We start from the raw sequence: 275937 nt of genomic DNA on the forward strand, positions 1-275937 counted from the left end.
GTGGCCTTGGGAAAATTACTTCACCTCTCTCAGCCCCAGTGTTGTGCTCCGTAAAAGAAGGACAATAACGGTGTTCAGTGCTGCTAGCACAGAATCAGACCAGGCTTTGGGCAGGGCTGGCCCACAGCAAACACTCACTGTGTGAGCTCCTGATTTCCGGGGGTGGTTAATCCCTGCTACCCAGATGAAGAAGGAGAAAAAGAGAAGTAATCCTGAGCAAGTAAATGAGCTGGAGGCTTGAAAGGGCCAGAGATTCTGAAGTCTGGCTCTTGATTTTTATTGGTGCTTGCTGGTCCGGGGAGCTTGAGGGGCAAGGAAAAAGCACAAAAAGGCCAGAGGAGCCTCACCTGAGGCCAGCTGAGCTACTTCTCCACTGACAAGTCACTTAACCCCACTGAACTCCTGCTTCCCATCAGTTAAATAGGGATGAGTGAAAACCTCTACCAGGAAGATTGCCGTGAGGCCCCAGAGTGTAGAGATGCCCTTCAAAAAAAAAAAAAAAAAAAAGGAGTATGCTGAGCAAATCCAAACTGTAAAGTGCTGTGTGAATACAGTTATTTATTATTATTATTATTATTTTATTTATTTATTTATTTTTTAGAGAGGGAGAGGGGCGGTGGGGGGGGGGTAGAGAAGCAGAGGGAGAGAGAAAAATCTTAAGCAGACTCCACACCCAGTGCAGAGCCCAATGTGGGGCTCCATCTCACATCCCTGAGATCATGACCTGAGCTGAAATCAAGAGTCAGAGGCTTAACCGACTGAGCCACCCAGGCGCCCCTGGGAAAGCAGTTATAACCATCATCATCTCCTCGGACCTTTTTTTCTTTTTTAAAAAGATTATTTATTTGAGAGAGAGAGAGAGCACAATCAGGGGAAGCAGAAGAGGGAGAAGCAGGCTCCCCACTGAGCAGCGAGCCCGATGTGGGACTCAATCCCAGGACCCTGGGATCATGACCTGAGCCAAAGGCAGATGCTTAAGTGACTGAGCCACCCAGGCGCCCCTGGGAAAGCAGTTATAACCATCATCATCTCCTCAGACTTTTCAAAGCATATTCGTATATATCATCATCATGGTGAGAACAGTAACTGCTAATTGAGCACCTTCTATGTGGCACACACGGAGCTAAACCCTTGATATGCATCCTCTCGTTCAATCTCCCCAGTAATCTAAACGGGGTATTATTGTATGCCCATTTTACAGATAAGGAAACTGAAGCTCACAGTAATTAGGTTGTCCGGTCTTTTCTGCTAATAACTGGAACCCAGGTCTGTCTGAATCCAAACGATGTGAGTAAGACATTTCTCCTATTTTTTTAAACCACTTTATCCTACTCTACCCCCAATTCCAGGCAATACGATGGAACTATGGGTAGAACCTAGGTTTGGTGCTGCTTCTGCTATGCCCGGGGAGTGGCCGTGCTCCCTCAGTGGCTCCAGGGAAGCTGTGCTGTTTCTCCCCCTGCCTTTCCGTCCTCCCTTGCTCCTTCCCAGACACCTAGCCCCGTCCTCTCCATTGGGATGTTGTGTGTAGACAGGGCACATCATGTTTGCCTTGTGCGTCCACAGAGGGACCATGCTTGTCCATATGTTGTCTGTTCGTGTCGTGCGTTGAGTATATAATTCATGCTGCAGAATGAAAGAGCCACCCCTCCCCTCCACCACACAGAAGAGTGAGTAGGTCCTGTGCCTTTCCCAGCTGTCTACCCAAAAAGAGGAGGGGACTATGCTGTGTGTCACCTGGGGGAAAGCATAAGTAGGAAACCCCAATCCTTGTCCCACCTTTTGGGGGTGCAAAAGCGAGCTGCCCGGCTTCTATGGGAAAGTGAGATTTTCCTTCTTTGGAAATTCTCAATAGCTAGTGATGGCTGATGTTGCCTGCGTGGGAATGCCTGCTTCCTTTGCAAATGGAGAGCCATAGAGAGCTTTAAAGGGAGTCTGAAACAAACCGTCAGGCCTCAACCTGACTCCCTGGAGACCACAGGGATGTCTCTTCCTAAGTCAGGGTCTCTGCCACTGCCAGAGAGGCACGAAGCTCTGAGCCATGACGGTAATGAACAATAATGATAGAGACTTGTGTGTTGGCTCATCTATTCCTCACTACCACCCCCGCCCTGCCCAGGGAAGCAGGCACTGACTTATCTCTGTTTTACAGATGAGATACTGAGATTGGAGAGATGAAGTGCCTTATCCAGGACGTAGAAACCACACTATTAGCAAGAAACACAAAAAGGCTCAAAAAAAAAAAAAAAAAAAAAAGAAACACAAAAAGGCTCACTGCAGCTCTCTTTGTAAAAGCAAGAGATTGGAAACAGCCCATCAGTGTGGGAGAAATAGTCATCAATAGAGGACTGATTCAGTCAATTCCGGTACGTCCACATGAAGGAAAACATTATATGTATGCATGTCAGATGTACAAACATGGTGTGTATGTCACACTTCTGACACCAGATGTGTAGGTTTTCCACACCAGGCAATTCTCTGATTCTCTGTGGACACCAACTGCCCCCACTTCATTTTTTAAAAAAAAATTTATTTCCTGTTTATTTTTTTAAAGATTTTATTTATTTATTTGAGAGAAAGAGAACACAAGCAGAGGGACGAGGCAGAGGGAGAAGCAGGCTCCCTGTTGAGCAGGGAGCCTGATGTGGGACTCAATCCCAGGACCCTGGGATCATGACCTGAGCCAAAGGCAGATGCCCAACCGACTGAGCCACCCAGGCGCCCCCACTGCCCCCACTTCAGGTGCCAACTGCAAGTAGTGGGTCCCCAGGTGACCTCCCCTTCTGTCTAACTTGGCTACCTTTCCAGGGATTCCCATGACCCCGTCCTCAGGTTCAATATTTTGCCATAAGGGCTCTCAAAACTCAGGGAAATGCTTTACTTACATTTACCAGTTTATTATGAAGACTATTATAAAGAAAACAAGTGAACAGCCAGATGAGGAGTACATTGGGCAAGGTGTGGAAGGGTCCCGAGCGCAGGAACGAGTGTCCCTGTGGAGTTAGGGTGCACCACCGTCCCGGCACGTGGATGTGTTCACCAACCCAGAAGCTCTCTGCATCCTGTAGTTGAGGGATTTTGGAGCGGCTTCATCACATTGGCATGATTGATCACTAATTTGATCTCCACCCCCCCCTCCCCAAATTTGGTGGGGAGGGGGCTGAAAGTTCCAAGCTTCTAATCATGGCTTGGTTATTCTGGTGACCAGCACCCAACCAGGAGCCATCCGGGAGCCTGCCTAGAGTTCCCTCATTACAACAAAAGATGCTCCTCTCACCCAGGAAATTCCAAGGGATTTAGCAGCTCTGTGCTAGGAATTGGAGATGAAGACCAACCATCTATTTCTTATTATATCAGAGTATCACACCGCACAAGAGAGTGCAATGCAGCTCTGAAAGGGATCCTGAGATGGAGCCATCTCCAGGATATTTTATTAATAAAAAAAAAAGCAAGATGTGGATGTGATATGCTTCTTTTCATCTAAGAAAGGGGAGAGTACTATATTAGCATCCTTGCTTGTATTTTAAAAACCCACAGTGGAAGGATAAGCCAAAACCAGACAGAACGGTAATTTTAAGGGCAGGAAGGGACAGGGAGGAGCACACACGAATGGAATCAGACTTTTCCGAGCACCTCGTTTTCCGGATTTGCCTTTGGAGCCTTGTAACTCTTTAATATGGCCGTAAAACAAAATTAAATGGAAATTCTGCAAAAGGAAAGGAAATGGATAGAGATGCGTTTGAGCCCGGTGTGTGTGTGGGGGGCAACTGGAGTCTCTGCTGCTTTTGCCCCTCATTAACTATCCCTTCTTACAGCCATGGAGACACCTGACCAGGCCACCAGAAGGCAGAGACAGGGCCAGATCTTAAACCTTCGGGGGCTGCAGGGGGACCCTAGTGGTGATGCTGGGGGTTGTGGTTTTAGTATTTTGGGGGCATTTGATTGGCGGCTCTCATCAAGATTCCCACAGCCGCATTCTGCTGCTTCCTTAAAGTGGGTCAACTTCCAAGCATATCATTCACAGTGGCCACAAGGGGTGCTTACTCCCTCTAGCTCAGTCCCACCAACACTGGCCTAGGGCACACTGTTGCTAACAGTCCTAACACGCCACCCGACAGGGGTTCAGCTTCCTGGCAAAGGGTATTCCTGCATGCGACCATGTTTCCTCCTCTCGGCAACTCTGGACCTGGGAATGACTGTCTTGGTGAGAAACCCAGGCTGGATGAGAATGCCTCCCATGGCTTCAGAAGAGCTGCCAGGTGGCAGGGCCCCACCTCTGACTCTGGTGGCCCAGGCTGATGACTCCACGCTGCGGGATCCTGCACAGGGCTTTTTTCTCCCCCTTTGGTATTGGTTGTGTCATTTCACATAGGGGCTGAGGCATTGTTTGGGGATCAGACCTACATGAAATTGAATCCCAGGTGTCCTGCTTTCTAACAATGGGCTCTTTATCAAATGTTACATTTTCCTCATCTAGCACAAAAGTACCTTCTGGAAAGGTTGCTGGAGGCATAAATGAAATGTCCCTGGTAAAGAGCTTAGTGGAGACTGTTGTTACTAGCAGGAATCATTACAAAAGATGCAGCACCCTGGAAATTCTGTGTTCTTCTACCTGTCACACAGATGGGTTGACTATATGCTCAAAAGCTCAAGTCTTCCTCGGCCTGGTTATCAAAGCCTGCTCCTTATCCTCCCATGTCTGACCCTGACTAGGACACACCTGGGGTGCTGCCTCATTTCCCACTGCTCTGGGACCCCCTGGTGCTGCTCTCTCAGCGGCTGGCTCAGCTCAGGAGAGGCCCCTCTCTGCTAACTGTTAAGGCTGGATCGATCCCCATCTCAGGGCCATTTTGAGGATTAACTAATCCATCACGTGGAGACCTTTGAAAAGTGCCAATATGGCCAAGGCTATTGTCAGGCAGACCGGAAACTGAGTTCACTGGTTTCCCTGGCTTCCAAGACACTCAAGCTGAGCCCTGCAGCTGGACGAACTCTCGTGCGGGCAAAATCTCAGCGTGCGCAGGTTGCACTGAGCTCACCGGCCGTCTGTCTGCCCACCTGCCGCTGAACCTTTTTGATCTACCTCTTTGTTTCTTTAAGGGACAGTGAGGGTAAGAAGATAAAGGGATCAGGATTCCAGACACCAAAGAGCTTTTGTTTGTGTTTCTAATAGAACTGAATACATTACATTTTCCCTCTTGGCATCAGCTTATTGACTCAAGACATAGTTCTGAGATTTATACCTTTCTGACTTTATGTTTTGTAAATTTCAAAGGTCCCTGGAAACCTACAGGGTATGTTTTTTATCCTCTGAGGTGTGATCTCCACAATACAAAAATGAATACAGGCATTCATTGAGTTCATCGCTGAGTATTTATTGAGTGCCTACTGTATGTTTAGCAGACACAAGCAGCTCAGAAGCTCCCCGAGGGAAAAAAAAGAAGTTCCTATGTGTTTAGACCTACTACGTACTAGGCTCTGTGAGGCACTTTCATTGCATCATCTCATTTAATTCTGACAACTCCAGGAAATAGCTATTGCTATCCCATTTGACAGGTGAGGAAAGAGACTCGAAGTTCCGTGACTTGTTGAGATCATTCATAGTAGAAGCAGCCAGAGTTCCTGTCTGGTGCCTCTGACTGTACTGTCTGGGTCCTTTCCACTAGAACACAGTGGGGAGCAGAAAAAGACACACACGGGTTACTTAGTCAATGGCACAAAGTAGCAGATTATCAGTCCTGGACTGCCTGGTTTGGGCCGGCCTGACGGTCAGGAGGACTTCCTGCAGGAGATAGCCCAGGTCTGACTCCGAGCAAAGGTGAGGGAGGATGTGCTACATAATGCTGGCCCTGGGCAGAAATGAACTTGAGCACAGACTTTGTTGAGAGAGTAGGTCCTGAGGTCAGCTGGGTGGGGCCCGAGGTTGAGGGGTGGGAAGCCTGGCAGAGCTGTCTGGACCAGATAAAGTGGCAACAAGGAGCTAGCAGGAGCCGGGGGGGGGGGGGGGTAAGCTCGGAGAGGATGACTCTGCAGTGCTGGCTGAAAGGAGTGCAGCTGTGAGGCCTGGAGATGGTAGGGGCCAGGTAGGTACCTCGGGAGGGGTCCATCCAAGGGGAGTCCAGTCCTCTTGGACCCAGGGAAGGGGGTGGCAGGGGAAGGAGAGATGGAATCTGCAGGCTTTGCTAGAGGATGCCTTCGAGGGACAAAGGACAGGGAGGAGCATATTCCATTACAGGATGCTTTGAAACTCCCATCAGGTCACATGAGGCCTCTGTTCACCGCTGTTCAAGGTCTTCCTGTGGCCCGGAGCATCATCTGGCCACGAAGGCACCTCACACTCTGGCCTGAATTTACTTTGTGGGCTCTTCACCCACTACCCTGCTAAATAAATCCTCCGCTCTCCTCCTACTTCTCCCAGCCTCCAAAGGGGCCCCCCTCCTGAACCCCACCCCAAGCTGGCCTCCACAAAGCCCACCGGCCTGCCGGACCCTCTTAGCTTTCACGGCTATGACAATCACAGTGTTCCAATCACCTTCCAGAGCTCTTGTAGCACCGTCTAGAATAATTCACATTTTACTGTTATTTAGCTTTTGCTCTTCGGGTCTTCCTAACGTCACCTCCCTGGCCTTGACGGCTGAGTGTTCTTTTCACTGTAGTTGTCACAACTGGGGATGTCATTTTGCCTTTCAGTCTTTGTTCCCTCATCTGCAAAATGGGGCCAATAATGTCTCACAGTGCCTGGCAGAGGGGCCCATCCATGACTGTGCCAGTCCTTTCCTCTAGCGTGGGGTGGTCCCAGGGGCCGAGGGAAGGTGGGGGAACCAGGACAGAAGGGGAGGACTCAAGCCCCCCCCCCAACCCTTCTTTATCCAGTTGGATCTCTGCATTTCTAAGGGACCACCGGCATCACACTCAGATCATCTAGAAAGGGCACGCACAAGCCGTCTTTAAACAGCCATCACAGATTTCTCCAGCAGACGAAGGGATCTGCATTTACAAATTCCGGACGGACTCCCTGGGGCAGCTAATGCCCCCTCCCAGGGCGGAACCACGGCAGCACGTGCTGCGCGGTCCCTGACTGTTTACAAAGTGCGTTTCGCTGACCTCCATCTCCTTGAAAACCTTTCACGACCCCGCAGGCTCCCTGTCATCACTTCCACTTGGCAGCAGAGGACACCAAGACTCTGGGAGGCGACGTGCCTTGCCCGAAGTGGCCCAACGTGTTGGCCCTCAGGGGCCCCGGCTGCACCCTCCAGCGGGGTCTGCACTCCGCGGGGCTGGGGCTGCGAAGGGCTGAAAGGCCGGCGCCGGCCCCAGGGTACCGCGCTTGGCTCCGGAGCCCGGGGGCGCGCGTGGGGATGAGGGGCTGATGCTCTCGGCCGCAGCGGGGGCAGGGGGTGCAGCCCCCAGACATCTCGCCGCCGCTCGGGAGGTACCCCAGGCGCGGCCCCGCGGGCGCGCGCTCCGGACTCCGCCGGCGATCCGAGGCGCGCGCCCCGCCCCCGCCCTCCCCCCCCCCCGCGCGCGCCCCTCTCCACCTCTCCCTCGTGCGCGCGCCCCCTCCCGCCGCCACCCCGCCCCTCCCGCGCGCGCGCGCGCGCGCCCCTCCCGCCGCCACCCCGCCCCCGCCGGTACCCTCGCCGGACTCGAGAGAGCGCGCCGCCGCCATCTTAGTTGCTGCCGCCGCCTCCAGCCAAGCGCTACCTCGGCGGAGGGGAGGGCGCCCGCGGCCCGAGCGCGCGGCCCAGCGTCGCGGCGGCGGCTCGTCGTACCCCGGACTCGCCGCGGCGCGAAGCAGCCGGCTCCGGGCCGCGAGAGCCCTGCTCGGCGCCCCGCGCTCGTGCCTGCCGCTCCCGCCTCGGGCCGGCCGCGGCGCCGGGAGCCGGAGCGATGCTGCGCCGCCCTGCGCCCGCGCTGGCCCCGGCCGCCTGGCTGCTGCTGGCCGGGCTGCTGAGCGGCGGCGGGGTCTGGGCCTCGCGAGGTAAGCGGCGGGCCGGGGCGGGGCCGGGGGAGTCGGGGCGGGCGCGGGGGGCCGGGGAAGCCGGGCTCCGTCCCCAGGCGGGGCGCCGGACCCCCGGTTGGCGGCCGCGCGGGGCTGGCGGGGACGTGCAGAAGGGCCCAGGGGTCGGTCCCCCTTCCTCCGCAGCGCCTGCAGGCGGGGGTGCCCCCCGGTGAGAGGCCGTGTACGTGTGTTGTGTGCTCAGATGTGCATCAGGCTGGGGGTGCACGCACAGTTTTTGGCGTGTGCTTACATAAGAGCCCACTCCTCCGCATCCCTTTCCAAGGACCCCGGTTCTCTGCTGCTGCACCGCGGACACCGCATCCTCGCCCCTTTTAGATCTTGTCTGTTTTCAAACGAGCAGAAGCTGAAACTTCTCGCTCCCCACCCACGTTTCATCCAAAGGTGAAATTGTCATGAGGTTTACGATCGCGGTCTCACCCCGCGTTAGAGATCTGCGTCTCCTCCGCTGCCGACACCTCGGTGCGGTTTTTCTGACGGTGATTTAGATCGTTCAGGGGCTTACATACCCTCAACGGAAACCTCTCTGATTCCTCAGGGCCGACATTATTGTACGGTTACTTGGCAAAAAAAAAATATTTCTTAGTGAATTGTTTTGTTGTTGTTTTAACCTTCATCCACTTAACCTTTTAAACAGTACACGCTTTCTGATATTGACTGATCTTGCCAACGAAAAGCTTACGCATTGCAGATACTTGCTTCCGAATGGATCTTGGAATCGTAAACATTTTCCTTGGCCTTGGAGCAAAGTAATCTAGGTGTAGTCTATAGAGGACTTGGATCTGTTCTTTTGATTTTTTATTTTTAATAAAAAATCGGAGGGGAGAGCTGATGGAAGTCTAAATGAAACGGTCATATTTCGTATTAGCAAGCTTTTAAAAAATCCTCATTTTCTCTTCCTTGGCATGACAGACGGAGTTAAGTATGGTGTTCACAAATTAAAGGGCAGAAGAGGCAAATGCGTCTTTTGTTCCGCGTTCCTTTCTTCACATTGGGGCTGATAAACTTTGAATACTTCATTTCTAACATTCTGTTGACTGTCATAGTCAAGTCTCAGTCACTAAGTATCTAATCGCTCTCAGTTTGATTTTTAAAAGTTACATCAAGCTGAGTTTGAAATGTTCTTTCCAGATGTGGAATGGAGGTCTGAAAGTCTAATATATCCAAGAGAAAATGTCAAAGTTCTGCTTCTCTTGGGGAAAACCCACACATTTCACAGAAATATGTGCTTGGATTGAGTATTTTGGGAATAGTTCAGATATATTTAGTTTAGTCAGTGATAACATTTCTTGTTAAAATCCGTATTTTCTTGTTTGTCCATTCACCTCCATTTGCTATTCATTATTGAATTACTTGGGTTATTCAACAAATATAAATTTCAGCTATCAAATATCTTCATTGTGGTGGACTAACAGAACTCTTATGTGAAAGATGTGTTTTGCTGACTTTCTAAGCTTTTCTTGGTGCATTTGTAGTATTTAAGAATAATTAGTGTTCAAAATAAAAGCACAGTTTAAACATCAGTTATTCTGTTGCTTTTTTTTTTCTTTTCCCCAGCCTGCAAGGTAGAAAATGTCTTGTGAATATTACAAGAAATGCTAATAAAATGATTTCATTTTGAGGGGTTACAAGTGGATTTTATATGTAAATACGCAATTTGTAGAGACACTTGCTGTGGGCTCATTTTAAAAGGTGATCATTTCAACTAATATTCTGATTTTTTTTATTGCTCTAAGACAGTACGACATGAACTGCTGGCCATACTCTACCTCTAATAATTATTAATGGGATAAATATCACATATAGATTGCTGGAGAGAATGTTAGGTTTTGTAATATAAATTGCATGTTGACTATTAATTAGTTGTTTAATAGAGAACTCCGAATTTCACTTTAATTTGTAGCTGTCGTTCTTAAAAAACATCGAATAAATCAAAATATTAGGCATATCCTTGGCATGCCCTACGCTTCCTGCTTTCTCTCCAGTCAGTCAATGATCAGGAAATAGTAAATTGAAATGGAGCATATAGAAAGCTTATGAATATATATATATATATATATATATATATTTTTTTTTTTTTTTTTAAATGCGAGCACGGACTGCATTTCAAAGCCAAATAAATCATTTTCATTGTTATTGTCCTGTTTGTTTGCACACAGACTTCTCAGTGAGGCCTCCCTTCACCATCCTCTGTGAAATTTCATCTCTCTCTGATCCCCTGAATCCTCCCTTCCCTGCCTTACTTTCCTTCTTTCCATAGCACTTGATCCCATTCAAACAGCCTTATTCTGTTTATTGTCTGTCTCCCCTCACTAGGACAGAGGCCCCGAGATGGAAAGGTGTTTGGTCTGTTTTGTTCGCATGTGAATCCTGGACAACTCTTATCTCAGTTTCGACAGCATAGTATTTTTATGTCCTAATTTTCATCTGACAGATAAATGTTATATACTGAAAAAGGCATTACAGACTATAAAACAAACCTAAATTCTGCATTATGATATAGAAATTCATTAGTAGATAATTTTTCAAGGATCTTTGATTGCAGTGTTGGGGATATTAGACCATAAAAATCTGTAGCAGCTTTTGAAGGCTGTAGCTTTGTGGCTACCACTCTGAGTCTAATTTTTTTTTTTTTTTAAGATTTTATTTACTTATTTGCCTGAGAGAGAGAGAGAGGGAGAGTACAGTCAGGCGGAGCGGCAGGCAGAGGGAGAAGCAGGCTCCCTGCTGAGCAAGGAACCCCATGTGGGACTCCATCCCAGGACCCTGGGATCATGACTTGAGCTGAAGGCAGACGCTTAACCATCTGAGCCACCCAGGTGCCTCTGAGTCTAATTTTTAAAAATACTGTAGTTCTCTGCTTTTTTGGAAAGTGGTTTCTTAATTTGTTACCTTGTTTTTCAGAAGTAACTTTGAGGAAAAGTCTTTAGAATACAGACTTCAATATTATACTTAATCTAACAGTTGTATTGCTGGGAATAAATGTCATTTATTTCAAATAGGAGACCTATAACTACTAAAGAAATAAGATAGATTTTTAAAAATAATTTTTTTATTAATTTTTTTTTTAGATTTTATTTTATTTGACGGAGAGAGAGAGAGTACGAGCAGAGGGAAGCGGCAGAGGGAGAGAGAGAGGGAGAAGCAGGCTCCCTGCTGAGCTCTATCCCGGGACCCTGGGATCATGACCTGAGCTGAAGGCAGACGCTTACCTGACTGAGCCACTCAGGCACCCCAGATGATAAAATATTAATAATTCTGAACGTACTCCAGTTTAAGAGCTCTAACTCAGTTAACTGGAACCTTCAGTTAACTAGAGTTCATCTTCTGGCTGCAGACCCCTTTTAGGCGGAAAAGCATAAAACCAAGCAGTTTCATAGGAATTCTTTTGCAAAAGGAAGTTTTAGAAGTTCATATCATACATTATCTGTGTCGGTACTATTTGATTTTTAAACGAAAAAAAGCAATTAATATTTCAGTTTTAGATATGAAGAATATGGCCCATAAATGAAATTTTAATGAAATAAAACATTTTTGCATTCAAGTTAGAAAATGCTGTAATTCCATGATACTGGTTTCAGGACTTGGCTGAGTTTATTAAACCATCTCTTAATGTTTAATGTGAGGATGTTAAAGTTTTAAGACATTTTTAAAAATGATTGAGTGATTTTTTATTTTATTTTTTTTAAAGATGATTTATTTGACACAGAGAGAGAGAGCACAAGCAGGGGGAGCAGCAGAGGGAGAGGGAGAAGCAGGCTCGATGCGGGGCTTGGATCCCAGGACCCTGGGATCATGACCTGAGCCGAAGGCAGACTGAGGCACCCAGGCGCCCCAAGATTGAGTTATTTTTATTATTGCTTCCTAAGGCAGTAAAATATAATTTCAGGGGCAAGGGTAAAGTTTTCATTTATAAGAGTTGAAACAAAATCGGAGGTCTGATTATCCTGAAAATCACCAAGAGTCTGTTTCTAACTTACTCTGGTTAATTGAGGTTTAAGATCATTATGCTTTAAAAAAAATATATCTTTTTCTGTGGTCTTGATTTGGTAAGAGCAGAGGTATTTGAAGATATGTTGTGTCTTTTATAAATGGAATTTAAGATAATTGATTTGTTACAAAATGCAGAGTTTGGTAGAGCTTCAGAAATAGGGATTCAAGATTGGGGGAAATGATTTACGCGGCGTTGTGTTCTAGCACTGTATAAAAACAACATTTTGATATTAGTAGAGACTGTGCAAAAGCCAGAGATGGGAACCCTCAAACTGACGACATTCCCTTGCCTCCTGTGAGCTGATGATGTGCTGTGGCCATCCTTTCTTAGGGCCACCACCATCTAGGAATGGGGATACTGCATTTGTTTGTCCCCGATTTGATAGGTCCTTTCTTCTCTGTGTTTTAGGCGTATTTTTGTTCATTTTCTCATTTAGCTGTAGGATATCATTGTTAAAGTTTTTCACAAGATGTGTTGCCAAGGCTTTTTCATTTTTAAAGTTTTAGATGAAAATTCATTTACTTCAAAGTAACTGAATTGAGAACATCTTAAAAAGCTATAAAACACATCTATTCCAGAACCCCAGTAAGAAGTAGGTGGTGCCAGAGTAAAGGAGGAATCGTGTTTTCCTTTTTTACCGGAGGTCAGGCATGAATATTATCTTTCAGCCATCTGTTTTGGACCAGGCTGATTCTCTTGTGATAAGAACTTTAGAATCTGCTACTTTTCAAGTCTACCTTGATCTGTACTTTCTTTTTTTTAGATTTTTATTTATTTATTTGACAGAGAGAGACACAGCGAGAGAGGAAACACAAGCAGGGGGAGTGGGAGAGGGAGAAGCAGGCTTCCCGCCAAGCAGGGAGCCCGATGCGGGGCTCGATCCCAGGAGCCTGGGATCATGACCTGAGCCGAAGGCAGACACTTAACGACTGAGCCACCCAGGTGCCCCTGATCTGTACTTTCTTAAACTCATTGTTTAGGGCAAAAGAAGACTCTCTTTTCCTTCATCCCCTCATTTATTAAAGATTTATTTGAGAGAGAGAGAGTGTGCATGCTCGTGTGTGTGTGTGTGTGTGGGGGGTGAGCAGTGGAGGGGAGAGACAGAGAGAGAGAATCTCAAGCAGATTCCCCACTGAGTGCAGATCCCGATGCAGGGCTCAGTCCCAGGACCCCAAGATCACAGCCTGAGCTGAAACCAAGAGTCAGGCGCTCAACTGACTGTGCCCCCCAAGTCCCCTCTTCATCCCCTTTTTTTAAAGTTTTTTTTTTTTTTTTAAGATTCTGGGTTTTAAAGATTTTATTATTAAAGTTTTTATTTTTTATTTTTTAAAGATTTTATTTATTAGAGAGAGAGTGCACAAGTAAGAGAGCACAAGCAGGGGAGCAGCAGAGGGAGAGGGAGAAGCAGACTCCCCACTGAGCAAGGAGCCTGATGTGGGGCTCGATCCCAGGACCCTGAGATCATGACCTGAGCCGAAGGCAGCTGCTTAACCAACTGAGCCACCCAGGAGCCCATAAAAATTTTATTTTTTTTAACTTTTTTTTTTTTAAGAGAGAGCATGCATGAGCAGGGGGTGCCGGGGGCGGGGGGCAGGGAGGGGCAGAGGGAGAGGGAGAGAGAGAGTCTTAAGCAGGCTCCATGCCCAGCGCAGGGCTCAATCTCATGACCCTGAGATCATGACTTGAGCTGAAATCAAGAATTGTTTGATTAGCTGACAGAGCTCTGTGCCCAGTGTGGGGCTCGAACTTACAACCCTGAGATCAAGAATCGCATGCTTTACTGGCTGAGCCAGCCAGGCATCCCTAATAGTTTTTTTTTTTTTTTAAGTAAGTTCTGCATCCAGTGTGGGGCTTGAATTCACGACCCTGAGATCAAGAGGTACATGCTCTACTGACTGGGCCAGCCAGGCGTCCTCATTTCAGAACATTTTCATCACCCCAAAGAGGAGCTCCTGAGCCCTTAACTGTCACTCTGATTTCCCCTTTCCCCAGCTCTTGGCAACCACCAATCTACTTCCTTTCTCTATGGATTTGCCTGTTCTGGGCATTTCGTATCAGTGGAATCCTACTGTATGTGATCTGTTTGTGACTGGCTTCTTTCATTTGATGTTTTAAAGGTTCATCTATGTTGTAACGTGTATCAGAACTTCATTCCTTTTTATGGCTGAATAATATTTGCCATAGGTCTGTGTCCCTCCAAGATTCGTATGTTGAAACCAAATCCCCAATATCATGGTATTTGGAGATGGGGCTTTTGAGAGGGGATTAGGGTCTGAGGGTAGAGTCCTCATGAGGCATGAGTTCCCTTATAAAAGAGAACCCAGAGACCTCCCTAGTCCCTTCCACCAAGTAAAGACACAGCGAGAACATGGCCAGCTGCAAACCAGAAGAGGGATCTCACCAGAACTCAAACATGTGGGCACCTTGATCTTGGACTTCCCAGTCTCCGGATCTGTGAGAAATAAATTTCTGTTGTTCATAAGTCACCCAGTCTGGTATTTTGTTTTGGCAGCCCAAATAGACTAAGACACTATTTCTTTATATGGATAGACCACATTTTGTTGATGTGTTCGTCACTCGGTGGACATTTGGGTGGTTTTCCACTTTGTGGCTACTGTGAATAATCCTGCTCTGCCCATTTGTGTGCAGGCTTTGTGTGCACACATATTTTCAGTTCTCTGGGGTGTACACCCAAGAGTGGAATTGCTGAGTTGCATGGTCACTGTTTAACATGTTGGGGGACCTGCAGAAGCATTTCCCAGAGTGGCTGCACCACTTACACTTGCTCTTGACCTCTGTAATTGCTTCTGGGAGCTTTTTCCTATTTTTTTTTTTTTTTAAGATTTTATTTATTTATTTGACAGAGAGAGAGACAGTGAGAGAGAGAACACAAGCAGGGGGAGTGGGAGAGGGAGAAGCAGGCTTCCTGGTGAGCAGGGAGCCCGATGCGGGGCTCAGTCCCAGGACCCTGGGATCATGACCTGAGCCGAAGGCAGACCCTTAACGACTGAGCCACCCAGGTGCCCCCTGGGAGCTTTTTTCTAATCAGATACATATTTCATGGTTGTCTGCGTTTTCTTACAAGGGTTTTAAGTTGCTGATGTTTTCCTGCTCTAGGGATAAATTGGTGTTTCATCCAACCAGCCCCTTCCTCCACCATCTTCTCCTGTATCATTTCCAATGTCGTAAGTTCTGCCCTCTACACCTAAGTAGCCTTCCTTGTAAAAACAGATATTTCTTCACACTCCCCTGACATTTGATCATTCAGCCTGGGCACCTGCTAGCACAAAAAGCAACACTTTCCTGGAAAAACACTGAGACTTGAGTTGGCTTTCCTTAGGTCTGAAGCTTACCAGTCCTTCAAATCTTTGCCTCATCCAGCCCTGCAGCTGTTTTGTTTTTACCACCTCTCACTTTAAGAAAGGCTGAGACCGTTTGCAGCCTGCATCCAACCCCAGGCTCTGATTTCTGGCCGTGATGAGGAATGGGCTCATAAGGTGCAGACTCTCTGGTTGGGGGACAAGCAGAGTGAACCTCAGCTCCAGGAGCAGGGTTTAACTTTTTGAAAGGAAATGGATGAAATGCTAGAATTCTTTTTTTTTTCTTAAAGATTTTATTTATTTATTCCGGAGACAGAGAGAGAGAGAGCCAGCGAGCAGAGGGAAAGGGACAAGCAGACTCCTCGCCTAGTGCGGAGCCTGATGCAGGGCTCAATCCCAGGACCCTGAGATCATGACCTGAGCCGAAACCAAGAATTGGACACTTACCTGACTGAGCCAGCCAGGTGCCCCCGAAATGCTAGAATGCTTAAACAACTAGTTTAGAATATGACGTTTCTTCATTCGTTACATTTTTGTTCCGCTAATTGGCTAAAAAGTGTGTTTTTTTACAGTGAATTATTTTGGCTCGTCCTTTGATTTTATTCTTAAGTAACGATTTGTTATTTATCCAATCTTTAATCATAGTATAAAATACTTAGAAAAATGTATGTCTTCCGATTCAAAGTGAATTTTAAAACTCAGTGAATATGAATGCCATCTTTGGTTAAGACCTATTTAAGGTGTAACAAAGACATTCTGAGCTCTTCCTAATACTTAAAATTTTTTTCTTGTATAATACAATACTTTCATTTTAAGGATCACCAAGAAAAAAATTGATTGTCATAAACTTAAATTGAAGATATGTAAAACTTGAAAATGATTTGTATGAAGTTGTCTATTAAGTGGCTTTTAAAGAACATAATTTATTACGTCTGAAATGCAGAATCCAGTCACATTTAATTTTACATATTTTAGATGTAGTTAATGATGAATATTGAGAGGACCAGCTGCATAATATGTGGGGCCAGGTGCAAGATCAAAGTGCAGGCCCCTTTGCTCAAAAATTATTAATAATTTCAAGATGACGAAGAGCATTAAACCAAGCATGGGGCCCAGCAAACCTAGAAAATTGTCTTGAGTATTGATAGACTTACATGGCAGGGTATTAATAGTCGGAACGTTGGCCTGGCCCTAGCATTTTCACCAGAGCCCTTGCTCCTCTGGACCTGCTCAGATGAACCAGTTTATGCCCTGCCTTCCTCAGCGGCACCTTCCCCTGATGCCCCCCTCCTCGTGGCAAGACTGATGGCCTTAGGGTGGGGGGTGTTCACTCTTCTCTCCTCAGCACCTAGCAAAGGACAGAGTATACTCAGCTTACAATAGTGTCAGCAAATCAGAGGTAGAAGCTAATTGAGGAATAAGGTTGCTTTTGATTTGGGGGATTAAAGCCTTTGCATCAGCAGATGATGTTTACTTTTCAAATGCCTTGACTAGGGCGCCTGGGTGGCTCAGTCGTTAAGCATCTGCCTTCAGCTCAGGTCATGATCCCAGGGTCCTGGGATTGAGCCCCGCCTTGGGCTCCCTGATCAGCGGGAAGCCTGCATCTCCCTCTCCCACTCCCCCTGCTTGTGTTCCCTCTCTTGCTGTGTCTCTCTCTGTCAAATAAATAAAATCTTAAAAAAAAATAAAATGCCTTGACTAGTTCATGCCAGTTTCCTATTACTTATGGAATCGGTAACAAGGACAATAGAAATAATTAAAATTCTTGGATAACCCCTCATCTTTTTTTGCCACGCTTTTCAAACATTCATCAGAGTAGCTAGTAAGTAGCGAAATGCACTGGCTTGTATTGAATTTTCTTCCCAGGCCCCACTCACTTGGGCTGCAGTTATTATAGGAACCCCACAGGGATTAAAAGGTGGGCAGGGGCCGTTCTCGGTATGGGAACACCTGTTACTAGTGCTGTGATAATGGGGTACCTTGATAATCCCCAGCCTGTATTATAAAGCCCTGAATTGGCAGTGTTTTTGAGCTTGCTTCTGAGTTGTTTGTAAGATATCCATTAATATCTGCCCATGATTCCTGAATGAAGCATTTTCATTTGGCAAGGGTTTAAAAAGTCCATGCCCGAGTGTAAGAAACCGCTCGTTTAATTAAGAGAAGCAACTAATAAGCATCTTCCAAACATTCACAGCCCAGAAGAGAAAATGACTTAAATTTTTTTTCTTTATATGAGATCGGTCATTTTTAAACCTGGAGGAACATGTACCGGTGGGATATTTTCATAACATAGTCTCCCTTTTCCCCTGATGGTGACTTTAATTAATAACAACTGCAACGTTAATATTTATTTGATGAAATGTTTTAGATAGGTCATCAATGCCAGTGATTAGTATATATTTGCTTATTCATTTGATAAAATTTATTAACCCCACTTTTTCTAGAATTGTTCTTTGAGTATTCTTGAAAGGCTTGAGGTTTTTACCACTACTTTAAAAAAGTAACGCATAAGGCAAGTATGTATTTGTTGCATTTTTTCTCTTCCTATTAAGTGTGTATTTATGTGGTTTTCAGTGCTGATGGACAGAGTGGAACCAGGGGCAGTGAGAAAGCAAATGTGGGCCACTTGGACCAGGCTTTGATGGTTTGGGACTGAAGGAGGAATGCTAGAAGGGTTTCCTGAAGTTCCGGTGTTATCTGGAAACTCAGCTCGGTGGTGTAGGAGAGCAGATAGGGATTTGGGGCAGAAGCCTCGACTTGGAACAGAGCAGTCCTGACTGTACCTTCTTATCTTTGGGAAATTCAAGTACAGGCAGGCAAACTGAGGCAGGCTGGTGCAGTGGGCGGTGACGGGGCCGCCACCCCCTCAGCAGTGGCCAACAAAAGTTAGTTAGATGCCTGGGTACGAGCTCCTTGACCACCTCAGCTCCGGGCAGTTGGGTGGTCTTCTCGTTCAGCTGTTAGCCGAGCTTTGACTTGATGATGTGTTGCTTCCTGGGGCCCGTTTCTGATTCCCAGGTGTATCTACCTATTAGGAATTCAGGTTAGAACTCAATTGCATTTTCCCTTGGAAACATTGTTATAAACCCTTTAAGCTCTAAAAGTGATCGTCAGAAACCCATTTAACCCATAACACAGGTGGAAACCAGGCAAATTTATAGTAAAACACAGCATGCACACTATTACAGTATTAATTTTATAAACCAGAGATGAAGTGCTAAATATCATAATATCTGTGATTTATTTTAAAATATTTCAACAAAAAATAATCAAATATATCAAAATGTTAACAATTGTTAAAAGTAGGTGATGAATAAAAAGGTTCATATTCTTCTAAAAAAAATATGGTAAGTAGGGCTTGAAGTAGTAGAGTGTCTTTAAAAGATTTTGTGGGGAGCATTAGCTGTGATCAGTCACGCTTGGCTCACACTGGGACTGAAGAGGGTGACTTCTAAGTGACCTGGCCCCTGAGAGGGACGGGTGGGAAAGCGACCCGTTCATTGTGATCTTGAAGAGGAAGAAAGCGGAAGCGGGGAGATGTGGGCCAGCAGGCCCCCTGGTGACCAGGTGGCAACACTACAGGGGTGGCTGAAGCCTGTGGGGGGGTTTGCGCAGGATGGGTGCCGAGGGCTTTCTGCCAATAGCTGTGTCTACTACATGAACTGCCTGTGTGTGCTGGTCACCCCCTGTAGAGAATGCTTACTCATGTCCATCATTTAAAGGAATGACTTACGGTCACATGTACTTTCATCAAAGAAGATTTTACTTAAGAATTGCCATTTAAAACCATTGCTTAGGGGCACCTGGGTGGCTCAGTCTATAATAAGCGTCTGCCTTCGGCTCAGGTCATGATCCCAGGGTCCTGGGATCGAGCCCCGCATCAGGCTCCCTACTACGCAGTAAGCCTACTTCTCCCTCTCCCACTCCCCCTGCTTGTGTTCCCTCTCTTGCTGTCACTCTCTCTCAAATAAAATCTTAAAAAAAAATAAAAATAAAAAATAAATAAAAAATAAAATAAAATAAAACCATTGCTTGGATTGTCCAAGTTCCAGAATGTATACAAATTAAATTTACTCCTTGTAGAGTTAATTTACTAAAGCAAATGTAAAAAAGGTGGTTTACATAACCCCCAAATATTCTTGATTGGATGTGTACGTGTTGTTTACTGGTGGTCATCCCTTCTAAATAGTGGTGACCTGGTGACTTCTAAGAGTACCGATGATAAGGATGCCTGCAGGCCCCCTCTTCAAATCATTGTCTAGGATGGTCTCTGAGGCAGTTTTTCTCTAAGGGTGTTACGTGGTTAGGTGTTATTTGGCAAAAGAGGTCTGTCATACGTAAGTTTGGGAAATGCTGTCAACGCTGTAGGACTTCTCAGAACCCTTAGCAGACTGTGTTGAAGAATTGCTGGGGGTGAGGGGTGGGGAGGTATAATCCACATTCATTCAGCTAAAGACCATGGACTCTTCCGTGACACCACTGTACCATAGAACACAGTTTGGGAAATGCTATCACCTCCATATTGTAGAAAAAGAAAAATGCGATTTAGTGCAAAAAGAATAGGTTAAAATGACCTAAAATACTGCCTCTTTGAGATCACTAGTCTTAACCCTTTTGTGTATTTCTCTAGATTTTTTTCTCTTGTAAAAATTTAAGTAGTCAGAGTTTTAAACAAAATTGAGTTCACTTTATACAAGTTGTTTTGTAACTTTCTCAATGTCATTAATTAAACATTTGTCCCGGGCATGGTGGGTATATCCATTAGAAGGATGTATGTAGTAGGATCTATTTAACAATCCTGTAGGGTTCCAGACTGTTTGGTCTCAGGAACCCCTGTGCTCTAAAAAATTATTGAAGACCTCAAAGAGTTTATGTGGGTTTTATCGATCAATATTTACTCTTAGAAATTAAACTGAGAACCTATTAAAATATTTATTAACTTATTTAAAATAGCAGTAATAAACCCATTAAGCGATAACATTATTTACTATATTAAAATTGAAATATAGTTGGGCAACATATTTTTAACGAAACACACTGTATTTTCCAAAACAAAAAACAATTTAGTGAGAAGACTGGCATTGTTTTACATTTTTGCTAATCTCTGTAATGTGGATTTAAGAGAAGTCAGCCAGATTCTCTATTCAACCCCTTGCTATCTGTTGTTTGGTTGAAGTCAGTGAAGAAAATTTAGCCTAGCACAGATATGTAGCTGGAGAAGGGAGGGCTTTGTGGCCCTCCTGAAGGGGTCTTGGGGACCCCAGGAGTCCTCAGACCAACCACATTCTGATAACAGTGGTTGATGTCAAAATACAGTTGAGGGATATGTCGCCTGTAATTTGCTTCTAAATAATAGATGAAGTAGAAAGCAAAGCTTACAAAGGATTTGCTTTAAAAAAAGAGAGAAATTACAGTTAATTGAACTGATTCCTGTAATCTTGTCTCTTCCTTATTTACATTGTCATTTGCTTTCTTGAGTGTTCTAGAAGACAGTGCGGCCCTGGGGCCCAGGCGTGGACTAGCCTGGAATGTGCAGATGGACAGCACATCTTGCTGCCACCCAGTGAGGGGCCTTTACAGGTCGGCAGTCAATACCCTGTATGTGAGGAATCTAGATCTCGTGTGCCTGTGGTTGATTACTTTGGTTTTCCTTTTAGTTTTACTGTAGGACAAATTTTTAATGAGGGAAAAGGCAAGAATAGGTGAAAAAATAGATGTTAAAATCAGATTTATTTGGACTTTTTCTTTGGGAGTATACACTTTATTAGTATTTCTAGAATGAGATCTAGAAAAAAATCAAGCTTTTTTTTTTTTTTAAAGTTCAATACTTAAAAGAAAAAATTACCATCTTTTTTTTCCTTATAAGATGGCCCTTTTGAGACCTTTAAATGGCTGATTTCATTGTAAAAGTGCTTTTTATAACTACCCCAATAAAGGAAGTCTCTGGTGCTATTTGCTTTCTTTTCCTAAAAAATCTTTTGTAGTTTTCTCAGAATCTGGAATAAGTTATACATAAGTACTTGTCCTGTTTATCTTGGTGGGGAATGGTTGTTTGGTTGTTTTGGCAGGATTCTTGGTTAACCGATGACCTAGTTCTCGGTTGGACTATATTCCATAAATCTAATTTCCTCTTCAAAGGTCAAATCTAATCCTTTTCCCTCTTTTATGATAAAGTCCTTTACTTTAATTTTTTAGTTTTTTTTAATTTTTATTTTTTTAAAGATTTTATTTATTTGACAGAGAGAAACACAGTGAGAGAGGGAACACAAGCAAGGGGAGTGGGAGAGGGAGAAGCAGGCTGCCCGCTGAGCAGGGAGCCCAATGCGGGGCTCGATCCCAGGACCCCGGGATCATGACCTGAGCCGAAGGCAGATGCTTAACGACTGAGCCACCCAGGCGCCCCCCCCTTTTTTTTTTAAAGATTTATTTATTTGACAGAGACACAGCGAGAGAGGGAACACAAGCAGGGGGAGTGGGAGAGGGAGAAGCAGGCCTCCTGCCGAGCAGGGAGCCCGATGCGGGGCTCGATCCCAGGACCCTGGGATCATGACCTGAGCTGAAGGCAGATGCTTAACGACTGAGCCACCCAGGCGCCCCTTTTTATTGTTTTAAAGATTTTATATTTAAATAATCTCCAGACCCAACATGGGGCTCAAACTCACAACTCTAAGATCAAGAGTCGTGTACTCTTACAACTGAGGCAGCCAGGTGCCCCAGCGCCAGTCCTTTACTTTTTTAAAACCTGACAATTTGTGGGGCGCCTGGGTGGCTCAGTCCTTAAGCGTCTGCCTCCGGCTCAGGTTGTGATCCCAGGGTCCTGGGATCCAGCCCCGCACTGGGCTCCCTGCTCACAGGAAGCCTGCTTCTCCCTCTCCCACTCCCCCCTGCTCGTGTTCCCTCTCTCACTGTCTCTCTCTGTGTCAAATAAATAAATAAAATCTTTAAAAAATAAAAAAATAAAACCTGACAATTTGTTTTCCTACTTAAGTAATCTCTGGTTACTTGTATATTATTGCATTAGAACTTCAAGTACTTTTTTAAACCTGGCCTAAAAACCTACTAATCTATCTAAAAAATCAGTTTCTGAATTATATGGCCAGAATTCTAGAAATGGAGAGGATTTTAGAATCAGTTTAGCTCAATCAGCCCATTTTACCAAAGAATAAACAAGTGAAGTTGTTATTGTTGTCAGTATGATATTTTGTAGCTCATACTATGAAAAGCAGGAATATGTAGAGCCCCATCTAAAGTCTTTAACCCATTTTTTTCTGTAATAAAGAATATTCAGAAAGCATAAATTTGAGTGGCTAGTTAGGAATATTTCATGTGCAGTTAAGTCAGGAATGATTATGAAATTGGAGTGGAGTCTGGAGAAAGTACACTGTATTAAAGTCACATCATTTTTAATTCTGTAGCACTTGTTTGTGCAAACATCTCAGATGTTTGCACACTATGCCCAAATCACAGTGTCAGAGTTGACAGTGATTCTCGGCATGTGATTTTTCTCTACAATGAGGACTGGCATCAGTTAGCTAGTGTCTGCTGGGATTCATCTAATCGGGGAGCTCCTTTCATTTTGGGGGGCGGCAGCCTTCATTGCCAGATTTAAATTTTTTTTAAAGATTTTATTTATTTATTTGAGAGAAAGAGTGAGCGAGTGTGAGAGAGAGCACGAGTAGGGGGAGAGGGAGAAGCAGGCTCCCTACTGAGCAGAGAGCCCTGTGTGGGGCTCCATCCCAGGACCCTGGGGATCATGACCTGAGCCGAAGCCAGATGCTTTAACTGACTGAGCCACCCAGGTGCCCCTGTCAGATTTAAATTAATGAACCTTTTTTTTTTTAAAAGAGCAGTTTTAGGTTCAGAGCAAAATTGAGTGGAAAGTACATAGAGTTTTCATATACCCTGTTCCCCACACGTGTACAGCTTCCCCCACTTTTGACACCCCGCACCATAGTGTTACATGTATTACAATCGAAGAACCTACATTGACACATCATTATCACCCAGTCCATAGTGTATGTTAAGGTTCGCTCCTGGTGTTTGTTGTACATCCTGTGGGTTTTGACAAATGTATTCACCACTGTAGGATCATATAGAATAGTGCCAACTGCCCTAAAAATCCTCTGTGCTCCACCTGTTTGTTCCCTTCCCCACCCAACCCCTCAGCCACTGATCTTTTTACTGTCTCCATAGTTTTCCATTTTCTAGAATGTCGTAGAGTTGGAATCATACAGTAGGTAGCCTTTTCAGCTTGGCTTCTTTCGCTTACTAACACACTTAAAGTTCCTCCGTGTCTTTTCATGGAGGATAGCCTTTTTTTTTTTTTTTTTAATATTTTATTTATTTATTTAAGAGAGAGAATGAGAGAGAGAGCATGAGGGGGGGGAGGGTCAGAGGGAGAAGCAGACTCCCTGCTGAGCAGGGAGCCCAATGCGGTACTCGATCCCGGGACTCCAGGATCATGACCTGAGCTGAAGGCAACTGCTTAACCAACTGAGCCACCCGGGCGCCCCCCCTCCTTTTTTTTAAGTGCTGAATAATCCTTGTCTGGATGGAATACAGTTTATCCATGCACCTACTCTAAAGGACAGCTTGGTTGCTCCCAAGTTTTGGCAATTATGAAAAAGGTTGCTGTCAACATCCATGTGCAGGTTTTTGTGTGGACATAAGTTTTCTACTCGTTTGGGTAAATACCAAGGGGTGTGATTGCTGGATCATATGTTAAGAGTATGATTAGTTTTGTAAGAAACTTGCCAAACTGTCTTTCAAAGTGGCTCCCAGCAGCAATGAATGAGAGTTCCTTATGCTCCATATCCTCCTCAGCATTTGGTGTTATCAGTGTTTTGGATTTTGGCCATTCGAATAGGTGTGTAGTGGTATCGTTGTTTTAACTTGCAATTCCCTAATGACATATGATGTTGAACATGTTTTTATATGCTTACTTTCCATCTGTATATCTTTGATGAGGTGTCTGTTCAGGTTTTTTGCCCATTTAAAAAATCATATTGTTTGTTTTCTTATTGTTGAGTTTGTGTGTTTGTTTTCTTATTGTTTGTATATTTTGGATAACAGTCATTTATCAAATGTATCTTTTGCAAATATTTTCTCCTAGTTTGTGGCTTGTCTTCTCATTCTCCTGACATTACTTTTTACAGAGCAGAGGTTTTTCAATTTTAATGTCCAATATATCAATTCTTTCTTTAATGGACTCTGTCATGACAGTGCCCAAGGTCATCTGCGTTTTCCCCTACATTATCTTCCAGGAGTTTTATAGTTTTGCATTTCATATTTAGGTCTCCTGCATCCATTTGGATTTAATTTTTGTGACGGGTGTAAGGTCCAGTTGTTCTGGCACCATTTGTTGAAAAGATTTTGTTCCATTGTATTGCCTTTGATCCCTTGTCAAAGATCAGTTGACTGTATGTGGATCTGCTTCTAGGCTCCATTCTGTTCTGTTGATCTATTTATTCCTTCACCAATACCACACTGTGTTGATTACTGTAGCTTTGTATAAAGCCTTTTTTTTTAATTATTCTTTTTTTTTTTAAGATTTTATTTATTTATTTGACAGAGACAGAGATAGCGAGAGCCGGAACGTAAGCAGGGGGAGTGGGAGAGGGAGAAGCAGGCTTCCCCGCAAGGAGGGAGCCCGATGTGGGACTCGATCCCAGGGCCCTGGGATCATGACCTGAGCCGAAGGCAGACACTTAACGACTGAGCCACCCAGGCGCCCTTGTATAAATCTTTGTTCTTCTTCAATATTCAGTTGGCTATTCGGGGTCTTTTGCCTCCCTTTATAAATTTTAGAATCAGTTTTTTTTTTTTTTTTTTAAAGATTTTATTTATTTGAGAGAGAGAGAATGAGAGAGAGAGCACATGAGAGGGGGGAGGGTCAGAGGGAGAAGCAGACTCCCTGCCAAGCAAGGAGCCCGATGCAGGACTCGATCCAGGGACTCCAGGATCATGACCTGAGCCGAAGGCAGTCACTTAACCAACTGAGCCACCCAGGCGCCCTAGAATCAGTTTATTGATACCCACAATATAACTTGCTGGGATTTTGATTGGAATTACGTTGAATCTATAGATCAAGTTGGAAAGAATTGCCATCTTGACTATATGGAGTGTTCTTTTTTTTTTTTTTTTTTAAAGATTTTATTTATTTGACAGAGAGAGACACAGTGAGAGAGGTAACACAAGCAGGGGGAGTGGGAGAGGGAGAAGCAGGCCTCCCGCCGAGCAGGGAGCCCGATGCGGGGCTCGATCCCAGGACCCTGGGATCATGACCTGAGCCGAAGGCAGACGCTTAACGACTGAGCCACCCAGGTGCCCCATGGAGTGTTCTTCATGAACATGGAATATCTCTCCATTTATTTGGTTGTTTTTTGATATCTTTGATTAGATTTTTCCTCATCTAGATCTTAGGCATAAATATGTTAGATTTTTACCCAAGCATTTAATTTTTTGGGTGCTAATGTAAATGGTAATGTGTTTTAAATTCTGTTCTGTTTGTTCACTGTTAGTATGTAGGAAAGTGATTGATTTTTGCATATTAACCTTCTATCCTGCAGTCTTGTTATAATCACTTATTATTTCCAGGAGTTTTTTTGTTGTTGTTGTTAATTCTTTCACATTTTTTTTTTTTTTTTTTTTAAGATTTTATTTATTTATTTAATTGACAGAGAGAGAGAGAGAGACAGCGTGAGAAGGAACACAAGCAGGGGGAGTGGGAGAGGGAGAAGCAGGCTTCCTGGTGAGCAGGGAGCCCGATGTGGGGCTCGATCCCAGGACCCCGGGATCATGACCTGAGCTGAAGGCAGTCGCTTAACCACCTGAGCCACCCAGGCGCCCCTCTTTCACATTTTCTACATAGATGATCATGTATCATCTGAGAACAGAGGATGGTTTTATTTCTTCCATCCCCGTCTGCAGACCTTTTATTTCCTTTTCTAGTCTCATTTCATTAGCTAGGATTTCCAGGACAATGTTGAAAAGCAGTAGTCATAAGGCATTTTTTTGTCTTATTCCTCATTTTAGCAGGAGAGCTTCAAGTTTCTCACCATTAAGTATGATGTTAACTATAGGTATTTTGTAGATGCTCTTTACCAAGCTGAGGAAATTCCTTTCTTTTTTTTTTTATTTTAATTTCTTATTTTATTTTTAAGTAAGCTCTACGCCCAACGTGGAGCTTGAACTCATGACCCTGAGATCAGGAGTTGTATGCTCTACCGAATCCAGTGAGCCAGTCAGGCACCCCAGGAAATTCCTTTCTATTCCTAGCTTGCTGATAGTTTTTTTGTTTTGTTTTTTGTTTTTTTGTTTTTTTCCCAAGGAGTGTTGGATTTTGTCAAATGCTTTTTCTCCATCTTTTTTTTTTTTTAAGATTTATTTATTTGAGGGACACCTGGGTGGCTCAGTCAGTTAAACATCTGCCTTTGGCTCAAGTCACGATCCCAGGGTCCTAGGATCAAGTCCTGCATTGGGCTCCTTTCTCAGCAGAGAGCCTGCTTCTCACTCTTTCTGCTCCTTCCCCTGCTTGTGCTCTCTCTCTGACAAATAAATAAGATATTTTTTTAAAAAAAGATTTATTAGGGAGAGAGTATGAGCAGGGTGGGGGAGGGGCAGAGGGAGAGAATCTCAAGCAGACTCCCTGCTGAGCTCAGAGCCCATTGCCCCATCACCTCATCACCCCATCACCTCATCACCCCATCGTTCCATCGCCCCATTGTGGGGCTTGATCTCACGACTCTGAGATCAGGACCCTGAGATCAGGACCTGAGCCGAAACCAAGAGTTGGTTGCCCAACCAACTGTACCACCCAGGTACCCTGCTTTTTCTCCATCTTTTGATGTGATCATGTAGTTTTTCATCTTTTACCTATTGATGTGATGGGTTACATTAATTGATTTTTGTATGTTGAAACAGCCTTACATACTTAGGATAAATCTGACTTGGTCATGCTGTATAATTCTTTTTATACCTTGTTGGTACAGATTTGCTAATGTTTTGTTGAGGATTTTTCCATGAGATATATTGGTGTGATAAGATATTCATATAATATCTTTGCTTAGTTTTGGTATTAGGGTAATGCTGGCCTCATAGAATTAGGAAGTTTTCCTTCTGCTTCTGTCTTCTGGAAGGGATTATGGAGTACTGATATAATTTTTTTCTTAAACGTTTGGTAGAATTTATTAGTGAACCCATATGGGCCTAGTGCTTTCTATTTTGGAAGGTTATTCATTATTGATTCAGTTTCTTTAGTAGATTGTTTCATTTCTGATATTAGTAATTCGTGTTTTCTCTCTCTCTTTCGTTATCTTGGTTAGAAGCTTATCAGTCTTTTTGAAGAACCAACTTTGGTTTTGTTGTTTTTTTTCTTTTGTTTTGATTTTTTGGTCTCTGTTCATTTCCTGTGTTCAATTTCCTTGATTTCTGCTCTTTTATTATTTCTTTTCTTCTGCTTACTTTGGATTTAATTTGCTCTTCTTTTCTAGTTTCCTAAGATGGAAGCTTAGAGTATTGATTTTAGATTTTCTTTTCTAATATATGCATTCCATGCTATTAATTTCCCTCAAAGTACTGCTTTAGCTGCACTCCACACATTTTGATGAGTTGTATTTTCACTTTCATTAGTTCAGAATATTTTCAGATTTCTCTTGAGATTTCTTTTCTGATCTCTGTGTTATTTAGAAGTTTAATGTTTAATCTCCAAGTATTTGGGGCTTTCCCAGCTATCTTTATGTTATTGATTCTTATTTAATTACATTATGGTCTGGGAGTAAATGATGTATGATTTTTATTCTTTTAAATCTGTTAAGGTGTGTTTTATGGCCCTGAATGTGGTGTATCTTGGTGAATGTTCCATGTAAGCTTAAAAAGAGTGTGTAATCTGCTGTTGTTGGATTAAGTAGTCTATAGATGTTCATTATACCCAGTTTATTGGTGCTTTTCAGTTCAACTGTGTCCTTACTGATTTTCCCAGGACCCTGGGATCATGACCTGAGCCAAAGGCAGACACTTAACCGACTGAGCCACCGAGGCGCCCCCTGACAATCTGTCTTTTAATTGGTGGATTTATACCTTTGATGCTTACAGTGATTATTGGTTTAGTTGGTTTAATATCTGTTGTCTTAATTACTGTTTTCTTTTTGTTGCCTTGTTCTTTGTTCCTTTTTATGTCTTCCATTATCAAGTACGTTGTTGCTGTTGTTATTTTGAAAAACTGTATTTGTTAGATCAATTAAGAGTAAGAAAAATAAAAGTTTTTTTTTTTTTTTTTTAAAGATTTTATTTATTTATTTGACAGAGAGAGACACAGCGAGAGAGGGAACACAAGCAGGGGGAGTGGGGGAGGGAGAAGCAGGCTTCCCGCGGAGCAGGGAGCCCGATGCGGGGCTCGATCCCAGGACCCTGGGACCATGACCTGAGCCGAAGGCAGACGCTTAACGACTGAGCCACCCAGGCGCCCCAAAATAAAAGTTTTTATTTTACCTTATTCATACTCCATTGCCCTTCCTTTATGTACATCTGAGGTTCTGGTTTTTTTTTTTTTAAGATTTTATTTATTTATTTGACAGAGAGAGACAATGAGAGAGGGAACACAAGCAGGGGGAGTGGGAGAGGGAGAAGCAGGCTTCCCGCTGAGCAGGGAGCCCGATGCGGGGCTCCATCCCAAGACCCTGGGATCATGACCTGAGCTGAGGGCAGACGCTTAACGACTGAGCCACCCAGGTGCTCCCTGTTTTGTTTTGTTTTTTAAGGCTTATTTATTTGAGAGAGAGTATACGTGCATGTGCGCAAGTGGGGAGAGGGGCAAAAGGAGAGAGAGAATCTTAAGCAGGCTCCATGCTGAGCAAGGAGCCCAACGTGGGCTTAGTCTCACATCTCAGAGGTCACAACCTGAGCCAAAACCAAGAGTCGGATGCTTTACCGACTGAGCCATCCAGGCGCCCCCTGTTTTATTTTTATATTTATCCCAGTTGGTGTTCTCTGAGCTTCTGTGGTTTGGTGTCTTTGGGGAAGATTCTGTCATTGCTTCAAATATTGCTTCCTTCTTCTCCTTCAGGTATTCCCATTCCGTACATGTTAGACCTTCTGTAGTTGTCCTGCAGTTCTTGGATATTCTGTTCTTTTGTTTGTTTGATTGTTCAGTCTTTTTTCGGTTTGCTTTTCAGTTTGGGAACTTTCTGTTGTCATATCCTCAAGCTCAAAGAACGTTTCCTTGGCTGTGTCCAGTCCAGTCGGAATGAGACCTTCAAAGGGCATTCTTCATTTCTGTGACACTGGTTTTGATCTCTAGCATTTCTTTTTTATTCTTGTGTAGAATTTTCATCTCTCTCCTTACATTATCCATCTGTTCTTGCATGTTGTCTGCTTTTTCCATTAAAGCTCTTAGCACATTACTCCGGGTTTTAAAAACTCCTGGTCTCACAGTTCCAACACTCTGCCATATGTGAGTGCTTCTGATGCTTGTTCAGTCTCTTCAAACTGTGTTGTTGTATCTTAAATCTTGTAGTTTTTTGTTGAAAAGTGGACATGATGTGCTGGGTGAAAGGAACTGCCGGGAAGAGGCCTTCAGTGAGGTAGCGGTGAGGGGTGTGTGGGGGTGCTTCCTAGTGCTGTGAGTAAGTCAGTCTTACTGACTGTGAACAACACGAGCACCTCTCAGTCATCCCTCTCCCCACCGAGGTGGGACAGGATGGCTGAGTGGGCTGGAGGTGGGTATTTCCTTTCCTCCAGGTGGGTTAGGCTCTGATCAAGTAGTTCCTCCCAAGGGCAGGCCCTGTAAAGAAGGACAGAATGGTCTGGTATATTTCATAATGCTTTTTCTCCTTTCCCTCTGCTGGAAGCACTAAGGGATTTTCTCTGATATTCGCTGTGAGGATCTTGTAGGGCTCCTGGAGATAAAACTCACAAAAGCATGGGGGCCTCCCGAAGACTGGGCCCTCCTGGAGTTTTTAGCTTTCAGACTTGTCCACACCGAGCCTCCAGCTGTTCATCAATTATAGTTCAGGATCTCTTACCCGGGCACTGGTAAGAGAGGGTTCTGCTGAGGGTTTTGCTCAGATGAATTGTTAGTTCTCGCTCTGTATTCCTGTCCCTACAGTTTAGGGGGGCAGTGGTCTGCCCTGTGACCTCACTTCTCTGATGACATAAGAAGAGTTGTTGATATTGCAGTTTGTTCAACTTTTTACTTGTTGTTAGGACAAAGTGGTGACTTCTAAGCTCCTTACATGCTGGACCAGAAACCACAAGTTCTCAATATAACTTTTTTTTTTTTTTTAAAGATTTTATTTTATTTATTTATTTGAGAGAGAGAGAATGAGAGACAGAGAGCATGAGGAGGGTCAGAGGGAGAAGCAGACTCCCTGCCGAGCAGGGAGCCCGATGCGGGACTCGATCCCGGGACTCCAGGATCATGACCTGAGCCGAAGGCAGTCGCTTAACCAACTGAGCCACCCAGGCGCCCCAATATAACTTTTTTTTTAAGATTTTATTTATTTATTTGAGAGGGAGAGAGAGAGAGAGAGAGAGTACCAGCGGGGGAAGGGGGAGAAGGAAAGGGAGAAGCAGACTCCCCGCTGAGCAGGGAGCCTGATGTGGGGCTCGATCTCAGGACCCTGGGATCACAGCCCGAGCCAAAGGCAGACCCTTCACCGACTGAGCCACCCAGGTGCCCCATCAATATAACATTTTAAAGCGTACAGTTCAGTGGCATTTAGTATATTCACAATGTTGTGTAATCACCACCTCTGTCTAATTCCAAAATCCAAAACATTTTCATCACCCCAAGTCACTTTGTCTCCCCTTCTCCCCTGAGTCCTTGGTAACCACTAATCTGCTTTCTGTCTCTGGATTTAATTGTTCTGGATAGTTCATGTAAATAGAATTATACAATATGTCTGACTTCTGTCACTTAGCATAACATTTTTGAGGCTTATTCACAATGGAGCGTGTGTTAGTGCTCCATTCCTTCTTAATGGCTGAATAATATTCCACTGCATTTTGTTTATCCATTCATCTGCCGATGGACATTCTGGCTTGTTTCTACCCGTTAGCTGTTGTGAATAGTGCCGCTGTGAATATTAGTGTATGAGTATTTGTTTGAGTACCAGGAACAGTTTTTGGGGTATCTACTGAGGAGTAGAATTATTGGGTCATATGGTAATTCTTTGATTGGGGAACCAGAGAACATGCCTGAACTATTTTGCATTCCTACCTGCAGAGGGCGTTACTACCTCCTCCATCCCGACACCTCAGCTTTTTACCTCTCAAAGTAAAGCATCCTCTATTTCTTCAACTGTTCTTCATATCACTTATGACTTTATTAACAAAATCTCTGCCAGCCTGCCTTGTTCCTTTCTCCTTGAGTGCTCCATGGTGTAGATACCACCTTTCAGATGGGGCAGAGGGTTTAATAGAGCTCTGCATACAGGAGCAGAGTTGGAATGCTGTGGGGCTAGCACCCCCTGTCTGTGCTTTTCAGCCACTTTGTCACACCAACTTTATTTAACCAAGTCCTTCCACCATGTTGGTGTTGAACCACGCTTCTCATCTTCTAACTCGATGCTTTGTTTTAATGCAGGTCTTTACATTTCATCTTACTGTGTGTGACCCACCACCCCATTCTGTCAAGTGAGTTTTGATCCTGACTCCACATTCCATCTGTTTGTTCTCAAATTTGATGTGAAGGCTGGAGACAGCCAACCAAGTATGAACTTAGAAAGGGTATGAGACACCGTCCTAGGTTTCCTCAGGTTCATTATTCAGTGACCTTTTGGGGTGTCATTAAACCCATTTAAGTCCACCCATCTTTATTTCCATCCAGTTTCCGTTTTGCCATCTTGTTCTTAGTCACAAGAAAATGAAAGTCTTCGTCAGATGCCTCGTCACAGTTTAGTACACCTTTTCTGGAGTTTCATTTGAGTTGTGGTAAGCATCGTTTTTATTGAGGTGCTTGGCACTTCATAAATTGTAGCTGAAGTTCTTCTTCCAGCATCCCTGTCACTTTCCTAGTAACCGAAATGTGTAGATCACTTGTACTTGTGAGTAATGTTACCAGCTCTTCGTGATTTCTTTTCCTTCTCTAAAGGCACAAAAACCAATCTAGAATTTTGTTCATGATCAGTGTCAGACTCACTGAAATACAGTTTCGAACTGTCCATCTTCCCATTTTGAACATTCGGGTATTATGTGTTTTGCAAATTCCTTAAAGTTTAGTGTAGTGTAGCGATTCTGTCCGTATGTTTTCTCCGTGTCCTGCGACTTAACCCCTCCCCCGCCCCGAAACTTAGGAGAAGTGTGTCCTTTTCTTCTTAGTCTGTATGTCTTCCCTAGTCTTGGACTGGACTTCTCTCATCATTACAGCGATTCTGCTCTTTCTACTATAAACGTGCTTCTTGAGAGATGAGGTGGCAAAATAAGATTGAGCGGTTCTATTTTCTGTGTTTATCATAAAAATGTTACATTGATTTTTAAGTAATGTAAGAACTCTGTGTAAAAGCATTTATCTGGCTGTGGGTAGTATTGTAAGAATGTAAGCAATGAGCAAAAAATAGGGGAGCAATGGACAGAATCTTCATTTTTCTGACCAGCTGTCCTGGATTTATTAGGCAATTCTAGTCAACTTATGACAGTATTTTGGGTAACAGCTGTTAAGGACTCTGCATTGATAATGAATGTCAGCAGGTCTTGAATGCTAGGTGGCCTTTTCTGAACTATATATGATAAAGTTTTCCATTGTATATGAAGGTCAGGAGACTAAAAAAAACATGCAGAACTTGGAAATTACCACCAGACTATTATGTTACGATTTGGGACAGCGCCCTGTCCTATTTGAATTTGAGACAAATGTGGTGATGATAAAGAAGAAAGGAAAGGGCATTCTTGGCCTGTATTTTCTGATAACATTGCAGAAGAGGAAATTTAAGGAAATCATGGCCTGCACTTTGTTGTGTCGCTAGATTTCTGATTGACTTGCATTGTAAGGGTTAATTGATAAATGGATGAATATGAACCAACTACTTGAAATGTTCTGATCGTGTTTTGGCAGTGAATTTGTTACTGTCATGTTATATATTTAATTCTGTAGAAAACTGCATAAAAATATATGTACTCTGAATCCTTTCCATGCTCATAAGCTAGGAACTGAGAGGCGTGAAAGGGCTCTGTTCCAAAAATATTTTCCTCCAGCAGCTTGCAGCTTGCCTCCACTTCTTACCTTAGTTTCTACTTTTATATTAAATCATTGCAGTTCTTTGCAAAATGCAAGTGTGGGTACCTTAAGTCATTGTCATTGATCAGCGCCCAACTCAAGTTCATTTCTCAGACCAACTGGCCAGTCTTAGCAGGACTGTGAGGAAGTGGAAAGTTGCTGCAGGTAAGTTTTGATTCGGTGCAAAAGAGGAGGTCAGGAAAATCTGGAAGCACATACTGATGGGGGAAGGGGCAGGTGTACACGTTGGAAACTGGCCTGCCAGGGGAAGCTCTGGGAACCTGTTAGTAGCGCGTATAGAAAGGCAGTGGATTGACACCGAAGAGAAAGTTCACACTTTTGCATCGCTTTGTCTGTGAGAAATGCTCTATGTTACATTTCTGACAATTAATAGTCATGCGTGAGATGATTTTGCTTAAGTGGGGGGGGCTCTTGTGCTAAAATAAGCAAGGAGCCAGTGGCCATAGTTGGTACCAGCTATGAGTAAGTGTCCTAGAAAAGCTAAGCCAAAGACAGGTCCCTACCAAAATAGCCTGGAAGTGGGGGAGTTTTGGGTGGGGAGGACAAAGGGCAAGAAAGCATTTAAGAGAGCAAAAGTGAAAATGGCTCAGTTTCTCTGACAAGGAAACTCTCCAAATGTCTCTATTCATGAGCCTTCTGTGATACGTTTGTTCTTTGTTGGGGAGTGCGTCAGAACCAACTGGAGAATGTTCCATTCCAAACCTGCCCAGCACCAGGTCAGCCTGCCTGACTCAGACTCCGGGGGACGGCCAGGAGGTGTAGTTGATGGGAGGCGTCTAGGGGATTCTGCCTCACACCGGGCTAAGGAGCACTGCTGTGGCTGATGAACTGAGGCATATTCTTTGCTCTCTGGTTTGGTCTCCCCTCCTCTGTTAGGATACTAATTTTAATGGAGTGTCTCCAGTTTCGCACCTCCCCTACTTGCTGCAGAGATAAACATCTGAAGGAGGAAGACACGTTCTCCAACTCCATCTCTTCCTCCCTTTTCACTCCTCCTCGTAAAACGTAGTTCTGAAATGCATGCATGAACAGCCACCACCTGAGGGAACAGAGCTTGAGAAAAAACTCAGGACCTTCTGGACCTAACCCAACGCCCACCCGTGTTGGTCAGAGAAGATCCCCAAGTCCCCTGGGTATGCAGACCAGCAAACAGTGCCCTTTCAGGCACCCATCTTTACACGTCCTTCTGGGGTATTGTGGGATTCAGGCCGAGTGCTTGCTCTGTTGCCAGGGCTCCTGTAGCTGAGGGCAGGGCTGTGGGCTTCAGGGCAACAAGGTTGGCTGCAGGGCATTAATTACCAGCACCTGCGAGGGATCCTGTGACTCCGGGAGCACGTCCACCAGGACCCTTCCAGATGTGACCGCCTCATCCTGAGGGAGACCCCTTACTCCGTAAACGTTTAAGAATTATCCTCCCTGTGCTCATTGCCCATCACCTTTGGAACTTCTGGAAGAGTTGTGTAAGAGTTTTTGCCTTTGGAAATCCTACTGAGCTGGACACAAGGTTCCCATACTAGTGTGGCTGCCACATGACATTTGTGACATTAAAGAGAGGCTCTCAGTTAATACATGAGATAGTTGCTCAGGAGACGAAGAATGGAACATGGACATTAAATTCCTATTAGCCTTGCTGGTTATGTTTTGGGTTGGTGCCTGGCCTTTTAATTTTATGTGGTAAATCTTAATATTGAGTAAAACAAAATTTGATTAGGAAAGTAATTGATTTCTGCACTTCATGCTAGTGAAATGTTTTCATTTGATTACTAGAAAAGTTTGTGAGTATGATCCTGAGTTACTTTGGAAAATTAAGTGTAACTTCTTATGAAAATCTGGGTGGTAGAAAAATGAGATAATAAGGCCCTGAGGTGTGGCCTCTTTAAATGTAAACATCAAAAAATTTATTAAAGACTTCTTTAAAATATACACATTTTCCTGATAACAGTGAATAAAATATACCAACTGCTCTTGATTGGCTTAGGATAGGTTGTTACTCTGTGCTCTGGATGGGTGCATAGACAAAGCAGGGCTTCACAGACCCCTCTGTAGAATATACCCAGAACTTGTTTAAAGAAAGAAACCCTTATATTGTCTGTCTGTCCATCTCTCTGTATATCCATCCACCCACCCATCTATCTGGCTTCTGTTCCAATCTTTCTCATAACAGTGAAGTGAGAATGCTGAGTTACGGAACCTGTTGAATAGTGTAACAAAGATGTCCGTCTATAGAACTAATTAGGGGAACAAAAAGGAAGCAACCCTCTTGGGAGTTGGTTTTTTAGAATTTTTATTCTCAATAAAAGCATAATGTTTTTGTCTTTATTCTTTACTTCTTACCATTATTCAAAGCATACGGTGTCATTTTAGCTTCAAATGAACTTCTTTGTTGCTTTCAGCCCTTCTGTGTCACTAGGCTATGCGTCCTCTGGAAATGCAGCACCAATGTCACTGACGCCTTACTTGTATCCCCTCCCTGGTCTCTTTCCCCAGGGTAGCACTTGGGGGAGTCTCCTGGGAACTGTTAAGATATTGTTGCTGAAGAGAATACAAGTAAAATTTGAGAAAGGCAGGCATAAAAGAAACATAGTGTTACAATTTGATTCTGAAGATGCTAGATTTCTTAGGGTCATTAATAGAGATTTCACTATGTTTTAGAATAGTGATTCTTAACCTGAACTGGTTTCAGCAGGAGTCTGAAGCCCCTAAAACCTCCTGCCTAGTGTTTTGTATGTTTGCATTTTTTCCTTCGGAGGGGTTTTTGTGGCTTTCTATAGGTTCTTTTTTTTTTTTTTTTTTTTTTTAAGATTTTATTTATTTGACAGAGAGACAGCGAGAGCAGGAACACAAGCAGGGGGAGTGGGAGAGGGGAGAAGCAGGCTTCCTGCCGAGCAGGGAGCCCGACGTGGGACTCGATCCAAGGACCCTGGGATCATGACCTGAGCCGAAGGCAGACGCTTAACGACTGAGCCACCCAGGCGCCTCTTTCTATAGGTTCTTAAAAGAGTCCATAACGTGAAGATGTTATGAACTTTGCTTTAGGGGGTCATGCTACTTCCATAACAGTTCTCCAGTTATTTGAGTTTGGGGATGCTATATTTAAGCCAGATTTAATATGAGAAACATTCATTCCACTTGACTTTTTTTTTTTTTTAAGATTTTATTTATTTATTTGACAGAGAGAGAACACAGGCAGGGGGAGTTGCAGGCAGAGGCAGAGGGAGAAGCAGGTTTCCCGTTGAGCAGGGGGAGCCCGATGTGGGGCTCGATCCCAGGACCCCGGGATCATGACCTGACCCGAAGGCAGACGCTTAACCGACTGAGCCACCCAGGCTCCCTCCACTTGACTTTTTTTTATCCTAATTTTTAAAATCACAGTTGAGATCATCACACTCTGATTTCTCAAAAATAGCATTGTGACTGTTGCTGTCTCTTGCCTAATCGTGTAGCTACATCTCTTTTAGAAAATTAGTCTTAATGGTAAACAAAATTGAGCATACAAAGTGCCTAGAACGTAGCCAATGATCAGTGAGTACATGCTGTATTTGATGTTGAATATACAAAACTGGGGTATTAAGCCAGTAGAATTTTTTTTTTTTAAGATTTTATTTAATCTCTATACTTAACATGGGACTCGAATTTACAACCCCGAGATCAAGAGTCACACGCTCCACTGACCCAGCCAGCCAGGCGCCCCTCAGGCCAGTAGAATTTTCAGGTCAACACAGAACTGAATTGAAATGTATTATTGAAATACTATTTTTTTTTTAATTTTTTATTTTTTTATTTTTATTTTTTAAAGATTTTATTTATTTATTTGACAGAGAGAGACACAGCGAGAGAGGGAACATAAGCAGGGGGAGTGGGAGAGAGAGAAGCAGGCTTCCCGCAGAGCAGGGAGCCCGATGCGGGGCTCGATCCCAGGACCCTGGGATCATGATCTGAGCCGAAGGCAGACGCTTAACGACTGAGCCACCCAGGCGCCCCGAAATACTATTTTTTTAAAGATTTTCCTTACTTATTTGAGAGAGAGTAAGCATGCATGAGAGAGGGTGAACGGGGTGGCGGGGGTGGGGGCAGAGGGAGAAGCAGACTCCCCGCTGAGCAGGGCTCATCCCAGGACCCATGAGATCATGACCTGAGCCGAAAGCAGATGCTTAACCAACTGAGCCACCCAGGCGCCCCATATTATTGAAATACTCTTTAAAATGACAATCTCAGTAAAGCTGTTTGAAAAAAAAATCCTCAATACAATATTAGCAGAGCAAACCCAACGATGTCTAAAAAGAATTATACAACATGACCAAATGGGCTTTATTCCAAGTACACAAGGCTATTTCAATATTCAAAAAATCAATAATCCACCATATCAACAGGTTAAAGAAGAAAAATCACCGATCATGTCGATCAAAGCAGAAATAGCGTTTGACAAAATCTAATACCCACTCATGACAAAAATTCTCAGCAAGTTAAGAGTAGAGGGGAACTCTCAACCTGATAAAGAATAGTTACAGAAAAACCTAATTAGTAGACATACTTATTGGTGAAAAAAGTCAGGAACGTTGTAGAAACCACGAAAGCATTATTGTTTAAAATTTTTTCTTTCATGGCAGTAGACTTTATGATGAAATATGTCAGAGAGATATATTGGGTTAAATCATTTGCTATAGCAAAATATCCAGATAAATATGAATCCTGACTGGGTTTGTTTTTGATGCTATTAAGTAATTGTGAATTATTTAGATGATAATGCCCTTATGGTTTTAAAAAGAGTTACTGTCTTTTAGAGATGTGTGTTGAAGTATTGAGGGGTGAAGTGTATGAAGTTTGGGATTTGTTTCAAAATATTTGAAATTGGTGGTGTAGAAATCAAACAAGATTGGCCCTTTGTTGCTAACTGTAGTGGTGGAGTCATTCATTATTCTATTCTGTCTACTTTTATATCTTACATAATATAAAAAGATAAAATTCTTCAATGTAAAACTTGTTTGGTCACACCCATTAGGGTGGCTACTATCAAAACCCAGAAAAGAACGAGTATTGGCGAGGATGTGGAGAAACCGGAGCCCTCGTGCACTGGTGGTGGGAACGTAAAATGGTGCAGCCACTGTGGAAGACAGTATGGCGGTTCCTCAAAACATTAAAAATAGAATTACTTGGATCCAGCAAGTCCACTTCTGGGTATATACCCAAAAGAGTTGAAAGCAGGATCTCGAGAAGATATTTGTACACCCATATTCATGACAGCATTACGCACAAGAGCTGAAAGGTGCAGCAACCCAAGTGTCCACTGATGGATGAGGATAAACAAAGTGTAGTATATCCACACAATGGAAGAGTATTCAGCTTAACGAGGAAGGAAATTCTGACACAGTATATAACATGAATGAGCCTTGAGGACATTATGCTAAGTGAAATAAACCAGTCATAAAACAAATACCCGCTTATTGGGGATAGTGTAGTCAAATTCATAGAGACAAAGTAGAATGGTCACCAGGGGCTGGGGGAAAGGGGGATGGAGAATTGGTGTTTAATGGGGACAGTTTCAGTTTTGCGGGATAAAAAGAGTTCTGGAGATGGAAGGTGGTGATGGCTGCACAGCAATGTGAATGTTCCTGGAACCATTGAACAGTACACCTAGAATGGTTAAGATGGTTAGTTTTATGTTGTTTTTGACTCCACAATTAAAAAAAAAACTTGGGGCGCCTGGGTGGCTCAGTCGTTAAGCGTCTGCCTTTGGCTCAGGTCATGATCCCAGGGTCCTGGGATCGAGCCCCGCGTCGGGCTCCCTGCTCCGCGGGAGGCCTGCTTCTCCCTCTCCCACTCCCCCTGCTTGTGTTCCCTCTCTCGCTGTCTCTCTCTCTGTTAAATAAATAAATAAAATCTTTAAAAATAAATAAAAATGAACTTGTAATACATATAAATTATAAAGTTGGCTATTTTGAAGTCTACAAATGATTTTAATGTGGAAAACTTTGGTTTTCCTTAAGGAAGTGGGTATGTCAGTGGTTCTCAAGGGATCTGGGGAGGGTGTTTGCCCCCTGAGCACATTGGCAATGTCTGGAGACATTTTGTTTGTCACAACTGGGGACGGTGCTCCTGGCATCTAGTGGCTGGAGGCCAGTGATGTGGCTAAACATCTTGCAGAGCACAGGACGGCTCCACCACAGAGAATGATCTGGCGCAGGATGGTTGAGAGCCCCTGAGCTACATGATAGAGGTTTTCCCAACACTTTAGTATTAAATTTATTTGGGATTGTGATGAAGCCCTTAACCTATGCTTACAGATTTTGTCTAGAGGTTCTTTGGAAGTGTTCCATTTTAGAAAAAAAGTAATTTTAAAAAATGTATTTTACGAAGTCAGGGGAAAGTGATGCTGTTTTCGTTACTAGGAATGGTGTCCCCTGAAAGGGGGAACTACTGTTTGTAAATTTCATGCAGTGTTACTTTGGTTAATTAAAAAGTTTCCTCTTTTACTAAAAAAAAAAAAATTGCCACTTTTTTGGTTTGCTTTTTGTTTTACACTTAACAATATTACTGTGTATAATACTACTTAATTCCTTTCTTTCCTGAATAAAAGGAATAAAGTGAGGCCCCTACAGGGTTTGAGACTGTAGGGATTTCCTGTAGCTCTGGGCTGTACTTCAGACGATGATGATAGGGAGGTCATCACGGGAATGCCTCCTGAGTCTCCTTAGCTCTGCCCTCGCAGTTATTTCTGAAACCTAGCTCTTGCTTATACTTAATTTATCCACAAATATTTGTTGAGCACCTGTGTGCCAGGCACAGGGTGGGCTCTTCACTGATGTTATTTATAATCCGCCAAACAAGGTTGTGGAAGGTGGTCCCATTCCTGACTTACAGTGCAGAAATAGGTAGGGGGTGGTTAAAGAATCCACACCTAGTTACAGAGTGAGTCAGAAACAAAATTCACTTACTTACTACATTCTGTCCGATCCCAAAGTTCCTGCCTTTTCTACCAGACTGCACTGTCTAAAACTTCTAACAGCATCTTGCTGTCTAAAGAATCAAGAGAGCTTATTGGTGGAGGGGGATGCTCCCCGTCAGTTGTAAGTCAGGCCCTCTCCAGCTGCACCTCATTATACTCCTAGAGCCGTACATTCAGCAGCCTTGCTGGGTCCATAATGTGCCACAGACCTGGTACACGTTTTTATTCTGTTTAAAATACTCCCTCACACCCGGGAGGCCTCAGTTATCCCTTCACAGATGGCCTTGGGAGATCTCCGCTTGTACTTTGATTGACCCTAGAGCTGATCTCGGATTTCCAGCCCTTCTTCCAGACATGGTAGCATGGCACTTCTCCCCCCGGTGGGTTTGGGTGGGGCCGTGTGACTAGTTCTGGCTGAATGAGTGAGGAGCCGTGTGTCCTCGGGTGGAAGGTGTCGCTCCCGTGACCCCTTTCCCTCTGGCACAGGGCAGGGCCACATTTGAGATGGTGGCTCCTAGGTCATGTCGGTCTCTGCTGGCTGATGAAGTTCCCAACACTGGGTGAGTCCCCTTCTGTAGTTTTTTTTACCACACTGTGTAGCCCTTTAATTATAGCCACGCCATTTTGGAATATTGTAGATGGCTGTTGCTGTTTGTGTCCTCAGCGAGCCTGTGATTTGATTCCCCAAAGCCCCGCACCTTGCAGCGTGCTCATGTGTGGTAGATATTCAGGAAGGATCTCTTGGGACAAAATCAAAGTCAGTGGGATGTGAAGCTGAAAGGACCTTTGACATTAAGCTGGCTTGAATGACCAGGGACGGTCTGATTTAAATAAGAATGTATTGGACTGAGGACTGTCCCAAAGAGAGTCTGTGAGAATGTGTGCCTTTTTACATTTTGATTTTGGGACTTTTACTTATTCTAAATGTTTCTTTGAGGTGAAAAAGAATCAGCTGGAGATTTTATACTTACAGAGTGTAGGACACTTTTCTGTGCAGATCGTCTTGAGCTGAGGGCCCGGTGACTCAGGTTACATTCTGCTCGTTCCCTGAGGCAAGGGCTGGAGTGGTTCATCCAAGCCGATCAATGGTACCTCTCGCCACCTAGTGGCAGCATTCCTTAATTGCAGATTCTTTGGATGGCCTGAGATGAAAAGCAAACAAGACGTAACACCGTCTAGGATTCGCTCTGAAATGCTGGCAGTCTCTTAAGACATCGAGCTGTTATTATTTATTATGTCATTCTTGGCCCAGTGTGACCAACCTGAGTTTCTGGGAATGAGAAGGGGCACACATTAAGTTCTCTTTCGAAAACAGTGGATGTCTCTTTATAGAAGAAAGAAGTCAGAGGGAAACTGCTTGGTGCTGGGTTGATGTCAAGGCCACAGAGGTGGCTCCAGAACCACCTCCCCGGGGCTAGGTGACTTGTATGGCCTGGATGGGGACCAGCCTCTCCTCAACCCATAGAGTTGGGATGTACTAGGGAGGCCTAAGTAATATATTTGAAGTTAACCCTGAGATTGACTGTTGGCATTCTTTTCCTCTTGATTTTTAAATTGATGGCAATTTCTAATGATTAAAATCTATCACAGGGCGCCTGTGGGGCTCAGTTGGTTAAGCGTCTGATTCTTCTTGATTTTGGCTCAGGTTGTGATCTCAGGGTTATGAGATCGAGCCCTGTGTCCGCCCAGCGGGGAGTCTGCTTGGGATTCTCCCTCTCCCTCTGCCCCTCCCTCCACTCACGCTCTTAAGTAAATAAATAAATCTTTAAAAAAAATAAAATCTCCCACAACCACAAAACCAGCCATGTCCTAAAATCATAGGCATGTCCCCAGATGGAACTTACATGTACGGAAGGTCTGATTGCCAGTCTTGGCTATTCCATGATTTCAATTAAAAATTGAATTGGCTTTTTAATGACCTAGAATGTGGTGAAATGAATCAGGTGAAGACTCTCAACATGGGTGACATGTTCCTTTATTTGTGATTTTTTTGGGGGAAGATGACAGAAATATCATTCACTTGTTTGTATAAATATTTGATAAGGCCAATTGAATGTGATGAAATATTAAAAATATCATTTATTAAATATTTAAAAGTTCAGTCCTTGGAACTGGCCGAATCTCTTCATTCTACTGCCAGCTGAAAGGAGCAATTTATAAATTCTGCATTACAAAATTAGGAACTGGGAATATAGCTATACAATTATTTTTGCTTTGAACCATTAGCCATTTTCAGCTATGGGCCTTTCTTTCTTCTTCCTTTCTTTTCTTTTTTTTTTCTTTAAGATTTTATCTTTAAGTAATCTCCACACCCAGCATGGGGCTCGAACTCCCAACCCCGAGATCAAGAGTCACATGCTCCACCGACTGAGCCAGCCGGGCGCCCCACTACGGGTCTTCCCATGAGAGTAGCAGAGGGGCACACACTGTGCTTCTACCCACCACAGGCTTCCTGCGGTGTGCTCTGCCTGGCATTTCCACATTTCTAGGGGGCTGAACACAGTCATTTGGCTTACGTGTCAGGACGTTTATGGACTTGCACACTGGAATAATCTTCAGCTTTATTTGCCACGCTTATAACTTTATTAATGAAACCTTTAATATGAAAACAAATTGGAACCAAATATTGCTATTAATGGTGCATTGTTAATAGTAAGTCGAACTCACATTTTCTGTGTTTTAAAATGAGATTAGTGGGGCGCCTAGATGGCTCAGTCGTTAAGCGTCTGCCTTTGGCTCAGGTCATGATCCCAGGGTCCTGGGATCAAGTCCTGCATCGGGCTCCCTGCTCGGCGGGGAGTCTGCTTCTCCCTCTCCCACTCCCCCTGCTTGTGTTCCCTCTCTCGCTGTGTCTCTCTCTGCAAATAAATAAATAAAATCTTTAAAAAAATTTTTTAAAAAATGAGATTAGTGACAAAAAACAGAGGGCTTTGCACTACTTCCTTTCAGGTGGCCTGTTTCTCAGTATTGTCTCTGTAACTGCAGGCAGTGTTCCAGCCTCCGTCCTAGATGGTTTAACGAGCTGTCTGGGGAGGGTGGGAATCTCGGCAACTGGGTAAAACACTCAGCCTGACTGCAAAGTGAGCTTATTTCCTGTGTTCGGTGGGACCTTCTCAGACCAGTGGCCGCAGCAGACTGCGGGGCCCCTGCAAGTTACTCCCCCAGGTAACGCGCCTCTGTCCTGGGGAGTATTTCTGGAGAAGGGCAGGTGGGGCACAACCATCTGAATTCTCTTCTTCACCAAGTCTCTTGTCCGGCTGTAGCTTTTGTGTGTGTGTGTGTGGGGGGGTGTTGGGGGGAGATTTCCCAAAGGCCCTTTGAATTTTTGGTCTTTATAATCGGGGTTTGGTTTCCCCTCATATCTCCCTACAATCTAACCTCAGCTCACCTTTCCAGGCAGATCCCACGGTATTTTGATGTATTCTGTGCCTCCAGCTTCTCTAGTCTCCTTTACTTGTAAGGAACATCCACCTGCCAGAAACAAACAAACAAACAACAAAAAGCACCTTCCCAGTGTCTAAAAGACCAAATCATACCTGTTTTTCAGTTCTCAGCACCAAAATTATCTTCTCTGTGGGAGAATTTACAAACCAGAGCACTGACTTTAATTGTACTATAATGAGATTCCTTATGTACTCGTCCATCTAGCCAGTAGTTCCTGAGGAATGGCACAGTGCTAGGTGCTGGGAATTACCAGAGAACAAGAGGTCTCCCTCTCCTGGAATCTGTGTTTTTGTTCACGTTTGAATGGAGGAGAAGTCACAGCGACACCTAATGGCATTTACTGAGCGCCAGACTCTCCTAAGCCTTTCACCGAACAACCCATCAGCTGGGTACTATTGCCATCCTCAGTTATGGGTGGGGAAACTGAGGCCCATGGAGGAAGCCACGTAGCCTGCCCCGAGGCCCCCGGCTCACACCGCCGCCCTCTCCCTGACGGTGTGGTGACGAGCAGCCGAAGAAAAGGAAAAGCGGACGTGGGGACCAGAGTAGAAGGTGCTGTAGCTGGAGGAGGGAACGTTTGAACGGAGACCTGAGTGAGGTGATGAGTCCCCTGAGACCCTGTTGGGTTGGAAGAGGTCAGAGCTGTTTTAATTACGTTAAGACGTCGCTTGCCTTTTTATTCCTTGTCTCTCGCGTGCCTGCTGGAGCTCTCTAGGGGCCGCGTGACATGTGGCAGAGCGGCCCACAGGCTGCGGGAGAAGCAGGACTCCGCCGACTGTAGAAAGACTTGCAAACATGTGACACGTCGCCACTCTTCTTCGTAAACTCTGTTTTAAAAAGTATAATTACTTCCACGAAAATGTTACCCTAACATGTCATAGGCTTATTGTTTTTAAAAATGAATTGATAAATAATAAAATATTTCTTGATTTTGATTCCCAGTGCAGTAAATGCTGGTTAGGTCACCAGTTAATAGATCCCACATGAACAAAAGCCACGTAGGGTCCTCAGGAACACGTGTCCGTGGGCTCTGAGAGCAGAGGTGGAGGAGCGTCCGTCCGGCTGCCATGCAGGGGGGCAAGGATGAGGTTGGTTACCTGGATTTTGTAAATAGTCCAGGTGAGCAGCACGGACGATGAGAAATGGCTCCGTCTGGATTGATTTTTGTGTGTGGATTTTTTTTTTTTTTTAACTGTGGTAACGCACACGTGAAGCCTCCCGTCGGAAGTGCACACTGTGTTAAGTACATGCATTCACGGTGCCGTGTGGTCGGTCCCGGAACTGTGTTCCTGTCACAAAACTGAAACTCTGTACCCACGAACCAACAACTCCCATGGGTCTGGATTTACTTCGAAAGTGAAGACGACAGGCTCTGCTCTTGGTTTAGGAGAGGCATGTGTAAATGTCTGGTAAACGCGCCATCAGTCCGCGAGACGGGAGCTTCTGTCCCGCCTCCGTGCTGGTGTAGAAGGGCACGCGGGAGCGGCAGAGCGCATGCCCGGGAAGCCCGGTCTCCTGGCGGCGCGTGCTGGTCGTCACGTGACAGCAAACACCTCGTGGTGGTTAGTATCACATCGTGGCTGAACCCTGAATCTTAGTTTTAGCTCCTTCTGAAGGTGGACGTACGGGAAAGAATCGGGTCGTTCATTCAACCAATAGGCACCATCTACTTGGAAATAGAGCTTCTTCATACCATTCCTTCTACTTAGATCGGCTCAGCTGGGGCCGGCGCTCGGCGGTGAATACACACACCGAGGTGGTAATGTGAGCGCGCGTAAGGTGAAGGTAAAAAGAAGTGAGAAGGTTTGGGCCGCCCAGACCGTGCTGGGGGAAATGGGGACTCAGAGAGGGCCCTGGCTCTGAGCGGGAGGAGGTCTCACACGGGCCAGGCCCCGGGCAAAACAAATGGACAGGAATGAAACTGGGTTTCACCGGAGAGCGGACCGCCAGGATGGCAGCTCTTACCTTAGGATCAAAAGCATCCGTGCCAGTGCCGAACCCAGAAGGACACAGGTCGCTTCTCCAGTGATCTGCCCCAGCCTTGGGGGTTGTGCGCATGTCCCTGGTGTGCAGGTGACACTGAGATTAAGAGGCCGGTTATGTGCTAAAGGTCACGCAGCCAGTAATAGGAGGGAGCTGGAATCTGACCTTAACGCGGCCTCACCCTCAAAGTGGGCTATTTGTAAACACTGTTTTCAGTCAAGGTTTTCAGAAATTTGCGTTTAGTTTTATTTATACGCTGTAATTTTTTTTTTTAAGATTTTATTTATTTGTTTGACCCAGAGAGACAGCAAGAGAGGGAACACAAGCAGGGGGAGTGGGAGAGGGAGAAGCAGGCCTCCCGCAGAGCAGGGAGCCCGATGCGGGGCTCGATCCCGGGACCCCGGGACCATGGCCTGAGCTGAAGGCAGACGCTTCCGACTGAGCCACCCAGGCGGCCCTGTACTCTGTAATTTTATATTCATAAGTTTTCTTTTATATTTTTATTTGTAATGCTAGTTTTAAATAGGTAATACTGTATTAGTATTGCCATAAAGAAGTGATAGTATATTTTTCTTTGTAACTTTTCTGTGATAGCTTAAAAAACAGATAATTTGTCTATAGCCATCAGTCATTTAATTTCTAGAGCAGTTTATTTCTTAATTCCGGTTGCTTCATAGACTCAGTTTCTATATTACTTACTCTGGAATTCAGAATTTCATCCCATTAGGGTCTTGATGCCAAACTTTTCAACAAAAAATACAAGTGTTGGGGTGTCTGGGTGGCTCAGTTGGTTAAGCATCTGCCTCAGCTCAGGTCAGTACTGGGATCGAGCCCCACGGTCGGGCTCCCTGCTCAGTAGGAATTTTGCTTCTCCTTCTCCCTCTGCCCCTCCCCCCTGCTCGTGCGCTCTCTCTCTCTCTCACACTCTCTCTCAAATAAATAAAATCTTAAAAAAAATTACAAGTGTTGCCTTCCAGACTAATGAGTGTTTTATTATTTTAGTAATAGATGTGTGTCTTTAAAAGCAGTGGAGTTTAATCATTCTGACCTGGTCTGTTCCCTTCTTTTTCTCTTTTTAAACACAGTTAACAAGCACAAACCATGGCTCGAGCCCACCTATCATGGCATAATCACAGAAAACGATAATGCAGTGCTTCTCGACCCTCCTCTGATTGCCCTGGATAAAGACGCACCTCTGCGATTCGCAGGTATGAACGCGGCTTTTATCTTACTGTTGATAAATGCGGACTGGATGCGAAGCATTTCACATATCCCGTTTAGATGATTTCTGAGCCTGTCTGAAAATGTCTTGATAGTTAAGAGGTGTTTGTGGCTTCTGTGTATGACATTTTTTCCTTTTAATTTTAATAGTTGGAGTAACTGGAAAGAAAAAACCTGTCCTTGCTGAAAAGCAAAATATTTATTGCATCATTGTATTCCTCAGTGTGACCAGATAGAGAACACCTAGACCAGTGTAACTCAGACTAGCGTGCACACAGAGCACCTGAGGATCATGTTTTTATGCGGATTTGGGTACAGCGGGTTGGGGAGAACCTGCGATTCTGCCTTTCTGACCTGTTCCCTGGTGCTGCTGGTTCGTGAGTGGCTCGAGGCTGTCCTTGCGTGGCCCAGATGTCAGGTACCAGGAAAGACTGAGCTGAGAAAACGGAGCCGTGTTTATAGAGGAATCCTTTTGGCTTAGATTTTTACTTTTAATAAATTTTTAACATGAGTTGCTTCATAAGCTTGTAACGTAAGTATTTATAAGAGACAAATCTCTGGGATTGCTTTGGAGGTTTTCTGCTTTGTAACATTTAATAGCACTTTCCAGATCAGAACTGTGCTTGCTTTTACACAGTGACTATAGTAGCTTCCTTAGCTGGGGGGGAAAGTGCTGCTTCACCCTTGGTTTGCCTCAGAGTCAAAACTGACATTGTGACGGTAATTTTTGTAAAGAGTAGTTTTTGCAGGATGTTTTTCCCGAACCCAGTTTCTCATATTAAAGAAGGTGTTCTCTTTGTCTAGGGACAGATATGGACTATTCAGTGAACTCGTATAGATTCTATCGTACATTAATTTTACTGTGGTAAATTGAGGGAAATGAGTGTGCGGTTGTTTCTGAAGAGCTATTTTTACAATGACTGTGTTCTTCATATTCTGTTCGAGTGCCACATCCCATTTTCAGGAACGTAACCTGGGCACCAGTTTGCGCTCCTCGAGTCAGTGGTGGAGACAGACCAATTAGTTTTACTTGTTTATTGGTTTTTACAGAGAAACCCAGTTAGATGGACAGGAGAGGAAGCGCTCTGTCCCGGGAACGCACATAGTGTTTGTCTATCAGCTGAAGTGGTTTGTTCCGTTTTGTTTCCCCTAGGTTTAAAACCATTTTAGCATTGCGTGTTGGTTTTCTCTGTAACTACCTAGGTTTTGGGGGTGTTTGTGTGTATATATATATATATATATATGTACACACACAGACATCCCATGTGTACCGTATGGTTATTATGTCCAGTTCTTCCTCGGGAGTGGGATATTTAGTGCTGTGTAAATAAGTTTATGTTTTAGAGTGGATTTACACCTTTCATGCATTTGAAGAGGTGACTGCAGTCAGGAGTTCTAGACTCATTCCTTTGGGTCTCTCTGTGGAGTATCCGCTGCAGACCTGTTGTGTGCAGAGCACCCTCCTGCTGCCTCACTAATAATACGGAACGTGTATAGAGCCTTTGAGATCTTGCAGGCGCTGTTCTAGGTTCTTTACAAATACAAATTTTTATGTAATCCTCCACGGTCTTAGGGGGTAAGTACGCTTCCTGCCATCATCCCGGTTTGTTTCTTTCTTTCTTTTTAAAGTCAATACATTTTTATGTAAGGAATTTACATGTGATTCCTTCCACTCCCAATCACCTTAGTTCCTCCAAAGTCAGAATCGCAGTCTTCAAAATAGTCCTTTTCAAAGGAACTTTTTTTCAGTCCTGGTTGTCACTTCTCAGTCCACAGTTCCTCCGGTTAGGCTTCTTTGACCTCTGCTTGAATATGGACATACTTCAAAAATTCCCCTCATGTTTCAGGTCAGAGTAGATGGATCTGCCTGGTTCTCAATTTCAGACACCCCCTTAACCTGAAGAAGTTCAAACCGTGTTCACCCCGGAACGATCACCCCCTAGCACTGGACAGATTTGGGGGATATGCTAGTACCTTGAAGTCCAGACATTGTGTTCTCAAGTGAGAAGGCATCTTTGTTTCATGTCGACGTAAAAGTTAGAATGTTAAATTCAGTATAGCTGAGATTTCTCTTATGTCCTAAGCTTTTAGTCATTTTGTGGTCCTGGACCCAGCCTTCCTGTTGACCAGCACCCCCACCATCAGTTTCCCCTGTTTTAGGTGTCGTGTTCCTTCTTATCCGTATCAATAATCAGACTGAATAGTGAGTTCTGGGCTGCCAGACAGGACTTACCTCGTGCTCTTGTCTAAGTCTTTGCCCGCAAATGAAACAAAAGCAGATGCAAGTGCTTTCTGCCATCCCCATTTGAAGGAGAGGAAGCTGGAACACAGAGCAGTGACCCCATCTGTCAGCATGTGTCAGAGGCAGGGTGGCTCTTTGCCATGATGAGGCCCTGGTGGGCACTGCAGGAAGCTACAGCGGAAGCAGGAAGCGAAATACACTTTGAAGAAAGAGTCCTATTAATAAAATGTCATCTATTTTTTCTTTCTCGTTGGATTAAATGTTATTGCAGCATTTACCAAAACCTAATGTATTATCATGAATGAAATAATACTTATTTTAAAGTTGTATGTTTTTAGGGGTTCCCAGCTGTTTTTTATTGATGTGCAAAAGTTAACATATTGAGATTTAAAAAACTATGAAGAGAAGCAGTTGAGAGCCAAGTCACAGTGGTAACGTGATTGTATTTGCCCTAGTAGACAGGTAAATCGGTCCTTTCCTTCTGGAGATTTTCACGGGGGACCAATTATTCTTATATTCTTCTTAAAAAATATAATCCACACAGCAGAAAATCCACACAGCAGCAAAGTATATAGTTCACTGGGTTTGAGTATATTCACAGGATTGTGCAGCGATCAACCACTGTCTGATTCCAGAACATTTTCATCACCCTCAGAGAAATCCTTGCACCGATTAGCAGCCTCTGCCCACATCCCCCTCCCCTTTGGCAACCATTCATCTAGTTCGTGTCTGTGGATGTGCCTGTTCTGGATTTGTTGTGACTAGTGTCTTCACCTCACCTGGTAATTTGAAGCTTCACCCATGCTTCAGGAGTCACATGCATCCGTCCTTCCTTTTTATTGCTGAATAATATCCCATCGTGTGGACATACCACATTTCCCATTTGTCTGTTCATCAGCTGACACGCATTAGGATGGTTTCCACTTTGTGGTGATTATGATACAAGTCTTCGTGTGGACGTAGGTCTCCGGTGTGCGTGGGTGTACTCCTGGGCGTGGAGTTGCTGTGCAAACGCTCTTCCTAAAGCACAGCCCTGGTCCCCCCGCCCTGGGGGGCGGCAGCTGGGGGGCCTCCCTCCCTCCTCTGTTGCCATGGCACCCGTCCCGCCGCAGCTCAGAACGCCGCCCCCCTGAGGCCATAGCTGGCAGGTACGTCAGGAACACAGACCCCAGCCTGGGCTTGAGTCCTGTCTCGGCCAACTACTGGCTGGATGGCCTTGGGCAAATGACTGAACATCTCCGTGTCCCAGTTTCATCCGTTGTAAAACGAGGAGAGTGACGTCACATACCTCCAGGGCTTGGGGATTATTTGCTTATTTATAAAAATGAAGAGCTCAAAACAATGCCTGGTACATAGTAAGTGCTGTATACAGTGTTTGCTGCTGCTGTTATTAATAGAATCTTCTAGAAACATTTTATTTAACATTTCGTGAGAAATGTTTTTCTGTCTTTCTGTAATAGTCCTCATAGTGTTCCATTTTCTCACTGAGTTTCATAAATAGTTTTTTGGGTAAGGCAGAGGCCCCATTGGGAGGCTTATTTTGATCTTAGATTGGTTTTGGTGATGAAATGCAATTTAGTTTACCAGCATGATGGTGCTGGTGCTGTGGCAATGGGAGCATCCAGTGCTTGCTGAGCAGGTGGCAGAGGTTGTTCTAAGGGCTTTACAGGGGTCACTTCCTCTGATTCAGCAGACTCCTGCAGTGGGTGTGCTCGCTGCTGCTGGCTTTCCGGGGGGGACTGGAGGTCGGAGTGTGTCCATCAGCAGCATGCCAGCCTCGTTCTTCACGTAGTCCCCAGCGCCCAGGCTGGCGTGTGGGAGTAGCCGATGCCCCACAAACACTCGTAGAAGGAACGAGAGGCTTTGCCCAAGATCACCCAGCTCAGAAGTGGTGGAGCCAGCCTCAAGCCAGGCAGTCTGGCTCCAGTGTGGATTCATACATTCGCTGTGCCCACTTCCCCGGCGTTATCTTTAAAACACCGTGAACGTCCCAGCTCACAGTTGTATCCCATCACGGGACATGAGTGTGGGCAACCACCACGGCTTACTTGTCGAAGCCCCGAGATAAATACACGTAGTGTTGGAAGCTTAGTCACCAGAGTGCTTTGTCAACGGTCTCCAATCAGACACTAGTGTTGAACATACAGGGTCCAGCCCAGATTGTTTCCTTGGGGGAAACCCAGAGACTAAAGTCTTGGTACTTGTCAGCTATTCTAGGAAATTAAAATGAGTCAATTCCTTACTCAACCCCTTTTCCGTAATCTGCTAATAGCCCAGGTAGACGTGGGTATGGAAGTATGTTGTATGTTTTATGTATTCCATGGGGAGTTAGGAGCCCGCACCCCTTATATAGGCCACCCCTCCTCACTGCCTGGAGGAGAAACCCCAGTCTCCCCCTCGCCCCCTTGTTTGCAAGCTCTTCCCTTTACTACGTGGTTCCAGCCCAGCACTCATTTCCTGCCTCCCCAGATGGAGTTCGGATGATTTGCAAGAAGAGAATCCAAAGGAAATTTCAGGGCAAGAATGGAAACTTTATCTTTGTTGATATTTAGTTAGAACCAGCTCAGATCTGTGATACTTTTCTCCATATTCTGGGTAATTTGTGTGACTCATGTGGCCTGAGGATGGCCAGGGGGGTTGACCGCCACACATCACCACCCAATTCTGCTTTTTTAGCAGATGCAACTGGGCAGACATTGTGTTTGCCACAGTGACTTGGATATGTTCGGTTAAGCCACATGAAATCGCCATTGTTGTGTGTCGAAAATATCAAAATATTTGAAAAAATAGAATGCCAGAAATTTCATGTGGCTCAGCCTAACATAAGGCAGTTCTCCATTGAGTTAGCAGTTTTCAGTATCTGAATGTTAGGCCAGAAACTCCACGTTAAGTTATGGACTAGAGGGAATTCATTTTGAGTGCAGTTGCCTTCAGGAGAGGTTTGAGATAGTAACCATTAAATATTAGGTAGCCACGCCAGGTCTCCCAGAGAATAGAAAAAAAGCATAAAAGTTGGTGTTGATTCTCAAAGCACCGATAATCTAGGTGGGAAGCAAAACCAGCATTGACCAAGAGTTAAGTGGGGATACTTGGAGTTTATAATTTAGTGCCAAGTGAGAGCGGCGACACGCAGCCTGGACTGGAGATGGTGTGGGTTAAAGAAGGCACAGAGGTGACTGGGCGTGAAGGATGAGCGGACCTGACATACCCGGTGGAGAACAGTTGAGCAGGGGGGGGAGCCGGAGGGGCTTCCAAAGGGAGAGATGGACAGTTCGTGGGGCGTGTGGAGTGAGCACACCGTGCGGGAGCAGAGGGTTGGAAGTCAGCTTGGGGCCCCAAGATTTCTGTTGCCAACTTGAGTAGATGGGATGTTTCTGCACATGTGGTTTTTAATACCGTGTCCACATCACCCAGGCCTGCGCGTTGAGTGCAGTCACTGAGGTACAGCCTCGGCTGCCTGAATCTAAACGTCCAGGAGGAGAGCCTAAGAAATCTGTATCCAGCCGGCGAGGTTTGGAAGCCAGTGACAGGCCAGGCTCTCGAGTGTAGACCACATTCTAGCTGCATTGCAGCTGCCTGTGACACTTGTTAAAAATGCAGGTCTACTGGGCTGCGCCGCAGAGCCGCGGAGTCAGAATTTCTGGGGATGGAGCTCGACAGACCGCATTTTTAACAAGCTTCTCCGGTGGTTCTTGGCACAGGAAATTTGAGAGTCGTGGCTGAAGCCAGTGAGGAGCTTGGAGGGGAAGCCCCTGGGTGTGTGGTGGTTGCTGCACATTTAAGCTGGAAAACTGGGGCGCTGGGCGGCTCAGGCTGGGCGTCTGCCTCCGGCTCAGGTCGTGATCCCAGGGTCCTGGGATCGAGCCCCGCATCGGGCTCCCTACTCCGCGGGAAGCCTGCTTCTCCCTCTCCCACTCCCCCTGCTTGTGTTCCCTCTCTCGCTGTGTCTCTCTCAGTCAAATAAATAAATAAAAATCTTTAAAAATATATATATAAACTGGAAAACTGCTCTGATTAGAGCAACATTCAAGCTTGTCCCAGAAATTAGCCTGGACTAGTCAGCAAAGGAGTCAAGTCACTGAAAATAAGGGTCAGCCTGGACATCCAGCTGGCGAGCATGGGCCCAAGGCTGTGTAGAGAGAATTGGGTTAGGGGCAAGAGTGGGACTAGGAGGGACATGGTATTGGACACTTGCTCTCAGCAAATGTCTATTTTTCCTTCTTCTTTTTTTTTTTTTTTTTAAAGATTTTATTTATTTATTTGACAGAGAGAGACAGCGAGAGAGGGAACACAAGTAGGGGGAGTGGGAGAGGGGAAAGCAGGCTCCCCGCTGAGCAGGGAGCCCGATGTGGGACTCGATCCCAGGACTCTGAGATCATGACCCGAGCCAAAGGCAGACGCTTAACAACTGAGCCACCCAGGCGCCCTATTTTTCCTTCTCAACAGCCCCTGACCTCTTTCCCGCTGGGTCCAGATGGTGATCTGCAGTCCATTACCACACCTTCCCCAGCCAAGTGCATGCATAACCCAAGCTTGGCCAACTAGATGCTCCCTCCGTGGATATGAATATTGAGCAGAGGGACAAAGATGCTAATACTATTTGCAGTTGCATTCCATCCACCCCGGTCGTTTTGCTCTGGGAGTGTTATGGCCCCTATTCCTGCCTCGTTTTTTTTTTCTTAAGATTTTTAAATTTTTATTTATTTAACAGAGAGAGACAGCGAGAGAGGAACACAAGCAGGGGGAGTGGAGAGAGAGAAGCAGACTCCCCACTGAGAAAGGAGCCCGATGCGGGGCTCGATCCCAGGATCCTGGGATCGTGAACTGAGCCAAAGGCAGACGCTTAACGACTGAACCGCCCAGGCGTCCTCCTGCCTCGGTTTCTGGCTCTTTCCAAGTCCTTTTCTCTGGCTTGCAGTCAATTCCATGGGCTTCTGATGGTTCTTCACTGAAGTCCCTTTTTGCCTGAGTTTAGCTGGAATGGGTTTCTGTTGCACCCGCAGAATCCTAACTGTCCGAGCCGGCACTAGTGACCGGCTTAAGATCCCTTAATTTAAGATCCCTTAAATGTTTCCTCCTGAAACTGCCTTTGATTAGTCCTTTTGAGATCCCATCAGACATACTGCAGTATTTTAACTTGTTTACTTGCCCCTCGCTTTGCTCCACTCGGGCCCATCTTCCTGGTCTACCGCCAGGTCTGTAGCTGGTGGCTCGGCGGGCTTAGTGATGCGTAGGGTCCCACAGCTGGTACGGAAGACCCAGGTCTGCCCGAGCGTGAACCTGGCGCTGCTCCTGCTGCAGCAAGCGCCACCGGGCCAGACGGTGTCTAAAGTCGTTCTAGGCGAAAGGACCCGGCCTGCCAGCGATTTAATAAGTACGTGGATTTGAGGCGCCAAATCCTTTTGGTGCAGCCCATGATTCAAGTAGCCCCCTTAAATACTGAAAATAGGTGAGGCTATGTAGGAAAGACAGAAGTACACCCTTTTGCTGTTCTCATTATAAATGGATCCAGTCTTTTAGAGAGCAGCCTGGAAATACAAGCGTTTAGATAATTTATATTCTTTTATTTGATAATCATACCTTTGAGAGGCTATTCCTTAACACATTGTAATACAGATGCATGTTCAAAGCTGCAGCTCGCATTCCCATTCCCTGTCCAGACCTTCTGTCCGTGGTCTCTCCCATGTCGGCTGCAGGGAACTTATTAATCCTTGGGTTTCTCACTCGTAATCCCACGGCATTGTCCGTACTTTCAGAACACAGCCCGAGTCTGACCACTTTCAGCTTCTCGTGCCTGCCTTATTCCAGTAGCCATCCTTGCCTGCTTGTAGACTTATTTCCAACTCAGCAGCCAGTTGGATTCTTTCAAAATATAAACCATACTTTTTTTCCCTGCATAAAATGTTCCAGTCATTTCCTTCTCACTCGGAGGACAAGCTGCAATTCTTGTAGGAGCCCCTGTAGCTTCAGGTTACTCACCTGTGTCGGACCTCCTCTGCTGGTCTCCCCTTTGCTTAGCCACTGCAGCAGCAGCAGCCTCCAAGTTCCTAAGCCAGGCCAGGCCCAGGCCAGGCCCAGGCCTGCCTCAGGGCCTTTGCACTTGCTGTTCCCAGTCTGAAATTCTTCCCTAGATAATCATGTGGCTTGCTCCCTTAGTTCCCTCTGGTTTCTACTCAGACATTATCAACGAAACCTCCCCTGAACACTGAAATATAAAATTGAAACACCCCATTGTCTTCCTACACACTCTACATTCTCCTCCTCCCGCCTCCCTGCCTGGTATCTCAGAGGAGAGAGTTAGGGAGTGTACATCTTTTGGCAAATAGTTCCACTCCTCATGATAAACTCATGGTCAGAAACAGTCTCAAGGACATTGCTTGAACGAGCCTCTTTATACTTTTTTTTTTTAAGATTTTATTTATTTACTTGACAGAGAGACAGCGAGAGAGGGAACACAAGCAGGGGGGGAGTGGAGGAGGGAGAAGCAGGCTTCCCGCCGAGCAGGGAGCCTGATGCGGGGCTCGATCCCAGGACCCCGGGACCATGACCCGAGCCGAAGGCAGACGCCTAACGACTGAGCCACCCAGGCGCCCCAGCCTCTTTATACTTTTATTCGGTGATGCACTACGTAAGCAGCATTACCCACGATAGATACCTCATGGCAGGGTCTTAAATCTGCACTCACCTACGCAGCGGCCTTTGCCAGGAAGGCACCCTCGGTCACTGTCAGGTATGCCAACTCCGATAATGTGGATCTGGATCACTGTTTCTCTTTAGAAGAGTAAACTCTGAGTTGAAAACTGAGCAACTTGACTTATCTTAAAATGCATTATGCAGTATTAATATACACCCAAAAGAAGTGTAAACATAGGACATTCTGGAAATTTGACATACCTGGTACTCAGCAGTTCTCTACACAGAGGTGTATCTGTTAGTGATCAGCAAATGTCTGTAAAGGGCTGGTAGTGAATGTTTTAGACTTTGTGGCCCATAGGGTCTCTCTTGCAGTGACCCACATTTGCCACTATAGTGGAAAAGCAGCCGTAGACCATACAGAAATAAAAGAGCACGTCTACGTTCCAGTAAAACATTACTTATGGACACTGAACTTTGAATTTCAAACAATTTACTTTTGTCACAAAGTAATATTTTTGTTTGTTTTTAACGATTTTTATTTATTTAACAGAGAGAGAGCGAGCACAGGTAGGCAGAGCGGCAGACAGAGGGAGAGGGAGAAACGGGCTTCCCGCCAAGCAGGGAGCCCGATGCGGGACTCGACCCCAGGACCCTGGGATCATGACCTGAGCCGAAGGCAGCAGCTTAACCGACTGAGCCACCCAGTCGGTTAAATATTACAAAGTAATATTTTAAAAAGTAAAAACCACTCTTAGCTTCCAGGCTATTCGAGAACACACAGAGGCTAGATTTGGTGTGCAGGCCATAGTTTGTCTGCCTGGATTCTGAGCAGCTCTGTCCAGTAGAACTTGCTGTGGTGACAGAGATGTTCTGTGTCTGCATCCCACACTCAGTAGTTACTCCTCATGTGTGGCTACTGAGCACCCGCGGTGTGGCAGCCAGGGCGCTTGAGGAACTGATTTTTAATATTATTCAATTTTTTAAAAATATTTTTTTTATTTATTTGAGTAAGCACGAGTTGGGGGGAGGGGCAGAGGGAGAGGGAGAAGCAGACTCCCTGCTGAGCAGGGAGCCCGATGTGGGACTTGATCCCAGGACCCTGAGATCATGACCTGAGCCGAAGGTGGTTGCTTAACCAACTGAGCCACGCAGGTGCCCCAATATTATTCAATTTTAATATGAATTTTAGTTTAATTTTATTTATTTATTTTTTTTAAAGATTTTATTTATTTATTTGACAGAGAGAGACACAGCGAGAGAGGGAACACAAGCAGGGGGAGTGGGAGAGGGAGAAGCAGGCTTCCCGCGGAGCAGGGAGCCCGATGCGGGGCTCGATCCCAGGGCCCTGGGATCATGACCTGAGCCGAAGGCAGACGCTTAACGACTGAGCCACCCAGGCGCCCCTGAATTTTAGTTTAATTTTAAACAGCCCATGTGGGCTAGTGGCTCTAGTTTTGGGCAGTACGGGGCCTGCAGTGACTGCAAACGTGCAGCAGAAAGCACGTTTAGAAATATCTATCACAGCGTTGTCCGTCGCAGAAAACGGGAATGATGGTGCACTCACACAGTGGAAAATACTTAGAGTTGTAGCAAACATTTGTTGAGTGCTTTCTTTAAGCCAGGCCGTGTTCTAAGCACTTCAGCTGCTCTAACTCCTTGGATTCTCGCCGAATGTAGTAGTGAAAAGAAATAAACTGTATTCTGTATCCACCAACAGGGATGAATGAATCTTAGATGCACAAGGTTGAGTGAAAACGCAAGTCACGGGGCATCTGGCTGGCTCAGTCGGTGGAGCACGCAACTCTCGATCACGAGGTTGTGAGTTCAAACCCCATGGTGGGCACGGAGCCTACTTAAAAAAATAAAGTAGGGGCGTCTGGGTGGTTCAGTCAGTTAGGCGTCCGAGTCTTGATCTCAGCTTAGGTCTTGATCTCGGGGTCGTGAGTTCGAGCCCTGCATTTTAAGTAGGCTCCCGCCCAGCGTGGAGCCTACTTAAAATGAAAAGAAAAAATGAATAAATAAACTTTAAAACAACAACAAAAAAGCAAGTCACAGAAATTGCACACCATGTGATACCATTTTTCAAACCTCAAAAACAAGCAAAATGAAACATTGTTCAGGGATATACAAATATATGGTAAAACCATTGGAAAGCAGGAGAAAGTGGGTACGTTGCCTTTGGGGCAGAGAAGATGCCCCAGTGAGGCTGGCTCTGTCCTGAAGAGGCAGCGGGGCTCCTGACCTCCTGACCTCTGCGTGGTGGCACTCCTCCGTGGCAGCCCTGGGGGGGGTGGTGAGCAAGCATCACTTCTGTTGACTTTGGAGAACAGGGTTTTCACTAAAAGCCCCGGTCATTGTGGCATCACTGCAGTTAGGATCGAACCTGGTTTCAGTTCACATTCAAGTAGATATTCCGTTAGACAAGGGGTTTATGTGCGTTGCCTTGGTTGGGTCCTTTAGATTAGAAAACGTGGTTATTTCTCCCGCTCAAGAACAGAGAATTAAAACCCTCTGGTCCCCAAATGTTTGTTTTTTGTTTCATCAAATCTCGTACTGGGTTGAATGTTACCAGAATTGAGCCACAAGAACTCAGTTTGAAAATGAAAAATCTGAAAACTATAAAATAACAAATAGGTTTACTTATTAACTGTTACTGTGAAAGTGGTCATTAAAAATGGTCCAAACGGCACCTGAGGGGTGTTATGAAATTTTATAGTAGATCTCACCTCCGGGTTGGTGTAATTTCAACATTACGTAGTGGTTTATGGTGTTGGGTTCAGAGACATTTGTGCTCCTGAAGATCCAGTTCTCTGGAGCGATTCTAGCGAGTGGCTACTGAGCTGATTGCTGAATTATGTCAAGCTTTTCTATGTAATATGTGCATCTTTGACTTTTTTCCTTATTGTTCCGTCTTTATTCTTTCCTGCATTACTGACATGGGTTTGTCTTTTCTCCCTTTAGAGAGTTTTGAGGTGACAGTCACCAAAGAAGGTGATAAAGGGTTCTTTCTATCCCTCTTATGAATATTAACCCACTAACCTTGTTTATAAAATTGGGAATCAGCCCTTAAACAGAAGAAACTGTCATGCTCTTTTACCCTGATTTATTCTCCTACTTTGTTTCTATTTTTAAATATGTTGATGGAAATTGTATGTAACCAAACCCTTGGTTAGAAATATCTGGAAATCAGACATCCATTTGAACTGTATGGATAATACTGTACATTTTTTTTTCTCAATTGAACTTCAGAGATTCACTTTGTAACCGTTTTCTGTGAGTTGTAATTTTGGAAGAGGGCAGTCTTATTTTTATGTGAAATACATTTTTCTGAAGTTATGTATATCAAAACATTTTTGTTTGTTCTCCCACAGGCAAGAATGGAAACCTAGATTTTCACCCCTAATTTAGCTTGTGAGCCAACTTAGATGTACTGATGTCCCCAGGCAGGCTTCTTTTCCAGGTCTGGTAGTCTAGTGTTGGCAACAAAGGCAAGTCTAGCCAATCCCTGCCCGTGACAGAACCGATCTTAATAGTGGACTATAGTTGTTGAAATGGATGCCTGAGAAGTTGGTATTTCTACCTTTCTCATTCAGTAGTTTGTTTTGATTCCCTAATTTTAGCCAGGCTCATTGCACAGGAAGACTTGTTTCTTTTGATTTTTCTTTCTTTCTTTCTTTTTTTTTTTTTTGACAGAATTTCTGTAATTATGGTGTTGAACCTATAACGTCACACTTCTTCCCTTCTCGACACTTAACTGCATTTTAGCCTTCTCTCTGGTCCAAATCAAAATCGCTGCCCAGCTAGCTGGGGACAGCTCTCCGTGTTCTCAGGCCACGGCTGTTTGCTAATGACACTGCTTTTACCCTGGAGCTATCTTAAGTACTCCTGTGAAATGCCTGTCTATATTTTCTCTTTTTCTCTTTTGTACTCCTGCATGAATGGATGCAAAGTTAAGCAAGTTGCTTGGAAAGCCAGAACATGCTTCTTTTTACTAAAGCCCCAGAACTTATCCCTGTCAAAGCACAGTGCCCTTGCTTTGTCCACAGACCCTCTAAACCCCTGGCTGCTGAACTGTTGTCGTTTCTTTTCTTTTTGGGGGCGTGGGGCCGGGGAGGGGAGGAAGGGGGTATGTGCAGATGCACGGCGCAGAAATTCTAACCTGCGCTGCTTTGACTCCCTAGGTGAGATCTGTGGATTTAAAATTCACGGGCAGAATGTCCCCTTTGATGCAGTGGTCGTGGATAAGTCCACTGGCGAGGGAATCATTCGCTCAAAAGAGAAACTGGACTGTGAGCTGCAGAAAGACTACACATTCACCATCCAGGCCTATGACTGCGGCAAGGGGCCGGACGGCACCAACGTAAAAAAGTCTCATAAGTAAGTAAGCTGGGCAGAGGGCGGGTGCGTGCGGAAGGCAGTAGTGACCATTGTCCCTGTCCCCAAGACTCTTTTTTTTTTTTTTTTTTTAAGATTTTATTTTTATTTATTTAATTGAGACAGAGACAGAAAAAGAGAGAGAGCATAAGCTGGGGCGGGGGTAGAGGGAGAGGGGGAAGCAGACTCCCCATTGAGCAGGGAGCCCGACATGGGGCTCAGTCCCAGGACCCCTGAGTCAAAGACAGATGCTTAACTAACTGAGCCTCCCAGGTGCCCCCCAAGGCTCTGTGTTTTTAAAGATGAGGCAGAAGATATTTCTGGGTTGTCCCCTATGACACTATAAGCTCTTTGAGGGCAGGAATCCTGTCTGTTTACCCCACAGCATTAGATGTTGAATAAATAAATGAATGAGTAATTTTATCCCACCAAATACTCTGTTAAAGACACTAAGGCCCTATGCGGAAAATTGGAAAAGCCCACTTTTTCCCGAGGGAGGTATTTTGTTGTTAGGTTTCTTTTTTCTGTGAATTCTTTTTTTTTTTTTTTTTTAAGATTTTATTTTATTATTTATTTGACAGAGAGGAACATATAAGCGAGAGAGGGAACTAGCAGGGGGAGTGGCAGAGGGAGAAGCAGACTTCCTGCCAAGCAGGGAGCCCGATGCGGGGCTCTATCCCAGGACCCTGGCCGAAGGCAGATGCTTAACGACTGAGCCACCCAGTCGCTCCTTTTCTGTGAACTCTAAGGGTGTAGAATTCCTTCCTGCTGGTGGGAGCAGGCTGAGTGCTGCGTCCCCCTCCTGGCTGTGTCCCCCTCCTGGCTGTGTCCCTGTCCTTCCTGCCGGCTGAGAACTACTGGTGTAACTGACGGGACTCTGGACAAGACCTAGATTTAGATAGAATCCAGTCTTTACTTTCTTTCTTTCTTTTTTTTTAACGCTTAATCCAGCAGCATATACTTTTTTTTTTTTTTTAAGATTTTATTTATTTATTTGACAGAGAGAGAGAGCACAAGCAGGGGGAGCTGCAGGCAGAGGCAGAGGGAGAAGCAGACTCCCCGCAGAGCAGGGAGCCCGACGCGGGGCTCGATCCCAGGACTCTGGGATCATGACCAGAGCTGAAGGCAGACGCTTAACCGACTCAGCCACCCAGGCGCCCCAGAATCCAGTGTTTTCTCCACCACTTGCCATCCCTTCGGCATTAGGCAAATTTCGTTTTGTTGAGTCTCAGTTTTTACTTAGCGCCTGGGCTAAGGGGAGAGGGGCACTCGGGACGATAGCAGGTGACCCACTGTGCTGGGTCAGGAGGATGCTCCACCTTGGGTGTGGAGGGTCTTGGCGAACACTCGGGTGCTGAGAGCCAGTGAATCTCTCCTCATCCCTCTCGCATGGTGTGACATTACTGTTGTCCTTGAAAAAGGCATTATTTCAGTCAGAGATCTTGTCTGAGTCAGAAACATGCCCTGATCAATAGCCCTTGAGACTGACTGTTTCCTCTCTTTGCAGCCGCGTCTGATGGCACCTTTGTTGCCTCTTGCCCAAGCTGGGGAGGTGGAACGTGGCAGCAAGGGGTCTGCTAGGAGGGGAACGTTGAGGTCATGTTGAGGTCCTTCGTTGGTTGGATCAGTAGTGGGGGATGGGTAACAATGGGTTGCTAGTGGTCTCGGTTCCTTAGAAGTGGGACAGAACTTGTTTCCATGCTCCTAGTCAGACTCCCCGTCCATGTTTCCCATCTTCTATGTCTTACCACTTCTTCCTTGGGCTCTAATTTTGTCTTATCTAGTTTATCCCCCTTCTGCATGCCCTGTCCCATACTGTCAAGAAAACCCCAAGTCTCTCTTGTTTTATACTACTGCCCCTTTTTTCTTTTTTTTTAACTTTTTTAATTAAAAAAAATTTTTTTTTAAGATTATTTATTTATTTGGCAGAGAGAGACACAGAGAACAAGCACAAGCAGGGGGAGCAGCAGAGGGAGAGGGAGAAGCAGGCTCTCTGCTGAGCAGGGAGCTGGATTTGGGGCTCAATCCCAGGACCCTGAGATCATGACCTGAGCCGAAGGCAGACGCTTAACGACTGAGCCACCCAGGCGCCCCCCCCCTTTTTTTTTTTTTTAAACCAGCCGCCTTACTCTTAGGACCTGGAAGAATCAACTCAAATTCCTATTTTAACTTTCTAAAGTCGTCTCCACGCTGAAGTAAAAACAATGACTTGTTTAATTTTGATCTCCATCATTTGATCTTCATGAAACAAGATAGTAGCAAAAAGAAATTTAAAACCAGGGCAGAATTGCTATGCTCTAGGGAAAAAAAAACAAACCGAACACATAGCTTTTTTTCTTTTTCTTTCAGGGCAACTGTCCATATTCAGGTGAACGATGTGAACGAATACGCACCGGTGTTCAAGGAGAAGTCCTACAAGGCAACCGTCATCGAGGGCAAACAGTATGACAGCATCTTGCGGGTGGAGGCTGTGGACGCAGATTGCTCCCCTCAGTTCAGCCAGATTTGCAGCTATGAAATCGTCACTCCAGATGTGCCATTCGCCATCGACAAAGACGGTAAGTCAGAGGAGCAAGCCTTCATTACCAGGGCGACGGTCCGTGGACAGGTCTGCACACGGGCGAGATTCAGATTCGAGACCATCTTCGTCCGTCCCTTCAGGCAGCTGTAACAAAGTACCACAAGACGCTTAACTTCGCATGGTTCTGGAGGCTGGGAGACCAGGATCGAGGTGCTGGCAGATTCGGTGTCTCATGAGGCCTGAGGCCTGGTTCACAGGAGGTCTTCCTGCTGCTTCCTCACGTGGTGGGGAGAGAGAGAGCCCTCTGGGATCCCAGTGTGGGGCCCACCCTCACGACCTCACCTAAACCTAAGTTCCTCCCCAAGAAGGACCTCCTTGTAACAACATCACATTGGGTGTTAGGACTTAAGCGTAGGGATTTGGGGGAACACAAGCCTTCAGTCCATAGCAGAGAGCCCTGATGGGGTGTGTGTGTGTGTGTTTCACATTTTTTTATCCTGTCTCCTGAAAGCCTTGCTCCTGGCACCTGAAGTTGCGCCCTTCTTTTTCCTCTCCCACCAAGGTCTAAAAAATCCCCCACTTAACATGTTTTTAATCCGTACCTTCTCACCTTTCCATCAGTGTGCACCCGAAAAGACTGACCTTTGGTTGGTCTGTTTTCTGTTGTTAGATTTGGATCTTCTGCCTCATCTGGAACGTGAAGGTTTATGCCTTCCTGCCAGATCCTCCCGTCCTTCGTCACTGAGCTGAACGAACTCATGCTAAACTCCGCTTCTTTATTAGGTTATGGCTTCTTGATGGTGACACAGTGTCTCTGTGGTTGATGCACAGTCCAGAATCTTCTAAGGAAATCACGGACATTGCAGACTCTTTGCAGACATCTGCACTCAGATTCAAAAGCAGGCTCCTGTTCTGGTGGGTGGGGGTAGGAAATCTCTGTCTCTCTGACACACACACACACACACACACACACATACACAAAGTAAATCTTTTAATAAGAAATACTTAGTGCAGCTTGATCTTGTATTTCGTATTTGAATTACTTGAATTATTTTGTCTTCTTTGTCCTCTTACATGTGAACTACTTAATCTTAAAACAAATACATAAAACCAAAAAAGAAAGACCATAAGAATAAATGAAGGTTGAATTGTCTAGTCTTGTTCCTTCTGTTGGAACAGTCCTTAAAGGTGGACTTAGTGTGTGTTCAAGCTCGGGACAGCCAGACCGAGTGTTAATTATCTCCAGCCGAGGTCTTATTTCGCCATCAGTGTTTATGACGCTTGAAGCTCGTGAACTTGGTGTCTCAGTCCGGCTCTGCGTTCTCACTGTTGTTCTGCCCCTCTGGAAGGTTATATAAAAAACACAGAGAAGCTAAACTATGGGAAGGAGCACCAGTACAAGCTGACGGTCACCGCCTATGACTGCGGGAAGCGGAGAGCAGCAGAAGATGTCTTGGTGAAGGTCAGCGTCAAGCCCACCTGCACCCCGGGCTGGCAAGGTGAGCTTCGTTCTCCTTTCTGCTCTCGCACCTATTCTTAAACGCCATCTACCAGAGAAAACTAAAGTGTGAGTTTTCCTCCTTTCTCCCCACCCGGGTTTGTGGACCGACCCAGGATGGAACAATAGGATCGAGTATGAGCCTGGCACGGGCACCTTGGCCCTCTTCCCCAATGTCCACCTGGAGACATGTGATGAATCCGTGGCCTCGGTGCAGGCGACGGTGGAGCTAGAGACCGGCCACATCGGGAAAGGCTGTGACCGGGACACCTATTCTGAGAAGTCCCTTCACCAACTGTGTGGTAAGGGGGCCCGGTGGTCTTCAGGGAAGGCGAGAGACCCCCTCTCAAATGGAAGGCAATGTGTGCATGTGTTGCTGGTTAGAATCAGACATTGAAACAGACTTGGACTCTTCATCTGAAGTGGCCATTACTGCCTTCCTGGCTAATTTTCATACTTTGGGCTTTAGGAGGTTCATAAACCCCTAACAGTCTGTTCAAAATGTTACGTGCATGTGCATTTTAAGAACTAGTGATTGGAAGAAAGTATTTCTCTAACCTAGGGAATCCTCAAAAGAGGGATTATGTAAGTGGAGTGAGTTTGAAATGAAATGAGATGTTTATCTCAGGACTGAAGAAAAAAACATAGGTAATGCAATAGCTTATGGCAAACATGAGATAGAAAATCAAAACTAAGAATACTCCCATCTAATTTCGAGTCTCAGCAGATTCTTTTTACCACAAACATTACGTGAAGTCAGGAGACCAGTGGTTACAAATCTGATCAAAGCCTCGAGGTCTGTCTTCACCATCAGTTGTGGACATTTTTCTGGCTTATCTAAATGAGGTAGAGGTGAGGTGTGGATGCCTGGCGTGGAAACTGCTGAGGAAAAATGTTTCATTTCACCAGTGACAAGATACCCATAACTTGAATGAGCTCTTCGTGATCTGAGGGTATTTTGTGCTTCAAGAGCTACTCAGTGTCCGCTGTGTGGCAGGTGCTCACCCATGCTTACCTGTCTTTCCACCAGCCTGATCACAGCCAGCAGATTGAGGATTTCTTACAAAACTGGAATAAGCAAAAACAAAAAAGTATATTCTCTGCTAGCTTATCCCTATGATGAATATACTGTGGTATTGCATGACTCTGAGTCCAAATATTCATGTACTTATATATATAGTTAAGAGGACTGGGACATATTCTGTTTTAAACTATGTGTGGGTAGGGGCAGAGGGAGACAGAGAAGCAGGCTCCCTGATGAACAGGGAGCCCGATGGCAGGGCTCGATCCCAGGACCCCAGGATCATGACCTGAGCTGAAGGCAGACGCTTAACTGACTGAGCCACCCAGGCACCCCATACATATTTAAGTATAATGTTTAAAACTCATTTTCTCTCTCCAGTGCCATGATTTTTTAAGGTATTAAATGAATATTTTCTCAGAACAGTTTAAAGTCAGGAAGAATGGAAGAATTTCATATGTGAGTGCCTACTGCATGCCCTGAATTTCCATGTATGCCCATCAGGCCTACAAGGAGGTGGTGTTGACCTCATTTTTACTGAGGAATGAACTGTGACTGGAGGAGGGTAGGTTCACATTTTTAGGAAGTGGCAGGCGCTCACATCTGACTGAGGTTTTATGTTAGGTCACGTGGCTCCGAGGAAGAGGGAAGGACCAGGTGACTGGGGGAGCGCAGCCTTCTTCTGTGGACACATTTAAAAGAAAATTGAGCTTGGCAGTGTATAACGACATTTGGAAAATTTTTTTCATGTTCTTTGGCTTACTGATTCCATCTGTAGGACTTTATGCTAAGGGAATAATGATGGAGTCACACAGAGGTCCTCGTAAAGGCAAGGTTTGTCATAGAAAAAAGTGGGGACAACCTCAGTGTTCACTAGGGAGACCTAATTAAATCACAGCATATCTGTGCAATGAAATGCCTTTCAGACATGTAAAATTATGCTGTAGAAGAATATTAATGGGGGTGCATGTATGTATGTACGTTACCAGACTCCCATTTTTATAATATGTATATACTCATAAAGAAAAGACTGGAAGTGTTTATATGCAGATGTTAATAGTGGATATATTTGGGTGGGATTGCAAGTAAGGCTTTCTTCCTTTTTTCCTTTTTTCAAAATATTCACAGTTACTATTTATGATTTTTTTTTTTTTATCAAAACCGTTATTTTTGAGGGAATGTAAACTGGGACTAGCCGATTGTATAAGATAAGGATGTCACCTTAGTGTGGCTTTGAAACTATGCCTTTTAAGCCCGTCACATAAGGTGTGTTAAACGTTACTGCGTTGGCCTAGGTGCTGCGTCTGGCACTGCTGAGCTGCTCCCTTCCCCGAGCGGGTCCTTGAACTGGACTGTGGGCCTCCCCACTGACAATGGCCACGACAGTGACCAGGTCTTCGAGTTCAATGGCACACAAGCAGTGAGGATCCCAGATGGCGTTGTCTCGGTCAACCCGAAAGAGCCTTTTACCATTTCTGTGTGGATGAGGCACGGGCCTTTTGGCAGGAAGAAGGAGACGATTCTCTGTAGTTCGGACAAAACCGGTAGGTCAATTTGCCGTCCTGGTGCCCGTCGTACTCGAGTGGCCCCCGCAGTGGTTGCTGGAGGTGGGGCTCCTGACTTCCCCCAGAGGCTCCCACAGGCTGGTTGGCGACACACAGCGTTCTGTGCTCTGGGCCAGGGCGCTCTGTCCTCAGGATACTGCACTGGTATTTGGTTGTTAGTTTTACTCAGTGAGTTGGGCCCCACATCGCAGTGAAACCCAAGTGTGTTTGTTTCTAAATTCTGCCGTGGCCCAACTGGAGAGGTCACTTATGCTGATAAAACCGTGTCTTCAGAATCCATTAAGGAGATGGCCTTTACTTCTCCTTTGGGTCTTAAGTTGGCAGTTTACCAGTAGGATTTCTTTCTGCAGACATGAACCGACACCATTATTCACTCTATGTCCACGGCTGCCGGCTTATTTTCCTCCTCCGCCAGGATCCTTCGGAAGAGAAGAAATACAAACCTGCAGAATTCCACTGGAAGTTGAATCAGGTACGTGCCCGGAAAGCTCGCTGATTCTGATTCTGATCTTTCAGAGACTCTAACTAGGTGCTCCAACTTTACACAGGACCAGCTACTTATGGGCAGTTTATGGGCACCGTATATTTATATTTATGAATAAATATAAAAATATAAAAAACTTTTTGCAACCTACGTAGACATTTTAGGCACAGTAACCATGTTTAGTTTCTGCTGATGACACTTCAGAAAAACTTTATTATATTTATTATATTACCTGTGGGTGATAGGATAGCAAATTAAATCCTTTGAACTCCTTTCCACTGAAAGCCTTAGTTTTTCATTTCAGAAGTGTGTATTTTATATATCCAGTATTAATATAAAGAAATTATAGGCTTTAAATTAAAAATACTGTGTTGTAATTTATTGAAATAAGCAGCGCTTGCTTAAAAATTGGGCTTGAGGTCCTTGTATTGGTTTATTCATTACTTAAAGCCTTGGCTCCCCTGGGGGCCTCTGCAAATTTGGGGGTGCCACGGGATATTTTAAATTGTCACGGAGCCAGCAATCTCGACATCTTTCAGAACCCACACAAGCTACTAGCAGGAGGCAGTTCACAGTTTCGACATGAGGTCACGTTATATCCGTTTTGATGATAGCCTGTCTCTGCAAAGCCGCCTTCCCAATAGTTTCTGTGATAAAAAGCAGGTATCACGTGAGAAAAACCAATGTGTTACAGGAAACAAGGGGACGCTGTGAATTGAGGCCCCTCCATTAAAATCACAGCGGATCATTTCTCCTCTTGATTTCTGGTTGGGTCAAGATGGAAACCTGTGGCCTGAGCTTAGTTCTGTCTCATGGAGTTGGTGGGCCAGGGCTGACAAATATGCTCCCGTAGTTGCTGGCACACAGCATCGTCCACGACACGTACGGGATAGAGGGGTGTGTGCGAGCATAAACGGGAGAGGAAGACCGTGTGTGGTAGTGCGAAGACAAAGTGATTGTCCAGCTGGTAGCATCCATATCTTACTGTGTCATTTTCATTTACATAGAGACTCGGTCTCAGAAACTTTTATACATACAGTTTTTCAAGAAACTAAAGAAAGGTACAGTCCAGAGAAAGCTTTTTGCAGTGTACATAGAGTTCATAGGTACAGTTCTTTTATAATAACCATAGTCTATATTTATGTGTTTAGTTTCTTCTGATAACATTTAAAAAAAAAAAACCTCACCATGGGAAATTTCAGAGATACGTAAAAGCAGACAGATTAGTGTAAAGAACAACCCCACATCTAGCTTCAACAGTTAACACTCGGCCAATCAGGTTTCATTATCAATGATTGTCGTTAGCTCCTCGAGGTAAATCCCAGATGTGGCGTTTCGTTCTCTGTGGAGATGATGCAATATGTGTCTCTAAAAGATAAACATAATCATAATACTTTTTCACGTCTTAAAAAAATTAACAGGGTGCCTGGGTGGCTCAATCAGGTAAGCATCCAACTCTTGATTTCAAGTCAGGTCATGATCTCAGGGTCATGAGATCGAGCCCCGCATCAGCCTCCACGCTCAGCAGGGAGTCTGCTTGAGATTCTCTCCCTCTGCTTGTGCGCATGTGCACGCTCTCTCTCACTCTCAAAAAAATTAACAATTCCTTAATATCGTCAGATATCTAGCCAGTGCTCAAGTTTCAGATTGTCTCATAAATTCTTTTTTTTTTAATTTATTTGAGAGACAGAGCATGAGTTGGGGGGAGGAGTAGAGGGAAAAGGAGAAGCACACTCCCCGTCGAGCAGGGAGCCTGACGCGGGGCTCTACCCCAGGACCCCGAGATCACACCCTGAGCTGAAGGCAGACGTCCAACTGACTGAACCACCCAGGCCCCTGTCTCATAAATATTTCTACGTTTATAATCTGTTTGAATCAGGATCCAAATAAGGGGCCGTACATGGTGACTGGTTGAGTTTATTTTATAATCTGTAGATTTTTCTCTTGTCTCCTGTAATTTATTTGATGACAAAATCAGGCCGTTTGTCCCACAGAGTTTCCCATAGTGTAGATTTGGCTGGTTGCATCCCTGTGGGGCCATATATTCGGTTCTCTTCCTTACAGCCTGTAAATCAGTAATGTGGCCTTGAGGCTTGATCGGGCTCGGGTTTGCATGTTCCTGGTCCCTTTAGGCTCTGTGTCTGGTTGTTTCTGTTTCTGTGATGTAAGGAGCCATTCGTGCTCACTCTGTCTCCATCATCTGTGTTGTGGGGCATGTGTCCTCAGGAGGGATTCGTGGGAACAGCCTGAGTTCCTCCATGTTTAATAGTGTGTCTGTGGCCTTTACACGGAAGGTCAGTTTGGCTGGATATAAAATCTCTGGCTCCCATTTAGGATTTACAAGAACAGAAGATCTCTCTGTCTGTTGTCTTCCGACATAAGATGCTGCTGGTTGTCTGATGGCCATCCGGTCTTCTTTCCCTTGTAAAACACTTGGTCTTTCGTTTGGGTGACCAAAGGATTCTTTTCTTTTTTAAAGCCAGTTAATTTTATGCCTACATCGTGATTGTTTTGGGTCTGTTTTCCCAGATATGTGGTATGCCCTTTTTTAGTATATAGTTGAAGCCGTTTGGTATTTCAGGCAAGTTTTTGATGTTGTTGTGAACAGTTCTTAGCACGCCCCCCTCATCATTTTGCTTTTCTTCCCTGGGGACCCTTCGCCTTTGGTTGGTATTCCTTACCTGTTTTCTGTATCTGGCACTTTCTATCCGAGTCATTCCTGTTTTGTCAGTGCTCAAGTTTCAGATTGTCTCAGCCTGTAAATCAGTTCTCATCGGTTCAGTTTTTTAGAAATTAGGCAAGCTTATTTAGAAATACCTTTTTAAGACAATCTTGTCAGAGTTGCTGTAGTCAGGAGCTACGTTCTTTTTTTTTTTTTCTTTAAAGATTTTATTTACTTATTTGACAGAGAGAGACACAGCGAGAGAGGGAACACAAGCAGGGGGAGTGGGAGAGGGAGAAGCAGGCCTCCCGCCGAGCAGGGAGCCCGATGTGGGGCTTGGTCCCAGGACCCTGGGATCATAACCTGAACCGAAGGCAGACGCTTAATGACTGAGCCGCCCAGGCGCCCCCAGGAGCTATGTTCTTTCGTGTTTTGTGTCACTTTCCTGACGTTTCTAGTGTGTACATGATCATTTTCATGTTTGTTGCCGGCGTGTCTTGAAAGGGGGTCTGGAGGGATATTATTCCAGCAGTTCTCTTTCTTTCTCTTAAAAAGTTCCTCATTTTTCTTACAAAATTCCTTTTCCTGTACTTTCAAAGGGGGGGGGAGTTGGGTAGCATGACCTTTTTCCTAGTTTCTGGGCTCTGCCTCCCCCTTCTGTTGTCATAAAGCATCTCAACAAGTAAATACGGTCACACCGTCCTCTGATATCCCCCGGACCTGGAGCCCCGTTGCTTTTCTCCACCTATGCGCATCTCAGGGTGCACCCGGGCACTGGACTAAGGAGTATCGTGGGTGTTGTCTGTGGCTTTGGGCTTTGCTATTCTGCTCACCCAGTTTTCAGGGAAATCCGGAAATTATGCCAATTCTAGCCCTGTCTTCCCAGAATACTCTCATGGACTTTTGACTAGAGTCAAATGGATTTTCCATTACAGTGTCATTCTGCTGATGCTCCAGAAACTAGGGGGACAATAGAAATTGCTTTCGGAAGGAGCTAATACTACAGAACTTGTTTTAAATACAGACAGGCTGAAATTAAGATATTACCTGCCTCAAAAGTGAATTGCTGTGCAATTCCTTCATTTAAAAATGTTTCATGTAATCAGTATATGTACTGATCTGTTATGCATATGAAATAGACGTGTGCACGGTGTTAGAGGTTTGAATTTTTTCTGTAATAAACTCATCAGGAGCAGTCGCTTTTTTCTGGGGGGTATTCTTTGGTAATTTCTTCATTTATTGTGTTGTTTCTGGTCTGTTGAAGTTCTCATCGGTTCAGTTTTTTAGAAATTAGGCAAGCTTATTTAGAAATACCTTTTTAAAAACTTCTTTATCCCACTCCGTCTCTTTCTCTGCCTGTCTCTGTTCTTGAGTGCCTGCCTCTTCCTCTGAAGCCAAAGATGAGGGAGTGCCAGACTGAAGGGGCCTTGCCGGACTGAGAGCGCTGCTGACCAGTGCTTTCCCTCGGCCGCGAGAGAGATGCTTGTTCACGATGGGGAAGGAACGCGGTTTAATTTATCATGCCCTCTGAGTTGTATGCTCAGTTTACTTAGATCATCACCTTTGAATTGAAAAAGAAGATACATGTGCTGCAGCATGCCTTATCTTGAGATGGGAGGTGTTTTTCATTTTGATCCAGAAAAGGAGGCATGGCCAGTAGGCGGGCTAAGCCGGCTCAGTGGCAGGCTGTGCAGCCTGCCGATACCAGAATCTCCTGGTGTCAGACTATTGGCAGAAGAGAATTGGGCAGTTGCGTATTCTGAGGCTCTGTTGCATGATGAGTGAGCACTGCCCTCTGGTCTGGAACGCCCTGGAGGGGATAGTGTTGCTTTGGCCCTTTGGGGTGAGATGTGGTTGAGTGAGTGAGAGAGATGTATTTTGTCGTTAGGTTTTTAAAAAATCGTTTCCTTTTTCAGAAGACATTATTCCTTATGGGTGACTTGCTCTCCGTATCCAGTTGTATGGCTTTCGTTGTTTCTGGATGAGAGGGAAGGTAGACATTTTGTGCTCTGGTTTTTCCACTGGCCTCTCGTAGGTCTGTGATGAGGAGTGGCATCACTACGTCCTCAATGTGGAATTCCCAAGCGTGACTCTCTACGTGGACGGAGTTTCTCATGAGCCCTTCTCTGTGACCGAAGATTACCCGCTTCATCCATCCAAGATCGAAACTCAGCTCGTGGTTGGGGCCTGCTGGCAAGGTAAGGGTCATTGGCGCCCTCTCCCCAGTCTCGGGAAGTAAATCCTGCCTCTCGGCCTTAGCGGTGGAATCAGGCTCATCTCAGTGTCTCACCCCTCACCCTCGTGTCCTTCATCTTTTTGTCCCTTCTCCTGGGCATGGCCTTTCTAGGGACACTGCTGACGTCATACTTTGGGGCGCTCACTAACGGTGTGTTATAGGACTGAAGCAACCAGCCCCTTCTGGGAACCTGGGAGGGAGAGTGCAATTGAGGGATTGTTTTTATAAAGTAATCTGTTTATTGAAAAGTTCACGAAAACATAGAGGCGGCAACTGACCATCAGGCACAGAACTGTAAGTGTGCTTTGACCCAGAGGACTCTTCCAGAGCGTTGAGTGAGGGCTAACCCAGCAGGAGCGGTACTTGAAGGGACTCCCAGGACGTCTCTGCTGCAGGACCAGGGATGGGATATGACAACCACCAGAGCAACAATACCATTTATTCATACTATCTGACTGGCAGGCCGCGTGCCGGTTACTTTATATGCGTTTTCTCACTAATCCTTAACAGTAAGTGTGTGGGGAAAGAGCAGTTTTTAGCCCCATTTTATAGCCGAAGAAATAGGCTCAGAGCCCAGGGTTACCCCGCTAGTTAATCTTGGCATCAGGATTTGAACCCCTGAAGCCGGTGCATTGAGAGCCTGTGATCTGATGGGCACCCCTTCTCAGGATAATTTTATATTAATCTATGAAACAAAATACATAGGATTTCCAAGGTAACCAATTAAATTGAAAGAGAGTTATCAAAGTACTAGAAGACTGTTTTGAAATGGTAATTGCTTTATTAACAAATGGAGAACAAGCTCTGGCAGCAAGTTTAATAACTGCCATAATCTGGAAGTAGTAACAGTGTTCGTAGTATTTGCAGCATCACGACATGCTAGAAAGTAGTGGTGACAGCCAGGGCTGTGCTTTGTAGCGACATTCGTACCCGAAGGGAAAGCTAACCTTCAGAAATCCGTGGAAGTAAGCACGTAATCTTTCCCGCCCGAGTTTGCGGGACTGTCAGTCTCCCCTCGAGGTTCATGGCCTCACACATGAATCCTCACACTCGACGGGGTTGCCCTGACTGCCTGTACCTGCCGAACAGACCTCTTGGTATTTCTTTCTCCCTGTGGAAACATCGTACCTTGAGGTCGGGGAGAAATTTACCAAATAGCCTAATTCCCATGACAGCGTTGCTTTAATTTCAGAGACTTTGAATTTCATCATTTTCCTGCAGATCCTTTTAAATTAAAAAGGTTAAGACAGCATTTTAGAGTGAATCTCTTTAGCTGACTCCTAGATTTCATTTCGGGGATGGTTCATCTATGAGAAAGTGGAACTTGAGGCCAAGGAACGAGGAACAGATTACAGGGAAGTGGGAATTGTTTTAGTTGCTAAGTTGTTTTTTTTTGTTGTTGTTGTTGTTTTTTTAAGATTTTATTTGAGAGATAGAGCATGAGCGGGGGGAGTGGGAGAGGGAGAAGCAGGCTTCCCGCGGAGGAGGGATCCCGATGCGGGGCTCGATCCCAGGACCCTGAGATCATGACCTGAGCTGAAGGCAGACGCTTAACGACTGAGCCACCCAGGCACCCCCTTAGTTGCTAAGTCTTAACATTTCAGTCCAGAGTTGCTTCCCAAATGAAACAATAATTCACGTTGTTTTAAAATAAGAATAAAAATATGAATGGAAACCCAAGAGCTTTGCTGCTTGGGTCAAAGTAAAGCCCCTGTTCTGGGCTGCCTCCGGGGCCTGTTTGGGCCAAAGCGTCTGTCACCCACTGGCCATCAGCTTCATCTCTTTCTACCTCAGCCTCTCAAGATCCTCAGCCAGGAAAACACACCTAAGCTCCCAAACACATGGTTTATAAAATGTAGTTACCCGGGGGAAAGATCTCCTTCCTCCCTTTAGATTTGACACCACTTCCCTTACACATCATGGTGGAGGACCCATGCTGTAAGCAGCAGCCTCCCGCCCATCGACCGAAATGTCATCCCTAACGGTGTTCTGGAGGCACCTGGAGGCATCATGGGAACGCAGACGCTTACGCCAGGCCTGTCCCCAGCGCATCCCCGTGCTGCTGCAGCACGGGAAGCATGGGGGCCTGTGCCGTGGGCTGTGGGGTGCTCCCACGACACAGTCTGGAAAGTGGAGAGTCTGTGCTCAGTCACTGGGCCTGGGCCTCCCTGGCCTGCTGTTACTGTCAGCACACCGGGCCAGGGCCAAGAGGGATCCGTGGTTAGAGGCCCCAGGCCCACCACCGATGACTGATGACCTGTTTCTCTGGGTGAGTTCCTTAACCCCAGACTCTCCCTTTCTGTTCATAAAAAGTGGGTAAAAATGCCTTCATTTCTCTGTGACTTAGGGGTTAAAGTCTAGACCAAAGTGAACTTGTTTGGAGCTCAAAAAACACATACTTTTATATGTTTACCGTACACATACCAGGCTTTGGGTGCTTACTGGTGTTGTCCCGTTTTGTCTATACAAGTGTCCTCCCTATTAGGGAGAGAAGTGCTCTGGGCCCAGGGTTTGGTTGTATTTGTACCTGGCACGTCTCTGCCGTCGGTCTGAGCGGCCTCTTTGGAATACCCCACCCAGTAACACGGGCCGAAGAGATGGGAGTTCAGTGGACGTGCTTTTGTTCGTCCTATTTTGAATTGGGCCTGGGTTTTGGCGAGGCAGGTGTGCAAAGATAAAAGAAGAATGCGGAGAGGCAGGGAGCAGGGGGTTGGAAAAGGTGATGGAGTATGAGCTTGCTTGGGGGAGGGGAGGTGTCCCCAAGCGGCCCAGACAAGAATTCTTCTCTTTGTGTTTTATATTCGGTAGCTTTTCAAGACTCATTTTCAAGTTCCAATGTGAAGAGCCTAACCTCTTGGTCCTTTTCTATTGTCTTTGTCTTGCTTTTCTACAGAGTATCCAGCATTTGAAAATGACAATGAAACCGAGTCTGTGCCTATGGCCTCAACAGGTTGCTGGATCTTTCCCTACGGTTCACTCTTGTGTTTCATTTAAAGACGAGACATCAATTCATTCCACATTTCGCATGAAATGCCCGAGTTGCATTTTGGTCCCAGAACCATTTGAGCTGCTGCTTTGCATTATGCTCCCCCCACTGCTTCACGGGATTGACCCTTTTTTTGCCCAATCTGATCCCAGTTGAAGTGAGGGCAAATGACTCATCAATGCACTGCACTAATGGGACTCCCCCTCCCCCCCCATCAGATTTGACCCTGATCCCACTGCATGAGGCTCCCTGCTGAAATCTCACAGGTCACATCAGGGAGGCCACCTCCCGGTTCCCCTGTGGCTGAACCACGAGACGGGAAGAGACTCATTACTAGATTCTCTATCCTGACCGATACTAAATTTTAGACATATGTTTCTTAGAAATTTCAGTCCCTGGTGATGGCTCATAGTGTCTAATGTCCTTATCAGGAACGAGACATGCTGTGGACATGGGTCTCCTTTGTCATTGCGAGAATAAGTTCTGTTTCACCTGCTTTGGGCTCTTGGCTACAGTCCATCAAGGGCCACTTTCTGGGTCTCCATTTTCCTTATAACACCATCAGTTGCCAGCTATCCTCAGTCGTGGGGGCCGGCCCGATGGGACTCAGCCAGGTAGCAGCCACGCAAGGCCTCTGACGTGCAGGCTGGGGGAGTAAGCGTCCCTCTTATCTTCCTAGTCCTGTCGGTGTGGGTTCGTTCCCAAGTTTGTATGTGTCCCCGAGTGTGCTCAGTCAGAAAAAGCAGCCCAGAGCGTGACCCAGCTGATCGAGAAGGCAGTGACCCAGGAGGCTGGCGCTACTGGAAAATGTCACCAGTGCACAGGGTGATGGGGGCAGTGTAGGCCACCCTTTCCAGGAAGTGGCCGGTTGCGTGGGGACACTCATGGGACCTCTTGGCTTCCGGGCTCGGGTGAGGGACCCCCACCACCTCTTTTCTCCATGCCATGTGCATGATCATAAACAATTTAATTTCTCCATTGCGCTTCCATGTAGATTGCAAGGCTAACAGGATTTGGTACGAACTAACCCGCATGTCCCTCCATCCAGCTGTCACCACGGGTAACGCTGCATTGTGAGGCGAAGCAGGAGGCCCCGGGCCGTGCACGTAACTGCCTGCTTTGTCCCCCCGTGTCCCTAAGGTGGTGAGCTGCACATGACCCAGTATTTCCGAGGTAACCTGGCCGGCCTGACCGTCCGTTCCGGGAAACTCGCTGACAAGAAGGTGATCGACTGTCTTTATACCTGCAAAGAAGGGCTGGACCTGCAGGTCCCCGAAGACAGCGGCAGAGGCGTGGAGGTAACCTCGGCATTGCCTCGCATGGCCCTGCCGACCTCCTCGAGCACCGGCGTGCAGGCTGCTGGCAAAGGACTGATGTGTTTACTCACAACACCTCTGACCCCAGACGTGGCGGGGGGGGGGGGGGGGGGGGTGTTCCCTGGAACCAGTCCCCACCTCTCCAGACACCTGCACCTCCACGTGTCCTGCAAGTCGCTTCACTTCTGACACTGACTCCCAGGAGTTAGCACAGAGCCTGCAGAAGAGGAGGGCGCGGTGCCACCACACTGCCCTCGCTGCAGATGCTGTGTGCAGGTGCCGGGCCCTTGGGTTACCCACACTTCTGTCCAGCTTGGCTACAAAGTTAGGGGCCCCCGTTCTCCCCCCTCTTTTGGGTTTCAGTAATTTGCTTGAACTACTCAGAAAACTGTAGAAAACACTTTGCTTACTGCTGCTGGTGTATTATAAAGAATACAACTCAGGAACAACCAGATGGAGACGTTGCAGAAGGCAAGGAAGTGGGGAGGAGGAGGGAGCTCCCCCCCGCCCCAGGAGCGCCACCCTCCCACACACGGGAAGCTCCCAAACCCTGTCCTTCAAGGGTGTTTACGGACCACACACGGGAAGCTCCCAAACCCTGTCCTTCAGGGGTGTTTACGGAGCTTCTGTTAGGTACGCACAGCTGGTTAAATCATTGGCCAGAGGTCAGGGTTGGGGCTGAACGTGCCAGCCCTGTAGTCACATGGGCTCTGTGGTGGCCAGCTCCGTCCTGGACTGCCTCAGCCGCCCAGAAACCGCTCGTTAACACAGATGCTGCTGTGCTTGGAGGGGCTTATTGTGAGTAACAAAAGGTGCTCCTATCACTCAGGAAATTTCCAGGGTTTGGGGGTCTCTGTGCCAGAAACTGGGGATCGAGACCAAATATATATATATTTCTTTTTTTCTTTCTTTTTAAGATTTTATCGTTCTTAAGTAATCTGTACAATTGCACAGTCGAGTCACGCACTACACCGACTGAGCCCGCCGGGCGCCCCCGTATTTCTTATACCACAGATGCATTTGCGCCTTGGGTGTTTTCCCTTGAACAAGAGGGTCTCATTGCTGCAGTTCCATGAGGTTTCCTCCCCAGGTCCCCAATTCAGACCGATCCCCAGCTGACCCTCTTTCTTTGCCAGAGTGTGTGTGATTTCAGCTTCTTGCAGTTTGAAGCCTTTTTTTCTCCCCCTCTGGCCTGATTTCAGATCCATACGAACCCCAGTCAGTTGGCGTTGACCTTGGAGGGAGACGACATCGGGGAGCTGGATAAGGCCATGCAGCACGTTGCCTACTTGAACTCCAGGCAGTTCCCCACACCGGGGATCCGAAGACTCAGAATCACCAGCACGGTCAAGTACGTGCTGATTCTTAACTCTTGAGAAGAAAACGTGTATATTTAGGTTTCTAAGACACCCCAGCCATCATTTGTTACCAGAGGGCATGGACGGTGTCCGTGAAGGGTGTTGGGCCCGGCCGCTACCTCTGTCCCCCCAGGGGCTTGGGCAATCCATGGGCCATTGCGTGTGTAGCCTGCAGAACCGCTTCTCAAAGCCCTGACCCTTGCCTCCTCCATCGCTTGCCGGCAGGTGTTTCAACGAGGCCGCCTGCATCTCCGTGCCCCCGGTGGACGGCTACGTGATGGTGCTGCAGCCCGAGGAGCCCAAGATCAGCCTCAGTGGCGTCCACCATTTCGCTCGAGCTGCTTCCGAATTTGAAAGCCCAGAAGGGGTTTTCCTTTTCCCTGAGCTTCGGATCATCAGCACCATCACGCGAGAAGTGGAGCCTGAAGGGGAAGGGGATGAGGACCCCACAGGTAACAGCTCTGCCGGGCTAGCGGCCTCCCCTTGGCTTGAACCCGGGCGGCTGACACCCCACGGCTGCTACCTACTTCCTGCGTTCTTTTTTCCTGAGATTTTGAGAGATTTGGATGTTTTAATGTTATTCTTGGGTCTGCTCCTGGAATCTGACCCATGGTCAAGAGCTCATTGTGCTCTTCGGAAGCCCACCTGGAGAGTCCTTTCCTCCTTTTCCAGTGGGATGTCCGGATCTGAGCTGCCCTTGTGCAGGCTGAGCGGATCCGGGCCGACGGCAGCGGACGATGCTGCTCCCGCTGCCTGCATGGGGGCCAGTCCTCCCAGACACAGAAGGCACCCCGATTCTGCAAAGGGCCTCTCTTGTCCCTCTGTCATCGGTCTTTGAAAGGGCTCTGTGAGCTCGAGGACAGCCAGCAGGCCACCCAGCGTGACCGGCCTGCCTGGGCTCCCCGGCCTCTGCTATGGGTGCTTGGTCTGTTTTTGCAGTCCAAGAGTCGCTGGTGTCTGAGGAGATCGTGCACGACCTGGACACCTGTGAGGTCACGGTGGACGGGGACGAGCTGAACCCGGCCCAGGAGAGCCTGGAGGTGGACACGGCCCGGCTGCAGCAGAAGGGCATTGCAGTGAGCGCCTCCGACCTGGGCATGGTCTTCACGGGTGAGTGGGCCAAGGCCAGGCTGGGGGCGGAGCGGGAGCCTCAGCCCTGCCCCTGTCCTCTCTGAGCCCTGGGAGAGTCCGAGTCCTGGAGGCTCAGCATGGGCTGCTCGCCTTCTCCTGGCAGGAAGTACAGGTATTGCCCTACTTCCTGTCCTTACGAGGGGGTAGAAGTCAGGCTCGGGATGGCACCCGAGAGGGGGGCAGACGTGCCCACACACTCGCACTTCTCCCCGCAACTGGAAAGCCAACACACGTGCCCACTTGGTCCAGCCGCCCCCGGGCCCGACTCCGGCCTCCCCTGACCCTGGCTTTGACCCCGGCTTTGGCCCCGGCCAGCAGGCAGCCTTCTCACCCCCCCGCAGGTGTGGACAGCATGGCCAGCTACGAGGAGGGGCTGCGTCTCCTGCGCTATCGGAACTGGCACAGCAGGTCCCTGCTCGACCGCAAGTTCAAGCTCGTCTGCTCCGAGCTAAACGGACGCTATGTCAGCAACGAGTTTCAGGTGGAGGTGGGTGATTGGGTGCCTACCTACGGCCCTGATGTTTGCAAACGCCATTTTCAGAGCATTCGTGTGACAACTGTTGGGGTGCGTCCAGGTGCGCGCTAGCCTTTCCCAGCCCGGGGGGCTGCTGCAGCTTAGACCCGCGCAGGTTTGGGTGGGCCGGGTGCAGCTGGGGTGCCCCTTCCGTGGGCGTCTGAGGGGCCTTTGGAAGGAGGTGGTCGAGAGCTAGAGGCAGTTAATACCTCGTGAGTAGAGCCAACGTTGTTGTTAAGATTTGACTCTGCTTGAGAAAGAGCGATTCCCAGGGAACCGAAGATTCTTTGCAGACTGCTGGCCCCGGGGAGAGGGGTCCCGGCGCGGGGCTGGCCCGGGGAGAGGGGTCCTCACGTGGGGCTGGCCCGGGGAGAGGGGTCCCGGCGCGGGGCTGGCCCGGGGAGAGGGGTCCTCACGTGGGGCTGGCCCGGGGAGAGGGTTCCTCACGTGGGGCTGGCCCGGGGAGAGGGTCCCGGCGCGGGGCTGGCCGGGGGGAGAGGGGTGCTGTGCTGTCTGCCGAGCCTGATGGTGGCAACTCAGCACGCGGTGGTCAGAGGGTGCTCACCCTGCTCTGCAGTCTTCCACAGGCTGGGATGGGAGCCCCTTCGTCACTCAGGGCTTCTGTGGTCCGAAGAAATGGGCCGAGTTATTCTCAGCAATCGAATGTCTGCACAGTGACCTCAGAGCAGCAGAATGCTGAAGTCACGGTGCTGAAGAATCGATGAGGGTTTTGTTTGAGCCAAAGGCTGACATATTTGAAAGGAAATAAATGGTTATGATTTGTGCTCTTTCATGTGGCTGTGGTTTTGGGGAAAAGTGGGGAAATGGGCTATGCCGGTGCTTCTCGAATGACCCGCAGTGAAGGACGGTGGTGGTGGTTTTTCTGTTCTTTTGTGGACAGGTTCTTTTATGAAATACAATGAAAGGGAATTATTGGAACAGCGCTCTATTTCTGGGACGGGGGACAGCGTCAGGCAGTTAATGATGGTTTCTGAGAGCTGACCCTTGATTTTTTCTCTATTCTCATCTGCTCAGCAGTGCTGGTCCAGGGATCCCTTTGAGTCGCGCTAGTCCCGGTAGCTTCCGAACTGCATTTCCGTCCCTGGGCCACATTCAGGCTGCTGTGTGTGTCTCTGCTGCAGGTGAACGTCATCCACGCAGCCAGCCCCATGGAGCACGCCAGCCACATGGCAGCGCAGCCCCAGTTCGTCTACCCGGAGCACCATGCCTTCGTCGACCTCTCGGGTCACAACCTGGCCAGCCCCCACCCCTTTGCAGGTAGGACTGTGGGCAGAAGCAGGGCTGTCTGGGTCAGGTCTAGGGGGGACACCCTCCCGCGTGCTGCTGGGAGCCCAGCCCCCGGTCCGAGCAGCCCTAGCTGACTGGGCTCTGTGATTCTGCACCACCCGCGAGGGATGGAAGCACAGCAGGGCAGAAAGTGGCCAGCCCAGGGCTTGAAACCTGTGCTCAGACTCTCCTTACATCTCTTCCTTTCTCTGGGGTCAGACAGAGCAGCCGTGTGTGCGTGGGGCGGGGGGGTTGCGGGCACGACCTGGGGTGGGCACCAGCCTCACCGCCCCCTCTCCCCTTGATCACAGTTGTCCCCAGCACCGCCACGGTGGTGATTGTGGTGTGCGTTAGCTTCCTGGTCTTCATGATCATCCTGGGCGTGTTCCGGATCCGGGTTGCTCACCAGCGAACCATGCGGGACCAGGACGCCGGGAAGGAGAACGAGATGGATTGGGACGACTCTGCCTTGACCATCACCGTAAACCCCATGGAGGTAGGTGCTGACAGGCGACCCCGCAACTGAAAACCACTGCAGGCCTGGGCCAGAGCGACGCGTGCCCCAGAGAAGCCATATGGCGGTGGCACATCCACGTTTATGTGGCTTAGATGTCACGTGATCCACATGACAAGTTGGTGAGGTGCAGGTGTCCCCGCTCCTCAGGTGGACACACTGAGGGCCCAGAGAGGCCTTATCCTAGCTCGTGCCACCGCACGTGACAGACCCCGTGGGAAGCGACTAGAGCTGCGTTTTCCCTCCCGTCTGGGATGAGGTGACTTCCAGCGTGGCCCAGCCCTCCCTCGACGTGGAATGTGACGCGGGGAGTTCCTTCCTCCGCGGCTCCCGGAGGGTGAACAGCCGTGCACGCTCGGCTCGTGTGCAGAGGCGGGGCCCGGGGGCTCGGTTCACATGCCGTCTCTTTGTCAGACGTACGAGGACCAGCACAGCAGCGAGGAGGAGGAGGAAGAGGAAGAGGAAGAGGAGAGCGAGGATGGGGAGGAGGAGGATGACATCACCAGTGCCGAGTCGGAAAGCAGCGAGGAGGAGGAGGGGGAGCACGGGGACCAGCAGAACGTGAACAGGCAGCAGCAGCTGGAGTGGGACGACTCTACCCTCAGCTACTGAGCCGCGAGGCCGCTCCCTCCGCCACCTCCCGTTCTGCTTCAAGAGACTCTGCTGTCATCTGTCCTCCCAGGCCCAAGGGTCCACGGTGTACAAAGTCATTCTGGCCAGTAGGTCTGCAGACCCTCCCCGTCGCTGACCATCCGCCTGTGCTTGGTGTGTAGGCCCCCCCGCCCTCCACCCAGACCGCTCTTAAGTTATGTGAGGAGCTGACGCACGCTGTCCACGGCTCGCTCTGCGCGGCCCCCTCGCGCCTCCAGAAAAGCTGCAGTGACCGGACTCGACCAAGGGTTAAAATCGCTCACTCCCACCTCGTAATCCGTTTTTTTCTTCTTTTTTTTAAAAGTTTTTATTTTTTCCAAACTAGTGCATGTATAAAATGGCAGAATGGGGGTTAATATGTAGATGATGAACTGACTTTTTAATATTTTGTAAATAAATTGCGATTCCTCGTGTCCTCCATGCTAGCGTGACCCGGGACTGGCATATGCAAAGTGAAGCCTGAAACACAGCGCAAGAGAGACCCCGCGGGCTCCTGCCTCACCCCCACCCTGAGAGGAGAGGGACCTGCCCTGCTTGGGCCTTGCTGGGTGCACCCCTCGGTGGGTGGCCAGGCAGTGAGGGGGAATGGACTTGTGCTCCCCCCCAGCTCAGCAGGAGGGCACCAGATCGGGACCCCTCTCTGGAGGCTGGAAACGGCCAGGCCTTTCCTTTGGGATTCTACCCATTTCTGATCTGGCAGAGGGGTGGGCGTGCCGGGGTCCCTGGCCTCTTTCACACACTCCTCCGATGACCGGCAGCTCCTTGCGCAGGAAGCTGGACTCCTCGTGCGCAGCCTTGGGTTCATACCTACTAGATGTCCGTTGCCCTGCTGGTGAGTGTGCGTACGGACGGTGCAAAGTGTCTGGCCACTTGGTTGGAGACAGAACAGGCCTGAGTGGCCCGTACTCAGAACGTCCGAGGACAGACGCACTGCAAGGACGCCCTGTGGCCGGAAGGCAAAGTGCTAGCTTCCCCCCCAACAGCCCCAGAGGTAAGCCCCCTCCCCAGGAGTGGGGAGCCCCGCTGCTCGGCCTGGTCGGGGAGGAAAAGGAGAGGACACGTCCTGAGCTAAAACCCCTGTGGCACTTTGTTTTTAATTTACATGTAAAATTTTAGATTTCTAAAACGGGGGGAAAATCATTTGAATCCTGTTCTGTGATCATGACTGCTAGTCACGAGGACACTGCGGCTGTCCTGCGTCGTGTGTGGCTGTCCTCCGTGTCCTGTCGCTCTAGCCGCCCCGTGTAGACGATGGTGGAGGCTGATGCGGGCTCCGCGTGGGCCGCTCTCCGGATGTGTGTACTGCTGAGACCAGAACGTGTGTACACGACAATAAAGTGCTGGTTCGAACCCCAGTGGCCGTGTGTCAGCTTTGGGCCCGGGTTTGTTGGAATCCTGCATCCCCTTTGTTTTTTGTGGTTTTTTTTGGCTTTTGGGGTTTTTTTGACCTGAGAACACAACATAAAAAGGCTTTTCTTTCTTTTAGTATGCTTTTACCTCTCCTGTCAAGGCTTCACAGAGTGCGGGTCTTCAATCCCCACGGGTTAAGTGTTGAACTCACCTTCCCCATACAGAAATGTTAAAAGACCAAAAAAAAAAAACAAAAAAGATTCTTTCTCGGCAGGTGCACGGGCCGTGTACCCGAACCAGAACGCCAGGAAGCACATAGACTCGTTTAAATAAATAACACAACATAGAGACATACACTCGGCTCTTCCTATTGCCAAACCGGCGAGGTGGGGCGAATGAATTCACTTAGTTGGGGACAAGGGTGTGGTCAGTGGTGGTCTGTGGCCGGCACTCCCTGCTCACGGACTGTGCCTCTAACCAAAGAAGGTCGGCACCTGGCTTCTTTTTTTTTTTAAAGCCGTGCACCTGCACAGAGGGCAGCCGCTCCTGGCTCTGCCAGGCCTTGTGAGGCCTTCGACAGACCAGTAGTGAGCTGGGTGGGGCCCAAGGCGGCTGCTAACACGTCAGGCTCGCCCGTGGGCTTCGAGAAGCCCCGATTCCTAGCCCTGTCTCCGGAGTCGGCCTCAGACGGCCGGGAGGGGCCCAGGAACCTGGCATTGCTAGAGCTCTTCAGGTCCACCGAAGGGGAAGCCTGAACTGCTTCAAGCCAAGTACCGTCAGAGAAAAACATTCCACCACAGACCGACCTCACATTTCCGATACCTGATTGCTCACCCGCAGCAGGTTAAAGGGGCGAGTCTGGAGAGCAAGTCCTCTGTCCTCAAAGCCTGCTTTACGAGGCCGGAGACAGATAATTGCACCGAGTGCTCTGACCTGCGTTAGCCTTGATCCATGGTTGAGCTCAATCAAGCTCCAATCTTTTTAATGTCTTGAGGACCAGCGTATATTATACTTCTGGGGCTGAGGCCATTCTGAGCCATCGAGGTTCAGTGAGTAGTTTGGCTGTTTTCTTTCCTACCCGCAAACAAAATTGCTTTACGGCAGAGCGATGGGAGCAGTCCCGTACCCGAGTCACTTTAAAAGTGGAAAGCAAGCATCCCTGAATCTAGAGGGTACCCAGGCTTCCCCTGGGAGCTGCCCAGTGCTCAGTCAGTGGAGAGCACAAAGGTGGAGGGGGGGAACGGAGTCGTGGGCACCCTGTCACCAGGGTGATCGCCAGGCGCCAAGCCCTGTGCGGCCCGGCGGGAGCCCGGGAAGAAGGCAGGCTTCCCGGCGGCGGGGAGAGAGCAGTCTTTGCTGGGTCCTGATTCACCAGCTGGAAGACTCGGGGTGACTGACGGTCCTTAGCAAGATGCGGCCTCGGAGGTGCCCGACTCCCAGCGTCTCCTCCTCAGAGCCTGAGGCTTGGATCAGGGGCGCGGGAGGACGGCGCCCCTCCCCTGTACAAAGGATGCATTTCCATTTATGGCTGTTTAGCTCCTGAAACATTTCAAGTCATAAATAAATAACCAGTGTAAACAAAAGGCAGTGTGTAGGCGCTTGCCCACGGGGTGCCGTTCAGGCTCTTTCGGCCCCACAGGACGGCTGAGGGTGCCCGGTGCCCGGTTCCCGAGGCGGGTGGGTGGTTCGCGGGCGGCTATTGCCTGTTATCTTTGGACACATTGTGGGCCAGCCAGTTCACTTTGGTCTTCCAGCTCTCCCGGAGGGCTTCGTTAAACTTCACTCGGAAGTGCTTTAGAGCCTCCTCCTCAGTCTTCCCCAACGCCAGAGAGTCCTGGGGTAAAACCATCAAAGCAGTGAGCTCGACCCAAGGGGGGGCAACCCCCACCCCTCCCCGAATACTGTAAATTCCCTCCTGAAAGACTCGCAGGAAGGGAATCAGGAGACAGCCACCAACGTCTCCCCTGGGAAAAGCTCTCTGTTCTGATCCCAAACCGAGATGGGTCTTCTGACCCACCCTCCAAGTAAGATGCCAGCTCCAGCCAGGAAGCCGCGGGCCCCCAAAGTCGCAGGGGTGGACAGGTGGCCTCACCTTCTGCACAGGGGGAGAGGAGGAGGGGGCAGCGTCGTGCATGAACCATGCACCACAGAGGGGCTCGTGGCCGACCACCCTCCCGACCCCCCAGCTTCTCCCACACTGAAAAGACACAGGAAGGAAAAGCATTTTTAAGCGAGGACGGAATGTATCTAGTCACGCCCTCTTGTCCGAGTGGAACCACGGCAGCCTGCGGAGGACGGGAGGGCGGGCCAGGGGAGGTCCCAGCACATCTGCCACGGACCCAGGCTGACCCCCGGCTGGGTCGCGGGCGGCATGAGGAACCCCCACCGGGAGTGCCCTGTGGGGTCCACGGTGCTCAGAGGCGGGCCTCGGGGACTTGGGGGCTACCGGGTCTGCCCGGCTGGGCCCTACCCTGGCATTTACCTTGAGATACTGGGTGTCTTTGGAGCAGCTGAGCTCCGGCAGGCCGGCGGCCCGCATCAGGGCGAAGAGGTGAAGGAAGAGCAGCCCGTGACGCCGCAGGATGGTATAGGCTCGCTCACAGTAACCCCGGAATCTGCGGGGCCAGAGGGACGTGGCAGGTGGGGCTCTGGCTCCTCCCAGCCATTCCCACGGTGCTCTTGCCCCGGAAAGGGCCCCCAAACCCTCCCCCTACAGGACCCGACCCTGAGCCCGGCCCGGGACCCTGAGCACCCTCACCTTTCAAACTTCTCACTGTTATTCGTTTTCCCCTGCTGGATCACGTGCACAAAGTCATACGTGAGGATGAACGGGACTCGCTCACGGTTGATTCCAAACTTGGTCTTGAAATTCCCCAGAAAGTGGCCAAAATCAATGTGGAACAGCTAAGAAGAGGGAGGGAGAAGCGGTCAGAGACGAGAGTGCCCCGGTCGGGGAAGGGGCGTCGGGAGGGAGAGAGAAAGCCGGGAGGGTGCAGCCCACCTGGCAGCCGGCTCTGCCCTACCTGCCCATTCTCGCGGATCATGATGTTGTCGCTGTGCCGATCACCGATGCCCAGCACGTAAGTGGCCACGCAGTAGCCGGCGCAAGAGAGGGTAAACTCCTCGATGGCTCGATCCAAGGCCTCCCTGTGTGTGTGTTGGTGGGAGGGGGGATTCAAAACGGTGGGCACGCATTTCCCAGCAACTTCTACGAAGAGGTGGGGTCTGTCCCCTCCCCTTGAATCTGGCCTTATGACCAGTGGGACAGGGAGGAAGCGGTGTTGGGCTCACCCCGCAGCCTCGGCCTTAAGTCACCTGGCAGCTCTCGAATCTAACCTGTTGCCAGGCCGGTTCAGGAAGCCAAGGCTGGTCTACTTGCAGAGGGGAGGCCACGTGGAGACACGTGACCAGGGCCCACCCGGCCGGTCAAGGCACCAGCGGCGAACAGTGGCCTGAGTGGTTCCAGGCCAGAGAACCACTTAGCTCAGCCAGTTCAAGCTGCAGGTTTGTGAGCCCATAATACCTGGTGGTGGTTTTACGTCCCTAAGCTGAGAGTGGTCGCTACATAGCGACACGGGGAACCGATCCCTGGGCTCACGGAGACCCACCCCGCCCCAACAGAGCAGACCTGGTCCCCGGCTGAGCCAAGAAGCCGTGGAGACTGTCACGGGCCCTGCCCCTCACCTTTGACTCCTAAATCTTTGACTCTTGGAAAGGAGAGGGCGTCCGTCCCCCGGGCCCAGAACCTACCCAGGGTTCTTGGACTTGAGCCAGTTGAGCAGGGCATCCTTGTTGAAGGCCGCTGTGGCCGCCATGTTGCTCTTGTTGAGCTGGATGTTGGCGATGGTGTCTGAGTGAAGCACCACCTCAATGAGGCCTGTGCGGTCCCCCGTGGAGAGGCAGCCATAGGGGGTCATCCTAGCCAGAGGGGAGGAGGGGCAAGGAAATGCTGAGGTCCCGGGCTGTCCCTGGGGTGGCCTGACACTCCGCCCCACCCAGAGGGGCTCAAGACAGCCAGAACAGCCCCAGGAGATGCTGCAAGGGAGGGGAGAGGCGCTGGGAGGGGTCCGTGAGCCTGGAACTCGGGGGGAAGACTGCTTGGAGAGGTCAGGACCTGCACCCAAGCTGCACAGAAGGAACGGAGGCGCTTTGGCCGAGCTCATGTTTGCTCAGAGAGAAATCCAGGTGGCCTGGAAGAAGATGCCACCGCTTCCCAAGATGGGGCAGGAGGCCAGGGATGCGTGGGGCGAAGGAAACAATGGAGCGAGACAGACGCCGAGGGCCAGGCCTGGCCTCTCCACCCTCACACTCTGAGGCCCCATATCGCTTCCCTTGGCCCTAATTTTAAACTGGTCTCTGCTCTTCTTAGAACAACCCCTTTTCCAACGGAGGTGGCAGTGTGGGCTCTGACAGAGGACTCCTCCAAAGGGACAGGGTCCTAGGCCTGCAGCGAGAACAAGCGGATGACAGGAGGGCCTCTCACCTCAGGTCCAGTCCCTCCTGCTTCCACAGAACATCCATGAGCTGGATCATCTGAAGAGTCAGCATGTCCTGGCGGAGGTCTGGGCAGCCGCCCCCGGAAGGAAAAGCACGAGCTTCTGGTGGGCTCTCCGCTCCCAGCCAGGCCCAGGCCCCGGAGCCCCGGGACCCCATCTCCAGGCCGCCCTCCCCATCCCCCCACCCAGCGCAGCACGGGTCGGGGGCCAAGGCCTCCGCGGCACTCTGCCCCGGGGCCCAGCCTGCTCACCGTCCCCGTTCTTAAAGATGATGCCCACACTGCCGTCACTGCCCGCCTCCTCGTTGCTGTACATCACCCACAGGGGCTTCATCTTGGAGTCCATGAAGGTGCACTGCTCCACGCTGCGGGCCGGAAAGCAGTCAGCGGTGGGGGGCGGGGCTCAGCAGGGCGGGAGGAGGCGCCGGGGGCTCGGGGCTCACCAGACTTCAGCCAGCAGCGTGCTGGGGTCCAGCGGGGACTGCAGGTTGGAGAGGGCCTCCAGGTAGGTCTCCTGGCGTATGCACAGGTGCATCAGCTCCTTGGTCTGGGGCTTGGTCGTCTTCTGGGAGCTCACTTTGACGAAGTCACTCAGGGCCTTCAGCTTGCTCAACGCCTCCCCCTGGCAGGGAGCATGGGCCGGTGGGTGGGGAGGGAGGCCAGCAGGGGCAGGCTCTGGGCCTCGGCCCCGCCCCGGGGGCTCCAAAGGGCCCGACCCCCGCAGACAGAGCCTGGCCCAGGGCAGGGACTCAGGGCCCGAGCCTCACCTGCTTCATCAGCACCTTCATGTGGTGGGTGCTGCCCCGGCAGTAGGCTTCCATGATGAGGCCAAAGCGCAGAGCCACGGAGGGCACGTGCATCTCGGAGCTGGACGGACGGAGGGAGGGAGGGGAGGACGGCTGAGCCTCGCGCCTGGCAGGGCCACAGCCCCGAGGCCGGCAGGAGCGGGAGGCCGGCGGGCCGGGGGCCCCTGGTCCCCAGGGCCCTCGGGGGGACACAGAGGCCCTGGCGCGTCCATTACCGGAGGTGCCAGAAGAGGAAGTGGCCGATCTTGCGGTTGGCCAGGGCGCGGTCCAGCAGGAACTTGGTCAGCTCGCAGTCGAGGTAGGACTCGTACTTGAGCACCTGCACCAGCTGCAGCAGGTACTGGAAGAGCTCGTCGTCCCTGCGGAGGAGGGAGGCCGGCCTCACCTGAGCGGGGCCCGGGCGAGGTCCAGTCCTCACCGGGCACGGGCTCCGCCTTCCGGGGGCAGCGGGGGCCAGACCGCCCTCCCGAGGAGCAGGGAGCCCCGGGGGCCTCACGTCAGCTTCCGCAGAGACTTGATGGCGAAGGAGCCCACGTGGAGGTCGGGGAAGCTGAAGTCCAGCAGCTCCAGGGCGCTCAGGACGGGCAGCTCGGGCCAGGAGCACAGCAGGTAGAGCATCTGCGGGGAGCCGGTGGTCAAGGTGCGGGCCGGGCAGGAGGCCCTGCCCCCCTTCCCCCACCCCTCCCCCGCCTGTCCCCCCACCTGGGCCACATCCTCGTGCTTGTTCCACTTGGTGACCAGCAGCAGGCGGGCCAGCGCCTCGGGGAAGCGCTCCTGGACCTCGTGCCGCATCTTCCACACCAGGTCCTTCTCGTGCTCGTACAGCTCCCCGGAGCCCCGCCGCTCCAGGATTTCCCGCAGCTGTAGCTGCTGAGGGGTGCAGGCAGGGTGAGCTGCGGCCCAGCCTGGCGCCCCGCCAGCCCCGGGCCCCGGCTCACCTCCTCCTCACTGAAGCGCCCGTGCTCCCCGTGCCGCCCCAGCTCCAGAATCTGCAATGAGTGGCCCCATCTCAGCGGAGACCCCGGACCCTGGGCCAGCCCTGGCAGGGCCCCGGGGCCGGCGGGGGAGGGGGGAGGGCACCCCTGACCTTGGGAGCCTGCGACTCTCAGCGGTGAAGGCTGTCCTGTGCACAGCATCCCCGCCTCCACCCCACAGATGCCAGGAGCGTCTCTCCCACCAGCTACGACAACCAAAAGTGTCTCTGGACATTGCCCCAAGTCCCCTGGGGAGCCACGTGGCCCTGACCGAGAACCACTGCTCTAGAGCGCATGAGGGTTCTAGAGAGTTAAGGAAGTCCCCGACTGTGTGGGTGACCAAGCCCCATCCCTGGGCAACTCAGGGGATGGGCGGGGGGGACCCCAGAGGCAGGGTCAAGAATAGTCATCTTTAGTCCCACAGCCTCTGGACCATCCCAGACCCTGGACGGCGAGGGGGCTGACCTTGTCCAGGGTGGGGTAGTACACAGGGTAGGGGGCCACCTCAGGGAGGCAGATGACGAGGGCCGCAGCGCTCTCCGTGTTGGGGTTACTCCGCACTGTTCCTGTGGGGTTCAGCAGCTCCCCTTTCTCGTCTGGACACAGGGACAGACGGGAGTTGCCCGGGGAACGCCACCATCCGGGAGCCCGCTCCCCTGCGCCTCTCCCTTCCGCCCGGGCGCACCTGGGACGGACGGCCACATGTAGAGGCAGCATTCCCCGGTCTTGAGCTGGTCCTTGTAGTCGAACAGCATGAGGTTGGCCCAGGCGATGGGACAGTCCTGGGAAAGAGCACGGGCAAGTCAGGGCCAGCGGCGGAGGAGCCAAGCTTCCCTGCCCTCACCCAGACTCCCTGCGAGGAAGGCAGCAAGGTCAGCCACCTCTCGGCTCCCTTCTGCTCCCAGAGGCATCCCTACTGCCGGCTTCTTGAGAATCCCCCAAACCAACCACACCGGCCCCGGAAGGCTGGCCCAGCTCGGCTGTGGGGTAAGTCGGCGTGGCTCAGTGGCCGGTCACATCCTGGGCCTGGTGACTCAGGGCCCACCCCCCATTCCTTCCCTGCCGGCTGCTGACTCAGGACACCCTGCTCCCTGTGAGGACAGCGTGCTTGTCCTTCCACCCCAGAGAGCGGCCTCCAGGTTCCCAGGTGCCTCCGAGTCACCCTGCTCACCAGCCCTGGGACCCAGAGCCGTCACGTGGCAGGGATGGTGGCCAGGGTGGGAGGGAGGGCCGCCCCCATCCCCACCCCCGAGGTGCACGCCTGCTGGGAGTGGACCAGGAGCGGCGAGTGGCTCCCGGAGGCCTGGCCCCAGCCTCCCAGCCAGCCCCACCCACCGCCTTCTTGGACTTCTTCTTGGTGGAGCGAGCCTTCTTGGCCTTCTCGATCACGGCGTAAAGTGCAAAGCAGAGACGGGCCATGCGAGGCAGGTCGCAGATGTTGATGTCGAACTCCAGCCGCTGTTTCCACACGGGCTCCGAGCACACGCTCACCTCCGAGCTGGACACCGTCTTGCACAGCGTCTCGTTGCCGTGGAAGAGCCCAGCCTGCACCACCAGCTGGGGGAAGGGCGGGCGTCGGTGCCAGGCGGCAGAGGCCCAGCCTCCCTCTCCCCTCCGAGGTTCTCCCACCCACTTAAGGCTCAAAGCTCCTGAAACGTCCTTATTTCACATGGGTCTGAATCCCACTTCCCACTCGGAAGAAAGTGGCGCCGAAGGGGGGTGGCTGACTGCTTGAGCGGGACAAGGGGCCACAGGGTGAAGGGAAGGGCACCATGGGCACTATGCATGGGCTCCCCACGACTCTGTGGGACCCCAGGGCATGTCGCTTCCCTTCTTGGGGCCTCAGTTTCCCCACTGGGGCTTGGGAACTCCAGGGGCCCTTCTCGCTCCGATACCCACGAGCTCCCTGCACAGCTCAGAATCATATGAGCCCCGTGAGCAGGCAAGGATTTCATGCCGCCTGAACACCCCTACCCTGCCTCCTCCCACTGCACCTTGACAGCCCTCAGGGCCCAGCGAGAAAGCTGCCTCCATCCAGGGCTCCAGGATGCCATCAGGGAAACCCAGCCCCGCCTGCTTGTGAAATCACCCCGACAAAAAGTGCTCCACAAAGAGACTGGACCTCTGTGGACCCAAGCGTAACATCCAGCAAATGGGACAATGAAATAAGCACCTCGCTAGCTGTCCTGGGGACGGAGGGAGATGGGGTGTGGGAACAGCCCCGAAGCGAAGCGGGTTTGGCCCCCAGGGGTCCAGGCGGCACGCCTCCCAAGTGCCCCCTGGGAGTCCCAAGGCCCCGGGGCCCAGCCAGAGCCGCTCCTCTCCCACAGTTGTCACCTCCCAGACCCTGCAGTTCCCACATCCCTGGGACTGGGCCTGGCCCCACAACTTCCACCTGAGTCAAATACCCAGAACTTGCTGGGCCTGGTTTCTACGAATTAGCCTCTCTGGCTGGCCAGCCAGCTCCCCTCCCCCCTTCCTGTTTTGAAGCGGCTCACAACCACCCCAGGCAGGGATGCTGGGTAATGTGGTCAGGTGGCTTTCATGTGACCCCCCCCTTCTTCCTCTGCCATCCCTCTAGACCACAGCCACCTTGTTTGTGCAGAAAACATCCCCCCTCCCCCCAGGAGCCCCCTACCTTCATCCGCTCATCGGCATTCACTTTGCTGCCCTGAATCAGCTCCACGCGGAAAGGCTGCTCCAGGGACCACAGGGACAGGGAAGAAGGCTGGGGCGGGCCGGAGGGGGAGAAGCAGGGCCGTCAAAGCAGAGGAATCCAGGGGAGCTCCCGTGGCTAGCGCCCCTGGCCCCTCGCAAGGCCCGTGGGTGGGGTGAGTGTTGCTGGTTGGGGATAAGGTTCAGGTGCCCGCCCGCAATACCAGCTGCTTTGTCAGAAAACCTGCCATGCAGCTGCCCCAGGACCCCCGAGCTCTGCCGGGCATGGCGTTCTGTCTCTTTCTCCAGTACAGGGGGCAGGAGGGACATGAGAAGGGCAGCCCGTGAGCCGGGCCTGGGAGCTGCCCCGGGAAGCTCAAACAGCACCCGCTGCCCCTGCACACTGGTGTGGTGGTGGAAGGCCAAGCTCAAGGCCCAGCTCTCAACACTGACCCACCAAGGAGCACGAGACAGGGGCCCTGGACCCACTGCCAGCCCGCAGCATTGCCACTGGGCTCTAGGGTTGGCCGACAAGGGGGAGGAAGGGATGGAGGGGAGGGGAGGCGGAAGGCACCGGCTCACCTTCTTCATGGGAATGGGGGGTGGTTTGGTGCGTGGTTTCTGGACTTGGGGGGCAGGGTCGCTCTGCTCGTCCCGCATGGCCAGGATGGACGAGGAGTGCACCATGGTCAGGTGGGGGGTGAGCCCGCTGTGCAGGCAGCTGCAGATGTACTGCGATGGGGGGGGCGGAGTGAGTGGCCGATGGGGCAGCCCCAACCTTGTCCGGGTAAGGGGCTCCCCGATGCTGACCACCGCCAGTCCCAGGCCTTCCAGGCCTCTCCTGCTGACCCTTCTGCCCTCACCCACTTCCTGAAGTTGGAGCCCTCCTTGTGCCCCTAGGGAGGGCAGCTGAGCAAGGGGACCCCCAAAGTCCCAGCTCCCTACACCCTGCAGGCCCCAGGAGCGTCCCCCCTTACCTGGAACTGGCACAGGGGGTAGCTGCCATACAGGTACTCGTGCTTTCCGTTCACCTGCAGCGTGTAGTCCTCGGGCTGCTCCACCAGGGGCTGCCGGAACACGGTGGCCTTCTTCCGGAGCGCACAGGCCATCAGCGCCAGGGGCACGTCCTTGGTGGACACCTGGAAGGTGAAGCTCTCCTGGGGGGAGGAGGGAGGGTCAGCCCTCCACCCTCGTGCAGGGCCCATGGATTCTGGGTTGCAGAGGGCGGCGCTGCCTATTTGTCTGGAATAGCCCCCCCCCCAGCCCCCCGAACGTGAGGCAGAGTCTGATGAAGGCACACGGCCAACACCCCGGAAATCGTTATTGAATGAATGAATGGACCCACGACCAAGGCCATCGGGTCATTCGGCCTTGTCCAACTTGCCTGGTGGGACGTGTGCCCGAGCCCCTCACAGGCATGGGTGCCCCACCAATCCCCCCGGTGCCCCTGGGAGGAGAGCGAATCTGGGGTGCTGGTGGAGGGCTGGGAAGTCTCACGGGAAGCAGCCCCCTAGTGGGCCCCGGAGCCCGCACGCTGCCAACGGGCTCACCTCGCTGCCCTCAAACTTGACGTTGACCAGGAGGGCCCGGGTGGGGACCCGCGCGGTGCCGGCCCCCCAGCTCCGGGCCGAGGGCTCCAGCTGCAGAGGGAAGCTGTACTGAAGCCAGGCCTCCCAGCCCAGCTGCTGCCGGCGGGCGGCCGCCTCCTCGCAGAACTGGCGCATCTTGGTGCGAAAGGCATTCACTTCGGGGTCATGCAGGGAGTCGAACTCATGGAGGCCTGAGAGGCGGGGAGGCTGGGTCAGCGCGGGGGGCCGGGGGGGCCGGGGGCCGGGCGCCGGGGCAGGCTCCGCCCGCGCGCGGGTCACCTTTGCCGATGAGGAGGCTGATCTGTGAGTTGACCAGCTTCTTCACCCTGTCCCCCTCTCGGGCCACCAGACGCAGCACCGGCAGGAAGGGCTGGATGTCGCAGAGCCGCCGCTGCTCGTCCTCCAGTTCCTGCTGCTCTGCGGTCTGGTTGACGCAGGTGAACACATAGGCCTCGGGGTCGCTGAGCATGTGGAAGAGTGGCTCATATTGGGCTCGGTGCCACAACACCTGAGGGGACAGTGGCCGGTCAGCCCCTCCAGCCGAGGTGAGCAGGGCCACAGGCAGCCACGAGGTGGCTGGGGCTGGCCTCAGTCAGCCCTGCACGACCCTGACCAGAGGGCAAAGCCAAGATCCCCAAACCCTGTCCTCTCCTGACCCCTTAAGTGATGACCACATGGGACCCCGGGAGTCTCTGTCGCCGCCCTTCTGTGGAGGGCGCCTGGGATAGGCTAAAAGCCTGTCCACAGTCTCCCCTGTATGTTACCCTTGAGAGACGGCCGGCCGGACATGACCTCCAGGCACCCCCCAGCTAATCGTTCGGGGGTTCATCACCCTGATTTCCAAATGTTGGCAACGAATTCAGAAAAGCTGAACACACGGAGACAGCTGTCAAACCCTCTATGGGCTGTGTTCAGCTAGGGCGGTCAGTGGGTGCCCTCAGGGCAAGGTGTCCCCAGGGACCCCTGGGAGAGCCATCTAATGGTCAAGCTTTATTGCAAAGGTGTTCACCACTGAGTCACAGAGAAGACAGAAAAAAGAACAGTCCTATTCTTCTTCCATGACGGATGTATAATTATGGTCCATCAGCACAAAGGGATAGCATGGGGAGCATGACCCAGAATCTAGGGATACCTGTATGAACAGGCACAGAAGGCTCCGAGAGACATGCTAAGTAGGAAAAAACCCCAAGGTATATAACAGCAGATATAATTCAAGCCCATTTCTGTAAAAACAACTCGAATAAACATCATAATGAATAGAGACGGGGATTTGACAAAAGGAACTATGGTTTGCAGGCAAAACCTGGTCCACTCCCAAGTTGCTAGAAGACAGCCATGCCCACTCATTTACATGGAGTCTAAGGCTGTTCTGGACCCACACTGGCAGAGCTGAGTGGTTGCGACAAATACCAGAAGGTCAGCCAAGCCTCAAATATTTACCAGCTGGCCTCTCGGATAAAGAAAAGTATGAAGAAACCGAAGGCAAATTGGGGTGTATGCAGGGACCCATGTGTTTTGCATTTCTGTTCTGTTGGAATTGTAGTAGGATGCATGTATGGTTCAGGAAAATCAGATTACCCTTAAAATAGAGTTAATCACATGAAAAAGATGTTATAATGTTAACTCAGGGGAAAAAAAAAGATCTCAAAGTTCATAATCAGAATTATCACAAAAAACAACACTCCATAGAAAACAGGAAACACCCGAAGTGTTAACTGTGGTTGTCTCATAAGGGCTGGATCACAGGTGATTTTTTTCCTTCTTCTACTTTTTCCTATTTTCCCCAATCAATGCGTCCATATTACTTTTGAAATGGAAAACAAAAAAGAAGAAGAAATTTAATTTAAAAAAAAAATCTCCCAGGAAGGGGAGATTAAAAAAGCAAAACAAAACCTCAAGGATGATCCACGATCCACTGCTTCTTTCCTTTTTTTTTTTGTTCTACTCCCAAGTATAAGCTTTTAAAATTCTGAGCTGAGGTCTTGTCCTCTGGCATGACCCACTAAATCCCACACTTCGCAAGTGGGACAAGCCCGCTGCAAGATCACAAGACACTCTCTGCCAAATACTTTCCAGATGTCTAACCCTTTGACTCAGTAATCCACCCTGAAAATTATTCAACAGAACCCAAAACTATTTCCAAAGATGACGTTTACTATGATGACAGCTCTACAGAGAAAAGACTGATAAGACTCTTTTAAGTGGCCAGGGCTGGGGATCAGTTCCAGAAATGATAGCATAGTCATGGAGAGAAGAAAAAGCCACAGCCCGAGGCTCCCACTGGAATCTAGAGAGGGTAATCCTGCCCCGATAAAGGGAGAAGCTGAATTCAAAATGCTAGCTGGGCTCTAACTATAAGCTTGCAAACAAATTTTAGATTTTTTTTTTTTTTAATTTTTTTTTTTTTTTTTTTTAAAGATTTTATTTATTTATTTGACAGAGAGAGAGAGATAACGAGAGCAGGAACACAAGCAGGGGGAGTGGGAGAGGGAGAAGCAGGCTTCTTGCTGAGCAGGGAGCCCGATGTGGGACTCGATCCCAGGACCCTGGGATCATGACCTGAGCCGAAGGCAGACGCTTAACGACTGAGCCACCCAGGCGCCCCAAATTTTAGATATTATTTATCTTTTGAAATTGGTTTTATAGGATCTCAAATCTGAGCCTGAGCATCTGTCTGTCTGTCTTTCCCTCTGAGTTCCAAGCTCGAAGGTCGGGATCGTACCTTCTTGATGGTGCTGAGGTTGGCATTCCGGGACACGGGGAAGTTCAGATAGACCCCGGTGGGCAACAGGAAGTCAACGGCCACACTCTGATTCTCCTCCTTGGTCCAGAATTCCATGGGGCAGTCAACCCCAGGGGGCATCCTGCTCTTTCACTTCTCAGACCCTGCTTGTCCTGAAAAGGAAGGAAAGGCAAAATGAGCCATCCCAAGTGTGCTGGATGAATCCTTTGAAAGGATCCTCTGGAAAGCAGAATGTCAGGACCTTTGGCGGCAGGAGGGTCCGGAAGGAGTCTCTCCCGCGGGTACCTGAGGCTCGCCTCCCTCTGGGCCTCATCCTGCCTGGGGTGGCTTTATTGCCCCCCAGACCCCACCTCCCCTCTCATCACACCCTGCATCCCTCACCACAGTGGCCCAAATTCAAGACACCAACAGACCCATTCGAAATCATTTTTTCTCAGGAACACATACACGTGGGAGACCCCTCCATGACCACCAGCTGGCAGCCACAGGCAGGGGATGGCAGGGTCGCTGGTCAGACAACCCAGGACTCGAGAAGGACCAAAGGATGCAGTTCTTGGAAACTTTTTCTTTCTTTCTCTTTCTTTCTTTCTTTCGTCTGTCTTTTTCTTTCTTTCTTTCTTTCTTTCTTTCTTTCTTTCTTTCTTTCTTTCTTTCTTTTTCTTTCTTCTTTCTTTCTTTCTCTCATATTTTATTTATTTATTTGACACAGAGAGAGAGCACAAGCAGGGGGAGAGGCAGAGGGAGAGGGAGAAGCAGGCTCCCCACCGAGCAGGGAGCCCAATGCGGGGCTCGATCCCAGGACCCCGGGATCATGACCCGAGCCGAAGGCAGCCACCTAACTGACTGAACCACTCAGGCACCCCTCTTGGAAACTTTCTAACCAGAAATCAAGTGGCTTAAAAACGGCTTTGGTCATCAAACAATTTGTTGAAATAGCTGAATCATACCAAACCCCCCTCAGTCATACCCACTCCTCAGTAACAAAATGCTATAGACACAATTAAAGGTCTTTCGAGTATCTCCCCCCCTCCAGGCTACCACCATCTGGATTCTGGTTGTTTATAATTTCCATGCATGTTTTTATACTTTGATTATACTAATATGTATTCACAAACAATTCCCAATATTTTTGCATGCTTTCAAACTTCCCATGAATAGGGAGTCTTCTGCAACCTGCAATCCACATTATGTTCTTTAGGCTAATCCGAGGGGATACATGTAGCTATGTAACTCCTGTGTTATTTTGCTGTGTCAATAAACCACAATTTATTTACCCCTCCTCTTGTTGATGACCCTCAGGGTTTGTTTCCACTCTTTGGTTATTACAAACAATGCTACAATGTATATCCTTACACACCTCACTTTGTGTGTATGTAGAGTGGGGATGAGTGTTGTCCAAAGAAATACAATGCGAACCACATGCATAATGTCAAAGTTGCCAGTAGCCACATTCAAAAGAAGTAAAAAGATAAAAATTAAGTTTAGTCATCTATTTTGCTTAACCCAATATATCCAAGATATAGTCATTTCAAAATGTCCATCAACATAGCAAAACTACTAATGAGATATTTTACGTTCTTTTGGGAGGGCATGAAGTCTTTGAAATCTGGTGTGCATTTTCACTTAGAGCACATTGCAGCTTGGGTACTAGATTTCCATCAGAAATACCTCATCTATATGTCAATGTCATACACTTTACAGATGAAAAAGGAGGGCCGCGGACTCAAGTTGCTCCAAATATACTGAAAAGTTTTCCAAGAAACGAGTTGAGTATCCATTCTTACATTTGAATGAATCAAAATGAAATAAACTGCTTAAAAATGTTATTCCTCAGTCACTCTCCCTCATGTCCAGTGCTCAAGAGGGACACGTGGCAGGGGGCCGCCACGCTGGACCGCACGGGTCCAGGGGAACTGTGGGATCACAGCCATACCTAGGACAGCTAGACCAAGACCCTGAGCTTTACTAAAGTAAAGGTAAAGCAGTGGTGCCCGTTAGCAACGGCACCAGCGTTGTCCACCGCTTCCTCTCCACATCTCCATCAGCGCTTGGTATTGTCCAATTCACTCATTTCTGCCAATCTGATGGGCACGGAATGCTCTTTTGTCATTTTAATTTGCATTTCCCTGATTAGCCATAAAATGTTTATCTTCTGCAAATAGCCTGCTTATAAATTTTGCCCATTTTTTTCCTGTGGGGTTGTCTTTTCCCTTTGGTTTATAGGGTTTTTAAAAATATACTCTAGATTCAATTCCTCTGTTGATTAAATGAGTTGAAAATATCTTCTTTTGGTCCAAGTCACCTTTTCACTTTGTTTATGGTGCCTTTTTTTGGTGAGGAAAAGTTTGTAATGCTGATGTAGTCAAATATTGTCCTTTATGTCAATTTTTATTCTTTCAAAAAAGATTTCCTTACCCTAGGGTCACATCCTCGGAGATTTAAATGACTTTGAAAAATAGTTGAAAGAGATTGTTTAGTTTATGAGAGATATTCTTTTGAGGGCTCTGCCAATAGGGCCCAGACCTCAGCCTTGCAGAAGCGCTGGATGCAGAATCTGCCTGGAGCTGCAGGACATGCGCATCACGCTGGTGCGACCATGTTACCACTGCTGGGATCCACTTCCTCTGATTGTAAAACCACATCCTACTTTGGGTTCCTCTTTCTGAGAATGGCCAGGCCAAAGGCTTTCCTTTTGATTCAAAATGTAGGAGGGGGGGCAGGCAGGAATCCTCGAGAATCCACTTACAATGCTAAATGTGCTTTGGCCACGCTCAGGAAGTCAGGGGCACCTTCGGCCACTCGATCCCGAGGCCAAGATGAACACATGTAGCATGAGCTCCTTGGGACTCCAGCCAAAGGGGTGGTGCCTGAGACAAATGCATCCCCTTGCTCTTCTGCCCCTTAGTGTTGTGGAATGAAGCCTTCAACTACACTTACCCACCTGGGATGCATGGACATACTTTCATGTATAAAGCTCGTGCCTAAGGAAGGAAGACCCAGGATGGTGTTGGCAGCACATAATCAAATGCCAGAGATTCGAGAGGAGGAATAAGGAACCCTCTCTCTTTGCGGGCCCAGGACCCAGGTGCAGCTACTCACAAGCCCCAACTCTCTATGAAGCTCAGACTCATCACTCTGCAACGTACGGGACAAAGATGCCAACTAATCCAGGGACTTTAGAACTGCTCCAAGAATGCAAACGGGTACAACCGCTTTGGCAAAGTATCTACTCTTGGCAGTATCTACTAAAACTGAGCACATGGTGCCCTATGACCCAGCAATTAATTGCAAGCCTAGGTATACACTCACCAGAAACATGAGTCCATGTGCAAGAAGAAACACAAACAAGAGTGTCTACAGCACTGCTATTCCTAATAGCCCCAAACTGGAAACTTCCCAAATGCGCATCCGCAGTATAATGGAGAAATAAATGATGGTCTCTTTTCCCAATGGAATGTTACATAGCAATGAGAATGAACGATCTACAAATACACACAACAGTATAAACGAAGCTCATAAACATGAAGCTGAACAAAAGAAGTCAGGCACAAAAGCGTATGTGCTCATGATTCTAATTATCCAGAGAACACAGGCAGAGCTAATCTATATTGGCAGAGGAAGAGACAGGGGGGAACCCCAGAAGGAGGGCAGTTACCCCAGGGAAAGAGGTATGAGGGGCTTCTGGGGGCTGGTACTTTTCAGTTTCTTGATCTGGAAGCTGAGGACTTTTCACAAACGCAACACACCCTCAGTCCAAGTGGTTCAGCCAAGTTGATTTCACTCCTGGCCACTAGCATGGCCTGAGCCTCAGGCCCAGCCAATCAGAGCCCGAATTTCCCACCCACCCCACCCCCACCCCCGGCCGCAGGGATTGGATTGGAACCAGGAAGGGGGTTCGGGCCCAGCCAATCACTGTGTGTCCTCTCCTGGCCACTGATTCCAGGTTGGGCGTGAGAATGTCAAGTCAGTCCAGGGCGTTTGACACCCGGACTTCTTTGGGTACTGCCTCCCGGGGTGGCAAAAGAGAGAGTATCCACCTAGAGCTGCTGGTGAGCACCTCCTGCTGCTCTCAGGGGTGAAACCTGATAAAATACCACCACGAAGGAGAGGAGAGCTCAGAGTGGAGTGGTGGGGTCCGAAGACACCCTCTGAACCCCTGGAGGCCGGCGTGCCTGACGCCACACTCTATCCTTGGACTTTTCAGTTCTTTCAGCCAAAAAAACCTCCCTGCCTCCCCCCCCCCCAATCTTTTTTTAACTTAGAGCAGTTTGAGTTGGTTTTGGGGGTTTTTTTGGTTTTTTGTTTTTAGTTTTTTGGTCACTTGCAGCTGCACGTTCCATTTTAGCTTTTAGTGTTTAGAAGATTCTTTCCTTGGAACTCGGCCTGTCTCTAGGAGCCAGCCCTGGTCTTTGTGTTGTCATCTAGAGGTGCCGAGAGCTGTCTGTCATCTGATGGCTCTTTCTGCTGAATGATGGCCTCGGTACCTCTGACTGTTCTCCCTATAACACGGTTTTTAGACTCTTCCCAAAGTTCGGTACTCTGAGAAAACAAGAGGTTGCTGTGGATGGGGCCTGACAGGCCAATTGTAGAAGAATGTTCTGGGCACCAGACTCCCACTGCTTAGCCTAATAAAAGCATATCAGCCCCTTTCCCCCAAGAAAGTTCTTCAGTGGTCATATCACTGAGCTCATTGGCTTGCCAACCTTCTAGCTATTTCTCCCAGGAAGCCAGGTTCTCCCAATGAATCTCCTGAATCTGAATGCAGAAATTCACTATTACTGTTGGTGATTTCATCTCTTGGAAATAATTGGCACCTGTGTGTTACTGGATTTGATATTTTGTACATACGACTCAGTCTGAGATACACTAGTTTAAACTATTAAGTGCCAAGAGTGGTGCAAGGGGGAGACACTAATACCCGAGCCCAGAGTAGGTAGGAAGAACGATCACACCTTATAGCAACACGGTTAAGACAGCGTGCTAAATGGTGATGTAATGGAGAGCAGCCTACTCCCTGTGGGGAGGCCAGGAAGAGCCCCTCTGAGAAGAGGGTACCAGAGCAGAGGACAAGAGTGGGCCAGTTGTGTCCAGAGCAGACGGAAGGCAGGCCACTGCCACTGGAGCGTATGGGTGGGGCAGGGAGGGGAGGACATAGGACGAGAGGGGCTGAAGAGGTCAGCAGGGACCAAGGCTTGTGGAGTCTTTACAGGGGAGACACTTGGGTGTCACTCAAAGAGTGATGGGCAGTCTTAGCAAAGGAGCCATGGGACCCGATTTGCACCTAAAATGATGCCACTGGCTCAGTGTGGAAGGACTGGAGAGAAGCAAGCATGCCCATGGGGAGTGGGGTGGGGGGCTCGTGCCCCAGGGGATGAGAAAGGCAGGGAATCAGGATATATTCAGGAGCTTGGCGGATGAGATGGGAAGTCGTGGGGGAAGAAGTAAGGATGACAGCTGGGTGCGGGCTTGGGAGACTGGAGGGGTGGTGGAAATACACCGAGATGGGGGAAGTGTGAGGGACAAACAGATTTGGGGGGCAACAAGACGGCAAGAGGTCCATTCCAGACACAGTGAACCTGAGCTGCTTAGTGAACAGCCCTGTGAAGAGAGCCGAGGAGCAGCCCCAAGTGTGGTGCCTAGGGGAGAGGTCTTTGCGGTTCCCAAGGTATAACTGGGGGTCAGCAGGCTCCCCACAGAGAAAGGTGAGCTGGCCTGGAGACAGAGGGTAAGCGAGGGCCAGGACCACCTCAACGCACTAGAGGCGTCAACCCAAGATGAACCATGAGCCATCCTTCCTTGCTCTGAGTCAGCCCGACTCTTGCGGCAGCCTTCCCTGTCTGTCCGCATCCGAATCATGAATACAGTGTCAAAGGAACTGGCCAAGCGGGAGCACAATCCTTCCACGTCCCCACTCTGGCCAGCGCCATGCACAGAACGGCCGTGTGACGGTGGAACCACCCCAGCCGTGGGGCTCTGTCCCCGGAGCGCCCCGTCCCTCGGCCGGCTGTCCTGAGATGTGCCCAGTTAGCCGCGCTCCCTCCGGCCCGAGGTCGGAGCGCAGTTCCTCGGGTTGCCCATGTCTGAGTCCCGAGCAGCCGGGAGAGGAGTTTCTCCCCAGAGTCCATAAAAGCATGTATGCTACCTCCGTCCTTCCCAGCCGGCCGCAGAGAGTGTTTCAAGGGCCTTAATTTCTTTCTCTCTCCCTCTCTTTTTTTAATGCAGTTTATTTTTATTTTTTTTTAGAGTGGGGGGGAGAGAATCTTAAGCAGGCTCCACGCCCAGCGCAGGGCTCGATCTCACGACCCTGAGATCATGACCTGAGCCAAAATCAAGAGTCAGACGCTTAACCGGCTGAGCCACCCAGGCACCCCAACAGCCCTAATTTATTTCTAAGAGAGGAGGGCAAGCGAGGGATGTGGCATCCCACAGCCACAGTGCTTTCATCAGCCTGGGAAGGAAGCGGCAGCCCATCGACTAGTCCGCCTCCCCGGCTGGAGGACCTGCTGGCTGGTGGCCTGTGCCGAGCTCAGGACCCCTGAAGCCTCCCTCTCGTTTCTTTGAGGTTCCACCATGTCAGGGCTGTGAGCTGGTATCTGGCTCCTGGGTCTGCTAGGGTTCCACATCTTTCTCGCAAGTGTGGCGGACACTCTGAGCAGGAACCGCTGCCCAGCATTTGTCAATGTAAAGACAGGCTTTCTGGTGCTCGAGTCACATGCCCCGGGGAACAGCTTCCCAAGGGAACACATGAGTCACTCTCAGCGGGCTCGGTGCAGGGGACAAGCAGCAGGGAGAAGGGAAGTTGTATCCTGCTTATCTGAGCAATAAACATTCTCCTCCCTGAGGGTGCCCTGAGCAAGACAGGCCTCGTAGGTCCCCCTGGGTCATTGTTATGAATCCGTCTATAGAGAGACATGCTCTGTTCTTGTAACTCTAGGACAAAACATCTGCTCAAAACCCGGATTTCAGAGCTGAAAGTTACCACCCCAATAGCTCAAGAGGAGTCTCAGAAACGTCTCAAAGGTGGTTACACACATTATCCAATATCTACCATCAACCACTGGGACAAGGGACAGCGAGCCACACGGGCAGGCCTTCTGCACCATGCTGGACAGAGCAGAGTCCAGTCAAGCCTCCTGACCTGGGCTGATTTTCAGGTGCTTCTCAGCCTCAAAAAGTCATTCTAAGAAGTGTTCTGTTTCCCACACTCTCCTCTGTGGAGAATGAAGTGGATGCTTTTCCTGTTGCCTAACTTATGTGGAAAGTGGGTGCAGGTGGGCACTTCAGAGGTGAATTCCAAAGATGTTTTACCCAGAGGTCCCACTTCCCAACGGAGCTCCTGGATGTTTGCCTTAAAGGAGCCTTCTAGAAACCACCCCTGTTCTGGCATCCAGGGAAAGCCCAGAGACGATTCAATAACCACATCCTCCTGGAGACCCTTGGGAAAAAGGACATAATGGGCCCCCTTCAGCCCAGGAGGCTGCAGGTTGCAAGTTCTGTTCATTCATTCATTCCGCAAATATTTATTTGAGCATCAGGGAATGTGCCCATCGGGAATGGAACAGGCACCATCCCTGATCCTACAAAGTTTTTAGTCTAACAGGAGAAAATCAGAAAAAGAATAACAAACAAGATGACGTCAGATAAGAAAAGAGTTGGAATGGAATAAAAAGGGCTTTGCAGGGAGGGAGGGTCTCCTTTGGAGGGCAGGTCAGGGGAGGGTGCTCAAGTGAGATCATATTGGAGTTGAGGCCCAAAGGATGAGAAAGAACAGGCAAAGATCCACGAAATAGGATTCAGGCAGCTGGAACAGGAAGTGCAAAGGCCCTGAGGCAGGAGACCACGTACCTGGAGCCCAGGACCCAGAGGGGAGATGACTGGGAGAGGCAGTGAGGCCGATCCTGCAGGGCTTTGTAGCCACAGTGTGGAGCCAGATTTTGTTATCACTGCAATGGGAAGCCACTGGAGGGTTTTAAGCAGGAGACTGATATGGCCTGACTTTATGCTTGACAAAAATTGCTTTGGCTGCCGTGAGGAAGATGGAAGTGAGAGAGGCAAGAATGAGGTGGGAAAGCAATCAGGCCAGGGCCCCAGGCAAGAGCTGACAGGGCGAGATTAATGAGGGAAAACTTGGGCCCTACCTGCCACAAAACGCCCCAATCCTCTGCTCTTAACAGCTGAGGATCAGGCATTCCAGCACCCCAGCCTTGAAACTCCCCGTCCCTAAGAACCTTCTTGACAAAGAACTGAAGCTATAGACCAGACGGAAAATGGACTGGCCCAGGGTCCCCCCAACAGGTGCAGTTTTAGGACAGGTGAGCTGTTCTCCCAAAACACAAAACCCTTCCTGAGGCCCGCGTCAGTGTGTCTCTCCCGGAGACCCGGGGGTAGCAGCATCCTCCGTCCCTGGTGGACACCCCAGTTGGTGGGGCAGAGTCTGCACCGCAGCAAAGGAACGGCAGAGCAAAAGTGGCCTTGCCCTGCAGACGGTGTCCAGTGGTGGCCAGGTGAAGGAGGAACCTGTCCCCAAAAATGGAATGGGAGGGAAATCTCCAGAAGCCAGAGGCCAGCCAAGTAGGACATCCCCAAAACCATGCCCAGGACTAGGAAGGAAGGGCCTGTCTGGAGGGTGGTCTGACACCCCAAGCTCCCACCACAGGAGGAAAAGGGATGCAACGGGTGAAGGCCGGGGATGGATGAAATAAAGTGACATGAAATCCTGCAAAAGGCATCCTGATGTCTGCTTGGCAGGTAAGCTGAGGACATGAGCTGCCTTACTCCATGTCTATCCGCTGCTGCCTCCCTCTGTTCTTTCTTTGTTTCTTCTTCTTTTTACTCTCTCCCACTTTTTTTTTTTTTAAGACTTTATTTATTTATTTGAGAGAGAGAGCATGAACGCAGGGCAAGCAGAGGGAGAGGGAGAAGCAGGCTTCCCGCTGAGCAGGAAGCCCGGCACGGGACTTGATCCCAGGACCCTGGGACCATGACCTGAGCCGAAGGCAGCCGCTTAACCGACTGAGCCACCCAGGCGCCCCATACTCTCTCCCATTTTAAATGTGTCTCCCTTGAAGCCATATTATTTAATAGAGTGGTAACTTTTATTTTGAATATTTAAAAATGAAGAAAAAATCCTCAGTGGAGGAAAACCAAATAGACAAATAGACATCGAAGAATGAGGGGCAAAGATCTCTGGAAATTCTGTTCTATAAAAAGAGACAGAGGGAGAGAGAGAGACTCCTGACTTCTTCTGCTGTCATCAGAAAAATGAACCAACTATCCTACCAAAAAAATTCTATCCCAACTATCCCCTATGATGCTCAGTTCATGGCCCACCCAGGGAGGCCATAGGCCTGCACCCAAGTGGAAAATCCCCTGACACTACCCATCAAAATCAAGAGAAAGATCCATGGTCTCAGGTCTGGTAATTTGGGGAATTCGGGAATCGTCCTAAGGAAGCAATGCAAAAGAAAAAATATATGAAAAGCTATATGTACAAAGATATTCATTTGTGGTATTCATGGAAGTGGAAAATCAAAAAAGAACAGGGAAATTATGATAATTGACTTAACAGGAGTGAAGACAGTCATTACAATGGCACCTGTGTAGAATACAGAGCAATGCAAATATTCCCCCCATGAAATGGAACCCAAAGATGCCCCTCCACTTGGCCATGGCAACATCTGTTTATGGACAAAACATTTCAGAAAGGGGAGAGAAAATGAAAACAGCTATAACATGGGTGGATATGGATGCTATAATAATGATTTCAAAATGTTGTTATCTATGAAAGTTAGGCAAGCACACGGTTTTAAAAATTAATTAAAGCTAAACTGTTTGCAGCAAAAAAAGGAGCAGCCCCGTGCCCTGCACATCCAAACCTCCACCCCCCGATTGCAGGTGTTTCTTTGGGTATTTATCTCTGATTATCTAAATAATCGATTTAGGCAGGTATTTCTCGATTTTCAACTATTAACTTCTGATCTTAGAAGATGAATTTGTGCCTCCTGCACACACACACATCCTCTCCTCCATCCTCTGAACACAGCTATGTGATCATTTTTTTGTTAATCAAACTTGAGGATGCCTGGGTGGCTCAGTTGGTTAAGCGTCTGCCTTCGGCTCGGGTCGTAATCTCGGGGTCCTGGGATCGAGCCCCACATCGGGCTCCCTGCTCGGCGGGGAGTCTGCTTCTCCCTCTCCCTCTGTGCTCTCTCTTTCTCAAGTAAATAAATAAAATCTTAAAAAAAAAAACTTGAGTGCTTACATTATTATGACTACATAAAATACTGTTCAACACTAAACCACATAGTATACTCTGGTTTTCTTTCTTTTCTTGTTCAACTTTTTGTTATTTCTACAGTTGATAGTTGCCTCACTTATAATTTGCTTCATTTTCCATGTACAAATATAATTCCTTTGTTTTCTATGTACTAATATGTAATTCTTCCCTCAACTCTCTAACAGAATTATAAAACTCTTCCTAATATGGTAAATATGTCAGATAATCCATCAGCTTCATTTTTTATATTCCTCCTGGGGTCCTCAGCCATACTGCTCCAAATTCGCCCGGTTCATCTCTAGATGAGCTGCGCAGCTATACCACTGGAACTTTGCTTCACCATTATTATGGGAATTCTCCTCATCATTCTCTCTACCAGTCAAGGTTCTTGGTTGCAAGTAAAGAAGCCAACTCCCACTGATGAAGCAGAAAATTTGCTGACAGATTATTTGGCTTATTTACTGCACTGTGAGGAGTTTCACAGTTCTGTTGGAGAGTTTGAGGAAGAATTAGTAGTTAGTATATTGCAAACATAGCAAATAAGAGATGAGGTGCTTATCAACTCCAGGAAAAACAAAAAGTTGAACAAAAAAGAAGAAATAGAACCTAGTACACTAGATTCCATGATGCATGTCTGATGGCAAAACTGCCCCTATTTGCCACTGAATACTGAATGCCAGTTTGTACTTCTGTCATTTCCGTGCCCACAAGTTGAACTTGTAGCCCATCATTGCCGCCACCGCCATAACCACGGATACAGCACATGCTTCATCCCTCTCCTCTGTCAAAATACAGCATAGGTACATCTCATCTGTGGAGTCGAGGTCACAGGTCCTGGCTACAGGGAAAGCTTGGAAGTCAGTCCTTTTCAGTTCCCATGATGGGGTAGGTGTTTGTTTGTTTTTTCTCCGCACTTCCAAAGTGCGGTAACAAAGTAAGGTAACAGCTGAAATACTGAAAGCCGTTTGGAAATGGAGCCAAATGAGAACAAGAGACAATTATATATTGTATCACTTGTTCCTCTTTCTTAGTTTACTCTCATTTTCGTAGAGTACAATCTCCACTAGTTTCCTTGAATAGCGATACAAAGGTGCACACACCCAGAGCTTTGGAAAATTCACATCTACAAAGGTGCCTTTATTCTATTATTTTGCTTGGATGACAATTACAGAATTCTTGCTCAGGAATTAATTTCCTTTGGAAATTTGAATGAGCTGTTCCATTGTCTTGTAGCTTCTGGTGTTGCTTTTGTAAAGTCCAGTGCCATTCTTTTATCTGATCTTCTAGATGTGGCCCCTTTTCTCTTTGTTGACTTTTGGCAATTTCTATCTCTGGAGTTTTGAAAGTTCGTGATGATGTCCTGCAGTACATACTTTACTTTTATGTAGTGTGTCTTTTATTATTCATTGTTGGGTACTACTCAGAGACTCTTCATGTTGAAGTTCCTTCAGTTCTAGAATTTTTTTCCTGTAGATTGATAACTTCCCCGTCTTCATTTTTCTCTTTGTCTTGGGTTCCTCTGAGGTGGATATCAGGAGTCTTGAACTGATTCTCCAGTTTTCTTATATTTTCTTTCCTATTTTCCTTCTCTCAAGTCTTTCTGTTCTACTTTCTAGAAATTTAGTTTTCAATCTCCAGCTCTATTCTATTGAAATTTTTGCTTCTGTTATTAGTTTTTTTTTTTTTAAGATTTTATTTTTAAGTAATCTCTACACCCAACATGGGGCTTGAACTCACAACCCTGAGATCAAGAGTCGCACGCTCTTCGAACAGAGCCAGCCAGGCACCTCTACTATCAGAGTTTTTATATCCAAGAGCTTATCATTGTTTCCTAAGTATTCCTGTTTTTAAACAACCATGTTTATGACTTCTGGCTCCCTTTTTTCTGTTTGTTTGGGTCTCTATCTTTCACGCTGGAGGTTTCTTTCTATGTGGGATGATCCATAGCTGTGTGTTCAAACTTAAGAGAGAGGCACTCAAAGCTGTTTGTACACAGGTAAGGTCAGTTGCTTGGCAGCTTTCCAAGAGGGTCCCTTCAATGTTAGTATTTGAGGGTCATTTTTTCTTGTGAGCTCAATTTCCTCAGAGAGAAGTTCTTCAAGGCCCTGACTGGAGAGTGGTATAGAGGAGGTTGCCATGTTCTGGGAGCCAACCAGGAAAGGGTCTCACTGTTCAGTATATAAACTTTCACTGAATCTTTCTGTTCTCAATACAGTGCCTCTTGCCCTCAGCTGCTCCCCACAAAGCCTCCTCCACCCCAGGCTGGGCCTGAGCTACTCTGGTTCAGCAATGCCTCTGGGAAAACAGGCATCTTCTGCTGGGAAGGAGGAGGGAGCCACCTAACTATGTGGGCTGAGAGAGGGGTCTGTTGCTCCAACACACACCTTTAATCAACCTTCCTGCTTCCAGCCCACCCTGCAGCCTGTCATCAGGAACACTGTAGCTCCCACTCTTGGACTTTTGGTGGGTCCTTGAACACACCAGCCTTCTTCCAGCACAGCACGGGACATTCAAGATTCTAAGCTTTGCATCTCTTTTACCGACCTGCCTTCTGTCTCTCAGTGTGTTTGCTCACTCCACCTCCTCCTCCTCAATCATTTCCTTTTCTGTTTCCTTAAGGATTTAGTCCTATTTTAGTCCTTTATTCTCATTTTAGTGGGCTTTTGAAGCAGAGCCAGGAGAAACATATGCATTCAATTAGTTACGTTATTAGTTTTCACAGAAGTTCATAATAATATTTAATAATACATAAAAATCAAGTTTCCAAAGATAGGCACATAGAAGGCTTTCTGGAGGATTTGGGGGTTGGACACTCCATCAAGGAAACAGTGGTCCTCTGGGGGTGTAGGGGAGGGTAGGTTATGCTAATTTTTTGGGCAAACTCTCAACAGTAAATCGGTATTTTTTAATAAATAAAAAAGCATGAGGGTTAAAAATTATTAAAAGGCATCTGCTGAAACAAGAATCAAGATACTGTTGGGGCTTCTGGGTGGCTCAGTTGATTGAGCATAGGACTCTTGGTTTTGGCTTAGGTCATGATCTTGGGGTTATGGATCGAGCCCTGCATCAGGCTCGGTGCTCAGCGTAGAGTCTGCTTGGGATTCTCTCTCTCCCTCTCCCTCTGTCCCTCCCCCTGCGTGCGCACTCTCCCTCTCTCAAATAAATAAATAAACCTTAAAAAAAAGAGAGAGAATCAAGATATTGTAAATAGGTAAACAGGTGTATAGAAGAAACTCTAATCCCCCAACAGAGGTCTACACAACTCATGGTTTTTTACTATGTTCCAGGGGGTCCTGGGGTTCCATAGAAGCACCCCAAGGTCTTCAGAGGGTGGCAGAAGTGGGACAGGGTGCTAAGTGGAAGTCCTAGGCCAGTCTCTGCCTGGACCACAGGGCACTCTGTTTTTATCTACTCTACAGGTCAAAATTCTGTTTTTAATATCTTGATCTTTTTATTTTATTTTATTTTAAGATTTTATTTATTTATTTTGACAGAGAGAGACACAGCGAGAGAGGGAACACAAGCAGGGGGAGTGGGAGAGGGAGAAGCAGGCTTCCCGCCGAGCAGGAAGCCCGATGCGGGGCTCGATCCCAGGACCCTGGGATCATGACCTGAGCCGAAGGCAGACGCTTAACAACTGAGCCACTCAGGCGCCCCCAATATTTTGATCTTTTTAAAGAGAGCTGCACTAACAAAGAAGTTTGGAAAGTACTGATGAAGATCTAGAGAAAATGAGGTTGGGGTGGGGCCCCGGGGAAGCTTCCAAGGATGACACCATGCTGTAACCTTGTGCTTCTTTCCATCAGAAATGACAGGAGCTGCTCAAGCATCCAGGTAAGAAGGAATGTACTTTGCAGCCGGAGCATACCTATGTACCCACAGGGCTTGCAAATGGGACTGTGGCCTACCCGTCTGGGAGCTTGCTAACCATACCCAGCTAGCCCCAGACACCAAAGCCAATGCTCAGCCAATGTCAGTCTCTGGCCTCAGTTTCTTCATTTGCACAATGAAAGGACTGCATTCATATCCCAGCGAACATCTAAGAAGTTCCAAGGAGCACTGTCTTACTGATACAGCGATTGCCAACTCTCTGGAGAAACAGAACGTCTCTACCTAAGGACTCTTTGAGAAGCAATGCTGAGTTATAAGAATTCAATCCATTCCCTTTGGAAGAATGTTTTCATTTTTCTCTCCCCAGATGGGCCAGCCCAACTCTACCATGACTGAAGCAAGTCAAATAGCTTATTAATGAGCTCCACGGCTTCTGGGAGCAGGGCCCCCCTTCCTTTCAAAGGGAGCAGCACCCCTCTCCTGGGGAGCTGGCCAAGGTCTAATTCACTTCCCCTTGTTGGCTCATAGAACACATTTGGGTCATTCTCTTCCTTTGCGTGATCTAGTCCTAGGTCGGAAGTTAAGAGAGCTTCTCCTTTGGCTGGATGGTCAGGGAGGGCGGAGTCTGTTCAAATTCTTAAGCTGTCTACAAAATCACATCTCTTCTTCCCCACACATTTGTCTCCTTCACCCAACCTACCTCTCTGGAATGGTCCAAGAAAGACCAGCAGCAAATGCCCCTCTGGCTGGCAGATCAAAGATGCTTTGGAATCAGTGAGCACCATTCCGCCCCTGCCTGACTCTGAGCTCCTTATCTGTCTGGGGGGGGGGGGGGAAGAAAAAGAATGAATGAATGAATGAAATTTTTAAAAGAGAAAGTCTCACAAACTTTCTATGCGTTCCCTCACAAGACTTTAGCTCAAAAGCTACTCTTGCATCTAGGCTCCCATTTTGCAAACCAATCACATTCTGCTTGATGGGCTCTTCTTACCACCCGCATCAATGCCACCACACACACACGCACGCACGCACACACATGCACACGTGAGCACACACACGCACGCAGATCCAGATAACTCAGATCATTCTTAAGTATTCATTGCTTTTGTTTGGTTTTTGAAGGCAAAGTGAATGATCTGCGCCAAGCCTGGGTTCAAGTTCCATTCAATGGCTGGTCCCATTGAAGAGGGAGGTCCCTACTCAAGTACTAAATTGCATCATACAGGAAGACTCATCCCTGCTTGCTGGAGGTGAAAAGCCTAGGTGTGTGGAGAGAGGGCCGCCCACTCACTGCATCCGTGGCGTTTCTTTTCCCCCACTGCCGGCCACTCCTGGAAATAATCTGACCCCAGAGACAGGAAGACACCTGAGCTCCGGAAGCCCGGAAGCCCAGCCGGCTGGATGCTAAGAGTAGGACCCGCCCCTTTCTCCAACCCGCGGCTCAGGGCACAGCTACCTCCACAGCGGGAACCCACTGGGCAAGGCTAGGGCGGGCTCTTGAGGATCAGGACCCCCAAACCATTTGCTTCTCCATAAGCAAAAAGCCCAGTGCCAGGAAGCAGTTGGAAAAGGTGTCCATTCCAAGAATACATTTCCCAGGGTCCAGGCTGGAATTCTCACTGCTGAGAGACTAATCCCTGGAAGGATATCCCATGGACCCTGCTGCAGGAGCCCGGGAACGGGGACTTGGATGGTCTCTCCACTCAGCATCCAGGCGAGGATAGCAAGGGCTTCCCAAGAGAAATGAGAGGTCAGCGCCAGGAGCTAAGGAAGAAAGAACTTCCATTGCTGACCAATGGAGTTTAACAAGGGGACAAAACCCAGCAGTTCAGTCACAGGGAAATGAGACATGGTTATAAAGAAAACACTTTCAAAATGAGGAAAGACAAAGCAGAAAGCATGATGGAGCCTAGGGAAGGAAGAGTTAGGGAAAGCAAGAAGGAATTAGTCCTCAGGAATTCAGGTCAGGAAACAGGGAGCTGGGGCAGAATTCACAAGAGGGCGGCCAAGGAGGAGGCTCTTCCCGGAGGAAGGTGCGTCTTCTGCTCTGGCCCTCAGTCTGCCCAAGACCTCAGGATCTGGGTCGGCCGCCCTCTAGCCCTCTGGGTTCAAGGGCAAAGCTTGGGAGGCAACGCCAGGAATGGACACAGCGCAGGATGCTCCGTCCCGAATCGGGGACAGGGGGAGGGGAAGATGCGCACGGCAACTGCTGGGTCCCTGACAAGTAAACAGCTTGCCCTGAACAGGCGCGTCCACGTCCGGAGCCCGGCTGAGGGCCCTGCTCATCCCATCAAGGGCGGCAGCGGGACACCCCGATCCCCGCCCCCCCCCCCCGGAGGCACAAAAGGGATGCATGGAGATCTGGAGAGCCGGAGAGCATGAACCAGCCCACACCCGAGAATCACAACGCGAGCGCGGCCCCCTGCCTCGGCCTCCCCAGCCGGGTCCGGTCCGCCCCGGGACGCGCGCGCCTCCCCCAGCCCCCACGCCCCTGGACCCCGATCTCCCCAGGCGGACAAAGCCCCGCGCTGGGCGGGGCGGGGTGTGCGCAGGGGGGCACTGGGACCCCGCAGACGCCCGCACAGGTGGGCTCCGTACCGGGTGTCGGTGCCGGGGGCGGGGCCCGATCTCCCTGGAGACGGTTGCCCAGGGGACGCGGCGGGCGGGTCCCGGAGCTACGCGAGCCTCCCGGCGGCGGCGCCGAGCCCGCGGGGGCCTGAGGGCAGGCCCGCGGCGCGGAGCCGGCGAGCCGGGCAGCGGCGGAGGGGCGCGGCCCGGGGCGGGGCCCGGACAGCAGGCCGGCGCGGGCGGGGCCGGGGGCGGGGCGACGGCCGGGGGCGGGGCCAGGGCCCGCCGCGCCGCGGGGACCGTCGGCAAATTCTCGCAGCCCCAGCCAGGCGGAGTGTCGGAGAGCCGGCGACCGCGGGGAGCGCAGCGGACGCCGCTGCAAATCCTCCCCGACCCCTGCTGCTCCCGCCCGGCCCGCAGGTGGGGTGCGCGCTTGGAGCCGGGAGCCCCCCAGCCGTCGCGGGACCCCGGGCGGCGTGCGCACGCTGGCCCTGGCCCCCCTCCCGCCTCGTAACCGGAGAACTGAAAGTGCCATTTGCAAAGGGAACGGGGCCCGGTGGTCCGCCAAACCGCTCTCCCCTCCCGGGTTCCCAGGGAGTCACCAGAACCGACGGGGCGCTGGACCACCGTCACTGATCCGGAGCCGGGGTCACCCACGTAACTGGCCATCCCGGGCTCTGGGCTCCCATCCGGTGTGCGAGCTGTTCCCCAGCCGCTGGGCCTTCCTTTCCATCGGGGTTCCCCTTAACAGGTCGGATTCGGAAGGTAAACGAGTTTGCCAGGGACCTTCGCTAGCGCATCCATTCATTACAATGAACCACGTTCGCGCTGGCGGGGCGTTGGTGCATTAACGCAGTAACCCCCCGTCCTGCACCTCACACAGCGCTCCAGTGAACCCACGCATCCCCCTGCGAAGTGGGTGCTGTTTTCCCTCGGGTTGTAAATGAGAAACCCGAAGCTCCGAGGGCAAGCAGTTGACACTCACATGCACACAGGTCCGCACGCAGCGGCAGGGCTAGCTTCGGAACCACCTTGGTTTGGTACCGGACTGCAATGCTTCTTGCCCCGCAGTGTCCTGTGTCCTGCAGAATGTTCTTTGGAGTCCACAGCCCTAGACTTCAAGCTTTGCCACCGTGGAGCGCAAGAGGAGGAGGGGAGTGTGAGTTCAGAATCACCCCGGGTGTCCTTGCAGGTGCGGCGGACGTGGGGTGGACGAAAGTGGTCTGAGGACGACTCTGGTGGTCGACTCCGCCTGCAGTGAGCGCTCCAGATGAGGCGCCCGGGGCGGGGCCCGTCCATCCGAGCCCCCAGAGCCTCCCTCAGCCCCAGCGTCGCCCAGTGCCCCAGAGGAGGAAAAGGAGAAAAACAGCCCTAAGCTCCTGGAATCGTGAAGAAGCCTGGGATGAGAGGGCCGGGCTGTGGGTTGGGGGGCTCCCGCCACCCTCGGTGACCTTTGTGTCCCCGCCCCCAGCACCCCACAACCCTGTCAGAGACGGGTCCAGTGTCCCTGACATCTCAGGGCTGGAGGAGGCAACCCCCCTCGGCAGCCCCTGATGTCACAGTCACACTCACAAAGACAAACACTCCCGTACACGTTCACACACACAGGCACACGCCAAGTCACAGACTCCCTCACATGCACTCAGACCCAGAGATCAAAGCCACACGTGGATGCACTTTCACGAAGACACACCCCCCCACACACAGTTATGTAAACGGACACACGATGACACAGACACAGAGATCACACACACACCGATCACGCACATTCACACACCGAACCTCACCCAGCCACCCACATGGCAGAGGAGGTCTGGAAAAGGTGGAGCCTGGGCCTCGGATGGGGACCGCCCCGTGTGCCACCCCGTCCACCCCAGGGCGGCACCTGCTGGCTTCTTCTACTTTGCCCTTCGCTCCTCGCACCCCCAGCTGGGAAGGGGAGCGGTGCAGCAGAACACAGTCCAAAGGAGGTCAGGGTGGTGGAGGGCGGGCCTCCTGCTGAGCTGCCCTTGACTCACAGGCGGGGAGTGTAGGGGTGCGGGGGTGGGGTGGGGTGGAGGTGCAGTATGAGGATGAGACATAAGCCGCCAGAAGTCACAGCCCGATCTTAGACAGGCTGACTGAGCTGAGAGTTCTCTCTGACAACCATCTTGGCTGGGGGTCCGTAGTATCCCCAACAACCCCCAACCAGGAAAGGATAACGACCCCATGCCGCCAAGCCAGGGGAGAGATTGTCGGCGGGCAGACAGGCTTCCCGGTTCCACTCCCCCATCCTCCCCGTGCGTGCCCTTCTCCTTAGGGGCCCAGTCCTGCAGACTTCGCTTTCTTTCCAGCATGGAAAGCCAAGTGCAAAGACAAGCTCTTTATCAGCAATGGAACCCAGTGACATGGCTTGGGGTTCAAACTGGGAGCGTCAGGTACTAGTTCCTCTGGAGCCCCGAGGAAAAGCCAGCATTCCTTGAAAATGGCAGAAGCCACCAAAAGTCATCCTGCCCGTATCAGAACGACGTACTGAAACTGCGCTAACAAATCCAGAAAGACACATCACATAATAATTGGGAGGGAATGAAGTGAATTAATACAGGTGAGTGGAAAGTCTCTAGAACAGTACCTGACGTGTAGAGTAATTGCTCGAAAAGCGTTTGCTCTCACAGATAGATGGGAAACATGCAAAGACGGAGTGACGTGCTCAACATGGCAGAGAGGAAAGGAACACCCAAGTGTCCTGATTCCTGCCTCATTCGGGGCTCAGGTATGTTAAATCCTTTCTGGAATACAGATGAGGGTCTAAATAAATTAGTTTGGTGGCTAAATAGGTTTCACCAACTCTTAGGAAATCAGAGTAAACAGAAAAATTAGATTCCTGCCCTCCTACTTGCTACAGCCAAAAGATTGGATCCTCTTTATAAGTTCGCAAGCACAAGGCAGGAAACCAGATGAGTCTCTGCTCCCACCCGTGAGAACCCTTGCTACAATCAACAAGCTCCATAAGAGGGAAACTTCTCTGCTCCATTAGTTGCTCCTCCTCCTCTCTCCTGACACTTCCAGGTAAGCTCAAGGTGAGGAAATGTCAGCTTCTCCCAGCTGCCCACCAATATCCCAACCACCAACCTTCCTGGAATTTTGGTGGGCTCTTCCTATTCACATTTGGCACTCTGCGCTGTAGGGGTTTAGAATTGTTACCCCCATATGCCACTTTGGCATACTGATTATTTTGAATAAAAGGTATTTGAGAAACAGCAATGCAAGAAAGACACTCTGAACCTCCTTTGTCCCCCTGACAGCAAGAGCTAAATCTCGCATGTGAAAGGTACCCCTCCTGTAAGGGGCAGAGGGTTGGGGTGGGGGCCTGGGGAGGGTAGAAGGCATCCTTATCACCAGGGACTGGGAATTTAGGGCCAAGAAGGCCATATAAATAAACCTTGTTACTTCACCATTTTACTACCCCAAGCCCGAACCTCTCTGTCTTGTCAATCCTTCATACATTTATTGTTTCTTTGTCTAAAAAGTATAAAGCCCCTTGCTCTGGTGACATCTTTGAATCTTGTATTTTTGTGGGGTTCCCATCCTTTAGTAATTAAATACATTTTTCTCCTGTTAACCTGTCTTTTTATCTTTGGGTGGGGGATTCTCAGCCAAGAATCTAGAAGGGTAGAGGGAAATTTATTCTTCCTGCCCTACAGCATTTTTAGGTGTGATCGGGTAAGATGCGGAGTAGAGTCGAGAACAGGAATGCTACAGTCAGTAAAAATAAGATGCAACTAACAAGAAAAAAAAAACAGCTAAATGTTTTTAATTCTTTTAGGAAAAACAGGAGGACTCTGGAAAATAATCCTCCTCAAAGGGGAGAGATAGTTTCCGTAGTTATTCACATAATCCCCCCATGGCTTTGTCCCCTTGATCTTTTTACTTTCCAGGCACACAGACGAGGGAGCCTAATTACAGGAATGTCTGGCCCCTGCTCTCCTGCCATCTTCACATATTTCCATTAATCTTCAAGACTCTCACCCCCCATTAATTCAAAATTGCCTCATCTGTAGTTAAAAAGTGAAGTTAATTAGACTCTGGAGCTTCTTTCTTTTTTCCTTTGGCCAATTCCCCAAGCTTAGACTAAGAGTCTGCCTTCATTGAGGCTTTCTGAGTTTGTGACCTGGGGTGGAGAGAGGTATACCAAAAGCACTCATGCTTGCAGGGACTCTCTCACAAAAGGCAGGAGCATGAGCCCTGGCGTTAGATCTGGATTTGGAGGAGTTTCTTAACTACTCCAGAGCTGTTTCCTCAGCTGTAAAAGCAGGTGCCCGCACACAGTGCCCAGCTCGGCTAGCGGAGGCAAATATCAATGGGACAGCCTCTGGAGGGGGGTTTCTAGCCAAGACCTCGCAGCAGAGCATCCGGGGACATGCTGCATTCTGCCACCGTTTCCTGGAGTCTGAGGTCTCTCCAGTTCCAGAATGTGATCCTCGTGGGAGGATGCCCCGTCTTAGACTTCTTTATATCTTTTAGAGAAGGAAACCTATTCCTTGCTTGTGAAGAAGATCAAGTGTGAATACGTACTGGGAGAAATTAGGGTAAGGGGGATAAATGGGACCAACAGGGCGTTCATTGTGTGAGTCACACATCAAGGCTCCTGAAAGATACCCTGGGGACTCAGGAAACTGATCTGCTGGCCGTTCCGTGTTGACTAAATGCGTTTGAGCCTAAAACTGCTTCTCACAACAAAGCTTCCAACTACTTCAGGGTATGAGGCTCAGTTTTTTAATGCATGATATATGTCCCTTTTAACAAGACCTGATCCTGCCCCTCAAGACAGTCTCATGGGCCATCTGGGAAAGAAGGTGTCTCCAGCAACTTCTGTGGGATGGTGTGATCCCGTGCCGTGGTGGGAAGTATCAAACCCACTGGGATGGGTCCCGGGGACGGTTCTAGTCAACATCCTTCTTGACCACACGAATGAAAGGAAATCCCAAAGCTGACTCATCCATTTGATAGAAATGCACACAGAATTCACAAATACCTGGAAAATCATCTGTAAAAATTATTCTACGTGAAGTGGATAAATCAGGTGGTACAAAGGGCAATGTATATAGTTACACGCTCCGTTCCCTAGTTACAAATACAGAGCGGGGAAAGGTGGAGGAGGCCTGAGCGGAGCCTGGAACCACAGAACTCACAGCCAACCCAAGGCTCGTTCAGAGGCAGCCCAGTGGGCCCTTCATGAACAAGCTGGCTGGTAGCTCGCTATCATGAGGACCATTCTCCATATGAAACCATATCCAGTCACTTGCCCCTCTTGGTATTCACACCTCTTTGCAGCCCCCACCACATGATAGCATGATTGCTCTGTGTGACCAAGAGAATCTGGCAGAGTGATGGCACGTCACCTTCAAGATTAGGTTCACAGAAACTGAGGGCTTTAGCCTTGGGCTCTTTGTCTTTCTCATCTCTTAGTATCAGGTAAGCCGGCCGCCATGTTGGAAGGACACAAACTGCGCTGTAAAGAAGCCCACATGGCAGGGGTGTGGGGGTGAGGGCGGGGGGGTGGGGGGGCAGATATCTGGCCATCAGCAGGACAGTCACTGAGACCTGCCAACAAACCGGCTCCAGACACCTGCAGCCCCAGCTCCTTCCAGATTCTGGACCCACAGCAACTGTGAGATGGTAATTAATGTTTGTCGTTGAAGCTGCTAAGTGTTGGGATCATTTGTTACACAGCAGTTGATGACTAATACACCTTCCACGGCTGCTGCGTTCCTTGCCGTGTGGCCCAGCACCTGCTGCAGGCTTAGGACAGCAGATGCCCCATCAGTACTTGTGATGGAGTAAATGATCGGTAGGAACAACCCCTCTACTGTAATTGTATGAGTCAGACATGTTTCTAAAGAAGAGGCAACAGGCTGAGTGAAAGAAGCTGGCCACAAAAGACCACATCCTGTATGATTTCATTTACTCAAAATGTCCAGGATAGGCAAGTCCATAGAGACAGAAAGGAGATTCATGGTCACCAAGGGCTGGGAAGGCTGGGGAGAAGTGGGGAGTGACTGTGAATGGGTATGAGGTTTCTTTTTGGAGTGATGAAAATGTTCTACACTCAATTCCGGTGACAGTTGTGCAACTCTGTAAATATAGGAAAACCGTGGAATTGTGCACATGAAGTGAAATATAAAGCTTGTTTTATTAAAAGAGGAGGAGGAGGAGCTCAGGCAAGGTCACGGGTCCCAAGTAGGGAGTGGCACCTAGGGAGGCCGGCCACCAGCAAGGCTGGGGAAACGAAGTGGAGGGGTTTCCCCATGCCTGGGGCAGAGACCTTGGTGCGAAGGATAGCTACCAAAGCCTCGGATGCCGTGGGGTGGGATGCTTGGAGCAGCTCCCCGAAACTTGGCAAAAGGAGGTTTGCCTGCTAATCTTCCAGGGAGACCCTGCCTGGTTTCAAGCTGCGCAGAGCCCAACGTGCCGAGCCTGGACATGGCTCTGACTTCCCATCCTCCGTAGATGACGCCCCCCACCCGACGTACACCCACCTCTCCTAGGCCCTTCCACCTGCCAAGCCAAGGTAGGGCCACAAAACCACAGGCGGCAATTGTCCCAAAGCTCAGCTGGCCCCGTAAGTGAGCTGACATTACAGGAGTCACCAAATGATTCAGGTGAGTCGGTCCTTGCTGAAAGCCCCCCAAAAGGAGTAGTGAATTTTAGACAAAAGAAAGGATTTAAACAGCACAGAGTAAACTCGTACATGGTACCTAAGAGGTGGTCAAGGCTGAAAACAGAAGCAGCTTCGAAGCAGATTTTTTTTTTAAAGACAGAGAGCACATGAGCAGTAAGGGCGGGTAGGCAGAGGGAGAGGGAGAGAGAGAATCTCAAGCAGGCTCCATGCCCAGGGTGGAGCCCTATGTGGGGCTTGATCTCACAGCCCTGAGATCATGACCTGAGCCGAAATCCAGAGTCGGACGCTTAACTGACTGAGCCACCCAGACACCCCTCAAAGCAGACTTTGACTAAGTTGTTGGGCAAGAATGTCTTATGCAGCCCTCGGTGGTGTTGGAATCTTTTGTCTCTCTCTGGCCTTCGACACTGGCTTTGGAGGCAGCATCCCATAATGCAGAGAAGCCGGTGGTTGGACCCAAACAGTCCTTCGGTGCACCCTAATGAGTCTAGGATGAACTTGGGAGACACCCAGGAACCCCCTAACATTATACTCTAAGAGCCTTTCTCTGGGGGAGAGGTCCATGATCTTTAGCAGATTTTCAAAAGGATTTAAAATCTGAAAAAGATCAGGAGCCACTGAGTGGTGGGGGTTTTCTAGGATAGGTAGATGATGGATTTCTTCTTTGGCAAATCTGTATCTTACAAGCCTTTCATAACTAGCTTGCACTGATCCTATACAACTAAAAATATTTAGCACACACGCATGCACACATTTATAAAACATAGCACACATATTAAAAACACCCACGGGCAAGATCCCAGCCTATAATACCCAGAAGATCTAGACTGCCCCAATATCAAGACCCCCAAATAATTAATATCCTTTAAAACTGCAAATTCCACTTCCTCCTTCTGTTCTGACCCCCTAAGCTAATCACACGCACACACACACAGAGGGGTAGCAGTGGAGATGGGTTCCCTTCTCAAGGGTCTCAGCTAAGGGGCGGTTCACCCCCTTCTCCTGGGGTCTGGCTCTGCAGCTGGCTGTCTACCCAGGCACTCAACACTCCAGTTCCCCATCCGGCCATGGGTTTACATGTCCTCCTCCCCTCCTGTTCTTGCGAGACCCCAAATCTGCAGACTACTTATGTTGCGGACGACACACAGTGCTCTGAACACCTCCCTCCATCATCCATCATGGGGTCAGTCTCTCCTCGGCAAGTGCCCCTGGGTCACCTCCTTCCCCTCCCAGAGCAGGTCTCCAGGCCACTTCTGCCCCTGGGAGCTTCTGGATATGTTCAGACTCTGTCCGGAACAACAGCCTTGCATGGTTTATCGGGGCAGAGCCCATCGCTGGGCACCTGCCATCAGCCGGCAAAGCGTAGGCGCTTTCTGTCTCTTTTCTCATCTATTGGTCACGCCAAGCCCCTAAGGCAGGCCTCCTGTTTTGTGAAGGAGGAAAGCGGGGCTCAAGGAGGTTATGGAATGAGAGAGCCGGACCCAGGCTGGCCCCGGAGGCTGCTGTCAAGGCTACGCCACACGGCCTCTCCTGGGTCAGTGCAAAGGAACTGGATTGGGGCCGTTGACTGAAGAGACACCTGAGTTCTGCTGCTCTGTTTGTCACCCACCATCAGAGGACTGTCAGACGGACTTCCCGCAAAAGGTTCAAGAGTTGGGCAAGGAGGGGACTGAGATTTCAGATGCCAGGCCCTGCTTCCTCGGGACAGAGGGGGAGAATGGGCACCACCCTGGGCAGACTGGGGCAGGGCTGGGTACAGAAGCCACATCCTCCTGGCCTGTCTGGCTCTAGAGGACCAGAGGCCAGGATGTCAGCTCTCCCAGAGTTGCAGGACCAGCAAGAACAGGGAAGGCTGCTTGGAGCCCAACTAAGTCCTGGGGTGGGGAGAGGGGAGGGGGGACGGGTCAGAATGGGCTGGGAAGCCCCTCTGCATAGCCACGGACTCTCAGAGGCCTCGCCCATCCTCCTGCCTGGGGTCCAGATCCCCCTGCCCCAACCAAGTGCTCCCTCCCAAATGCAGCCACATTTGGAGACAGCCCAGCACAGGGGTGAGGAACAGGCCCTGTCACTTCCTGGCTGGGCAATCCCTAAGTAAGTTACTAAGTGTTTCCGTGCCTCGGTTTCCCCTTCTATAAAGCAGGGATCGCAACAGTACTTAGAAGAATAAATCTGCATTTTCAAAGTGCCCGCAACACGACAGAGTGGGTGCGTGTTGCCATTATAATTATCAGACAAAGAAACAGCCCGGTTAACAAAGGTGGCGATTCTGAGCTGGCTGATGGGGAAACTCCGAAGTACGAATGCTTGCTGATTGGCTCCACAGAAAAAGAAACTGGTTCTGGATGCCTCTGCTCTAGAGCTGGTGGTGCCCGTTCTCAGAGTGAGGGGCTGGAGAATTTCAGCCGGGAGTTCTGACCTGCTCTGGCCCTGCCCTGCGATTCCTTCTATCCCTCGGCCTTACCCAACCTCCCCCCAGCAGACTCAGGGGCGAATTGTGCTCCCCATGCCCTCTCCAACCCATCCTGGCCGATGGCCTCAGCGTGCTGACCACTGGGGCCAGCAGGATCCTCCTCAGGGCCCCAGGCCCTGCATGCTAACAGGAATTGGCTGTGCTTGGTTGGGCCCACATCAGCTCACGCCAGTTGCTCACCTTAGTAATTACACAACACGGAAGAGGAAAAGCAGATGAAATATGGGTGTATAAAGAAAGAGCCGTTTCCATGACAACGAAGCAGAATGCTTTAGAAACCCAATGAAGAGGAGTCATTAAAACAAACTTTCCATTGCAGCGGAATGGCCAAGGCATGAGAGACTGGGGGGAAGGAGCAAAGTTTACAGGGACTGTCGCCCTTGGGGCCTTGCCTCTGTGCATCAGTGAACCAACGTACATGTATGCGTTTTAGGTTAAAATGTCTGGATTTGAGGGATAACATTTTATTTTATTTCTTTTTCAGGTAGACTCCATGCCCAAGGTGGGGCTTGAACTCACAAACCTGAGATCAAGACCTGAGCTGAGACTGAGTCGGAGGCTTAACCGACTGAGCCACCCAGGCGCCCCTGGGTTTGAGGGGTAGCATTTTAATACTCTCTACACCAACCAGAGTTTCGGCGACTCAACCAGCGAATCACACAGGAAAACGGGACTCCTATTAAGCCGTTTACGGTTTGTCATGATTGCGGCCAATCATCCTTCACGCCGTTTTGCCCCGATCCACCCTTTCAAACTATGGTGAGAGATGCTGTCCTGGGAGTAGCGGAAGCCACAGAAAAAACACAAACATCTTCCCAGAGCGTCCATCTGACTCAATGTTTAGGGGGAACTATGCCTCCTAGTAAAATAAACACAGGCTTATCATGGAATAGAATGTAAAATTAACGTTCGTGTTAAAAATAAAACTGGAAGCTTCAAAGCAAGGTCATGGCTGGAGTGGGCTGCAGGAGGCCAGGCTTGCATCTCCCAGCCCCTCTAGGACAGGCATGGTCCATGAGGGCCAAGGTCACGGCCAGCCGCCAGACCTTCCCCCAACCACTTTCCCACACACCTGCGGCACAGGGCTCGTGGGGTGGCTGCCTTCAGGGCACCTTGCCCACTTGGTAGCCCCCCGTCTTGCTGCTGCCACTCAAAATGACCGGGCTGACCCAAGGTCCAACTGCCACGGCCAAGGTCCAACTGCCACGGCCAAGGTCCAATTGCCACAGCCAAGGTCACTGGATGGCAGACCTCACGGGCAAACTGCTCTTGCCTGCCAGTCCAGGCCAGGTGGGCTAGTCCAGGGGCTGCTCCTCTCACCCCCTCCCTTCTGCTCTGAAGGAAGAAAAGGCCCAGAAAGATCTCACCCCCTCAGCCCTCCGCTCTTATTCCCCAAACTCCTTTAGACCCTGAAGGGTTAGAAAAAGCTGGAAAAAAATAAACGTTGGGCTTTGACACATCTGAGAGAAGCAGGCTGATAACAAAGGACAAAGCCATTCCGACTTTTAGGTATAAAACAGTGGTATTTGTTGCCACATGCTCTGTGCCTTTCATACGGGTCAGCCCCGGGAGGGTCAGATGAAATGATGGGTGGATAGACTTTACGACGCAAGCAAACCCCAACAATCAGTGACCCCTGTCATTAAAAACCCACTCGTTCCCATAACGTGGGCTGCAAGGATTCATTCATCCAGTGGCAAAAATAGCGATTTTTGGAGAGCCCGTGACCTTCGACAGGTTTTTCCTTATTTCTAATCTTTTCGATAATCAAATAAAAGAAGTACTTGTTCCCGATTTTCAGAAAAAAACCTGGAGGCTCAGAGAGGGAAAATAACTTGCAAGGTCATCCACGTGTCAAGCGTCAAAGCTAAGACCTGGACTTCCATCGAATTCTAAAGTTCTGGCTTTTGACACTAACATTAAGCTTTCTTTCCACTCGTTCTTGAAACACTGTGCCTTGTGCTGTGCTTCCCACCAGAAATAGGAAGCCACACATACCTTCAGAAACTACCACATGGTCAACGTGCTGCTGCATTTAATTCAAAAAAAGACCACAGCTCCTCACGGCTTTCCGAATGATGGCAGATGGGCCGTATTACTCAAATATTCGCCACACCACCCAATAGGGAACGAAGATTCAGGACCTGGGGATTCCGGCGCCCAGACCCAGGAACCACCAGAAACAGGAGGTATGGTCTTGCTTGTCCTTTCCTTGGCTCTGAACACAGAGACAGGTGACGGGGAAAGTTGACGGTTTTCAGTGTTTTACCCCCTAAGAGAAAACTTCTTGAGAAAAGGTTATTTGAGACCCAGATCCCGGTTTCATTAACTTCCTCCTCAGACCCAGGTGGGCAGCAGAGGAGAATGCACACACTCAGCGCGCCCCAGCACTGTCTGCTCCCCTGGCATCCCCCTCACTTGGGGCTCCCTGAGGTCTACCGGAGAGTGGCCCCCACCTTCCTCTACGGGGCTGCAAAAGCAGGTTTCAAGGGCAGCAACCCAAGCTGGTGCCAAAGCCCAGGGGTCCTGCCTTTGAAGTGCCTGCCTCAGTTTCCCAAACTGTTTGATGGAGCATCTGGAGGTCAGCTGTGGAACAGCCACCAAAATGAGCTCTGGACTCGACCATCTAGTGAGTCTTTATCTGCCACTTGCACACGACAGAGACTGCGGGACCGCAGGGGGACAGGGTCCTGGAGAAACAGCCCTGTCGGGGGTTCAGGATTCTGGGCAGCCCGTCACGGCTCTTCTCATCTCCTGGGAGGTAAGCATCACGTGGCACAGGCTCATCCGCTTGCCTTAGGGAGGCTCACACCCAAATCCAGCCAGACAGCCAAGGACACTGTCCATTTCACCGGAGGGCGGCTGTCGGCTTCTTTCTGGGACTGTCTGTGTTTAGAGCAGGAAACTGATCCCTGTGTTTAACCTAAATCCCTTTGGCGTAAGTGTGTACCGTCTGCCCTAGTGGAAACAAGATGAATCTTGAGGGTGAGTGGAGACTTGTTAACTTAAATTAGAATAATGGTAAGGACAGTAACAGCTAATATTTCCTGACTGTCAACTACGGGCCAGCCAATGTTCATTATCTAATTTGATCTCATTTAATCCTTGAGACAACCCGACAAACAGGTCGAATTAGCTTCATTTTACAGAGGAGGAAGCCAAGGATCAGAGAAGGTAAATAATCTACTCAAGGTCACACAGCTGGCAAGTGGCGAAGCTAAGGTTTTGAATCTGAATCCATCCGATTCCAGAGTTCAAGGGTTTAAACCACTGCATTACACTGCAGCAAACCTCATGTTAAACACACAGCTAGAGCCAAGAAGAAAGCTATTTAACCTCATTAGCAATAAAAGAAACACATTTAAGATGATTACCTTTGGAGCCTATGAGTAAAACATTTTTTCCCAATATTATTTAATACTAGTGAACGTGTCATGAAACTATTATGTATCACTGGGATAAACTGGTCCAGTCTTCCTAAATCGAAAACCATTTAGCAGGAAGAGCCATCAAAATGTTCAATGCCGGGGCGCCTGGGTGGCTCAGTCGTTAAGCGTCTGCCTTCGGCTCAGGTCATGATCCCAGGGTCCTGGGATCGAGCCCCGCATCGGGCTCCCTGCTCAGGGGGAAGCCTGCTTCTCCCTCTCCCACTCCCCCTGTTTGTGTTCCCTCTCTCACTGTGTCTCTCTCTGTCAAATAAATAAATAAAATCTTTAAAAAAAAAAATGTTCAATGCCTTTGATGCAATGATTCTTTTTTTTTTTTCAAAATTTATTTATTTGAGAGAGAGAGTGCGTGCGCACTTGCGTGCACAACCGGAAGGGGCAGAGGGAGAGTCTCAAGCAGACTCCACGCTCAGCCTGGAGCCCGACGTGGGGCTCGATCCCATGACTCTGAGATCATGATCTGAGGCAAAACCAAGAGTTGGACGCGTAGCCAACTGAGCCACCCAGGCGCTCCTGATAGAATAATTCTCGAATATGGGCAAATGTCAATGACGGGATTTTGAGTCTCGTGGGCACGTGTGTGTGTGTGTGTGGCTGGAAGCAACATAAACGTCCCACAATGGAAGATGCTTGATAAAACGATGGTGTCCCTTAGGACACTTACAATACCACTGGGAAGGATGGCTTGGTTGCAAAGCAAAGAGGAAAAATGCCAACAAGCCGACATCGTGAAGGAAGCAAACTACAGAAGCACATGCCTTGCTCGTCAAAAAATTAAGCATAGGATTACCAACAACCCAGCAATTCCCCTTCTGGACCATGTACCCAAAAGAATTCAAAGCAAGGACGTGAACAGATATTTGTACACCCGTGTTCATAGCAGCGTTATTCCTAGTAGGCAAAAGACAGAAGCAGCCCAAGTGTCCGTGGACCGATGAATGGATAAACAAACCGTGGCATCTACACCCAATGGAACCTTATGCAGTCTTAAAAAGGAAGCACATTTTCACACAGGCCACAACATGGATGAACCTTGAGGACATTACGCAAAGTGAAATAAGCCGGTCACACAAGGACAGACGTTGTATGCTTCCACTAATAAGGCACAGAGAGCAGAATTCGGAGGGACAGAAAGTAGAATGGTGGTTGCTGGCCGGTGGCGGGGGGGGGGGGGGGCGGGAGGGAAGAATGGCTCCTTATTGCTTCATGGGGACAGAGTTTCAATTTTGCAAGATGAGAAAGTTCTGGAGATGGCGGTGCTGCTTGCAGGACAGTGTGAATGTACCAAATGCCACCGAACTGTACACGGTCAAGATGGCAAAGTTTTTCGTGTATATTTTACAATTGAGACACAAAAATATAAAAACTCACCTGCTTATGAGGTCCAACTGTATTAAAAGTGCACCCCCCCAAAAAAAGGGAAAAGATAGTCCAACTGGCAGTGGCTGCATTGGGGACAGCGGGATCATGACACTCACGGGCCACCCGCTGTACTCCAGCTCCTTACAGGCATTGCCTGTTCCACCATGGGGCTCTGTGCCTGGCCCTAGACATGTGACAACATACGAAATCTTACAGGCTGGTGATATTACTATACCCATGTTACCCCCGGGGATTCTGAGGTTCAGGAGGGTTAAGTAATTTGCCACAGGTCACTCAGCAGATAAAACGAGGTTGAGATTAAAACCCAGTCTGGCTGGCTCCAAAGATAATGCTTCTTCTTCCATGCAGAGATCCCTCCACCACCTCTGTGCCCCGTCCCACCCCACCATACTTAAGTGACTTTTCAAAATTTCAATAACAGGGCTATGACCTTGCTTCCCTGTTGATAAGAAAAGACTTCTCCCAGATTTCACAACCAAAGCAAAGAGCGGCAATGCACACACACACCCCTCTCCTGTCCTGGGGGGGGGAGGCTGGGGGAGGGGGAGAGGAGGCAGGAGAGCGGCCCTGCCCTCCAGAGAGCCCTGGAGCACTCCTTAATTGCACCCCCAGGTCCGGGGAGCTCCGGATCCCTCTCAGTACCACCAGCTCCATCCCACAGCAGACACAGCAGCAAAACCAGCCCTGCCCCCACCTCTCCTGGTTGGGGGCGGGGGCTGCTCAACAGAGGAAACTCCAAAATGAGAAGTGCTGTGTGGCCCCAAACAGAGGGTGGGGGAGCCCTGGCTGGGAGAGGCCCTGAGCAGCGAAGGAGCTGTTCTTGAAGGGAAGGGGGAAGGTCAGGAGAGAGACCGAGACCGGAGGACTGCCTGGAGGCAGGGGCAATTCTCTGCAGGTGCAGAACTTAGCCTGCGGGCAACTTCTCCAAGCTTGGGACTTGTCTTTTCTGCTCTTGGGACCCTGGGGAGGGGGACTGCCATTGGCAGAGCCACTACTAAGGTGGCTACCAGTTCACAAAGCTGGGAAAGGGAAGCTGGAGATAGGAGAGGAAGGGTAGAGACTGGGAAGCAGTAGCCCAGGGCCCAGACGCAGGGGACGGCTGGTTCCCTGCAAAGATAACTGTGTTCAACACCTTCCCGGGAGATACTGAAAGAAACGTGCTCCTGTCCACCTGCCGAGGGCTGAATGGTGGCCCCAAAAGGATGTGTCCATGTTTCAACCCTAGGAACCTGGGGATTATTTGGGAAAATCACTATCCAGAGAAAGAGTCGCTGCAGATGTAATTAAGTTAAGGATGGGCCCTAAATCCAATGACAAGTGTCCTTTAAGAGACAGCAGAAAGACACAGACACAGAGGAAAAGGCCAAGTGAAGAGGGAGCAGAGAGTGGGGTGGCGTGGCCACAAGTCAAGGACAGCCCGGAGCCACCTCGAGCTGGGAGAGGCAAGAAGGAGTCTTCCTTAGGCCCCTGGAGGGAAGTAAGGCCTTGTTGACACCTTGACTCAGAACTTCTGAGCTCCAGAACCGCGAGAGAATACACTTCTGCTGCTTGAAGCCACAGAATTTGTGGTAATTTGTTACAGCGGCCCCAGGAAACAGATATAGCATCATTCCAGGACATAAATCTGACCCAGGCAGCTTGCTCCCTTTCTGTGGCTTCCCTCTCCCCTCCCCCCACTCTCCTGGTATTTTCTCTAAGTGGAAAGCATTTTCCCCAAAGTGAGTGAAACAGAAGCGAACTGAAATACCACTTTAGAAATGCCACTCCCATTCCTCCGATCACTCTCCCTCTCGGCCCAGAAAGTAGGCGGCCTTGAGAAGCACCCTTTTCTAGAAGTCCTGACCCCCCCTTATCCAAGGGAGACAGGTTATCACCTCTGGGGAAGGAGTGGGTGGGGGGTGGTTCTCACAGGCCAGGGCAGCTGGAACCTTCACTGCGCCGACCTCAGGCCCCGCGGACTGTGCGGGCCCCCAGGGAGGGGAGAGTGGGCCACCGTGTGGGTCTGCAAGGAAGGAGTGGGGAGGGAGGTTCCCGGGGTTTTAAATTTTTTTTTTCCATCTTGAAACTGGCAGAATTTCTGATATGATTGCGGGGGATTTCCACCAACCAAATTAAAGAAAATTCAGTTTTAGCATTAGCTGCAAGGAGAGAGAGGAGGAGTTTTGCAAGCCTTGCCATTTATGAAACACTGGCCGTGGCACAGAGGAGAATGTCTTCCTCCCTTCCTGACAAGTCAGGCTCCTGCCGTCCTGCAGCTGGTGGTCAATGACTACATGCCTCCGCCATCAGACAGGGCAGCACCAACCCCCCATCCTCCTGGAGCACTTCCCTCTGGACCTGCCCCTCCAACAGCTTTGCTGGGAAACATGTTTGTCCCCTGGGGAGTGGCTGAAAGAGCTTTTCTAAGGTCCCACGGTAAAGAAACGTTTGGTGGGGCCCCACGCCCCATCACCAGACCCGCAGAAGCATCTGGCCTCTGGGAGGGAGGAGACTGCTCTCTAAACAAAAATCGTTTTGAAAAATAAGCCAGCCAAAGGGGAATTGCTTCATGAGTTGCACATTCACTTCTCCCTTTAACTGTGCAATTGAAGAAAAACAAGGTGAAGCAGGAACTGACCCCTCACACCCCCATTCACACGCCCACAATCTCCCCGGACACAGCAGTACTGGGAGTACAAGCTAACCAGGCCTGAGGCTGGTCTCTAGTTATGTGCGGACTGCCTTCATCTCATAAGCCCCCTACCCACCCACCCGAGGGCTGGTACCCTCCCCGCCTGCCGGCCTCGTTCCTAGCAGAGCCCCTGTGAGGGAGATCTCAGTAAACATTTGTTAGACGTAGGAAAGCCAGAGAAAAGTCCTAGTGGAAGGGGACCATCTGCGTGGCCAGGAGCGCCCCTGGGGCACATGCCCTAATTCCAGAAACATGTCTATTTGCTGCGTGGCCAGCACTGTTTCTAAACGTGGGCAGAGGAGGTGGGGGGCAGTGGGGCTCCGAAAGAGGTAAGCTTGGATGTCTCAGAACAGGCAAGGGCCAACTAGGTTTCAAGAGATCCGACCCCCCCCCCCCCCGCCCCATGCCCCTCCCCCCCCAGCGTCCTCCACCACTTGTAGGAGTTTGTGAAAGCGGCACAAGAACCACCCTCAGCAAGTGCTGGGCAGTGCTCTCATGAGGCACGATGGACGATGGGATCCTGAAGTTGAGAAATCAAACCACAGCAGGGTGTGGAAACGATAAAGGGTTGGCAAATTCGTGCTCTAGAGAACGGAAGAGAAAGTTCTATTCCCATCTCTTTATATTTGGTGACAGCCTCCTTAATCAGAAGGTTCTTTGTGCCCACTTAATCACCGCAGTCAAACCTGGTGGTTAATAGTAGGGGCGGCTTTTACCGGGTATTACCAAGGTGGGTCCCTTAGAGGCTGCATCTCTGAAGAGACACTCCAAGGGTCCTCGTCCCTACACCAAGAGAACTATTAGGAAATGTTCTCCTTAATCGGCAAACCCCAGCACCTACAGATGATGGAACTGTTCAGCGGGTTCTGGATCAGCTACTTGCAAGAAAAGTTATGTAACTTTTCTGGGCCTTAGTTTCTTACACTGGAGAATGGAGACATCAGTCAGCTCCTACGACTGCTTAACTGAACACACGTATGTAAAAACGATTGATTCTTTGTGAGGGGGGCGGGAAGAGTCCCAGGAGTACCGTTCACTTGACCAGAACAGCAAGGCCCTGCCAGGCGCTCCAGCGCCGTCCTCTCTCCTGGAAGTGAGCAGTGGGATGAATCCTCAGTTTCAGGGTCCCTTTGGAGCGGCGAACTTTACCCCCGAAGCCCCTGAAAGAGGACCACCCCCACACACACACACCGAGGGCACACCTGCCCCACATACGGGCGCGACAGTGCAGCACGTTTCTGCCGAGCGGGCGGCGCGCAGTGGGGCTTCTGCAGGAGCCCAGGTAAAGCCGCCCCACTGCATAATCTGCTGGGGTTCTAGACCTTCAGCTCTCTCCTTCCAGGGGATCTGAACCAAGTGAAAGCTCCTCGGTCATTCGAAGGCTCCCGAGCGCTCCATCTGCAAACTGGGCAGATCCCAAGGGTGCCGCGGGACCACTTGGTACGTGGACCGCCAGCCCGGGCCGCCCCGGGCGCCCGACCCCAGCCTCGGAAATCCCATCCCCACCTCGTCCCCTCCGGGAGCGCGCTTTTCGGGGCCTCGCATTAGTCCTTTTCCTGGCTCTCTGGACCCCCATCTCCCCACCCGGGCAGAGCACCGCCCGCTACGTGCTCCCGCATCCTGGTCCCCACCAAAGGTCTCCCTGCTCCCCTCTCCCAGATTTCAAGGAAGGTGCAGAGAAGGAAGCCTAAATAAAAACAGGAAACCCGATTTAAAAAAAGAAGCCTCATTCTGGCTGAATTACGGGTAAGAGTATTAAAAAGAAGGGGGGGAAAAAAAGTCCGGAAATGCAAAGCTGGAGGCGGTCTTGCCGCCGTAACCCAGGCTCAGCCGCAGATCCGGGGGCTGGTCTCCGCTGGCGGCTGCAGTAAACACGCGGCAAGCGGTTCCCGAGGCCCCGGGGCCCCCAGGCGCGCCGGGGGCGGGGGGGGCGGAGGGGGCGCCCGGCAGACTCGACTCCGGCGGCGCCCCAGCCCGGTCCCCGCTCGCCGGCGCCGGGGAGGGCGCGCAGGGCCAGGGCGCAGGGCACGGTACGCCGGGCTGCACCGCGCGTGGGAGCGCGAACGGAGCGCCCCCTGGGCCGGCTGGCCAGCGCTCGGGGCAGGGCGCACGCCCCGGGCTCCACGCCCCGCCGCTGGGAGCGCAGCCCGACCGCCGCCGCCGCGCCCGTGAACTCCCCGTCGGGCCCCGCAGGGCGCGCGGTAGCGGCGCAGAGGAGCCGTGCGCGCCCAGGTCCCGGCGGCCACCCCGGGGGGCGCCCCTTGCCGGGCTCTCTCCAGACGCGGGAGGCGCACCCGGCCAGGGCGCACCGCTCGTGGGCACCGGGAGACGCCCGCGAGCCGGTCCCCGAGGTCCCCGAAGCGCCGGGTCCCGGTGCTCTCCCCGACCTCCCCAGACGCAGCCAGAGGCGAGTGCTTACCGTCCCGGCGCGGCTGGCAGGGGCTGGGCGGCTCGGCCCGGCGGCCGCTAGGAGCGAAGGCTCTGGGCGCGAGTGAGCCTCGAGGGAGGGAGGCGGGGCGCGCTGGGGGCGCCCCGCCTGCTGACAGCCCGCACACTCCACTTCCCACTTTGTTTCCTTTTTACTTGCAACAGGAAAAACAACAGGTCCTCCTGCCGCCAGTCTGCACCCCCCCCCGCCCCCGTCCTCTCCACCCCCAAATCCGCACCCCGTCTGCGGCTGGAAGGGCATCATCCCAGGTGTCTCTGGAAGCTGCATTTTGCCCTTCTTCAAAACAAGTTTTCTTTTTATACAAAGGAAAACAACCAAATAAAGGTCCTAAAGCCCATAAAACCCCCACGCCTTCCACATTCACACACCAAGAATTTCCACAGTGGTCAGAGAAAGGCTGGAGGGCGGGAGAGGGAGGCGGCGGCCGCAGCTCCAGGCACCCGGGGGGTGCCCCCCAGCGCCAAGAGCGCCGGGGCTGGGCTCCAGGGACGGTCCAAGAGGCCAGGCAGACAGACTGGAGCAAAGTCCCACTGGCTCAGCCCTGGAGGGAAGACGTGGCCTCCACGCTTGGGGGAGTCAAGAGCAAGGAGGGGGTGTGGGAGTAGCCAGATTACAAGAGTGGCTTCAAATCCTTCTGGGGTGTGATGGCGGAAGAGTCGGTCAGTTGCTTAGACTTAAAGGACCCTCTCCAACAGGGCCTGGGAGGTAAAACACCTGTTTGGTCCCCTTGGAGATATGAGGAACCTGAAACTTGGGAAGACTCTTTCTACCCATGCAATACCCTGGCCTCCGGGACCAGCGTGGGCCCAGCTCTGGCTGCAGCAAAGGGAGGAGCAGAAACTTCCGTGTCCTGCCAGGAAAGGGGAGAGCATTGAGGCAAGACCCGTTGGGTAATAAACGCTTCCGGTGTTCTAAGATCTAGGCTGCAGGCTCTGAATTCTCAGCTAGGCATCTTTGGAGGAGCCAGAAGGGACCATATTGTCCCTTTAGGGAAGAATGTTGGGTCTGTCCCCAGGAACGTACCCTAACATCCTTCCCAACAAAACATCCCAGGCTCACAGCCTCACTCCTACCCCAGGCCCGGCTCACTGGTCCTTGGCAGAGGTCTCCAGACCACTCCAGGGTGCCAGAAGAGAAATGGGCACATCAGAGAGAAAATCTGATGGCAGGGTAAGCAGCCTGCCCTGAGGTTTCCGAACACCTGCCCCAGCCCAGCTTTTGCTAGTTTGCAGTTTAAACAATTTACTCCCTGGCTTTCAGAGTTTGGTGTAAGAAGCCGGCAGATGAGGAATGTTTTTGCCTCATTCAGAAGAATGCTTCACTGAATATTTGCTGACAGCCATTCGCATCATGCTCTGTAACATGCGAGACAGGGACCCAAGGCGTGCCAAATGCTCAGATATGCTCCACCTGTTATTATCTCTGATCCCTACAACAATCTCCCAAGGGCAATCTTAGCCCCACTTTACAGATCAGAAAACCGAGGCTCAGGAAAGTTTAATCATTTGGGGGCCACACAGTCTAACTGCTCCTCTGACCATATCATGCTGCCTATGGCCCAGTTCTAGAAGTTTCACTTTCCTGAAAACCCAGCACATTTCCGTTTTGAGACGGCGCCATAGGATCTCCCTGTGTTGCCCGGGGTGCCAGGAGAAAGAGGCTGACAGTAACACGGGGCTCTGCCGTCGCTCTCCCTTGTCTCTCAAGTTCCCGATAGACTCGCCTTCTGCCTTCCTCTCTATGGTTTCTGATCTCTCTTTCTCACTTTATTTTTAACTGTTGTCATGTGTGTTTGGAGGAAGCTACTTCAAGTTCCCTTTGAATTGTAAACAAAATAGACTAGCCATGGTGGAGAATTTATAGCAGTCCTAGAAGAGAAGGAGCATCTTAGCTGCATGGAAGTCAATGCCTCCTGATTGACATGATCTCCTGAAGGGCCAATCCTTCCGCCCCATGTTATGGAAGGGAAGAAAGAGGTCTCGGTTATTAAAGGGGCTGCTGGTCAGTGAAGAGGCTCCGGCCGGCAGAAGGTGCCCTGCAGCCCGGAGGGGCACACACAGCCCTCCAGACCTGTTTCCTTCTGTCCCCTCTCCTGCAAAACTTCCCCTCCAAAAGCCATCCAGCGTGTGCAGCTTCTCGCGGATGCAGTAAGCATCTTTGTTCAGCTTTGAGGGGCTTCAGCACGGACACCCACACATGCCCACAAGCAGGGTTATCTCAGGGCAGCCAGAGCCAACCTCAGAACCCCAGTGCAGGGGTGCAAGCATGAGAAGCCCACCTCCTCAGCCCCTCCACGAAGGACTCTGGGCACCTGTCTGTGTGCCCCGTCCTGGCAGGAAGTCCACTTTGCTGTGGGTCCTTTCCTCCCAAGCAAACATTACCCAGCTCAAACCCTTGCCCTTTTGCCTTGGCCAAGAAACGTGTGGTGAAGCTTCTTGATTAAGAGCACCTTCCCTGGAGCCAAACTCCTCAGCACTGCCTTGCTGTGGAGCTGTGTGACCTCCGGCAAGTGACTTAAAATTGTCTGAGCCTCCACTCCTCATCTGAGAAAACAGGGATGCTGATCATGGCTTTCGGCATTTAGAATTGTTCTTAGAGGGGCGCCTGGGTGGCTCAGTCAGGTTAAGCTGCCTTGGGCTCAGGTCATGATCTCATGACCTTGGGGTCCCAGGACCCGGACGGAGCCCCAAGTCAGGCTCCCAGCTGAGCAGGGAGTTTGCTTCTCCCTCTCCCTCTCCCCCTCCCCTGCTTGTTCTCTCTCTCTCTCAAATAAATAAAATCTTTTAAAAATTGTTCTTAGAATTACCCGAGGTAATAATACATGGAAACTGCTTCTAACGGTACTGACAGAGCGAACCCCCCAAAAAGGTTAGTTCTCGAGCAATCCTAGAGCAGGGTCTCTGTGCTCCGTGGGACTGGATGTTTCTGCTCTAAAACAACATTTCCCCACAACAGGGTGTGACATATGAACACGTTAGTGGACTGGAAACCCGCTCAGCACGTCAAGTTTACAAAAATGGAATAGAATAGAAATGATCAGATTGTATTCCACGTCGGGAGGGAGAATACTATGGCCTGCGGCTTTTGCCTGGTTTATAGGTACGCGTGAGTGTGCATTAAGTCAAGACATAAAATGCATTTCTTACTGCAGGCCCCGGTCCCGCGATGAGACAGCGGCTGCCTGGGGCAACGTCATAGTGGGGATGGTGCAAGGGCGTGAGACCTGGAGAACCAGGCCAAGGTCAGAACTGATTCCTGGAAAGTCTGACTTCTGAGGACACAGGCTCAGAGGAGCCCGGAGAGCTGGCCAGGTGCAGGTGCCCGAGGAAAAGAAGACAGGGGTCCTTGCAGCCCCCGTCCCCAGGCTGTGCCCTCCGGAGAAAGACTCAGAGGTGGATGGATCGTGCCCCTGTGCTTCATCCCGGGTCACAGCTGGACTGAACGGTCCAGAAAGACCCAGATAGTTCAGAGGTGGCCCAGGTGAACCAGGCCCTTATGGGGTCAGGTTTGAATTGCTGGAGATTGAGTTTCTGGGCCCAAGTAAATGGAGGCTCCAAACAGAAGTTGAGTTGTCCTTTTTGTAAAACGCAAACACTCTAAACCCAAGATGCCTGGGTTCCAATCCCAGCCCAAACCCCTACCCGCTGTGCAACCCTGGGGGGATCCCTCCGGCCCTCGGGACCGGGGACTAGGGGAGGGTCCTGCCCCTGGCACCAAGTCAGAAACAGCAGTTGGCTTTTAAACATACCTTCTAATGCTCTTCCTAGTCCAGGGTGTGGGGGTGTTGGGGAAAGGGGGTGGTGGGGAGCAGCAGGGTTTGGGGTCATGAGGCTGGATCCAAACTCCTGCCTCCGTACACTGGGGGTGACCCAGGCTTTGCAACACTGACTCATTCAGCCTGCGTGCCTGGTACAGTTGGGGCCCTGGGATACAGCGCCGTCCAAGCCAAAGACCCGCCCTCCCGGGGCTTACACTCCACGAAGAGAAACTATGAAGAATAAAAATAAGATACAGTGTCGTGAAGTAGTAAGCGCTGCAAAGACATAGGAGGTGGGGAGGAGGGGAGAGATGGAGGAGGGATAGTGGGGGTCTACAAAAACACCTGACCAGTCCCCCAAACGGTCAAGGTCATCAGAGACAAGGAAAATTGGAGCAACTGTCAGCCAAGAGGAGCCTAAGGAGGACATGACAAGCGAATGTTATGCAGTGTCCTTGCTGGGCTCCTGGAACAGAGAGAGGACAGTAGGTGAAACTAAGGTAGTTGGGATTCAGTTAATAATAACGTATCAATGTTGGTTCATCCCTTGTGACAAATGTACTGTAGTAGTTAAGATGTTAGCAACAGAAGAGACAAGGTGTGGGGTGTGTGCGAACTCTCTATCCTCTCTGCAACTTCCCTAAAAATCTGAAACTGTTCTAAAATTAAGCATTTATTTCAAGGAAAAATAATAGGGCACCTGGGGGGCTCAGTCGGTTAAGCATCTGCCTTTGGGCTCAGGTCATAATCCCAGGGTCCTGGGATTGGTGTGGGCTCCCTGCTCAGCGGGGAGTCTGCTTCTCCCTCTGCCTCTGTCCCTCCCCCACCCCCCACCCCAGCTTCTGCTCTCCCTCAAGCACTCTCTGCCTCTCTCTCTCAAATGAATAAGTAAAAAACCTTAAAAAAAAAAAAAAAAAGGAAAGAAAAAATAATAGAATGGGGAGGTGCGGGAGGCGGAAAAGGCCAATCAGTCCCTGGGGCTGGAAACAGGGCCTTCCCTTACAAGCCTAGAATACAATGGTTTGGGGGGGCGGGGGGGCAGAGTCACAGAAGGGGGGGCTGCAGAAAGTAAGAAGGCGTGACCTTATTCCCCACCCTTGGAGTCTAATGGAGGGGGGAGTGTATTTTTGCACCTTTTCTGGGGACCCTGAGACCCAGCCCTGCCCCCACATCCTCCTGTCTGTCCCTTCCTCCGTAAGATGGGGCTTATTACTCCAGCTTCAGAGAGCCTGTAAAACTAACAGATCTTTCAGTGAAAGTGGTTAGGGGACAGTCACAGCTTTGCAAATGGGGCGCAGAAGAGGGAGTGCTAACGGGAGCTGGGGTTTGCTCTGGTCCTGTGTCCCACCGCACCACCACCTGCTCTAAAAACCTCCTTCTATCTAGATAAGTACCCCTCTAGATAGATATCTATCTTTAAAGGCATCGATTCTGAGGAGCACCCCCATGCGAAACCCCAAAAACCTCAATGAGAAGGCATATGTCTGGTGACTTTTTCCCCAGACAGGAAAAAGAGAACAAAAGAGCATGAATGTTGAAGAGAGAGAAGAGTTAGAAGGAGAAGGAAAGCCATTTTCTACCTGGAGGGGGCTGGCTGGTGACCTCCGAAAGGGTATGTCCAAGTCCTAATCTCTGGAACCTGGAAATGGGACCTTATTTGGAAATAGGGTCTTTGCAGATGTAATTAAGTTAAGGATCTTGAGATGAGTTCATCCTAGATTATCTGGGTGGGCCCTAAATCCAATGGCAAGCGTCCCTATGAGAGAAAGACAGAGGGAAAGTCGAGACAGACAGAGGTGAAGGCCATGTGCAGTTGGAGGCAGAGGTTGGAGAGATGTAGCCACGAACCGAGGAACATCAGGAGCCCCAGAAGCTGGAAGAGGCAAGGAAGAGTTCTCCCTAGAGCCTCTGGAGGGAGTGGCCCTGCTGACACCTTGATTTTGAACTTCTGTCCTCCTGAACTGTGAGAGAATAAATTTCTGGTGTTTTGGGTTTTGGTTTTTAAGTCTGTTTATTTTTATTTATATATATATATTTTTTTAAGAATCTCTATACCCAACGTGGGGTGCAAACTCACGACCCTGAAATCAAGAGTTGCACGCTCTTCCAGCTGAGCCAGCCAGGTGCCCCAAATCTCTGTTTTTTTAAACCACAGGGTTTGTGGTGCTTTGTTATAGCATGTATGGAACCAGTAAACGTGGCCTCGTGGAAAGCGTCCGGGCTACACAGCGAATGAAAAAAAGTAGAACTATAGCGAGCTGTCAGCGTGGGCTGTTTTCATGCATTACCCTGTTTCATCCCCCTTGGAACCCTGTATGGTGCATGCTGTTCTTATCCCCATCTTACAAACAAAGAAACTAAGGCAATGCCAGGTAACTCGCCGAGGTCACCCAGATGGCAGGTGGGAGTTCATTAGGGGGCAGCCTTCCTAGAACTCTGAAGTCAGGTGACAGGAAGGGTGTGGGGTCTATTGGACCAGCGATCGCAGGAAGTTGGACTGTGAACCAAAAATGGGAAGAAGAAAATGTGTCACCTTAACACTGTGGAGGGTCTGCCTTCTCCCCTTGGCCAGAACTGCCCGGAGGAAAGCATGGTACATCCACTTAATGGAACAGTGTGCAGCCATTGAAAGTGGCCATCCTGGGGCGCCTGGGGATTGGTTAAGTGTCCGGCTCAGTCGGTTAAGTGTCCGACTCTTGGTTTCGGTTCATGTCATGATCTCATGGGTGGTGTGATCGAGCCCCACAGCGGGCTCCGGGCTCAGCGGGGAGCCTGCTTGAAGATTCTTTCCCTCTGCCCCTCCCCTGATTCATGCGTGTAATCTTGCTCTCAGATAAATAAATAAATTTAGAAAAGAAAAGAAAAATGGCGATCCTGGAGACCCGTAGCATCATGGGAAATGGTGACATCATCAAGGGGATCAAGTTCAACGCAGAACTGCCTCTGTGCAGGATCGCCACCGTGTAAGCGTGACATATGCACACGTATGTAGTGGGAGGAGACTGAACTGTGAAAGCCTCGGAGGAGGAGCGTTACAGATGTTTTCCTTGCCATTTTTCCTTTCTGTTCACATTATGCCAAATGTGTAATAAAACTGCAAAAACGTGGAATTTATCTCCTTTCCCCAAGTCAGAGCTAATAATCCCTCTTACTGCTGTTCACACCAGTACGACAGATGAGCCGCTGCTCCATTCTGCCTGGGCTCCGGTCAAACCGTGATGACCCCATGGCCTCGTCTCTCAGCAGGAGGGATGAGAAGCCCCTGGAGAAGGACTCCTTTGGGAATACAGGTGGCATCGGGGAAGTCCATCAGTGGATAGTAGGGCCTCAGCCAATGGGAACTACAGTGTGGGGAGGTGCTAGATGGCAAGAGCACAGTGCTCCTGGGGTGTATACCCAGCTCCTTTCTCCAGGAACACTTCTCCGTGCATCTGCGTGGGGATACCTGCAGTCTCCGGTCAGATATGCCGGCCTGGAAGCATGCCCAAGGTGATTGCCTCAGTGGTGGCCACCTGGCCCCAGGTTGGCCAACCAGTGGCTTCCTCAGGAATGCGGAATTAGAACCAAGAGCGTAGTGATTCTTCAGGTACCTAGAGCTTGGGTGCTGGGAGCCACTTACGCCTCTCGACAGGACTAAGGAAATCAGAGAAGCTGCCGTGCAGAGACCGAGATTGAAAGAAAACCAGCAAGCAGATGCACAGAGAGGAAGAGAGGATCACAGGTGAGAGAGACAATTTCGGGCAACTTTTCGGTTCCTTGTCTTGCATCAAGAATGTCCTTGCATTCTTCCCCTTGGGTTCCTCTGAAAGTCCCCTACGCCCTTATGCCTTACTCCTGTATTCTGCTTAAAATCTGTATCAGTTTCCTAGGACTGCGGTAACAAATTAGCACAATCCAGATGGCTTAAAACAATGGAAATTTATTCCCTTGCAGTTCTAGAGGCCAGAAGTCTGAAATCAAGGTGTTGGCCAGGTTGGTTCCTTCCAGAGGCTCTAGGGAGAATCTGTTCCAGGCCCCTCTCTTATCTTCCAGCACTGCTTGCAATTCTTGGCGTTCAATGGCTCGTAGAAGCATTCTTCTGATCTCTGCCTCCGTCTTCACTGGCATTCTCCCTGTGTGTCTGTGTCTTTGTCCAAATTTCCCACTTCTTATAAAGATACCCTAATCCAGGATGACCTCATCTTAACTAATTAGATTTGCAAAGACCCTCTTTCCAGTGAAGGTCCCATTTTGAGTTTCCATGTGAGCATGAATTTTGGAGGGATAATATTCAACCCAGTACAAACTCTCTTGAGTTGGTTTTTGTTTTTTGAAACAACAATAACAACACTCAGAATTAATACAGAAATCAGTATTAGAAGTGCAGCATTGAAAGAAACAGCTTTTCGGGGCGCCTGGGTGTCTCAATCGTTAAGCGTCTGCCTTCGGCTCAGGTCATGATCCCAGGGTCCTGGGATCGAGCCCCGCATCGGGCTCCCTGCTCCGCGGGGAGCCTGCTTCTCCCTCTCCCACTCCCCCTGCCTGTGTTCCCTCTCTCACTGTGTCTCTCTCTGTGAAATAAATAAATAAAATCTTTAAAAAAGAAAGAAAGAAAGAAAGAAAGAAAGAAAGAAAGAAAGAAAGAAAGAAAGAAAGAAAGAAAGAAACAGCTTTTCAAGGAAAGTATTGAAACTAGGTGACCTGGGGCAGAATGAGGGGTGTTGAGGATTCCCTATTCTTGGATGGAATTCTAGCAGCTCTTGCTATGTGGTAACAGATCAGTTGAACTGTTTTCAGTGGTCTCACGGGACTCAGAACATGGTAGCAAAGGGTCCAGCATATTAGTATATGATTTACTTCTAGCAGCCTTATTGGGGGAAAGCAGGGCAAATATTTATGTGAAGGGAGATCCCATTTTTCCTATAGCCAGTGACAAGCAAGCATCAGATAATCATGCACCTCACTGCACAGCATCAGCCACACTCTCTGCCATGCCCCGTGTCTCAGACAAAACGGAAAAGTCTGTGAGCTTAGCTTTGGAATAGGGATACCTGGGAAGAGCCACAGGAGTGAATAACCCTTAACCTCTGGTCCTTTAGCCTCTCATTGTCAAGTGGCGCGAAGGCTGGTAGGGGTAGTATTCCAAGAGAAATCAGAGAAAAATCTTTTTTTTTTTTAAAAAAAAAAAGATTTTATTTATTTATTTGACAGAGAGAGACACAGCAAGAGAGGGAACACAGGCAGGGGGAGTGGGAGAGGGAGAAGCAGGCTTCCCGCTGAGCAGGGAGCCCGATGCAGGGCTCGATCCCGGGACCCTGAGATCATGACCTGAGCCGAAGGCAGACGCTTAACGACTGAGCCACCCAGGCGCCCCCTTCTTTTTTTTTTTAAGATTTTATTTTTTATTTATTTGACAGAGAGAGACACAGCAGAAGAAGGAACACAAGCAGGGGGAGTGGGAGAGGGAGAAGCAGGCTTCCCGCTGAGCAGGGAGCCCGATGCGGGGCTCGATCCCAGGACCCTGGGATCATGACCTGAGCCGAAGGCAGACGCTTAACGACTGAGACACCCAGGCGCCCCAGAGAGGAAAAGCTTCTTTCCACCCAAGTTAGAGGATGATTTCCTCTTCACCTTTAGGCTAAAAGAAGAAACTAGCTGCCCTGAGACACGCTAACCCTGGGGGATGACCCAGCCTAAGGCCAAATATTCAACCAGACAGGATTTCATGGCAATGGTTATTGGTTAATGATAAGACCCAAAAGAAAATTGGCAGCCGGTTAACGATGCTTCTGTGGGGACTGAAACGCCAGGAAACCCTAAAACCTGGCACATTGGGGCTTGTGATGTCTTACCTTCGGCCCAGGTCCCAGCACCAATATGAAGCAGGCTACCAGGGCAGCTGGGTCCCTCCTAGAAAAAGGTTTCCCAAGAACCTTTCAGGGGCAGACCTGAAAGACCCCTAGAGAAGGGACCCCTTCCCAGTGAGCAGAACCTGGGACAGCCATGTTTGCCAACAAAGAAGCCAGAGAAGGTAACCAGCAGAGCAAACCCCATGCGGTATCTTGTTCCTGATGTGTAATTTACCTTGCCTGTATGGTGCTTCCCTTTTCTGCTCCATAGATCAAGCATGGAAGGAGAGGTGAAACTGATCACTCGGTCTATAGATTGAGGGGGACTCGGGGGAGCCACCTCAGAGGAGATTCAGTAGAAACAGACGGGGCTGGGTGTCCGCTGGAGACAGAGGCTCTGAGAATGGAGTTCTGGAAGCCGCAGTTTGACCTGACCCGGATTGCCTTACCTTCGGCAGGGGAGAGATATTTGTGGTGGACTTTGTGATATAAAGATTAAGCGACAGCAACTGGAATGGAGCTATCTGGGGAAAGCCAAAGGAATTAAGCACGTGTTTGGGTGGGGGGGTAGGATGAAACGGAATGGCCTAGAGTGGACGCCACTGGCTTTCAGGCTACTGGGCTGTTCCTCTGGCCCCCTTTCCTGGTAGCCCTTCCTCATGTAGTCACAACAGAAAAGCAGCATATCCACTTGACCACTGGCCATAACCGATTCCTGCTTCCCAGGGCTTGGGACCTGGACCTAGTTCTCTCTGGGTGAAGGGATCCAGGCCACATCAGCTTGGCAGGTGTGATGCCGGTGGGCAAATGGGGGACAGGCAGGCAGTGCTGAAAAAGTGTCCAAGAGTTCTGGCTCCAGGGCTCCAAAGCCAGGCTGCATCTCTGGGGTCCATGAGAACACCCCATACCTTTGCTAAAAGTCCCCTTTCCTGCTTCGGCTACCAGGGACTGATTGATTGCTCTCTCTCTCCCTTCCTTCCTTCCTTCCTTCCTTCCCTCTTTTTTAAAAATATTTTTTATTTTGGGGGAGCCTGAGTGGCTCAGTTGTTAAGCGACTGCCTTCGGCTCAGGTCATGATCCCATAGTCTTGGGATCCAGCCCCACATCAGGCTCCCTGCTACGCAGGAAGCCGCTTCTCTCTCTCCCACTCCCCCTGCTTGTGTTCCCTCTCTTGCTGTGTCTCTCTCTGTCAAATAAAAAAAAAATCTTTAAAAAAAAAAAAGATTTTTTATTTTTAAGTAATCTCTATACCCAATGTAGGGCTCGAGCTCAGAACCCTGAGATTAAGAGGTGCCCGCTCTACTGATTGAGCCAGCCAGGCGCCCCTACCAGGGACTGATTCTGACCCTTGGAGCCACTTATTGGCTGGGACAGCGACCTGCACTGGGGTATGGGGTCAGCTGTGGCTGGAGAACAAGCTCGAGGCATCTAATAATCAAGGGAGGCAACCCAGCCAGCCCCCTGGGGTTCCTCCCACCACTTCCCCCACCTCACCCTTCGTGCTGCACCTTGGGCTGTTTCTTGCAGCTCCAGACCTCCCCAGGCTCTCTGACTCTGGGCCTTTGCTCATGCTGTTCCCTTTGCCTGGAGTACCCTTCCCAAACTCTTTGTTTTACCCTACCCCTTCTCATTTGCCTGGCCAGTTCACACAGATACTACCCACTGAGCCCCCTTGTCTAGAAGGGTCTTTATTCCAGGCTGGGTCTGCTCAAGTGTGACAGCCTGGGTGCTCAGAGGCTCCTGGGAGCGGGGCCTCCACGCGGATCCAGGCTGGTATCCGGGCCCCGAGCTCTGTGTTGGGCACACAGAGTGTTACAAGTTGAGTGTGTGGGAATGTGGGACCAACGAATGAATGAATGACCCAGTCATGGCTGGACAGTGGAAGGGTCTTTGCCCAGTGGAAGGGTCAGGGGTCTGTAGCCAGGGGAGAGCAAGGACAAAGATCTTGGTCCTGCCAGTGTGGGAGCAGCGCCGTCATTTCCTCCCAGCGGGAGCTCAGCACCCAGTGACCTGGGAGCCTCAGGGAGCCCAGCCTCACCTTTCAGAGTAGCCCCTCCACCCCTCATTCCTTCAGAGATGTGGCTTCAGCTTGGGTCCGTCCATTCCTAGGTCCCGCCCCCACGTCTAGAAAAACCACCGCTTTCCGATGGAGGATGGGCACGAGGCCCCCTCTGCTCCTCCCATCAGGCAGCCCCCCGGCTTGCCACCCCCACCCCCAGCCTCCCAACCTCCACTGCTGAATCTGCTCTAAGCTGGAGACCACAGGGTCCAAAACTTGGCAGCTGGATGGCAGAGCACACCAGGCTAGTGCTCTCCCCGGCTTCCTGATGCCCCCCTGGGATCCTCTGACCCCCAGGGTTCCTTCCCAGGCGGGCCTCTGCCTTCACCTCACCACCCCCCAGCCTGCTCTGATGAAAGAGCAATGGTGCAAAATTCGTTGGGGAGAAAAACAGGAAGTGGAGCCTGAGAGCAAGGCTGCAGCAGCTACCCAGAGAATGTGGCAGCCCCCTTCCACCCGCAGCCTTACAGGAAAGTGGCGATGGGGCAGCCCCGGCCCGAACTGGAAGGGGGGGCACTGCGGGGGGGGTGCGGATGGCAGAGTCCAGTAAAGACCCTTCTTTCGGCTGTATTTTTAGGGGCCTTGTTTTTAGGCCAAACATTACATCTGTGTTCTGCATTTTACATCTTCTCTCACCTGTTCCCAGCAGCTCCTCAAGGTTAATACAACCCTCCTAGCTTACAGATGAGCAAATAGACTCAGAGAAGTTAAGTGACTTGGCCAAGGCCACACAGCATTTCCCACGGCCGGGTCATGGCTCCTTGATTCTTTCTCAGACTTTGATTTCTATTTGTGGCGTGTTTTTGTTCTGGGCCTGTGAGCGGACAGGGGGGTGGGGGGAGGGCAGAAGGGGGGAGCACTGTTTCTGGCTCCTTCATCTCAGCACGTCTAAGCTGGTGGTAAGAAAAGGCTTCTGAGGGCTCATCCCCTGAGATTCAGTTTCCTGCAATGTGTGAGCTGGAAGGCCCAAGTGCCCTGGTCCCTTTGTTAGAGAGGGGGTGGGGGTGCCCTGGAGGGGAAGTCAGCCAACTGACAGTCATGGGGGAGGGATCGACCCCCAGTAAAATCAAGTGTTGATAACCTCAGCTGGCTCACAGCCCAAAGGACTCAGAACTTCTGGTGAGTCCAGAACCCTCTTTCCCTTTCAGGCCTGGGACTCAGGGTAGCCCCAATCCTATAGTTTCGGGCCCGAGAGGCAGCATCAGAATGAGAGTCCAAGGAGAAGAGGGGAGGCCGGCTCTAGGTCTCCAGACAGGAGTGAGGTGATGAGGTGGGGAGAGAATGCTCCGAAGGCCACCCCACCCGATCGCACATTGGACCCTAGCTCGCCCGGCCCCGGGACATGACGCCCAGTTCACCCTGCTCACCCATGCCAGGACAAACCACAGCAGGCAGACCAGGACATCTGGGGACCCCCCCACAGAGTTCCACCCCAAGTCTTTCCTGGCCCCGGCTTCCACAGATCTGAGGCCTTGAGGCAGGAGATCGCCCTTCTGGCCCTAGTTTCTCCCAGGCCTTGAGCAGAGGGTCTTGCCCTGAGCTTCACCCGCACCTCCTTCCTGACCATCGCCTCTTTACCTCTGGCTACCTCTGGGCATTCTCCCACATTCCACAAAACTCTCGAGTGGAGTTTCCCAGGCCCACCAAACCTGGCTACCCCCCAGAGAAGGCACTGTCCCCCCCCGCCCCCAGTCTCTGAGGTTGAAACCACAGTGTGTTGTGCTGTGGCCTTCACTCACCCGCCACGACAGGGGTGCCTTTCCCAGAAGCCTGGGGGCTGTCAGACCACAGCAGGAGCCGGGCACGGACAGGCCAGGGGGCACGGTCGGCCTCACTGGTCCCTCTGCTGCTCTCTGAGTGGTGGGTGGGCTCTGTCCCCACCAGCTGCCCCTGCCGCCTGCAGCAGGGCCGCTGGGCTGCAGGACTGGAAACAAGAGAGGCTCTGGGCCGTGGGTGTCAGAGGCGCCCCTCCCTCTTTCTGCCCTCTTTGGGTAGCAGTCGCCCCTCAGTCCTGAGCAGCACCCCAGGGCCAGCAAGATGCCTCCTTTCCTTTGCAGAGAAGACCCAGGCTCTGTCCTCAGCCACGCCACATAAAAGGGAGCTATTAAAATGAGGTGTTAGAGGGGCGCCTGGCTGGCTCAATCTGTGGAGCCTGTGACTCTTGATTTCAGTCAAAGTCATGAGTTCAAGCCCCACACTGGGTGAGGAGCCTACTTAAAATAAATTTAAATAAATAAATAAATAAATAAATAAATAAATAAATAATAAATGAGCTGTTATATGTAAAGTGGTTAGAACAATGCCCAACCCTTAGTAAGAGCTCAGTGTATGTGTATTATCATCACCATCTAATTTAATCTTTACAACACTGCTGCGAGGTCAGGATTATGTGCCCATTTTACAGGTGAGGGAAGTGAGGCCGCATGCTTACTTTTAGGCAGCATTAAGTGACTGAACAGAAATTAAAGCGAAGTCTGTTGGAGGCTTGGTCTGGAGGCCAGTTTTGGATGCCCCCCCCGCCCCAGCACCACCCACACACCCACCCTGGGCTGCCCCCACCCCCGCAGGAGGACAGGATGGGGTGCGAGGCTGCACCCGACAAAGAGGCAGAGGTGGAGCCCGGGGCGGGGCCTCCCGGCTGGCCAGCCCCTCTTCTCGCGCGGGGCACCGACCTCGGGGACTCCCGGTTGGGCGCCAGGGAAGCACGGGCGCCACCTGGTGGCGGCGGGGGGTCAACGCCACCACCGGCCCAGCCGCGCTTAGCCGCTCCCGGCCGCGCGTTTGGCTAAGGTGTGCCGGGCGGGACTCTGCCAAGCTAATGATCTGGTGCCCAGGGAACTCCCTTTCCTTCCTGCCCAGCTTCCTCCGGGGCTGGGGGCGAGCGCGGAACCCCTTGCGTTGCTGCGCTTGGGCCGCTGCTGGTTTGCCGGCAGGTATCGAGACTGCAAGCTCATTCTGCTGAAAATGTGTTTCTCCACGCCTCCTATTCCTCTCTCAATTCCTGCACGCAAGCGGCAGATTATTCCAGAGCCGCTTTCTGGCAGCGCAGCCCCAGCCTCTCCCCCTTTCCCCAACGCGCCAGCCGCTCGCGGTTCTCGGCCCGGGGCCGCTGCGTCTCCCCAGCTCCTCGCCGGCAGCCCTGTGCCGTCTCCACCGGGACATCTGGCAGTCCCCTCCAACGGAATGTGACCCCAACCCAACTTCCCGCCCAACCTAGCCCGGTCCTTCACTTCCTTCCCGCCTCAGTGAAAGTGGTCCCTCTTCACCCCGTGGCCAAAGCAGAAACCCGCCTCACGGTTCACTTCTCTCTCCTCCCCCGCCACCACTGCAGGTGTCACCAAGCCTCGCGGTCTGTGCCACCATCGGGGGGCGGGGCTATAAGTTTCACTCACCCATTCAACACGTGTCAAATGCCACCAGACGTGTGGTCCTATGCCGTGAGAATACTGTGACCAAAGTCCCAGCCTCCAGGACATTCAGGTGGGGGGCGGAGCCGATGATTCAGAAAGAAGAAACAAATGCATTTCTAATACCTTGCAAGGTGGGTGGTACTGGGGAGAACAAAGCAGGGTGGGGGGCCACCAGACCAGGCACCCCCCCACCCTGCTTGGGCTCCACACCCCGCCTCACAGCTGCTGTCCTCACCCCACACCTCCCCCCCTCCCCCCTGGCCCGTGCTCTTTGGACTGAATTGTAAAGGAGGGAAGGGATGGAGGGGGAGCAGGCAGAGAGGGTAGTGGTCCCTCAACTGGATATTTTGAAATTTTCAAACCCTCCAAAAAGCAGAAGGAGTAGCTCAGTGAACGGCATACACCCTAAAGCAAGGCGTCTTCCGATAACAGAGGAACAGTCTGGTGGGGACTGGATGGGGTGGCGGGGTAGGAGGGAGCGGGAGCAGGTGCCAGCGGAGGGGCCGGCCCTGGAGGGCTGTGTGGACACTCCAGCCACAGGCGGGAGGGCAGGGGCAGGGGAGCTTGTGCGTGGCTGGTAGCTGTAGCCCGCGAGTCTGTGCACCTCTCTCCTGGGTTTTGGGGTTTTGTTCTGTGCAGTAGGAAGCAAGCGCATTGGCTGACAGAGGAGAGGGGAGGAGATGCTGAGAATGAGGGCGGGAAGTGAGGGTGTGGGAAGTCTCCCAGGAGCACCCAGCACACCCCCAGGAGTGGAACTGCGGGGCTGCAGAAGGCCCCTCGAGGTTTGGTGGCCATGCAGCCAAAGTGAGACCCATCCGCGTGGCTGCTTTTCTCCCGACTTTGGGCTTTGGTCCGAGGGGGTCTGCTCCTGCACCTGCCCCTCCATCTTCTCTTCCTGCCCCCCTGGGCTGCCGCCCCTGCCCGCCTGTCCTCACCCAAGGAGCAGCTGCTGGTTCCAAACACCCAGCCCAGTTACCTGTCCCCTGGAGACAGGGGCCCACATCCCAGCCTCCCCATCTTTGGGGTCGGGGCTATGCAGAGTGAGCTGGGCGAGCCGGAGACCTCCTCCCTGGGCCCTGAGAGGCACAGGGACAATGGTCCAGCCAAGTCCCACCTGGGGGTGCTTCTGATCCTGGCACAACCAGGCTGGCTCCTCACCTCCCCCCGAAGCTGGTCTGAGCTGGATTCTCCCACTTTGTCACCTGGCACATTTCAGTCGAGGCTTCTGACCCCAGGGTCTTCTCTCTAACCTGTCTGTCCTCCAGTGCTCTTCCGCCCCCGCCCCCCCCAGTCATGCTCACTAAGTAACAAGCAGTGGTTCGTTACCTCTGTTACAGACAAAGCTCCTTTGCGCTATGGACTCTTTCCAGCTAACAGCAGCTCTAAGGGGTAGGAAGCAATCCCCAGGTGTTGTAGACTCCACAGAAGTTTCCAGGAGATCCTTGCGGCTTTCACTCTGCCGAGGTCCTCTTCCCCAGGGATAGCTGTCCTAGCAGTCGGGTGGGAAGTCCCTTCCTGCCAGCACCGACTACATAATCGTGGGGCCTGGTGCAAAACGAAAAGGTGGGGCCCCAGGTTCAAAAATTATCAAGAATTTCAAGATGGCGCAGCTTTAGGGGTGTGAGGCCCATGCCGCGACACAGCCCCCCGCATTCAGAAAGGCCCCACGCTCCACCCCTAAAGCTAGCTCTGCTCCCTGGTTTGCTTCTTCAAATACACTCCTAAAATATGTTCAGGCTTTTAAATATGTACGGAGAGCCAACCTCCTAACTTGCTATTCTGCAACTGGCATTTGCCTTTTTATTTATGAAGAATGACACGTAATGCTATGTACCTTTCCAGTGCAATGAGGTAGGGATCACGGGATATAGGCAAAGTGTCCTTGTCCCCATTACACAGTTGAAGGGACAAGAGGCACGAGAGGAATAGCAGCTCGTCCAAGGCTATGGTGTGAGTGGCGGACGGCGGGTTGGAGGACAGGAGGTTTGGTCTGGGGTTTGCCCGGCTGACCTCTGCCTGGCGCCTCCTGACGCAGAGACTGTGGATGAGGAGCCGACTTCCAGGTCTGCACGCGCAGAGCTCTCTGTCCTCGCTGCCGGCAGCCGTCCCAGGCTGCACCGGCTGGAGATGTGCCATACTTATTTCATCAGTCTCCTGCCGACGGACATGCAGGCTATTTTCAATTTCTCGATCTCATGACCAACCCGAGTTTCTGGGGAGAGGATGTTTCCATGCAGTAGGCTGGGGGCTTGCAGTCTGAGCTGAGCCCCCCCCAGCGGGAATGTCAAGTCCTCAGGAGAGAGGGCTGTGCCAGGGAAATGTTTCACCTGGAACATCCAGGCGGAGGATAAGAGTGCGGAGGGTGCAGGTGTGAGGAGTCAGGCAGGTGCGGGAAGCGGCAGGGCCCTGGGGGGAGGGGGGCTTGGGCTGGGGGCAGGCGGTGTGGGGGTGGCATGACCAAACCACAGGAGCTCTGGATCTCAGCCCTGCAGCCGGTGAGAGAGCAGATCAGCCGAGGGCAGGGAGGGTTGCCCCGCTCCGAGTGCGTCCAGGCAGATACCAGGAAGGTCCTGTTAACTCCCTGTGGCTGGGGTAACAAGTAACCACAAAGTTCGGGGCTTAGAACCACACAAGTGCATCATGTGACAGCTCCTCAGGTTAGATGTGCCACGGGGGTCTCACAGGGCTAAGATCAGTCAAGGAGTCAGCGCTGCGTTCCTTCTAGAGGCCCCAGGGGAGAATCCGCTTCCTGGCCCTTTCTGCCTATTTAGAGGTGCCCGTTCTCCTTGGCTTCTGGCCCTTTCTCCAACTTCAAAGCCAGCAGCAAAGCACCTCCCAAACTCTCTAGGTCCAACAGGTTCCAGGAATTAGGGTGCAGACATCTTTGGGGGCCATTCATTATTCTGCCTGCCACCACGTCCCTTTAATCAAGTTGGGGGCCACACATCTGAGACAATGAAAGAGTTTTTAAAAACCTCTTTATTTTTTTAAAGATTTTATTTATTTGACAGAGAAAGACACAGCGAGAGAGGGAACACAAGCAGGGGGAGTGGGAGAGGGAGAAGCAGACTTCCCGCCGAGCAGGGAGCCCCATGCGGGTCTCGATCCAGGACCCTGGGATCACGACCTGAGCTGAAGGCAGACGCTTAACGACTGAGCCACCCAGGTGCCCTCTTCTCTTTTTAAAAAAATAAACATTTGGAGTTATAATTTATGTAGTGCAAACTGCATCCATTTAGAGTATCCTGTTGGCTGAGTTTCGACAAACGTAGTCACCCTTGAAACATTGCCTCTGTCAGGATGAAGAACATTCCCATCACTCCTCGAGATGCGTTGGGCCCCTTTGTATCTATCCTTCCCTCTGCCCCAGGTAACTACTGATCTGTTATTTTTTAAATTACAAAACCCAATATTTATTGAGAATAAAGAAAACCAGTTGGCACAGAGGCCCAATTTCAGTTCATCAAACTTCAGCTGAGGATGGGAAACAGGGCGGGCAGCCAGCCCGAAGTCACCCTCCCAGGGAGGAGCCAGCTCTGGGAGAGAGGGGCTGTCCCACCTCAGGGCCTGGCCAGGGTCCCTGAAGGAGGCGGGTGAGAGAAGACAGCAGCGCCCTCAGGTGTGGGCCGTGAACAGCTAATGGGGGGGGGAATTGCAAGCCTAAGGGTGGCCAGGGGCCGGCAGGGGAGAGTGTGGTCCACCCTCAGGCACTGACTGGGGCCTGGGAGCTGAGCTCAGGCTGCAGCTCTGGGTTGGGGTTTGTTTTGTTGTTTGTTAATTACTGTAAATTAGTTTGCATTTGCTAGAATTGTAGTACTCCTTTGTGTCTGGCTTCTTTGGCTTAACATAGTTGATTTGGAGACCCGTCCATACTGCTGGCCGTGTGAGCAGCCCGGTCCTTGTTTCCAGGCAGTGTTCCGTTCTGTCGAATTTTGCTTATCCATCCACCCAGTGATGGACATTTAAGCTGTTCTCAGTTTTTGGCATTGTGACTAAAGCTGCTATGAATTTCATGTGCGAGTCTTTGCGTGGGGTCTGTGCCAGGAGTGTGGGTGCTGGGTCACGTGGTAACTTGGTGCGTAGCATTTGGACATCACGAGGCCTACAGTTCCTCCAAATCCTCGTCCACACTTGCTGTTGTCTGTCTCCGTCGTTCCTGGCCGTCCCCGAGGGGTGGGAGGTGAGGTCTCACTGTAGTTTTATTTCCATTTCTCTGATGACTACATGGTGAGCGATTGCTAATGTGCATGGGGTTTCTTTTTGGGGTGATGAAAATGTTCTGGAATTAGACAGTGGTGATGCATATACGGTGGTGATCGGTTAGGAACCAAGTGGAAGAGTGAAGACATTTATTGGGGGAAATGCCTAAGAAAAATATTCAAGTGACTGTCCCATTAAACAATGTTATTATAAAATGACCAGTTCCCCACATTCTGTCATTTAAAAAAAAATAACCTTTTTAGTTTAGAATAGTTTTAGATTTACAGAGAAGATAGAACAGAGTTTCTGTACACCCCACATCTGCTTTCGCTGATTGCTACCATCTCATATTGTTGGTGTGGGTCCTCTGTCGAAATGAATGAACCCGTAACACTAATAGCAAAACTCCACAACAAGGTCCTATTTTTACATAGGATAATATTTAGGAACTGCATGCCGGTTGCATGTATTCTAGTGATTTTGTTGTGGGGGGGGGAGGGAATGCAAGTTTAATAAAATGTGTTTAGAAGCAACTTGGGGTGCCTGGGTGGCTCAGTCAGTTAAGCATCTGACTTTGGCTCAGGTCATGATCTCAGGGGATCGAGCCCTGCATCGTCATGCTCCCTGCTGTCCCTCTCCCCAACCCTGGCTCGTGAAAGCACTCTCTCTCTCAAATAAATAAAATCTTAAAAATAAATAAATAAATAAATAAATAAATAAATAAATAAAAGCAACTTGGGGCACCTGGGTGGCTCAGTAGGTTGAGCACCCAACTCTTGATTTCAGCTCGGGCCATGATCTCAGGGTTCTAAGATCGAGCCCCACATTGGGCTCCACGCTGAGCTTGGAGCCTGCTTGAGAGTCTCTCTTTCCCTCTGCCCCAACCCCAATCACACTTTCTGTGTCTCTCTCCAAAATAAATAAATAAATAAATAAAAGCAACGTAATCCTGCTGTTTACTCAGCATAAAGGCAGAAGAAGGGACTTGCTAATTTGGTCTTTTTCTAGATTGTTCCATTGTGCCAGGGGTCACTTGGGGACATTTATATCAGCCCTTTTGTCAAGTCATCAGTGAATGCAGTTGGTAGTTTAGCAGGTTTGAGTGAACGGGCCAAATAAAAATGAAGTATTAAATTCAACTCCCCCCCCCCTTTACTATTTATAACATCAAAATAGAGAAGCCTGTTCCTCAAGCCTGACCACAGTGAGTTTGGAAGCTGCAAGTTCATGACAAATTGTCAGTGTCTCGGCAAAAAGAAAACAAAATCTTTAGACAAAATCCCAGCTCAGCAAACCTCTCTGCGGCTGTGGGGAGGACTCAAGGTCATAAAATGCCCTGACCAGTGACGGCAGCTCTGTACTAGACTTTGCTGTAAAGTCGAAAACCATGTCCCGCATGTTTTAGCTCTGTTGTTCTTCCTGTGTTCAGGCTACAGCAAGTGGAGAATGGGAAACCCCACATCCCCTCGCTGGGATGGAACACCCCGCAGGTCCTGGGCCTGGGGGTCTGCACGTTGGGGCCCTGCCATGTGGATTTGTGCTAATGTGCAGCATTTAGATGCATTAATCTGGAAATTTCCACTAGTATTGAAAGGAAGTTAAATTCATTTACAGAAATTATTTCTGGGGGTGCCTGGGTGGCTCAGTCGTTAAGCGTCTGCCTTCGGCTCAGGTCATGATCTCAGGGTCCTGGGATCGAGCCCCGCATCAGGCTCCCTGCTCAGTGAGAGGCCTGCTTCTCCCTCTCCCACTCCCCCTGCTGTGTTCCCTCTCTCGCTGTGTCTCTCTCTGTCAAATAAATAGATAAAATATTTTTAAAAAAAGAAGGAAGGAAGGAAGGAAGGAAGGAAGGAAGGAAGGAAGGAAGGAAGGAAGGAAGGAAGGAAGGAAGGAAGGAAGGAAGGAAGGAAGGAAGGAAGGAAGGAAGGAAGGAAGGAAGGAAGGAAGGAAGGAAGGAAGGAAGGAAGGAAGGAAGGAAGGAAGGAAGGAAGGAAGGAAGGAAGGAAGGAAGGAAGGAAGGAAGGAAGGAAGGAAGGAAGGAAGGAAGAAAGAGAAAGAAAAAATTATTTCTGCAAAAGGCCCCGAGTAGCCCCAGAAGCTTTTCTGCAACCCCGGCACCTGCACTGCCTGATTCTGGCTGAGACGCCAGAGGCATGAATTTATTGATTCCCACACGGGATTCAAGCTAAGTAAGTGACTATTCGATTCAGTTAAGTAGAGGAAAACATCAAACACGGAAAATGCTTCTCCGCACATAGATCTTGGACTCCGATCTTTTTTGGTTCTCCAAAAATTGAACAACTTTTAAGTTAAAAAAATTTCACCACCTGAAAATTCTTTCCGTCTTTAGAATCCATGGTAACAATGAAAAGACCCCAGTAAATTTCCCCCTGCCTCCTTAGCCCTGAGTGCAGCAGAAAAACCCCTGGGAGTCACAGCCAGCATTGCTCTCTGTCAACCCAACAGCGTATAATAGAGGTGTCTCCTCTTCTGGCCCTTGGGGACTCTGTCTTTGATATCATATGTGCTTTTTCTGGGCAGCAACAACTCAGTCAGTTTTTGGAGGTTCCCCCCCAAACCCCAGAGCCTGCACCGAGTCGGAAACCTGGCCCTGAGCAGCTTCTAAGCATTGTTAACATTAGGTCCTTATTTGGCTTTCGGGGGCAGGACAGATGCCCCAAGGGTCAGCTGAGGCTTCGTCCCTGGTTCTGTGCTTCAGGTCCAAAGCAAGCAGCTCCGCCCACAGTCACCACAGTCTGCGTGCTTCTGCTGAGGTCCATCCCTGCGGTGGCAGCCAAGGCCATGACCTTGGGCCCCCGGGAGGCCATCCCTTTGCCCCTGCACTCCTCTGTGAGGGCCTACCTGCCAGCCAGCAGACCCACTGTCCCATGAGGTCCCTCCCCACAGCCCCAGATCCAGCCTGACATCCTTCTCTTTGTTAGGGTCACAGCAGGTTGGTGGCCAGACCGGTCAGGACATTCACAAATGCCTGTCCCCCCTTCCTCCTCCTGAGAGACTCCCCGTTCTCTGAACCCCAGCTAGCACAGGTACCTCACCTCTGAATGTGGGTGACAGGCACCTTCTCCCGAATGGATCCAGGAAGTCAGACCAGTTCCCCGGTGACCTCCAGTAGGAGATTGGAGCTGGGCTTCCACCCTGAAACACCCCCACCAACCCTCATGGCCTGGGGACCCTCTGGCATGCAGGTGCAGCTCAGGGGAAGGGGGTCAAAGCTTGTGTCACTCAGGCCTCTGCAACCAGATGTGCTACAAACCATCAGGACCCCTTCCCTAAGACCAGCCTTCCGCCCTCTTCTGCTCCTGCCCCCACCTCACATAGCCCTCCCCCCTCCCTTCCAGGGTGGTGGATTTCCGGGGTGGGGAGGGGCTTTGGGTGCCTCCTGGCCTCTGCTGTCCTACCTGATGTTCTGACAGTAGTTCATTCTTTTGTGACTGTTGCTTTAATCCTGTGTCCCCTTGCCCCCCAGCACCGCAAACCCTAGGGGGACAGGAACGTGCCCCCTATGGAGACGGAATATGCGTGACCTCAAGCCTCCCGGGGGACCTGGTCTCACCCGTCTGCTCCAGTTCCCTGAGCTAGCTTCTGGCGCTCTTGCCTGGCTTCGGGGCGTGTGTCTCTCCTGTCACCTCTCCTCGGAGCTGAGACCTGGAAACACCTGCACGCTGGCTTCCTCGTGGACACCTCGTTCATTCATTCAACAGTATTTCGTGAGCCTCCAGCTATGAGCCAAGGGGTCTGCCCCGGTGGGAGTTCCCTTCCAAAGGGGAGGCAGCCACCGCTGGGACTGAATGGAAGTGACAGGATGCTGAGGGAGAGTCACGGGGGGATCCAGACAGAGGTCTCTCAAAGCAGGCGGCCTCTGAGTAGTGCCCGCGGCTGCACGGTGGGCCGAGGAGGGCTCTGGGCGCCCCGGGGCACGTGTCCACCCGCTGTCTCCAAAGCATCCAACGCAAAAGCTCGAAGCTGAGTTTCACAGAACCCGTGCTCGGCCCTGTCCCCCTCCTGGTTTCCCTAGATTAGGAGGGGCCCTTCCATCCAGCCAACTGTGCAGGCCAACAGCCCAGAGGTCCACCTGGACACCCCTCCGCCCCCACCTCCAATCGCCGGGTCCTGTGGGTTGTCCCGGGAATCCGGCAGTGTCCTCCATCCTCCTGGTCTCACTGCACCTGCTCTCCCCCTACCAGGCGGCCACCCCTGCTGGCTCCCTCCTTTCATTCTTGTGCTCTTCCAACCCGGGGCTCCATATTGTGCCAAGTGACCTTCTAAAAAATGCACATTTGCTCCTGTCACTCCCTCGCTTGAATGCAGGATCGGCATTCCCTTTGCTCTTAGGATGAAATCGAAAACCCCAGTGCATCCTTCGTGGGGGACCTCCTGCTCTCCTCCCTCCCTGGGCTCTTGCCACACTCTCAATTCCTTGAAAGCCCGCCCCTGAGCCTTTCCATAAGCACTGACACCCCCCCCACCCCACCCCTGTACGGTGATCTCCATCTTGTCTTCAAGCTTCCTCTCCAGCCTCCTGACTATTCACACTGGAGACGCTATGTCCTGTGACCTCACAGCCTTCTGCTGTGCGTGTGCAGAACGTGCTGTGGAAATCCCGGATCTCTCCCTTCCTTCACTGTGACCCCGCTCTCCCACCTAGTGAGTGGGGGGCACCCAGAACTCAAAGCCAGCAAGTGCGCACAATCCCACGTTGGCCCCGAAGCCAAGCTGGCTGTACCCCAGCCTTCCCCAGGTTCCCCAGCCCCCCGCCCCAGGTAGCAAAATGTCCTCAGAGCTGCCACCATAAAAAACATTTTGCAGATGCGTCCTCACAGGGGGGTCTTGCGTCTTGATCACCTCCCAGAAGGGCCAGATCAACTAGGTCCTTTGGCTCCTGCTGCACAGAGAGGTCCCGGTGTCACATAGCTTATTGGTAAGGGGGTGATAGGCTAGCAGTGGTTTTGAAACTTTTTAAAAGATCAGCAGAGGGGCGCCTGGGTGGCTCAGTTGGTTAAGCGACTGCCTTCGGCTCAGGTCATGATCCTGGAGTCCCGGGATCGAGTCCCGCATCGGGCTCCCTGCTCAGCGGGGGGTCTGCTTCTCCCTCTGACCCTCCCCCCTCTCATGTGCTCTCTCTCTCTCATTCTCTAATAAATAAATTAAAAAAAAAAAAAGATCAGAACTTTTCCTGACATAAAACTCAAGTGGAGCCCAGCAGAGAAGTGGGGGTGGTGCCAGGCACCCCGCCCCCCCACTCCCTTCATCCTTCCCCAGATTCCCCCTGGAGCCCGGGGTGAAAACCATCTCTTCACAAATATTACTAGAACTCCAACCTGATCATCTGCCCATCCCACCACGTAAGCTGTCTGGTAACCAGGGTCAGGTGTGCAAAGCAAAAGTCAGCTCTGCATTTTTCAAAAACAAATGAACAAAAAACCAGCACAAAGTCCCACAACTACGTAATTTTCTGTCCTTTCTAGTATGCAACCAGGCATCACATATAGAAAGCTTTAGAATCTTGATAAACCTTTGATAGAATGATTTGACTCTCAAGAATTATCCAAGGAAAGCCTTACATACAGAAGAAATAGGAGCCTACAGAGAGGTGAATGGCGGCCCCAGTTATAAATGCAGGGAGAACGGGAGAGTCTTCTAGGCGCTCAACAGTGAGGGAAGATCAACCACAGCAGTGCCACACGGAGCGGCCTCTAGGGGGAGGAGAAAGCCCACTTAATGGCATGGAAATAGTTTTATGATGGTATCAGGAGAGAAACAAAGTGACAAATGTTAGGTACAGAAAGACCCCATTTTTGTAAAAAAGATACATACGTAGATACAGACGTAGAGAAAAAAAGGGTAGGCCAGTACTTTAGTTGTGGGACTGTGGGGGATTTTCTTTCTTGCTCACTGGTATTTCCAGGTTTTCTACAATGAACGTGTTTCCCATTTATAAGAAAGCAACAGAAGACGTTAGTAGAAGATGAACACATCTAGGGGAGGAGGAGAACGCCTCACAGAAACGACACATTGGGACGGACTCTCCCACCGCCGGTCTGGTTCCCTCCTCATGGCACAGGGCCCAGGGAGCCCGGGGCGAGGGGACACGCAGGTGACCTGTGGGAGCCGCGGGCTTGTCCTGCGCACACACCTTGCAGGCTGGTCATGGCCTTAGGGGGCACGGCAAGCGCCCTCAAAGTCAGTGAGCTCTGCGGTCTGTTCGAGGTTCCACCTGTGAGCAGCTTGGCCCTGCCATCGCAGAGGACCAGCTTCGGCGCCACGGGTGAGTGGCCCAGCCCGGGCCCCTACCGAACGGCCCCCGAGAGCCACCCACCCACCACCCGCCTCCCCTTGCTCACATTTGCTGGGCTGCCCCTCTGCATCGTGCTGTGCTTCAACCTCCCTCACGCCCGCGCCTTCAGAGTTCGCGTGAGGCCACAGAAATGCAGACCCCACACAGTCACCAGGCAGCCCAAGCACAGAGCCCGTCCAGGGCACACTGACCAGGGCCACCCCTGCGCTTCTGGCTCAGCGTGGGTCCATTGGGGCACCTTCGAGCGCTTTCTCGGGACCCACCCTGCACTTGCCCTCGCTAGGCCTGAAGCCTGGCCTCCTCACCCAGGCTGGGCAGTGTCTGTCTGCGCACCTCGGGGGGTGGGGGGTCAGCGCCGAGCCTAGCTGCCAGGAGGGTCAGCGGGGGGGAGGGGGCTCAGGAGAAAGCAAGGTCTGTCGCCCCTGCAGCTCTGGGGTCAGGTTGGGGATTGCTGGTTGGGACAGGCTTTCTGCCTGAGGCCTCGCTCACATGTCTCCCGGGACACCCTCCTTGACTGTGCTCAGCAAACTCCTGTCTGCCCTGCCCGCCCAGCGCCCCCCCGCCCCGCCCCCAGGCAGCAGGTCGCCTGGCTCAAATCCCTTCACCTCCTGGGGACACGGTTACGCTGTACCTGCCACGGCGACAGCCACCGTAAGCCCCAGGACCCCACTCTCAACTCCATATTGAAGAAAGGAGAGAAATCACTTCTCACTGGCTGCGGGGCTGAGATCCGGGACCCCTCCCCACTCCCGCAGGCCTGAGCCGCCCGAGGGAACAGAATGAAGACCAGACGGACTGAGGTATATAGTTCAAAGGTTGGTATCTTTTTTGGTTTCCTTTTTTGCTTTTGTAAAGAAAAATAAGGTTGTGTTTTTTGTTTGAAAGAAAACATAAGTAAGCCCCCCTCCCCACTCTGCCTCTCCCCTGCCCCTGCGGGGTGCCAGGAGGGGCGAGAGGAGAGGGGCGGGCACTCTGTGTTGGGGCTTCCTCAGAGCCACAGAGGAAGGGTATTCGGGAATGGAGTTCAGCTTTGTTAGGCAAAAAAACAAAATTAAAAAACTTGACACGCATGCCCACTCTACAAACGGAGGCCCAAAGCACCACCTCCATGTTGGCATCATTTCTGGCAGTGGGACTCGGGGTCCTGGTGCGGCCCCTGGCCCCCCAGGCCCCAGGTGCTGGGGTGGGAGACCGGGCAGGAAAGAGCTCTCAGGACAGGAGTGGGGGGAAGAGGAGAGAGGGGGAAGTCAGAGCAACTCCTTCCCCACATGGTAAAAAAAATTACTAAAAAAGCACCCAAGGCTTAAAAAAACGAAAGCTCCCTGGCAGGGAGAACTGAGGGCATCCTGCTGACCCGCAGAATGCCTTACCTGGCAACAATGTATAGAAAAATAAAACTAAACTTTATCCCTGAATGGTAAAGACCCTTCCTCCTGCCCTCATGCCCACCACCCTCCCACCAGGCAGTCTCAGGATTCACCAAGACCGCCAGGCCCTCCCCAAGGGGCGTGGGCACCTGCAGGACACACACGCGGCCCAGGCCCGCGGCTCAGGCCCAGGGCAGCGGGGACGGGGGGACTCTGAGGGCCACAGGCACACACACACTCATTCCTCACAGCACGGGGGGGGTGTGTCCCTGCGCCAGACCAAGGGCCCCCCCTTCCTCCGCTCGGGGGCAGGACGGGACCCCGGCACAAAGGCAGGGGTGGGGGGCAAATCTGGTAGCAGTCAGCATGGCAGCGGCAGGGCCTGAGGGGAGTGGGGTGGGAGAGAAAGCCAGCCGAGGTGGCCTGGAGACCGAGGTCACACTGAGCCCACAGTGACAGTACAACGAAAGGGAGGAAGGAAGTAGGGCCTCGGGGGCCAAAAGGGGCCAGGTTGGTGGCAGGGCAGGGGCGGTGTCCGGTCTCCTCAGAGACCCGCAGGCTGTCCCGGGCCTGCCCTGCAGGGCGATGCAGGCTGAGGGCTCAAGCGAGGCCCCTGTGGGCAGTGCATGGAGGAGGGGCCCAGAAGCGCAGGCCTGGAAGGGAGGTGGGCTGGGCCCTGGGTAGTGTTCTCAGTGTCACGGGGCTGCTGCCTGGGAAGGTCACTAGAGGTAATAAAATGGGGGCATGAGAGGGCAGCAGGGAGGCTGGCGGGGGTGGGCGGAGGTGCTTACACTAGAACTCTGAGGGGCCCTGGGTTGGGGACCCCGGGCACCCACCTGCCCAGCAAGGAGAGCCAGAGGGCAGGCCGGGCCTAGAGCTGATAGGACAGGGCAAGACAGGGGCAGGGGATGCCCGTCCTGAGGGGGCCTGCCCCAGGGCTCTGTTCTTCCCCGGGCAGGACTGAGGAGGAGTGACACAGGGACCGTCGCTCCCTCCTCCCCACGGAACCTGAGGCGGCTGCGTGGGATCAGAGCACGGTACGGAGACGTGGTCCCGGCCCACAGCGCAGCGTCAGGAGGCAGCCAGCTCCTGCTGTGCTTACAGTAGTAATGGTCCTCCTGCCCGGCGGGCTGGGCAGTGGGGGAGGGGGCCCCAGGGCCCTGCAGCCCCTCGGGGATCCCTGGCTTCGGGATCAGGGTCAGCACCAAACACAAGTGATGTCAGCTGAGGAGACAGGCAGGGAGGAAAGTGACCTCACGGACCACGCTCAGCCCTGCGCCCTGTTAGGTGAGGAGGAGGGATCCCGAGGACAGGACTGGCCCAGTGAGGTCAAGGGCCCTGGAGAGGACAGCGGAGGCAGCCCCTTGGGGGGGGCTCCGAGGCCGGCAGTGGTGGGAGCAGCATGCACCTGGGCGCCTCCGAGCCCCTCTGGGCGCTGGGAGGCCGCGGACCACAGGTCAGCGCAGGACCTGGTACAGGTAGGCCGAGGTGAAGAGCACGTTGGCGGCCAAGCTCACAGCCAGGAGGCCCCGGACCAGGGAGGGCCTGAAACGACCTTGAGAGAGACAGTGAAGAGACACAGAGGGCAAAGGTCAGAAGAAGGACCTGTGGGTGGCGGGGTCGCCGTGCAGCGGACCACCGGCCCAGCCCTCCCAGAGATGCTGCTGTGGGGCCCAGAGGCCAGGAAGACCCCTGCGCCTGGGGTCACTTGGTCAAGTCCTGCCTCCCCAGAGGCGCCTCATTTCCCGAGCCCGCGCTACCAGGCAGGTACTGGGTGAGGGTGCCCTGTACTTGTACCCTGGCGAGGGGTCAGCCGTGCGACTCCCACTGCATAGGCAGGAAACAGGGCTCTAGGGGAGTGAGGAGTACCCCGCCCAGGCTCCAGGCTGGGGTTCCCGGTCGCACCCCAGACCAGCCGGATGTGGGGGAAGCACCTATTTCCGGTCAGCTCAAAACCATCTGCGCACCCCTGTCCATCCATCTTCTCCACACGTGTCCCCCGGGCTGACTGCTGCATGCCCACTGGGTGCCCGGCGCTTCAAAGCACCAGGATCTGATGTCACTCCCTGCCCCGCGGCGCTCCCGGCTGGCGTCCCCTGGGGACCCTGCGTGGGGGCCGAAGCGCTCTGCGTCTGTGCTAGTGATAGGAGCCCACACGTGGCTCTGGGGTACTCGGGATGCGGCAGCGGATCCAGACCCTGATCCGAGGATGGGCTGCTGTCTGCCGAGGGGTGGCTGGACCCAGAGGTGCTGGGCGGGTTAACTCACTGTCTTGCGCCACTCAAGAGCCTGGAGGGCTTTTTCTCTCAGGGTCCCAGACAGACCAGGAGGGGAGGGGAGCTGCAGCCCCGCGGCCCCCGCGCCCCCCTGCCTTCCACCCCCAGGTCGGAGCACAGACCTCGCCAGGCGGCGGCCTCCTCCGCGCACCCTTGGGTGGTGGTGTCCACCACGCAGGTGGACGACTGAGATGAGTCGTCCTCTTTCTTGATGGACCGGCTGCTGCAAACGCTGCCTCTTTCTGGCGCCGACCTCGTGTCTGCGGAGAGAAGGGGTGTCGGTGGGTGTGCACAGCTCACCCCCAGGGACGGACATGGGGCAGCGCTACCTCCAGTCCCCGGACCGCCCTTGGATGTGGCCAGCCAGCCCTGCCCGTCCCCGCCCACTTGCCCTACCCTGGGCAACGGGAGGCCAGGGCCTCATTGATACCCCGGCTGTGTGGCTGCCACGAAGGGGAGCTGGTTTTAGATCAGGAGCAGCAAACTCCATGGCCAACGGGCGCTGACAGATGGTGGCCACAAGCGAGGCTTCGGGAGGTGGGGCTGGGGGGGGCCGAGGCTGGGATGTGGGATCTCAACCTGTCCTTGCACCTGTCTGGCCAGTACCCAGACCCACTGTGGCCAGATCTTCTGACATTGTCAGAGGCACAGTAAATCCACACATTCGTGTGAAAGTTCTAAATTTTAACGGTTGAGGCCTAACTTTAAAAAATTTAAAAAATGCTTGGCAGAACACCACCATTTGAGCAAAACAAAAATATCTGCGACCAGACAGGTGCAGGCTAGCAGGGCATGATGCGTTTTTGATCCATCCCAAGGAACAAAGGACCCTCAAGGTCAATTGCAAAAGAAGAAAATAAAATCAGCCGACGGAGGGCAATGTCTCGGACGGTTCAAGGTCACCAGAAGGCAGGCGGGGAGTGTCTGGAGCTTGGGAGAGTGGCTGCACGTGCCCGGGGAAGAGGAAGGACAGGCCCAGTGCCAGCTCATCCCACACCTGTGGGCCAGAGGCACCGTCACAGCTCGGCTGGGCTCTCCCGACTCCCGGGGGGGGGGGGGGGCGGCGGTCAGCGGGTCGTACCCATGGTGAGCTTCGTGTCCTGTGCCGGCGATCTCTGGGGGACCTGGGGCGGCTCGATGGGGAAGAGGCTGCCGTTGTGGGGCGAGTGTTCGTCTGAGCTGCTGGGTGTGTTGGGGACCTCCCCGGGGGGTGACGGGAACAGCAGCAGCTTCTGCCCGTTCAGGTTGAGCCGGGCTGGGCTGATGAGGGGCCTGCGGTGACGCAGAGAGCCAGAGCTGGAGGCCACGGAGCCGGCCACGGAAGGCGCCGGGGAAGGGAGTGGGGAAGAGGGGTAGCATCCCGACAGCAGAGAGAAGTAATCTGGAGGGCAGGAGGACAGAGACCACGACTTTGGGTAAGACTGGCGACAAGGCGTGAGCATCCCCCACTGTCGCAGCTACCCTTGTTACGGCTGCCTTGTTCCTGGGGCTTCTCCCCTCATAACCCGGGAAGAAAGGCAACGCTGCACCCAGACGGGGGACAGAGGGAAGCCTGCCGGGCGCTGAGGGAGGGCAGAGGATCACAGACCCTTCGCCACATCCCTGCTGCCCTGAGGGCACTCCTGACTTAACTAGGGTCAGCGAACCCCAGCCCTGCTCCTGGCGGGATCGAGTGTGCGTCTCCGTCAGTCATCACTGGTAAGGGTGACGGCATGGTATCAAATCCTGGAAACTACCGCGCCCATTTCACAGAAGAGGAAAGCGAGGCACAGCGCTGTGAGTCACTTGCCCAGGGCTGCACAGCTGGGAGGCACAGGGCTGAGACTTGAACACAGGCCCCTGTCAGACCCTAAAGCTCACGCTTAACCACACTGCTGTCCCACCCACAGGATGCTCTGGAAACCCCGGCCCCGCACCGCCCCCGTTGAACGCAGCTTCCCCGTCCTCCTTACCTGAAACAGGAACCTCTCCAGATCGAGACACCTGAGACGGGGGGCGGCTCCCGCTGAACAGATACCCTGAGTCTGGAGAGGAAAGAGAAGGGCGACACGTGTCGGGCCGTGGTGACGACAGCCACCCACCCCCTCCATTCTCCAGTCCCCGCTCTGCTGACACTTAACCTTTGTCACTCACGCCAGGCTTTCACGAAAACACGCGCCCTCAACTGACTGCATCTCTCAGTGAGGAGAGATCCGCTTGGCCCGCTCTCAGCTTGCAGAGAAAGAAACCCACAGCGGCCCCTTGCCCCCATAGCTACTCCTTCAGCCTTCTGGGGTCCTCCCCTCCACTAACCTGCGCCTGCCGGCCGTGCTGCACCTCAGGGGGCACCGAACATGCTGCTTTTTCTCAGCCAAGTGCACCCCGAGGGCAGAGACACCCCCCCACGTATCCTATGTTCCCCCAGTGCTCGGCTGAGAGCTGAGTGTGCAAAGATCCAGCAGCCACCACGTGCCGTCCTGAGCGGTTGCTGTTTCACCACCCTTGGGGCTCCGAGGGTCCCTCGGTCACAGCGGCCGCCTGCCCCTTCCCCCACAAGGCCCAGGGACACAGACCCAGGTCAACCCGTGTCTGGGTAAGGGTGCCCGTGTTGCCCAAGCACAGAGTCCTTTCCAGAACCTGCTCTATAGATGCCAGGAGAGCAGTCTCTTTGCCGGGCATGAGCTCTAGGGGAGCAGGGATGAGGCTGGAAGCAGGGAGGAGCAGAGGCGAGTAGGGCGAGAGAGAGACAGACACACACAGGAAACGGGAACCTGGCCTGGCGCTTGAGCCCCGGACCACCGCGCCTCCTGGTTACCTGAGCCAAGGAGCTGCAGAAACTCATCCTCAACGCCCCCAGCAGGGAGACCCTGGGATCCCACCCGTCACCAGACATTCCGAGACCAGCCCGCGTCTCACAATTGCCCTGCTGTCCTTGCCTCCAGCCCCACAGGGCAACAGGGAGGCTGCAGGTCCTCCACGATGGGTGGGAGACCCTGCCTCCACGGCCTACGCCGGCTCTGGAATGCCACCCACCGCTCCAAGGTGCTGGAAATGGGAGCCCCCCAGCTCGGCCCCCCAGGGTCAGCGTGCACGGAGAGTCATCCCGGGAGCGTGGGGCCCAGGGCAGGGCTGCTCCTGGCGCCCTCAGCAGTCGGCGTGTTCCCTCCCCACGTTCTCTTCAAGGGCCACAGGGAACAGACAGGGACATCTCTGTTCAGGGGGAAAAGGAAAACCATCCAAGTATGAACTCGGGATATACGCAAAATGGCCTTTAACGGCCCTGTTCTAGAAGCTTCCCTGACATCATGCCCATCTCAGCCCTGAGGCACAGCCTCTGGCTCTAGACCCTCCCAGGGTCATGGGCTGGGGGCCTGCTTGGCTGCGCCCCGCTGATGGTTCTTGGCACTTCAGTTGCCCACATCAGGTGCTCACAACACCACCACGGCGCGTGTACCATCACCAGCCCGGCTGGTGATGGGGGAGTCTGAGCACCCCCATTTTGCCTCCATCAGACCGGCAGCTGGTGGGCTTTTCTCCAGAGGGAGGGGCAGTGGTAGGGAGCCTGGGGCTCACTTTTTCAACCCTGAGCTTGACTACAGGGGACAGGAGGGGTAGGAAGGTGCCCCTCGGAGGTCAAGTCCCTGCCTTTCACCCCGTAGACATTAACCGGAGGCATTTCTTTTTATTTTTTTTTTTAAGTAGGCTCTATGCCCAACGTGGGGCTTGAACTCACGATCCTGAGATCAAGAGTCATACGCTCTACTGACTGAGCCAGCCAGGTGCCCCAGTCATTTCATATTTTAAAGAGCAAAACAAGAGGCAGACTTCTCCCCCAGTCTGCATCTCTGTCCCTAAGACGGCCATCGAAGGCTCTGGCAGGACCCGAGGTGAGCTGGTCCTACAGAGGCCTGGGAGCTTGGGCCCGTCCCCACCTTGGCCCCAACCAGCCCCACCCTCATCCCCACCCAGAAGGCCTGATGGGACAGCTCCAGAGAACACTCTGGGGGAAGGGCCCAGCTGCTGGGCCTGTCAGGTTCCCACATTCAGGGAATTCCAGGGTCACCCCCACCCCCAGGGCCGCAGGCAGGGGATCAAGAACTCTGCTGAATGACCATTCCCGGAGGAGGGCAGCTCGCCCAGCAAGCCAGCTCACTTCTGGTTACACAGAACTATCTGGAGTCCGGGCGTCTGTATTTAGGGCAATCACACCTTCGGCCCTACCCCGAAGGCCTTGAACCCTACCCACCGTTATGACCCGTCCCTCCTGCGGTGTGACCCACCCTCTACCCAGGAGGATGCCTGAGCTCAGGAGCCAGATGACTGGGCACAAAGCCCAGCCTGCAGTGGGACCCTGGGCAAGTCACGGGGGGAGACTGAAGCTCAGAGGGGCATCTGACTGGAACTGGAGCCTCCAGCCCGGTGGAGCTGCTGAGGGGCTTAAATGAGACACCGACTGCAGATTATCAAGCCTGGATTAACCGAGATGACATCCACATTCTTGGAGGCTGCGATCCTGCCTCGTGGCTTCCCACTCCCAAACCTGCCACCCACGCAGCCAGCCCCCAGGACGCAGCCCGAGGAGGAGGCAAGCCCAGTCCGCCCAGGTGGCTTCCCAGAGCGCCGAGGGCCATCACAGAGAGCTTGCCAGGCTCCGAGGAGGAAACACTGGATTTAATTTATAACTGACTTCCCGGGAAGATTCTGCTGGAAAAGGTGAAGGATGAGACTCTCGGGACAGGGACCAGGTCTCAGTCATGCCAGGGCCCGCGTGCGGCAAGCACTCAGTAAATGCGGACAAATTTTCCAGCCCCCAAGATCTCAAAACAACGGCAGTGGTAATGACAGTAAGAGTGGTGGTGAAAGACAACGCCCAACGTGTGTGGATGTCTACCGAGTGCCCGCTGCCCTTCCAGAAGGTGCTTTGAATGTGTCACCTCAGTTTGCCACAAACACCCACAGGCAGGTTCTGCTACTAACCTCGTTTTCTTGGAGGGAAACTGAGGCTCAGAGGAGCGAGGCAGCTGCCGAATGGGCGCCCCAGGATCTGACCCCAGTTCCGCCTGTCTGTAGGGCAGGAGCTCTCGGCACCCTCCCGCCCCGCGCCCAGCCCCGCTCTGCCCGCCCCCGTCCAGCGCCTCTTACCTGCCCGCGTCAGGGAGGGTATGGTTCCCAGCGAGAGGGCCCGGCTGAGGCGGCCTGGCAGCGACGAGGGTGAGGCCCGTCGAGGAGACCGGAACAGCTGCTGGTTGGCGAGCGGCAGGAAGCCGGGTGCGGTGGGGATGAACAGAGACGGCGAAGGGCCCGCGCTCGGGCAGGGCACAGCCAGGCTGGGGCTCGCGGGGAAAAGGCCGGCCGCGTCGCGCGGGAAACACCTGCAAGAGCCCGTCGGGCACGGGAGAGAAGAGGAGGGTCAGCCCTGGGTGGCTCTGGAGGCTGCAGCCTCCGCCCAGGTCCCGTCCCCTGTCCCCTCTCCCCTGGTGCCAGGTGGGGCCGGAGCCGGGGTCCCAGGGAGGCGTGCGTTAGTTGAAGCAGAAAAGCAGTCCGACCACATTCACGCCATTAGGAGCGGGTGGCTGGGAGGAGCCAGCGTGACCCACCCCTCCCTGCATGCCCCCTCCGATCCCACCCACCCCTCGGCTTCACAGCAAACTAGTTCCACTACTAGTCTCGGTATTAAAGTGACACTGTCGCCCTTGCCAACCTCACGCCAACCCTTCGCCTTGAAGCAAAAATGCCCAACCCCGTGCCAGGCACTCAATGAAGGCCAAGGGCCTTGGGCTCCTGCTGGCCACTTTGTGCTCCGTGCCCAGAGCCTCCTGACAGGGCGGCTGAGCTCGGGGAGCCCCCTGCTCCCCAGGGCCCGGCTCCGGGAATCCCGCTACTGCTCTCTGGTCTTGGACACTCGTCTAAAGCCCCTTGCAGAGCGGAGGGGGAGGCGGCCAGGCTGGGGATCCCCGGGAAGAGGCTCTTGGGGGACACAAGCCTAACTCAAGCTTAGAAAAGACCGGTAAACGATCGCAAGGCTGCCCAAAAGACGGAAGGTGACAGTGTCTCTTTAACTCGAGAATGGGACAAATCACACAACAGGACCTGATGGCCCCAAGCCAGATTGTCAACCATGCTTCTGATTAAGGCAACCGATTACAGAGGGAGGAGAGGGACAGAGGCAGTTAATACATTAGTCCGCCGTCTGGACGGAGCTGGGGGAGGTCCAGCCTTACCTCAGTCCCAAGGGACAATTGGGGCCATGGACAAGGTGCCGATGGACGGGCAGGCTGGCTCAGGCCCTGCAGCAGAGCCGGGGGCCTGCTAAGGGACCCACCCTGCGCCCCTCGTGACCAAACGCTCAGGGCACCGCTAGCCAAACTACAGTCCACTTATTCCCCTATTTTTCACTCCCAGCCCTTGCTTTAAATAAATTCTAAGAGGCAAGTGTGGGGTCCACCGTTGCCCTCCTAGAGAATCATGGGACCTTTATAATGCTTTCCAAAGCGCCACGAGGCTACGTGGATGTCAGAACCAAAGGCGGGGCCCCCGGGTTTGGGGGACATCGGGAAATCGTGGCAGGAACTCATCAAGCCAATCACCAGAAGGATCCGGCCAACTCCAGGCTGGACGCGCCCACACTCCGCATGCTGACCTGTTCTGCCCAAGCCTGTCGGACACCCACCTCCTTGCCCCCCAGACACCTGAGAAAGGTTTTGTCTCTACACAGATTGATCTGGTGTTGTCACTGTGGAACTGTGATACCATGTGGCAGGATGGCACCACTACTGTGGGGGAAGAGCCAGAGGTCGGCGGGGGGGCACCTCACTCGCTGTGGGGGCAGGGAAGGCGCACTGGGGCCCCTGGTCAGCTTGCTCTGATCGCCCTGAAGTTCTGTCCCCTGCCGGGCCCTGCACCTCCCCAGGACCGGGTGGGGGCAGGGCACGTCTAGGCCTGTCCAGCAGATGGCAGCAGGACTCTGCATCAGGCCTCCTGTGCCCACCCCCTACCGCAGAGCCCACAGCGCGCCCCCCCCACCCGGGCAAGTGAGGGGAGAGGCTCCACGTCGGGCTGCAGGGTTCAGAGGTGGTCAGCTGTGCCCGGGAGAAGCTTCCAGGGTCTTTCCAGCTCTTCCCTGCTTTTCCCAGATCCTGCTCACACCTGGGGCCGCCCCAGGGCTTAAAACCCGAGTCTCTCAGCCATGTGGCACAGGAACTGTTCCCAATCTCTAATTCCACTAAGAACGCTGGCCCTAAGGAGCCGGTTCTTTGGCCCGAGCCCTCCTGCTGTGACACGCAGTGACATCAGTCACCTGGCAGATCCTCTGTAAAGTGCCAAGGGAGCCGCAGCCGGTCCCTGGGAACCTCTGCCAGGCTCCAGAGGGCTCAGAAGTATCGACGCTTCCTTTGGCTAGCAACCCTCCACAGCCCACCCTGCACCCTCAAGCCCCATCTCACAGAGGCCCTCAGCCCCGAATCCAAGTCTGTACGCTTACTGGAATAAATGGGTTCTGGGACGGGGCAGGCGGCTGTCCCATGTCCCATCTGACACGAAGGGAGCCGGCCGGTCTTTTTCGATCCAATCCCAGTCCGAGATGGGAACGGAAGGAGAGAAGGACTACATTTTAGGCAGCATTTTATTGAGACGGGGGAAAAGAGGACCTGGCAGGGCACGGAGGACAGCCGGGCCCCGAGCCGTTTGGGCCCCGCGTCGCCAGCAACCAAACCTGACTCCTGTGCGCATGCCTGTGCCCCGAAGTCCCCTGCCCCGGCCCCGAAGCCTCTGAAGGAACGTGAAAGAACAAACAAAAAAGACATGGTACCTGATGCCCGCCGGTAAAAGCAGAGCCCCGGAGGCATTTATTGAAAATACAGCATAAAAACACGACATCTACGGCCAGGAGTTACGGTTACAGCAAAGAGAGTCACCGGCCAATCCTCCGCAGGTGCGCTACACAACCAGAGAGGGCGAGCCACTTGGCAAGCGTCACAGACAGAAGGGACACGGGCTCCTCCCCGGGCGGGTGCGTCGAGGCAGTTGCTCAGCCCACGGTGGGGACCCCAGACTCGGAGAGAGAAGATAGCCAAGTGGGCCTCCCTCACGTCTTGGAGACAGTCACCCCGACCCCAGGTGGTCTGACAGTTGTCCCCAGTGGAAGGGACAGAGATCCGGGGTAGGGCGACACATTTCCAGTTAATAAGCCACGATCCCAGTGCTGCCTGCACTTCCTCAGCTGTTGCCAGTAAACATCAGAAGGTGCTGGAAATATGCTCCAAATAATGAACTTCAAAGGACAGACACGTAATTTTAAAAAGTCACACAGAACTCTAAAAAGCCCAGGAAGCCGCGCTCTGATGAGGCTCATCTCATGAGGGTGACTTCCCCCCACCCCCCCGCTAGAGGGCAGGAAAGACATCTGCTCAGCAGGGGCTCCTGGCCAGCAAGAGAGCTGGTTATGGTTATTATAAATAATTTAACTTAAATACACACATACACACAGATGTCCTGCTTCTACTCAACGCCAAGAAAAGCAGTAATTAGCATCACACTGTCCGTTTCCTTGAGAACGGGAGATTCCGGGTACGAGGGCACGCACAGCCAGACCACTGGCTCTCGGCCTGGTACCTGCGGCCTCCTCTCCCCTCTCGGGCAGACTGATGGGGGCGAAGGGACAGGCAGTGGGCCGCCCCCCCCCCCCCCCCACCGCCCAACAGCCAAGCCAGGCCAGCAGGTCTCGCTCCCAGTTCAGCCAGGCTCCCCACTCCTCCTTCCTGGTCAGTCACCTTGCACCTCACCCTCTGCAGAGAACAAGCCGAGCCCAGCCAGGCAGGGGCTTGATCAGGGGCCACACGCCTAAGGGGGCAGCTCCAGACCCACCCGGGTGCCAGGGCGGGGCAAGGGCTGCTGCACACGCATGTGAGTGGGGCGGGGTGGCTTCTTAGGACCCCGAGAGCATAGAAAGACTGTGACGGTGGGGCCCAGGCTCCATGAAGGGCCTGGCCAGGGTGCTCTCCGACCTGCCCCTCAGGCTCACATGAGCCTCACGTGCACGTCATCTGCTTTGCCTTCCCCCGGCTCCGATGTGTAAAGGGGAGTGGTTGGCATCCTTGGGGTCCCATCTGGAGGGGGACTGATGCTCAGAGTGATGAGTGGCAGGGCACACCGGCCCTGGCGGGAGTCATCAGAGTGCAGAATGCAGGACGGAGACGCCTTGGGCCGCCCACCTGCAGGGACAGCACTCAGAGACGGCACCCTAGGCTAACTACTTCCTCTGCACGCGGGTGGCACTTCTGTGTCCACAGTGTGTCCACGCCAAGGGCAGCACTCAGGGGCCCTGGAGAAAGGTCCACCTCTCATTTCACAGATGGTAAACTGAGGCTGGGAAGAGCCCGGGGCCTGGCTGGAACCAGCTAGTGAGTAGCAGGCGTGCTTCCCCGGGAGCGGTGGCTCTGTCCCCATCCTTCCGCCTGCCCCACAGGGAACTGGAACGCAGGAGCCTCAGTGGCCTCCACGAGCAGTGCCAGGAGCCAGGAGGGCAGTGACAGGCCAGAGAGGGATAAGATGACAAATGACCCAGTGTCACGTGTGTCACTCTTGGGCCCCTGCCCCGTGCTATCCGCAGGGAGCAAGAACTTCCCCCAGGCACCATACGGGGGCTGAGTGGAGGCAACGGGACATCCCAGGCACGGGGTAGGGGAGCGGGCCAAGAGCACTCAGGCCTCCACTGCCAGATGGGGCAGCCTTTGCTAGGGAGGCCTGCACCCCAGCCCCTGCAGGGGTGGGCGGAGGGCTCGGCCACCAGGACTGGGCCCTGGCTTTTAATGGCAGAGCAGCTGCGTCTCAGAAGAGGGAGCAGCACGTGTGTGCCCTGGTTCTGTCTAGCCCACAGCAGTGCCCAAAAAATAGATGAATAAAGAAAAGACTGCTCGGATCCCCACCTGGGTGAACTCCCCCAGCAGCCTGGCTGCTAAGAAGACACTTGCTGACCATACGAACAGCAGGATTCTCTACTGTCCCCCTCAAGAGCCTCGCCCCACACACTCATGGTCAGGCCCAGTTGGGACCCAAGAACTGTGTTCTCCATTCCTGGGGAAGGAGGCTGAGGGACCATGGGTCTCAGGAAGGCCTTGGAGCTGCAAGCGAACTGTAAACCCGGGGGTGCAGCCCTGTGTCCTCTTGCTTCCCCGGCTCCGCGAGGGTTGGCCGGACCACCGTCAGGCCCAGAAGGATGGAACAGGGAAGTGATGTGGGGACCGGGGTGGGGGGCTCTGCTCCGGCCCCTGCTCAGCAGCACCTGCCCACGCCGAGCAGCCCAAGGAGGCCATGCGGCAAGGGCCCAGCCCGCAGCCACGGTCACCAGCCCGAGCCAGGGGCTCAGGGATGGAGCAAAGTGAGAGGAGCGGCAGGGACCCGACGCTCACCCACGGTGTGAGAACCAGGGAAAGGGCGTGGCCAGGGTGGGGGCTCCTGGAGCTGCCAGCTGGAGGCCCTGGGTCAGAGGCAGGCCGTGCGGGTGCTGCCCGTGATCCAGTCTCGGGGCACTGACGGGGTCTTTGGCCAGAAAGACGGCGGCAGTGGTGGGCAGCTAGAGGGCACTTGGGAGGGTGGCTTGGTGGTGCCGGAAGGACAGGGGGCTCTAGGCTGGGCAAGGGCAGGAGTGAGGCAGGTAAGACGCAAGTCAGAGGGACCCTGCTCCGGGCCTGTCCGTCCGTCTGTCCTCCCCCCGCAGTCACTGCTGCTTCTCTGACCTTCGGGGCCGGAACCTCCGCGGGCCTGTCGCCTTCCTTGTGGCCACTGCTGCCGTGAAGCCCACCAGGCAGCACAGGGACGTGGTGCTGAACTTGAGCGTGTCCAGCCAGCCGGGTGAGGCGGCCTGCAGGTACTGCTCGGTCAGGTGCAGCCCCAGCAGCACGGCCCACAGGCAGGTGGAGAAGGCATCGATCCTCCGGAGCCTGCGGACAGAGGAGCGGCGGCGGTGAGGGCCCAGGGTGGGCAGGGTAAGAACATAGCCCCTCCTGCCCCTTCCAGCCTCCCACGTCCATCCCTGGCCCTGCTCAGAGGTCAGAGTCCAGGCCCAAGAGGAGAGCAGGGGCCTCTGACTCCCACTTCCCACACCCACACGCTACGTGACTCTGAATGGGCCTCCAGATCCCAGCCTGTAAAGCCGGCCTGAGGACCGTCCCTCAGAGCCGCTGGCATGACGCGGACACCATTCAGTACAGTCTCCAAGTGCACGGGGGGGCCAGGGACCCACCTGGTCCCCAACAACCGGAGAGGTAGGTGGTCATTACCACCCCGACTCTGCAGGCGAGGAGCCTGAGGGGGACAAGCATGCCAGGTGGCCGAAGCGCACGGCAGGGAGGGGCAGGCCAGCTCTAAGTGCCACCACTCCCTTGGGCAGGTCACACTGGTTTCCTCTGCCCCACCCCCCCACCCTGACTCCCAGCTGCCAGAGAAGAGGGACCATGTCTTGTTCCAGCCACACCACGGAGCTTTTCCTCCCACCGAGTCCCGCCCCGCCTGGCTCCACACACACCTGATGCGACCAGCCAGCAACATGGCCAGCAGGCAGGTGAGCAGTCCCAGGGCCACGACGCCCATCTGGTGGCTCTGCCCGAAGGCCCAGGCCTCGCGCAGCTTCTCTGCCGCGTGCTCGGGCAGCAGGCCCAGCAGCTGCTGCCAGCCCTCGGCCCCCGGGGCAGTGCTGTTGTCGGGTGCGGCTGAGCCATTGCCACCGGGCGGCAGGGCTGGGGGCAGGGTGGCCTCTGGGGCAAAGGGGTTGCTGGTGCCATAGAGCGCAAGGGTCAGCAGAAAGGTACAGGCCAGGAAGGCGAGGGCGCGGAGCACGATGACCTGGACTGGGGCCTTCACCGCGGATGAGAAGCTCTGAGGGACCAAGAGAGACTGGTTAGCGAGATGGCCAGCACCACCGACAGCCATTCCCAGTGCCCGCTCTGCGTGGGGGTCTGGCCAGGGCCCCAGAGCACTTGCTGAAGAATCCACCTGGTTCCAGGGGCGCCTGGGTGGCCCAGTCAGTTAAGTGTCTGACTTGATCTCAGCTCAGGTCTTGATCTCAGGGTTGTGAGTCCAAGCCCCCCTTGGGAAAAAAAAAAAAAAAATCCACCTGGTTCCTGATGGTCAGAGACAGTGTCTTTACTGGGTCTTAAATTCTTACGTACTCCCAGCTGTTTCTAGGTTTACTGCTGTGTTCCACCGATCTGTCTCCTTTCTCGGCCTTCATCCACCGCGGAAGTCACTATGCTGGGTAGGCTACTGCTCTGCTACGTTCTTTAGAGAAACCCTTTTGATATCACGGTGACCTGTTTTTTCTACTACGTTTTCCATTTTGTCAAGTTCTCATCAAAAGTTCCTATCATGCTCTTAACTACACACAGAGATAACTCAGGCCAAAATGCAGTTAAAAGAACCCAGCAATAAGTTGTTTGGTCTAGGAACACGGTGCTGGGGAGGAAGGCCAAAGGTCAGAGTGTCTGGCTTCCGGCTGTGCAGAAGTGCGCGTGGGGGCCGGGGCTGTGGCCTTGTGGTCAGGGGCCTGGGTGCAGCCTGGAAGATTTCTGGGGTGGGTGGTTTGTTTTGTTTTGTTTTAAGATTTTATTTATTTGTCAAAGAGAGAGCACAAGCAGGGGGAGCGGCAGGCAGAGGGAGAAGCAGGCTTCCCGCTGAGCAGGGAGCCCGATGCGGGGCTCGATCCCAGGACCCTGGGACCATGACCTGAGCAGAAGGCAGACGCTTAACCGACCGAGCCACCCAGGCGCCCCTGGGGTGGATGGTTTTACTTCTAAATGCACCTGCTTCACGTTAGAGTTTTTAAACCAGAACATTCCATCAACCCAGTATAGTCATAATAATTAAAAACACTTTTAGCAAGATAGTCCCGGGTTCAAATCCTGGTGCGCGGCGCCCTGCAAGTTAGTTAACTCCCCACGTTTGGTTTCCAGCTGTACCCGGGGGTCACGGGGCCGAAGGGCAGACCCACCATGAAGGGTGCCGTGGGGGACACATGCCGGTGTCGGGGCAGCAGCACGTACTGCAGGGCCCTGACAAGCCCCCGCTCAAGAGCACAAACACAAATGCAACACGATCCTGAGCCACTCTTCCTGGGACCCCTGCTCGGGCTGAGGACACGAGGGGGCCTGGGGACAGGTGGGGATGGGGACAGGGTGGGATGGGGCCCCCGGGAAGGCTCTCGGCTCTGAAGAGCTGCCCTCCACGCACGGGGTTTCTTGCCCCACTCAAAGCTGTGAGCCCCCGAACGCAGCGGGGGGCCTCGCTCCAACCTGCGTGTGCGTCTGGTCGGCCTCCCGGCGCCGGAACTGGTGGCTGAGCAGCAGGGCGCGCAGCTGGCGGTTCTGGTGCTTGAGGTAGTACTCGACGGCTGCCTGGCAGGGCCGGCACAGCTTGTACGTCTGCTCCAGGTGGTGGCGGTACACCTCGATCTCCTCGTCGTACCTGCCCTGCGGGGGGGGTGGGGGTGGGGCACGGCAGCGGCTCAGCGTCCTCGGGGGCGACCCGAGCAAGGCGTCCCTGCGGGAACCTGCTTCCGGCGGTGCCCGACCGGACCGACGGCCCACTGCCTGCGGTGATGCTGGCGCCCGAGCGGCAGGCCCGGCCCAGAAGCCGGCACACGGCAGGGGCCCACGGGCGACGGGCCTCTCGAGCCAGCTTCTGTGGCCGCACGGGAGGCACCGGAGGCCAGGGGCTCGGGCCGTGGGCCCTGCTTCAGGCTCCACTCCTGGGCTCCGGGAAGGCAGGTGAGTCACAGGAGAAACAGCTCCAGGCTGACACTACTTAGATGCAGACAGAACCACCCAGAGGCAGGGCCTGCCCTCCCCCGAAGACCAAGCGTCCAGAAAACACTAGCGTTAAGGGCTTTCGTGGGAGCTGGAGGGTCCTTTGGGCTTCAGAAAAGAGCCCAGATTGGAGTCTCAGCCCTCCTCCCTCCAGAGATGCAGCAACATACCTCCCCTTCCCCAGGGGAGTCAAACATTGCAGTCTGCAGTGGCCAGGAGACTTATCAGTTTGGTCTCTCCCTGGGACCGAATATGCCAGAACGACTGCTCTGGTTGCCAAACTGCACACGTCTTCCCTCCTTTATGCAGGTTTCCCATCTCCCCCCTGCCCAGCCACGGCTCCGTGCTGTACTCCTTCCCGCCGGCAGAACCGTGGGAGAGGTGGGCTCTTCCCCAGTGGTCAGCGAACCCCCAGACAGGGCGAGGCCTGGCGGTGGGCAGGCAGCTGGGCCGTGCCAGCTAACCAGGCCTGCTGGGCTCCGCGGCGGGCCCAGGGCAGGCGAGCTCCTAACACCGGGCTGCTCGGCGGCACCTAGTTTCCTCTCCCAGAAGCCGGGAGCGTCCTCCGCCAACTCCAGAGCAAACCGCCTGCCCAGCCAGTGGACAAGACTGACCCAGGGACACGGATGCGACGGCTGCGACAGGGCCCGCGCGGGAGCCCAAGGACCCCCCCCAGCCCCACACGAGGACAAACCCCTCTGGCAGGCGCCGGGGTCCCCACGAGGTGCCCAGGCCGGGAGCCCCGACGGCTGCAGCCACACGGGGGGAGGAGGGGGCCCCGTGCGCGCCTCCCCCGCCTGGCGCCCACCTCACCTCGTCACGCGGCGCGAAGGCGGCCAGCTGCTTGATCTTGGTGGTCTGGTGGTGGCTGCACCTCCGACACAGCAGCACCTGGCTGCTCACCCATTGCTGCGGCTGCGCGGGCGCGCGGGGGCCGGGAGCGCTGCTCACCACGTGGTTCAGGTGCTCCAGGTACTGGGCGGGGATGGGCTTGTTGTAGTCGCCGTTCTGGGGGCGGGGGGGGGGGGGGGGGGGACGGGAGTCAGCGGGGGAGCCCAGCCCCGCCGACGGGAGAGCAGACGCCCCATCCGGCGCCACTCCAGACGAGAGGTGGCGAATCTCATTACACGCCGCGGCGGGAGCTTTTCTTCCGAAGAGACTTCACGTGGAGCCCCCAGAGTGCAGCCTGCCCCCCACCCCGCCAACCCGCACCCTGCGGGCTGGCCGCCTGGGTTTGTGCGTGCCGTCTTCCCGCAGCAGAGCCCGGTGGCGTGGCAGGGCTGGGCGGTCGCGGCCGAGCACGGCCCACGGGGAGCCTGCCGACGCCTGGTCTGACGCAAGGCAGGCAAGGGGCTTCGGAGCCAGAACGAGCCGGCTGCGGACCCCGAGCCTCCACCTGCAGCGGCGTGACCCTGCCACCCCGGCTCCCTGGGCCCGCACCTCCTGGAAGCCGTTGTACTGCTCGCAGTGCGGACAGTCCCAGCAGTTGCGGTTCCCGTACGGCACGACCGTATCCTGGTTGCAGAACCAGCAGTTGACGATGGTGTGCGTCGGCTTCATCCTGTGGACGAGGACAGGGTCACGTCAGCCAGAAGAGCTCTGCCTCGTGTGCTACGGGGACCCGAGAAAGAGCACAGGAAGCAGGACGGGGGACCCAGAGCCGCAGACACAGCGGGCTGGAGGAAATGACTCGGCGAGGGGCTTGGCTGCGTGTTGAGGGCTCACCAGGAGGACCAGCAAGGAGGCAGAGGCAGGGTCAAGCTTCTCCTCAGGCCACAGGCTCCAGCCCCCACCCCACCCCCCACCACGGGGACAGCTGAAGATGCACCAGACCCTTTGGCTCCTGCTGGTCTACGTGGGAACCCAGGGCCACCAGCTCCCGGCGTCCTGGGGCTCAGGCAGGGGGAGCAACAGGGGGCCAGGCCCTAGGACCACCCTCCCGAGGCCTGCAGACCCTGGGCCTGTCCCTGGGCTGTGGAAACGGTGCTCCTCTGGGAGTTTCCAGATGGCAGGAGCCTCCTGTGCTCCACAGATGAAAACCCCAAGAGATGGAGGCCGAGGACACTGAGGGGCGGGGACTAGAGACAGCTGCTCAGACTGGAGCCAAGCGTCCCTGCTGGGGGGGTACAGGGCAGGCAATCCACAGTGGCCCTGGTCGGCCACACATGCGGTGACAGGTGGGGTCTACAGGATAATCCCGGCCCAGACACTGGGGGATCTGTGCTCTGGGCCCCTCCACCCACCTCACTGGCTGTGGCGGGGGCCGGGGGGAGTAGAGCAACTGCTCAACAAACCCCCCAGTCCCAAGGATCTAGAAACCATGTAGGCAATGGGCAGCAGCTACTTGAGCCCTGGGGTCCTGGCCTCACGGCCCCTGTCCCCCCCACCAAAGGCCACCTCCAGCTCTGGGGTACTGCCTGGGCCCCTGCTGCCGTGGGCAGCCACGACCTCGCGCTTCCTCGAGCCAGAGGCCCTGGCTCTGCCAACTTCTAGATGTGAGCCCCAGGAAGCTCCTTCTCGCCCAGCCGGGCCTGCACCTGCCAAGTGTGAGCGATCACAGAACCCGTGCATCCGTGTGTTACGATGATCCGAGGACACGAGACACATAAAGGTGCTCTGTAATGCAAAGGGCCAGCTCGGTCACTCTCCCGTCCCTGGGCTTGCCAGGGGCCTCGGAGGAAGTTCCTGGATCCGCAGCTGCCTCCTGGCCTTGCCCCTCCCTTGCCCCCTACTGGGCATGGTTATGAGGTTAACCATGGGCAGGTTATGAGGGTTGTCCAGGCCTCAGTCCAACCACCTGCCACCTGGGGACAAGAGCATGTCAAGGGTGGGAAGTACCGAACAATGCCAGCCTAAGTGCCTAATAAATGGTCGTGAGGGGCGCCTGGGTGGCTCAGTTGGTTAAGCGACTGCCTTCGGCTCAGGTCATAATCCTGGAGTCCCAGGATCGAGTCCCGCATCGGGCTCCCTGCTCAGCAGGGAGTCTGCTTCTCCCTCTGACCCTCCCCCACTCATGTGCGCGCTCTCTCTCTCTCTCTCTCAAATAAATAAAATCTTTTTTTTTTTTAAAGATTTTATTTATTTATTTGACAGAGAGAGAGAAAGCGAGAGAGGGAACACAAGCAGGGGGAGTGGGAGAGGGAGAAGCAGGCTTCCCGCGGAGCAGGGAGCCCAATGCAGGGCTCGATCCCAGGACCCCGAGATCATGACCTGAGCCGAAGGCAGTCGCTTAACCGACTGAGCCACCCAGGCGCCCCAATAAATAAAATCTTTAAAAAAAAAAAAAAATGGTCATGAGGCTGGGAAGGGGTTGGGGGAGAGGAGGATATGCAAGGAAGGGCCCCAGGGTACAGAGGGCACCCTGCGTCGCCCCCAGCAGCCACAGCAGCACACACCCTGCCCCCGTTCAGGCCAAAGCCCTCGTGATGGACAAGGGACCGCCACATCTTGTGAACAGCAAGAGGCCAGAGCAAGGCCTCGAAACGGCCCCGCCGCACAGCACGGCGATCGTGGCTGTGCAGTGTGGCCTCTGGGCAAAGTCACCTACCTCCTGGACCCTCCACTGCTTTGGGGATAATGGGGATAACGATAATCCTTGCCCCAAACGGAGGCCACCAAGAGGATCAAACCAGGGCATTTAGGAAAGCGCTGAGCCTGGCAGGTGGTTGGCGCAAGGCCCTTGGACAGCTTCCCTGGGCTCCGCGCAGAGAGCGGTGGGAGCGGCGCCAGGCAGGGCGAGCGGCGTGGAAACCCGCCCCGCCGAGATGCAGGCACTTGGCTTGCCCTTTGCTAACTTGTACCTGCTTTGCAGGTGTCTCTGTGATGGCGCAGGCCGAGAGATCTCTCTCTCCTGCCCCCGGGGCCCCCCCCTCCTCACCATGGGCCTCCTCTACCCCCCAAACCAGGCCACGCCTGGCCTCTGGAGAGAAGCCAAGCAGAGGAACCCGCAGCCTCAGCATCTAGGGCGAGCCAGGCAGGATGTAAAGGTGCTGGCCCTGGGGACCCACGCGGGCGAGCAGGACCTGCGGCTTCGGCCCCAGGGAGCCCCCGGAGCCCCTCCTGCCCCAGGAAGCCACCATTTCCACTCCGAGCCTCCAGCTCCGCTGCTCAGGAAATGAGCCCGGCCTGGAAGCGGGGGGCGGGGGGCGGGAAGGGGAGGCGGGGGGATGAGCTCTGGTCCCTGGGGCCAGCCAGCCGCTCTGGCTCCTGTCACTCTCATCCGTGGCAATCCCTGTCCGGGGCGGGGGTCCCCCGGCCACCGAGTCCTCCCCACAGCTCCTATGCGGCCAGTCCTCAAAGGGTCCAGGGCCCGGGAGCGGCGGATGGGCCAGTGGGCACTGGGGTGCTGGGCACGAGTGTCAGCCCGCCACCAGCGCCGCTCCTCCCAGGGCTGCACCCACCTCGGCCTCCACCAGTACCTGTAACAGGCCCGACAAAGGAGTGTTAGGGTCTCTATTCTGAGCCAGCTTAGCACTGGTCCTGCTCTTGCCCAGGGAAAGGCGCCCCCCAGGTCCCCTCCTGACACCTCCAAACCCCTTCTCCTCAAGCCAACAATCCCCATCCCAGGGAGGCTGTAGGACAAACCACTCTGAGTAGTGGACGAGGTCTAAGGGAGTAAGACAGCCTGTCCCTGTAACACAGGCAAGAGTGAGACGGGCCGTGGTCAGGCCGCCTGAGGGAGGAAGGCTGGGCCCCAGCAGGGGGGCAGACAGGAGGGTCTAGAAGGGTCCACCCAGCTTCTGCTACCTGCGAGCCGAGCTCCTGGGCTCTGCTGGAGCGAGAGGAGGCCTGAAGCAGCCAGGAGCAGGGTAGGCCCCTTGGGAGAAGCAAGGGGCGGCTACATGCTCCAGACCCACCCCTCCACAAGCGCTTCTAAACACACAAACTGGGGGAAAAAAGATGGACACGTGCTCTCAACAATGGTATCACCCCATCAGCTGTGATGGACGTTTAGTTAGAACGAAGCTCATGCCCTGACATTTCCTACAGATGCGGCGGGGGCGTCTGTCCTAGGAGTGAGCCCACCACTCTGAGGGATGCAGCTCTGCAGCCTCGACACCTGCTGGGAGCCTGGCACCGTGTCACACAGAGGAGGCCCAAGGATGGGCCTTCATCCCTATCAAGCGGGCTTAGCGTCTGGGGAAGACTCGTGTCCACCAGGCCCCAAGAAGCGCCGAGCCTCCCCTGAGAGGGGCCGGCCGGCAGCTTATGACTCTGGGCACTGCGTGCTGGCTGCATGAAGTCTGGCAGACGGGCTCTAGGAGAGTCAGGCTGGTTCCCTCAGGAACCAGGGGCAGGGCCCCAAAAGACAGCACAGGACAGCCTCACAGGTGAGGGGGGGCCTTGCTGGACACCCAGGTGGCTCCTCACTTGCTCCTCTGTGCCCCGCGTGCCCAGCACATGCCGCCCTATCCGGCCGGGAGAGTCCGAGCAGGTGCCCCCGGGGGCCGCAGCACCACAGAGCAACTGGGTGCCTCCAGGCCTCCCGCCCAGCCTCAAGGCAGTCCTGCCAGCACCCAGCCAGAAAGGCCCCAAATCCACCTCCCTGGGGGCAGACCTGGCCTGGGGATGGCGGACTGCCCTCCTTCCCCTCAGCACGACCTGGGTTTCCCGAGCACACGCTAGGCTTGCAGGGAGACAGAAATGAGCAAGGCTCTCCGCTTCTGACCTGGACAAGAGGACAAGAACGACAAGTTCACAGGGCAGCTGGTCACAGATGTCACAAGAGGCCAACACACAGAGCATTTGCCGTTACCCTAAGGAACGGGTCTGCTGGTCAGCAGGGCACAATGAGCAGATGGCATTCGAACAGGCGGGGCTGCTGGGCCGAGGGGGGAGGGGACACCCAGCGTGCATCCAGGGAGTGGTGGCCCCTCAGCTAGCAGCCGGAGTGTGTGGCCAGAGGTGGGCGGGAGACAGGGACTCTGGACGCCAGGATGAGGCTCTGCGACTTAACCCGGGAGGCTGCTCTTCTCCGTCTCCAAACCCCAGAAAGGAGATAATCCAACAAACACCCATGGGTGCCACGGGAGGCCCCTGAGGCCCTGAGCAGGGATATGCTGGCAGAAGATAAGATCCTGGACACAATGCGGAGCAGCAGGGTCCGGAGATAGGAGTCGGGTGGGGGCAGGAACAGGCAGCCATCGCGAGCGCCTGGAGGCAGGGCAAACTAGCCCCGGGAAGCGGAATTCAGGCTCCCAGCCCGTGCGGACAGTGGCGGCCTGCTGCGCGTGCTCAGCGAGGACCCAGAGTGTGGGGCTTGGTTAGGAGCTGAAGGGCTAGAGTGGATCTGCTGTTCAACAGAGGCAAGAGGAGGGCATGAGCCCAACCCCTCTGAGCCCCGGTTCCCTCATCTGGAGAATGGGTTTCTGGAGGGCGGTGGTGTGCAGGGACTACCGCATGTCAGCACCAAGTTACTAACAATCCGGGCAGGACTGAGGCTCTGGGAGGACTGCAGCCCTTCCGAGAGGCGGCCTCTTCCCCAGGCTCCCGGGTCAGTCTGCCCTCTAGGTCTCCGCCACCTCTGTGCTGAGCCCACTAACACCCCACCCGCCCAAGTCGCTTTCCAGAAACAACTCTCCTCACACGCCCTCCCCCAAGGGTCACTCAAAACCCATGGTGCAGCCAAAGCCAACGTTCCTCACTGTCACAGCGTCCTCCCTGCTGGAGGGAGAAGGGCTCAGTCTCTGCAGGGCTGGTCTTGCTTCTGGAGCAGGACAGTGACCAATTTACGATGCCCAGACAAAAGCCAGTGCTTTTTGAAAATCTCAGAGCATTCTGGGAGAGGTCTGGTCCTTCTCAGCCCAACCAAGAGGTCCCCATGCCACACCATGACTCTGGTGTCATGCTGCTGGAGTGAAAAGGCCTTCCAGGTTCCCTCCTGGGTCCCCTTGAACCAGCTTGCCCAACACTGCCCCGAGGCTCCAGATTCCTACCTCCGGGAGAGGGGAAGTTGTGGCTAGCAGCCCAGGAGGGAAGAAGAGGACCCCTGAGAACAGCCACAGCTAAAGACACAGGGGCTTGAGGCACAGTGAGCAAACCCAGTCCGAATTCAGCCACACTAACACACACACCTGAAGCCTGACCCAGGCCCCGATCCTTGGTGTACCATTCCCCACCCCAGGGTAGCCGGCAGACAGCAGCGTCCAGGAGACAGGCCGGGCCCTGGACTCCCCTCTGCTGTCCACACCCTCTGGGAATCTGACCAAACTGCCACGTGCCCCTGCACCTCAGTTCCCTCATGTATAAAATGACCACTTTGAACCAGCTGGTCCTGGAAGCCCCTCCAGCTTCCCGAAATTGGGCAGGAACTGGAACACTGGGAGACGTGCGGTGTCAGGGACCCCTTGAATCAGAAGCTCCTTCGATCCCCACCTATCCTCCCCTGGGAGGCCACCCCCTCCTCAGCCTGCCCGTCTGGCTCACCCTGCAGACACAGCTGATGTCCCACCTACCCTTCCTCCTCCAGGAAGCCTGTGACTCAGTCGCCCTCACTTCTTTCTCCCTCGGGTGAGAAGCAGCACATGGTGGCGGTTAACGAAGAACCACCAGACTGCCCAGGTTCAAATCCCAGCTCTGCCACACCTGCTGCTGAGTGCCTGCAGGCAAGTCCTTCTCTTCTCCTACCTCCTATCTGAGCTTTGCGGGTCCCTTGCTGAAAGTACACACCCACCCACTCTGTCCCTAGGATGTGTTCATAGCCCTGTCTTTTTTCCCTGTCATCTGCCGCTGGACCAGATGTGGACACAGCTGGGCTGCCCCTGAGGCCCTGCTCAAACAAGAGGCCACTCGGCTTTTATCCCTGACCACGGAGGCCCCTCAGAGGCCAGCTCTGAATACGGGGGTCAGCATGATCTTTGAGCGCTGCCAGGGCTGGGGCAGCCACGGAACCAGCTCAGCAGCAGCAGCAGCAGCAGGAGGCTCTCCTGCTCCCGGAGGTAGTGTACCCCAGGGGTTAGCAATGCAGGCTCCAGGCCCAGGCGGCTTCAGTTCACACGGCGGCTCTTCTAATTAATGACAATTTACTCAGCTCTTTTGTCCCTGGGCTTCCTTCTCTACGGGCTGCTGGGGTCGTGACTCTGACTGGGCCCCTATGAAATTAGACCAACGCCTGAGACAGCGTACGCCGACCAGAGAGTGCCAGCTAGCATCAGTCCATTCCAACGTGTGCCCGCGGAGCAGGGCTGAAGGCGGACGACAGCGCAGTGCCATCTCGGCGGCTCTCTCCCGCAGGGAGCCGGGTGTCGGGGTGGGCGTGGGGCGGCCCCGCAGATCCCGCGGCTCGGCAGGCACGCGTCTCCGCGGGGGAGGAAGTTTGTAACCCACGCGCTGGCCGTCCTCGCCCGCCCCGCATTTCTGGGATCCCCGAACCCACTCCCCGGCCGCTTGCCCACCACGAAGCTGCCCAACCCAGCCCCCAGGGGGACGCGGGCGTGCACAGCGGGTCCCGGCGCGTGGGCGCACAGGCCGGGCCCCCACCGCCACGCCGCGGCCTCGCGGGCAGGGAGGAGCCGTGCGGCCCCGGAGCGGGCCGGGGCGGGCGGAGGGCGGCGGGCCGAGGCCGCGTGGGCCGCGCGCACTCACCTCCGCGCGATCCGGTAGAGCAGCACGCCGGCCGCGGCGCACGCCGTGACCCCCAGGCCGCCGGCCAGGCCGGCCGTGGGGCAGCGGGCCAGCAGCGCGCGCACTCCCTCCATAGTTCCCCGCGCGGGCGGCGGGCAGCGGGCGGCAGGCGGCGGGCGGTGGGCCGCGGGGCTGGGGTCCCAGGGCCGCAGGCGGGACGCGGGGCGGCGGCGCGCGCCTCCTCGCGCCGTGACCTTCGCCGCTTTGTAGCCGGCGCGGGCCCGCCCCCTGACTCGGCGCGCTCCCGCCGCGCAGCCAATCGGGGCTCGGGGCGAGCCCGGGGGGCGGGGCGCCGGCGGAAGCGGCGGCACCGGGCCGCGCGCGCCCCCCCGCGGCGGGAGGTGGGAGGCGGCGAGGCGCCCGCCCCCCCCCCCGCCCTCCTCCGTGCCCGCCGCCTCCTGCAAAGTCCGCCAACCTTAGCGCTTCGGGGCACAGACTGTAAGTAGTCTTTTCTCCCTCTAGTCCGGTCTGCCCAACGCTGGCCAAGACCAGCCTGCGCGCGAATAGCTGTTTTGCTGCAAGTTGCAGCTTTTTAAGCCACTCCATTAAACAAAGTAATAGTTAATGGAGACAGGAACGTCCATCCACAGGGGCGAGGTTGAACGAATCACGGGACAGCTCTACCTCGGAACTTCGGAACGTAAGGTGGGAGCTATGAGTATTGGCCTGGAGGGAGGATACTGTTCAAAAAAAAAGGGGGGGGGAACATGCACACTGATTTTGGGAATAACGAAGCTTGAATAAAGACACTCCTAGAAGGTGTGTATGCTTGTAGGAAATCGAGGACTGTTAGCGTTGAGCTGCAAAGTTACCCCAGGGGTCTGGATTTAGAGAAGATTCACTTTATGCCAGTTTCAGTATTATTGGCTTGAGCTAAATTACTTTCATAACTAAAAACAAAAAACCCAGCTGGTTGTAAATATTCGTATTCAGTTATACATGTCTCAGTGTCCACACTTTCCCAGCGTTTCTGAGGTCAACATTGGAGTTCTTCCTGTGGTGGACAGTGTCGGTGTGGGGTCATTTAGCAGCAAATGTTACCGTTGTTTCCTGTTGCCAATTAATCTGTCCTGCACCCTAGTCACCGGCATTTCTAGGAGCTGCAGAGAGGGCAGGGAGCAGGGCACAGGACCCAGGGGCTGGAGAGGGAGGCTGCTGCTGTTTCTTCCACGTGGGTCAGAGCCAAGGCCTCGCTTTGACTGTGTTGCTGCTCTCACCACAAATGCACAAAGAGCAGTGAAACCTCCTTTATAATGTGTGGCACTGTATTTAAGTACCATTTTCTTTCCAAGTTAGATTCAGAGACTGCACGATGTCCCACTAACAGGGTGGCCAACAGTGTCCTGGGGGTTACACTAGTGTGATCTCACCTTCATCAGTGGTAGTGCCTGTGGGCTCGTGATCCTTGAGTGAATGGAATGGTTTGCTGGATCTTGGCTTCGGTCAGACCATTCCACAGGCTCAGATGCCCCCTTTAGCTTATATTCATCTACCCAACACGCACTACAAACCCACTACTGGCCATTTTACAACTTACCATCTCTCAGACCTCAAACAAGTCATTAAACCTCTGAGCCTCTCTTATTTGTAAAATGTGGATTATGGTAATACCTGCCTCACGAGGTGGTGTCAGAAATAATTTCCATGAGGGTGCCTGGGTGGCTCAGTTGGTTAAGCGACGGCCTTCGGCTCAGGTCATGATCCTGGAGTCCCGGGATCGAGTCCCACATCGGGCTCCCTGCTCAGCAGGGAGTCTGCTTCTCCCTCTGACCCTCCTCCCTCTCGTGCTCTCTCTCATTCTCTCTCTCGCAAATAAAAAAAATAAAAAAAAAAAGAAATAATTTCCATGAGAAAATACAGAACATCTGACACAGTGTTTGGTACTTCAAGTCTTATATGTATGGCTACTTAAAAATAATGAAATCCCAATGACTGAGCTTGTGCGCAAGAGAGAAATAAATCATGGGATCTCCCCATGGACAGCTCAAACAGCGACAATTCCCATTTTAAATCTGACAAGCCACTTTATGGTTTCCTGCTTTTCTTCCTACTTCTGGTGCTCACCTTTTTCATTTCAATGTTCTGGTGCAGAAGCAATCAGAGAACTAAATGATCCTAGGTCAGCATCAAATTTATTAATTCAAGAATGTAGAAATGAAAATTATTTTCAAATAATTCTCATACCCAATTAGCAAATATTAAGCAACCTAATTTTTTTTTTTTTTTTTTTTTAAGATTTTTTTATTTATTTGTGAGAGAGACAATGAGAGAGAGAGAGCATGAGAGGGAGGAGGGTCAGAGGGAGAAGCAGACTCCCTGCCGAGCAGGGAGCCCGATGCGGGACTCGATCCTGGGACTCCAGGATCATGACCTGAGCCGAAGGCAGTCGCTTAACCAACTGAGCCACCCAGGCGCCCCTAAGCAACCTAATTTTTAAACCGTCAAATCTTGAGGAAAAATTCAGGTTCTAATATGAATACTAAAATAGGAAGACGCTGCTAAACGCCACTATCAAACAGTTAAACCGAGCTCCTGGAATAGAAATCTCTTGACTGCTATGCGGTTTACAAGCACTGATGCTTGACTAAAGTGATTTACTTGGACTTCCACACAGTTGTTACAGTTTAAGCAAATTCTACCAGTGAGCTCAAGCACACCAACTAACCTCCTTCATGCCTAAAGATGAGCAAAATTAAACTCCATTTAAATACAATTTGAAAATATCCTACTCTCATCCCCAGTGCATCTGCAACTGAATCTGAAACTATAATGCATCAGTTATTAGAATCCAGTATCTTTCTAGATATTCAGACTGAAAACTAATCTCAATGGACAATAAGCAAATTCCAGTGGAAGAGCTAATGCAAGGCCATCCGTCTTACCTGCTTTCTGCATTATCTTTGTCCCTTATTAAATTTCCTTTAAAAGTGGGGAGTGATGGGGTGTGGTTAAAATTCTGGTCATTTGTAGGCTTTTTTTTTTTTTTTTAAACATTGAACTAGGGTATTTAAACACACCTCCTGTGAGAATAAAAGTGAACTCTCTGAGAGGTGGGCAATCAACCCTGTGTCACCTCCCTCTCCGCAGTGCTATGGACCCAAGAACAGGGTTAAAGACCTGACAGGAAGGGTCTATTACTCACCCTACTCCACATTCACAGCTGACACTTATATAAGGTACCTGGGCTTGACCAGACTTAAACTTCTGGAAATAGGTCCAGGAGTAAGACAATCGGTGAATAGTTCATTAAAACTCCTACCTTTGGTTCAAACTGGGGATAAAGGATAACTTTAGAAAGATGTTTACAGTTTAAAATATTTAGTATCAGAAAGTTGTACTTATTTTTTTTTTAACTCAGCAGACTGAAGGCTTAAATTATCAATCTGCGTGAGACTTGGAAATGTACAGATAAGAAAAATGGCTGGGAAGTCTGTCCCGGTCCACCCAGTGCCACCAAAATGTGACACATCTTACCTGTTCAGCGGTGTAGTGTCACATGAGACAATAAGTTGTATTTTGATTCTGCAGGTTTTCTCTGCATTTCTAGGGTCATGTTTCACTAAAGTACTTAGGAATAAGTTTACAGCACAGTGAACATAAAAGAGGACACAAACCAAATTTATACTTAAATTAAGTAGCATGATTTAATTTAGCTGCTGCTTAATCCTGAATCCTCTTAAGTTAAAAAAACAAAAGTTATAATTAACTATTAACGTTAATGAATTTAAACCTTCCAGAAAACATGAATCCAAAAGGAAATGTCCAACGGGTGATACAGGCCACATATTTTATGGCCTTTCCTGTTTCAGTCTCAAACATTCTAAACATCAATGGAAAAAAATTTTCTCTAGAGTTTTTCAATTTTATTCTTCTAGGGCACAATTTTCTGGCCCATTACTGGGTACGGTCTTCTAACAGGTACACAATTAACTCATAGGTAGACAACACAATGGCAGTATTTGGTATCTGCCGGATGAGCTGGGCAAAGAGTCCTCTATAGAAGGCAAGGTAACCTTCTTCCCGGAAGACCAGCCGAGCAGTCTGGACAAAAGACTTGTACTTGGTGCCTTCCTCCCGGAGCCGTGTCCTTATGACTTCTGCAGACAGAAACACATACTTTATGCTACAAACGAACTGCATTACCAAGTGATACAATGAGAGAATTCAAAGCACACAGCTCTGTAACCGTCAATGTACATCTCTGGCTATTTGCCATCGGAGTTCTACTTGGACAGCAAAGTCGCTTAGGGACAATGAAAAGTTGCAATCTTTTTAGAACATTTTCTAACTCTGGGAAATGGTCAATTAGGGACATTACATATACAGACAAAAGTACAAAGTAACTTTTAAGGGACTGTAAAAGCTTACTTTGAATGGGACTTCATTTTAAGATAGTTTGTGGTTTTCTACTCCCAATTAAGCAAACGCTGTAATTTCACTGAAGGTGTAATTTGTATTAAGCACGGCAAATCATCAACAAGATTTTCTTTTCATGTACTTGCCAACTTCCTCTCCCACTAAAACCCTTCTCCACCACTCTCTCCAGCTCAAAAGCTGCCTCCCACATTTTCAAACCTTTGCACACCTGGCCCTCCCTGACGCCGGCACCCCCAGCCTGACACCTGTCACTGCCTGGCACGCTCCCATCTTCCCCACCCCACGGGACGCAGCCCAGCCTCTTTTCCCTGAGCCCTGGGGAGCCGCTTAGTGTCCCAGCATGTGACAGGGGCTCAATTACCTGCTTTGGAGCTGACCACGTACATTCGTCACAGCTGACAGCGCAGCGGGCTTTTGGAAACAAAACCCGTTTTGCATGGTACAATAAACTAAGCTATTCTTTTTTAAAGTAGGTCAGTGGATGGGGCGCCTGGGTGGCTCAGTTGGTTAAGCGTCTGCCTTCGGCTCAGGTCATGATCCCAGGGTCCTGGGATCGAGCCCCACATCGGGCTCCTTGCTCGGCAGGAAGCCTGCTTCTCCCTCTCCCACTCCCCCCTGCTTGTGTTCCCTCTCTCGCTGTCTCTCTCTCTGTCAAATAAATAAATAAGATCTTTAAAAAAAATAAAAAATAAAAAAATAAAGTAGGTCAGTGGAACATTAGGTCTCTAATTCCTTAAAAAATAGACTTAGCAAAGTAGCCTCACTCAGCACTCCATTCAAAGTGGAAGCTGAGAGATTTTTTTTTTTTTTTGGTTGGCACTCACACCATTTTTTTAAATTGAGGAATTTTAAATAAAATCCAGATTTCTGGCTTCTCTGAAAACACCTGAAGTTCTACAACAGAGGGCCCACGTTCTGCACAATACGTTTTGGCCACTAGTAGCTGGAGCTGAGCCGAGCCGAGCGCCTGCCGCTCCCATAACCTACAGACGGTAGAAGCCAGTTCACCTGTACTCCGTCACCTTGGGACCTGCGGACACTGGCACCGCACTGGGAGCTGCAGAGGTCTACATACACGGGCCGTGACACGAACCGCACAGCTGCTTTACTGTTCTGGAAGAAAAAGCAAAACATACCGTGCGGATAAGCGATGCAGGAAGCACATCCCTTAGAAATCGCAGCAGCTGCCATAAGTCCAAAAAAACTTGGGGAACTCTTCTCAGTCCCGTTTGTAGAAGAGGCTAATGGAGCTTCTTTCAGATACTTCTTCAAACTTTCATAAATAGCAAAACAGATGATAGTTTCTGAAATTCCAGCATACGAGGCCGTTAATCCCCTGTAGAAGCCACGGATGCCTTCTGTCTGGTAAACATAGCGAGCACACTGGACTGTGTTCATCTGCTTAGAGCCTCTCACTCTGTGTAAAGATCAGTGAAGAGCTGTTAAAATCCACACTCAGGAGGAGCTGGGCTCAAATAAGCGTTAAGTATAAAGAGAAATTGTACGGCAGGTGAAATACGTCTTCCGTGTCCTGTGTTCAGCTGAGCCCAGGCCCACCAGATGGGGCACCTGATAAGCCCCAGAAAGTATGTGCATCTGTACCCAGAGTCATGAAAACATGTCCATAGCCTCTGACCTAACTTTAGAAAGAGCCGGACGGAGGAAGATGTTCATCACAGAGGAAAATATAACTGCGATATAATCAAAACAGTCAGAATATCTAAAAATAGGAATAGATAAGTAAACTATGATACGCACACTAGGTTAACATAGTTGAGAAGGCAGTCAACTACGTGGAAGTGCTTGCGTGGAAAGCAGGACGCAATTATACGGTGAGTATAATTACAATCACGGCACAAATGTGCTTTCAGAAAATGCCGAAGGAAAAGCCTCACCAACATTCCGCCTGGGCAGTGAGCGCGAGGTTGTTTACACTAGTGAGCTTTCTTAACTCTAGTCTCCAGATGGTGTGTTTTGATTCCATTATTTCTAAATTTATGGAATGATAAACATCAAATAAACTACATAAGAACTAATAAAAGGCTTCAGGCTCACTGCTCCTGGCTGGTGATGGGAAGCATCCTAAACTGCCTGATGCGGAGGGAACCCCAGGGCCTGACAGCGTATCCACTGGTCTGCACCACGCAGTCCTCCCTCGGCGCTGAAGCCCAGCGCGCCCCTTGCTCCAACCAGTCACAATGGGCTCTCCCCTTCTTCCTTGTGTCTTTCCGAGGCTGCTTCTCCACACCCTAGCTGGAGCGACCTTTCTAATACAGATCTGACCACACCACTGCCCTGCTTATAAGCCTCTAATGTAGAGTTTCTCAATCTGGGCACTACTGACACTTTCCACCAGATGATTCTCTGCTGTGGAAGCTGTCCTTGCATTGTAGGATGTTGAGCAATACCCCAGCCTTTACCCACCAGATGCCAGAAGCATCCCACCTAAGTTGTGACAACTGGAAATGTCTCCAGACATTGCCAAATGTCCCCTGGGGGGCAGAGTGTTCCCCACTCCCACCCCAAACCACAGCTCTAGTGGCCCCCCATGGCCCTCAAATTAGAGCCTGAAGCCAAACTCCAAGACCCTCCCAGGGCTTTGAAGGATATGCCCCCTACCCCATGCATTTCTGCAGCCTTGGCTTTCTATGATCCCCCCCTCCTCCAGCGTGCACGCGCACACCACACACACACACACACACCCAGAGCACACTCCAACCACACTTCCCTTCCTTCGGGTCCCCAGAAACGAGTGTTTCTTGTCTCTAGATTTTCCGCATACCCTGTTCTTGGCCTGAAGCACGTGCAGTGCCAGGGCCCCCTCCCCATTATTTTTCAGACGGTAGAGGGTGGACATCACTGCCGCGGGAGGCCCTCCTGTGCCCGCCCTGCCTGGATGGCATGAGGGACCTCTGGGGTCCTTAGCATTTCTGGCCCCTATTTCATCAGCCTACAATTCTCTTTATTTTCTGTAAAGCTGTGGGCTTCTGGAAGGCAGGGCCTATGGCTTATCCCCCATTTCCCCAGTGACTAGTACACAGCAAGCATGTAACAAATCTGCATTGTTGCAGGACTGGTTAACAGAGCCCACCCAAACGAAGCTTTTTAAAATGTCCTGAGCATGGGGGCGCCCGGAGAGCTTGGTCGGTTAAGCATCCGATTCTTGATTTGGGCTCAGGTCATGATCTCAAGGTCCTGGGACTCAGCCCTGAGTCAGGCTCCGTGCTTAGCGGGGAGTCTGCCTGAGGATTCTCTCTCTCCCTCTGCCCCTCCCCCCACTCAGGCACTCTTTCTCTCTCTAAAACAAACAAATAAATCTTAAAAAAAAAAAAAAACACAACGTCCTGAGCATGGACATTGCATGGAGCATGGAGATTTAAAAGAGTGCACGTCCAGTCTCCTAGCTAACTTGTGCACGTACCTGCTGCTAAGCAGGAATGATACCAGGACTGTGTGGGGCACACCTGGAATGGGGAGTGATTTCCAAAGGTTTCCAGGAGAGGATGCTGGTCAGAAGCCTGAAGGACAAGCAGGTGTCCTTGAGCGACAAGAGGGGGAGAGGGATTCCTGGTGAGGGACAGCACACTCGGGGAGATGGAAGCCTAAGAGCACATGACAGTTTTAGAAAATTGCAAAGGACCTTGAATGTTAAGCCCAGGAGTTAGGATTTGACCGTGAGAGTAAGCAAGATTCATTGAAGGATTATCAGCTAGTGACCTGTCCAAAATGTTGAGATCTGATGCATTCTAGAAGGTTCTTTCACACAGAATGGATTGGGGAAACATGGAATCTGAGACAAATTCAGAGGTTTTCGTGGTCATTAGAGAGAAAAAACAAATTAAGGCAGACCCCTAGCTACACGTCTAGGGGGGTATTCTTGCTGCCTCTCTCTTTTCTTTACAGGTTGCTTAGAGTTCGGCTGGACTAGCTGAAAGCTTCCAGTGCCCACACGTATTTCCAGGCCACACGGTTACACAAGGGTTCTTAGAATTCGATGAGAGTGTCCCTTATCACTATCACGTCTTTGAAATTATGGTGGTTACTGGGCCACTGTTTGATCTTGTTATTTACTGTATTAAAGAAGTGTATTACTATATTGCATTTTAAAAAAAACATTGATGGGTGCCTGGGTGGCTCAGTTGGTTAAGCGACTGCCTTTGGCTCAGGTCATGATCCTGGAGTCCCTGGATCGAGTCCCGCATCGGGCTCCCTGCTCGGCAGGGAGCCTGCTTCTCCCTCTGACCCTCCCCCCCCCCTCATGTGCTCTCTCTCTCTCTCTCATTCTCTCTGTCTCAAATAAATAAATAAAATCTTTAAAAAAAAATAAAAAAACATTGATAATTATACTTCAACAATTGGTTTCCATTGCTTTCAAAAATATTACTCTGAAAAGCAACTGCAGAGGCTTCCCAGACTGCCAAAGGGATCCACAGCATGAAAATGTTAAGATCCACGGGCCAGGGGTGCCTACGTGGCTCAGTCGGTTGAGTGTCTGCCTTCGGCTCAGGTCATGATCCCGGGGTCCTGGGATCGAGCCCCACGTCAGGCTCTCTGCTCAGTGGGGAGCCTGCTTCTCCCTCTGCCTGCTGATCCCCCAGCTTGTGCTCTCTCTGTCAAATAAATAAAATCTTAAAAAAAAAAAAAAAAAAAAAAAAAGAACCACAGGCCAGAGTTTCAGGGCAGAAATCCAGTAAATCTGAGGGCCTTGGAGATTAAAATGACCCTTTGCCATTCTACCCTTACCGGCTGCTTCCCACTTAAAAGAGAGGCCATCTGGAGGAGCCCATAGCGCTCCAGTTGAGGGTGGGGTCGGCCAAGAGCGGAGACCCACCAACTATCTGAGAGAAGTCAGGAGCAGATCAGGGGCCATAAGCTTCCAACCTCCCCCGAGTGGTAACTTCTGTTGGCTCTCATATCCCCACAACGGCTGGCAGCACACATATCAAAACAAAAGGAGTTTCTACATATAGCTTATATTCAGGATAAAACAAGGATGGGGATGCCTAAGGGCTCTGTACACCTCATTTCACAACTGGAGTTGGGAGGAAAAAGAAAATCTCCACAAATATTTAGGAAGGAACAATTAATAACTTACTTCCGTTCTAGCTGCATCCGGGTTTTAACCATCCATATAGGATTCATTAAGGTATTTGTGACAAAAGCTGGAAGAAAAAAAAAGAAACAGAAAACATCATCACTGAACACAGTCCATGCTTATTAAAGCTATTTCATATGATAAACTTTGAGATCAGGATTTAAATGGCTTAATAGTAAAAATGGATAGTAGGAAGCAGTTATATTTCCAGACTGCAGATGGAAGGTACAGTCCCCTAAAATGTAACATCTATTGATATCTTGGACCTAAAAGAAATCTCTCAATCTTCTAGAGCCCTGTCTAGTTTTTCCAACCTGTAGATGGTGCTGTTGATATTTCTGTAAATGCAATTCCTATGATAAATATGTAAACTATTCTAAAACTCAATTTATAAGCTTCAGGTCCAGAAATAATTTGTTTTAAAAAGTTGGTGATCTAATCCAAAAGGTTACCTTATATCAAACTTAAAATAGAAGCCACTAAATCTCCATTTACCTAAATCTGAACATACACATTTTAGTATCTCACTAATCATATCAGGAAATTGGAAGTTTTAAAGACAGATCTGCTTATAGGAACCATTTTTCAAGTCTTCCTCATCTTAATGTTGCTCATTGTTCCAGACCAACCAGAAAGAGCAGTACCGTGGCATCAGCCTGACACATGGTGAGCTCTGAACACCTCGTCCCCTCCACAGTCCTAAGCAGATTAATTAGGACCCAGAGAGTGGTTTAGAGAACTCCCTCCAGGTCTCCTTTATTTGGCAACCTTTCCTCTAAGTTAATTTTGCAAAAGTCACAAAACCGATGAACAGCTTAGGGCTTATGGCTCACTTACTACCACCCTCATCAGTGAGGGTTGACCCGTTCATTCTGCCACTCTGCATTTCCTCCTCGGAGCTCTGTATTTGGCAGAAACTCCTTTCTTGTATGAAGCAGCAAGAAGATATGCTATCTTCTACTTGGGGTCTAGTAATTATGACTTATAACTACTCAGACAGGTTACTAGAACCTTTATGTGGAGTGACAGAGGCAGACAAAACCTTAGAGGCTGCCAGGAGGCAGAAACGTTTCACAGAATGCCTGTTTGAGTTCTCTAGAATACTCTTCTATTTACACAAGACATAAAATGATACCTAAAAAGACATAGCCTTCTCTCCGCAATCTACAAGTCCGTGGTTCTTTGCCAAGTATTTCCTGAGGAACAAATCCTGTTACGAATTTTCTATAGCGAGTGGAATGACTCCCATACTACCTGATCTGGTACCAGCCCTCCTAAAAGATCTCCTCCACAGCCCCAAGCCCTCACCACAGAACCCAGCTGTGGGCAGAAATGCCAGCTATCCACAGGGTACGCTGGACACCATGGGGAGTCACACACAAAAAAGCTCCATCTTTAAAAATAACTTAATGAAACAGAAAGACATGAAAATGCATTAATATTCCTTTAAAAGAGATGTAACACCAGTAGTATGCACGAGCACAGGTAAATTTTGAGGGAGAAGAGAAGTCTTAGTTATCAAAGAAAATGGAACCAAGTTACAAACTATTCTCATACATTCATGTTTTATTAGTTCTAACATAAAGCGTTAGAAAAATGTTTTTAGATGCAAAAGAAGCAGAGAGCTAATTTCTAATTCCTGGAAAAAGCTGTTTGGCACAACACATGCTTTAGGAAAGTGGGAAACTTATCTCCACTCACTAGGGTAACATACCTGCAGAGCCAGCTGAGAAAATATGCACAATATTACTGTTAGGCACAAAAATGCCATTGAACTGCTCTTTGGCTTTGGAGTAACACGCAAAGTACACAGCCCTGTTTGAAGAAAGAGAGAACGCTACAGACATTGGCATGGCACTATATACGTCCCTCCGCAACCTCTGAAAAATTTAGGAAAATATGAGAAAGAAGGTTAACATGTAACCAAAAGCTTGACCTCATCTATAAAACCAAAAGCTGCTGCAGGCCCCTGCAGAAAGCTCCTGCTTGTCCCTCCAGAAAGTATTCAGTGATGGTAGAAGTGTCCAAAATAATTGAGGAAGAGGAGATTTTGGTAATATATAAAATCTATTTACATTCTTCATTTTGGATGTCAATTCTTTAAGCACCAAAATCTATATTGAAACTTCTAAAATTTGTAATACTTCTAAAATATACCACACTCGTCCTGCCTTACACCTCAATGAGTATGTCAAATATAATTTGACTTTTTTGACGACTCAGGGTCACGTAGGGAACAATCATCACGAGCATATTTTCGTGTAGAGCTTCCGCCACTGAATACGCCCCCACCTCCCCCAACCCTGCAGCTCCTGTAGGTGGAGGCTAGGCGCCCCCCCATCCCCATCCCCAGCTCTGGTCTGGTCTTTGCTTTCGCTCTTTTGACTTCTTTCTTACTGGGGCTGGGGAGTAGGGGCTGGTTGGTATTTTCCCTGCTCCTTCACCAGCAATGCCAGGGAAAATGCTTCTTTATTTTGGCTGGCCAATGCATCAATCATAGAATGTATTTTTCAACTTAGGCTCTGGACTACTTATCATTATTGTGTTTATGTAACAGTATTCTGTTTTTTTCTAGGTCCCAACTGTTCTAAATGGGTGTGGCAGCCAGGAAGCTACATCAGATTAACACCTGTTACCAAATGAGCACTGTCCATGAGGAGATACAACTCAATTTTATTTACTATACATATGCAGTACGTCTACCATCTATTATAATGCATACCCCATATAATCTCACAGACTAGTGCTTTTATTTTTAAATAGATGATACACATATGCTACAAAATTCTAAAGGAACAAAAGGATTTACTAAGAATCTGAATTTTTACAACATTCTCAGGTGATTTGTGTATAAATCACCTCAGAGCACAAATCTGCAAGAATTCTAGGAAGCTTTTAGTCTTTACCTTATAGAAAACGTTTTCATTTTTGTTATAAAGATTAATTCTCTTTAAAGTCTATCCGAGTATTACATAAAGTAATATAAAAGTATTCTACCCTGCCACCCAGTGCCCCTCCCAGGAGGCAATTTCTAGAAGCAATTTCTTATCTACTTTTCAGATATGCTACACACACACTCACCTGTTCACTTTTCTCAAACAGGCTTTAAAGAGATACAGAAATAAGGGTGTTTTAAATAAAGTAAAGGCTAGAAGCCTTTAAAATTGCTTCAGATCAGTGCTACCAAGTGCATATGAATCACCTGGGGATCTTGCTAGAAGGCGGATTCTGATGTAGGTCTGGGGTATGGCCCAAGAGTGTGCAGGTCTAACAAGCCCCAGGTGACGCCAATATTGCTAGCCACGTACCATACAGGAAGTAGCAGATACTTGTTTAGAAGATTCCAGGTGATGAGAGGATTTTCACTGAAGAATAAAATAACTAGAGTCTCTCTCTCTCTCTCACACACACACACACACACACACCACAAGATACACTAGCAGTTGTCACTACTCTCTATGTCAGCTGCAACTAGGCAAATCCCATACAGAAAAAGAAACTGGCCATCTAGCAGGACTGCACTTCAGTAAGAAAGGAGTATTATATGTAGTGAGCCAGCTGGACGTTTAATGCTTACCTTGATGGCGCAACTCCAACCAAATTTGGACCCAAGCCTCTAAAAAGTGACTTTGGTCCCTCCTTCTCCAAGATTGACCTGAATAATAAGAGAAGATCTTTAAAATCCTTAGGCAGGGCCTATGCAACAGTGAGGCGTCAGCCTTCACATCAGGTCTGTGAATACAGAACAGAATGTTTACGAGACCCCAGACTCTTATCTGGTTATATTACAATACAGCATCAGAAGGCTGAAGAACACTGCTTTCATTACTGTAGTGAAAAAGCAGGCTTCAGAAGCATCAGTTTGACCTCTTTTCAAGAAGCCTTTTCCCTGGTTCATGAAGGACCAAGATGTTCAGGGTTTGTACTACACAATGAAATCTTAGTGAGGTAGGACGAGCATCTGGCAAAGCAGCTGATCCAGGGAATCATGTCTTATTTCTTTGGATCGTATTTCTTTTGGGTTTACTCCTTATTTCTAATAATCCTATCTTCAGATCTTTACTGACTGTAGAAGGGCCCCAATCAGGGATCTACAGAATAGAAAAACCAAATTATTTTCAAAGGCTGGATGAATGTTTTTTAAAGTTAAAGCACAGTATCTCAAGCTCCAAGAGAACACTTTTTCTTTTTAATTTTTAAAAATCATGGTAACATGGGGCGCCTGGGTGGCTCAGTTGTTAGGCGTCTGCCTTCGGCTCAGGTCATGATCCCAGGGTCCTGGGTTCGAGCCCCATATAGGGCTCCCTGCTCGGTGGGAGGCCTGCTTCTCCCTCTCTCACTCCCCCTGCTTGTGTTCCCTCTCTTGCTGTGTCTCTCTGTCAAATAAATAAAATCTTTAAAAAAAAAAATCATGGTAACATATACATAAAAACTTATCATTTTAAAGTGTACAGTTCAGTGGCATTAAGTATTTCCATAATGTTGTACAACCATTACCATCCATCTCCAAAACTTTTTCATCTCCTTGAATTGCAATCCATACCTGTTAAATACTAACTCCCTATTAACCTCCCCCCCCACCCCAGCCCTTGGTAACCACCATTTTGCTTTCTGTCTCTATGAATTAAGACTACTTTAGGGACCTCATAGGAGTGGAATTGTTCAGTATTCGTCCTTTTGTGGCTGGCTTCTTTTATTCAACACAGTGACATTAACGTTCATCTATGTTGCAGAATGTGCCAAAATTTCCTTCTTTCTTTACGGCTGAATAATACTCCATTGTATATGGGCCACATGTTGTTTATCCATTTATCTGTTGATAGATACTCGAATTGCTTCCACTTTTGGCTATCGTGATTAATGCTGCTGTGAACATGAGTGTCCAAATACTGTTCACGTCCGTAGTTTAAACTCTTAGGGGTACATGCTCAGAAGTGGAATTGCTGGATCATATGGTAATTTCTATGTTTAATTTTTTGAGAATCTGCCATGCTATCCTATCACAGCAGCTGTACCATTTTATATTCCTACCAACAGTACACAAGGGTTCCAATTTTGCCACACCCCTGCCAATGTGCTTTAAAAAAAAAAGTGTTAATATGTTTTCTCATTGAAAGTGACTAAGGGGCGGCATCAGGATGGCTCAGTCAGTTAAGTATCTGCCTTCAGCTCGGGTCATGATCCCGGAGTCCCGGGATCAAGCCCCGCATCAGGCTCTGTGCTCAGTGGAGAGTCTGCTTCTCCCTTTGCCTCTGCTGCTCCCGCTCCCCCTGCTTGTGTGTGCTCTCTGTCAAATAAATAAATAAAATCTTAAAAAAAAAAAAGTGACTAAGGAAAGGACTGTGTAGAACTTTTTTTTTTTTTTTTGACAGAGAGACACAGCGAGAGAGGGAACACAAGCAGGGGGAGTGGGAGAGGGAGAAGCAGGCCTCCCGCCGAGCAGGGAGCCCGATGTGGGGCTCAAACCCAGGACCCTGGGATCATGACCTGAGCCGAAGGCAGACGCCCAACGACTGAGCCACCCAGGCGCCCCTGTGTAGAACATTCTTTAGAGGCATTTTCCCGCTCCAACGTAATGATTCTTCAAGTTGGTTAAATTTATTCTTTTCAATGGCTCAACTTTCATGGTATCCAAGAGAATTTACATTACACTGAGGTCCCCTCTGATTTCATTTCCTTCTCTTACTGCAGATTTTTCTGCACTTGGTAATAGTACCTCCAATCTGACAGCATTCTAAGTTTATCTAGCTCATGAATAATTGTACTGTTGTCAAAAGAGTTTATATAAAGCTTTACTTTCATTAGGACACTGAAGGTAAAATAAAACGGTGTCTTCCACTTTATGGAAAAGCTATTGGTAAAGTGAATCCTGCCAATTTTATTTCTACCACCTTCCACTTTTCCCATAGAGAAAGTTTCTAGAAACAAAGCTGAAATTTTTGCTGCAGAAGAGGTTAAGTTGATGTTTTGGTCCCTAGCGTGCTGGATGATGTTCAACTTTTATCCATTCATAGTTTTCTTTCCTGTTCTTTCCTTTTTTCAGGTCAATGTAATTTTTCATGGTCTAGAGTCCCTGAATGTACAAACTAAAAAATGTGAATCTTAGCTTCTCTTCCTCAAATTTTTGATGTTTATAAAATATTTCAATTGCCTGAAAATGAAAGAATATTTGTACCTGTAAGAGCTATCCTCAAAAATGGCAGGCTAGCAATTATCTAGGTAAGAAAAAAGAAATAAAAGGTATCTAAATTGGAAACGAAAAAGCAAAACTATCATTTTTTTTTTTAAGTAGGCTCCATGCCCAGCATTGAGCCCAACATGGGGCTTTTGAACTCATGACCCTGAGATCAAGACCTGAGGTGAGATCAAGAGTCGGACACTTAAGTGACTGAGCCACCCGGGTGCCCCAGCAAAACTATCTTTATTCACACAGACAACACAATCTTACACATAGAAATACTAAGGCGTACACTAAACAATTACTATAATTAATAAAGTTCAGCAAGGTTGCAGGATATGAGATCAATATACAAAAATCAATTGTATTTCTACACAGTAGCAATGAACAATCTGAATACAAAAATAAAAACTGATTCCATTTACAACAGCATCAAGGGGAAGAACATCCCTAACCACAGAGAGATGGAGTAGATCAGTGGTTGCCAGGGTGGGGGAGGGGAGCTGGGACTGACTACTGATGGGTACATGTTTCCTTCGGGGTGACGAAAATGTTCTAGAATTCGATAGTGGTTGTGGTTACATAACTGTGACTACACTAAAGCCCACTGAATTGTGCACTTCACAAGGATAAATTTTATGGTATGTGAGTAATAACTCAATAAACCTATTCTTTCAAAAAGTAATGAACTGGACCCTAGTTCCATCTAAATAATTATTTCAAAATAATTAGGGGGACAACAGTCTTCTTTTCTTTTCTCTCTCTCTCTCTAAACAATAGTCTTATTTTCTAATCATAGAATGTTTTCCTTACTGGCAGTTATCAACCCAGGCCCTTTTAAGTGATCCCATGACACACTCCTGTTTGTGTAGCCCAGCCTAAACCCTCTGGCCACCCCTGAGCATCACATGAAGGGCCTCTGTCTGAGATACTACACAATTAGAGGGCACAGCTACCATAAGTAGTACCTTTCTTTTTTTTTCATGGCATCTGGGGAATGTAAAAGCAAGGCATTTAAAATGAGACCGAGCCATGCAATGTAACATTACTTGGCAATAAAAAGGAAGGAAGTACTGATACACAAAAACAAGGATGACCTTCAAGAAACATTAGATTAAGTGAAAGAAGCCAGACATAAAAGGCCATATGTTGTTTCATGTTATTTATATGAAATGTCCAGAGGAAACAAATCCAGAGACAGAAAGTAAGTTAGTGGTTGGTTGCCTAGGCTGGGGGTGGGCGATGGCGAGTGACTGCAAATGGGTGAGAGGTTTTTTTAGTAGGGATAAAAATGTTCTAAAATCAAATTAGTAGTGTTGGCCGCACAAAACTCTGTGCACATACTAAGAACAGTTGGATGATATTCTTTAATGGGTAAATTGTATGGTATGTGAATTACATCTTAATGTTAAACAAACCAAAAAACTTGGGGCACCTGGGTGGCTCAGTCATTAAGCATCTGCCTTCGGCTCAGGTCATGATCCCAGAGTCCTGGGATCAAGTCCCGCATCGGGCTCCCTGCTCAGCAGGAAGCCTGCTTCTCCCTTTCCCACTCCGTCCGCTTGTGTTCCCTGTCAAATAAAATCTTTTAAAAAAACAAAACAAAACAAAACAAAAACAATCCAGCAAGGAGAAAAGAAAGGCTCCTTGAAAAACGTCTAATACCAGAGTGGGGGGCACCTGGGTGGTTCAGTTGGTTGAGCGTCTGCCTTTGGCTCAGGTCATGGTCCCTGAGTCCTGGGATCGAGCCCTGCGTCAACCACCCTGTTCAGGGGGAAGTCTGCTTCTCCCTCTGCCCCTTCCCCTGTTCATGCTCTCTCTCTCAAATAAATAAAAGGAATGAATATGGACTGTAGATTAGTTAGAAAGCAGTATATAAATATTGAATTTCTTGAATTTGAAAACCATACCTTGGCTTTAAGAGAATACCCTTGTTCTTAGGAAATAAATGCTGAAGAACTGAGGGTAAAGGGGCATAATGCGTGTAACCTATTTTCCAATGGTTCAGAAAAAATATGTATGTATACAGAGCAAAAAAGAAAAAAAAAAAAACAAATGGGCCAATGTTACAAATTGGTTATTAGAGGTAAAGAATATAACCAAGTAATCTGTACCATTTCTGTAACTATTCTGTTTGAAATTATTTCAAAGTAAAAAGTTCTTAAAAAAAAAAAACAAAAAACGAGGTACAGGTCATAGATTATAAAAATATTAGGGGCGTCTAGGTGGCTCAGTCGTTAAGCATCTGCCTTCGGCTCAGGTCATGATCCCAGGGTCCTGGGATCGAGCCCCCCATTGGGCTCCCTGCTCAGTGGGAAGCCTGCTTCTCCCTCTCCCACTCCCCCTGCTTGTGTTCCCTATCTAGCTCTCTCTCTCTGTCAAATAAATAAATAAAATCTTTAAAAAAAATATTAAACTCATGACGACAGCCCACAAAGTCACAGAAGCAAGGGGTGGGGTAAAGACAATTCTTGGGTTTCTGTAAACCTAACACGCCAAATGAAGTTCCTGCACTTTGAGTGAACTTTCATACTGGCTCAAACAAGCCACTCAGCTCTTACTAGAGGCATGAGAATTTAGTGTTTTCAACTGTAAATACTTTACTTTTACTCAAAACAGGACTGTGCTTTCAAAAAGCCAAGCTCTCTGAACAAAAACTTCTCTCCAGTAACACCTTGAAGTGATTTACAACTTCTAAGAGTATGTAAACGATTTCAAATGGTCAGTATATTCAAATATTTTTAAAGTTTAGATTCTGTCTGTGGTCCCATTAACGTACAGGGTGCAGAGCCAGGCCCAGAAGGCAGTTAAACACAATTAAGGGACTCTGGCTCTAGGAAGCCTGAAGCCTCTCATCTATAATGCAGTAGGGAACTCATGTCCTCAAGTGACTCAGGCCTTTTCAGAACTGCAGAAAGACGGTCTCCATAGCTACGCATATTAACAGTGGGCAAAAAGTCAAATCTGTTACATAATTCAAACTGCTAACCTATCTGGATGTTTACAAAACTCTTCTGGAACAATCAAGTTCCTACTATAAATGGTACTCTTTGGCTTCATAATAAAGCATGTTAGGATCCAGACTAATTTTCCCACAGTCATTTCAACTTTGATTTAGAAAAGAAATGCAAAAGGAAATTAGGGTCTTATTTGGAGCATTTCATTCTCTTCACTAGGTTTAATCACAATACGAACACTACAGACTAATCCAAGACAAAGATCTCATCTGAACATAAAGGTTTTTACAAGATAGAGACTAGCTCACTAATATATTACTTTTCAGATTAAAAAAGTACTTGAAAAAACAAAAATAAGATACCTGAGTACTTTACAGAATAGGAGCTCTGATAGAAAGAAAAGAAAAAGAAAAAGATTAATGCTTAAGATTTTTTAAAGCAGACACCAGAGATAAACTGATATATTAATAATCTCTATGGCAAATCTAACAGCGAGAGCCTAAATATGCTAGCATCTTGCCTTTTTTCTTTTTAAGTAACTATACTCAAAATGTAAAGGTTACTGGTGCTCCGGTGGAGGATATTTTTTTTTTTTTCCTAATACGTTACCCTAACATGAGACACATGCAAACACTGATTTGCATTTTGAAAAATAAGCTTCCTGTAAAGAAATTCTGTTGCGTGGTAAGTCTTTTAAAGTCGTTCTGCCTGAAAGAGTAAGACTAGATAATAAGCTGCTTAGTTTTAAGTGAATAACCATTTTATTCACTTGGGTTTTTGGTAACCCAATGTCTTCTAAAACTGAACAGACAACCTTGATGGGCTTGTGGTATAGAGGAAAAGCCTGACTCTTGTCCTCCTTTTATCATTTACCAGATGAAAAGCCCTCTCTGTAGACCCCCATCACTGCCCTTGGCTCAGCCATGTTAATGGAAGAAGGAGAGAGCTATCTAATAATCTACGTGCAGGAGGAGGGCTGCTTCAACCAGGGTGGTGGTAGAGAGCAAAGCAGTCACTGGCTGTTACAGCACCCTGAACGCACGCTTCCCATGCTGGCGCACTCTCTTTATGTAAGTGCTGAGTAACACTCTGCTTTTAGAAGATTTTATTTATTTATTTGACAGAGAGAGACACAGCGTGAGAGGGAACACAAGCTCGATCCCAGGACCCTGGGACCATGACCTGAGCCGAAGGCAGACGCTCAACGACTGAGCCGCCCAGGTGCCCCAACATGCTGCTTCTAGAACGTAACAGGGAAAGACACATATCTCCCCTGCAGAGCAAGTGCACTTTCTTCAGATGAGAATTATGTAATAGGATATTCCCCTTTTTCTGCCTTGGCCACCAAGAAACTCAGTTATAAATCTTATGTTTAAAAAGCGCAGAGGGCGCCTGGGTGGCTCAGTTGGTTAAGCGACTGCCTTCAGCTCAGGTCATGATCCCAGGGTCCCGGGATCGAGTCCCACATCGGGCTCCCTGCTCAGGGGGGAGCCTGCTTCTCCCTCTGACCCTCTCCCCTCTCATGCTGTTTCTCTCTCTCTCAAATAATTAAATAAAAATCTTTAAAAAAAAGGAAGAAAGAAAAATAAATAAATAAATAAATAAAAAGCGCAGAAAATGGGGCGCCTGGGTGGCTCAGTCAGTTGGGCGTCTGCCTTCGGCTCAGGTCATGATCTCAGGGTTCTGGGATCGAGTCCCACATCGGGCTCCCTGCTCAGCGGAGAGCCTGCTTCTCCCTCTCCCTCTGCTGCTCCCCCTGCTTGTGCTCTCTCGTGCTCTCTGTCAAATAAATAAATATTTAAGAAAAAAAAAGCGCAGAAAGTACATATTATGACAGCAGCTAATATTTATTATTTACATGGTGCAGTGTGCATGCTGAACCCTTTATATTCAATATCTTACGACATGCCCCAATTCATTCATTCATTCTACTGCTACTGAATGCTTATTACTACGTGACAGGCAGCATTCTATGTGCGTGGGGACACCTCGGGGACCAAGATAAATCAAAGTCCCTGTGTTTAAGGAACCTCCATTCTGGTGGGGGAAGAGAGGAAACAATATAAATATGTAAACTACACTGTACCTTGGATGGAGGGTAAGTGCTGGAGGTAAAAATAGAGCAGGAAGAAGGGATGGGGTGTGAGGGGAGGGCTTAGTTTTAAATAGCATGGTCACTGCAAGGCCTTCCTGCAAAGGTAACAACTGGGAGTCAGCCAGGCAGATGGCGTCCTAGAACAAAGGCCCTTCCTCAGCAAATGTTGTACTGTTCCCAGGTGCAAAGGCTGAGAAGGAACAGAAAGGAGGCCAGTGTAGCTGGATATGGGAAGGGAAACATAAGGAGGTGAAGTCGGAGAAGTCAGGGAGGGGTGGCAGCCGTGGAGAGCCTAGTGAGTGGCAAGCACAACTCTGGCATCTCCCTGGCGGGAGAGGGCAGCCCCTGGAGGGATGTGAGCAGAAGATTTTCTGCTGAGGAGTGGGCACGCGAGACAGGACGCCAGTCTAGCAACACAGGTGAGATGTGGCGGCCGCCATCATGGCAGCAGCAGAGAAAGGAGGCAGAAAGGAGGGCAGAGGGGTCAGGTTCTGTACAGATTCTTTTTTTTTTTTTTTTAAAGATTTTATTTATTCATTTGAGACACAGAGAGAGAGAGAGCATGAGCAGGGGGAGAGGCAGAGGGAGAGGGAGAAGCAGACTTCCCGCTGAGCAGGGAGCCCAATGCGGGGCTCGATCCCAGGACCCTGGGATCATGACCTGAGCTGAAGGCAGACGCTTAACCATCTGAGCCACCCAGGCGCCCCCGGTACAGATTCTGAAGGCAGAGTTGGGAGATTTTCCTGTGGGGTTGCGAGAAATAAGAACTCGGGAGGGACTCTGGGGCTTCAGATCTGGAGTGGAAAAGGATGGAGTCGCCTTTAACGGACATGGAGAAGACTTTGGGAGCGGCAGGTTTGGGGAAGTTTCGTTTTCCACGAGTTACACTTTGGATGCCCAGTAGACATCCAAGCTAAGATGTCCAACAGGCAGCTGGACTAACGTGTGAGGCTCAGAGGAGAAACGCTGTCAGCTTACAGGTGGTATTAAAGCCACAAAAGTGAAGGTGATCCTAGAAGGGGCGGCTGGAGCTAAGGCAGAGGGTCACCATGGGAGCAGAGCCCTGGGGCCCTCCAACATCAACAGGCTGTCATGGAGACTCAGCAAAGAAGCAGAAGCAGCAGCTGGCATGGTGGGAATGTGGTCCTGTCGGGCGCTGAGCCAGAACCACTGCTGTTTCCACGTGAAAGAAGCAGCAGCAAAGGTTCGTGTTGGGGGCGGGGATTGTTGTCGTCTACTCTTAGCTGCTTCAAATCTTTCTTAGAAATCTACTTTAGAGGCGCCTGGGTGGCTCAGTTGCTTAAGCGTCTGCCTTCGGCTCAGGTCATGATCCTGGCATCCCGGGATCGAGTCCTGCATCGGGCTCCCTGCTCAGCAGGGAGTCTGCTTCTCCCTCTGTCCTTCAACCTGCTCTCATGCTCTCTCTCAAATAAATCAACAAAATCTTTAAAAAAAAATCTATTTTAAGATGAATATACATTGAAATGACATTGAACAAGTCACTTAACCTCTAATTTACATTTTCTCATCTATAAAATAAGGGTCTATAAAATAATTTCACACCAGAGTGCTAATCTCAGGGTTCTTGTGAAAAATCAATGAAGCAATACTACAGAAACGTGATCATTTTTTAACTCGAAAGCTAATGAAGATCAGTTGAGAATATTAAAAATGTATATATGCATCAAGCTAAGGAAATAAAACTTAACGAAACAGCTCTTGGGTGAAAAATGCCACTTTACAAACACTCTTCTAACAAAATATCATGACAAAAATTTTTCCGTTATTCATATATTTTTTTTTTTAAAAGATTTTATTTATTTGAGAGAGAGAGAAAGAGAGAGCACATGAGAGGGGGGAGGGTCAGAGGGAGAAGCAGACCCCCCGCTGAGGGACTCGATCCAGGGACTCCAGGATCATGACCTGAGCCGAAGGCAGTCGCTTAACCAAGTGAGCCACCCAGGCGCCCATCCATTATTCATATTTTGATGTGAATATAGAAGAGGTGATTTTGAAAAGTATTCATGTGTCAGGAATGTCTCACAATTGTGTAGCTGTGGCTGCGTGAAACAATGACTGCTGTGGGTCTGTGGGGACAAGGAACTGTCCTGTGTGTGGTGTGGTGTGGGCACTGTTCCTGTATTTTGCAAGACGGAGAGACATTTTTTTTCTTTGACTTACATTTTAATAAACAATTATCCTCAATGGGGGAAAATATGTACATACACATAGAGAGAGAGAGAGAGAGAGATTTACAGGAGATAGAAATACTAGGGATGTAGAACATGCATCCTAAAAAGTTCAACTAGAGAAACATCCCCATTTACCTCTGTCTACCTTACAAGCTTGGCCCTGTTGACACCCACAATTTCTGGGTAACAGTTCCCAGTTACAGTAAATAGATAAATCCGCTTGTCATGAGTTATTTGGCAAGCACGTAAGAGGAAGTTCTTTTTGGATGTCAGTAAAGTTGGCAAATTACCTGTCTGTTTCATTGTGTCCAAAACACTCCGTGTCCCTCAGAAGGGAGGTGTCATCTGAGACACCGCCATTGCCTAAACATGGAAGAAGGCAAACCGGGGGGGGGGGGGTGTCTCCACAGTCATGGCTCTTTAACGACGTGGGCTCGTCGCTCTCCCTACAGGGATCAAAGTGTACCTCCACATCTCTGTACTTCTCCTTCCTGGGCCTACCTCCAGGTAGGCTTTCTGCCTTTTGTTGTCTCCAAGCCCTTTCTCGGTATTTCACTAAATTGGCTGAGCGTCCCGGAGTCTTGGGTTTCCCTCCTTTTCCCCTAGCTGGGTTTCTGATCCTCTCCCTTGGGACCTTGCCCTCCGCAGCTGGTTTGCTGTCCAGTTTTGCTCAGTAAACTCAGATGCACTCTCATACACACATCTGGCATGCAGGCCTGGGTGACTCATTGGTAGACTTTACAAACAAAACGTACCTAAAAATAAATTAAGCACTTTCCAATTCATTCCACCTTATCTAAAATGTGACTGAATTCTGTCCAAAGTGCTAAGTGATATGGTTATTAAGACAGAACATCGCCATTTTATTGCATTTTTTTCTAACGTTTCCCAACTAAACATCTATATCGACAAAACAGCAATGTCTTTCTTGAACACACCCTTTTCTGGTGATAAGTTTCAGAGATCTGAGTGTCATGTTTAGCTAAATTCAACTACTATTTATTGAACACCCCTTTTATATTTATTTTTTTTTAGATTTTTTATTATTTATTTTTTTTAAGATTTTATTTATTTGTCAGAGAGAGAGAAAGAGAGCATGAGCAGGTTGGGGGTGGGGAGCAGAGGTAGAAGGAGAAGCAGGCTCCCCACGGAGCAGGGAGCCCGATGTGGGACTCGATCCCAGGACCCTGGGATCATGACCTGAGCTGAAGGCAGACGCTTAACCGAATGAGCCACCCAGGCGTCCCAAGATTTTTTATTTTTAAGTAATCTCTACACCTGACACGGGACTTGAACTGACGACCCTGAGATCAAGAGTGGTGCGCTCCAAATGAGCCAGCCGGATACCCCTGTTGAACACCTCTATTAGAGTAAACGGCCCCAAGCTGAAACGTAGGCATTGCCAATCACTCTTCTGCATTTCTGATTCTGCCTTAAGCCAAATTCAGCCTGTGAATATTCAGCCACTTCATAAGCAAATGAGACATTTTTAATGCAGTAAAAATAACACACTAAGCAGGTAGCCTCAGTATGAAACAAATATTTAAAAAACTATTTCACTAAATATATGTTGCAACTTTTCTATAAATGTAAAATTATTTCCAAACAGCAAGTAAAAAACATCAGAATATTTTGTCTCTATATAAGGCGCAGTCTTTAAATTTTTAATGTCACTCTACCAACCCAGATCTTGCCAGCCCTCAAAAGATTCTGGGCAAGAGCAACATTTTGATGCAACAATTTAAACATGGATTTTTGGTTTACTTTGTTTACTTTGACTGTCGCTGGATGATGATCACACGCAGCCCTGCTGCCAAGGGAGGTCAGAGCTCAAAGGTATTAGTACGGAAACCTAACTCTCAAGTTTGGACAGAGACTGCAAACAGAACACCCCATCTGATGGGCTTGACAGACCTCCTGTATTCAGTGAGAGTCGGGGTCCAGCACGGGGACTGAACTTACTTCAGAACCTGGAAGAGCCCAGGTGTCACGGACGTTGGTCTCACCATCCCAGCTCCACTAATGGTCCCCAGATGAACCTGAGGATAATAGACTGTCCGAAGAGCTAATCTTGAAGACTGCAACCGTGTCTTAATGACTTCTAGTGGACAAGTAAAAATAGCACCAACCGTGCCGCCACACCTGTTAAGAGAAGATATCACAACAGGATCAGAAAAGCTATACTATTCCCTAGACTGATAAAGTATGAAATTTCATTTTTCTCTCTTAAGAAAAAAAGGCACTTGTTTATTTCATAATTAGAACATACTGGGAGGTAAAAAGAATTTGTTGAAGTCTCAGCAGCTAAAGAGAGAACCACTGTTAACATGATGGCGCGCCCTTCAGGGTCTCTATCACTGGCTCTTTAACGTCCCCTCCCCAGCTTACCCGGATGCTGTGGTCATCTCTCTGCGGCCGCATCTACAGCTACCATACCATCTGTGATGGCTACACACTAGTCCTCTCTGCCAAGGTCCACCATTTTAACCCATTAGTACTGTTAGCCATTTCCAACTCCGCTGCCATGCTGCAGTGAATATTCTATTTTTTTTTTTTAAATATTTTTATTTGTCAGAGAGACAGGCAGAGGGAGAAGCAGGCTCCCTGCTGAGCAGGGAGCCCGATGCGGGACTCATCCCAGGACTCTGGGATCATGACCTGCGCCAAAGGCAGCCGTTTAACTGACTGAGCCACCCAGGCGCCCCTGCAGTGAATATTCTAGACAATGCATCTTTGCACAGTCAAAAATTATTCAGATAATGCTGCTATTTTGAGAAATCAACATTCACTACAACACAGACTTCTATTAAAATATGATTAATTTGGACTCCACTGAAAATAAAGCTAAAGCTCCTTTTAATGATGAAGTCCTCAAGCGTCCTTCAGTCTCCCTGATCAGGGTTCTCCCAACCACCCTTTATAATTTGTTCATGTCAAAATATTACCCGAATTAAAAATTTAAATATTTTTCCTCAAGACAACTCACTTATTTATCCTAAAATACCCACTTTCATCTTTTCTCTTTTTTTTTTTTTCAAGTAGACTCCAAGCCCAGCATGGAGCCCAACATGGGTCTTGAACTCATGACCCCGAGATCAAGGCCTGAGTTGAGGGGCGCCTGGGTGGCATAGTCGGTTAAGCGTCCGACTCTTGGTTTCAGCTCGGGTCATGAGATCGAGCCTCACGTCCAGCTCCATGCTCAGTGTGGAGTCTGTTTGAGATTCCATCTCCTGTCCCCCTACCTCCCCGCCCCAGGGGCTCTCACACGTACACGCTCTCTCTCAAATAAATATATCTTTTTTTTTTTAAAGATTTTATTTATTTGACAGAGAGAGAGACAGCAAGAGCAGGAACACAAGCAGGGGTAGTGGGAGAGGGAGAAGCAGGCTTCCCGCGGAGCAGGGAGCCCGATGTGGGACTTGATCCCAGGACCCCGGGATCACGACCCGAGCTGAAGGCAGACGCTTAACGACTGAGCCACACAGGCGCCCCTCAAATAAATAAATCTTAAAAAAAAAAAAAAAAAAAAAGACCTGAGCTGAGATCAAGATCAGATGCTCAACTAACTGAGCCACCCAGGGACCCCACATCTTTTCTTAATAATATCCATGAATTGCATGTTTGATGGGCTAGTTATAATTAACAATGTCAGGTACCATCTAAAACCATCCCACCACCACCAATAAATGTTTTACTCTTTGGAAAACACTGATGATCATGACCTGTGTCTTACTCATCTTTATATCCCCGACATCAGGACTTGCAAGTGCACAAACAGTATTTGCTAAGCCAAGGAATTATTAAATTGAGATTTCAAGGACAATGTCTTTCAAGGGATCTAAATGTTTGAAAATAGCATATACTCTTGGGGCGCCTGGGTGGCTCAGTCATTTAAGCATCTGCCTTCGGCTCAGGTCATGATCTCACGGTCCTGGGATCGAGCCCCGCATCGGGATCCCTGCTCAGGGGGGAGCCTGCTTCTCCCTCTCCCTCTGCCTGCCACTCTGCCTATTTGTGCTCTCTGTCAAATGAATAAATAAAATCTTTTTAAAAAAAAGAAAAAGAAAATAGCACATACTCTCTACCTTCTGTCACAGGCTCCATTACCTGGGAGCTCCAGGTAGGGAGGGGCTGTGTATTCACATACTCTTGCACTTAGAGAGGATAGCACCTGGCAAACAGGTGGCTCAATAAAAATGATAAGCACCAGCACCTGTGATTGGGAAACAGTAACGACAGGAAAGGACAGGCGCTGGCAGAGAGAGAGTACTTAAGTTAGCTTCCCTATGCCACCAGATGTAAATGTTGGAAATGTGGAAGTGAATCTAGCACCCAGCACAGACCCTGAAAGAATGAAGTAAAACTCCATGCAGTATTTTAGAATCAGGAGCCCAAAGTTCCATAGAGCAAGTAAAATGATGATAACTAAGAGCTGGAAGCTATCAGTTTAAATAATAGCATTACTGCCAATGACTATTCTATGACAGGCATTCAATCATCCAACAATCCTATGAGGTAGGAGCTATTATTTACCCCCAATTTACCATGAGGAGTATGAATGTCAGAAAAAGAGAATGAAATGTACAGACTGGGGGAGGGTGAAGAGGAAAATAGTAATTTTTGACAGTTTAGGCAAACCTGCTTTAGAATCATGATGATAATACACGTAAATTGAACTGTTTACATACAACAGTGTTTTCTGAACTGTGGGCCAAAGCCCATCAACCACAAAAGCAATTTAGGGGATCACAAACAGAATGGGAAGGGAGAAGGGCGGGCAGGACATGATGTATATCAGACAAGTACCATTCAACCCTCAAGGATTCTGCCACTGGTATTGTCTTTACTTTTTAGATGGGGAATCCTGGTCTCAATGAGGTCATATACTTTCTCAAAGTCACAAAGTGACGAAGTGGCTAAACTGAGACCCAAATCCAATGTTCTTCTCACCATACTCTTGGGAAGGATGATGGAAAGATAGTTTCGTTAGATAATTTAGACTATTTACATTCACACTCTACTTGGCCAATAGCTGATTTGACAATAAGGCCTTTAAAACTCTGTGTTTGGGGCGCCTGGGTGGCTCAGTTGGTTAAGCATCTGCAGTTAAGCGTCTGCCTTCGGCTCAGGTCGTGATCCGGAGGTCCTGGGATCGAGCAGAGTGCGGCTTCCTGCTCAGCGGGGAGTCTGCTTCTCCCCCTCCCTCTGCCTCTCCCTAGCTCGTGTGCACTCTTGCTCTCTCTCTCTCAAACAAATAAAATCTAAATCAATCAATCAATCAATCTCTGTGTTCTTCTGCACCAAGGAAAATTTGTGAGCCTAACTAAATACTGGTCTGTATAATTTGCTAAGCACTAGAATATGTCTAAAGAAAATGGGATATAGTGTGGAGTCTTAAAAAAAAAAAAAAAGTAAAAACTAACTCATGTCCATTCACACGAAATTACCCTTACCTATTAGAAAAATAACCATGTGCTTAAAAGGTTTAATATTTTAACACATTGGAAAACTCACATACTACAGAGTAAGATAAAAAAAAAAACTGAAATTTACTTATGTTCAATAACATGATTCCACAGTGCTGAAAAAGAACAGAACTTCTGGGTAGTCTTTCATAAGAAAGTCAACAAGTTCAAACACGACATAGGTCAACCACCTTTGCTTTGGCCCCATGTCAGTTATGTTCCTCACTCTGGCCAACCACCAACCAAACCCACGCCACTGATCAAAGGACGACCCGCTGGACGGTACGCTTGCCCCACAAAGCAGTGCCCTACTGAGGGCAAGTCGGTGAGCTCTTTGAGGCTGGCAGCCCACACTCACAACCACACACCCTCTTGTATGTTACACCCCGGGCCCATGGCAGGAGGGGGGCGGTGGTAAAAAGGCCCCGGCTGGCCTTCTAGACCACTCACCAGGGGACAAACTAAGGCACTCTCAGGCACCTCTTCTACAACGCAGAGTGATGCTGCCTCAGTGTTACAAGAAATGACAAAACGGGGAAAACACTGCCAACCGTAACCAGCGGTAAGAAGCAACTCTTCAGTAGGCGAGCCCCTCCCTACCTACTAGAAACCTTAGATGAGAAACAAGCATCGATTTTCAGTCATTTTAAATCATTTTTTAATTCATTAATACTTTTAAGTTATTAAGCTATGTTGGATACATCGTCACTAAAATACTCCTGATTAGAAGGAAAGAAGTTGATACTAAACTGAAATTTCCAAACAAAATTCTTCCCAAAATTTAAAACATTTCATAGCAGAATTTTTATTTACTTGTCAGAGAGAGAGAGAGAGAGAGAGAGCGCGAGCGAGTGCACAAGCAGGGGGAGCGGCAGGCAGAGGGCGCAGGCTCCCTGCAGAGCAAGGCGCCAGATGCGGGACTCGATCCCAGGACCCCGGGATCACAACCTGAGCCAAAGGCAAACGCTTAACTGACTGAGCCACCCAGGCGCCCCACAGCAGACTTTTTAAAGTATCTTTCAGCTCAACTTTTTTTCTTTCTTCATGAACCAGCACATATAAGACACTCATCAATCTGGGAGTATGAATAGAAATATGGACTTCTCTGAATTGGCTTTCCAAGTTTTTCTAAAAATATTTAATCATGTTGAGTCCTAAGCACTTGTGATTACAACAAATTACATTATTTGTTGAAAAAAGTTCCTGTTAGGGGCGCCTGGGTGGCTCAGTTGTTAAGCATCTGCCTTCAGCTCAGGTCATGATCCCAGGGTCCTGGGATCGAGCCCCACATCGGGCTCCCTGCTCCGCGGGAAGCCTGCTTCTCCCTCTCCCACTCCCCCTGCTTGTGTTCCCTCTCTCGCTGTATCTCTCTCTGTCAAATAAATAAAATCTTTAAAAAAAAAAAAAAAAAAAAAAAAGAAAAAAGTTCCTGTTAATTTTTTGATACAAAGACGTCCTTCAGTATTAGCTTGGCTCCTAACCGTGGTCACTCAGCTCAGATAAAGCCCTGTCCACTGTGACTCTGGGCAGAAGTTATTAACAGAGCTTTTTGAGTCTCAATTCAGAAAAAGACATTAGTTCTGTCCACCAGGCCTCCTCCATCTCTGCTATTCAGCTGTCCTCTACTGAATTCCCCCGTTCTTAGCAATGACACCATGGACAGATATCTGATAACTTCCAGGTCTTCAAATTCAGGCCCGTCTTAAACTTCCATCTCAAATCTCATTCAAAACTTCCCTCCAGCACTGCCAGCTGGAAGTATGGCGTGAGGGTACTTGGTCTGCTCTTTTTCTTCCCCTCTTTTAAGGGTTCTCTGGGCATGAGGACAGAGAGGAGTGAAGTGGTCTTATGTAACTGGTTTCGGTCTTGCTGTGGGTCCACCTGGCTGTGTGTTATATTAACGGCCTCGGGAAAGGTTATGATTTCAGTGTAGATGGTGTGCAAGCCTTCTTGGAGTGGTGTTCAATCCCGCTGGGCACTCCCATACTGGTCCCACCAGCAGTCCATCCCCCAACTTCCTTTCAGCCTCACTTGGCTGGGAACCCAATGGACAGCACTAGGTGCCTTTCCTTCCTCTGGTCCCCATGCTCCTTGACACCAAGCCGATGGGCCCACTAGAGTATTCTTCCATGTCCGTCAGGAGGCAGCAAAATTGGCCCTTGGTGGGAAGTCCCTCCCAATGTCTGTCCTAAGCACACCACAGTTTCTTCCCATCCAGCTGGCATGGGCTAATGCAGCAGCCTCTCAGCGGCAGGAAGCACCGGTCAGAGCCAGGTACCAGTCTTTCATCCAGTAGAGACTGAGAACAGGGTATGGGATAGTGACAGCAAAACCCTCTCTCCACGTGCCACAGTGCTGACAACTATGACCTGTCTGCTCTGTATATACAGTCTGGGGTGAGGTGGTCAAGGGCAGTCAGGCAGATCCTGCCATCTCTAAGTCTTACGGTAGACCCCTCTTGGTTCAGCTGAGGGCCATAGCGGCCAATGCATGGCCAACAGGAAAAGTCCCATCCAACATCCAATTACATGGTGACAGTGTTGGCATCACGTTGTCGGGAAAGCAAGTCTGACTGGATACCAATATTTCAGACCACTAATCTCCAAAGTGGGGGACATACTCTTAAGTGTGCACAATGGAATACTGGCATAGAGGGGGGAAAAAATTACAGAAAAAAAAAATTTTCATTTATTTATAATCTCTACCATTAAATTTCTATTTTGTGTATATGCTTTACAATATATATAAAATTAACAGGGTAATATAAATATAGATGCAGATATGCACGAACACTTTGCAGTTTATAGGACTGTGTGATCAAAGGCTGCAGAGCACTATTCTAGACCAGTGGTTCTCAACTGCGGCAGTTACGCCCCCACCCCAATGACATTTGGTAATGTCTGGAGACATTTTTGGTTATTGCTATTGGGGGAGGAGGTACTAGCATCTAGTGGGTAGAGACCAGGGTAGCCATTAAACATCCTACATGGGATGCACGGGAAACCACCCAGTAATACCGTGCCCCTCCCCACACAATTATCTGGCCAAGGTTGAGAACCTCTGTTCTAGATCAATAAAACAATCTATCTGAAGGCAGTACAAGCAATGTGGAGGGCGCTCCGGGTTGCCTCCCCAGCATCCATTCCCCACTTCCTCTGTCTTAACAAGACCCCAAATTTCTTAAGTCATATAGTTTGGATAATATTGAACCCATTTCTATGTCTCACTTAATCAACATAATACCATCTATGTTGCCATGTCATCTGTTCAGAGATGGGTACATGATTCAGCCCAAAATAAACAGCATAATCTCCTCGGAGCAGTGACCAGTTTAGAGATGGGTGCATGTCCAAGTTGGTCCAATCAGATTAAGCTTAAGACTTTTCAATGGTGGAGGGCGCCTGGGTGGCTCAGTCGTTAAGCGTCTGCCCTCGGCTCAGGTCATGGTCCCAGGGTCCTGGGATCGAGCCCCACATCGGGTTCCTTGCTCGGCAGGGAAGCTTGCTTCTCCCTCTCCCACTCCCCCGCTTGTGTTCCCTCTCTCGCTGTGTCTCTGTCAAATAAATAAATAAAATCTTTAAAAAAAAAAAGACTTTTCAACGGTGGAGAAACACTAGGAGCTGCTGGAAGCCAGTCCGTGTCCATGCAGGAACCAATCCTGGAATCACACAGATACTTCTGGAACACAGCAATCAACGAGGGGTCCCACAGTGACATTGCTGAGCCATTTAAATAAGCCCTCACCAAAGCCTGTTCTCTCTTTAGAATTTAGGTATATGTGCCAATAATCAAGCCATTTGGAAGTGAGTTTTTATTACTTACAAATGAAAGCCTCCTAAATGAGCCTAGTCAATAAAAAAAAATTTATACCCTCGTTTTCCAAGAAAGCACTTACAGAATTTTACTATTATCAGTAATCTTCCAAAAAGTAGTTAGGACTCATGTAGCTAGTAGGCTATGTTTCTAGTAGCTATGAGGAAACTCCCTGGATGTTAATATAATTTTGGTCCTGAGGTAATGCTCTCTAACCACTGATGCCAAAGTTCAGAGAGGACGCTCTGTGGGATATTCCACTCACTGAAACCATGGAAGTGAACAGAATGGCAGAAAGACCATGAACAGCAAGCCGTTAAATTACATGTCTGGGAGCAGTCAAAGAGTTGCTCTCTGAAATCTATTTGCCCAATTTTCTAAAAAATCTATTACCTGGATTTTTCTGTGCCTTTCCCCACTCTTACTACTTATTCCTGAAAGCCCTCCCCCCACTTTCTCTCATTCTTTCTGCCCAGAATTGAAGTCATGTGTTTAGTACATAAACATGGATTTAACCTTTTCTTTTTACCCACCTAAACCTTCCCCGATGGACTAGGCTCTTCTCTTCCAGTTTATAGAACAAAGCTAGACTATCACTACTACAATATATACACTGGATTTCTTCTTTTATCTTCATGTGACCAGAGACACAAAAAATTTTAATTATGCACACAAATTTTTGCATTTTAACTCTGAGTGTCAAGTAACAAGGACACCTTTCAAAAACTAGATGTTTTCAACAAGAACCTGTTTCCTGTATATACACACACAGTGTATATATTAGTGCTTTAGGCACTAAAGCCAAGACTGATATGCTATTTTAATCGCTACCCAACTGGTGGTCAACTGTTTCCCAGATTCACAGCTTATACATAACTACGTGGATTCCACCAACAAATGAACCTGTGAGACAACCTGTGATCCCAATCTCTGGAGTCTTCAAGGAATTCCCCCGTTCACCTGCTAACTCTATGGTCACTACTTGAAAACACTAGTGCCTCTTTGTAACTTTCTGGAATGTCTTATTTGAATACCTGGTACAGGGCTTGGAAGATTTTGATTATGCAAATTCTGTATTTACTCAGTCAAAGCAAAATGCCTAGTTTCTATGCAGCTAATTACCTTTTAGATGCTATTTCCTATATTCTACCTCATTTAGAAAGAAAAATTAAATAGCACCCTATGAATGAATAAAAAAACCCAACCCTATAGTACTTTCCAAACCTGAAGAGAATCATTATTTTTCACAAATACACAAATCCAAAATGTTACCTTACGCCAATATTGGTTCAGCAAATCTTACATATAGAACCATGTTCACAATTCATAAATAATCAAAGTACCGCTTCTCTTTATTTGGGACAATTTAACTGGCCACATAAAGCTAAACCCCCAGATAAGACACACACTACCTTTTTTTTTTTTAAAGATTTAAAGGCGCCCCGACACACACTACCTTTTATTCACTTAGTTAATCATTAAACAAGTATTGTTTAAGCATCTATAACAAGTGTGATATTGTACTCAAGATGTACAAGTGATGAAAACAGACATGGCAGCTATTCTCACGAAGCTTACTGCTAGCAGGAATCTTTCATACAAACACCATACAGCATTTAAAAATGTTTGTCACATACAGGGCGCCTGGGTGGCTCAGTCGTTAAGCATCTGCCTTCGGCTCAGGTCATGATCCCGGGTCCTGGGATCGAGCCCTGCATCGGGCTCCCTGCTCCGCGGGAAGCCTGCTTCTCCCTCCCCACTCCCCCTGCTTGTGTTCCCTCTCTCGCTGTGTCTCTCTCTGTCAAATAAATATGACCTTGTCCAAAAAAAAAAAATGTTTGTCACATATAAAAAATACACCGATGAAATAGTCAATTTATATTCTCGATATACATAAACCCTATATAAAATATTATGTGCACACTATTCTTGTCTTACCAAAATTTCTTTAATCATTTAAGTCTTGCATCTTCTCTGCATCGCTCCCCTGGCAAATACACGAACACGTGCCTAACACTCCCGAAGTAACCATTAGCTGATACAGATTACATTCGTAGGGACAAGCACAGTGTAGAAGTATATATACCAGGTGACAGCTGTCCATAATGGGGGGGGGGGGGCACAAAACACTGAATCTTGAAACTGTTTTGGATTATGTATTTTAAAACCTTAAAGACATACCATGTTCCCACTAAAATACATTTTAAAAGCTATGTGAGTATATCTGCTGACAAAAGAAAAAACTCCCGGCAGAGAAATAGCACTAAAGCATATAATCCGGGCCGTCCACCTCTAACTCCAGAGCCAGCTTAGCCCAGCTAGTTCGGGCGCTGAGCGTGTCTACTAAGTTGTCACCCGGCTCTCACTGCTTGTTCAGCAGGTGAAGGGCGTCGCTAACACTATATGGACTAGTGGAGCGCCGAGACATTCGAGAAGGAAAGGTTAAAGGATTTTTCTTAACAGCCATAAGGTCCTAGTCCCAGCAGGGCCACTTCAGAGGATTTCTGTGCCTCTCTTACTGAGAGAGTCTAAACAGTAGAAAAGGAACCATAGGTTTCTTTACGTAGTAACAACATCTGTTTGAATGTTTTTTATTTTGGCAACAACACTATCCAGATTTTGGGACAGGAGGGAAGAAAGCAGAAAACAGGAGAATCCCTAAAGATACTAAAAATCAGTATCAAGTGAATGGCATTTGCTCATGCAGAAGTAACACATCGTAAGAACTGGTTACGAAAGTGCTGGGAGGTAACAGAAGCCTTAAAAATGTGTTTTGACTCAGCGACTGTATCATTCCTGGTTTATCCTAAGGAAGTAATCAGAGAACTACACAGGTACATATAAGGATATCCAGTTATTTATGTTGGCAAAAAATCAGAAACGAGATTAAATAGAAACTATGTCATCAGAATAAATTAGGTAGCCCTATCATAAAATGACTGTAACATCCTCACTCTACATTCCAGTCACTGGGCTTGGAAACTTACTTGCCTTCTTCATTGCAACCACTGAACAGTAAGGACTGATTAAAGGTATACTGAGAAAATTCACTACCATGTTGCCATTAATGTATTACTAAGAAACCAATTTAAAGAATAGGAGCCTATTTTAAAGTAGCTATGGAATTACATTTAGTACACATACACATAACCCTCTCTGAAGTGCCTTTTTTAGGTGTTGGTTTGTGGGTGGTTTTTCCTCCAGTTCTCTTCTTCAAGGGTAACAGTGTTAAAAAGATGACCATTAGAGGGGTGCCTGGGTGGCTCAGTCGTTAAGCAACTGACTTCGGCTCAGGTCATGATCCCAGGGTCCTGGGATCAAGCCCCGCATTGGGCTCCCTGCTCTGCGGGAAGCCTGCTTCTCCCTCTCTCACCCACTCCCTGTTTGTGTTCCACTCTCTCACTGTCTCTCTCCAAAAAAAAAAAAAAAAAATCTTAAAAATAAAAAAAAGATGACTACTAGAGATTAAAGGAGTATTTTTGCCTTTGCAAAGAGCCCAAGAAACTGTCTTAAAAAAAAAATCAAAAAAATTTAAAAGACTATGAGTTGTTTGGGGTGTAGTTTTTATTTCCCAGGCTCTAAAATTAATTTTCAACGATTCCTAAGCCTCTTATACCTGGTAAAAATCATTATTCAGTATCATTAATTAGTGATAGCATTAAGGTTGTTTGATGTTAGTTTCCAATGGCTATTCAACAAACAGGAGAAAAGTGACAAATTTACAAAGGGCTCTGACTTCTGGAAAGATGCCAGCTTAACAACAGTGGAAACTAGTTACTTAGAGCAGAGCACTGCATCTGCCATCGGACCTGGTGGGACCACTGGGTTTACTGATTTTAACTATATGATATACTAAGCACTCAACACTTAGCTCCTGTTAATGCTCTTCCCTGAAAGAAATGGAAGTAATATTATTTTAGGCTAGTGGGAATGAATCAAAATCCAATTAGTTACTCTGAAAGCATCCTGTTCGAAGATTTCTTTTCTTTCTGGAGTATCTGCAAGTAATCCTGAGCTTTGGACAAAGAAGGAACCTGTTAAATACAATGGCTTCAGGCACCTCCCTAATAAACCCTCTACATTCTAATCAGTCCTCGCAACTTGTGCCGGCTACTGTAGTTTTCCTCCAACACAAGTTCAGAGGCTGCTGCTTGGTAGGAGAATTAGCAGCCCTGTAAAGGGCAGGTAGGGAGATTCATCAAGGCAGGGCAATGGATTATGCAGCAAGCCTCACAGAGGCTGCTCCGGAGCAGGTAACTCTTCCTAGTCTGGAAGACAAAGAAATTTTTTAAAAGCCCACCTCACAACAACATGAAACCAAAATCATGAAGTATAAAATCATTTTTAAGTTACCCTTCTTGGCTTGAGAAATTACTTTAACATGGCCAACTTGTTTAAAATTCCTTAGAATAACCAATTAATATACTGTATTAATTTAGGAATGCTCCCCCCTCCCCTGTGACTTTCAGGAAACACTGGGAGATAAAGTGAATGGATGAAGGGGGAATGACAGGGAAGAGATGAATGAGAAATTCTCCCTATGTATGAAGAACTAAAATTTTTTGGTTGGAGAAACAGAGTGGGTGGTCAAGTACAGTAAGAAGTACAAACACTTTTTTTTTTTTTTTTAAGATTTTTAATTTATTTATTTGACAGAGAGAGACACAGCCAGAGAGGGAACACAAGCAGGGGGAGTGGGAGAGGGAGAAGCAGGCTTCCCGTGGAGTGGGAAGCCCGATGCGGGGCTCGGTCCCAGGACCCTGGGATCATGACCCCAGCCGAAGGCAGGCGCTCAACGACTGAGCCACCCAGGCGCCCCGTACAAACACTTTCATCATAGTTATTTTGCAGGTAAGTTCTCAACCATTACTCGTTTGTAATAAGAAACATACCTCAGTCCAAGCTGCAACTAATACTCAAGTCAAGATGATAATCCAGAATAAATTCTATTTTATGCAGCATGTCCTATACTTAAAAATTGCTGTGCCAAGCTTGTGAGGTCCTCAAATAAGACAAAATATCTGGAAGACTCCAAAAGGAACCAAAGCCACTGGCTGTATTAAAAAAAAAAGAAAATTACTAATACTCATTTTCACTACTATTTTCTGAAGAAACAAAAAATCAGCTCCCTTCCTAAACCCCCTACCACCCAACCTCCCTAAAAATGCGTTGCCGCCACTGAAAAGTATCCGGTGCATGATGATCAAAAAAATGCAGCTCCCGGGCGCCTAGGTGGCTCAGTCGGTTATGCGTCTGCCTTCAGCTCAGGTCACGATCCCAGCGTCCTGGGATCGAGTCCCGCATCGGGCTCCCTGCTTAGCGGGGAGTCTGCTTCTCCCTCTGCCTGCTGCTCCCCCTGCTTGTGCTCTCTCTGTGTCAAATAAATAAATATTAAAAAAAAAATGCAGCTCTCAAAAACAGGGCAGATCTTACAGTGGATGCGTCCACCAGCAGATTAGAAGCATTTCTTCCTTTTTTTTTTTTTTTAAGATTTTATTTTATTTATTTATCTGACAGAGAGAGAGAGAGAGCGAGCGCGCAGAAGCAGGGAGGCAGAGGGAGAGGGAGAAGCAGGTTCCCCGCTGAGCAGAGCCCTATGTGGGGCTCGATCTTAGGACTCTGGGATCATGACCTGAGCCGAAGGCAGACGCTTAACCGACTGAGCCACCGAGGCGCCCAGAGAAGCATTTCAACACACCTTCCTGACCTCATTCCCCACCCCCACCCCCGTCCCCCAGTTGCCCTCCCACAGGTTGCCTGCTGGCCGGCATCACGGCTCGCCAGCACTTTCCAGCCCCCCGCCGATGTCCAACACCTGCAGCCCTCTAGATTGTCTGAACTCGCCGCGGCGCTACCCGGAGGAAGTCCCGGGCCCCCCGAGCATCCACGAGACTGCCCAGGGCCTTCGGAAAGAGGCCCTGGAGCACAATACAGGCAGAAGGACAGCGAGTGCAGCACGACAGAGCAGCCAGCTGGGAGGATGTGGGGCGGACCGAGCCACAGTGGCCAGGCAGGACCGCCCCCGAGTGACACTCGTCACACCAGCCTCTAATTGTTTAAAAGGAGAAAAAGCAGGAGACGCCGCGGGAGGGGAATGGGCGTGGGAGCCCGGCGGGCGCCGGCTAAAACCACCCTCGGGGTCTGCGGCCCGGGGCGGGGGAAGGCCCGCGCCCCCGGGGCCTCCCCACACCACCGGGACTTCCTCCTCCGGGAGCCGGCGCTCCGGCCCGGGGGAGGGCGGGTAACCGGCCGGGGCGCCCGAGGGCGCGGGGTGGGGCAGCGGGGTCGGGGTGGGGGACGCGGGCTCCGGCCGGGACGCTCACCCGCCGGCGAAGAGGTGAAGCAGGGTGTTCTCCTTCTGCTGAGTGCCCGTCGCCATGGCCGCGCCGGCTCCGCGGCCCGCCGCCGCCGGGCGCCGCGAGCACGAGGTCGCTCGAGGGATGCGCGAGAAGGCCCGCTCGGCTCGCCCGGCTGCTCTCACGCGGCTGCCGGCTCCGCCTCCATGCGCGCGCGCCCCGACACCCTGCGCCCTCGCACGGCGCCCTCCCCACCGTGGCCGCCGGCGCCTCACCGGCCTCTGCGGCGCTAGCCCAGCACCAGCCGGAGCCCGGCGCGCGGCCGTCACGTGGCGGGGGCCGGGCCGTGTCGTCACGCGGCTGCGCGAGTCCCGGGCGGCACGCGGCGGGGGTGTGGGCCCGGATCTCGCGCGCCCATTGGCCGCCGTTGGACGTGGGCGGGGCGATTGCGCAGTCTGGGCGGGCGTCTGCTCGGAGCGCCCGGCTGGGCGGGGCCGGCCTGGGCCAATGCGCCGGGAGTGAGATCCGGCCGAAGCTGCCTGGTCCCCGTCCTGATGCGGAGAAACCCGGCTTGCCAAAACGTAGGGAGACCCAGGGCCTGGACTTGCCTCCCATTTCCTAGCCTGTTTTTAGTTCAGTTTAGTTTTTGTGATACGATGTACAAAAAGGTGTCGAAATTACATATTACATCTCACAGCTCTGTATTCAACATCCAGCTTAGGGAAAACACATGATCAGAACAGCCTAGATAGACCTCGCCCCCAGTGTACCCCTAGTATAATGTTGTGTATTTTTTATTCTTCTATGATTCTGCAAAAACGCGTTTGGTCTATCCTTTCTGATCATCTGCTGCCCAGACTTCTGAGTTCCAAGCTTCTATAGTCAAGCTGCTTCTCTACTTGTATGTCCTTGGGTCACTGCCAAACTCAGCCTGGCATCTTACCTCCAGGTCTGACAGGCAGGCCTTCCCTGGCCACCCTGTAGCACGCTATCACATGATTCCACTTAATTTCCTCATATAGGCTCCTGCAGTTACTCTGTTGATTTATTCCTTTAAGCTGACCTTTTACCCCCGGAGTGTAAGCTTCAGGAGAGCGGGGATCTTGTTTCTTTTATTTCTCGTTCCTGGCAAGGTACCTGCCGCTAGTGATGCCCGAGAAAGTAATGAATAAATGTCCCGAACTAAACTCATCTCACCATTCTTCCCCTCCCCCACACCTGTCGGGCCTGTTGTATTTCCTGTCGTGGTGGTGACACGACCATCTGCACAGCCACTAACACCAGAAACTTTCCTGTTACCGTGGACTCGGCCCCCCCCCCCTCTTTTTCTCAGCAGCGCATCACTCACCTGGCACTTCCATTTCCTGAAATTCTCCCAAAGCCATCTCCTTCTCTGTGTTCCTGTCCTTACTGCTGCTGGAAGTTTTCATGCCTCTCATCTACTTTGTAGCAAAAAATCTGCCTGCTCGGGGCGCCTGGGTGGCTCAGTCGTTAAGCGTCTGCCTTCGGTCATGATCCCAGGTCATGATCCCAGGGTCCTGGGATGGAGCCCCACATCGGGCTCCCTGTGCTGCGGGAAGCCTGCTTCTCCCTCTCCCACTCCCCCTGCTTGTGTTCCTTCTCTCGCTATCTCTGTCAAATAAATAAATCTTTAAAAAAAATAAAAATAAAAAAAATAAAAACCTTTCCTTTAAAAAAAAAAATCTGCCTGCTCTCACAGGTCACCCCTTAGTCTGTCATCCCCCACTCCCATCCCCCTCCTGAGGCACAAGATACAGAATATACCAGCCCTGTGTTTTCAATCTCCAGAGCTGCTAAAAGCAGTACCTTGACCAGACCAAGTTGCTAGATGTCCAGTGTGTAAACACAAAGAGAGCTTAAGCAGAAGGGAAATTGTGTGCAAACACAAGAGCTAGGTATTTGATTGCTGGGACTCTTTAAAAACAGCTCTTAGGAGCAGTCATCCAAAACACAAACGCAGTGAATACTCCATATTAAAACCATTACTCCCAGGCTCAGAAAGGGGGAAAAGCACACTAGTGCTCCATGATATGGGAAAAAAGAGAAAAGGAAGGGAAGAAGACAAACAGGAAGGGGAAAAAAAAGTGAGTTTCTTTGTTTCCTAGATCTCCCAAATCCCTTGCTTTAGCTGCTGGTGCAGTCAGCGTTGGTCTTAACTGAAGATAATTTATGAGGCATGAATAGAAGGCAGGAGAGAGTAACCGGACCCCGTTAATCAGGAGGGAACCTCTCCCATATCTGGGCAGGTTCTAACCCAAGGAGATGCCATGGAGGTCTGAGGGTGGGACACAGGCTTGTAATGCCAAGGCAGCACCCAACCTCTTGCCTGCTTTTGCTAAGCTAGTCTGGGCTGTGCTGGACACAAGAACAAGCCTCCCCACCTCCTTGTTAATAGTAACGCTGCCTTCATGTTAGAGTTTTTCCAAGGTCTTTCACATATATTATCTCGCTGGACACTCACAATGTTTGGCAGACCTGTTGTTTTCGTTCCCGTTTCATGGATAAGCAGGACAAATTTGCCCAAGGTCACACAGCTAGTTAGCCGCTGATGCAATGATCTTTCATGCCTCTGTGCTTTGGAACATGCTGTTGCCTAGGATGCCCCCTTCCTCTGTTGGACCTCCTCTGAAACCAGCTCAACAATTAGCTTCTCTGTAAAGCCAGGGAGCAGCACCAGCATTCATTCCCTGGCATATGTGTTGGTGGAAGTGAAGACTGGGACAACATCGTCAGAGGGAAGTCTGGACATTTTGCCAAAATGTTGAAATGGGCACATCCTTTGACCCCCACATGGAGGAAGATGTTTGATTAATTCATTTATTCAACACATATTTATTGAGCATTTGTTCTGTTTAAGGTTGTTTTCTAGGCTCTGGGGGTACATCAGGGATTAAAATGGATAAAAATCCTTATTGAAACAGTAGCACTCAAATCCAGCGATATATATAAAGGATTATACATCATGACCAAACAAGATACGTCCCAGGAATGAGATTGGTTTAACATTTGAAAGTCAATCAATATAATTCAGCATACGAACAGAATAAAAAAAGAAAAACCAGATGATCATGTCAACAGATGCAGAAAAACATTTGACAAAGCTGAATACCCATTCCTGAAAAAAAACTCAGCAAACCAGGATTAAGAAGGAATTCCTCTACCTGATAAAGGGTGTCTATAATAAAGCTATCCCTAACATCTTACTAAAAGATTGTTTGCCTACCTCCCTAAGATCAGCAGCAAGAAAAGATGTCTGCTCTTACCACTTATTCAGTGTGGTACTAGAGGTCCCAGTCAGTGCAATAAGGCAAGAAAAATAAATACAATATATAAAGATCAGAAAGGAAGAAGGATGGGGCGCCTGGGTGGCTCAGTTGGTTAAGCGACTGCCTTCGGCTCAGGTCATGATCCCAGGGTCCTGGGATCGAGCCCCGCATCGGGCTCCCTGCTCGGCGGGAAGCCTGCTTCTCCCTCTCCCACTCCCCCTGCTTGTGTTCCCTCTCTCGCTGTCTCTCTGTGTGTCAAATAAATAAATAAAATCTTTAAAAAAAAAAAAAAAAAAAAAGAAAGGAAGAAGGAAAACTATCTTTAGTTATAGATGATGTCATAGTTTACTAGGCAATCCTAAGGAATCTATGTAACAAGTACTAGAACTAGTTAGTGAATTTAGTAAGATCATAAGAGACAAGGTCAATGTACAAGAAAGAAAGAACTTTTGCTAGCTGCAAACGGTTTCATATTGAAATTTTTATTTTTTTATTTTTTATTTTTTTATTATTTTTTTCAATATGAAATTTTTAAAAAATTCTATTTACCACAGCATCTGAACAACGGCAACAATCACAAAGAAGCCAGACATAAAGGAATACATAATTCCATTTATATGAAAATCTAGAAAAGGCAAAACTGTACATTAGTGTGACAGCGAGCACATCAGGTGATGCCTGGGGCTGAGGCTAGGAATGGGATGGGGGTTGACTGCAAAGAGGCCAGAAGAACTTCTTAGAGTGATGAAAATGTTCTCTATCCTGATCAGGGTATAGGTATTTGTCAAAATTCAGTAAAATAGGTGCATTTTATTGTATGTAAATTATATCTCAAGAAAGTTGATTGGCAAGGAAAAAAGCAAAGCAGACTACATGTATAAATATATGTACAACATATCAAGTTTAGGGGTGAGGAAGGGTGCAGACAGATGGTTATACAAGCAGACCCATTTAGATGCTACCCCATTTAAGCCACCACTCCCAGACTTGGTAGGTGAGGGAGGAGAGGCTTCTTTGGGTTTTTTGCTACTGTTTGAATTTTGAAGGGCCTGAGGCTTCCTGCTGACCTGTTGCTGGTTTCTTCTTGCTTTCTTCCTCTGATTATTGGCTGTCAAACCTCTAATTGCTTCTTTAATCCTTGTTTTTCTGCAAAGCTTCCAGCTGCCTGCCAGCTACTGGGAAAACACCTCCTCCCACTGCACCCCCAAGGGCTGGGATTTCAGATCTTTGCAGGAACTTGTAAGGAGCATTTCAGTTTTTCATTGAGCCTAACTCTGGGACAGGGCTGGTTTCTCTCCTGAGAGGCCTCATCTAGAATGAGCTGATGTTCAAGGCCTCTGTCTGCCCAGGGGGTATGGTTGGGGGGCAAAGGACAAATGCCCAGCAGGCTGCTGCCTTCCCTCCTTTTGTTTCTCCTTAAGAGATCCAGTCTGAGCCAAGTTTCTGCCACAGTCCAAGTGAGACTCTGTAACCCAGCCTTCTCGCTGATGAAAGGCCTGTGTTGTCCCTGCTCCTGCAAGGCTCAGCCACTGCCAGTGAGTTGCCCTCTTTAGGTCCGCCAGGCTGGAACCTGTTTGTCCAAACTCTTTGTAAGCGTTGGTGGTATAATGGTTAGCATAGCTGCCTTCCAGACTCTTTGTAAGCCCGTCGTCCCTGCCCCCATGTTTCCCTGTTCATTTCTTAGAAGAAATGCACTGTGGGGGAGGAAAAATAAATTTACTTCTACCCTTCTAGGTTCTTGGCTGAGACACTCCTTGTATTCAAAGAGAGATTAACAGGAGAAAAACAATTTGAGTTTCATATGTACAGGGCCCCAAAGATATCAGACCCAGGGAAGTGACCCAAGCAGGTAGGTTTTATACCTTGTGGACAAGGAAACAATAAAATTTGTGAAGGATTGACAGGACAAAGGGGTTCGGGCTTGGGGTAGAAACTGGAGAGGAAGTAACCAAGCTTTGTTTATATGGCTTTCTCAGCCCAGAATTCCCGTCTCTGGCGATAAGGATGTCTTTCTTTCTCCTGGTACAGGGAGGGTAACTTTCACATGAGAGATTATTTCCTGCTTTCAGGGGGACACAGGAGGGTCAGAGTGTCCTTCATGCACCAGCTGCTTCTTAAGTAACTTTAATTCTAAATAATCAACATGCCAAAGTGGCATATTTTAGGGCGACCTGTTCTGAGCCCCATCAGCATCTTCGGTATAATGTCAACTCCAGTACATTTTGAATAATGCTTGGAGCTTGGTGGAGACTGGATATTACCTTATGGCATTTGTAACCGGACTACCTGACTGGTCAGGCAGGCCCTGCCCTTCTTCCTCCCTTGTCCTTCCCTCCCACGCTTCCGTGTCCCAGCTTCTGAGCGGCAGTAGAGCATGGTGCCAAACTACCAAGTGACTTCATCTCTCCATTCCAGTTATGGTACATACTGCGGAGTGGAGATGAATCATAATAATTCTGCTAATTTTGAATGTGTGCCGGACACTGCTCTGTATCCTGCGAGGACTCTTTCAGTTGGAGCCATAACTTCATTCAAACAGCAGGCCTGGCTAGGAAGTGGCAGAGCTGGGATTTGAACAGAGGAAGTGCCGTGGTGGGAGGGCAGGGGCTTAACCACCCAGCTACAAGGTCTGAGGCAGGACACAGGAAGGGCTCAGAGCCCTGTCTGCGGTCAGGACTGAGCACACGGATGTTATTACCAGGACTTGTACTCATACCTGTTTGCAGCCGTTGAAATGCACCGGAAGCCTTGTTTCCAATATGGAAGAGCAGAGCGGGCTGGCAAGAAAGAGGTTAAGGAGCTGTCTAATCCTAAAACAAGAGAGAACTGTCATTTATTGAGCACCTGCTGTATGCCAGCCTCCTGTGAAGGATATATAAACACAACCCCTTTTCCCAAACCCCTGGAGGTTGTGTTTCACAAGTCAGAGCTGTTCTGATGATATCAGAGAAGTCAGAGGACGCATATATGCTAGAGGCCACCCCCAGGGCAGCACTCACTCTTCCAGCACAAAACAGTTTTGAACAGTTACACTTTGTGGGATTTAAAAGCACTCTGTGAACAGCCTCATGGTCAGGCAAGGTCAGGATTTGCCACCAAACGAGGCGGAGCCAGGTCAGGTTCTGCTGCCCAGGGAGTTAGCTTCCAGTCTTCGGGGCTTTTTGGATTTTGGAGTTGTGGATGAGGGACTGGGAGGGTGCCGTTTCATTTCATCCTCCAGCAAGCCTGGGAGGCAGAGCATTCGCCAGGCCAGTGCCATGGGCTCTTGTTATGCCCCTTTCGCAGATGAGCAGACTGAGCTTCGGAGAGGCTAAGTCAGCTAACTACCCCAGCCTGCAGAATGCGAGTGCTCCTCCGCCAAGCTGAGGCCGAGGTGAGCATGCCCACCCTAAAGTCGGGTCTTGGGGGTTCAATCCCAGAGCCTTGACCAGTCAGCCTCTCCGAGCATCTCTTTCCCCAAATGCAAAAGGACAGGACAGTAATAGTACCTGCCCCACGGGTTGTGGTAAGGATTAGGTAAGGTCATTGTGCCTGCACCCCGAGAAACTGCAGTAAACATAAGCTTTGTTATTGTCATGCTTTCAGCTCCGTATGAGGTGAAGCCGCATTACTGAGGGGAGCTGGCTGGCAGTTGGGAAATGCTATGGTGCCAGAATCCTTTGAGGACCCTCAGCAGAGGAAGTGGGGTCTGGGTTCTTGTCCACAGAGTGTGGCCCTCAGCCCGACAGCACTGAATCCTGAGGGATGCTGGGCCGGGAGCATCTACATGGATGTGGCCGACCCACAGGGAGAGGCAACGGTGACTGGACCCACAGTGGGGGGGCGGGGGGACAGAGCAGGAGAGAGAAACAGGGTTGATACACCCCCCTTCATTCATTGATTCACATGACCAGTACTGATTTGGCCCCCGCTCTGTTGCAAACCTGAGTGTGGCATGGGGCATCCATGGTGGGTGGGCCTCACAGAGTCCTGCCTGCCTGGGGCTGCCGTCTTGTAGAAAAGAAAATGCCGAGTGGGGGAGAGCTCTTTTTCTCGGGGCGGCTTCACCCCAGTTGTACCTGACAGTATTTTGAGAAATAACAGCTCTCTCTGGCCTCCTGGAAGACAACACAGGAGTTGGCAGAGACAAAGGACGCAGAACAGGGCTGGGAGTTCCAGCAGCTCAGGGCAGACACGCAGATGGACACGGGTCCCCACCTGGGTCCCCGAACTGCCATGGAAGCAGAGCAGTTCAGGCTTGGATGGGTCACTTTTCAGTGGGCCTTTTTCTGGGCCTGCTTGCCCGGGGAGGCAGAACCAGGGCACCCTTCAGAGTGTTGAAGGGGTAATATGCCAACAAGCCCCAGGGGTTTGAAGAATTCATTAGCTCCTGGAAACTCTCCCACGGTCACCGTCGTCCCTGGGGAGCTGGCTCCGGTTGCAGGCCTGACATCGCCATGGTCTAAGTAGGGCAGAGCCGGGATGCAGCTGCCCTGGGCCCAGGCCAAGGGAAGGGGACAGGTCGGCAAAAGGGATCCAGAAGTCTAGCTAACCTTTATAGAGTACCTGTGCTTGTATTAACTCACCCAACCGTTTCAACCCCGTCAGGTGGAGACTACTAATATTGTCCCCATTTTACAGAGGAGGCACAGAGGATTTGAACCAGTGTGGTTTGGCTCCGGAGTTTGTGCTCCAACCTCCTCCCAGGACCGGATTAGAGGCTCTAAGCAGAATGCATCCCAGACTTTCTTACCTCTGACGTTCACGTTAAGCTGATCTGTGAGCCACCTTCCCCAGGGATCACTCACCTTTGTGCTGAGGTGTAAACCTGTTACCAGTGAGGGAGGAGGGAGGCAGGGGCAAGAGAGGAGGGCAGGCTGGGTTCTCATTACTGCAGGGCTTAGCCTGCCCTGGCCGGGGCCGTCCACATCAAAGCTAAGATGACCGAGCCCGCGGCCGCCGTGTGGGCTGCCACTGGCAGGCTCCATGACTTCGAGCGAGTTCCCTGCCTTCTCGGAACCTTTCTTTTTTATGAAGAGGTGCTTCAAATGCCTCCTTCAGGGGCGCCTGGCTGGCTCAGTTGGAAGAGCCCACGACTCTTAATGTTGGGGTCATGAGTTTGAGCCCCACGTTGGGTATGGAGCTTACTTAAAAAAATAAATAAAATAAATAAATGAATAAAATTCTTACCTCATCAGGTGGTCCCGAATCTTCCCAACTCACACCCTCTCTGACTTAGAAGTGGCTCCTCCTGATTCCTTGGAACTCGGTCCATGTTTCCTTGTAACTCTCCTCCCTTTGCCTCCAGGCCTCTCCCATTAAAGGGTGGGGCCCAGGACAGGGCGTATTGTTCCCCCAGACAGGTGCTCAAGGACACTGGGGGAATGCGGGTTTTATTGTTGATAAATAAGGTAGATCCCGTGGCCCATGGCAATTTTACAAATGGGGAAACTGGGAGAGGTCACATCTTACGGAGTAGGGCAGAGATAAGATGAAACTTGAGTGTTATCATTCCAGATTCCAAGCTCCTTCTGTGGAATCCTAATGCCCACCACCAAAGGGGATGTTTTGGATGGTTGACCATGTGGTATAAATGTGGTTCCTACAGCTCAAAAAAATGCCAAACTTCCTCACCTGTGATTGGGGGCTATACCCTCTCCCTAGGTGACCTCCCCCAGCCCCAAGACTTAAAAACCATCTATATGGCATCCATATGACTCCCCATTTCTATCTGCAGCCCCACACCTTTCCTGAGATATGTTCTGGAGCATCCATCCACCTATCTACTTGACACTTCCCATGGGTACTGAGCAGGCAGGCAGGATTGCACATTGACAAAGCACCTCTGTTAATCCTTCATCCCATCCTCCCCCGCATCTGCCATCCCCGAAGCCTGCCTTATCTGCCCCACTGGACAGTTACCATCATTAGAAGGACATTGCCACCCACAAGGTGCTTTCTGGCCTGGAAGCAGCTCAGGGTTTAATGGTGTCCTTGAATCATGAAAAGTCTGAGATATAAATACAAGTTTATTGGGAGAGGTGGAGACGCATAACTTCTACCTGAATTCCTCCTGGTCTGGGCAGTAGGGACTCAGGTAAGAACAAGGAGTGGTTCCCTTGGAGCCTCTTGGAGCTCAGATTCCAGTTGGGGAGACTGTCACCAAACAAAGAAACAAATGGTACATTAAATCCTTACCTCGTGTCTGACGCCATGAGGGAATAGGTGGGGTGCTGTGTGACGCATCAGACATTCCCTTTGGAAAGGGTGGCCAGGGAGCCTCTCTGCAGAAATGCTGAGGGACGTCAGGGCCCTCCACTGTGGTCCCAGAGCCTCTGCTTCTGGAAAGAGGCGGGTTTGGGATCCCAAAAGATCCCCGCCCCCGCTAGAAAACACCTCCAAATCCAAGATGAGACATAACAAATAACATTTATTTATTTATGTATTGATGTATTTATTAAAAATTTGTAAGTAGGCTCCATGCCCAGCATGGAGCCCAACGCGGGGGCCTGAACTTGATCCTCAGATCAAGACCTGAGTCCATATCAAGAGTCAGATGCTCAACCGACTGAACCACCCCGGGCGCCCCACAAATAACTTTTAAAACACAAAGCTGAGGGGCGCCTGGGTGGCTCGGATGTTAAGCGTCTGTCTTCGGCTCAGATCATGATCCCAGAGTCCTGGGATCGAGCCCCACATCGGGTTTCCTGCTCAGCGGGAAGCCTGCTTCTCCCTCTCCCACTCCCCCTGCTTGTGTTCCCTCTCTCACTGTGTCTCTCTGTCAAATAAATAAATAAAATCTTAAAAAAAATAAACAAAACACAAACTTGAGTGATTCTCTGATTCATTTATTTATTTTTAATTCTAATAATATAGACCTAACAAAGCTTACCATTTTAACCATTTCTAAGAATACCGTTCAGGGGCATTAAATACATTCACATTGTTATATAACCATCACCACCATCTCTCTCTAGAACTTTCTCATCTACCCAAACAGAAACTGTCCCCAGTAAACACTAACTCTGTGCCCGCTCCTCGAGCCCCTGGTACCACCCTTCCACTTTTTGCCTCTATGAATTTGACAACTCTAAGTACTTCATGGACATGGAATAATACAATATTTGTCTTTTGTGACTGTCTCGTTTCCCTTAGCATCATGTCCTCGAGGTTCGTCCATGTTGTAGCAGGTATCAGAATGTCTTTTCTTTTTTAAAGCTGGATAATGCTCCATTGTACGTATAAACCACATTTTGTGTAACCATTCATGCACCGATGGTCACTTGGGCTGCCCCCGCCTTTGGCTATTGTAAGACTGTTACGAACATGGCTGTGCAAGTATCTGTTCACAATACTGCTTTCAATTCTTTTGGGTGTGTGCGCAGAAGAGAAATTGCTGGGTCATGTGGTCATTCTATGCTTAATTCTTTGGGGGAAGTGCCATGACGTTTTCAGTAAACCCATGAGAAATCTCCAGGGGTCAGCAGACAGAGTTGTGGCTACCCTCTAGCTATTTGCTGAACTTTATAACCCAGGTGTTTGGGGTCAGATGGTTGAGGGAATAGGGGTGCTGGAGGGGCCCTCCAGGGGCCACAGCCTCTGTGAAGGGTGGACTGGAACACATCCACCAGCAAAGATAGGGAAGGAGGTTTGTCTGTCATCTGGACGCAGGGAGGAGGGAAAAAAAACTCCTCTGAAAATGTGTGCTCACAGGCCTGCTTCCCTGTGAGTGTGTGGGTTGAACTGATACCACCGTGTGATCCAGAAAGAACCAGATGGGAAAGTTATGCTTTTCCCCAAAGCAGGGACTGTGATGGGGCTTGAGTGCGGCTAGTTTGTTTGGGAGGTGGTCCCAGGCGTTGCAGTGAGGTGAGGGAAGGGAGGAGAGAGGTCCAGGGGGTTCTAATGAGCTGTTACCACTGTGGGGATATGGGACCCCAGGGAGGCTGTGTGGGACACAGTTCAGAATGCCTCCCTCAGGGGCATGGAAGCTGCGTGTCTGTCCACCAGCCTCTATTCCTTCTTCGGGGCTAACTCCTGGCTCCCTCAGACTGCCCGTGTTCCCATAGCCGGGGACTGTCCTCATGGAGGATTCCAGAAGCCACAGGGGCCCACCAAGGAAGTGGCTGCCATGACTTGGGGCTGGCTGAGGGCATACAGGGGAGTCCCTGACAGTGTTTGATCCATTAACTCAGTAGCCCCAGGTGGCAGTGCTGGGGGTCTAATGGAAGTCGCACACCCTCCACCGTGGTTTTACAGGATTCCCATCCCCCAGAGCCCTACTGAATGTGAGCTCAAAGCCACCACCTCAAAGCACCATCTGCCCCCTGGCAATAGTTTCAGATTCTTCTGTCACGGGACACTCCTTCATGCCTCGTGCCTTTGTCCATGCTGTGCCCTCTGCCTGGACTCTCCCCTTTCCCTGCTGGTAGATCTACCTCAAATGCCACCTCCCCGGGGAGCCCGCTGCTCTTCTGCCCCAGCCCCAGCTAAGCAATCCTCCCTGTGCACCTCTGGGCACCTCAGCCAGATGTCCCAAAAGAGAAGCATTTGTTTACATTTGTCGTTTCTGCCTTAGTTTTCACTGCACGGTCTTGTCCCTTCCTCAGGAGAGCCCGGCTACTGCAAAGCTGGTCCACTTAGTTTCAATAACCCTGCGTCCTCGAAAACAATAGCATTTAGTTATTTAAAACGGTCTGTGAATTTTAGATCCGGTCTCCCTTCGAAGTGTGCATATCAGTGTTTTTGTTTTTGTCTTAAATGGTGCTGAGCTCTACCTCCTTCCTGTACAGTGGGGTTTCCAACGCACCTCTTGGCGCAGGGCTCCAGGGACCCATCCCTGGGATGGGACACTGGCGCGTCCTGGCAGCTGGTGGGAACTCGCTGTGCTGTTGCAGCATGGAGATGCCTCCTTCTTCAGCCCTGGCCCCCGCCAAGGGCTTTCCCCTGGGGGAGTGCAGGGGCTCAGCAGATGCTCTAGGACTGACCTGGGGTGGCTTGCACTTCTTAGGCAACCTCAGGGACAAGCCAATCTTTCCACCGAGAAACAGAACTGGCACTTCAAACCCTGGTTGTTAAGGACACGGTGCAGGGACTTGGCCCCCACCTGTGCCCTCACAGGAGGCCCTCACGGTCCCAGATCATATTTCCATCCCAAGGCCTTTAAAAATTCCTGAATGGCAGCTTCGGTTACAAGTCACAAGTCTTCAGTGAGGAGTGAACTGGGAAAGTGACTTTACGTGGATGTTTTTATTCCGGGATCAACTGCCCAGGCAGAGGGTGGAGGTGGGTGGGGGGGGCCCTCTCCCGGGGAGACAGCCCAGCTTAAGTTTATGTTTTATAGCTCAGACTTGGTATCAGGAATCATATCCATCAGGGAGGGGTGAAACAAAGGAAAACTGAAACTGATGAACCAGTTAGACTCAGGGCCATTTTATTATTCATCTGTCTTGATGGATTTTTTTTTAATTACTGAAATAGAGGTCATCAAACTACAACCCAAAGACCCATTTTTTTATGGCCTGGGCTCTAAGATCGTTTTTACATTTTTTAAAAAAAGATTTATTTATTTATTTGAGAGAGAGAGAAATAGAGTGCACGAGCACGGGGAGGGGTAGAGAGAGAGGGAGAAAATCTCAAGCAGACTCCACGCTGAGTGTAGAGCCCGACTCAGGGCTCGATCCCACCACCCCGAGATCATGACCTGAGCCGAAATCAAGAGTCAGACACTTAGCCCACTGAGCCACCCAGGTGCCCTGGTTTTTACATTTTTTAAAGGGTCGGAAGAAAAATACAAGAAGAATAGTATTTCATGACGTAAGACTAGAAATTCAAAGTTCTCCATCCTTAAATAAAGTTTTATTGGGACACAGCCACGCCCACTCATTTACATATTGTCTGTGACCGCCTTCCCTATAAAGGCAGAGCTGTGTAGTTGAGACAGAGATTGCATGGCTGCAAAGCTAAAAATAGTTATTGGTTGGTACTTTAGAGAAAGTTTGCTGAGCCTTGGGTTAGAATACTGATGATAAAGCAGTTAATAATGCCTCCCATCGGTAGCACCTGGTAAAACGCTGGGCGGCACTGAGCATTTGTACATATGTGATGAATGAATGAATGAGTGAATGAATGAATGAATGAAGCGGACAAGGTAATTTGGCCTCACACAGAGCTTTACCTGCAGCTGTTCCCAGATCCAGGCTGCACCAATGCTGAGGTTTCACAGAGGAGTGGCGGTCATGGACAGCACAGGTCGTACCCATGTGCTAGGACTCAGGGCGTCAGCAAATTGCCCTCTGGACAGCCACCAAGCCAGTGGCGCTCAGGAGCATACCTGTCCCCCTGAAAATGCCACTCCCTTATTCTCAGAGCGAGCAATGTCAGGTTACCTAATGTCTCAGTTTGCTCAGGCTGCCCTAACAAAGTGCCCCAGACTAGGGGGGCTTACACCACAGAAATGTATTTCCTCCCAGTTCCGGAGGCTGGGAGTCCCAGGTCGAGGTGCCACCAGGTCTTGCTTCCTGGGAGGCCTCTCTGCTTGGGTGCGGGTGGCCTCCTTCTCCCTGTATCCTAACATGGTCTTTCCTCCATGAGTGGGCATCCCTGGTGTCTCTCTCTTCTTATGAGGACACCAGTCCTACTGGACGAGGGGCCCCCACCCAAATGACCTCACTGAGCCTTGATCACCTCCTTACCGGCCCTATCTGCCTATACAGTTACATTCTGAGGTACTAGGGATTAGGACTTCAACATATGAATTTGGGAGGGGACACAATTTTATTTTTTTAAAGATTTTATGTATTTATTTGAGAGAGAGAGAGGCAGGGGGAGGGGCAGAGGGAGAGAATCTCAAGTTGGGAGCCCAACTCTGGGCTCGGTCTCATGACCCTGAGATCATGATTGTGTCCTTGAGCTGAAACCAAGGGTCGGATGCTCAACCGACTGAGCCACCCGGGTGCCCCACACCTAATTTTCTTTAAATCAAAGTGTATCTGCTCTGGGCCCTGTCATGTGGCAGAGAAGGGAAATTCTTTATTAGGCACTGCAGCCCCCGCCTTCCCACCTGTGGGCGTCCTAAGGTGTCCTGAGGCCCAGACACTGGGACAGGACCCAGGGAACTTGGGCGTCGAGGGTTGCTGCTGCTCAGCCCCACCTCCTAGCCACCTTCTTCTGGCTGAAGCCGCAGCCCCACCCCCACCTCCTCCAGGCAGCCTTCCTCCAGGGCCCTCAGTCTGCCCTTCCCTGCTTCTCTAAGCCCCTAGCCTCAGACAGTTCAACTTTTTTGGGGAAATTGAAAAAACTGAACTTGTCCCAGAGTAGAGAAGCCCTGAGTTTCTAGCCTCAAAGCCCAGATAGTATGTGTCAAGGAGGGGAGAGAGAGGAAGGGGAAAACAATTGCGTTATTTTTTCCAAGAGTAGGAAAACAAAATGCTCATTATTCCACAGCTCAGTAGGTGATGCCGTGTCCTCAGCTGGGTTCTCTCCTCCGCCCAGCAGTGGCCTCCGCAAACCTCCTTTTGCTCAGGCCCCACCAACCCTTTCTGCCCCCAAAGGATCCCAGCTTGGCTTCAAAGAGAAAACAGGTGTTGGGGCTGTGTACCTCAAACTCCCGGGGCTTCCTGCTGGGGACCCTGCAGCACCACGCCCCCCCTTCCTTCCGTGCAGTGGGAGGGGTCCTCCCTGTTATTGGCCCAGTGCTCCCCGACCCCCTCCAGCTCCACCGATGATCTCCTCTTCTGCATTTTAGTTTTGTTTTTTAATAAAACTTTTAATTTTAGAATCATTTAAATTCACAGAAAAGTTACAAAGATAATACAAGCGTTCCCTTAACAACACCCCCCTCCCAACCCAGTTTCCCCTCCATTGATACCTTACAGTTAGTATGGTATGTTTGTTACGACTAATGGACCAATATTGACACATTATTATTAACTTAGGTCCATACTTTATTCAAGTTTCCTGATTTCCTTAGTTTTTACTTAATATCCTCTTTCTGTTCCAGGAGCCCATCCAGGAGACCACATTTGGTTGTTGTGTTCTCCTTAGGCTCCTCTTGCCTGCAACAGTTCCTCAGACTTTCCTTGTTTTTGATGATTGACAGTTCTTTTTTTTTTTAAGATTTTTATTTATTTATTTATTAGAGAGAGAGAGAGAGAGAGTGCACGCGCGTGCGTACGCACGAGCAGGGGGAGGGGCAGAAGAAGAGGGAGAGCGAGAATATTAAGCAAGCTCCACGGGCTCAATCTCACGACTCTGAGATCACAACCTGAGCTGAAATCAAGAGTCAGACGTTTAACCGACTGAGCCACCCAGGTGCCCCATGACCTTGACAGTTCTGAGTACTGGGCAGGTGTTTTGTCCAAAGTCCTCAGCTGGGAATTATCCCATGTTTTGTTCATGAGTAGACTGGGCTTGTTTGTTTTGGGGAGGAAGACCACAGAGGGGCGGTGCCTTTCTCATCATGCCCTATCAAGGGTACCTGCGACCAACATGACTCACCACTGCTGGTTTGACCTTGGTTACCTGGCCGAGGTGGTGTTTGCCAGGTGTCTCCACTGGAGAGTTCCTCTTTGTCCCCCCTTCCTTGGTGTCCTTGTTGGAAGGAAGTCACTATGCACAGCCCACACTTAAAGGGTGGGAGTTATGCTTCACCTTCTCGAGGGGTCATATCTACATTGTTATTTAGAATTCCTCTGTACGTGAGGTTTGTCTTTCCAATTTATGTACTTATTCAATCATTTATTTGCATAAGTATGGACTCACGGACATTTATTATACACTTTGAGTTGTTATCAATACTACACTATTTATTTTGTTGTTCAAATTGTCCTAGCGTTAGCCACCAGGGGCCTTCAGTTGGCACCTGTCTCTTTGACACAGCCCCCACTGTTCTGCTTTTCGAGCACTTCCGACGCTCTGGATCGACAAGATACGTCGGGAGGCTGCTCTTATGTTTCCCTCCCCCACCCTGGCATCAGCCATTTCGCCAAGGAGCCCCCCGGTCCCTGCTGTTGAGAATGGGACCAGAGACCCAGATCTGGGTGCCATGTGTGCTCCTTGCCACTGGGTGCCATGCTGCTAGCCCTCTCGAGGGACAAAACTGGAAATGCACACACAAATTCAGTAACCTGGGCGCCTATGCATGTCGAGGATTTCTGCGTTCATCGTCTGTACTTACATTAGGCTGAACATGAGTTCGTGGGGATGTCTCCAACTCTAGACCCACATCGCATGGTTCCTTCTGGGCATCCCCCGTGCTTGTCTGTCACTCCTGCTCCAACAGCGAGGACCTGGCTCCCGCCCTCCCCACCCACCGTCTTGTGTATTTAGTCCCGGCACACACGCGTGGTGCCGCAGGACCATTGGCCCGCACACCGCCAGGCATGACGTCACCAGCAGGGAGCAAGGGCTTCTGCGCATGTTCCTCCGTCTTCATCCCCGGGTCTCCACTCAGCCCTGGTTTGTTAGATGACGTCGGGTGGGCACCCCCATCAGCCGGCCGTGCCCCGCGTTTCTAACACACTTAGGATTCTTCACCACAGTCTGCCTCTCATCCTCCTCATTGAGTTTTTAAAAGTTGGCCTCCATTAAGGCTCACTCCTGGAGCCAGGGATTTTGAAATGCCCAGTGTCACACGGAACAGGTTCGCTGCCCCCCAAATCCCGCCGTGTGTCACCTACTCAGCTTCCCTTCCAACCCTGGCAACCATTGCTCTCCCTCTTCTCCCTTTTAACTGAACTTGACTTTCCCTGTGCGTTCCAGCCCTCTGGCACTTAGCATCTTTGAAAAACCTTCTCCCCAATCACCTTGGGTTCCTCCCACCATGGCACCCCATGTGTCCCCCAAACTCTGGATTTGTCCTCAGCCTGACTCTAGCCACTGACACTGCTCCTGCCAAGGTCACCAATGGCTTCCTTGTTGCTAAACCCAGAGGGCCCTCCTCCACCCTCTGGCCACCTCCTGGTGAGGGAGCCCAGCCCGCACTTCTCCCCCACACTGTCTCTCCCCGTGACTCATTTCCTCCCGGGTGTTAATAAGCACCCACATGCCGGGCCCCCCCGTGGACACTGCGCCCAGACTTGTCTTCACTGAGCTCCTCCTGCTCTCCCCAGGACCTCCTGCCAGGTGTCCTCACAGGCGCCTCCAACACCACGGGACCCACAGCAACCTCATTCTCTTGCCGCCCCCCACGGTACTAGAAGTCATCCCAAAGCGGGGGGCCATAAAAACATTTTGTTTAAATAAATAAAAACTTAAAAAAAAAATCATTTAAAAGTGAATCAGCTGGCCGGCAGGCTGCTGGCATTCCTTCTCCTACGTCTGGCTGCACCCTCTCTGACCCTACGCCTCGTCGCCATGTGGGGTGAGCTGCAGTGAGTGGTGGAAGCATTTCTGGAAGCCTTGTCTGCAGACACTTAACATAACGGACTTGGCTATGGCCCATATAAATGCATGCCAGGAAACACAGCTTCCTGTCCCCTCCCCAGTCCCCAAGCATGGCCCACAGCCATTATCATGCAGGACCCCCGGACAGGAGGGGGAGTGAATTGGAGGGGGAGTCCAAAGGGAAAGAAGCAATATTTAACTGATTGTTGTTGAATATCTCACTTTTGCAAATTTTGCAAAAACATTGACCATTAGAGGACTGTTGCTAGGGTCCCCGACGCTTAAGAGGCACCCCCTCTCTGTGCACAGAGGTCCCTTCTCTCTCTGGAAAGAATTCATGACCCAAGCTCTCCTGGTGAGCAGGCCAGACGGTGCCCATGGTTCTCTTAAGGACATTTGCACATTTTCTACTTGTGGTCCCAAAAGAAACGCAATACTTCACAAACTTGCTGACACGAACACTCATAGCAACATTATTCATAATAGCCAAACAGCATAAAAACCCAAATGTCCATCAACTGATGAACAGATAAACAAAATGTGGTCTATCCTCACGATGGGATATTACTCAGCATAGAAAGGAAAGAAGGTCTGTCACCTGCTACAGTGTGGATGAACCTTGAAAACAGTACGCCTCGTGAAAGAAGCTAGACACACAAAAAAGCCGCATATTAGATGATTCCATTTATATGAAATGGCCAGAATAGTTAATCCATAGAGACGGAAAGGAAAGTAGATGAGTGGTTATTAGGAACTGAGGGGAAGCAGAATGAGTGGGTGATGCTTAAGGCTCCTTCTTCGGGTAAAAATGCTCTAAAATTGACTGTGGTGGTGATGGTTGCACCTACCTGTGAATATACCAAAAGCGAATTGTACACTTTAAGTGGGTGAACTGAACGGTATGTGAACTACAGCTCGATAAAGCTGTCGCTAAAAACTGAAACAAAATAAAACCCTCTCTGACTGCTTTAAGGCAGTCTTCGTTTAGATTAGTAATACTTACATGCACAACCGGGAGCTGTCACTGTGTAAACTGGCACTTTCATGACAACCCCAGCTTGGGTGGAGCAGCTTTAGATCAACTCAGGACCAGAGGAGGCGGCCTATTCAAAGCGCATAAAACCACATTACACTCGGGGCTGATGGCGCACATCTGTGAGGTCCTGGAAACCGAGAGGGAATGAAAAGGGAACAGGTGTGGGGCGCCTGTGTGGCTCTATCCTTTCAATGTCCAACTCTTGATTTTGGCTCAGGTCGTGATCTCAGGGTCGTGAGCTCGAGCCCCTGTCGGACTCCTCGCTCAGAGGGAGGTCTGCTGGAGATTCTCTCTCTCCCTTTCCCTCTGACCCTCCCACTTGTACTCTCTCTCTCTCTCTAACATAAATAAATAGGGGCGCCTGGGAGGCTCAGTTGGTGAAGCGTCTGTCTTCGGCTCAGATCATGATCCTGGAGTCCCAGGATCCAGCCCCATGTCAGGCAGGCTCCCTGCTGAGCAGGGAGTCTGCTTCTCCCTCTCCCTCTGCTCCTTCTCCGTGCTCGCTCTCTCTTGCTCACTCTCTCAAATAAATGAATGAAATCTTTAAAAAAAAAAATTTCACTTATTCATTTGACAGAGAGAGAGCACAAGCAGGGGGAGATGCAGGCAGAGGGAGAGGGAGAAGCAGGCTCCCCACCGAGCAGGGAGCCCGACACCAGGTTCCATCCCAGGACCCTGGGATCATGACCTGAGCCGAAGGCAGACGCTTCACCAACTGAGCCACCCAGGTGCCCCAGAAATAAATAAATCTAAAAAAAAAAAACCAACAACACTGGAACAGGTTGTGCACAAACCAAAAACAATCACATGATTCAGCTCCTGATTGTCATCTCTCTCCACTCTAAGACATGAACTCAGGATTGCAACCTGGGACAGTTTTGCAAGCGACAGAATTTTCGCCCCATCTGCAGGACTCTTGCCAGATCAAACGCAGACCCGATTACAGCAGCCGAGTTAAGAAACAGCCACAAAGCAGCCAAAGAACTTGATTCCAGAAGCTAAGCTGAGGGCGAGTTGTCTCACACCCAGTGTCGGATGCATCGGTTCTCACTGAGAGTGATTGGTCACAGGGGGCTGAGGAGGGAGGCCAGATGGGTTTGCAGAGTGATTACAAAGAGTTCACTTTCCCTCAAGTTCCAGCTCTACCTGCAGACTTTCCGGCCTCACTTGGGACCTCTCAGCAGGTTCGTGGTGAATCTGGACACTGTGTGGATTTCCTGCTGCCCGGTTCTCCCTGTCCACCACCAGTGGACAATGAAGGAGCTGGTGATCTGGCCGGGCCGGATCAGGACGGGTGGGGTAATGAGCTTCCCCAGGGCTCCTGCCCTTGGCTCTGTTGTACTCACGCCCTGGGACTGGAACACATACAGCCTCTGCCTGGCCCGCCCCTGAGATCTGAGGTTCCTTTCACCATTAACTCACCTGGGCATTAGGCCTTGTGCCACGTTGAATGGTGGCCCCGCAAAATATGAGCTCTCAGGACCTGTGAACGGGACCTTATCTGGGAAAAGGATCTTTGTGGATGTAATTAAGTTAAGGATCTCTAGATGAGATCACCCTGGATCCTCGGGGTGGGCCTTATGTCCAATGCCTGGTTTCTTATAAAAGAAGGGCAGATACACCCAGTTCAGAAGGCCATGTGGAGAGGAGACGGGGGTTGGGGTGGCCTGGCAGAAGCCAAGGATCACCTGGAGCTGCCAGCAGCCGGAAGGAGCCAGGTCCTGTGGACATTTGATTTCTGACTTGCAGCCTCTGTCACTGTGGGGGAATCCATTTCTGTTGGTTTAAGCCGCCCACTGAGGGGTCATTTGTTACAGCAGTCACAGGAAATCAATATGGTCCTTCCGAGTCTCTGTACCTCATCTATAATGTATTTATTTTAAAATAAAGCAGCATTTGCCACATGCCAGGAGCTATGTAGGTTAAGCATTAACCTACTTACGCCGTCTAATCCTTAGACTAACCCGCACGGTGGATGCTAGTATATTCCCCACTTGGCCCTCGAGAGAGGAAAGTGAAGACCGGTTGGGTGGTCTGGCCGGGCCGGATCAGGACGGGCGGGGTAATCAGCTTCCCCAGGGCTCCTGCCCTTGGCTCTGTCGTACTCACGCCCTGGGACTGGAACACATACAGCCTCTGCCTGGCCCGCCCCTGAGATCTGAGGTTCCTTGCACCAGCTAGCACTGCAGGGACCTGAGGGGCTGGGGGGTTGGGGCGGGGGCTAAGGGGTTAAATCCAAGCCTTAAGTGCCAGGCCTGGAAATGACCCTGGGAGTCTCCTGCTGCCCTGCCCAGAAGGACCTCTCCTTCAGCAGCTCCTCCCGCCCCTGCCAACCTCTGAAGTGCCCGAGGCAGGGGAGAAATGCTCTGTCAGGCCAGCACGTGTGCGCCCACGAAAGTCATCAGCGCCCTTCCTCTGCTCCCTGACGCCAAAGGGGAGGCCTGGGCCTGGTGGGACGGCCTGGGCGCCTGGTTTCTTCTCTGGGGCCAGGTGCGGAGCCACTCTTCATGACCCTGGCCTCCACCTGCGGTCCTGGATCAGACTGGCTTGTTTCAGTCTCCAGTGCCAAGCCTTTTCTCTTTCCAATGAGAATCTGAATTGGAACAGAGTCAGGTGAACCCAGAATCTAATCACTGGATCAATACTGGCTCACCACTCATTGTCAAGGCCTCAAAGGTTCAACTGGGTGCTTTTGTCTTCCACCGTCCCCTGGGCACAAATCCCTTCATGGTAGAAAGGAAGCAGGGAGGGCCACAGGCTCCCAAGAGCATCTGCTTAGAATTTGTCCTGGATTACGTCCTTCTCAGAGAGGGACATATAAGAACTTCATTGTTATTTGCCAAGTGGACTGAGGTTCCCAGAGAAAAGGCCTCCAGAATGTGCACTGTGGGGCTCAGGGATGTGCTATGACTTCCGTGGGCCCTGGGTGCTTTTGCTTTCGTGGGTCTTTTTTTCCATAAAGAAATTATTAAAAGTTACATTTTATAACCGTGTCAGGATAAAGATAAACATAATTCGGGCTGGATATACTATTATATATTTATTAGTAATATATTCATTTTTTCCCCTGATTTTATAAAGTAATTAAAACATTTTTGCAAGCCCCTAAAAGTATCAAGGCCTAGAGTCTCCTGGGCCTGAGGGGAGAGTCTGCCCCTGGGGTTGCTCGGGTCCCCCCTCCTACCACTGTTTTAGTCTTTCATGGTCACTGGTAATCGAGGCTCCCTGTGCTAAGCGATTTACCCATGGGGTGGGTGCCCTTGCTACCCTACATCCCACAGATGTGGCAACTGAGAAATTAGCTAAGTCGTCCGAGGTCACACACAGCTGGGGCTGAACCCACAGCTGTCCACCCTCCATGAGCCTCGTTCGTAACTTCTGTGCTCGATGCCTCTTTACCCACATTTGACTTTGAAAAGTTTACGTGCCCACGGCTCATTGCAAAAGCCGCACCCAGCTGCCTAGAGGCCTCTGTTAATCAGTAGCCACTTGCCCCTGGCCAGTGGGCACCACCGGGAGCAGAAAGTACAGTGCAAAGGGAACCGTGGAGCTGCGACTGCCCCCGCAGCATGCTCTGCCCTCCCACCCCCTTCTCTCATCTTCGCTGGCCCAGTGTCCTCATTGTGGTCCCGTGAGCAAGGCAGTTGGCTCCCTCCAGCCTCGGCTACCTCGGGCCCAGGGGCCTTGTCCTGCGAGAATTAGCAAGAGGCATCCCTTCCTCAAGATCCTTCACTGTCAGGAAATGGGTGCAATAAACATACAAATCTAGGATGTCCAGCATGTTCACGATGGGAACAGCAGTCTCTTCGATGTGTGCTGTGCACGCCCTGCTCATCCATACAGGGCTACCCTGTTCCGGCCTCCAAAGTGCTCCAGTACCATTGTCTGCCTTCCAGGAGCCTCTAATCTCCATGATGAGAGGCCGGTCCTGGGAGGAGGCTGGTGACTGAAGCGTTTGCTGCAGAAAGAAGGGGCACAGCGAGAAAGTGACATGGTGGCCACATAGAGACCCTAGGGACCAACACCACACTATCCCAGGGAGTTGTACTTGGGGTCAGGACCATCTAGCACAGTGTGCATTGGAGGTGGGGCTTGGCGCATGCACCAAATGCTACAAATGCAAAGATGAAGGGGCAATTCGTTCTGCTGGGGCAGAAGGGACAACCAAGAAAGGTTTCATGGAAGAGGGAACATTTGAGGTGGGCTTTGTAGGATGAATACAAGTTTGCAGTGGTAAGAATCCAGGAAGAATGTTTTAAAAGGAGTGAGGAAGAGAAGGAGCGGAGAAGCTGGAGACCGAAGAGCTATCAAAGGCCCCTGTGTCCCCCCCACCCCGCCCCGCCGCTCTGGCAATGATCCCCCATTGTTATAGTGGTTTGTTTACTCACATCTCTGTCCGCTTGCACTGTCTGCCCCTGAGGGCAGGGACTGGGTCTACTGGCCTTGTATCTCAGAACTGGGCTTAGGATCAGACACAACAGGGCCCTCAATACCTATTTGCAGGGTGGACACACCACCTGTCAATTTGTAGTAGGCAAATTTTTAGGGGCTGGGAGTTGGAGTGAAGAGGTAAGAGGAAGTGAGGCTGAAAAGACAGCTGGAGACATGGTGTGGGCCTGGGGGCTCTGCCACCGAGCCAGGGTCTCACCACGTAGGGGATGCAGAGTCCACAAAAGGGTGATCCAGACTTGCCCTTCCTCTGTTGCATAAGGTGTGGGGTGACCCCCAGTTCAAGTGGGCGAGCCTGAGGGCAGAGCCCTGAGATAGAGGAGAAAGGAGGAAAGTGTCGGGACTGTGGGCTTCTGACCACATCTACCTGCTCTGAAATGATGGGAATGGTCCCACTGAGGGAAGGAGGGAGTCCTCCAAATTAGAAGTCTGAGTCAGCAAAAATATCATATTCTCCTGGGTCAATTTCGATGGAGTGGGTGGGTGTGGCATAGAGCATAGGGGACCCATACACTGTCACAGGGCTAGTACATGAAATTATTCACTCAGCACCATGATCAAATGGGATTTGTCCCAAGTACAAGGCTGGTTCAACATTCAAAAATCAATTGATGTAACCCATCACATCGACAGGCTAAAGAAGTAAAATCACATGATCACAACACTAGATGCAGAAAAAGCTTTTGACAAAATCCAACACTCACTCATGATTAAAAACTCTCAGCAAACTAGGAATAGAGGGGAACTTCCTCAACTTGATAAAAAATGTCCACTGAAAACCTATAGCAGGAGCACCCGGGTGGTTCAGTTGGTGAAGCGTCTGCCTTCGGCTCAGGTCATGATCCCAGGGTCCTGGGATTGAGCCCCATGTCAGGCTCCCTGCTCAGTGGGGAGTCTGCTTCTCCCTCTCCCTCTGCCTTCTCCCCTGCTGCTCATGCTCTCTCTCTCTCTGTCAAATGAATAAATAAAATCTTTAAAAAAATTGGGCAAAAGATTTGAACAGATACCTCACCAAAGAAGATAGATAGATGGCAAATAAGCATGTGAAAAGATATTCAACATCATGTGTCATTAGGGAATTGTAAATTAAAACAACAATGAGATATTACAATATACCTATTAGAAAGGTCAAAATCCAGAACACTGACCACACCAAATGCTGGGATGATGTAGAGCATAAGTAACTCTCATTTATTTCTGGTGGGAATGCAAAATGGCGCGTCCACTTTGGAAGACAGGTTGGCAGTTTCTTACAAAACTAAACATACTCTTACCATGTGACCCAGCAATTGCACTCTTTGTCTACACAGTGTCCACACAGAAACCTACACACAGATGTTCATAGGACCTCTATTCATAATTGCCAAAACTTGGAAGCTATCAAGATGTCCATCGGTAGATGAATGGAAAAATGAACTGTGGAACATTCAGACAATGGAATATTACTCAGGGTTAAAAAGAAATGAGCGATCAAGCCCTGAAAAGACATAGAGGAAACTTAAATGCATATTACTAAGTGAAAGGAACCAATCTGAAATCAAGCCTACGTGCTGTATGATTCCAACTATGTGACATTCTGGAAAAAGCAAAACTATGGAGGCAGTACAAGGATCTGTGGTTGCCAGGTGTCAGGGGGAGGGAGGGAGCATTAATAGGAGGGGATTTTTAGGCAGTGAAACTACTCTATAAGATACTACAATGGTGGATGCATGTCATTATGTATTGGCCAAAACCCTTAGGATGTACAACACTGAGAGCGAACCCCAAAGTGAACTATGAACATTAAGTGATGATGTGTCAATATGGGTTCAAAGGCACCACCCTGGTGAGGGGTGCCGAGAATGGGGGAGGCTGTGCATGTGTGGGGGCAGGAGTAGATGGGAAATCTCTGTACCTTCTGCTCAGTTTTGCTGTGAACCCAAAAGTGCTCTAAAAATAAAGTCTATTAAAATAAATTACTCACTCAGCCAAAAACCCTTCACTGAGCACCCCCTTACCTCCCTCACCAGCCCACTTAGCTGGGAGTAGAAGGGACGATGGGGCTCGCAGGAGAAGAGCCTCTGGGAGAGGCTGCCTAAGGAGGCAGAGGACTGCAGTTTTTCCCTCATCCAGGCCTACCCAAGTCATTCTCATGTCTACAGGCCTGGTAGGGGACAATGGGGGGCTGATGGTGATGGTTGTAAACCTGGGAAACTCGGCGAGTCGGTGCTCATCTGTAAAATGGGGGTAGTTATTAGACCTCTGGCCAGCGCCGGTGAAGATCACCGAGGTGACACAGGTGGATGGCTCAGTGTGGACAGCTAGTTAGTGGTCCCAGGAGGACTTGCCAATTCCCTGTGGTTCCTGCAGGTGTCACTACGCCCCCTGGTGGCCGCATTAGTCCCTGAGGCTTTGCCGGGGTGGGCGCTGTGATATATTCATCAAGCGTTCCCAAAGGTGGCCACACTGAGTTTTCTTCCAGATTCCTCTCTCTCAGGTCTTGGGCCACCATTCTCAGGACAGGATTAGTGGGTGCTTGGGGGTCAGCATGCAGGATTGTGCTCCAAACTCCTTCATCCACCCATAACCAACCTTTCCTGGGATGGAGATCACTCCTCTTTGTCTCCACGCCTCCCCCACCCCTCCCCTACCACTCCATACCCCTCAGGATCTCCCAGGACACATCCCCAGAGGTGGAGGGAGCCAATCTTTCTCCCCTCTGGAGAGCCTGCACCAGCCCAGGGGAACGCACCCCACAAAATCAGTTGCAAGGGTTGGGTATACGAAGAGGTCCTCTCTTGGGACCCTTCCTCAAGGGGCAGGAAGTTCAGGGTAGGGCGCTTCCATGTGGTTTTTGAATGAAGCCAAGTACCAAGACTTGGGGTGGGTGATGGCAAGGAGAGAGAGTGGCAGGGCTTTACCCACCCTCCATCTCCAGAAACCCCAAATAAGTATAAGAAAAATGTGAAGAAGGATGTGTTTCAAATTCCCAAGTTGACGGTACTACTGTTTAGTTCAGGAAAGGAAGACATTAAGAGAAAGTGATAATACTGGTGAAATAATTGATTGGCCATTAGGGGGAAATTCTAGATTCCATTTTATTTTATTTTTTTTTAATTTTTTAAAAAGATTTTTATTTATTTATTTGAGAGACACGGAGAGGAGGGGGAAACACAAGCAGGGGGAGTGGGAGAAGGAGAAGCAGGCTTCCCGCTGAGCAGAGAGCCTGATGCGAGGCTCGATCCCAGGACCCTGGGATCATGACCTGAGCCGAAGGCAGATGCTTAACGACTGAGCCACCCAGGTGCCCCTTATTTTATTTTTTAAAAGAGTTTATTTATTTATTTGACAGAGAGACACAGTGGGAGAGGGAACACAAGCAGGGGGGGTGGGAGAGGGAGAAGCAGGCTTCCCGCGGAGCAGGGAGCCCGATGCGGGGCTCGATCCCAGGACCCTGAGATCATGACCTGAGCCGAAAGCAGACGCTTAATGACTGAATCACTCAGGTGCCCCTAGATTGCATTAAAAAAAAAAAAAACCCTATCAGGTAACCAATTCGTGAGGATAAAGTATTTACGAATAACATCTTTAAGGATGGTTTTCTGGTGCCGTCTTCAGATGGCCGATGATATCTTTCATGCAAATGTGCCCTAGCCCAGCAAAATAGCCACCCTATAGCCCTCTGTTGAGGGCGCCCCACCCCCGACCCCACCCCAATCTGGGTCTTTGATCTTGGTGAAGGTTATTAATCTCAGGATAGCCTGAGTGTGACTGGATTCTGGAGTAAACTGGTGAACTGACTGGAAGCAAATGGAGCCAACACCCCCAGCTGGGAGAGCAGAGTGGGGACCACTGGGCGCGGAAAACTGGAAGCTACGGTGTGTCCGTGTTTGGGTTTCAGTCTAGACCGGAGTGGGTTGTGAAATCAGGGCATTTGAGCCCTGTTTATCTGAACTTCAAAGGGCACAGTTGACCCAGAGTGACACCTCAGTCACTTACAACATCTGACGTCACTGGTGTCATCTTGGAGTCACGGCAGCACACGGGCTATGTGATAGGGCCCTCGGGGATTGAGAATGGCAAGTTGTTCTGGAAGGAGAGCCAGGCACCTGAGCTCAGGGAAGAGGAGCAGCTCAGAGAGAAAGGTCAAGGGCTCCCAGTGTAGACTGTGGCCAAGCTAAGGAGCTGAGCAGGGGCCTCATCTGCTCAAACCTAGACTCAGGCTCGCCTGGTTCTTCGCATTTCACACGGCTGTCTTCACAGACAGAATTATTCTTCACAGGCTCAGAAACCTCAGGACTTTGAGAAATTTTAGGCTCAGGTCATTTAAAAGAGGTAGGTTGGGCAGTATTTTAAATTTTTTCTTTGACATTGTCTCTCAGATGCATTTCTGTTTATTTTTTCTTTTTTTTAAAGATTTTATTTATTTATTTGACAGAGAGAGACACAGCGAGAGAGGGAACACAAGCAGGGGGAGTGGGAGAGGGAGAAGCAGGCTTCCCGCTGAGCAGGGAGCCCGATGCGGGGCTCGATCCCAGCACCCTGGGATCATGACCTGAGCCGAAGGCAGACGCTTAACGACTGAGCCACCCAGGTGCTCCAGATGCATTTCTGTTTTAAAAAAATGGTTTTTCTGGGGCTCTCGCTATCTCTCTGTCAAATAAATGAATAAAATCTTTAAAAAATAAAAATCTTAAAAAAAAAAGGTTTTTCTATGATAAAAGAATTAGAACCACAGAGAGCTGGGGAAACTGGGAGAGAAAGGGCCAAGAAAACCTCTGTAGTGGGGCTCCTGGGTGGCTCAGTTAGTTAAGCATCTGGCTTCGGCTCAGGTCATGATCTCAGCATCCTAGGATCGAGCCCTGCCCCTCCCTGTGTGGGGCTCTCTGCTCAGGGGGGTGTCTGCTTCCCCCTCTCCCTCTGCTGCTTCTCCCCTTCTCCCTCTGCCGTCTACCCTGCCCCTTGTGCTCTCTCCCCACCCAAATAAATAAATTAAAAAAAAAATATATGAAAAGACCTCTGTAGCTCCGACCATAAAACATGGTGGGGATGTGGCTTGGTTCCCTCTGTTCATTAACATGAACAATCCCAGGCCACTTGCAAATTTAAATTATGTGTTAAAATAGGAAAACACTAAGGGAATAGCTCTTCAGTGTTCTCAACACACACGGGCAGCTATGTGACGTGATGGGCATGTTAATTACCTGATTGTGGTGATTATTTCATGGTGTATGAATATGTCAAATCTTCACATCGTACACCTTAAATGTAGAAAATTTTTGCCTATTATACTTCAACAAAGCTAGAAAACATAGGAAAGCAAGTTTCTTCAACTAATTGCAAGATGAACAGAGAGACTATAAAGATAAATTTTAGTTTTATTTATTAATTTTTTTTGAGAGAGAGCTTCAGCAGGGGGAGGGGCAGAGGGAGAAGGGAGAGAGAGAGAATCCCAAGCAGACTCCACACCCAGCACAGAGCCCACGACCCTGAGATCATGCCCGGAGCCGAAATCAAGAGTCAGACGCTTAACTGACCAAGCCACCCAGACGCCCCTATAAAGAGAAATTTAAGTGGCAGATCAACCAAGCTCAGTGGATCCTGATTCAAACAGATTGTTTTAAAAAAAAAAGAAGGAAATAAACATTTTTGGTATTGATGAAACTATTGATAACATGACACTGAGAATTGAATAATGTTGAAGAATTTTTTTTAGGTGTGATAATAGTATTGTGGCGATGTTAAAAAGAGTCCTTATCTTTTATGCAAATATTGATGCATAAATATTTACAGATAGATAATATACTATCTGGGGTTTGCTTTAAAATAATACAGTTGGAGAGAAGGGACGGGGGTCAAGATGAAATGAGAACGAAATTGGCCACATGTTGGTAATTGTTGAAGGGAGGGGTTTACGGGAGGGGGTGTTCATTAGACTATTTCTCTATTTTTAAAAATATGTTTGCAATTCTCCATATAAATGACCCGTAATAAAAAAGGTTTTAAAAATTAAAAAAGAGGAGTCACACAGAGGCTTCTTTGGGTACAAAGGGACTCAGTCACTCAGAGGTACCCTTGCTGGCTGGGAGAGTGTGCCTGGCGGGCTGGTCCCTCCTGATGCCCCTTTCTGTGGCTCAGGCCCAGTGCCCACCAGAGGGCGGCCAAGACCGTGGTAACCCACCCAGGCGCCGCCCCATCCTTCCCGCCCTCCTTTCTCCACCCCCTCTGAGACCTGCTGAGATTTCAAACTCCTCCTCCAGGTGGGAAGTTGAGGCATAAACCTAAAAGATGTGCATGAGGTCAAGGCCAAGGTCAAGACTGCAGGAACATGCTGCAGACTTGTACAAACAAGAGGGGCATCTCAGTGTCACTTTGGAGAACTTGATTTCTTTGGTTTCTGTCCCCAAATTTCTCCAGTCTCCCTTGTGTGTGTATGTCTTAACAATTATTTGGGGGATATAATTCACATGTCATACAATTCACCCATTTCAAGTGTACACTTCATTTGTTTTTAGTATAGGCAGATACACGTAACTATCACCTCTGTCAATGTGAGAATTTTTTATCACTTCAAAAGGAAACCGTGTACCCTTTAGCTATATCCCTGCCTATCCTCCCATGCCCTGCCCCCAGCCCTAAGTAATCACCAATCTACTTTATGTCTCTAGATTTCTCTATTCTGGACATTCCTTTGTGGTTTTGATGAGTAAGCAGGCTTCTTTCTCTCCCACCCTGGAAATGAGAGCATTATGGGGGCTCCTGGGACCTCCTGCCCCTTCCCTCAAAGACCTTGGTCCAGAACATGGAAGTCACAGACCGCCATGATAATCTATGGCCTGCTCGACGAAATGGACGTCTCCAAACTTAGAGTCTAAAGAGTTAGGGTCCACTTCGGTGGATCACACCCTCCACCCACACACGTGGGCACACACAAGGAATGAGATCAGGGTGATGAGAAGTTACAGTTCAGAAAGGCCCAACCACCCTCACACACAGCTGGGGGATTGTAAAATGGTGCAGCCACTGTGGAAAACAGCCTGCCAGTTCCTCAAAAAGTTAAACATCGAGTCGCCCTATGACCCAGCAATGCCACTTCTAGGTACAGACTCAAGAGAATTGAAACCACATGTCTGTGTAAACACTTGCACACAAATATTCGTAGAAGCATCACTCATGGTAGCCAACAAGTGGGGAAAACCCAAATGTCCATCCACAAGGGGCTAGATAAACGAAGTGTGGCTCATCCATAGCATGGGAATGCCATTCCGCCATAGGAAGGAATGAAGTATGGATACATGAGTGAGCGTTGAAAACACTGTGTCAAAAGAGGCAAAAGGCCCTGCATTGTGGGACTCTGTTGATCTGAAATGTCCTGGTCAGATGAATCCATGGGGATGGAAAGTAGATCAGTGGTTGCTGGGGGCTGGGGAGAGTGGGAGTGGGGAGTGACAGCTCATGGGCGTGGGGTGCTTCGGGGGAGGGGATGAGATGTTGTGGAGGTAGATGGTAGTGATGATCGACAGCACTGTGCGTCTACTATAGACCAGTGAGCCACGCACTTCAGAATCATTAAATGGCGAGAGAGGAAGATAGAAACTGAGGGGCCAGGGAAATGGGAGCATCTGAGGATTCGTTCTAGAACTGTGGTGAGGAGCAGGGTCTGAAACCTGCTCCGGGCGCCTTTCGCCCTCCCCATGCCTCTGAAGTCACTCTTGACCAGGTCACTGACGACCTCCCTCAGGCCTAGTCTCTCCAACTGGGGCTCGCTCTTCTGTCCGATGAGTCCAGACTCCCACATCCACCTGCCTCAAAACCTTGCTGGGATGCCCAGTAAGGGAGCTCAGCCCTAACTTCTGCAAAATAACTGTCACCCTCCCATCCAAACCTGCTCCTCCCGCCGACTTCCTGACCCCCTGTAAACAGCAACTCTGTCCTTTCAATTGGAGGCAGCAGCGGGTGGAATATAATTCCCTTGTTACCAGAAGGACCGGAGCCTTAGGGTCCGGATGCGAGCATGGAGGGATTGCCGCTTCCATGGGAAAGGTAAGGTCTTGGGTTCAAATCCCAGCCCTACTTCCTGACCATACAGCCATGTTTGGTTATCTACACCTGCCCAAACCTAGCTTTTCCTCCCTGTGATGGCGGTCGTGAATCCTCCTAGGATGGTTGTTTCAAATGAAATACTCCCTGGCCCATGGGAGATGCTCCACTGACATTTGCAGGCTGCTGGAATGACTGGGGCGGGGTGGGGGGGGGGGTGGGACGGGCCCAGGGCTCCAGGATTACCCCCTGAGGCCCACACTTTGTTCTTCCAGTTGCATGTGCTTTAGGCAGAAACCGAGAAATCATAACCCGAAGCAGTTTCCTCTCGCAGCTTGATGAAGAGCATCTGGGAAGGGCAGAGAGGTGGGCCAGGAGAGGGGAGAAACCCGTGCTCAGAGAGAGCAGAAACCCTCAGAGTATCACAAATATGCTCAATCTGGCCAAAATCGTGTCTGCAGTCGGGCCCATGAGAAGTACTTTGCCCAAAAATAGCACCCTTGGAAATAAGAGGTTGTTTCGTATCTGGGGGATTTTCTTCTGGGTCTTCACACACCGAGGTCAGGGGCGGCTTTGGAGGGAACCTTGAGAAGCGGGAGAGAGGGCGGCGTGGCGGCAGGCGCGCTGGTTTCGGGGAGCCGAGGCCCAGCTGGCAGGTGTTAGGGGCCTAGATGTGGGGAGAGGTTCGGGCGAGTCTGGGAGGAGCACTGCTGGGATGTCACGAAGAGGAAGTGACAGGCTGAGGCTGAAGAACGGTTCTGGGCAAAAAGCCCGAGTGGGAGAATAATAGCATCCCAGGGGCCGCGGACATGTTCCCTGGCTTGACGGCGAACGTTCTACAAGATCACAGTCTTAGGAAGTGCCGTGCGGGCAGCGGCCGCCTCCCCACGCCTCGCCTGAGCGCCCAGCCTCTCCCCGGTTTGTCTGGGAGCGCTGTGGAGGGCGCACAGCCCAGCTCCCGGGGCTGCGGACGGGCTCGGGCCCACGGACCCGGCTCGGAGGACAGCTCAGCAAGGAGGGGCAGGCGGGTGGGATCGGCCGGCGGAGCCCAGGGGGGGCGACGACGGGCCGATGGACGAGGTGCTCCCACTGGTAACTGCCCAGCGCGCTCCGGCCTCTGCTTGGGGCTGCGCAGACATTTGCCGGTTCTTTCCGGGCCGGTGTCCTTGACTTTCCCCGGTTCCTCGCACTTTGGGTCACGAAGCCTCATTGTTTCTGGTTGACGAGGCAGTGCCCTGCCTGTTGGTGCCCTGGTCTATTCACTGCTACTAGTTGAAGCAAAAACATTTGGATCATCTTCTCTGGTCCCCTTATTTGCTGGTGAGGAAAGTGAGGCCCTTAAGGGGCAGCCCCAGCACCCTGGGAGGGTGTGTGTGGGACGCGGGGACCGGGTGGGATGACCCTGCGCCTAGGACATGTGCCAGCACAGCGCCACGGGGGCTCGAATGTGCCAGGAACTGCTGGGGCAGTGGACAAGGTGCAGACTTTTATGGAGGAGGGCCTGAGATGCTGTGTTTCCCACAGGCTTCTAGGGGATCCGACGCGGCTGCTCCGTGGGCCACACGGAGTGGCGAGGGTGTGGGCTCTGTGCCTTCCCTTCCTGGGAAGACAGTGTTGACGCGGTTTCAAAGCCAGATCCCGCCAAGCCCACTCTGCCTCCTCTCATGGTTGCTACCTGATGCTGCCACGTGAAACTGGACGATGAGACAGAGGACACTCCTTTCGTCTCCTGGATCGGGAGCCCCAGGGGTGGTCGGTCAGCTGTTCTGGACCCCTTTTGTGCATCTGAACGAGGTGGGGTGGGAGGCAGAGATTTTCAAACCCAAGGGTGCTCAGGCTGCACTCCCTAGAGATTCTGCTTCACAGTGGTCTGGGGTGGGGTCCGGGCCCCCTTGTTTCCAGAAGCTCCCAGGGGATTTTCACATGCAGCCAGGGCGAGAACCCTAAGTGTGATACTTAACCGTTCACAAATTCACTCGTTTGCTCCTTCCTTCCTTCATTTATATTTTATAATTTTTTACAAGATCGAAGTCCTAGGATCTGCTCTGTTGGGAGTGACCACCTCCTCCCCAGTATTTATTGAGCCCCCAGCATGTGCCAAGCCCTGGTCTAGGCCCTGCGGACACACTGTGAGCCACACGCCCCTGAGCAGGAAGTGAGAGGACCCTGCAGAAGGGACAGCCCGAAGGGGAATCGTGCATGGGGGCGGTTCTTTGCAGTGTGCTCAGTGCTCCGCCAAGGTGACCTCTGAGCTGACCCAACGAAAGGGAGCGGGGGTGGGGGGGTGGGGGGGCTATGTGGACATCCCGGAGAAGCACACTCTAGGAAGAGGAACAGTTTGCAAAGGTCCTCGTGTAGTGTGCTTGGTGTGTTTGAGAAGCAAGGAGGGGGGAAGATACACAGATACACTTAGCCAAGCAAAGTGGAGAACAGGGCCTTCTAAACTTGCTATAGATGTGTATTTCTTTGTCTATTTTAAAATGAACTCTAGCGGCACCTGGGCGGCTCCGTCAGTTGGGCATCTGCCTTCGGCTCAGGTCCTGATCCCAGGGTCCTGGATGGAGCCCCGCATAGGGCTCCCTGCTCAGCGGGGAGCCTGCTTCTCTCTCTCCCTCGGCCCCTCACCCTGCTTGTGCTCTCTCTCTCAAATAAATAAAATCTTAACAAAAAAATAAAATGAACTCTAGAAGTTTACCTCTGGGAGAAGTGAGTGGCTGGGGACAGGGGTTGGAGAGAGACTTACTGTATTCCCCCTGTGTACATTTGAAATTCTGGGCCAAATGCCTACATTATTTATTCAAAAATAAATAAAATTTAACAGAAAGAAAAAAACCTGGGTGGCCTGGGGCTAAGGGCGGAGCGGATGGGGGAAGGGGCGTGATCAGGAAGGCCATCATCTTAAGGCATTGAGTTTTATCACTACTGTGTGACCTTGGGCTAGCTACTTAACCTCTCTGTGCCTTTGTTTCTCAGGTCCTACCTCAGGACTGTGGTGAGGGCTAACGGGCCAGTGTCAGTAGTGCCTGGCAGAGACTCGGAGCACTCCCCTGCAAGAGATGGGAGCCTTGGGAGGGTTTGAGTTGAGGCGTGACTTCCTCTGTGGCAATAGGGCCCCTCTGGCCACTGTGTGAAGAGAAGTTGTGGGGTGGGGGGGACAAGCCAGGACCCCGAGGTAGGGGGCCAGGTGAGAGGCCCCCACACTCATCCAGGTGAGAGGCCGGTGGCTGGGACCGGCGGGGGCAGGAGGGCGCCGCCTGGATTCGAAGCAGAGCCAGCTGGAGTTTCTGACCAGGCCTGGGAGGGGAAGAGGGAACTTGGTGCTGCCGTTGACCGAGCTGGGGAAGCCTGCAAGAGGGCCTGGTGTGCAGCAGGGAAGGTCGGGACGCCGGTGGGAGGCGGGATGTCTGGGTCTGGGGTCCACGGGGAAAGTCGGGAGTGGAGATAGACATTTGGGAGTTGTCACCACATAGGGGGCCTGAAAGCCCTCTGTGGGGTGAGCTCACATAGAATGAGAGTGTGGGAAAAAAGACCCCTCTGGCCCTTAGAGGCTGGGAGAGGAGGAGGAGGGGGAGGAAAGGGAAAGGAGGAGGAAGGGGGATGAATTAGTCCGACAAGCATTTATTGAGCACATACTGTTCCAGGCACCACAGAGTGCCGGGATAGGGGATGGAAGGCCTGGACCCTGCGCTGGGGAGCTTCCAGGCAGATGACAGAGACCCAGGAACAAATTAGGGCCTAGTTTGGGGGCCCAAGCAGTAAAGAGGATCCAAACCTGACTCGGTATCAAGAGAGGTTTCCCAGAAGTGGAACCCTTGAACTGAGTCTCAAAAAACAATCAAGTGTTGGGGTGCCTGCCTAGCCCAGTCGGTTAAGTGTGGGATTCCTGGTTTCAGCTCAGGTTGTGATCTCAGGGTTGTGGGATTGAGCCCTGCGTCAGGCTCTGCGCTCAGCGCTCAGGGCAGAGTCTGCTTGTGATTCTCTCTCTCCCTCTCTCTCTCTCTGCCCCTCCCACTCATGCACTCTTTCTCTCTCTAAAGTAAATAAATAAATAAATCTTAAAAAAAAAAATCAAGTGTTGGAAAGGGAAGAAGAATGTTCCAGATGAACCCGCAAGAGCGGCGTGGACTGAGAAGTGCAGACGTTGGATGGGGTCCACGTGGGGCTCAGGGGACCCTGATGAGTGGTGTCCGGAGCCTCGTACCGTGTTTGATCCCGAGGGCTGTGGTCACCACGACGCCCAACGGCAGCCGGTGGGGGGTGGGGAGAGCAAATCCCACCCACTGTTTTGTATAACCTGTAATTTAGGAATGGTTTTCACCTTTTTAAATGGTTGGGGAAGAAAAAAAAAAAAAATCAAAGGCAGAATAATAGTTCGTGACATCGGAAAACGACAGGAAGTTCCCGTCCCAGGATGCATAAACTGTCGTCGCGACGCAGGCGCGCGCGTTCCTTCCAGTGACCGAGGCCGCTTCGCTCGGCGGGGCCGCGCGGCGGGCGGCGGCGGGGGTCGCGTGGTCTGCGAACTTCAACTTTACGGGGCAAAGTGGGGCTTTGTGAGCCGCTGTGTCAGAGACACACAGCAGTGCACAAGACAGAAATTGGGGCTCCCGGCTGCTGGGGCTCTGCGGCCCCAGAAGTTGCCCCTGAGGGCAGAGACCCTTTGGAAACTGATCCCCTCCTGCTTCCAGAATTTCTCCAGCTCCTTCCCCCTCCCGCCCCGGGCAGAGTGGGCGGTCACGAGGGGCGGAGCGAGTGGCCTCCGAGAGGCCGGGCCCCGCCCGCCGAGCCTCCCTCCCGACCCTCTGGGGGCGGGGCTGCGGGCCACGTGGGCCGCTGGGAACGGGCGCTCCGCGCGGGGGTGATGACGTCATCCGCGCCCGCTGCGTGCCCTTCGCGGGAGCGCGTTCTCGCGCTGGTAGAAGGAGGTCTCTTACCTAGAGTCAGGTTTCATTGTTTTGTTTTTTCCTTCTGGAACAAACTGTTCATTCAAGGGCAGGCGGAAAGCCTTGTTTTCTGCAGCAGGAGGCCTACCTCCCGGAGCTCCGCCGCGGGGACCCACCCACGGGCTCCTGCAGTTCACGCCTGAGGGCTTGGAGGACAGAGGCGGAACTGTTGGGCCTGGGAGCCCCCCCCCCCCGCCCCGGCTCCCCTGGCCCCTGACCCCTGACCCCTGACCCCTGACCTCGGAGTGGGCGGGAAGAGCAGGACGCCCTGAGATGCAGAGATGTGCCTGTGCCTGGCGACTTGCTCCCTGGGTGTGAATCCGTCCGGAGAGACGCGTCCCCCCCCCCACTCCCCCCCCCCCGCCCCCCGCAGAAGCAGCCTTCACAGGCGCTGAGGGCAGGGACCTGAGCCAGACCGCTGTTTGTGTCTACCACTTAGCAGCTGTGTGACCTTTGGCAACTTACTCAACCTCTCTGCCCCTGCTCCCCCAGCGTCTATAAAATGTGGTAATCCTAGTCCCACATAAAGCCGTTAAGATAATTAAATGGCTTAGCATTTGTTGTTAGAACAATGCCTGGCACAGAATGTTCTGTAAGCCCTTGTTCCATAAACTAAACAAAGGAGGGGACTCTCAGAGGGACTCTGGCTCTCTCTACTCTCCCAGGTCCCAGAGCACTTTATCAATGTGCTCTCCCAGCGCTTAGCTGTTTTTAATTTATTGTGATTGGCTCCAGGGTGGGCATTACCTAGCACAGAGCCTGGCTCATACTAGGCTCTGGATGAATGTTGGTGGAAAAACAAATGAGTGAAACACCACCCTTCTCCCCAAATTAATAGACTATTCCTGAAAAAAGGAGTCCCTGAGAAGCAATCGTCCACGGTAATCTCCCCAAAACTTTCAGAGCTGGGTCTGACTGGGTGCTCTCCTGCCGGCAGGTGGGGGGGTTGGGGGGCGTCTGGGTCCGGCTGGGGACGTGCAAGGGTGCTGAGGATGGGAGGTGCAGGTGCCCCAGGAAGGGAGGCAGCTGGAGGGTGAGCAGCTTCCCGGAGGACAGGGCTTCTGGGCCCCCCGGCCCTGTCCTGCTGAGCCCCGGAGAGAAGCCAGGCCCCGTTGACATTCAGCCAATGGTGGGTTCCCCCAGTAGAGCCTGGGATCCATTCTTCTTGATAAGGCCCTTGCATGGACCGGGTTATTATGACTCCAGGGGCCGGGTGTACAGCCAATCCTGGGAAGTTAAACCTGCAGACCGGCTCAGAAGCCCAGCAGCTCCTGGAGGCAGGGAGTGTCCAGAGAGACAACTTCTGCTCCCTGAAAAGTAAATGCAAGGACTGGCAGAGGAAGGAAATTGTCCCGGGAGCCATAACTCATCTCGCCTACAGCTCGGGTCAAGGCATCTGTGAATCTTCACCTCTGGCTTGGGCGCTCTCTGGACAGCCGGTTCCCAAAGCAGCCCTGAGTCATCCAGCTCGGCCCCACCCCAGCTGTTCACACCTTCATTGGCATCCGGAGGGGATGGTCCCTTCTGGGAGCCTCAGAAATAAAGAATGTGCCGGGGAGGCTCCTTGTCCCACCTTCTGAGCTCCTCTCTGCTCATGGAGGCCCAGACACTGAATCAAAGCTCGTGGAGCCAGCTGGCAAGAGGCCTGACATCACTGCCTTGGCCGGTCTGCAAATCAGAACCACCCGGGGAGGAAGGGGGGGGCAGACGATGGATGACTTCCCCTGACAGCCTTCGGGGTCTCATATTTAAAAACACTAATGTGACCACAATCAGAAGCATTAGATAGGCTTTGGGGGGGGGGTGCCTAAAGGCCTGAAGGGGATCATTTGGGCTGGGGGGAGACCTCTGTATGCCCCACCGTCAGCAGTGGGTGCCTGAGGCCTTCCTGTGAGCCACCACTGGCGAGCAAGCCCATCTCTCCTCATCCCTGCACAGCGGGGTTCAGGGAGGGCGTGGCCCCAGAGTCCAATCGCAGCCAAGGCAAAATGACCAATTGCTGAAATATTAGAAATCACACTCTCAAGTACAGGACAGAATGGAGCTGACGCTTGCCTGGATGAGGGCTGCTGGTATAAACGTAAACTATCTTTGGGAGAAACTTGGAAGTAAACTCTCTCTCCAAGCCGTCTTCCATGGCATTGGGTTCATTCATGTACAGGCCTTGCTATGGCCCGAGCATTGTGCTGGGCAGCAGCGAGCCAGACACAGACGTGGCTTTGAAGGACCTCTGCCCCCTTGGCCGTGTTGGGGGGCAGGAAGAAGCAGGGACAGGTCATTAAAAACAACTTGCAGTCAGGTGCTGTGACTGAGCCACACACGGGGCTGGGGGGAGCCCGGGACGCGGCTTCCAGCTGGAGGAGAGGTGGGGCGCTTAGTCAGGGGAGGCTTTCTGGAGGAGGTCATGCCTGAACCGAGTGATAAAGGATGAGTAAGCATTCGGGGGTCGGGCTGGGGGTGATGAGAGCGTTCTGGGCAGAGGAGACAAGAAGAGCAGGGACGCAAAGGCAGGAAAAAGCATTGTGTGTGTGCGTGTGTGTGTGTGTGTGTGTGTGTGTGAGTGAACTCGGTGGCTGGCATATTAAATGAGAGCTGGACTGTGCAAGGATGAAGTGGGGGGCAAGGGCCCGATCAGGAAGGCCGCATGCTCCCTGCTAAGGAGCTATATTTTATTCCACAAGGGCTGGGGAGACGCAAAGACAGGAGAGTGATATGGACTCACCTCTGCCACGTGTATTGTTCAGGTTTCTCTCAGTTGTGGGTCACGGAAACCCAGTTTCAGCCAAACCTTGAGCACAAACGGGGGTTATCAGCTTTCAAAAGTGCCGTATCCCAGGACAGCTCTGCCTTCAGGAAGAGCTGGATCCAGGGGCTCAGCCCGGGCTGGCAGGAACTCTGCCTTTCCTGTGTGGGCTCTGTTCTCAGGTGGGCACTGCCTGCATAGGTAGCAAAGGTGGATGCCCGCAGTTCCGGTCTCCCGTCCTGCCAACTGAGCCTGCCCCAGTGTGCATCCCGCGGCTGCTCTCATCGGTTGGGAGCGAGTCGTGAGATCCTTCTTGAACAAATCATGGCACCCAATTTGCAAAGCTTGGGTCACTTGCCACCTGCAAACGGGGGGCGGGGGGGGGGCAGGCAGCCCCATGGATTGAGGGGCGTGGGGTGGGATGACTTCCCTAAAGTCAGATGCAGGTGCTCTGATCAGGAGAAGGGAATTGGGGTGCCGGGCAGGTGAAAACGGCAGATGTTCAGTCACATACAGTATGGTTCCATTTATAGGAAGTGTCCAGAAGAGGTGAGTCCATAGAGACAGGATGAAGATCGGTGGATGCCAGGGGCAAGGAAGAAGGCAGGAAGAAGCAGAGGGTTTGGGAGGTAAATAGAAGCAATGTTTGGGAGGTAAATAGAGGTGGTGGTTGCTCAACACTGTGAATAAGCACTCTCCTAAACGCCACTGAACTGTTCATTTACAATGGTTAATTTTACGTTAGGTGAATCTCACCTTAGTAAAAAAAGAAAGGCATCCTGGGATGCTCCGTCATTCCACAGGGCCTGCTGGCCGGGGAGACTCCATTTCTTCCTGCTTTCTCCCTTCTTTGACCTCAGAGGGTTTGGGGCCTGCAGTGGATCGTAAGCCAGAGGCAATTCTAGGTGTGGTCGCCCACAGGGCCACTGCCCACCGCAGGGGCCGTGGGAACTGGGTGGTTGGTCCGGAAGCTGAGCTCATGTACTTCCATGAGAGCTGATCAAGCAAGCTCCAGGGAGATGCCAAGGACGTCTTGTTCACCAGCTCTACCTGTTTTCCTCGCGGCTCTGGGCGGTGGGAGGGCGCTGTGCTGCGCAGGGGGGCGAGGCTGGGGCCCCCACTGGCAGAGAGACGCTTGGCACTGAGGGTGCGCGTGTGACTCCAGCATGAGAGAGGGCTAGTCCCTGGGAAGAGCTATTTGCACTGGATTGTAAAGGGGAAAGAGTATTTTGGCTCACTCTCTGGGCCTTTCCAAATCCTCCATGCTGGGGTTTGGGCAGAGCCCAGAGCTGCCTTGGGGCTCTCCCAGAATGAGCCTGCATTGGCTCCTTCAGGAATGGGAGTTTGAATCCGAACCTCCCCTCGGGTTGCTCAGCAGAAGAGGACTTCTGGTCCTCGCATGCCTGGCACTGGGCTCGTCTGGCGTGGACGAGGGGACCGGTCCCTTTGCCTAGCTGTACTCTCTGCTCTTACCTTGAGCTGGAGACGGGTTGATCTCCAGTCCGGGATCTGGTCTCAGTGGATGCTTCAGGGGTTCAGGACATGGTCTTGGACCCCTCTGTACCTGCCCTCACGGAGTCACGTGGGGTTCAGGGCCTTGCTTCCAGTGCAAGACTGTGGCTCGCCCCTCCCCACCAGCCAACTGGGTGAGAACTGGCGAGTGATTTTACAAACCCCTTTTGGGGATTCGTCCATAACTGAAGCTGGAGAATGATGGGAGTATGGGACCATGCTTTGCTGGCAAAAGCTGAGATTTCCCACCTGGTCCCCCTCCTGCTTGGATGTGCAGGGTGGGCATTCTTGCAGATGTCGTGTTCTGGCACAGGTAGGACAGTGGGTCGTGGGACCATGTGGAACGGGTTTGAATCCTGACTCTACCATTTACTGGCAGAAGGACTCGGGAATAACCACTTCACTCTGCTGGTCCCGTTTGCTCATCTGTAAAAAGGGGATCCCCAAATTCACGTCCACCCGGACCCTCAGAATGTGACCTTATTTGGAAATAGGGTCTTCGTAATTAGTTGAAGATCTCCTTGTGACATCACCCTGGATTTAGGTGACTGGTGTCCTTCTAAGAAGGGGTGAGGACACACAGAGAGCCATGCACAGAAGGGAGAAGGCCATCTGAAGACAAAGCAGAGAGTGCATGGTGTGGCCAAAGGCCAAGGAATACCTGGGGCTACCGGGAGATGGAATACGCTGGGAAGGATTCTCCCCTGGAGCCTCTGGAGGGCACATGGGCCCCCTGACACCTTGATTTCTGACTTGTGGCCTCTTGAACCGAGGGAACTATTTTAAGCACCTAGTTTGAGGTAATTTGTCACGGGCAGCCCTGAGAAACAAAACACCCCCTCAAAGGCCAGTCACCACTGAAAGCATTTGACATACATGGGACATAATAGGTGTTCAGTGAACGTCCACGATCATCACTGTGCTGTCTGGGGCCCTGCGGAGGGCCGGCATGTCAGGAGGAGCATCATCCAGCCCCGGGGGTGCTCTGTCTCGCCCCACGCCCTGCTGGCTGCCTGAGGCTGGAGCCCTAGGAGGGCAGAGCCGGAGGGAGAGAAAACAAGGAGGCCGCTGGGAAGGGCAGCAGCAGGCTGAGGGTTGAGGTCCGCGGGAGGAATGCTCACCGCCATGAATCATGGCTTGCAGGCCAATCGCCGCCGGCTGACACATCACATCCTAGGGGGAGGACAGCGTGACCTCATGCTGGTTGTCCCACACTCAGGGCTCCTCCCAGCACCGCCCAGCGCTCGACGTTGCCCAGAGGGAGCTGTCCCCACCCCACCCCTGCCCAAGTGTGTCTGCTCTCTCCTCCCTTGCACACATAGCAGGACAAGCAGACCTTCTGAGCCAAGACTTCGGTGGAGGTTTATTATTTGGATGCGTTTGGAATGGGCAAGGCGAAGTTTCCATTTCCCCGAGGGCAGCCGGATCGTAAACCCTGGATTACGCGCTGCACATCTGCCGCGGCTGCTTTGGGAGAGCCTGCTGGGGTGAGCGTCGAAGGGGTGTGCTCCCAGGGCTGGTGGCCCATTCTCTCCTGCCTCCATCTCTAAAAACAGGGAAACTGAGGCCCAGAGGAGCCCAGGACTTGCTGTACACCTCCCGGTCAGAAACCTTCTTGGGGAGAGCAAGGGATTGGCATTAAGGATTTATCTTGGGCAAAGCGCTGTTCTACTTCCCGGACCGGCGTCCTCCTCTTCTTGGCCGCTGCTGTGAATCTCAACCACCCTGCTCCTGGTGCCTGGATGTACCCTGTAGAAACGACTCCATTTTCTTTGCCCTCGCCTTCTGAAAGCAAGCACGGCTACCCGCAGCAGTGATGTTAGCTCTACGAACTCCCTCTGTGCGCACCCCACCTTCCAAGATGGAGAAAGTTTTCCCCAGGCCTTGGATTCAGGTTCTTGGCCACTATATTGCCAGACCACCATGAGCAAGAATTTTAGGAGAGTCTACTGGGACAGGACATCTAGCACGGAGGATGGGTCCCTAGCATCCGGGGCGCACGCAGCCCCTAACCTATGTTCTGTCCTTGCTGGAGAGAGCTAAAGACTTGAGCGAACTGAGCCAGTTTGGTGCATGGGCTTTGACCGGGGCTCTGGAACAATGGGCTGGACCACTTTGAGCTCCCCAAGGCTCCTGCTTATTTATTTTACCATCATAACTTGAAGCCAATATTTAAACATTACCAAAGGAACAGTCCCAACCCTCCAGCCCTTGGTCCCCATCCAGCCCCACATGGTGGGGACAGAGCGGGAGGAGGAGCAAGGAAAATGAGTCAACCATGCCCCCCACCACCTCCCAACCACCTGGGAAAACAATGACCCAAAAAACAGATCCCAGCTTCCCTTCCAGGGTAATTGTTCTTTCCCGTGGTCCTATGGCTCTGTGCCTTTCATGCAAGTGGAATAAAGTCGAGCACACCTCTGTCCCCGTATTTTATTTTACTTTTGTTGTTATGCTTGGAGCCAATAGGGTTTTCAAAACTTTTATTGATATTTAATATACATGAAGAAAGTGTACAAGCTTTATAAGTGGACAATTTTGGGGTCACAGACTGAAGCACCCTTTCACCGGCACCCAGACTCAGCAACGGCACGTGGGCAGCCCCCCGCTCCTCATTACTATACCCCCAGGGTGACCATTATGCTAGCTGCTTACAGCGTAGCTTAGTTTTGCCTGTTTTTGTACTTCGTGTAAATGGAATCATACACTATGTTCTCTCCTGGATTGAAGCCAACAGCATTTTTAGTTACTGAGAGACTTGAGTGTCCCCTTCTCGCCACCAGCTCGGGGGAGGAGAGAACGAAGAGAAGGCACCTTCCCTGACCCACACGCCAGTGGCTGTCAAGACAGGAAGTGGAAAGCATATATAGGATGGGGGGGGCGGGTGGCAGTCTTGATTTAAAAAAGAAAGGCACAGCATCCTTTTCCCTTGTGCCCCATGTAACTCGGGTTTCCACCTGATGTTCAGGGAAGGAGAAAGGAGGGGAAGAGCGGAGTCATGTCGAGCCCGACAAGTGGGGTCTCTGGAACCTGGCCCCCCCACAAAGTCCTCACTTCTTCTGGTGGGATGCTGGGGCACCTGCATCATTGCAGGGAGTGAAGCTCTCCCCTGCAGGGCTGGCTCCGATCGCCCCTGGGCGGTGCAGGGTAGGGGCTCTAGCAGCTGCCACACCCATGTGTCCCTGTGGCATTGGGGGGAGGGGCTGGGCTCCTGGCTGCCTGGTCAGCGGCGCCCCCGGGGCTGCCTTGGGCCCCTGCAGCTGTGTGGATTTCACTGGTTTTGTCCCAGGACCAGGGAGGGGGGCAGTTCTTGCTGCTTCATATCCCTTGGGCCAGGGAGTCTCAAAGTCTCCGCAGAGAAGGACCAGCAGCTTTCACCATTTGCAACGATGGCAGACCGCTGCCTTTGTGAAATGCACGAACCACAGCGCACTCAAGAAAATGACGCGGAAGAAACAAGAGCCATGCAAGATACAAACCCTCATTTCTTTTTTATCATTAGAGTCAACAAAACTGCATTTCACAATCTATAATAGGACAGACCTAACAAGGGGAAAAAGGCATATAGAAGTTTCTCAGTGTTGACTCTTGCTTGCTATCCCTCTTTTGTTGTACTCTTGATGACAAGCTGTTTGCTGAGCCCCACTGGCCAGTGGCCCCCCAGGGAGCAGCACCACCTTGAGATCCCTCTGCCCGCCCTCAGCTGACCTTGTCCCATATCTGTGATCTGTATCTGCCTGGGGCCCTTTCTCCTCTCCTTGGCGGCCCCACCTTTGTCCGATTTCTGTATATGTAGCTTTAGCTGAAGTGAAAGACATATAAACCTCTGCCCCCCCGTTTGGGGATCCTTGGGTAAGATCTAAGCACACAGGCCACGCTCTCCTGGGTTGCTAGCAGATCCTGAGGAGTTATGTTTCACTTCCCTCCGCCGTTCGTGGCCGCTCTCTCTCGGACGTGGGACAAGGTCCCTCCGCAGCTGGGTTGGGGTAGTATCCAGCTGACGAGAAGGCGGTGCCACACCCCGATCCTCTCTTCTCCCTTTGCCCCCACCCACGTGCTACACTGAAGCCTGGCACCGCGGTGTGACAAGGGTGTCCCTAGAGCGTGGAGGAGGCACCATTTACCTCCTCGATGCTTGAGCCTCCATCCCGCAGTCCAGTCCTGAGCCCACACGTCCTGGGCTTGCTTGTCCTCTCGGGAAGGCTCTCAGGACTCAGGTGGGCTGGCAGCTTTATTCTGGCCGGGGTGACCACCAGGTATGTAACCAAGCCCCCTGTCCCCAGTGCCCTCTCTGTCCCCGCGGGAGATCTGTCGTCTTGGGGCCTCTTACTGCAGGGAGGGTCTGAGGTTGCTCAGCCCCTCCCCCTTACGGCCTGGTCCTCTCTCTCATGGCCATCTACTGTGTGACCAGCTTCCCCAGAGGCAGCCCACATATGCGTCCTCTGGCCCCAAGTGGCATGGACTCAACTGATCCCAAGTTCACGAGTATGTGTGGGACAACACACGGGAAGGGGGATGCCGAGAAGGGCAGAGGGCGTCTTCTGCGTGAGGTTGGTCTAACTGGGGCTTCTTTCGGGCTTGGTGTGGACAGGGTAACCCCAACCAGAGACACAGGCAGAACGAGCGGTGTTGGGATTTACGAGCTGTCACCATCCCTGCAAGTACAAGCCTGCTTGCTTTCCCTTTCCTCCCTCATTCCTCAGCTTTCTTTCTGTTTAATAACCCTGGCTGCATACTTCTCTAAACCAAACCATCTGTTTACTAGCTTTTTATAAGCAGTAATAAAGACAGTGAAGACCCAAGGGCCCTTTGGTCTCCAGGCGGCCGAGGAAGAAGTTGAATGCCGCAGTGGGGGCCGGGAGGGGCCGTGCGGGGCAGGGCCCTCGCCTTCTGCCTGCAGCGGCCCGTTCGAAGGCCTGTCTCCTTGCAGAAGAGCTGGGGCTGCCGTTCCACTGCTGCCCTTTCTGTGGCCACATCACAGGACTTGGGGGTCACCTGCCCCGCGGCGGGCTGCCTGCTGGACCAGGAGCTAGCGAGGAGGCGCTGGGAAATGATCCGGGCTCACGGGGGTGCCAAGAGGTCACTCCGAGGCAATGTTCTGAGCCGTGAGTGAGCCCAGGAAAACAATTCGACAACAATGCCGAGTGCCTAGGTGACAGAGAAAAAAAAGAGGAGTCTGTTTGGGAACAGATTTCGGCCTCCGCTTCCAAGGCATTAGTAATTCAAGCAGCAGTGAGTGTAATATTTACTTGGGAAACTATGAAAAGTCTCTAACAATGTTCTTTTCCCAGCTTTCATCATGGGCTCGCTCGGGTCCGAGCGCAGGCAGCCCCCTAACCGCAAACAGAGGCGCCCTCTGCCATCTGGCAGCAAAGGTATTAGCGAGCCGAGCCCGCCTCGCGCCAGCCTCCTCCACGCCGGCCCCACGAGGCCCGGGACGGGTGGGACGGGTGGGACGGGTGGGACCGGGTGGGACCCGGGTCGGACCGGGTGGGACCCACCCAGCCACTGCCGCAGGGACCCCGCGCACTGCTTGGAGGAGGAGCAGGGACGGTGGTGCTGATGAGAACAGTGTCTGGCTCGGCGCTTTAGACAATTTTCAGCTTATTTTATTTCATTTTTCGGTGGGGGGAAGAGGGTGGGGAGTGAGAGGGAGGGTGGCCAATGATCCCTGTTTTGCCTGGGACTGAGAGGGCTTTTGGGCTACAGAACTCTGTGTTCTAAAACCAGAGAATTCCCAAGCAAACCAGAATGAGCTGGTCACCCTGGTGGGAGGGGATGGCTACGGGGCAGGAAAAAGCACAGAATTCAATGTCAGCGTTTACGGTTTTGCCCCTAACTCACGGTTTGTCCCTCTGGGAAAGTCAGGTCACCTGTAAAAGCCAGGGCTCCCCTGTAAAAGGGAGAGGTGGGACCTGTGTGGGGAGATGCAAATTCACCCGGCTACAGGCAGGGCAGTTAAGCTGATGGGGAAGGGGGCACGTGTGAGGTCACGGATGCCCTATGGGGGTGGCGGGGTCCTAGGAGACCCCTGAGAGAAAGCTCCACCCCTCCCCCAGCCATCCCCCATCCTGGCAGAATGTGGGCCCTGGTCTACCAGACGTCTGAGTTTTTAAAGAATTTTTTTTGTGAAAGCTCCCAAATTCTGAAGTGTTGGCTCACGCATTAATGACATCCTGCAGAGGCCACACAAACACAGCTGATTGCCAAGTTGGCTTCTGGGCAACTTGGTTTGCAACCTCTTGACTACACATTTTCTGTTTCCTGTCAGTTCTAAATTCAGTGATTTTAGAAACTCCAGCCAGCCATCCCCTCAGTTAACTGGAAATGAATCACATGGTTTACTTTGAGAAAGAATAAACAAACATATATGTTTCAAAAGCTGATTTCAGGGGTTTAATTCTAAAAAGTGGTTTCTGCAGCGTCCCAAGCTGGCATATGTCTCCATTTGCTTAGGTGCAGTACAATCAGTATTGTTAAGATGTGGGTGAGCCTTCACAACATTATGCAAAACAAAAAAAGCCAGATACAGAAGGTCATGTGTTGTAGTATTCCATTTACATGGAAGGGTCCAGAACAGGCAAATTCACTGAGACAGAAAGTAGATGAGTGGTTGCCAGGGTCTGGGAGAATGGGGCGTGGGGAATAACAGTTAATGGGGATGGGGTTTCTTTTTGGGTTGATGAAAACATTCTGGGACTTGGTCGTAGTGATGGTTACACAACCTTGTGAACGTACGAGACTCCACTGAATAGTACACTTTAAAATGGTGAAGGTTATGGTAGTGAATTTGAGCTCCATTAAAAAAATATACTGTTCAGGGGCGCCTGGGTGGATCAGTCAGTTGGGCATCTGACTCTTGATTTTGGCTCAGGTCATGATCTCATGGTGGTGAGATCCATGATGGGTGTGGAGCCTGCTTGAGATTCTCTCTCTCCCTCTCCCTCTACCCCTCTCCCCCACTCATGCACGTGTGCATGTGCTCTCTCTCTCTCTTAACAAACAAACAAACAAACAAACAAATCTTTAAAAAAATATATACTGTTCAGGTGTTAATTTTCCTCACGCTGATCTGTAGATTTTATGCAATCCCAGTCAAACTTTCAGCAGGCTTTTTGGGTAAAAACTGACAAACTGATCCTAAAATTCAAATGGAAATGTGATACACATAGAATAGCCAAAGCAACTTTGAAAAAGAAGAACAAAGGAGGAGGTCTCATACCACCTGATTCCAAGGCTCATAAAGATACAGTAATCCAGATAATGCAGAATTGGCGGAAAAACAAACAAATAGATCAATGGAGCAGAATAAAGAGCCCAGAAATAGACCCACACAAATATGGACAACAGATTTTCAACAAAAGTTCAAAGACCATTCTGTGGAAAAGGGATACTCATTTCAACAAATGTTCTGTAAAAAAAAACAAACAAACACTGAGCCATACCTTGTGTCTTATAAAAGTATTAATCCAAAACAGACTTAAATGTAAAACTTAAAACTGTAAAACTTCTAGAAGAAAACACAGAAGAAAATCTTGTCATCTTGGGTTAGGCAGGGATTTTTTAGATACCGCACCAAAAGCACAATCCATAAAGGAACAAATGGATAAACTGGACTTAATCCAAATGAAAAAACTTCTGTTTTTTTTTTGAAAGATACCCTTACAAGACTGAAGACAAACCACAGACTGGTAGAAAATACTTACGAGTCACATATCTGGGGGCGCCTGGGTGGCTCGGTTGGTTAAGCGTCTGCCTTTGGCTCGGGTCATGATCCCAGGGTCCTGAGATCAAGCCCCGTGTTGGGCTCCCTGCTCAGCGGGCAGTCTGCCCCCTGCCCCACCCTACTCATGCTCTCTCTCTCAAATAAATAAAAAAATCTTTTAAAAAATAAAGTGTACAATTTGATAACTTTTGACATCTGTGTACACCCATGAGAACACGTCCACAGCCAAGATAAAGAACAGATCCATCACTCCCAAAAGTTCCCTCACACCCCTTTGTCATCTCCCCCCCCAACCTCTGCTGTTCCCCCATCTCTGGGCAGTCACTGATCTGCTTCCTATCACTAGGGATTAGTCTGCATTTTCTAGACTTTTTTTTTTTTTAAGATTTTATTTATTTATTTAACAGAAAGAGACACAGCGAGAACAGGAACATAAGCAGGGGGAGTGGGAGAGGGAGAAGCAGGCTTCCCGCCGAGCAGGGAGCCCGATGCGGGGCTCCATCCCAGGACCCTGGGATCATGACCCGAGCTGAAGGCAGACGATTAATGACTGAGCCACCCAGGCACCCCTAGACTTTTATATAAATGCATTCATACAGTACTATTATGAGATGAATTGTGTCTCCCCAAAATTCATATTTTGAAGCCCTAACCCCCAGCACCTCAGAATGTGACTGAATTTAGAGATGGAGCCTTTAAAGAGGTGATTAAGTTAAAATGAAATCGTTAGGTTGGGCCCTCATCCAATCTGACTGATGTCCTGATAAGAAGAGGAGGTTAGGGGGCGCCTGGCTGGCTCGGTCAGTAGAGTATGTGACTCTTGATCTCAGGATCGTTAGTTCAAGCCCCACGTTGGGCGTGGAGCCTTCTTAATAAAATAAAAGAAATTTAAAAGAAGAAGAAGGAGAAGGAGGAGAAGAAGAGGTTAGGACAAACACAGAGGGAAGAGACCATGTGAAGACACCCAGAAGAAGACCAATCTACAAGCCAAGGATAGAAGCCTCAGAAGAGACAAGACCTGCCGAAGCCTCCATCTCAGACTCCCAGCCTCCAGAACCGTGAGAAAATAAATTTCTGTGGTTTAAGCCCCCAGTATGTGCTACCTTGTTACGGTAGCCCCAGCAGACTAGTACAAGTACGTACCATTTTTTTTGTCTGACTGCTTTCGTTCAGCATCATTATTTTGAAATTCATCTACGTTTTCGCCCGTACAGGTTTATTTTTATTGTTAAATAAAATCTCATCCTATGGATACACCACCACGTATTCATCCATTCACCTGCTATGAGCTTTCAGGGTGTTTTCAGTTCTTTGCTTTTTATAAATAATGCTGCTATGGACATCAGTTTACAAGTCTTTGTATGACGTACGTTTCTGTTTCTGTTGGGTAAATACTTAGAAGTAGAATGGCTGGATCATATGGCAGTTGTATGTGGAACTTTTTTTAAAAGTACCAAACTGTGTTTCCCAGAGGGGTTGTACTATTTTGCATTCCCATCAGCAGTATATGAGTTCCAGTGGCTCCACGTCTCTATCAGCACCTGGTGTGGTCCGTTTTTTTTGTTGTTGTTGTTGTTTGTTTTTTTTAGTAAGCTCCACACCCAACGTGGAGCCCAAAACCAGGCTTGAACTTATGACCCTGAGATCAAGACCTGAGCTGAGATCAAGAGTTGGACGCTTGACCACCTGAGCCACCCAGGCACCCCAGTCTTTTTAATTTTAGCTATTCTAACAGATGTACAGTAATATCTCATTGTGGTTTTAATTTGCATTCCCCTAATGACTAATGATTTTAGCATTGTCTTATATGCTTAATGGCCATCCAGCAAGGAGAACATAAGCTTATTAAACAAAATTAGCATTTTTTTGGTGCAGATATTTTACCCATTTTTAAGTGGGTTGTTGTTTTATTAACTTTTGAGAGTTCTTTATGTATTTGAATACAAATCCTTTATCAGATATATGATTTTTTAAAAGATTTTATTTATTTACTTGAGAGAGAGAGAGAGCAAGTGAGCGAGCATGAGCAGGGTGAGTGTTAGAAGGAGAGGGAGAAGCAGACTCCCTGCTGAGCAGGGAGCCAACACAGGGCTTGATCCCAGAACCCTGGGATCACGACCTGAGCCGAAGGCAGATGCTTAACCCACTGAGCCACCCAGGCGCCCCTCAAATTGTACACTTTAAATATGTGCTGTTTACTGAACATCAATTATACATAATATCTTAATCAAGGTTTTTTGTTTTTGTTTTGTTGTTGTTATTTGTTTTTAAACAATTTTAGGCATTTAATTCTTTTTTTTTTTTCTTTTAAAGATTTTATTTATTTATTTGACAGACAGAGACACAGCGAGAGAGGGAACACAAGCAGGAGGAATGGGAGAGGGAGAAGCAGGCTTCCCGCGGAGCAGGGAGCCCGATGCGGGGCTCGATCCCAGGACCCTGGGATCGTGACCTGAGCCGAAGGCAGACGCTTAACGACTGAGCCACCCAGGCGCCCCATCAGGGGTTTAATTCTAAAAGGCAGTCTCCTCCAAGTGTCCCAGGCCTGGTACTCCCAGCTCCATTCTGTTCGCCTCTGTCTACGAGGACCTGATGGTTGAGAGGGTGCTTCCCACTCACGCACCTCCCCTCTTCGGGCCGTGCTCCTCGCCACCTGCAGTCCAGCTGGCCTTGTAGTGCCTCCCACAGACCAAGCTTCTTTCTCCCCAGAGGGTGGGGGGGATGCCGCCTCCTCTGTCCGGGATACTCTATCCCCCCCTGTTCACCTCCTCACCTCCTCCTCCTGCTCTGGGTCTCAGTGTCCACTTTGTGTCTTGGCCGAAGTCTAGAATGCCCCTCCCCCCAGCCTATGTCCTCATCCCCAGAATCTGGGACTCGGATAAGGCATCACTCCTGGGGTCGTATTATATCGTACAACACAGTTCACCTGAAGATGGGAAGACATGTGCCCTCAAAGGCGGAGCACTTCTCTGGCTGGGGCAGAAGAAGTCTCGAGAAGTGAGGCACGGGGAGGACAGGACGGACCACGGCTGTTCTGAAGATGGAGGGGCTGCGTGAGCGGGAACGTGGGTGTCTCCCAGGCGCTGAGGGCAGCCCCCTTGCCGCCAGCAAGTAGACAGGGACCTCGGTTCTTGCTGTAGACTCAGTGCTCACGTGTTGAAACCTGACCCACTGTGGGGGTGTTAGGCGGTGGGGCCTTTGGGAGGTGATTGGGTCACAAGGGTGGAGCCCTCGTGAGTGGGGTTAGTGCCTTTAGAAGAGACTCCAGAGAGCATTCTTGTCCCCTCCTGCCATGTGAGGACATTGCGGGAAGACAGCTGGCTGTGAACCAGGAAGTGGGTTCTTACCAGACACGGGGTCTGCGGGTGCCTTGATCTTGGACTTCCCAGCTTCCAGAGTGGAGGGAAGTAAACATTTGTTGTTTAAGCTCCTAGACTGTAGGGTTCTGTTTATAGCAGCCCGAACAGACCAAAGCAGGCCTGCGACTGCAAGAAACTGGACTCTGGACAAATGAATCGAGCCTGGATGTGGATTCTTTCCAAGAGCTTCCCGATGAGAGCCCAGCCCTGCCAACACCTTGATTTTGGCCACGTGAGACCCTGAGCCTAGAACCCAGTGCAGCCCAGCCAGACTTCAGACCTACAGAACGGTGTAATAAATGCATGTTGTTGTAAATGGCTGAGTTTATGGCAACTTGTTACACAGCTGAGCTCAGAGACGAATTCCCTGGCCGTCCTGTATCTGAAGCAGCCCCCGCCCCTAATACACTGGTTATTTTCCCTCAGTCCCTCTGTTACCTGCTAAGCAGTAATTCTGTCCATTCTGTGGGACTCTCTCCCATGCTAGCACTTAGCCCATAAACACAGAGCCAGTAGCTACCTCGTTCATCTGTGGGTCCCACGTACCTGGGCCCAGGCCTGACCAGCAACCGGCCCCTCATGAGTGTTAGCGAATGGACGGGTGATCCCTGAAGATCACCCTGATCAAGTGATCTTCCCTGCTCTCTTCCTTCTAAGGGACACAGCTGTGAGGGCTCATTTGAATTAGAAGGCTTCTCATCAAGTGTTAAAACAAAATCGGAGTTTAACATGATTGTTATTAATTTCATCTAACCCAGGCAGTTGGTTGGTCAACTTTCCCAGCTAAAATTGCGAGTTAGCCCCAGGACTTTTTTTTTTTTTTCCCCCAGAATCTTTCTGGAAAGATCCAGTGACATTGTTGTTTTGTAAAATATGACTGACCAATTTTTAGGACTCCTGAAAAGTGAATAGCGGTGGAAAGCAGTCTGGTGGTTCCTGGAAAGGTTAGACGTGGAGTTTCCATGTGATCCAGCAATTCCACTTTTTGGTGTCTACCCAAGCGAAATGAAACCATGTGTAAACAAAATCGTGTTCATGAGTGTTCACGGCAGCATTCTTCATGATAGCCAAAAAGTGGACACGAACCCAAATGGCCAGAAATTGGTGAATGGATAAATAAAATGTGGTATATCCATGCAATGAAAAATTATTCGGACACGAAAAGAAATACAGCACGGATACATACGTGGATAAACCTTGAAGACATTGGTGCCAAGTGAAGGAAGCCAGGACACAAAAGAATGTAGTGTGTGATTCCATTCATATGAGATGTCCGGAATGGGCAAATTCCTAGAGAAAGTAGATTAGTGATTACGTAGGGCTGGAGGGAATGGGGATGATGACTACAGAGTGTGGGTTTCTTTTGTGGGGGGGATGAAAATGTGGTAAAAAGGACTGTGGGGATGGATGCACAACTCTGTGAATATACTAGAAAACACTGCATGTGTACCTTAAAAGGGTGAATTGTGTCCCAGCATACAACTCATACAGTGGTATGTGAATTAGATCTCAATAAAAAAAAAAAAATTATATGCCACAAAGGTAAGAATAAGAAAAAAGTGGATGGGGTGAGAGCTGTAGGCATTACAAAGATGGAGAGGTGGGAACAGAACCCCCAGCCCCACGCCCTGCTGGGGGCAGGCTGCCTCCCAACACCACCACCAAGACTGTGGATCTGAGGGAGCGTTCCTGTGCTGACACAAAGGTGAGGGTGTTTTCAAGTTTGATCGTTGGTGGGCTTGTACTTCTAGAAAAAAAAAATCGATCTAAAATTTGGGGTGTGAAAGCCACAGAGTATATGCAATCTTCAGATCTTCTCTAATGGGATGGATGATGTCATGAAGGGGTCTTCTGGGTTGCTTCCTCAGGGTCCCTGATGGGCCTTCCAAGAGCCCAGACTC

The 275937-nt window shown here is 50.5% G+C and overlaps 4 protein-coding genes, 2 long non-coding RNA genes and 1 other non-coding gene across 15 annotated transcripts; 3 read left to right on the forward strand and 4 right to left on the reverse strand.

The window, feature by feature from the left end:
• Window positions 1-7654: 7654 nt before the first annotated feature.
• CLSTN1 (calsyntenin 1) lies at window positions 7655-83508 on the forward strand. 4 transcript variants are annotated; one of them, XM_036090513.2, is made up of 19 exons: window positions 7655-7981; window positions 47022-47144; window positions 58997-59026; window positions 60217-60412; window positions 62759-62967; window positions 64280-64429; window positions 64545-64730; window positions 66745-66993; window positions 67365-67486; window positions 72196-72358; window positions 75290-75346; window positions 76523-76680; window positions 77901-78049; window positions 78282-78508; window positions 78996-79166; window positions 79529-79674; window positions 80844-80979; window positions 81300-81484; window positions 81917-83508. In XM_036090513.2, exons 1-19 carry the CDS (start codon window positions 7891-7893, stop codon window positions 82112-82114), a joined length of 2946 nt encoding a protein of 981 aa, XP_035946406.1. In that variant the 5' UTR covers window positions 7655-7890; the 3' UTR covers window positions 82115-83508. The 4 variants fall into 4 exon arrangements, with proteins under 4 accessions (XP_035946406.1, XP_035946408.1, XP_035946409.1 ...); XM_036090515.2 differs by lacking the exon at window positions 75290-75346; XM_036090514.2 differs by lacking the exon at window positions 58997-59026 and having other exon boundaries at window positions 7656-7981.
• On the reverse strand, window positions 49322-49447 carry LOC118534572 (small nucleolar RNA SNORA40). Its single transcript, XR_004916762.1, has one exon. It is a non-coding gene; the product is annotated as a small nucleolar RNA SNORA40 (small nucleolar RNA).
• On the reverse strand, window positions 83218-132582 carry PIK3CD (phosphatidylinositol-4,5-bisphosphate 3-kinase catalytic subunit delta). 4 transcript variants are annotated; one of them, XM_078073808.1, is made up of 24 exons: window positions 132491-132571; window positions 111573-111691; window positions 96745-96917; window positions 94302-94530; window positions 93984-94213; window positions 93411-93590; window positions 93016-93165; window positions 92417-92506; window positions 91114-91335; window positions 90464-90560; window positions 90244-90374; window positions 89743-89793; window positions 89507-89674; window positions 89301-89422; window positions 89020-89163; window positions 88766-88865; window positions 88442-88620; window positions 88251-88363; window positions 87987-88065; window positions 87254-87421; window positions 86527-86650; window positions 86262-86407; window positions 85986-86118; window positions 83218-85337 (listed from the first exon to the last, which is right to left on the reverse strand). In XM_078073808.1, exons 3-24 carry the CDS (start codon window positions 96883-96885, stop codon window positions 85200-85202), a joined length of 3135 nt encoding a protein of 1044 aa, XP_077929934.1. In that variant the 5' UTR covers window positions 96886-96917; window positions 111573-111691; window positions 132491-132571; the 3' UTR covers window positions 83218-85199. The 4 variants fall into 4 exon arrangements, with proteins under 4 accessions (XP_077929934.1, XP_035946405.1, XP_035946404.1 ...); XM_036090512.2 differs by lacking the exon at window positions 111573-111691 and having other exon boundaries at window positions 89507-89671; window positions 132491-132582; XM_036090511.2 differs by lacking the exon at window positions 111573-111691 and having other exon boundaries at window positions 132491-132582.
• Window positions 132583-137344: 4762 nt separating this feature from the next.
• Window positions 137345-162767, forward strand: LOC144381989 (uncharacterized). Its single transcript, XR_013448390.1, has 6 exons — window positions 137345-139998; window positions 155262-155502; window positions 157701-158060; window positions 158846-158905; window positions 160416-162014; window positions 162552-162767. It is a non-coding gene; the product is annotated as an uncharacterized LOC144381989 (long non-coding RNA).
• TMEM201 (transmembrane protein 201) lies at window positions 158894-184337 on the reverse strand. Of its 2 annotated transcripts, none has more exons than XM_036090535.2 (11): window positions 184092-184337; window positions 176949-177069; window positions 176322-176516; window positions 174996-175172; window positions 173234-173583; window positions 172446-172649; window positions 166855-167084; window positions 163686-163757; window positions 162815-163114; window positions 161856-161993; window positions 158894-161012 (listed from the first exon to the last, which is right to left on the reverse strand). In XM_036090535.2, the coding sequence occupies exons 1-11, from the start codon at window positions 184202-184204 to the stop codon at window positions 160915-160917; spliced, it is 1998 nt and encodes a 665-aa protein (XP_035946428.2). In that variant the 5' UTR covers window positions 184205-184337; the 3' UTR covers window positions 158894-160914. The 2 variants fall into 2 exon arrangements, with proteins under 2 accessions (XP_035946428.2, XP_077929936.1); XM_078073810.1 differs by lacking the exon at window positions 184092-184337 and adding an exon at window positions 181066-181268.
• LOC144381990 (uncharacterized) lies at window positions 163092-168175 on the forward strand. The gene is made up of 3 exons (XR_013448391.1): window positions 163092-163148; window positions 163369-163509; window positions 163623-168175. It is a non-coding gene; the product is annotated as an uncharacterized LOC144381990 (long non-coding RNA).
• A 3411-nt stretch (window positions 184338-187748) lies between the features above and the next one.
• SLC25A33 (solute carrier family 25 member 33) lies at window positions 187749-222922 on the reverse strand. Of its 2 annotated transcripts, XM_036090484.2 has the most exons (7): window positions 222626-222921; window positions 208987-209166; window positions 197180-197257; window positions 195317-195417; window positions 193603-193669; window positions 189644-189924; window positions 187749-188227 (listed from the first exon to the last, which is right to left on the reverse strand). In XM_036090484.2, exons 1-7 carry the CDS (start codon window positions 222679-222681, stop codon window positions 188025-188027), a joined length of 966 nt encoding a protein of 321 aa, XP_035946377.1. In that variant the 5' UTR covers window positions 222682-222921; the 3' UTR covers window positions 187749-188024. The 2 variants fall into 2 exon arrangements, with proteins under 2 accessions (XP_035946377.1, XP_035946378.1); XM_036090485.2 differs by lacking the exon at window positions 208987-209166 and having other exon boundaries at window positions 222626-222922.
• Window positions 222923-275937: the final 53015 nt, after the last annotated feature.

The sequence above is a fragment of the Halichoerus grypus genome, chromosome 5 (genome assembly GCF_964656455.1).
Source record: "Halichoerus grypus chromosome 5, mHalGry1.hap1.1, whole genome shotgun sequence".
Lineage (NCBI taxonomy): Eukaryota > Metazoa > Chordata > Mammalia > Carnivora > Phocidae > Halichoerus > Halichoerus grypus.

What these genes read in the sequence shown, in the direction of transcription:
- CLSTN1 (XM_036090513.2), top strand. Translation starts at nt 7,891, where the DNA reads ATGCTGCGCCGCCCTGCGCCCGCGCTGGCCCCGGCCGCCTGGCTGCTG. An exon ending in GGTTGGGGCCTGCTGGCAAG is followed by an intron (nt 72,359 to 75,289) that starts GTAAGGGTCATT and finishes GCTTTTCTACAG; the next exon opens with AGTATCCAGCATTTGAAAAT. An exon ending in CCTGGGCATGGTCTTCACGG is followed by an intron (nt 79,167 to 79,528) that starts GTGAGTGGGCCA and finishes ACCCCCCCGCAG; the next exon opens with GTGTGGACAGCATGGCCAGC.
- PIK3CD (XM_036090511.2), bottom strand. Translation starts at nt 96,885, where the DNA reads ATGCCCCCTGGGGTTGACTGCCCCATGGAATTCTGGACCAAGGAGGAG. An exon ending in ATGCCGATGAGCGGATGAAG is followed by an intron (nt 91,336 to 92,416) that starts GTAGGGGGCTCC and finishes CCCTTCCCCCAG; the next exon opens with CTGGTGGTGCAGGCTGGGCT. An exon ending in CAGGAGGGACTGGACCTGAG is followed by an intron (nt 87,422 to 87,986) that starts GTGAGAGGCCCT and finishes CCCTCTGGCTAG; the next exon opens with GATGACCCCCTATGGCTGCC.
- TMEM201 (XM_078073810.1), bottom strand. Translation starts at nt 181,253, where the DNA reads ATGCTCTGTGTGTTGGCCTCTTGTGACATCTGTGACCAGCTGCCCTGT. An exon ending in CCGACCAGACGCACACGCAG is followed by an intron (nt 173,584 to 174,995) that starts GTTGGAGCGAGG and finishes TTGGTCCCTCAG; the next exon opens with AGCTTCTCATCCGCGGTGAA. An exon ending in TTGCTGGCTGGTCGCATCAG is followed by an intron (nt 172,650 to 173,233) that starts GTGTGTGTGGAG and finishes CTCTGTCCGCAG; the next exon opens with GCTCCGGAGGATCGATGCCT.
- SLC25A33 (XM_036090484.2), bottom strand. Translation starts at nt 222,681, where the DNA reads ATGGCGACGGGCACTCAGCAGAAGGAGAACACCCTGCTTCACCTCTTC. An exon ending in CTTCACCTCTTCGCCGGCGG is followed by an intron (nt 209,167 to 222,625) that starts GTGAGCGTCCCG and finishes TTCTCTTAACAG; the next exon opens with GTGTGGCGGCACGGTTGGTG. An exon ending in CGGATGCAGCTAGAACGGAA is followed by an intron (nt 189,925 to 193,602) that starts GTAAGTTATTAA and finishes ATCTTTACACAG; the next exon opens with AGTGAGAGGCTCTAAGCAGA.